General features: G+C 45.0%; 1 protein-coding gene across 2 annotated transcripts; it reads left to right on the top strand.

Moving 5' to 3' along the window:
- Positions 1–118,279: 118,279 nt before the first annotated feature.
- LOC143964447 (protocadherin gamma-C5-like) lies at positions 118,280–258,817 on the top strand. Of its 2 annotated transcripts, none has more exons than XM_077474171.1 (4): positions 118,280–121,961; positions 238,846–238,904; positions 243,879–243,967; positions 248,382–258,817. In XM_077474171.1, exons 1-4 carry the CDS (start codon positions 119,517–119,519, stop codon positions 248,597–248,599), a joined length of 2,811 nt encoding a protein of 936 aa, XP_077330297.1. In that variant the 5' UTR covers positions 118,280–119,516; the 3' UTR covers positions 248,600–258,817. The 2 variants fall into 2 exon arrangements, with proteins under 2 accessions (XP_077330297.1, XP_077330298.1); XM_077474172.1 differs by having other exon boundaries at positions 118,282–119,711.
- Positions 258,818–288,358: the final 29,541 nt, after the last annotated feature.

Raw genomic sequence — 288,358 nt, 5'->3', positions numbered from 1 at the left:
TTCTAAAATTTGGCAACATTTTGTGACAGTTGGTGATGGCCGCACAGCTACATGTAAAATATGCAGCAGAGAAGTCAGCCGTGGGAGACTGTTGGGTCATCTCACGAACGCTGGGATGAGGCAACACATGCTTAGCCACCATAGGCCAGTGGTGCTAAGGGAAGAAATTGGTGTGGCTCCCCCATCTACCACCACTATTACCAGCAGCAGTGTCAAAGTCACAGCCACTTCTGGAGCTACAGGTCGTAAAATGCTAAACAAATCCATACAGCCCACTATAGAACATTTTGGAGGGGTACATTACCGGAGTATGTCAAAACAGCAGTCCCGTAAACTTACACGCCTCATTGGACAACTTATAGCTGTTGGGGGGGCTTCTTTCAGTTTTGTGGAAGGGGAGCCCTTCAAGCAGCTGATGCAGGCTGTGGCACCACAATACCAGGTCCCTTCACGCACCACATTCAGTAGAACTATAGTGCCCTCACTGTACCGGTCATGTGTTGGGGTTTTGAAGGATTTGCTGGGGAAGGCTGCTGGCCAATCAGTTCACTTTACAACTGATTTATGGAGTGCTATAAGTGGCCAGCATGCCTTCCTGTCCTTGACTGCCCATTGGTGGCAGCCCAATGAGTCGCAAGATATACAACCACCACCACAAACAGTTGCAAGGTCAAGAAAAACCTCAAGTGCTGTGGCTGCTGCCACAGTGCACAAGACAGGATTGCACGCCTTCCTCCTCCATGCTGAGGTGATGGATCAGCAGCACACATCACAGAATATTCTAAATGCACTTCAGAAAATGATAGGGAGGTGGCTAGGGGGACAGGCAGGCACTAATGTCAAAATGGGATTTGTTGTCAGTGATGGCGGAGCTAACATGACAAAGGCCATCCGTGATGGAAGATTTGTTGGTGTGCGCTGCTGTTCACACATGCTGCATCTAGTCGTTAGGTCTGCTCTGGATGATAACACTAACAGTGGAAGGTTAGCAGCACTTTTAGAGTCATGCCGCAAAATTGCAGGTCACTTTCACCATAGTGTGAAGGATAGCCACCTTCTCAGGCAGTAACAGAGAAAGGCAGGCCTCGTGGAGCACTGCCTCAAACAGGATGTTGGAACAAGGTGGAACTCCACCTTGCATATGCTAGAGCGTATACTTAAATAAATTTTGTGTCACATATTCCTATTACAAGGAATGTAAACATCCCATATAATAGAAAAAAAGAATGACAGGTCCTCTTTAATGTGAAATCTGGGGTCAAAAAGACCTCAGATCTCATATTTACACTAAAATGCAATAAAAAATGTATACAAAAAGAATTGTCATATCCCCCCCCCCCAAAAAAAAGCCCCTTTAAGACTGGAGGGCAGAAGTGGACCTGATCGTCTTCACTGCTACTGATAAGCGGCAGAGGCGACTGGAGCGTGGTGGGCCTCTCATGCCCCTGATAAAAGTGAACTCGCGGCAAGTCCGCCGCAGTGACCACTTTTATCTGAAAGAGGACTGCCCGCTGAAGAAGATACCAGCCATAACAATGGTGGTCCTCTTCAAACAGCCGGCGTATAACTGCGGAGTGTGGTCCTTCCTTAAGTTGTTAAGGGAACAGGTTTGTTTTTTTTAGGTTAACAAATGCTTTAAAGAAACATATGTTTGTTTTTCTTTTCATTGTATAGCAAATATTTTATTTTTGCTACTCTTTTTTAAGTTCCACCCTAGTTACTGGTGGCCGATTGTAGTGGCGGTCGGATACTAAGATCAGATGCATTTCCAAATATTGTAGTAATAGAATAAACAATTATAGGTTACAATACAAACAGTGGGGTCTATTTACTAAAGGAAAATACACTTTCCACTACAAGTGCACTGTAGATCTGAGGGGGACATGCAAGGAAAAAAAAAACAGATTGGATGATAAAATCAGCAGAGCTCCACCTCATTTCAGAGTTTCTCCTCAGATTTACAGCGACTGCACTTATGGGGAGGACATCCCCTCCGGCTGTTTGTAATAACAGACAAGCGGCTGCTTAGCCATATCGGTTGTTAAAAAACGGTACCGGGTGATGTCTGCCGCTGCAGGCATCACCCCAGTACAACACCTTGAAGCACTATATTGGTAAGTTTGTCAACAATAACGATTATTACAAAAAAGTGGCCACCAATAATTGGTCGACCCCTAGTTTGAGGTGTGTGTGTAAGAACTTAAAAATGGATGGTTGTTAAATAGCTTTTTATGTGTTTTATAATGCTTGTTTGTAAAGTGTGGATGATGATGGTTCCTCCTGTCCTGTTTCTTTATATTGGCAGCTTGCGTATTCTACTTACGTTGAGGAGTAATGTGCCGCTGCTTCCTGACAGAAGCTGACGCTGGAGGGTCCGGGATATGGCTCAGGCTTTCTGTTAAAGATAGGATAAAAGAGTTAAGGTAACCACTTCTGGACCAAGCCTATTTCTGTCAGTTATTGTTTACAATTTAAAATCATTATTTTTTGCTAGAAAATTACTAAGAACCACAAACATCATATATATATATATATATATATATATATATATATATATATATATATATATATATATATATGTATTTGCCTTTCAAAAGCAATTTTTGAGGAAAAATTTACTGAATTAAAAAAATAACTTTACAGTAAATTTATTTAGACCAATTTTTAGGGATATTGCGATAGACAATGTTACTCCAAGTAAATAGAAGTTTAAAGAGGAAGTAAACCCTGATGAGTTTACTTCCTCTTTCATTCCCTGCAAAGGCAAAGCATAATGGACTACTATGCATCGCATAGTAGTCCATTATGTGTCACTTACCTGACACAGGAGCCAGCGAAGTCGCTGCTGTCCCTTGTAGTCCGCCGCATCCATCTTCTTGGTGGGGTCTCGCAGCTCCACTGCTGTCATTCCCGGCGAAGCCGCGATGACGTCACTCCCGCGCATGCGCACGGGAGCCGACACGCGCGGCAGCTCCGTCGTTGAGAATGCCGCGCTCAGTGCGCCTGCGCGCCGCTGTCTACGGCGCATGCGCCGTAGACAGCAGTGCCTGTTTTCGGGCAAATATCTCCTAAACCATACAGGTTTAGGAGATATTTCTTGGACCTACAGGTAAGCCTTAATCTAGGCTTACCTGTAGGTCAAAGTGGTTTGTAAGGGTTTACAACCACTTTAACCACTTCAGATCCGCGCTATTGCCAAATGACGGCATTAGCGCGGACCTACATTTTCAGGACTACGTCTATTGACGTCGTCCTGGTTACGAGCGGCCTGCGCGCCCCCTGAGGGGCGCGCGCGGCGCGCTCTGTGATCGGCGAGTCCGTGAGACTCGCCTGATCACCGATCCGTGTAAGGGGTCGATCCCGACCCCTTATCACGTGATCAGCTGTCAGCCAATGACAGCTGATCATGTGATAGAACGGAGCCGGTAATCGGCTATTATTCCTCCTCGCGCTGACAGCGCGAGGAGAGAAAAAAAAAGCCGATCACCGGCGGCCGTGATCGGGACATCAGTCCCGATCACGGCCATCAATACAAGGGACCACCTGCCACCTGCCTGTGCCCACCTGCCTCCCGCAGTGCCATCCTGAAAAAAAATAAAAGAAAAAGTAAGTGCCCCCCGTCAGTGCCCCCTGTCAGTGCCCATAGTGCCCACAGTGCCACCCACAGTGCCACCCACAGTGCCACCCACAGTGCCACCCCACAGTGCCACCCACAGTGCCACCCAATCTGCCTCAAAGGTGCTGCACCCCAGTGCCGCCCATCAGTGCCCAGCAGTGCCGCCCATCAGTGCCCAGCAGTGCCGCCCATCAGTGCCCAGCAGTGCCACCTATCAGAGCCACCTATCAGTGCCACCTATCAGTGCCCATCAGTCCCATCTATCTGTGGTACCTATCAGTGCCCATCCGTGCCACCCATCCGTGCCACTTATCCGTGCCACCCATCCGTGCCATCTTATCTGTGCCCATCTTTGCCCATCAGTGCCGCCTTATCTGTGCCCATCGGTGCCGCCTTATCTGTGCCTATTAGTGCCGCCTTAACTATGCCTATCAGTGCCCACCAGTGCAGCCTATCAGTGCCCACCAATGCAGCCCATCAGTGTCCACCAATGCAGCCCATCAGTGCCCACCAATGCAGCCTATCAGTGCCGCCTAATCAGCGCACTTCAATGAAGGAGAAAAATGACCCGTTTGCAAAATTTTATAACAAACTATTAAAACATGATTTTTTTTTTTTTTTTTTTTGCATCTTTTTTTGTTTGTTTAGCAAAAAATAAAACTCCGAGCTGTAACTAAATACCACCAAAAGAAAGCTCTATTTGTGGGAAAAAAATGATAAAAATTTCATTTGGGTACAGTGTTGTATGCTCGCGCAATTGTCACTCAAAGTGCATCAGCGCTGAAAGCTGAAAATTGGTCTGGGACTGAGGGGGGTTTAAGTGCCCAGTAAGCAAGTGGTTAAAATTGCAAACACTCTTGGAATGGCAAGAAACTACAGTACTGAAGAATCACTATAGATGAGCATGGAATTTTTGTTTTACGATTACCAGTTTAGAGTTACAGAAGAGATCTTTTGCTATAATTATTTCTCTCAATGTGAGGATCGCGGCGATACCTCACAAGTGTGATTTGAACACCATTATGGGCACTTTCAAATAATTTATTTTGTTCTTATTTGTTTTGTTTTTCCAGTTTTACTTAAAAAAAAATCCCAATCCCCAAATCCCTCCTTTGCATGTACAAGTATTCAAAAAGCAAAAATCTGCATATTTGAATACTGTGGATTTTTTCATATCGGTGCCATTGGCAGCTATGTAAACGAGTACGTAACTTCTGAGTTACTACATTGGAGACTCGATTGAAGCCGATTCTGGCTTTGTTTGCGACTCTGGCATGCCGGCGGACGTGCCGGCTGATCGCTCCGGACTGGAGACCCGGGCGAAGTGGTGGAAAGCGGCAGGCGGGGGGCTTTTAGTATCCTCTCCCACTCCTTATGATGACAGCTGAGCAGCTTCGGAGCCGAATCGGTTGTTATCATAGCAAAGCCAACCACCAGATCTAAAAAGAGGTACCGGGGTGACGGCTGCATTTACTTATCACCCCGGTACAACCACTTCCTCAAAGCGCTGTACAGATACATTATTTTGCGGGAAGTGGTATGCTACAGGACTTATTTGGGCTTTATTTTCTTTTTTTTATTCCCTTGCACAGTGTGCCATTTATTGGCTGAGAACAATCAACTAATCTCTCAGCCAGAGAATGGACGGCAGAGGATTGTCACCCGGCTTCGGCAGCACAGCAGAAGCCAGATGTCATAAATCTGACTTCATAACAAAAAAGGATTTTAGCAAGTCCCAGATAAGAGAAAAAATCATTGCTAAATTGTGCTTTGACAGCCCCTCCTCTTTTATTTCTCAATCCCATTCTTACATCAGTTTCCTCAGTCCCCTGGCATATCACAATCCCCCTTCACATCACAGTTTACAGTAGTGTTCTGAACCTCCGTTCACAATGGTATCTTAATCTTCCCCGCCACTTTCATAGCACCTCCCCACAGCTTTGTCCATTGCCCTCCTTCACATCACAGCCCCCTGCAACTCTGGCTCCGTTCACATTATACAGCCCCCTGCATCTCTGGGCCCCTTCACATTACACAGCACCCTGCATCTCTGGGCCCCTTCACATTACACAGCGCCCAGCATCTCTGCCAGTTTCCCATCTTAACCTCCCAGCTCTGCCCCAGAATACAGCCTCCACAGCTCTACCCCTTGCTACCTTATTTGGTCTCACAGAGTTGGAGACACAGTGGGAGACACAGCAGCATTGAATAGTGGGTAGGAGTGAGAGGTGCTGAAGTTAACCAGCAGGTGATTGGTTGCTAGGCCTGCCTAGTAACCAATCACCTGCTGGTTAACTTGGAAAGTTATCTTCAAAAGCTCCGTTCTTGCCCAATATTCAGAGCTGCTGTGTCTCCCGCTGTGTCTCTGGCTCGGTGTGCAGAACGGCACATAAATGGCTGGACTGTGGCGGTCTGGATGGCACAATGTCTCGGTATGCATTTAGCCCACAGTCCGCCATTTAGTGATGTCTGCTTTAAATGTTAAATAGATGTTTGTTATTATGTTTATTTATTATTATGTTTGCTTTGTGTTTATGTTAGGTACTCACCACTGCCAGAATATTGAGGGCAGGAACTTGGAGCTGATCCTTCCACAGATGACGTTGCTCGATCTGCAAAACATGAATGTAAAGTAAAACGTAAGTCTTACATGCGTAGTCATAAAAAAAAAAAAATAGTGAGCTGGAAACAACATATAACTGCAATATATAATGATATATTTTATTTTACTCACCAGCTCTCTGATGCTCGGCTGGACCCTTTCTGCTGACTCCAGGGACATCCTCATCTGCAAGCAGGCCATCTCTCAGCTCTGCCTCCCACTGTCTGAAGGCCACAGCCTTTCCTCCAGTAGACTGGGCCAGAAGATGCTTCTCTATCTTTTTATTAACTGACGCCCGACAATCCTAAAACCTGCAAATGAAAAAAATAAGATATAGTATAGTTAATACACGTTACAACAATATTATTTTTATTTTACATGTTATTTTTCTGTGTCTGTGCCAAATAAATATTTGTGTTACGTTCAAATCAGTTTATTGACTATATATTGACTATATTGTGTATTTTTCACATATATGTGGTGTGTTCTAAGAGTGATATAATATTTGAATAATTACCTGTGCCTGACACCAGAGGTGGCCCTGCGAACCTTGGAGACTGCATTCACTGAGTCCCGGACTCGTTCCCAGGCTGCTCTCTTCGCCGACGTTGAGACATTTAGGCTGAAGAGTCTCAGTTTGTCTCTGTTCACTGCAGCAACCAATGCAGAATTCTCCTCTGGGGTAAATACGGGCCCCCTTGATCTTCTCTGTCTCTTGGTTCACTGGTGATGCTGCAGGCCGGCGTCAGAAATCTCTTCTGATGTAGGGGTGGACACTTGGCTCTTTTTTTGCACATGCACCCGCTCCACTCCACCTCCATGGGCATGCTCTCTTCTATGCCTTGGCTCCACTCCACGCCTCCGTTCACCTCCACTCTTCCTCTCCCCTTCACGCCTCTCCTCTCCTCCAATCCTCCTCTCCCCTCCCTGCCTCCTCTCCCCTCTACGCTTCCTTTTCTCTACTCTCCCCTCCACACCTCCTCTCCTCTTCCCTCCATGCCTCCTCTTCTCTCCTCAACCCCCCACTGATCCTCCTCTCACCTCCACTCCTCTCCCCTCCACGCCTCCGCTCCCCTCCACACCCCTCCTCCCCTACACTCCTCCTCTCCCCTCCATGCCTCTCCTCTGCTACACTCCTCCTCTCCCCTGAGTCCCCTCCACTCCTCCGCTCCCCTCCATGCCCCCCCCTCCCCTCCACTCCTCCTCTCCCCTCCATGCCTCTCCTCCACTACACTCCTCCTCTCCCCTGAGTCCCCTCCTCCACTCCCCTCCACGCCCCCCCTCCCCTACACTCCTCCTCTCCCCTCCATGCCTCTCCTCCACTACACTCCTCCTCTCCCCTGAGTCCCCTCCTCCACTCCTCCGCTCCCCTCCACTCTCACTCACACCAACAACTCTCATACCAACACCAACATTCTCACTCACAAGTCTCACACATCCATTCTCACTACCAAACATTCTAATTTCACCAAAAGCACCAAACCACACAAAAACAAACACAAATCTAACAAGAAAACTCTCTGCTCTGCTCTCTGCTCTGCTCTCTGCTCCTCCCTCACCACACCACTATACAACCTCTCAAAATGGCATACAGGGGCGGAGACTATAGCCACACGTCAAAAACGAAAGTAAAAAAATCGAGATTTCGAATAGTTACGAATAACCGCAATGTATTAGAAAAGTATGAATCCATTCGAAGCACACAGCACCGCAGCGCCACTGTCAGATGTGTAAATTTACGAATCAACGTCAACGAACAGAAAAGGTTACGAATGTACGAATCCATTCAAAGCACGTTAGACAGCGACATTGTGTGAGAGACACGTAAAATTACAAATCAACAAACAAAAAAAAAATGTAAGGAATTTACGAATCCATTCGAAGCACGTTAGGCAGCGCCATTGTAAGGGAGAATACGTAAAATTACAAATCAACAAACAAAAAAAAAGTGATGCATTTACGAATCCATTCGAAGCACGTTAGGCAGCGCCATTGAAATAATTTCGAATGCGGTTGAAATCATTTCGAATGCGGTTGAAATCATTTCGAATCATGTTGAAATTATTTCGAATCCGGTAGAAATATTTTCGAATTTGGTTGAAATATTTTCGAATGTGGCCGATTTTTCGAATTCGGTAGAAAACTAAACGAAATCCGAAAACGAATTTAAGGAAGTTAACGAATATAACTAAACGAAATTAATGAATTAACGAAGGGAGGGGGAGGGGAAGGGGAAGCGAGGGGGAGGGGAAGGGGGGAAGGCAGTGAGACAGGAAAAGGAGGAAGAATAGAGTGAGGAATTGTGGCACATAGACAAGGGAAGTGAATATGAAGTGAATGAAGTGGGGATCTGTGAAAAAAGACATAGTATATACCATATGTCAAAATACAAAAAACAGAGGGTCCCTGGAAGAGGAGTCTCACTGGGGAGAGTGATACCAGTGTGTAATGACTATATGAACCACTATGGGATGAGGGTAGAGAGTGATAGCGCAAAAAGGCACAGCACTCCCACCCAAGTATCCTAAGAAAAGAAATACAATACCCAAATTGAGTAAATTGGCCCATAGCCATTACCCAGAGCAAGTAAATTAGCCCATAGTCATTGCCCATAAACAGGGAAGGCTACACAGTGGCTGCAGTAGATGTAGAATGTAAGTCTCAAAAGATAAATAACTTACTGTAGGCTTATTAGGAGATGGGGTTACCCGGGCCCAGAGTCCAGCTGATGGACAGGCAGGCAATAGCCTGCTATTTGTAGTCCCCAACCTTGTGACATTTCGCAAGCGCTGGCCAGGATGTCTACAAATGGGAAGGACAGCAGTCCCGAGGATTTATTAATTAACTAATTTTATACTTGTTAGTCATCTAAATGCTAGTTTTCTCTAATAACATCCATTATGTTTAATCTTTTAGAGGTTAGTTTATGTATGACCTCATATATGTAAGCGGCCACTTGGCTTTTGTATTTTATACTTCATTTTTAATAAATAGAATTACGCTACAGGTTTTCACTCTTTTTCTTATATATCCCATGTCTAATTCCCGTGGAGGATGAGTTCCATACATCTCCATTATATGTAGCAGGCATTATCCTGCCAAAGCTCCATTTGACTGACTTTTTATTTAAAGTAGTCTAATATTTCTGGTAAGCAGAATATTTACCTATACCTATATACAGGGGTCAAGTCCTGGGGAAAAAAGTGTGGGAACTCCCACCCAAGATCCACTCCCCCCACCAAAAAATAAATTAAAAAATGATACGCTCATATGCACGAACGCTTTAAAAGTGGTATTTTTCATCCAATTTTTGTATTGTGTGTATGAAGCTTAACTGTTAGTACATAAAAAAAAAACAATCCTCAATAAACATAAATACGGTAATTCTCTGAATAATCAGCATTCATTCAATTGTGCTGCAATGTAAATGTGAACATCATGTTCTGATCTTTATTGGGGAATGTTATTTTGTATATAGAGTGTTTATGTGGTGAGTTTACACTTTTCATTGAACAGAGTTTGGATAACACAGGGTTAAACGGAAAGGTCATAATTTAACTGCACATTATCTGGACAGAATGCTTGGGGAGATAGTGATGTGTTCCTGCTTAGGAGATGTATGTTAGTTTGGGGGGCTGCAAACTCTGCAGGGCTCTAACACACACTCGCTGCTATTCCAACCCTTCACATATTTCCACATAAACTTCCCTCCTGGCATTAAACTTTGCCAGCTATTGTGCTCAGCTTACCACCCCAAACTGATGTTCCTCCCTCAGCTCACCTCTCTCCCTGCATGTCCTGTGAGCAGAATAGCTGTGCTCCTCCTCAGGGTTCTCTCATCATATGGCACTGAAGATAGAGGAGGGGGGGATTCAGCGGGACACACAGAGCAAGTATTCAGGAGACTGGGGGGGGGGGGAGGATGAGGAGACAGATAATCGGGAGGGGCCGGCGAGGAGGAGCACATCACGAGAGGTCTGACTAAATACAATCTCTTAGCAGCAGGAACCTGATCTACCCGTCAGCTAGCTGTGATTGACAGGTAGATCGAAGCGGAAGCTGTCAGGGGGCCCCCTACTGGCAATGCCTAAATGGTCAGGTGTGCGGCACTTACTATTGCGAGCTGTGTCGGCAGCTGCTGGTGTAGCACCTACCACACAGCTCATATACTTCAAAGTCTTGCAGGACACCGCTGCTGAGTTCCTGTTGTGGAAAAGGTACAGGAACTCCGTTCCCATGCGTTCCCGCAGGACTTGAGCCCTGGTTATTTACGAAAGGCAAATACACTTTGCACTGCAAGTGCACTTGAAATTGCACTTGGAAGTGCAGTCGCTCTGAATCTAAGGGGTACATTTGAGATGAGTGGAAGCTCTGCTGATTTTATCATCCAATCATGTGCAAGATAAAATGCTGTTTCTGGCAAGACCTTCCTGACATGTGCACTGTCATGATCGCCTCTGGAAAGCTGTATACTAATGATCAGATTATTGGACGATCACTCTGAAAGCAGTAATTTTCATCCAATTTTCTCATTGGGTGTACAAGCCTTAACTGTGCAACCTACCCCTGTACCCTTTCTCCTCTTGAATCAAGAAAAAAAATTATGTAGCACCCTTGTCCTAAACAGGGCTGCTATTAAATTTAGTGGTCCCAGGTAGTAACCAGCCTGGCTAATTTGTAGTCTTGATCAAAGCTCGGATTTAACTGTGATTTCTCTCTTTTGACAATAGGACCTTTGGCTTTAGTATGATAGATTACAGTGAATTCAGGTTATGCGTGAATATGCTTTTCTCAGCCAATCAGCAGGAGTTTCTTTGGCCGCTGAGGCTGCTGGGATAGACTATTTATTCGGAGAGAGTTAGGTGATCAGGGTTCTTTCCACTTCGGCCCAGGTGGGTGTGTGTGGAGCAGCAGCCAAGGTATAGGCCTGAAGCCTGAGGCCTAATCACGTGTAGAGGGGCTCGGCCTTTGGAGAGCCTGATCACTGCCGGGAGGCAAGGGAGAAGAAGTTGCCAGAGGGTCAAGCACTCTTGTAGCCGGAGGCAGGTGCAAAGGGATGAAGTTACGAAGGTGTATGTGAAGAGACTTTTCATCAGCCAGGGACTGTGAAGTAGCTGTGAGTAAAGCTTGAAAGAGTACAGCAGGTAGCTGTAATTAACACTTGAAGAGAAGTACAGCGGGTAGCTGTGAGCTAAGCTTGAGGATCTACAGTGGGATACTGTGAGTAATTTATTGCTGTAGGAGACAGCAGTTGCTACGAAATACAGATTGCTGCATTTAGCTTGAAGGCCCTTTTTCTATATTGCTGTCTGCCTAGGTCTATTTGTGTCCAATGAGTCTGCCAAGTTGCTATTGCATTTGCCTAAGGGTGTACTGTGCCCTATCCAGGCTGGCCCAAGACTAGACATGTGCGATTAGTTTCGTACGAATCTCAAATTCGTACGAATTTCCCTAAATTCGTACATTCGGGAGGATCCGAAATACGAATTGCCATGCGTCTGAATTTTGTACGAAATACAAACTTTTGTTTACAAATCCCCAGGAGGAAGTCAGCACAGCACAGCACAGGGATGGTGGGAGCCCCTCATCTAACGAAAATTCGTATTTCGGATAGGAAATTCTTCAACGGAATTTCGTATTTCGGATGAAAACCAAACTTCCATCAGCATCGACTGTCATATTGAGGTATATTTTTGCCTTTAAATTCATCGTAAAGAACGTTCGTACAAGTTAATGAACCTAACGACAATTCGTATTTCGTACGAATTGAAATTGAATTTCGGACACGAAATGCAAAGTACGAATTAATTTTAATACGAACCGTAACGGAACAGAACGAAATGAATTTATTGACGGCGCCCATGTCTACCCAAGACATTGTGCTGCCTGGGTCCAATAATGAAATGCTGCCCCCACCAAAAAAAAAAAAAAACATGCCCACCCACAACTAAAATGTAATTTGCCAGGAAGTCAGATTTACAGGAAACAGTATTTTGTCTATATTCAAAATTATATGACATACCATTATGTTCAATTCCAAGGGCTAGGGTAGTATACAGACCGGTAAGGGTAGTAAAGGGACCGGCTAGGGTGGTACATGGGCTAGGGTAGTACATGGACGGGCTAGGGTAGTACATGGATGGGTTAGGGTAGTGCATGGGTGGGCTAGGGTAGTACATGGTCAGACTAGGGTAGTATATGACAGTGGCAGTGCTAGTGGGGGTATGGGATCAGTGGCAGTGCTGGTGGGGGGATGGAATCAGTGGCAGTGCTGAGTGGGATAGGATCAGTGGCAGTGGTAGGGAGGGATGGGGTTCAGTGACAGTGGTAGGGAGGGATGAGGGATCAGTGGCAGGGAGGGATGGGGATCAGCAGCAGTGGGAGGGATGGGGTTCAGTGACAGTGCTGGGGAGGGATGGGGATCAGTGACAGTGGTAGGGAGGGATGGGGGATCAGTGGCAGGGAGGGATGGGGATCAGCAGCAGTGGGAGCGATGGGGTTCAGTGGCAGTGCTGGGGAGGGATGGAGATCAGTGGAAGTGGTAGGGATGGGTATCAGTGGCAGTGGTAGGGAGGGATTGGGATCAGTGTCAGTGCTAGGGAGGCATGAGGATCAGTTGTAGTGCTATATCCAGGCTAGCCCAAGACATTGTGCTGCCTGGGTCCAATAATGAAATGCTGCCCCCAACCAAAAAAAAAATAATAAAACATGCCCACCCACAACTAAAATGTAATTTATCAGGAAACAGCATTTTGTCTATATGCAAAATTATATGACATACCATTATGTTCAGTTCCAAGGGCTAGGGTAGTATAGGGACCGGTAAGGGTAGTACAGGGACCAGCTAGGGTAGTACATGGGCTAGGTTAGAACAGGGACCAGCTAAGGTAGTACATGGACAGGCTAGGGTAGTACATGGGTGGGCTCAGGGCCGTTTTCAAGGCAGGGAAACGGAGCAGCTGCCCTGGGCCCTGTCATTGTTGTGGGGCCCAAAGCAGCTGCCTCATACTTGCCAACTATCCTGGTTTAAATTCTCTCGTACCTTGAGATGTTGGTCCTGTGCTGTGTCCCAATATCTGAGTGTGAAGTGCTGCTACTAATGCTCTGCCCTATTGTTGTGTACAGATGACTCACCTGCAGACTCTGTGTTTACATGTAAATTACCGGCAATCATATGTACATAGCGGCGGCATTCATATGTAAATAGTGGCGGCCGGCGGACTTGATATGTATATCATGCCCCTGAGGTCATATCCTCATATCCACATATCTCTAGCAACCAATCAACAAGCAGAATTCATGTGCTGTAACGGCTAGTAACTAATCAGTGAGACGTAATGTGTGCTGTAACTAGTGATGGACGAACTTCCGACGGGACGTTTCGCGAACGCGAAACGGGACCGCGGCCGATAGTTCGCGTACCGTAACATTCGCGGCAGGCCCCATTGACTTCAATGGGAGGCGAACTTTACAAACCTACAGGTCAAATTTGCAGCCACAAAATAATTACTAGCTGTGCACACATAGTCCCACCACATGGCCAATGACATAACACATGTATGAGGTGAATCTGGGATCGACAACTACAAGCATTCTTTTTTTATATGTGAAATTGTGACAATTCATGACTGTGGAGCGCATGAAGGCAATGGAGGAAAGGGAAGGTCAGGGTAGGAAAAGAAGAGGGTGCAGGAGATGATCAATCGCACCGTGATAGAGAGCACTGACATCAGCAGCGTGACATACAGCAATGACACCTGCACCGTGATAGAGTGATCTGACACCAGCACCGTGATAGAGAGCACTGACATCAGCAGCGTGACATACAGCAATGACACCTGCACCGTGATAGAGTGATCTGACACCAGCACCATGATAGAGAGCACTGACATCAGCAGCGTGACATACAGCAATGACACCTGCACCATGATAGAGTGATCTGACACCAGCACCGTGATAGAGAGCACTGACATCAGCAGCGTGACATACAGCAATGACACCTGCACCGTGATAGAGTGATCTGACACCAGCACCGTGATAGAGAGCACTGACATCAGCAGCATGACATAAAGCACTGACACCAGCACCGTGATACAGAGCACTGCCACCAGCACTGTGATATACAGCACTGACACCTGCACCATAAGCAGCCCCAGGAGGAAGTCAGCATAGCACAGGGATGGTGGGAGCCCCTCATAATGAGAATAGCACAGGGATGGTGGGAGCCCCTCATAATATGCACAGCAGAGGTACAGCCCCAGGAGTAAGTCAGCATAGCACAGGGATGGTGGAAGCCCCTCATAATAAGCAGCCCAAGGAGGAAGTCAGCACAGCACAGGGATGGTGGGAGCCCCTCATAATGAGCATAGCACAGGGATGGTGGGAGCCCCTCATAATGAGCATAGCACAGGGATGGTGGGAGCCCCTCATAATAAGCAGCCCCAGGAGGAAGTCAAGTATGTGCAAGTATTTAATACGTGTATTACACAACTATATACTGCACACCAAATAGTACACCTATACCAGTCCTTAAGGACCTTTGTGGAACTAGTAGGTTGTGATTAGCAGACTGAACCTCACTCAACCCTATATACTGTAGTATACTATACCTTACCAGTCCTTATAAGGACCTTTGTGGAACTAGTAGGTTGTGATTAGCAGACTGTACCTCAGTCCCTATACTCATAAAGGACTGCTGCAGAATAGGGCAGCAGTCAGCAGTAGTGCACCTCAACCCTATATATTGTGGACCTATACCAGTCCTTAAGGATTAGCAGACTGTACCTCACTCAACCCTTTATACTGTAGTACACTATACCTTACCAGTCCTTAGAAGGACCTTTGTGCAACTAGTAGGTTGTGATTAGCAGACTGTACCTCACTCAACCCTATGTACTGTAGTACACTATACCTTACCAGTCCTTAGAAGGACCTTTGTGGAACTAGTAGGTTGTGATTATCAGACTGTACCTCTGTCCCTATACTGATAAAGGACTGCTGCAGAATAGGGCAGCAGTCAGCAGTAGTGCACCTCAACCCTATATATTGTGGACCTATACCAGTCCTTAAGGATTAGCAGACTATACCTCACTCAACCCTATATACTGTAGTACACTATACCTTACCAGTCCTTAGAAGGACCTTTGTGCAACTAGTAGGTTGTGATTAGCAGACTGTACCTCACTCAACCCTATATACTGTAGTACACTATACCTTACCAGTCCTTATAAGGACCTTTGTGGAACTAGTAGGTTGTGATTAGCAGACTGTACCTCTGTCCCTATACTGATAAAGGACTGCTGCAGAATAGGGCAGCAGTCAGCAGTAGTGCACCTCAACCCTATATATTGTGGGCCTATACCAGTCCTTAAGGATTAGCAGACTGTACCTCACTCAACCCTATATACTGTAGTACACTATACCTTACCAGTCTTTATAAGGACCTTTGTGGAACTAGTAGGTTGTGATTAGCAGACTGTACCTCAGTCCCTATACTGATAAAGGACTGCTGCAGAATAGGGCAGCAGTTCAGCAGTAGTGCACCTCAACCCTATATATTGTGGACCTATACCAGTCCTTAAGGACCTTTGTGGAACTAGTAGGTTGTGATTAGCAGACTGTACCTCACTCAACCCTATATACTGTAGTACACTATACCTTACCAGTCCTTATAAGGACCTTTGTGGAACTAGTAGGTTGTGATTAGCAGACTGTACCTCAGTCTCTATACTCATAAAGGACTGCTGCAGAATAGGGCAGCAGTCAGCAGTAGTGCACCTCAACCCTATATATTGTGGACCTATACCAGTCCTTAAGGATTAGCAGACTGTACCTCACTCAACCCTTTATACTGTAGTACACTATACCTTACCAGTCCTTAGAAGGACCTTTGTGCAACTAGTAGGTTGTGATTAGCAGACTGTACCTCACTCAACCCTATGTACTGTAGTACACTATACCTTACCAGTCCTTAGAAGGACCTTTGTAGAACTAGTAGGTTGTGATTAGCAGACTGTACCTCTGTCCCTATACTGATAAAGGACTGCTGCAGAATAGGGCAGCAGTCAGCAGTAGTGCACCTCAACCCTATATATTGTGGACCTATACCAGTCCTTAAGGATTAGCAGACTGTACCTCACTCAACCCTATATACTGTAGTACACTATACCTTACCAGTCCTTAGAAGGACCTTTGTGCAACTAGTAGGTTGTGATTAGCAGACTGTACCTCACTCAACCCTATATACTGTAGTACACTATACCTTACCAGTCCTTAGAAGGACTAGTAGGTTGTGATTAGCAGACTGTACATCAGTCCCTATACTCATAAAGGACGACTGCAGCAGAAGGGCAGCAGTAAAGTATAATATTCTTTCTATATTTGGAAGAAAGAATATTATACGTGTACAACCCTATTGCCATACCAGTCCTGAAAGGGACCTTTGTGGACCTAATAGTAACAGCTACTGATTAAACTGACTGTCCCTCACTGCCACACACAGCTTCCTGTCTGTCCCTATTTAAACTGACAAAACACAGGCTGCTGCAACAATAACTTGAATAGCACTCAAAACTATATCCTGTACTACTACACCATACCAGTTCTGAAAAGGACTTTTGTGGACCTAATAGTAACAGCTAATGATTAAACTGACTGTCCCTCTCTGCAACACACAGCGTCCTATCTGTCCCTCTCTCAGCACTGACAAAAGACAACCTGCTGCAACAATGACTTGAATAGCAGTGCCTCAAACCTATATCCTGAACTACACCTATACCATACCAGTCCTTAAAAGAACTTTTGTGGACCTTATAGCTAGCGATTTGGGCCACTGCAGTCTCTCCCTGCTCCACACAGCAACCTCTCCCTATAGTGACAGTAGAAAGAATGTAAAATGGCCGCCGGATCGGGTCTATTTATAAGTTAGGGGGAATGTCCAAGTGTCCATGTGCTGTAATGTCTCAATTGGCTGTCCTGTACCACATGATGGATGTGTCATCATAGGTCAAAGTTCTTTTACACAGTAAACACGTAAGTCCGCCGGGCGAACAGCGGCAATAGTTCGCCGATCGGGCGGACCGCGAACAGCCGAAATTCCCCGCAACCGACCGCCGGGCGAACCGTTCGGCCATCCCTAGCTGTAACCTCTAGCAACCAGTCAGTGAGCGGTAATGATACACTGTAACCTAAGCAAACAATTGCAATAGCTGCCTGATTTGATTCATAAAACAGATTTTGAGTCTAGCTGCTATTTATTCTATGTCTCAGAGCAGGTGGAGAGCAAAACTGCATGGGGGGGCCCCCAAGAAAAATTTTGCCCAGGGTCCAATCAGTATTAAAGATGGCCCTGGGTGGGCTAGGATAGTAAAGGGGCGGGCTAGGGTAGTACATGGTAAGACTAGGGTAGTATATGACAGTGGTATCAGTAGCAGTGCTGGTGGGGGTATGGCATCATTGGCAGTGCTGGTGGGGGGATGGGATCAGTGGCAGTGCTGAGTGGGATGGGATCAGTGGCAGGGAGGGATGGGGATCAGTGACAGTGGTAGGGAGGAATTGAGGATCGGTGGCAGGGAGGGATGGCGATCAGTGGTAGGGAGGGATGGGGATCAGCAGCAGTGGTATGGAGGCATGGGGATCAGCAGCAGTGGTAGGGAGGCATGGTGATCAGTGGCAGTGCTGGGGAGGGATGGGGATCAATGGCAGTGGTAGGGAAGGATGGGGATCAGTGGCAGTGGTAGGGAGGGGTTGGGATCAGTGGCAGTGCTAGAGAGAGTTGGGGATCAGTGGCAGTGCTGGGAGAGTTGAGGATCAGTCGCAGTGTTGGGGAGAGTTGGGGATCACTGGCAGTGCTGGGGAGAGTTGGGGATCACTGGCAGTGCTGGGGAGAGTTGGGGATCACTGGCAGTGCTAGGGAGAGATGGGGAGCAGTGTTAGTGCTAGGGAGGGATTTGGCTCAGTGGCAGTGCTGGGAAGGGGTGGGAATCAGTGGTAGTGCTGGTAAGGGATGGGAATCAGTGGTAGTGCTGGGAAGGGATGTGGATCAGTGGTAGTGGTGGGGAGGGATGGGGATCAGTGGCAGTGCTGGGGAGGGATGGGGACCAGTGGCAGTGCTGAGGAGGGATGGGGATCAGTGGCAGTGCTGGGAAAGGATAGGGATGAGTGGTGGGGGGATGGGGATCAGTGGCAGTGCTGGGAAGAGATGGGGATCAGTGGCAGTACGGGTGAGGGATGGGGATCAGTGGTAGTGCTGGGAAGGGATGGGAATCAGTGGTAGTGCCGGGAAGGGATGGGGATCAGTGGCAGAGCTGGGGAGGGATGGTGACCAGTGGCAGTGCTGGGGAGGGATGGGGATCAGTGGCAGTGCTGGGAAAGGATAGGGATCAGTGGTGGGGATGGGGATCAGTGGCAGTGCTGGGAAGAGATGAGGATCAGTGGCAGTGCTGGTGAGGGATAGGGATCACCGGTAGTGCTGGGAAGGGATGGGGATCAGTAGCAGTGCTGGGTATGGATGGAGATCAGTGGTAGTGCAGGGGAGGGATGGGGATCAGTGCCATTGGTAGGGAGGGATGGGGATCAGTGGCAGTGGTAGGGAGGAATGGGGATCAGTCGCAGTGCTGGGGAGGGATGGGGATCAGTGGCAGTGCTAGGGAGGCACGAGGATCAGTTGTAGTGGTAGGGAGCATGGGGATCAGTGGTAGGGAGTGATGGGGATCAGTGGTAGGGAGGCATGGGGATCAGTGGCAGTGGTAGGAAGGGATGTAGATCAGCGGCAGTGCTAGGGAGGGATGGGGATCAATGGCAGTGCTAGGGATGGATGGGGATAAGTGGCAGTGCGGGGAAGGGATGGGGATCAGTCGCAGTGGTAGGGAGGGATGTGGATCAGTGGCATAGCTGGGAAGGGATAGGTATCAGTGCCAGTGGTAGGGAGGGATGGGGATCAAGGGCAGTGCTGGGGAGGGATGGGGATCAGAGGTAGGGAGAGATGGGGATCAGTGGCAGTGGTAGGGAGGGATGGGGATCAGTGAAAGTGGTAGGGAGGGATGGGGAATCAGTGGCAGGGAGGGATGGGGATCAGTGACAGTGGTAGGGAAGGATGGGGATTAGTAGCAGTGCTGGGAAGGGGTGGGGGATCAGCGGCAGTGGTAAGGAGGGATGGGGATCAGTGGCAATGCTACGGAGGGATGGGGATCAGTGGCGGTGCTAGGAAGGGATGGGGATCAGTGGCAGTGCTGGGAAGAGATGGGGATCAGTGGCAGTGCTTGGAAGGGATGGGGATCAGTAGTAGGGCTGGGGGGGTCAGTGGCAATGGAGGGGGAGGTCAGTGGCAGTGCTGAGAGGATAAGATCACAGGCAGTTGTACTCGCATTTCTGGTTCTGTGGCAGCAGTGACTCCTATGCCGAGATTTGGAGATGGGGGCCTCCTCCAGCTCCTCCCACTTTGGACCTCACAAGTCAGCTGACTTCTAGTCTCCGCCCCGGCCATTCTGTGAGTTGAATGGGCGTCTGTGAAGAGGCTGAGTGGATGGCTACGGGCTCCAGGGACACCTCAGCTCCTTTGTGTGACATGTCCCACATGCAGCCCCGCTCACTGCTGGGATGCACCATGTGCCCACCTTACCGGGGGAGACGCGGAGCTTCTCGCATCCGGATGTCCCCTTTCCTTCTCAGGCTGCCCCTAACCTGTACAGGTGGCCAATGAGGAGGGGGCATCTACAACGCCCCTGACTAGGGATGAGCCGAACACCCGCCTGTTCAGTTCACATCCAGAACATGCGAACAGGCAAAAGATTTGTTCGAACACGCTAATACTGTTAAAACCTATGTGACATGAACATGAATAACCAAAAGTGCTCATTTTAAAGGCTTATATGCATGGTATTGTCATAAAAAGTGTTTGGGGACCTGGGTCCTGCCCCAGGGGACATGTATCAATGCAAAAAAAAGTTTTAAATAGGCCATTTTTTTCGGGAGCAGTAATTTTAATAATGCTTAAAGTGAAACAATAAAAGGGTAATATTCCTTTAAATTTCATACCTGGGGGTTGTCTATAGTATGCCTGTAAAGGGGCTCATGTTTCCCATGTTTAAAACAGTCTGACAGCAAAATTACATTTCTAAAAAAAAGTAATTTAAAACTACTCGCGGCTATAATGAATGAACCCTGAACCAAAATGTTTTAAAAAATGTGTGGGGATCCCCCTAAATTCCATACCAGACCCTTCAGGTCTAGTATGGATATTAAGGGGAACCCCACGCCAGAATTTGAAATAAAAATGGCGTGGGAGTCCCCCTGAAAATCCATACCAAACCCTTCAGGTCTGGTATGGATTTTAAGGGGAACCGCACGCCAAATTAAAAAAAAAAGGCTTGGGGTCCCCCCAAAAATCCATACCAGACCCTTATCCGAGCATGCAACCTGGCAGGCCGCAGGAAAAGAGGGGGGGCAAGAGAGCACCCCCCCTCCTGAACCATACCAGGCCACATGCCCTCAACATTGTGAGGCTGCCTTGGCGTAGCGCCCCTCCCCCAAAGCACCTTGTCCCCATGTTGATGGGGAGAAGGGCCTCATCCCCACAACCCTTGCCTGGTGGTTGTGGGGGTCTGCGGGTTTCTTATATAACGGGGGGCGGGCCACCCGTTGACCCCGCCCCCTCTGACGCACAGGGGACTTACCTATGGCTTTCCCTGTGATGTAAATGAGGTGATCCCTCCCCTTCTGACATCATGGGGAAAGGCCCCCTCTTTTCCTGCGGCCTGCTAGGTTGCATGCTCGGATAAGGGTCTGGTATGGATTTTTGGGGGGAACCCCACACCATTTTTTTTTTTGGCACGGGTTCCCCTTAATATCCAAAACAGACCTGAAGGGCCTGGTATGGGTTTTAGGGGGATCCCCACACATTCTTTTTTTAAATTTTGGTTGGGGGTTCCCCTGTGAGGAAATTTCATGCTGTTTTTATCAATGAACTTTTATGTATATTGTCGGACCGACAATTCATTATAGCCGCGGGTAGTTTTAAATTACTTTTTTCCTTTAGAAATATCATTCTGCTGTCAGACTGTTCTAAACACGGGAAACATGAGCCCCTTTACAGGCATACTGTAGACACCCTCCAGGTATGAAATTTAAAGGAATATTACACTTTTATTGTTTCACTTTAAGCATTATTAAAATCACTGCTCCCGGAAAAACTGCCACCTGGGGCAGGATCCAGGTCCCCAAACACTTTTATGACAATACCATGCATATAAGCATTTAAAATTAGCACTTTTGATTTCTCCCACAGACTTTTAAAGGGTGTTCCACGGCTTTCGAATTTGCCACAAACACCCAAAATTGTTCGCTGTTTGGCGAACAGCCAATGTTCGAGTCAAACTCATGTTCGACTCGAACATAAAGCCCATCCTTACCCCTGACTGATGTGTGCTGGTAGCGGCGCCCCTGCACACAAGATCTCGTAAAAAAAAGGTGGCTCTTATTTGCTGCCCCTCTTAAAGTGCCACCGTTGGACCCACCAGGACCCATGTTAGGGCCGGCCCTGGCCCTATCCCTCTCTCCACTGTTCCTGTTAAGAAAAATAAAACTCTCTTTGTAAGTTTTTAAAAGTGACTGGTGCCCATCTTTCCACCTTGCACTACACCCACCATGCCTAGTAACCTGCACCCTAAGGAGGGTCACCACTAGGCCTCTGCAGGTCGGGGAGAGCGCTACATAGAAAAATGTGGTATGATCAGACACTGTAAATATAAGGGTCAGTGTGTTTTAAAGTGGACGTAAAGTCCACTTTTTAACTTGTTCCATACAGGTAGGCCCATGATAATTTTTACTTGTAGGTACAGTGAATATCTCCTAAACTTGCACGGTTTAGGAGATACTCACACTGCATACAGCCGATGATGTCAACGGCACATGTGCTCTGAAGGGACGGCATACACGTGCCCACTCCTTAACAACCTGTACACATTCCCTAAATACTGCATGCCTCGATCATTACTTAACCACCTCAATACTGGGCACTTTTACCCCCTTCCTGCACAGGCCATTTTTCAGTTTTCAGCACTGTCACACTTTGAATGACCATTGCGCGGTCATTCAACACTGTACCCAAATAAAAATGTTATCATTTGGGCATGCGGGAGTGGCCGATCGGGTGGGCCATTATATATTTTTTACAATTTTGGGCAAATTTTCCTTTAGTAATAAAAAAGAAGGAATCATTTACCACCAAATGAAGTCCCAGTTTGTCCTGAAAAACAAACAAGTATAGTTCACTTGTATGCACTAAGTAGTTACAAAGATTTGTGTAGTTTTAATTCATAAATTCTTGGAGACACAGACAAACAACTAGATTTTCAAAAGAAAGCAAGCAATGGTAGTCTACATAGTTGTCTTATGTTGCAATATGATGCAATTTTGAAATCCTTTAGGCTGGGCTCACATTGGTACAACAGAAGCTCTGACATTGGGAGCACAAGTCGCATGACGTGTAAAAATGAATAGTTGCCTATGAGAGCCGTCCTAACTGGTGCAACACAAGTCAGTCCGACTTTGAAAAAAGATCATGCGCTACTTTAGTCTGACTTTGATCCTACTTCAGCCCATTGAATCTCACTGAAGTCGGATCAAAGTTGGATCATCAGTGAAAAAGAAGTTATTCCTGCGCCACGTCAAGGAAATAGAGGGAGATAAGGTACTGCTGCACACACTGGAAGGGAAATATCTGAACCCCGGGAAATAGTGGATAAGAAAGGTAGTGGTGCGCTGTACGTAGGGAAAGTATATCTATTGGTAAAAGCAATATATAAAATCCACAATAAGGGGATATGCAGCAAACAATACAGGTATACTAAAAGGGTATGCCTATGTGGCTAATTTAAACAACAACACTAATTTCTAATAATAATCTTCAACATAAATACATAAAATAGTGAAAATTCATATAAAATCCAAAGTGCAGCGTGTTGCGATCGTGAAATCGCATAAAGTGCAGGTGTTCCACTGTGCCACTGTGGCTGATTAAACAATAATACTCGTTGCTATTAGGCCGCGTACACACGCGCGGACTGTTCGCCCAACTTTGTCCGTCCAACAGTTTCGGCAAACAGTCCGCTCAAACTTAGCATGGACGGACATGGCCACACACGACGGACGAACAGTTTGCTGAAACCGTGCGCGATGACGTGAACGGCACGTACGACGGGACGAAAAATACGACGTCCTATACACTGCATTATAGCTTTCGGCGTGAAAATCCTTTCTGAGCATGCGCGCAACTTTGTTTGACGAACAAGCCTACACACGAGCGGACTGTTCGCTGAAACAAGGTTTCAGCGGACAGTTTTACGGAATTTCCGAAAAACCTTGTCCGTCCAACTGTCCGCTGAAACTGTCCGCTGAAAGCCCACACACGAGCGGACTGTCCGCCCAAACACTGTTCAGCGGACAAAGTTGGACGAACAGTCCGCCCGTGTGTACGCGGCCTTAGTATAAAATCTACAACATAAAAACGTAAAATAATGAAAAAAAAAAGAGAAAAAACACAGTATAACATTCAAAGTGCAGTGTGTTGCGATTCTAAAAATCGCGTAAAGTGCAGGTGTTCTGCTGTGGTGCGCATAGGCAAACCTTCAAACATAGACAGTAATTAGGTGACAAAAATATAAGTGTATCAGACAACAGTCCGTTTCAGGTGCAAAGTGCTGCGATTATTCTCAAAATCGCATAGGGTGTGACTCCTTCAACAAGATATACAATGTGGAGCTGTTGCAATGGGAAGGGCAGTGGTGCTGGTGGAAGGGGATATAACCTTGGTGGTCCCGTATATACCAGTAATGGATGTCCCCTTACCTTACCGCTGTAAGGTAACAGCGTATATATAGAGAGCTTTGGGATCCTTTAGCGGAATTTTCCCTTTAGTGTGGGGTACCCAGGTCCTGACCAATGTTATGGTTCCTTTAAGGGGGTTTCCTCTGTGGTATTGCAGTCAGGGTTCCTCAGTGGTGTGGCATATGCATGGGTTTAAGCAGAGATGGAAGAAGAATACTCCATAGTGTAAAGTGCTTCAACAGGTTTATTTTTATTTAAAAGGTTTAAAAAATACTCACAAACAATAGGATATTTTCACACAAGGATATTTACACACCCTGCATTAAACAATACATTTAATCATATATCATTCAAAACAAATCTGAATTAATTTGTGTCCTTTATATCTGCTTTGGGTTCATCTTTAACCACTTGAGGACCGCCGTATTGCCAATGTACGTCAGCACAATGGCACAGGCAGGCACAATCACGTACATCTACGTGATTGCCTTCCAGCGGGTGGGGGGTCCGATCGGACCCCCTCCCGCTGGTTACAGCGGTCCGATTCGGTCCAGGAGCGCTCCGTGATGAGGGGATGGCCGTTGGTTTTCGGCCACCCCCTCTGGATCGCTCCTGGCCAATGAGAAGCTTCCTCCCCTGTGTATTGTTTACACAGGAAGGAGGAAGTGATGTCATTCTCCTCGGGGCGGTCTTTTTGACCGGACTACGAGGAGAAGACAGAAAGTAAGTGTGCACCAACACTACACTGACATGTAGGTACACACAGGCACACAAACCCCCCCCCGATCCCCCCCCCGATCGCCCCCCGATCCCCCCCGCCCCCCCTCCCCCCCCCCAGTCACAGTGTCACTGATTGCATTGATCATTTCTTTACTGATCAATGCATTCAGTGTCAGTTGTGACAGTAAAAACTGTCAGGGCAGTTAGTGTTAGGTCCAGGGTAGCCCCCTATCACCCCCCAATAAAGATTTAACCCCCTGATTGCCCCTAGAGTTAACCCTTTCACCCCCTTTTGCCAGTGTCACTAAGCGATCATTTTTCTGATCGCTGCATGTGTCGCTAGGTAGCTAGTTATTTTTTTAGGTTCACCGCCAGGTTTTTATATCGCTAGGTACCCCGATATACTACCCAATAATGTTTTTAACCCCCTGATTGCCGCTAGTTAACCCTTTCACCCCCTTTTGCCAGTGTCACTAAGCGATCGTTTTTCTGATCGCTGCATTAGTGTCGCTACAGTCGCTAGGTAGCTAGTTATTTTTTTAGGTTCACCGCCAGGTTTTTATAGCGCTAGGTACCCCGATATACTACCCAATAATGGTTTTAACCCCCTGATTTCTGCTAGTTAACCCTTTCACCCCCTTTTGCCAGTGTCACTAAGCGATAATTTTTCTGAACGCTGCATCAGTGTCGCTAGTGTCGCTAGGTAGCTAGTTATTTTTTTAGGTTCACCGCCAGGTTTTTATAGCGCTAGGTACCCCGATATACTACCCAATAATGGTTTTAACCCCCTGATTGCTGCTAGTTAACCCTTTCACCCCCTTTCACCAGCGATCACAGTATAAGTGTCACTGGTGACGCTGGTTAGCCAGTTAGTTATTTAGGTTCCCCGTCAGGTTTTTATATAGCGCCAGGGACCCCCATATACTACCTAATAAAAATTTGAACCCCCTGATTGCTCCTAGTTAACCCTTTCACCACTGATCACCGTATAAGTGTTACGGGTGACTCTGGTTAGTTTGTTTTTTATAGCATCAGGGCACCCACCATTTATTACCCAATAAAGGTTTAACCCCCTGATCACCCGGCGGGTGATATCAATTAGGTTTTAGGGTCAGGGTCTGCGTCGCCCCAGGCAGCGCTAGGTTAGTGCCAGTACCGCTAACACCCACACACAAAGCATACACCTCCCGTAGTGGTATAGAATCTGAACAGATCAATATCTGATCTGATCAGATCTATACTAGCGTCCCCAGCAGTTTAGGGTTCCAAAAAAAAGCATTGTTAGCGGGATCAGCCCAAATACCTGCTGGCACCTGCGTTTTGCCCCTCTGCCCAGCCCACCCAAGTGCAGTATCGATCGATCACTGTCACTTACAAAACACTAAACACATAACTGCAGCGATCGCAGAGTCAGGCCTGATCCCTGCCATCGCTAACAGGTTTTTTGGTAGCATTTTATATTCAAATCCGGAAGGCAGTGCTTGGTTTTCGGGGTCCCGTACGTGGCTAGGCTCCCAAAAAGTCCCCCACATGTGGTATCCCCGTACTCGGGAGAAGCAGCAGAATTTATTTTGGGGTGTAATTTGACTTCTGCCCATAGCATGTGTGAGCAATATATCATTTAGTGACAACTTTGTGCAAAAAAAAAAAAAGTTTGTAATATTCCCGCAACTTTTGGCAAAATATAAAATATTCCATGGACTCAACATGCCTCTCAGTAAATAGCTTGGGGTGTCTACTTTCCAAAATGGGGGTCATTTGGGGGGGTTTTGTGCTATTTTGGCATTTTATGGACTTCGAAACTGTGATAGGTATTGAGGAGTTAAATCAAAAATTTGCACCCTTAGAAATCCTGAAGGTGGTGATTGGTTTTCGGGGGGTGCCGTGCGCGACTAGACTCCCAAAAAGTCCCACACATGTGGTATCCCCGTACTCAGGAGAAGCAGCAGAATGTATTTTGGGGTGTCATTTCACATATGCCCATAGCATGTGTGAGCAATATATCATTTAGTGACAACTTGGTGCAAAAAAAAAAAAAGTTTGTAATATTCCCGCAACTTGTGGCAAAATATAAAATATTCCATGGACTCAACATGCCTCTCAGTAAATAGCTTGGGGTGTCTACTTTCCAAAATGGGGTCATTTTGGGGGGTTTTGTGCTATTTTGGCATTTTATGGCCTTCGAAACTGTGATAGGTAGTGAGGAGTTAAATCAAAAATTTGCACCCTTAGAAATCCTGAAGGTGGTGATTGGTTTTCGGGGTGCCGTGCGCGACTAGACTCCCAAAAAGTCCCACACATGTGGTATCCCCATACTCGGGAGAAGTAGCGGAATATATTTTGGGGTGCAATTCCACATATAACCATGGCATGTGTGAGCAATATATCATTTAGTGACAACTTTTTGTAAAAAAAAAAATTTTTTATTTTTTTTTTGTCATTATTCAATCCCTTAGGACAAAAAAAATAAATATTCAATGGGCTCAACATACCCATCAGCAATTTCCTTGGGGTGTCTACTTTCCAAAATGGGGTCATTTGGGGGGGATTTGTACTGCCCTGCCATTTTAGCACCTCAAGAAATGAGATCGGCAGTCATAAATTAAAAGCTGTGTAAATTCCAGAAAATGTACTCTAGTTTGTAGACGCTATAACTTTTGCGCAAACCAAAAAATATACGCTTATTGACATTTTTTTTACTAAAGACATGTGGCTGAATAAATTTTGCCCTCAATGTATGACTAAAATTTAGTTTATTCGATTTTTCTTATAACAAAAAGAAGAAAATATCTTTTTTTTTCAAAATTTTCGCTCTTTTTCCATTTATATCGCAAAAAAAAAAAATCGCAGAGGCAATCAAATACCATCAAAAGAAAGCTCTATTTGTGGGAAGAAAAGGACGCAAATTTCGTTTGGGTGCAATATTGCATGACCGCGCAATTACCAGTTAAAGCAGCGCAGTGCGAAATTGCAAAAAGACCTCTGGTCCTTAAGGTATTTATTGGTCCGGAGCTGAAGTGGTTAAGAAACAATTATTGTTTCTTAAAGATGAACAAGGATTGTTCATCTGAAACAAGGATTTTGAGAAATGGCGTATCAATAAAAAGCAAATATTGAACAATTAGGTCCGCTTTGAAGTATAAATTCACTTTTAATGGTGGTACACTAATGCCACGTAAAAACAACCAAACTTTTCGACGGACAATCCGACGGACTTTGCAGCTGAGGTCCGCCGGACTTTCAAAAGAACGGACTTGCCACACACGATCACTCCAAAGTCCAACGGATTCGAACGTGATGACGTAGAATAAGGAAGTTCATAGCCAGTAGCCAATAGCTGCTCTAGCGTCGGTTATATTCTGTCGGACTAGCACACAGACGACCAGATTTCTTGACCGGACTTGAGTCCGTTGGAAAGATTTGAAGCAAGTTTTATTTCTAGATCCGCCAGATTTTTGGGAAGAAAAAGTCCGCTGGAGCCCGCACACGATCGAATTGTCAGACGGATTCTAGTCAGCCGGACCAAGTCTGTCAAAGTTCGGTCGTGTGTTCGCGGCATAAGGCTCATTCACACCAGATGCATTGATCTGTATTGATCAATGAAAGATCAACCCAAGGACACATAGAAAATGTTTCTTCTATGTGAATGTGCACACCATACATGTCTGGCATTGAATTGCATTAAAACGCAGCACGTGTGTATTCCTTTTATATTCACAGACTGACAGCTCCTCTCATTGGGTTGTTACACCACCTTTAGGAGAAGACTAGGCATGTTATGTTATGAAAAACACAGAACATTTAGTTCCGCCCAAGGGGCCATCCCTTGGGTAACAACCCCTCAGCCTGCTTCCTGCAGCCTCAGTTTTATTTTGCCTTGTGAAGGAGAAGGACCTAGGAACCCTGTGGGCTCATCGTTTTTTTTCTGCAGAAGCTTTGTTTTTTGCAAAAGATTATAGATCCTGTGATCTGCTATCAACAGTCTCCCCAGCCTGGCCAGCGAGCGTGTGCAGACCAGAGCTATGCGCTGGGTTGTCCACGATGTACCTCAGCTCCAGAGGTGGTCGGTGAGTTTTAATGCTCCGGGGCACACATATGACCGGGCTACTGATGTCTGCATCACAGTGTGCCGTGGCTAGCAGCCACCCCATACTGATCGGAGAGTGGGTCTGTGATGGAATGTCTCCCAGCTCTGCAGGACTGGTAAGTACAGCTCTCCCTGCCTCTGTGGGGCTGAGCAGTTGGGCATTCCCTGGGAGGTCGATTCAGGGGTCCCTCACCTCCCTCTCTTCTCTCCCTGTCCCTATCTTCCCTCCCCCCTGTGCGGGATGCTACATGTGGCTGCTGAGCGGTGTGTGTGTCAAGTGCAGGGGCTCTCCTGGGGGCTCTCACCTGGGGGGGCTGCGCTGGCTGACTGTGCCCTGGTTGTTTGCACAGGGGTTCACGCCATAAGGTGAAAGTGATTAGTTAGACTGGAGGTGGAGGGATTGTCACGCTACTGTGGAAAAAAATTACTTACGTCAGTGCTACAGTTTGAATTTAAAACGTATTTGTGTGAACTGTGAAGTTAAGTCATGGATTGTGGAAACTAACTAGTGTCGGGTGATTGTATATAGTGTATACCACATTTACCACTGACTAATGCAGAGTTGCAATGCAAGGAGATCAGCTAAAAGTAGTTGGATATGTATGTGCGTTATAATTAATCTAAATTAATAGATTAAAAAAAATCGATTAATCAAACACGAAAATTTTAATCAGTAACAGCCCTACTTTATACATTAAATCTGCCCGGAGTGCACCAATAAATTTTATATTTAGGATAGAGTGGAGAGGGGTGAGAACACCTGTCAGGTATTTATTACTGTCTGTGCCCCTGTTAGGCCCTATTTACTGTGCGTTCTGGAAATTAACGCAGAAGTGTTTTTTTGTCATTTTTTGCGCATCTTGCTGGGCAGGGGCGTACCTAGAGCATTTGGCACCCGGGGCGGATCCTATATCTGGCACCCCCCCCCCCCACACCATAAAATGTAAAAACACCCACTGTGTCCCCTGCATACCTCTGCATCCTTCAATATCTTTTTGTCACTACTGTGTACCCCCCCTCTCCACAACTGCACCTCTGGACCCCTTTAAATTACACAGCACCCTGCACCTCTGGACCCCTTTACATTACACAGGACCTTGCACCTAAGGACCTCTTTACATTACACAGCAGCCTGCACCTCTGGACCCCTTTACATTACACAGCACCCTGCACCTCTGGACCCCTTTACATTACACAGCTCTTGTACCTCTGGACCCCTTTACATAACATAGCACCCTGAACCTCCTGACCCCTTTACATTACACAGTGCCCTGCACCTCTGGACCCCTTTACATTACACAGGACCTTGCGCCTAAGGACCTCTTTACATTACACAGCACCCTGCACCTCTGGACCCCTTTACATTACACAGGACCTTGCACCAAAGGACCTCTTTACATTACACAGCAGCCTGCACATCTGGACCCCTTTACATTACACAGCAGCCTGCACCTCTGGACCCCCCTACAGTGCAGGACCCCCCCCTACAGTGCAGGACCCCTTCTACAGTGCAGGACCCCCCTACAGTGCAGGACCCCTTCTACAGTGCAGGACCCCCTACAGTGCAGACCCCCCCTACAGTGCAGGACCCCCTACAGTGCAGACCCCCCCTACAGTGCAGACCCCCTACAGTGCAGACCCCCCTACAGTGCAGGACCCACCACAGTAAAGAAGGTTTTCACTGCACCTACAGGTAAGCCTTATTATAGGTACAAGTTAAAAAGTGGACTTTCCTTCCTCTTTAAAGCTTGCCTAGGAAGACCCACTCCTCCAGATTGCCATCCGTGTATCAAGGCATTTTTGCATAACTCGTTTCAAGAGCCAACACACTGCTTGCATCAGGGCTGAGGGCTGTTAGGATGAGTACTGAGGGAGGGTGCTGTGATGCTTTCAGGAAGCTATGTACAGCTCCCTGCCAGCACCTCGCATCAACCTGTGGGGCGGCACAGTGGCACAGTGGCACAGTGGTGTAGTGGTTAGCACTCTTACCTAGCAGTAAGAAGGGTCACTGGTTCAAATCCCAACCACAACACTACCTGCCTGGAGTTTGCATGTTCTCCCTGTGCCTGCAGGGGTTTCCTCCGGATACTCCGGTTTCTTCCCACAAACCAAAGACATGCAGGTAGGTTAATTGGCTTCTGTCCAAAATTGGCCCTAGTATATGAATGGGGACCTTGGATTGTGGGCTCCTTGAGGGTAGGGACCAATGTGAGTGTGTAATGTACAGGGATGGGAACAATTGTAGACACTCAGGTTGAACTGGATGGACTGGTGTCTTTATTCAACCTTACTAACTATGAAACTATGAAACCATGATCTGCCTGCATTGCATAAAGAAGCACAGAAACACAAAAATGTAATATAATGACATCTAAAATAAGGAATGTAATGTCATTTCATTAGCATCTCCTAATGATGGTCAAGTGTTATGACACAATTTATAAGTATATCTGTGTGGTTATATCTGGGCTATGGGAGGCGGATTTTAGGTGCTATTTAGAGGTTATTTATATCGCTAAAATGCCTGAAAACCACCTCAGCGTTAAAGGAGTCTTAATGTGCAACTAAACTCTCTCAATCACGTGAACTATTTTAAATGTTTATGCTGCTAGCAAGAGTAAATCTGGCCTAGGCTAAAATTATGTCATACTTCCCAGGAGTCTTCATGGGTATTTTCTTCTTTCATTTTCTTCCTGGAGGAGGGAATGAGAGGCTTTCTCAGCTAAGCACACACTCGTGCCTGCATGCCTGAACTAAGAGCAGATGGATTCCAGGAAGTAAATGCTACATGAATCATTTGCCCTTACTCAAGATGGTCATTGCTAAAAATGCTCAGGATGTTTTTCAAAGTGATTTCTCAACAAAATAAAGCATGGAGACATATATGGATGAGTGAGTTTACTTTGAATATTAAAAGAGAAGTATGGAATTTTTTTTTATCCCATGTTCATACTTATCTAGATGGATGCAGCATGGAACCGAATAAACCCAGGCTGGACTTGTCCTTTAAACGCTTCCGGACTGCCCTATACCAGCTTTATCGCTACAGAGTGGCAGCTGTGTGCCACATCATGTATAAATACAACAGCTCACTTCATTATACACAGCAGAAGCCAATTGACGGGTGCAAGGTACTAGATGTCCTCCAGCCGATCCTCGGGCAGAGAGACCGAACATGTAAACTACGTAAACAAGGCAGACTGCCGTTCTGACAGGGGGAAGGGATGGTGTTTGTGTCCCTGCTACATTCCATCTCTTCCCTTAGTAAAAGCACCTCACACAGTTCATATAAACACTGGTGAGGCACACAGTTAACTCTTTGATCCTCCCGATGTTAACCCCTTCCCAGCCAGTGTCATTAGTACAGTGATGGTGCATATTTTTAGCACTGATCACAGTATTAGTGTCACTGGTCCCAAAAAGTGTCAGTGTCAGAATGTCCGGCGCAACATCACAGTCCACTATGCATCACTGATCACCATCATTACTAGTAAAATATAAATAAAAATGTCCTATTAAAATATAAAATATCAAAATACGTAGCAGAATACATATTGGCCTACATTTATGAAGAAATACATTTTTTCAGTTTTTTTATTGGATATGTTTTATAGCAGAAAGTAAAAAATATTGGGTTTTTTTTCTTATTTTTTTTAATTGTCAATATTTTTTTGTTTATAGTACAAAAAATGTAAAATGCAGAGGTGATCAGGACAAAAATAAAGCTCTATTTGTGGGAAAAAAGGACATTCATTTTATTTGGGTACAATGTTGCATTGACAGCGCAATTAACAGTTATAGATTATACAGGTAGGTACAGTATATATGCGTAAGCTCAATATACACAGTATACAGGTAGGTATATATGAGTAGGCTCTAATTATACACATTATACAGGTAGGTATACAGGAGTAGGTTTTATTTATACAGTATATAGGAAGGTAGACATGTGGGCGCTCTATACACATAGTATACAGGTATGTATGTTTTAGGGAGCTCTATACACACATAGGGTTATGTAGTACACACAGGGATGAAGTGTATAAACTGTTGCTCTGGTTACCAGTAGGGATGAGCCGAACACCCCCCGGTTCGGTTCGCACCAGAACTTTCGAACGGACCCCAAATTCGTACGAACTTTAGAACCCCATTGAAGTCTATGGGACTCGAACGTTCGAAATTAAAAGTGCTAATTTTAATGGCTAATATGCAAGATACTGTCCTAAAAAGGGTTTGGGGACCTGGCTCCTGCCCCAGGGGACATGGGTCAATGCCTAAAATGTTTTTTAAAATGGCCATTTTGGCTTGAGCACTGATTTTAATGACGATTAAAGTGAAAAAAAAGTGAAATATTCCTTTAAATATGGTGCCTGGGGGGTGTCTGTAGTATGCCTGTGAAGTGCCACGTGTTTCCCGTGTTTAGAACAGTCCCTGCACAAAATGACATTAAACGGAAATAACATCATTGAAAACTGCTTGCGGTTTTTATGTTATATCTGGTTCCTGCAACATGGTTGAAAATCATTGAGAAAAATGGCATGGGTAGCCCTCCCTGCCCATTACTAGCCCCTTTGGGTCTTGTACGCATATTAAGGGGAACCCCGTACCCATATTAAAAAAAGGAAATGCGTGTGGCCCCCAGGCCCTATATACTCAGAACAGCAGTATACAGGCGGTGCAAACAAGACAGGGACTGTGTAGGTTTGTTGTGTTAAGTTGAATCTGTTTGTAATTTTCAACTGGCACATTTTTAAAGTGTAGCTCCAGTCAAAAAAACAATTTTTAAGCTTTTTGGAAAACATAGGGAAGGGTTATCACCCCTGTATAATTTGTATAATTTGTTTTGTCGTCCATCTTTTTTCATCTCACTTGCTGTTGTCTCCTTCCGTTTGCAAGTAGGAGATGTTTGTAAGTTGGATGTTTGAAAGTAGGGGCCTGCCCTATATGCTCTGCAGAAATGGCGGAACAAGGTGTTGGTTTTGCCACAACATTGTAAGCCCTCAAAGTGACTCTTGGTGGGCGCTGGAGCGCCCTGCTGTGAACGATTATATCAAGAATTGTAATTACATGCCATTGTTGAACAGTGGTAGAAAAATTTACCTTTGGTGGTTGTGGTGCTGGTCCTCACAGTTACTCTGGGTGGGCACAGGAACGGGCCCTCCTGTGAAATATTATATCAAGAATTGTAATTACATGTCCCTGTTAAACAGGGGCAGAAAAATTGGGTCTTAGGCACTGGTGCTGGTGCCACGACACTGCAACCTCTCCCATATACTCTAGTTTTATTTCAGGAATTAGCCCTGCTGCAAAGCATTGCATCAAAAATTGTAATTAAACGCACCTGTTAAACAGGGGCAGAAAAATTGGGCTTTAGGCACTGGTGCTGGTGCCACCACACTGCAACCTCTCCCATATACTCTAGTTTTATTGCAGGAATTAGCCCTGCTGCAAAGCATTGCATCAAAAATTGTAATTAAACGCCCCTGTTAAACAGGGGCAGAAAAATTGGGCCTTAGGCACTGGTGCTGGTGCCACGACACTCAAACCTCTCCCATATTTTATTGCAGGAATTAGCCCTGCTGCAAAGCATTGCATCAAAAATTGTACTTAAACTCCCCTGTTAAACAGGGGCAGAAAAATTGGGCTAATGGCATCACCCAGAACCAGAAATGTTCTTCCAACATATCAGCGGAGGAGGAAGAGGATAGACAATCAACATAACAGGACAGTCACTCAGCATCAGCATAGGCAGTCTTGAAGGGATGTGATATTTCAAAAAAAATTATTCGGTTACATCAGCTTCAGGTGCTTGGTAGCTGTGGGTGATCCAAGACTGATTCATCTTGGTGAAGGTCAGTCGATCAACTGATTCGGTGGACAGGCGCACCCTGTGATCGGTAACAAAGCCACCAGCAGCACTGAAGGTGCGTTCCGAAAGAACGCTGGATGCAGGACAGGCCAGTAGCTCAATTGCATACTGTGCAAGCTCTGGCCAGTGATCCATCCTCAAGACCCAGTAAGCCAGAGGATTTTCGGTGGGAAAGGTGTCCAAGTCTGACCTTGCCCCTAGGTATTCTTGCACCGTGTAAATCAGACGCTGGCGATGGTTGCTGGAACCGATCATACCTTGGGGCTGCGGACTAAAAAATTGTCTGAAAGCATCAGTCAGACGGCCACCTTCTCCACCGCTCCTTCTGACCGAAGCCTCAGCAACACATTGTCCAGGACCAGGAGTTTGTAACCTCCCAGTCTCTGGGAACGCGTTGCACAGACCTTTCTGCAAGGCCTCCCGGAGATGTCTCATCCTCTGCTCCCTCTGCGATGGCAAGATAAGGTCGGCAACCTTACCCTTGTACCGTGGATCAAGGAGATTGGCCAGTCAGTAATGGTCCCACTAAGCCCTGCAGATGGCTCTATTAGAGAACAGCAATAAAGGGTAGATACAGGTGTATATTGTGCTGGACGCACAAAAAAAACACTAACTCCTGCAGATGCCTTTATTATAGAACACCAGAGATAAAGGGGTATATACAGATGTATACTGTGCTGTGCTGGAGGCACACACAACTTCCAATAACTCCTGCAGATGGCAAGTGGGCTCAAATAGAGAAGAGCTATGTAGGTGGATATAGCGGTGTGTACTGGGTACAGAGCACGCAGACAGCATGCACAAGCTCCTAACACTACTGACTGCAAGCTCTATTATAAAAGATAGATCACTAGCTATATAGGTGAGGTGAATATAGCGGTGTATACTGCAGTCAGGGCAAGCAGACAACAACCACTACAGAAGAGCAAGATCGAAAATCGGCCGATAACGGTGTGTACTGTGTTGAAGGTACACACACAGAACACCCACTAACTGCTTCAGACGCCAACACACTACACAAGGCCACCGCTGGCGGCCTTATATAGTGTGGGGCCTGTACTACACAGCCTGAGCTATGATTGGCCACAGGCATCCTGCCTGTGGCCAATCATGGCTCTCCTCGCTGCTGGCGCTGTGATTGGCCTAGCATGCGGGGTCACAGTGCATGCTTGGCCAATCATGAGCCAGCAATGCACTGCGATGACGCAGTGCATTGTGGGCCGTGAGCGCCACACGAATTTGGCGCGAACGGCCCATAACATTCGGAATTCGCCGAACGGGCGAACAGCCGATGTTCGAGTCGAACGTATGTTCGACTCGAAGACGAAGCTCATCCCTAGTTACCAGTGACACTCAGCCCTCTCTCAGACATACAATATGAAAGCCAAGCCTGCCTGCAGACAGAAGTGACCTGTTCCATACACAGTACTACACACACAGAACACAGATATATGTACTGACTGGATCAACATTCAACCCGACTCCATTCATAACACACTTCCTGGTCCCCCTAAAGCCCTCAGGACCCCACAAAGAATCCCCAGTCTGTCCATCTCACTGCCTGATACCAGAGCAACTGTCACGGTTCCTTTATATTATCAATCACGGTGTTTATGAAATACCATATTAAAGCTATATTTGTTTAATAACAATGGAATAAGCTCAATTTCATTTGGGGACTGTGTTGTATGAGCCAGTATATTTCAGGCAAAGGATCGGGCAGCTAGTGTGAGAAGCCCAGTCCTGTGATTGGTTGGCAGTTGATCTCTGCACAGGTGCAGATGTTTGAGGCTCCTCTAGGGGTCTTGACAAGTAGACAGAAAAGAGGATTTCGACTGAGACATATCCCTAAAGCCAGACTCCAGTGATTACCGACATTTCTCTTATTACTATAGTGTATTATTATTACTATTATACATATATATATGTATGTTTGTATAAAATAAATAATACTAATTAAAAAAATGTGAATGCATATGTAAAGGGTGATCATACCACACATGTGAGGTATTGTCGCAAACATCAGTGTGAGAGCAATAATTTTAGCTCCAGACCTCCTGTGTAACTCTAAACTGGTAACCTGTAAATGTGTTAAAAACGCTGCCTATGGAGAATTTTAAGCACCATAGTTTGCTACCATTCCACGTGCAGATACAATTTTAAAGTGTAACATATTAGGTATCTATTTACTCTGCGTTCACAGGATACAAACAAATTGGAGTAAAAATTGTGTTTTTTATAAAAATGTCTTTTTTATTTCCCCCCTAAAAAATGCATTTAAAAAAATGCTGCACAAATACAGTGTGATATAAAAAAATTACAACAACCATCATTTTATTCTATAGGGTCTCTGCTAAACAATATATATATATATATATATATATATATATATATATATATATATATATATATATATATATATATTGTTTGGGGGTTCTATGTAATTTTCTAGGACAAAAAAGTAGATTTGTATACGTAGGAGCGAAGTGTCAGAATTAGCCCAGATATGAAGTGGTTAAGGAATTATTATTTTTTTCTACTTTTTTGGACCAGTTTTCCTTTTGATAATAATAAAAATCAGGAGATATCCTTTAACATTTCCCACCTAATGAAAGCTGTCCTGAAAAAAAAAAACAAGGTACAGTATAATCCACCTGGATGTGATGATATGTACAGTAATACCAACACATGTCAAAATTGCAAAATTAGGATTGGGCCCTGCCTCTGGTCATAAGCCCTGGTTCACATTGCTGCAATTTGGCATGTGATTTGACATGTCAAATCGCATGCAAAATCGGTAGCTATTGCCAGCAATGGCACCGTCTGAATCAATGTGACAGTTTCTGTACTACTTTGGTGGACATCGGGGTGCGATTTCAATAGACATCTGTGCAGTAACCCACACAGATATCTCTGAAATCACCCCGATGCCGTGACTGACATGCGGTAAAAATAAATCGATTTCATTTCTGCTGTCAGTGTGAACCTAGGCTAAAGGGGAGAAGAATTCCTTTTCTACCCTTGTTAAATAATTTAATTTTGCTACCAGTTTAAAATTGTTTATTTACAGTTTATATGTTAACCAATTGCCATTCCGCATACGTATATATACTGTACATTCTGAATGGCAAGCGGTTATACACCTATTCACTTTTATTTATTTTTAAAATATGAAAAAAATTTAAATCACCCCATCCCCTGTTCACACAGCCAAATGCGCATGTAGGATCTTGCACACATATGTAAACAGTGATTGCATCACTCAATGAGGTACCTCTGTGAACATCAGAGTGAGAACTTGCCTTCTCCCCTGGATCCAGCGATGTCCCCCCGCTGTACGAGTGGCTCGTACTTTCCCCCGGATCTATCACGGAGCCGATCTCCGTTCCCTGCAAGCATTGCGACGCACGGGGACGGAGATCGGCGCCAAATTCAAAAAGTAAAACACACAGTATACGTACAGTATAATGTAATCTTACAGATTACGATGCTGTATGTAATTATTTTACATCCCCTTTGTCCCTAGTGTTCTGCCCAGTGCCCTGCATGCAGTTTTATATTATAAAAACTGTTCTTTATGCCTGAAACTGGAGATTGTCCATAGCAACCAAAACTGTCACTTTACATCAAAAATGATTTTAGACCAGCTAGAAAACAGCGATAATAAATTAGAATAACTCGCAGAATTGAGGGATAGCGATTTGTGGGGAGATCCGTCATCAAATATTGAAAAGTAATGACAGTGACAATTCTGCAACTGAGCAAATTTCAGTGTTTTTGATTTGATGACATTATTGAATAATTTTTATTATTGTTATATTATTATTTGGTATAATTATTTATAGTTATTTATTACATTATAATTTATGATTTCATTTTTCAAACTTTATCATACCCGGGATGTCTGCTAGACTCTGGTTTGAACAGATTTAAGAGAGTTATTCCTAAGAATTGCAGGACTGCAATATAAAATTTTCATGCAAAATAATTGTACCGCTTTTAGCACCTAAAATCCGAAATAATCGTACCGCCAGGGAGGTTAAATGTCAGAGCTCACCTTTTACTATAAATGTATAACCTGTAAAGGCTTTTAAATCATTGCCTATGGACAATTTTAGGTAGCATACTTTGTCGCTATTTCACAAGCATTCACAATTTTACATTTTTAATTGTTTAGCATATATTCACCTGAGGCATCATTATCTTTTATATTTTAGAAAAAATAAATTGTGTATTATACTGTGTTTGTGTGCAGTAAAAAGCAGACCTCTATCTAATCAGCTGTCTTGTAGGGCAGAGGAGTACCATAAAGAGTACCTGGCTGTCACTGCCCACAGCTATCACAGGGTGTCTTGTCCACCCTTGTAATGGCAATAAGGTCGAATGAAAAAAATACATTAAAAAAAAGTGTAAAAAAAAAATGTAAAAAAAAAAATAATAATAATTGCATCACACATATGAGATATTGCTGTGAACCTCATAGTGAGAGCAATAATTCTAGAGCTGGCCATACACCTATAGATTATCTGCAGATTTTATATGGTTAGATGGAAAGAGTGCAACAGATTTCTCCATGTTCACTAAACTGTGTGGATGGAGGAATCTCCCACTTTTTCCATCTAACCATAGAAAATCTGCAGACAATCTATAGGTTTATGGCCAGTTTAACTCTAAACAGATAACCTATAAAGGCTTTTGAGTATGGCCCATGGACAATTTCAGGTACCTTAGTTTGTTGCCTTTTCACAGGAGTATGCAATTTTAAATCTTGACGTTTGGTAATTACCTGACACAACATCATCTTCTATATTTTACCAGCAATATTGGGTATTATTTTGTGCACTAAAATTCATTTAAGTGTATTTTTCATGAAAATGTGTAGTATGATGTATTATAGATGTCTCTGTTCTGTGTGAATAGAAGATTAGGAAGGTTTAATTTAAATTCAACTAGTCATCATTGGACTTATGCATGAATCTGATCATTAACAACTTACCGGCTGCCGCACGACGATGTACGTCCCTTTTTTGAAGCGGGATATCTCAGTAACGGCAGCAGCTGCTGGTACAACCGAGGTATCCATCTCTTCAGGCGGCAGCTCGGTAAACAATAATGGTGGTCTCTGCGGCGGATTCGCTGCAAGATCACCGTTATCGGCGGCAGGAGAGGTGCCACCACCCACCCGCTGCTCTCCCGCGCCCTCCGCCACTTAGTGGTGCCGACGGCAGTGGCGGAGGCGATCGGGTCCTATCACTTCCTTGGTATGGAGGCGAATGAGGCTAAGATGGCCCCCACCTGTCTCCATACCATAGCAGGGCTGAAGCGATGTCAAAACATCACTTCTGCCCATACATCTTAAAGGCACATTTTTTCAATGTCATATTTTCAAACGACATTTTTTTTTTTATTGCATTTAAGTCCAAATATGAGATCTGAGGTTCATTAGACCGAGAGCAATAATTCTATCCCTAGAACTCCTCTGTAACTCAAAACATGCAACCTGTAGAATTTTTTTAAATGTCGCCTATGGGGCTTTTTAAGGGTAAAAGTTTGACGCCATTCCACAAGCGGGCGCAATTTTGAAGCATGACATGTTGGGTATCAATTTACTCGGCATAACATTATCATTCACAATATACCATGTGCCCTGATGTGCCATAATGTGCCCTTAAGTGCCATCATTTCCCATGCCCTGATGTGCCATGTGGCCTGATGTGCCCCATGCCCCGATGTGCCCCGTGCCCTTATGTGCTATGTGCCCTGATGTGCTATGTGCCCCATAATATGCCCTGATGTGCTATGTGCCCCATAATGTGCCATAATGTTCCCTGATGTGCCCCATGCCCTGATGTGCCCTGATGTGCCATGTGGCCTGATGTGCCCCGCACCCTTATGTGCTATGTGCCCTGATGTGCTATGTGCCCCATAATGTGCCCTGATGTGCCATAATGTGCCAACGTTTCCCCCATACCCTGATGTGCCAGATTTTCCATCAACTTTGTCCGACCGTGTGTATGCAACACCAGTTTCGGACAAAATCCGTCAGAAAAAATCAGATGGATTTTGTGGTCAGAATGTCCGACTATGTGTACGGGGGCTTGCTGGTTTTAAGGAGAACTTCTCTAGGTTGAGGATCCAACCGAGACTTTCCAGGTAACTGGTTGTAATGCGCACGCTTTGTTTTAAGCGAGTCACTGACTGGTCTACTAACAATAGATCGTCTAGGTACGCCAACACTGTTAATCCCTGTGCCCTCAACCTGGCTAGAGGTGGGGCCAGTATTTTTGTGAATACCCCTGGTGCTGTTGCTAGCCTGAAAGGTAAGGCCGCAAACTGAAAGGGCTGTTGTTCCACTTCGAATCGCAGAAACCTTTGGTGAGTGGAAAATATAGGGACATGTACATATGCGTCCCTGATGTCGATGGACGCCAGAAGTTTTTTCCGCCTTGTAGGATGGAGACCACTGACCTGATCGACTCCATTCGAAATTAGCAAATTTTTAGGAACCAATTTAGATTTTTTAGATCCAGAATGGGCCTGACATCTCCATTCGGTTTTGGTACCGTAAACAGATTTGAATAGAAACCTAAACCTTGTTCTTCTGTGGGGATCTGTATGATTACCCCTTGAGCCAATAATTGGTCTAATGGTTGAAACAGGGATTGTCTTTTCCCTGGATCCTTGGAAATGTTTGATCTCAGAACGTGAGATGGTGGAAACTCCCAAAACTCTAGTTTGTATCCTAGAGTCACTGTGGAAAGCCCATCTGTCCTGAGTTTCCCTCTGCCAGACTTCTGCGAAATGCAGAAGTGTTCCCCCCACCAAGACTTCATGAAGAGGTCTTAGTATTCTTCTTTGTAGTCTTGTGGCTCCAGGTCTTCCTTTGAGCCTGGCCCTGAGGCTGCGATTTTCCTCTGGAATCTGACAGTGGAAGCCGTCCCCACTGCCTAGAAGCGGATGCACTTGGCGCAGCAGAGAAAGTCTGTTTAAATGAAGGATGTTTATACTTTCTTTTGACTGGCAAAAGAGTACTTTTTCCACTGGAAATTGTCTGGATGTCTTTATCCGAATCATCGCCAAATAGTCGCTCCCCGTGAAATGGGAAACTAGACAGTAGGTTTTTGCGGGGTGCTTTGGCAAACCAACCCTTTAGCCAAAGGGTCCTACACATGTGTACTAGCACAAGTGCAAATCTTTTATAGCATCTATGGCAAAACATAATACTTTTGGTAAATCGGCCAACTCACTGGCCTGTTGTGCAGGGAGCTCGTTAAGGGCCTCTGTGAACTGGTCTTTTAACTAGATGCTGACCGCCGGCCGTCAAATGATCGCCAGGCGGCGCACCTATTGTGGCGGGAGGGCGTCATATGACGTCCTCCCGTTTAAACAGGGAATGCGCGCGATCGTGCACGCGCATCCCTGTTCCTTCGGTGGCGGCGTGTCACGGAGACACCGCTCGCCACCGAGGGGGGTGAACAGCCATTGCGCATGGCTGTTTACCACGTGATCGGCCGTGATTGAAGTCACGGCCGATAGCAGATGATCACACCCCCGGGAACACTGCTCATCACCGACGCTGGTAAACAGCCATTGGCTGGCTGTTTACCCACGTGATCGGCTGTGATCCTTTCACAGCCGATCACTAAATGTAAACAAACTGCGGTAACGAGATGTTATCGGGTTCTCCTCCTCACACACCGATCGTGTGTGAGGAGGAGATTGCGGTAACATCTCGTTACCGCTTACAGTGTACACCAACACACACTGATTGACCCCCCCCCCAATAAAGAGGACCTGTCACCACCCATCATAGTACCGTCACTCAAAGTCCATCAGAGTAACCAAGTACCGGTCACAGTCCAATCAGAGTACCCGAGTACCTGTCACAGTCCAATCAGAGTACCCGAGTACCTGTCACAGTCCACCAGAGTACCCGAGTACCTGTCACAGTCCATCAGAGTACCCGAGTACCTGTCACAGTCCATCCAAGTACCCGTCACAGCCCATCAAAGTACCCGAGTACCTGTCACAGCCCATCAGAGTACCCGAGTACCTGTCACAGTCCATCTGAGTACCCGTCACAGTCCATCTGAGTACCTGAGTACCTGTCACAGCCCATCAGAGTACCTGAGTACCTGTCACCAGGCCATCCGAGTACCCGAGTACCTGTCACAGTCCATATGAGAAACTGAGTACCTATCACCGCTCTTCAGAGTACCCAAATACCAGGCCATCAGAGAACCTGTCACCAGGCCATCAGAGTACTCAAGTACCTGTCACCAGGCCATCAGAGTACCCGAGTACCTGTCCCCAGGCCATCAGAGTACCCGAGTACCTGTCAGCAGGCCATCAGAGTACATGAGTACCTGTCACCTGGCCATCAGAGTACCTGAGTACCTGTCACCAGGCCATCAGAGTACCCGAATACCTGTCACCAGCCCATCAGAGTACCAGAGTACCTATCTTCAAAAGTGTGATAGGTAGGAATGAAATGAGATGAGTCATTTATGCTCCTAGAATGCCTGAAGGTACTACTTCAATGTTCGGCCTTTGTATGTGGCCAGGCTGTGTGAAAGTCCTACACATGTAGTATCGCCATACTCGGGAGGAGTAGCAGAATGTGTTTTGGGGTGTAATTTTTGCTATATACATGCTATGTGTTAGAAATATCTTATAAATTGACAACTTTGTGTAAAACAAAATGAGTTTTCATTTTTTTTCCACATTTTCCAAAAATTTATGGAAATAAATTAACCGTTCAAAAGACTCATTGTACCTCACAGATTATACGTTGGGGTGTTAGCTTTCCAAAATGGGGTCATTTTATGGGCAATTCCATTGTCCTGGTACTCCAGGACAATGGAAATGTCAAAAGTGTAATAGGTGGCTGTGAAATTAGATGTGTAATTTTTGCTCGTAGAATGTCTGAAAGTGCCACTTCAATATTGGTGCTCTGTATGTGGCCATGCTGTGTAAAAGTCTCACACATGTGGTATCGCCGTACTTGGGAAGAGTAGCAGAATGTATTTTGGGGTGTAGTTTGTTGTATGCATATGCTGTGTGTGAGAAATAACCTGATAATATGACAATTTTGTAAAAAATAAATAAATAAATAAAAATCTTCATTCTGCAAAGAATTGTGGGAAAAAATTACAGCTTAAAAAAAAACTCACCATGCTACTTAAATACCTTGGAATGTCTACTTTCTAAAAAGGGGTCATTTGGGGGGTATTTGTACTTTCCTGATTTGTTAGTGTCTCAAGAAATTAGATACACCTGATATACTGGGCCTGATCAGATGTGATCAATTTTCAGTGATTGGCACCATAGTTTGTAGACTCTATAACTTTCACAAAGACCAAATAATATACACTAATGTGGGTTATTTTTACCAAAGATATGTAGCAGTATACATTTTGGCCAAAATGTATGAAGAAAAATGACTAATTAGCAAAATTTTATGACAGAAACAAAGAAAAAGGCATTTTTTTCACAAAATGTACGTGTTTTTTTATTTATAGCACAAAATATAAAAAAAAAAACACTAGTGATTAAATACCACTAAAAGAAAGCTCTATTTGTGTGGAAAAAAGGACGCAAGTTTCATATGGGTACAGTGTTGCATGACTGAGTAATTGTCATTCAAACTGTGAGAGCGCTGAAAGCTGAAAATTGGTCTGGTCAGGAAGGGGGTGTAAGTGCACTGTATTGAGGTGGTTAAACACTGACAGATGCCTACAGCTTCAATTGCAGGCTGAGCAGTAAGGATGAGCCGAACACCCCCCGGTTCGGTTCGCACCAGAACCTGCGAACAGACCTAAACTTTGTGTGAACTTTAGAACCCTATTAAAGTATAAGGGACTCGAACGTTCAAAATCTAAAGTGCTAATTTTAAAGGCTAATATGCAAGTTACTGTCCTAAAAAGTGTTTGGGGACCTGGGTCCTGCCCCAGGGGACATGTATCAATGCAAAAAAAAGTTTTGAAAACGGACGTTTTTTCGGGAGCAGTGATTTTAATAATGATTAAAGTGAAACAATAAAAGTGTAATATTCCTTTAAATTTCGTACCTGGGGGGTGTCTATAGTATGCCTGTGAAGGGGCGCATGTTTTCCGTGCTTAGAACTGTCCCTGCACAGTGCCATTTCTGCAGAAAAAAAATTTTTTTTAAATCACTGGGGGCTATAATGAATTGTTGGCTCCCGTAATACAGAGAACAGTCATTGAAAGTCATTGATAAAAAAAAAAAAGTGTGGGGTTCCCCCAAATTCAATTACCAGACCCTTCAGGTCTGGTATGGATATTAAGGGGAATCTCGCATCAAATAAAAAAAAAATTGACATGGGGTTCCCCTAAATATCCATACCAGACCCTTTATGTCTGGTATGGATATTAAGGGGAACCCAGCGTCAAATTTTTAAAAAAATTGACGTGGGGGTCCCCCTAACAATCCATACCAGGCCCTTTATCCGAGCACATAACCTGGCAGGCCGCAGGAAAAGAGGGGGGGATGAGAGAGCCCCCCCCGAACCGTACCAGGCCACATGCCCTCAACATTAGTAGGATGCTTTTGGGGTCTGTGACCCCTCAAAGCACCATGTCCCCATGTTGATGGGGAAAAGGGCCTGATTCCCACAACCCTGGCCGGTGGTTGTGGGGGTCTGCGGGCAGGGGGCTTATCAGAATCTGGAAGCCCCCTTTAACAAGGGGACCCCCAGATCCCGGCCCCCCATTTGAAATGGTAAGGGGGTACAAAAGTACCCCTACCATTTTACAAAGAAAGTATAAAAATAGTTAAATAAGACAAACACACTTTTGAAAAATTCCTTTATTAAAAATAAAAAAAATAAAGAAAAGATTCCAGCGGTGGTAATCCACTGTTGCTATCCAGCGACGGATGATCATCTCTCCAGCGATGGCTGATCTGATCCAGCACAGCGAATCCATCCATCTTCTGTCTCCACAGAGGAGACACTGCAGGGATCCTGGCAGCCTGACCTTTGTTATATGCGGAGGGCGGGGCCACCCGTCACCTGACCCCGCCCCCCTCTGACGCTATTGAGGAAAGCCGAGCTTCCCCAATGACATGTGGGTGACCCCGCCCCCCTCTGATGTAACGCAGGTTTCAGTGAACAGGCGAACAGGCAATGTTTGAGTCGAACATGAGTTCAACTCAAACTCGAAGCTCATCCCTACTGAGCAGCAGTACCTGCTAAAGGAAAATAGGATTTTTAAAACAGCTTACCTGTAAAATCCTTTTCTTTGATGTACACCAGGGGACACAGAGCCATAGTAATAACTATGTGGGTTATATCGGGGTATCAGGTGCTGGACACTGACACGCCCCTTAAGGTGTGAACATCCCCCATATAACCCCTCCCATCACTGGGAGTCCTCAGTTTTGTAGCCAAGCAATCAAAGTGTATAAGAAGAAGAAGGGAGGGACCTCTGTGTCCCCTGATGTACATCAAAGAAAAGGATTTTACAAGCTGTTTTAAAAATCCTATTTTCTTTTCTTACATCAGGGGACATAGAGCCATAGTAATAACTATGTGAGATGTCCCATAGCAATGGCAACTGAAGGGGGGGAGACAGAATCAAGGAAACAGGAGGCCAGAGGACTCATACTGCAGCCTGCAGTGTATGCTGTACCCAAAGGCAACATCCTGATGACCTTTAATATCAATTTGATCAAATCGGATAAAAGTCTGCACCGAAGACCAAGTTCTGGTCTTACAGATCTGAGCCATAGAGGCCTGATGATGCACCACCCAAGAGGCACTAATCGTCCTGGATGAGTGTGCTCTTAATATGAGAAGGAAGAATTTTCTTCTTTAAGCTGAAGCTTGATCAATCACTTGACAAACCTATTTGGAAAATAGTGGATCTTGACGCTGCCTGTCCATATCTTGGACCCTCTGGCAGTACAAACAAAACCCTTTCATGACGAAGCCTATTTTTGACATCTGGTGTTTATAAGTTAAAATACATATTTTTTGCTAGAAAATTACTTGGAACCCCCAAACATTATATATCTTTTTTTAACAGAGACTCATAACTGCATAATGTGAAAGATAATGTTACGCCGAGTAAATAGATACCAAACATGTCACGCTTTATAATTGCACGCACCCGTGGAAAGAAGACAAACTACGGTACCTAAAAATCTCAATAGGTGATGCTTTAAAAAAAAATTCTGGTTACAAGGTTAGAGTTACAGAGGAGGTCTAGTGCAAGAATTATAGCTCTCGCTCTGACAATCGCGGCGATACCTCACATGTGTGATTTGAACACCGTTTACATGTGCAGGGGCACGACTTCCGTATGCGTTTTCATTGCTGCTCGCGGCGACACTTTAATTTTTTTTTTCTTATTTATTTTAAAATTAATAAATTGTTTTAAAAAAAAAAATGTGATCATATTTATTGCTGTCACAAGGAATGTAAACATCTATTGTGATAGTAATTGGTGGTGACCCCGATCCCTCCTTTACACTTCAAAGTATTCAGATCGCCATTTTGGAGCATTCTGAATACTGTTTTTTTTTTAAATCTGGCGCCATTGGCAGCCGAGTAAACGGGAAGTGACGTCATGATGTCGCTTCCGTGTTTACGATTAGAAGGCTGGAATGAAGCTGCTTACGGCTTCATGCCAGTCTGTCCCTAGCCACCAAAAGTGGCGGTTTGTTCAATCGGGGCTCACGATTAAACTGGAGGGACGGGAGCGGGATGTCCCTTCCTGCTCCTCCGGCATAACAGCCGAATGGCTTTTAGCCGCATCGGTTGTTATGGCTGGAAAGCCGATCACTGGCTCTGTAAAACAGTACTGAAAATCTACCAACAAGAAAACCCCTCAAAATGGCAGGACTTTTTAAGCATAAACTGTGAGACTTGCAACACACGTTTAAAAAAGTTATACAATCATTTTATTATACCAAAAATCAACAAAAAAAGAAAAAATGCACGAAAAAATACAGAAATATAAAATGTTCCAACATCAAATGGAATAAATTCTTTCAATGTACAAATATGCTCCAATTACAACAGCATCATCTATACATATTCAATTATGCTAGTATTCTGCACATGATATATCCTACACGTTACGGAGATTCTCTCCTTCTTCAGGGATCCATAATTTTTTGCAGCTCTTATTCAGAGATTTGATACACAACATATATAGATTCAATGTGGTTCTATACCTCCAGGTACCTCTAGATATATCTACTGGGAGGGCTCCACGATAAGGCCCAACACGGGGGCAAAAAATGACAAGTGAGTGAAAGCCAAGCACAGTGCACGTAGGAGGGCTCTTCTCTGCCTGATTCCATCCACTCCTTTCAGCAGTGTGCCTGAATGGCAAGATTTTGGAGGGACACATAGAGGGGCGTCTCCAGAGGTGGTGCTTCCAACTTGTGGTGGGCTCACATACTGCATTACTCCTTCTGCTTTTGATACAGAATGGACAGGCTTCCAAATACAAGACTCTAATGTCCATGCGATCCTGGTTCTTATCTTTGTGGGGGACCCCGGGACCACGCACGTTTCTCACAGTTCCACACAGCGTTCGATGCGACTTTGAGAAGAGGGGTGTTTATTGTCCTTCTTTTTGCCCCCGTGTTGGGCCTTATCGTGGAGCCCTCCCAGTAGATATATCTAGAGGTACCTGGAGGTGTAGAACCACATTGAATCTATATATGTTATGTTTCAAATCTCTGAATAAGAGCTGCAAAAAATGATGGATCCCTGAAGAAGGAGAGAATCTCCGTAACGCGTAGGATCTATCATGTGCAGAATACTAGCATAATTGAATATGTATAGATGATGCTGTTGTAATTGGGGCATATTTGTACATTGAAAGAATTTATTCCATTTGATGTTGGAACATTTTATATTTCTGTATTTTTTCGTGCATTTTTTCTTTTTTTGTTGATTTTTGGTATAATAAAATGATTGTATAACTTTTTTAAACGTGTGTTGCAAGTCTCACAGTTTATGCCTAAAAAGTCCTGCCATTTTGAGGGGTTTTCTTGTTGGTAGATTTTCTATAACATTGGGACGTTGGCTATATCAAATTAAAATACCTATAGTACCTCCAAAACTTTTTGATTTGTTGAAAAACAGTACTGGGATGATGCCTGCAACGGCAGCCATCATCCCAGTATAACCCCCAGAAGCTGAGTACGCACATCTGCGTACGCTCGGCGGGAAGGGGTTAAATAGATTCTGATCACTCTTACTACATCAAGAGGATGGAAGTGCTTTCTCTTCCCCAGATTAAGGCTTTTGGGGGAGAAAGAAGGAAGAATAATATCTTGGTTTAAATGAAAACCTGTTACCACTTTTGGTAAGAATTCAGGATGAGGACATCAAACCACCTCATCCTTATGCATGATGAAATATGGCTCTTACAAGACAGAGCCGTTAGTTCCGATAATCTTCTAGCAGAAGAAATGGCAAGCAAAATAGATTATCTTTCTTGTCAAAGAACCAAGAGAATTTCTCGTAAGGTTTAAACAGCTGATTCAGCAAACCTGAAAAGACCAATTTTAAATCCTAAGGATTTAAAGGTGCCTTGATAGGGGGATAAACCGTGTTACCCCCTGAATAAGCTACGCACCAAGAGTGGGAAGCAAGAGGCCATAGAAAAAGACATCGACACGGCCTGGATCTGGCTCTTGATAAAAGTCAAGGCCAGCTTCATTTCAGATTCCATATGCAGGAATCCTGCCTATTGACATACTTCCTGGGGTGCCAACCCCTGGATCCATACCAAGAAACCTATGCCTTCCAGATTCTATAGTAAGTGATTCTGGAAGCCGGCTTCCTGGCATTAGTCAAAGTAGACAATACTGAAGGAGATCACCCACGATCTTTTATAGAGTGGGATTCAACAGTCAAACTTGTTAAACTCCTTGTCTGTAAAGTAGGAAGAAATACCGGACCTTGTGCAAGAAGTTCTGGCTATAATGGCAGAGTCAAAAGGTCTTCTACTGCCCTCTTTATGATCTCAATAAATTAAGATCTTCTGGGACCCGGCTGGGGCCACCAGAATCACCTCCTTCTGTTCCTGCTTAATCCTACGGAGAAGGCGCGGAAGTAGCAGAGCTGGAGGAAATGCATAGATCAGTGATAAGGAGTACCCCCTCTAACATATTGCTAGGAAGATGTGAGGGTGAAGAGATCATTCACCTCTTTTTTGGGCTGCACAACTTCTCGTGCCTCCCCTGGTGATCGATGTAAGCGACTGCCGTGGCTCTGACAGACTGAATCCTGTTAGGACTGTCCCATAATCTGACTGCCAAGATTCTATGGCCACATGTACTGCCTGAAACTTCCAACAAAGTTGATAGGCAAGGTCCTCTAACCTGGACCATTTCCCCTGGACAGAATCTTCTTCCAAGGTTGCTCCCCAGCCTAGAAGGCTGGCATCTGTTGTTAACACCTTGCAGGATAAAGATTTTCCCTTCTGCTGGATAACAACCACCAATTTAGGCTCTGACCTATGTTGGGAGCCAAGCGTATTGGAAACAAACAAGGCCTGAATCCTCTTTATTCCAGATTGACAGGATGGTGTCTTGAAGCAGTCTTTGAATAATACTGCGCGTAAAGGACGGCCCTGAAGGAGGCCTCCATTTCCCCTAAAAATCTCCTGTAGCCGAATTAAAGAATTTTCCTTTATCTTGATAATATGAATTAGTCCTACAATGGAAATGATTCATGTCTGGGGTAAGAATACCTTCTTCTGTATGGTATCTATAACCAGCCCAGAAGTAACTTCCTTGATGGTTTTAAGGAGAATCTTCCTAGGTGGAGAATCCAACCTAGAGATTTCAGATATCTACAGCTGAGATCAGACTCTGTTTTTAGACCTGATATTGAATGATCTATTTAACGTAGATCCTTTTAATAGGCTAGGACCGTTATGCCTTGAGCCCTTAACTACTGACTCGTAGTGTTGTGGCTAAGCCGAATGGCAGTGCCACGATTGAAAAAAATAATAATTTTATATTTCAACCCACAGAAATTTCTGGTAAGAGGGAAACTTTGGCACATGGAGACATGCAACTCCCCTCCTTGCAGGATGGACACAGCCGATCGAATTATGAAAGGATCGGATGTTCAAGTGCCGATTCAGATCTCTGAGATCTAGAATGGGTCTTACCTCTCTGTTTTGCTTTGAGACCTTAAAAGGTTTGCGCCAAAAAAAACCCTGTTCCATTAAGGGAATCTCTGATATCACCGACTGGGATAACAGCTGAAGCATTCTTTGAGGAGACGGACACTCTTGCATAAAGACTGCCTCATCAGCAAAACCAAGGACCCCACAGGCAGCACCCAAACAGGACCCGAACCCCGGACCCTCAGCGACTGGGCCCTCCGGGCTCTTCAAACTCTAGATGTAACCTAGAGAAGAAACTCTGAGAAATCTTTCTGCTCTTAACATTGTTCCTGCCAGACTTTGAGAATCGCAGGACCTTTCCCCTCACCCGAATGAGTGGGGGTGCTCCTTCATGAGAAGGCCTTAGCATTCTGCTTCATGGGCTTTCTGCCCCCAAGATCCTGGTGCTGCCCCTGGGAACTAAGGCATAGGAGAAGCTGCACAATTAAAGGAGAACTGTCTGAACCTCCTTTTACTGGTAAAGAGCTTTACCCCTTTTTGATGTACTTACCTAATATAAATAGTCGTACCCCAGAAAGGGACACAGACTGGGCAAGGGTTTTCACCTGGTGCTTCGGCTGATTAATATTTCAGTCACGGACCTCTAAAAAAATGCACTAGTCCAAGTATAAGCCATACGGCTTAAACAATCAAGTCCTTCAAAGCATCTGTGAGACACAGTGCATCAAATACACCAACCCCTTGCTGGGCCTGCTGATGAGACAGAACTTTCAGGTATCTAACACCTGTTCCTTAACCCCTTGGAATCCATATTCCAATGCATTTGCGTGACTCAAAAATGTGCTCCACCAAAATAGTGGGGCAGACGTTAAAGGGTTAATGGACTAAGCTACTCCAATTGCAGCCAGAACTTGCAAAAGACTCCGTGTCTTTAAAAGGAAAATCCAACCTTAACTTGCTGGATCCTTTAACATCAGTGCATTATCCACTGGACATGTGAGACTCTGCTCACTGAGGTGATTGCAGCATTAATAGCTGGAACCCCCCATTTCTTTCATAGAAATGTTCTTATTCAGAATACATAGCTATACAGGAAAAACATCCCCAGGTGGGGGAGGTTCAAATGAACCCTATTAGATGTAGATACCTCAAGAGCCTGTGCTGCAGGCAACAAAAGGGTTAAGTAAGGGAGTGGACAAACAACTGACCTGTGCGGCTACTCCCTCCCTGTTAGGATCCTCTGAAGAGGAAAAATAAGTATCTTCCAATATTTGGGAAGATCTACCTGATCCCCAGTCTCCTGCACCTCAACAAATGGCCCAGAGGACTAGATGGGAATCTGCTATGTTTAGTCCTACTATGGAGAGACATCATAGCAATAATCTTTTAAATAGCAGAAGAAAAAACGTGTTTGTATGAAATACACAGGGACAGAAGTGTTCTACCCTAGACAGCTCATCTGACTGGCCGTATTTTTCTTTTTACCTCTCAGGGGAGGAAGACATTCTTTTGGAAGGGCTTTTAGTTTGTTGTATACCATTAACCCCTTAGAACCCTAAGCCCTTGTACACGCGATCGGACATTCCGATGGAAAATGTCCAATCGGACCGCGTTGTCGGATAATCTGACCGTGTGTGGGCTTCATCTGACTTTTTCCATCGGAATGTCCGACCAACAAAGTTTGAGAGCTGGATATAAAAATTTTCCGACAACATGATCCGATTGGACTTTTTCCGATCGTTGGTAGAGAATTCTGATCGGACAAAGTGCCACGCATGCACAGATCAAATTCCTAGACCAAAGCTATTGGCTACTAGGCTGAACGTAGTCCCGTCGTAACTAAATAACGACTGGACACCAGTTTCGGACAAAATCCGTCAAACAAAATCCGACGGATTTTGTTGTCGGAATGTCCGACCATGTGTACAAGGGCTTAGAGGGGTTCCTGGTCCCTGTCACTCATAGCTTACAGTACAAAGCAGAGGCAGTACCAGCAAAAGAATGTTACACTTGCTAGGCTATAGTACAGTACAAAAGCTGCTATTAGTGCTAGCTATACAGTACAATGTTGTCAACAAAAGGGAGATGCCTGTGTCACCAAACCTGACCAGCAACCACTCTGCTCTGTCCCTCCACCGCCAGACTGCTGCTTTTCCTGTATAGCTTAAAATACTTCCTCCCTGTGTGGCTGGCGTCTGACGCTGTTTAGCCACATCCCGCACGAAAATGCGCCCCCTTCCTCTTTCAACAGGGAAGTGTGTGAGCGCCGGCATCATGGCGGGCAGGGTAAATCCTCCGCCTGACGAGCGTCCGCGACCTGCCCAAAAAATGTTTTTTTTTATTTCAAGAAAAAGAGGCAGCTGGCTGGCATTAAAAGGATCGAAAACCGCCAATCTGGGGGCCCAGGAAGTGATCAGAACCACCCTTCATACCTGAGGGCCTGAGCTGGCTTGAAGGAGAGGAGAGTGGAGCTTCTGCTGTTTCCAGCGTCAGAATGGTGAGTGCTCAATACAGCCTCCAGTGGTGACACATAGACATGACATGACAAAACAATACATGCCTCATGCGATTGGTGGATATATAGGGTTAAAGAGATGTGGAGGAAGGATGCCCCATAGTGTAGTAATTTTTAACCATAAACGTTTTATTTTAAAGTCAGATAAAATACTCACAAACAAAAAAGATATTTCAAACGCTGTATAAACGAGAACCAAGCTCGATTTACGTCACTTCCGGTAGCTCTCGTCCCGACGCGTGTTCGTCACGGTCATGTGACTTCATCAGGGGATCCCACTATGGGGCATCCTTCCTCCACATCTCTTTAACCCTATATATACATCAATCGCTGAGGCACCCCCACGCTGAATTTTGCTGAGTTACCATTTAAAGGGACCACACAGCGCAATAGTCAGGATACTAACATCAGGATCTGGGGACACCACAGCAGGACCTCAAAGGCAAAGAGCACCAGGGACCCCAAGGATACACATGTTACATGCTGTTACCTTACAGCTGTAAGGTAAGGGGACACCCATAACCTGACCACACAGGATCACAAGGGATATACCCTATTATTGTGCACATATTATTACTCTTTAAGCACTAGCACCTTATGCGATTTTTTTGATATAATCGCCACCTTTTGCACAACTGTTACGGACATTTTTATGATAATTTTATTTTTTATTTTTCTGTCGCCGTTGTATTTGCATAGTTTTAATATTGTTTTAGAGGGATTTTGCACGTATATTTTATTCCCTCAGCACTGGCACTTTATGCGATTTTTTGGATGTTATTGCCACAGTTTGCACAGTAGAACGGATATTCTATTCATTGTTTTATCTGTATTGTTTCAGTATTCTTCAGGGTGTAGATGAATTTTGCACTTATTATTTTAGCATTGATTTCTTTCTGGCACTGGCACTTCATGCGATTTTTGGCAGCTATAACAAATCGCATTGGGAATCACTGGTTTTAAATATTTTGACTGTGTTTTGTTCTGCATTTTTCACTTACATTTGAATATATCTTTGATATTATAAGGAGTGTTATAGTGCTCTTGAGGGTTCTCTACTATCTCCCCCATAAAAGCGCACACTGACCTATATACACGTTTTGTCGTATTTGACGACAAACTAGTCTCTTAATAACTTTATATTATTCAAGTGCCTATACAGCCCACCAGCCTTTAGGCTGGACCTCCTGTCATAGTACAGCGCACCACTACCTCCGTCTATTAGTTTTCTCGTCAAAGGATTACTGCCCGTGGAGCTCAGTACACACATCCTTACGCGTGCCCAACACCTTAAACACTGGTGAAAAAACTTAGGACTCCCAGTAATGGGAGGGGTTACATGGGGGAAATTCACGCCTTAAGGGGCGTGCCAATGTCCAGCACCTGATACACCGATATAACCCACATAGTTATTACTATGGCTCTGTGTCCCCTGATGTAAGAAAAGAAAAGAGGATTTTAACAGGAATTCCAACTTTTTATCTGTTGGATACTTTAGCATTTGTGCATTGTCCAATGAACTTTTATTCACACTGGAAATCGCAGCATCTACTGCTGGAATTTTCCATTTTTTGGTGAATTTTTCCTCCATAGGATAGAGAACCGAGAATCTCTTTGGAGGGAGAAAATTCTTATCCGGATGATCGCATTCGGTATAAATAAGCTTCTTTAATATTGTGTGGACTGGAAACGCATGCACTGGTTGTGAAGGTTTCAAGGAACCCAAAGAATAAACCAGACTTTCAGCTTACTCTGTTAGGGGTAGTATGAAAGTGAAGGATTTGTACCTCAGATTGTGAAGCTGAAACTTCAACTGTTGTTTCCTCCACAGAGGAGTAATCGGTTTGTTTTTCCCAATCGTTTAAGGGTAATACCTCATCCTGTCCCCACTGTTCCCCTGGGTTTGGAGTGGGAGAGAGGGATCTAGCATGTTTCTTATCCCCTTTAATGGAGGATGCAAATAAAGCCGCTAATCTTCTTTCTAAGCCCTGCACGGCAGCGGAAAATGCGTCTTCAGTCACATATACAGGGGCTGAAGTGTTAGAAGCAGTTGCACCACCAATTGCTTCCAATGACTCACCCTGGCTTGCGATGTCAGGTATCTTCGGAGAGGATGACAAAGTGGACAAAGTGGAGGCATGTTTGGAGTTCCCAGTGCCTGGGTGTGGTTTTGATGCCTTAGTAGTAAGCCTTGAAGCCATAGTGCAAAGCACAAAAGGCAAAGGTACTCTAAGAACTGTTCTATTTATTTAAACAATAGTAGGAAAAACAGTGGTAGCATAGAATGATCTAATACTAAACAATACGTTTTTCCTGTACTGAAAATGCCTGTGTAAACCCCTCACGTGCATCTGAGCTTCTGTGTCCTGTGGCAGCCTTGCTTCAGCTGCTCTGATAGACAATGTCTGTTTCCCAGAGTATCAGCTTTAAGCTTTTTCAGGTGTGAGCCTGATTGTCTTTGCGCCACACCCTTTCATATGCTTTAGCAAGATTTACCTCAGAGGGTAGGCAGGCGGCGGGGGAGGGAGGCAGGCGGCAGGGGAGGGGGGAGGAGATTTGCACAGCCGTTTTATCAGCTTTTCAGATTTATGCTTGTTTAAACACAACATGTATCCCTATCGTTCCCCATTTAGGGGGAGAGGAGACCCCCCTCCAGCTGCTGAGAAAGATGCTGTATTAGCACAGATTTAAACAGGGTATATACACTATTACTCCCTCTAGAGGAGTTTTTAACTCATTTCACAATATAATTAAAAGAAAAGTCATAGGTGGACTTTGCAGTTCCTATGCTTTCCTCTTACCTTTTCCTCGCAGGATACTGCCGTAAACAGACCGATCCAAACTTCACCCATCACGGCGGGCATCGTGGTTAAACCTTCAAAGACTGGAACCCTTTTAATAGGGGATCCACTCCTTTGGACCATGTATAGCACCCCTCAGGACATCTTTAGGTAATGTAGCAAGACCAAAAAGAGTCCTGGTTCCTAGGGTCCAGACCTCAAAGAGCAGCGTTACAGGCAAAACCTCGTTCTTCTATGTGAGGCCCAGGTACCATCTTGCAGCAGTGGCGGGATGGAGCCAGTTGTGGAGGCTTTTTAAATCCAGCATGGATCCCTCCTGGAGCTCCGCAGAGCACATCTTCACTCGTGCCAACACCTTTAGACAAAACTGAGGTACTCCTGGAAGAAGGAAGGGTTATATAGGGGAGTTAACTTCATGTACTGGGTGTGCCAGTGTCAACACCTGAAGGTAGCTATAACCCACTAAGTAAATACTTAAGGCTCTTTGTCCTATGATGTATGATAAAGAAATTGTGGGGGTTGCAATTTTTTTTTGCCACGCGGTATTTGCATGTTTTTTTCAAATGCTATTTTTTTGGGGGGAAAATCCACTTTCATGAATCTTAAAATACAAAAACACAATAGAATATCTAATTGTTTAGTAAAATACAAATGATAACGTTACGCATAGTAAATATATACCTAGCATGTCAGGCTTTAAAATTGAAGATGCTCATGGACTGTTGAGGAACAACAGTACATTAAATTATCCGTAGATGCCGCTTTAAAAGCCTTTACATGTTACAAGTTTAGAGTTACACAGGAGATTTGGTGCTAACATTATTGCTCTCCCTATTACATTTGTGACGATACCTCTCATGTGCGATGTGGTGGCAATGCCATTTACATATGTGTGTGTGACCTACGCATGCATTTGCCTTAGTGCATGAGCATGGGGGGACAGGGGCGCTTTCATTTTTTTATTTATTTATTTTAGATTTTCTTAATTTTTACACTTCTTAGTTTTATGTTCATGTTTATGGCTATCACACGGGGTGAACAATATCCCTTGTGATAGCCAGAAGAGTGACAGACCTTGTTTATGGAGAGATCTGGGGATGTTCCTATTCTCAGTTATCTATATGGTCAGCTGGCGAAACTGTTGGCTTCAGTCTTGGGCTCCCGTTTGGGACAGGAAAATCCAGGAAGACTGTGCTGGAGTAGGGGGTGTGTATGCCTCTTCCACTGCCTGTAAAAGCAATCTAGCGGCTAATTAGTTATCACTAAAGTGGTCCCTAGGATCACATTTACATTAAAGAGCATTGCTGGCTAAAAAGAATAGATACTGAGATAATTCCTGTAGCTGCAGGTATAAACATTTCAATCTGGCGATGTATGGGTACATCGCAGAGGCTGAAGTAGTTAAATTATCTCCTATTTTTAGGTTTACCTATGAGACAGCCACATGCCTCACTTAAAATCTGTTAGAAATAAGACACTTGCCCTTGTCATTTAAGATTAAAATTGTGATAGAAAGGGTTACATGACAGAAATGCTGAAACCTCTGCCATTGTTATTACAGGCATGGATTCACCCATTGCTCATCGAACACGAGCAGCTCTTCGACAGCAGCGAGAGAATGCCAGGCCCCACAGAAGTCGATCTCCAAGGGACCGCATTGTTGCTGAGGACCAGCCTGCACCAGCCAGACCACCGGCCAGGGAGTATCAGGAGGTGCCCACCTGTTCCATCTGTTTGAGTGAAATGGATGTGGGAGAGGACAAAACAACTCTAGCCTGCTCCCACCTATTTCATTCGACCTGCATCGGAACATGGAGGGTGCAAAGCAATAGATGCCCCCTTTGCAGAGCTGTAATTGTTTTTCTTCCTCCACAAGATAGAAACAGAAGAGTGCCCCGGAGGATCCAGTTCTGGGAGCTAGCCACCCTAACTCTGGAAGACTTGATCAACCTTCGGCTTGTATATGAAATTGATGAATTTGGTTTTAACCGTCTTGTCTTCTATGTGTAAAACTTTTCTGGTTTCACGTTTACAGCAGGATAGTGAAAAGCAGTGGTGTTTAACCACTTCCCGACCGCCGCACGACGATGTACGTCGACAGAATGGCATGGGCAGGCATAAGGGCGTACATGTACGTCCCTGCCTTCCCGCGGGTCGGGGGCCCTATCGGGCCCCCGCCCGGTGCCTGCGGCGGTCGGTATTCGTTCGGGAGCGATCCCGGACGAGGGGGCGGCCATTCATTCATGGCCACCCCCTCGCGATCGCTCCCGACGAATAGAAATCGTTCGTGACATCACTTCCTCTCCTGTAATGTAAACACAGGAGAGGAAGTGATGTAATCTCTCCTCCGTGTCGGTATTTTTCGTTCCGACGCCGAGGAGAGAGGATCGGTGAGTTGCACCAACACGTCACTACACAGTAGAACATGCCAGGCACACTCACACCCCCCCGATCACCCCCCCAATTACCCCTGCCCCCCAGTCACAGTGACACCAATGTCATTTTTTTTTTTTTTTTTTTTGCATTGGTGTCATTTGTGACTGTAATAACTGTTAGGGCAGTTAGGGTTAGCCCCCTTTAGTTCTAATGTACCCCCCTAACCCCCCCAATAAAGGTTTAACCCCGTGATCAACCCCCGTCGCCAGTGTCACTAAGGCTGGGTTCACATTGCAGCGGTTTATGAGAACTAATGTGATTCGCACCGCACTGCAGTGCAAATCACATCCGATCTCTGTGCGATTCGAGTTCAGCCATACAGATAGTATGGCTGAATTCGCATCGCACCCGCCGCACCCGACGTACCCGCCGCAAATTCGCACGGGACCCTTTTTTTGGCCCGCAGCAGAATCGGATCGCATGGGTGTTCACACCATGCGATCCGAGTTTGCAGATCGCACTGCGATATGCGAACTGATCTGGGGGTGTCATTAACATTTCACTGACACTCCCAGCAGTTCGCATAGGGCAGTGTGAACTGCCGCCGGGAGGCATGCGATGCGGGAACCCGCCGCGGATTCGTGGCGTTCCCGCATCGCTCCAGTGTGAACCCAGCCTAATAAGCGATCATTTTTCTAAACGCTGTATTAGTGTCACAGGTGACGCTAGTTAGGCAGGTAGGTATTTAGGTTCGCCGCAGCTTTTTATAGCGCCAGGGACCCCCATATACTACCGCATAAAGCCCCCTGATTGCCCCCTAGTTAACCCTTTCACCAGTGATCACCATATAACTGTTACAGGTGACGCTGGTTGGTTAGTTATTTTTTTATAGTTTCAGGGCACCCGCCATTTATTACCTAATAAAGGTTCAACCCCCTGATCACCCGGCGGGTGTCATTTGTGACTGTAATAACTGTTAGGGCAGTTAGGGTTAGCCCCCTTTAGTTCTAAGGTACCCCCCTAACCCTCCCAATAAAGGTTTAATCCCGTGATCACCCCCCGTCGCCAGTGTCACTAAGGCTGGGTTCACATTGCAGCGGTTTATGAGAACGGATGTGATTCGCACCGCACTGCAGTGCAAATCACATCCGATCTCTGTGCGATTCGAGTTCAGCCATACAGATAGTATGGCTGAATTCGCGTCGCACCCGCCGCACCCGCCGCAAACTCGCACGGGACCCTTTTTTTGGTCCGCAGCAGAATCGGATCGCATGGGTGTTCACACCATGCGATCCAAGTTTGCAGATCGCACTGCGATATGCGAACTGATCTGGGGGTGTCATTAACATTTCACTGACACTCCCAGCAGTTCGCATAGGGCAGTGTGAACTGCCGCCGGGAGGCATGCGATGCAGGAACCCGCCGCGGATTCGTGGCGTTCCCGCATCGCTCCAGTGTGAACCCAGCCTAATAAGCGATCGTTTTTCTGATCGCTGTATTAGTGTCACAGGTGACGCTAGTTAGGCAGGTAGGTATTTAGGTTCGCCGCAGCTTTTTATAGCGCCAGGGACCCCCATATACTACCGCATAAAGCCCCCTGATTGCCCCCTAGTTAACCCTTTCACCAGTGATCACCATATAACTGTTACAGGTGACGCTGGTTGGTTAGTTATTTTTTATAGTTTCAGGGCACCCGCCATTTATTACCTAGTCTCACTAGTGTACCCCTAAATTTAGGGGTGTCTACTTTCCAAAATGGGGTCATTTGGGGGGGGTTTGTGCCATCTTGGCATTTTATGGCCTTCAAAACTGTAACGCCCTTAGAAAGCCTGAAGGCGGTGCTTGGTTTTCGGGGCCCCGTACGCGGCTAGGCTCCCAAAAAGTCCCACATATGTGGTATCCCCGTACTCAGGAGAAGCAGCAGAATTTATTTTGGGGTGTCATTTCACATATGCCCATGGCATGCGTGAGCAATATATCATTTAGTGACAACTTTGTGAAAAAAAAAAAAAAAAAAAAGTTTGTAATTTTCCCGCAACTTGTGGCAAAATATAAAATATTCCATGGACTCAACATGCCTCTCAGCAAATAGCTTGGGGTGTCTACTTTCTAAAATGGGGTCATTTGTGGGGGTTTTGTGCCATCTTGGCATTTTATGGCCTTCAAAACTGTAATAGGTAGTGAGAAGTGAACTCAAAAATTTACGCCCTTAGAAAGCCTGAAGGCGGTGCTTGGTTTTCGGGGCCCCGTACGCGGCTAGGCTCCCAAAAAGTCCCACATATGTGGTATCCCCGTACTCAGGAGAAGCAGCAGAATTTATTTTGGGGTGTCATTTCACATATGCCTATGGCATGCGTGAGCAATATATCATTTAGTGACAACTTTGTGAAAAAAAAAAAAAAAGTTTGTAATTTTCCCGCAACTTGTGGCAAAATATAAAATATTCCATGGACTCAACATGCCTCTCAGCAAATAGCTTGGGGTGTCTACTTTCTAAAATGGGGTCATTTGTGGGGGTTTTGTGCCATCTTGGCATTTTATGGCCTTCAAAACTGTAATAGGTAGTGAGAAGTGAACTCAAAAATTTACGCCCTTAGAAAGCCTGAAGGCGGTGCTTGGTTTTCGGGGCCCCGTACGCGGCTAGGCTCCCAAAAAGTCCCACATATGTGGTATCCCCGTACTCAGGAGAAGCAGCAGAATTTATTTTGGGGTGTCATTTCACATATGCCCATGGCATGCGTGAGCAATATGTCATTTAGTGACAACTTTGTGAAAAAAAAAAAAAAAGTTTGTAATTTTCCCGCAACTTGTGGCAAAATATAAAATATTCCATGGACTCAACATGCCTCTCAGCAAATAGCTTGGGGTGTCTACTTTCTAAAATGGGGTCATTTGTGGGGGTTTTGTGCCATCTTGGCATTTTATGGCCTTCAAAACTGTAATAGGTAGTGAGAAGTGAACTCAAAAATTTACGCCCTTAGAAAGCCTGAAGGCGGTGCTTGGTTTTCGGGGCCCCGTACGCGGCTAGGCTCCCAAAAAGTCCCACATATGTGGTATCCCTGTACTCAGGAGAAGCAGCAGAATTTATTTTGGGGTGTCATTTCACATATACCCATAGCATGTGTGAGCAATATATAATTTAGTGACAACTTTGTGTAAAAAAAAAAAAAATATTTTTTTTTGTCATTATTCAATCGCTTGAGGCAAAAAAATAAAATATTCAATGGGCTCAACATGCCACTTATCAATTTCCTTAGGGGGTCTACTTTCCAAAATGGGGTCATTTGGGGGGGTTTTGTACTGCCCTGCCATTTTAGCACCTCAAGAAATGAGATAGGCAGTCGTAAACTAAAAGCTGCGTAAATTCCAGAAAACGTACCTTAGTTTGTAGATGTGACAACTTTTGCGCAAACCAATAAATACACAATTATTGACTTTTTTTTTACCAAAGACATGTGGCTGAATACATTTTGGCCTAAATGTATGACTAAAATTGAGTTTATTGGATTTTTCTAATAACAAAAAGTAGAAAATATCATTTTTTTTCAAAATTTGCGGTCTTTTTACGTTTATATCGCAAAAAATAAAAATCGCAGAGGCAATCAAATACCATCAAAAGAAATTTGTGGGAAGAAAAGGACGCAAATTTTGTTTGGGTACAACATTGCATGACCGCGCAATTACCAGTTAAAGCAGCGCATTGCCAAATTGTAAAAAGACCTCTGGTCATTGACCAGCAAAATGATCCGGTCTGAAAGTGGTTAAAAAAAAAAACACAAAAAAAAAAAAATACACAAAATGTTTTGAATGCATAAAAATGTATATTGTTGTTATATGTATAAAAAATATGGAGCCAGGCCCGGAGGGGCACTAGGCAAATGGACCCAGGCCCAGCGGGGCACTAGGGGAAAAGAGCCAGGCTCAGCAGGGCACTAGGGGGATAGAGCGAGGACCACAGAGGCACTAGGCGAATGGAGCCAGGCCTGAAGTGGCACTATGTAGATGGAGCAAGGCCCGTAGAGGCACTAGGATGATGGAGCAAGGCCTGTAGAGGCACTAGGATGATGAAGCCAGGCCCATAGAGGCACTAGGCGGATGGAGCCAGGCCCGTAGAGGCACTAGACGAATGGAGCCAGGCCCGTAGAGGCACTAGGCAGATGGAGCCAGGCCCGTAGAGGCACTAGGCGGATGGAGACAGGCCCGTAGAGGCACTAGGTGGATGGAGCCAGGCCCGTAGCGGCACTAGGTGGATGGAGCCAGGCCCACAGAGGCACTAGGCGGATGGAGCCAGGCCGATAGGAGCACTAGGCGGATGGAGACAGGCCCGTAGAGGAACTAGGCGGCTGGAGTAAGGCCTGAAGTGGCACTATGTAGATGGAGCAAGGCCCGTAGAGGCTCTAGGATGATGGAGCAAGGCCTGTAGAGGCACTAGTATGATGAAGCCAGGCCCATAGAGGCACTAGGCAGATGGAGCCAGGCCCGTAGAGGCACTAGGTGGATGGAGCCAGGCCCGTAGAGGCACTAGGCGGATGGAGCCAGGCCCGTAGCACCACTAGGCGGATGGAGCCAGGCCCGTAGAGGCACTAGGTGGATGGAGCCAGGCCGATAGGGGCACTAGGCGGATGGAGTAAGGCCCAGTGGCGCACTAGGTGGACGAAGCCAGACTTGGCTGGGCACTAGGTGAATGGAGCCAGGCTCATAGAAGCACAAGGTAGATGGACCCAGGCCCATAGAGGCACTAGGCGGATGGAGCAAGGCACGGCTGGGCACTAGGCAGATGGAGCCAGGCCCGTAGAGGCACTAGGCAGATGGAGCCAGGCCCGTAGCGGCACTAGGCGGATGGAGCCAGGCCCGTAGAGGCACTATGTGGATGGAGCCAGGCCCATAGAGGCAATAGGCGGATGGAGCCAGGCTGATAGGGGCACTAGACAGATGGAGAAAGGCCCGTAGAGGAATTAGGCAGATGGAGTAAGGCTGTCAAGAAGGTCAGCCCAGCCATCTGTCCGCTACTGAAGGTTCGGGCTGCAAAGCCCCTGTTATGAATGTCTGTCGGCGCACGCGGGTGCGCGTTAACGCAGGTGGGCGCACGCGGGTGCGCGCCAACGCAGGTGGGCTCACGCGGGTGCGCGCTAACATAGGTGGGCGCACGCGGGGGCGCAGATGTCCTGGTGGGCGCACGCGGGTGCGCAGATGTCCTGATGGGCGCACGCGGGTGCGCGTTAGTGCTATTGGGCGCACGCAGGTGCGCGCTGGTGTTGCTGGGCGCTCGCGGGTCCGCGGATCCGCGGGAGCGCGTGTGCCAAAGGGGTTACTTAAGGGGACCTGTTGCCTTGCCTCCTTGCTGTCCGGTCTACAGCGTTCCTGTCGTGACCCCTCTGCTCCTGCTTACTACTTGCTCGTTCCTGTGACCCGGCTTATCCTGACGACCCCTTGTTTGCTGCCTGCCTCCGACCCCGGCTTGTCTGACGATTCTTCTGCCTGCTGATTCGGTACCTACCTGTCTGCCTGTTCCTGACCCGGCTTGTTCACCACGTTATCCAGTCTGCTGTCCCTCTACGGTGCCAGTCTTCCGGTATCCTGCCTTACCTGCTTACGGGTCTGTCATGAGGAGCCGTACTACAGAACACCTTCCCCGCTGCTCCAGCGTGTGCGTCTTCTGCCGATCTCATCGCCTGCTGGTCGCTGTTCCTGCTGCATCTGCTCCTCTCCTGCACCCGGAGCTTTACACCTGTGTCCTGCTTGACACTTGTGCCCCTTCCGCGCTCTAGAACCTCTGTATCCTCTACCAGGAGTTTCCGAGGCTGGAGGAATACAAGTAGCCGCTCCCAGCATCCGTGGGCTCAACCACCAGGTACGTGACAGTACCGGACAGCCATGTCCGAGCCCACGTCAGGAGCCTCCCCGATGGATGAACTTTGCCGCCACCTTGCCGGTCTCACTCAGGCTGTGAAGAACCTACAAGAAGGGTACAACCGTCTGGAGGGCCAAGTTCAGGCTTTGTCGGCATCTTCACCACCTTCATCAGGTCCAGCTCCCACTCCGTCCGTGGTAATGATGCCACCCGAACCAAGGGTCCCCACGCCTGAGAGGTTCTCAGGGGATCGAAGCAAATTCAGGGCATTCCGTAATGCCTGCAGTTTATTCTTTGCCCTGCAACCCCGGACTTTCTCTCTTGAAGCCACCAAGGTGGGGTTCGTCATTTCCTTGTTACTAGGGGAACCTCAGTCTTGGGCCCACCGTCTTCTCGAGCAGAAGCATGCCTCTCTTGATAATCTGGACTCCTTCTTCCAGGCAATGTCCCAGCTTTATGAGGACCCTCAGTTGACAGCTACCGCAGAAGCGGCCTTGCACTCCTTACAGCAGGGCCGAAGACCTGTAGAGGACTATGTAACTGAGTTCAGGTGGTGGAGTGCCGACACCAACTGGAACGACGCCGCCCTGCGCTTCCAATTTCGTGCAGGTCTCTCTGAAAACTTAAAGGACGAGCTGGCCCGTGTGGGCATCCCAGAGACTTTAGAAGCTCTCATTAACCTCTCCATACAGATCGACAGGAGATTAAGAGAACGGAGATCAGAACGCTCTGCCGGTCCTTCCCGTCCTGTTTGGATGCTTCCACGAGTCCCCAGTTACCCTCAGCCAGCTTCTTCTGCTCCGGTGTCTTCTTCCTCCGATTCTTCCGAACCTATGCAACTTGGTCTCCTACGGCCCTCTCTCACGCCGGAAGAACGTCTGCGTAGGAGGACTAATAATCTATGCCTGTACTGCGGGGAACCAGGACACTATGTAAGGACCTGCCCAGCCAAACTCCGTAAGTGCCAAGCCACTACCCCTGTACCTGTATCCACCTTACCTGATTATGCTTCTCATCTGGCTGTTTCCGCTCTCTTACAGCTTCCAGGAAGGAGTATTCGGGCCACCGCAATTATTGATTCTGGAGCTTGCAGTGGCTTCATGGACTTGACCTTTGCCATCAAGAACCACGTTCCCCTGCGTCCACGGGCGAAGGGACTTTCAGTACACTTGGCCGACGGATCTGTTCTTAAGTCCGGGCCAGTTACACAGGAAACAAGACCCCTGTTGACCACCATCTTGGAGAACCATCAAGAACTTTTATGCCTGGACATTATTGATTCTCCCTTATTCCCAATCATCCTTGGCATGCCCTGGCTGAAGGCCCATAACCCTCAAGTGGACTGGTGCACCGGGAAGATTAACTTCTCCTCTCCCTATTGCAACCAGCATTGCTTGATTAAGCCTACCGATATTTCCCCTTCTTTGTTGTGCCTGGAAGCTGACAAGGAGATTCTCCAATCTGTTCATGAGGCCTACCACAAGTTTTTGGACGTTTTCAACAAGAAAGGTGCCGAAACTCTCCCGCCACATAGACCTTACGATTGTCCGATTGAGCTCCTTCCGGGGGCCGAAATCCCTTTCGGAAGGATCTTTCCTCTAACTGAGCTGGAGTTGGGCACCTTGAAGACGTATATTGACGAGAACTTGGAAAGGGGATTCATCCGACCTTCTACCTCCCCCGCGGCAGCCGGAATCTTCTTTGTAGAGAAGAAAGACCACTCTCTGCGCCCCTGTGTTGATTATCGGGAACTGAATAAAATAACTATCAAGAATCGGTACCCTCTACCTCTGGTACCTGAACTATTCCAGAGACTAGGGACGGCGGCGGTATTTACTAAGCTGGATCTCCGCGGGGCCTATAACTTGATTCGTATCCGAAGCGGCGATGAGTGGAAGACTGCCTTTCGCACCCGGTTCGGGCATTTTGAGTACCTGGTCATGCCCTTTGGACTATGCAATGCACCTGCTACATTCCAGCACTTCGTGAATGACATCTTCAGGGACTATCTTGACTTGTTTGTTATAATTTACCTTGATGACATCTTGATCTTTTCCTCTTCTCTGTCCGAGCACTGTGAGCACGTCAAGAAGGTGTTAATCAGATTACGTTGTCATGGCCTTTACGCAAAACCAGAAAAATGTGTGTTTGAACAGCAGAGTATTCAGTTTCTGGGCTTGATTATCTCTGTGGAAGGCATTCAAATGGACCCACAAAAGGTTTCCGCCATTCTGGATTGGCCTGCTCCCTCTGATAAGAAGGGCGTTCAACGTTTCGTGGGCTTCGCCAACTTTTACCGGAAATTCATCAGGGGGTTCTCTACCATCATCTCCCCCATCACGAAGCTCACGAAGCAGGGCTATCGGTTCCACTGGACATCCGAAGCCCAGGAGGCTTTTGTGGCCCTCAAGAAGCTGTTCACCTCGGCATCAATCCTGAAGCACCCTGATCCAGCTCTACCCTACATCTTAGAGGTCGACGCTTCTGAAATTGCGGTTGGGGCTGTTCTTTCACAGAGGCAAGGTTCCAAGGCCCTCCTGCATCCGGTGGCATTCTTCTCCCGCAAGCTTTCGGAAGCTGAAAGGAATTATGATGTGGGAGATCGGGAGCTGTTGGCTATCAAATCGGCACTCGAGGAATGGAGGTACCTTCTGGAAGGAGCAGCACACCCCATCCTCATTTTTACGGATCACAAGAATCTCGAGTACCTGAAGGTCGCTAAGAGGCTAAAACCACGTCAGGCCAGGTGGGCACTCTTTTTTACTCGATTTTCTTTTCATATAACCTACAGACCTGGGTCGAAAAATACCAAGCCGGATGCCCTCTCGAGGATGTTTTGCGGACCTGAAGCCTCTTCTCCCCCGGATACTATCCTATCTTCCGGGAATTTCCTTTTACTTCAGGAAGACCTGTTGGACCAGATTAAACGGGCCTCACTCCATGCCTCTCCTCCTTCTGGTGTCACTCTGCAGGCAAGAGACAATCTTTTGTGGCATCTGGACAAGATCTTTGTACCCCAGGGGGTACGGGTAGCTGTTCTCAGCGCCTGCCATGACCATAAGTTGGCCGGTCATTTCGGGGTAATCAAATCACTTGAACTCCTGCAGCGGACCTTTTGGTGGCCACAACTGGCAAAGGACTGCAAGAATTATGTGGAATCCTGCACGGTCTGCTCGAGAAACAAGGGCAGCAGATCCAAGGTCTGGGGTCTGCTGAAACCTCTGCCTGTCCCTGAAAGACCATGGAGGATGATCTCCATGGATTTTATTGTTGAACTGCCTCTTTCTGAAGACCATTCTACCATCTTCGTAGTTGTGGACAGGCTCTCAAAGATGGCGCACTTCCTTCCCATGAAAGGAACCACCTCCGCTGCTGAGACTGCTAAGATATTTGTTAGAGAAATTGTGAGGCTTCATGGGATCCCTGTGGACATTGTCTCTGATCGGGGGGTACAGTTTACTTCAAGGTTCTGGAGGGCGTTATGTGGTTCCCTGGAGATCAACCTTTCCTTTTCCTCTGCTTATCATCCGCAGACTAATGGCCAGACGGAAAGAACAAATCAAACTTTGGAACAGTACTTACGTTGCTTCTCATCTTTCTCTCAAGATGATTGGGTCTCCCTCTTACCTCTCGCTGAGTTTGCCTACAATAATTCTGTCCACTCCACCACCAAACAAACCCCTTTCTTTGCAAATTACGGATTTCACCCCCTGTTTCTAACAAATAATCTCCCGGAATGTTCGGTACCTGCCGTTCAGGAAACTTTGACCTTCTTCAGCAACAACAACAAGCTTCTTCGGGAAACAATGTCCAGAACTCAGGAATATTACAAAGGGATCTTTGATAAAAAGAGGAGAGGGGAACTTAGCCTGGAGCCTGGGGATCAAGTTTGGCTGTCAACCCTGAACCTAAAGCTGGCATGTCCCTCCAGGAAACTGGGTCCAAAGTTCATTGGTCCTTTTCCGGTTAAGAGGAAGATCAACAGCGTGGCGTACGAGTTGCAACTACCAGAGTCTTTCCGGGTCCATCCGGTTTTCCATGTGGCTCTTCTTAAACCCGCTGTCCCAGATCCCTTCGTTGGCAGAGACGTTGGTCCACCTGAACCTGTCCTGATCGACGGAGAAGTCGAATTCGAAGTAGAGTCGATTCTGCACTGCAGGAAGAGACGGGGACAGGTCCAGTACCTGGTGAAATGGAAGGGATACGGTCCTGAAGATAATTCTTGGGAGCCGGAAAGTAATATTCATGCTGAAAAGCTCATCCGGGCCTTCAAGAGAGCGCACCCAGCTAAGCTGGCCCAGTTGGGCATCCGGGGGCTGCCCCTTGGGGGGGGCAATGTCAAGAAGGTCAGCCCAGCCATCTGTCCGCTACTGAAGGTTCGGGCTGCAAAGCCCCTGTTATGAATGTCTGTCGGCGCACGCGGGTGCGCGTTAACGCAGGTGGGCGCACGCGGGTGCGCGCCAACGCAGGTGGGCGCACGCGGGTGCGCGCTAACATAGGTGGGCGCACGCGGGTGCGCAGATGTCCTGGTGGGCGCACGCGGGTGCGCAGATGTCCTGATGGGCGCACGCGGGTGCGCGTTAGTGCTATTGGGCGCACGCGAGTGCGCGCTGGTGTTGCTGGGCGCTCGCGGGTCCGCGGATCCGCGGGAGCGCGCGGGAGCGCGCGGGAGCGCGCGGGAGCGTGTGTGCACGCGGGAGCGCGCGCGGGAGCGCGCGCGGGAGCGCGCCGTGACGGCCCTTGGCGCCAAAGGGGTTACTTAAGGGGACCTGTTGCCTTGCCTCCTTGCTGTCCGGTCTACAGCGTTCCTGTCGTGACCCCTCTGCTCCTGCTTACTACTTGCTCGTTCCTGGGACCCGGCTTATCCTGACGACCCCTTGTTTGCTGCCTGCCTCCGACCCCGGCTTGTCTGACGATTCTTCTGCCTGCTGATTCGGTACCTACCTGCCTGCCTGTTCCTGACCCGGCTTGTTCACCACGTTATCCAGTCTGCTGTCCCTCTACGGTGCCAGTCTTCCGGTATCCTGCCTTACCTGCTTACGGGTCTGTCGTGAGGAGCCGTACTACAGAACACCTTCCCCGCTGCTCCAGCGTGTGCGTCTTCTGCCGATCTCATCGCCTGCTGGTCGCTGTTCCTGCTGCATCTGCTCCTCTCCTGCACCCGGAGCTTTACACCTGTGTCCTGCTTGGCACTTGTGCCCCTTCCGCGCTCTAGAACCTCTGTATCCTCTACCAGGAGTTCCTGAGCCGGAGGAATACGAGTAGCCGCTCCCAGCATCCGTGGGCTCAACCACCAGGTACGTGACAAAGGCCCAGTGGCGCACTAGGTGGACGAAGCCAGACTTGTCTGGGCACTAGGTGAATGGAGCCAGGCTCGTAGAGGCACAAGGTAGATGGACCCAGGCCTGCGGATGGAGCAAGGCACGGCTGAGCACTATGCAGATGGAGCCAGGCCCGTATAGGCACTAAGCGGATGGAGCAAGGCCTATAGAGGAACTAGGTGGATGGAGCAAGGCCCGTAGAGGCACTAGGATGATGAAGCCAGGCCCGTAGAGGCACTAGGCGGATAGAGCCAGCCCCTTAGAGGCACTAGGCTGATGGAGCCAGGCCCGTAGAGGCACTAGGTGGATGGAGCCAGGCCCGTAGTGGCACTAGGCAGATGGAGCCAGGCCCATAGAGGCACTAGGCGGTTGTAGCCAGGCCGATAGGGGCACTAGGCGGATGGAGACAGGCCCGTAGAGGATCTAGGCGGATGGAGTAAGGCCCAGTGGCGCACTAGATGGACGAAGCCAGACTTGGCTGCACACTAGGTGAATGGAGCCAGGCTCGTAGAAGCACAAGGCAAATGGACCCAGGCCCATGGAGGCACTAGGCGGATGGAGCAAGGCACGGCTGGGCACTAGGCAGATGGAGCCAGGCCCGTATAGGTACTAAGCGGATGGAGCAAGGCCTGTAGAGGAACTAGGTGGATGGAGCAAGGTCCGTAGAGGCACTAGGCAAATGGAGCCAGGACCACAGAGGCACTAGGTGAATGGACCCAGGGCTGAAGTGGCACTATGTAGATGGAGCAAGTCCCGTAGAGGCACTAGGATGATGGAGCAAGGCCTGTAGAGGCACTAGGATGATGAAGCCAGGCCCGTAGAGGCACTAGGCGCATGGAGCCAGGCCCTTAGAGGCACTAGGCGGATGGAGCCAGGCCGGTAGTGGCACTAGAAGGATGGAGCTAGGCCCGTAGAGGCAATAGGCGGATGGAGCCAGGCCGATAGGGGCACTAGGCGGATGGAGTAAGGCCCAGTGGCGCACTAGGTGGACGAAGCCAGACTTGTCTGGGCACTAGGTGAATGGAGCCAGGCTCGTAGAGGCACAAGGTAGATGGACCCAGGCCCATAGAGGCACTAGGCGGATGGAGCAAGGCATGGCTGAGCACTAGGCAGATGGAGCCAGGCCCGTATAGGCACTAAGCGGATGCAGCAAGGCCTGTAGAGGAACTAGGTGGATAAAGCAAGGCCTGTAGAGGCACTAGGATGATGAAGCCAGGCCCGTAGAGGCACTAGGCAGATGGAGCCAGGCCCGTAGAGGCACTAGGCGGATGGAGCCAGGCCCGTAGAGGCACTAGGTGGATTGAGCAAGGCCCGTAGAGGCACATAGAGCCAGGCACAGTGGGGGTGCAGAGCATGGCCTCTAGAGGAACTAGGCAGATAGAGCCAGGTCCAAAAAGGCAATAGGCTGATGGAGCCAGGCCCGTAGAGGCACTAGGTGGATGGAGCAAGGCCCGTAGAGGCACTAGGTGGATGGAACATGACCTGTAGAGGCACTAGGTGGATGTAGCCAGGCCCGTAGAGGCACAAGGTGGATGGAACCAGGCCTATAGAGGCACTAGGCACAGAGTCAGGCTCGGTGATGGCACGGAGCATGGCCTGGCGGAGCAAACTCCTGGTGGGGCACTGCCCAGTGGGACACTTGGTGGACAGAGTCAGGCCCATAGAGGCACGAGGCAGATGGACCCTGGCCCGGTGGAGCACTAGGCAGATGGAGCACTTCACAGCTGGGCATTAGGCGAATGGAGCCAGGACTGAAGTGGCACTATGTGGTTGGACCCAGGCCCGTAGAGGAAAAAGGCCAATTGAAGCCTGTAGAGGCACTAGGCGGGTGGAGCCAGGCCCGTGGAGGCATTAGGTGGATGGAGCCAGGCCTGTAGAGGTACTAGGCAGATGGAGCCATGCCTGTAGAGGCATTAGGTGGATGGAGCCAGGCCCGTAGAGGTACTAGGCAGATGGAGCCAGGACTGTAGAAACTTCGTCCTAGGGGCACTAGGACGAAGCCAGACCCAGTTGGGCAATAGGCGAATGGAGCCAGACCCATAAAGGCACGAGGAAACTGGATCCAGGCCCCTAGAGCGACAAGGCGGATGAAGTAAGGCTCAGCTGGGCACTAGGTGGATGTAACAAGACCCAGTTGGGCACTAGGCAGATGGAGCCAGGACCGTAGAAACTTCGTCCTAGGGGCACTAGGATGAAGCCAGACCCAGTTGGGCAATAGGCGAATAGAGCCAGACCCATAAAGGCACGAGGCAACTGGACCCAGGCCCCTAGAGGGACTAGGTGGATGTAACAAGACCAAGCTGGGCACTAGGCGGATGGAGCAAGGCCTGGCTAGGCACTAGACGGATGGAGCCAGGCCCATAGAGGCACTAGGCGGATGGAGCAAGGCTTGAAGTGGAACTAGGTAAATGGAGCCAGGCATGTAGAGGCACTAGGTAGAGTCAGCATGTAGAGGCACTAGGCGGATGGAAACAGGCACGGTGGGGAACTAGGTGGACAGAGCCAGGCCCATAGAGGCATGGAGCATATGGAGCCAGGCCTGTAGAGGCACTAGGTGAATGGAGCAAGGCCCAGTGGGGCACTAGGTGGATGAAGCCAGGCCCAGATGAGCACTAGGTGGATGGAGCCAGGCCTGGCTGGGCACTAGGCGAATGGAGCCAGGCCAGTAGAGGCTCAAGGCAGATGGACCCAGGCCCGTAGAGGCACTAGACAGATGGAGACAGGCCCAGTGGGACACTAGGCAGATGAAGCAAGGCACGGCTGGGCACTCGGCGGATGGAGCGTGGCCCATAGAGACACTAGGTAGATGGAGCATGGCCCATAGAAGCACTAAGCCGTAAAGCACGGCCATCAGAGGCACTAGGTGGATGGAGCCAGGCCTGTAGAGGCACTAGGCAGCTGGAGCAAGGCCCAGTGGGGCACTAGGTGGATGGAGCCAAGCCCGGCGGGGCACTAGGTGGATGAAGCCAGGCCCGGCGGGGCGCAAGGTGAATGGAGCCAAACACATAGAGGCACAAGGCAGATGGACAAAGGCCCATGGAGGCACTAGGCAAATGGAGGCAGGTCCGGCTGGGAAATAAGCGGGTGGATTCAGTTCCTTAGAGGCATTAGGGGGATGGAGCCAGCCCGAAGAGGCACTATGTGGATGGAGCCAGGCCCGTAGAGGCACTAGGCTGATGGAACCAGGCTTGTAGAGGCACTAAGCTGATGGAGCCAGGCCCGCAGAGGCACTAGGCTGATGGAGCCAGGCCAGTGGGGCACTAGGCGGATGGAGCCAGGCCCCGTGGGGCACTAGACGAATGGAGGCAGGTCAGGCTGGGCACTAGTTGGATGGAGCCAGACCCAGAGAGGCACAAGGCATATTGACCCAGGCCCATAGTGGAACTAGGCGGATGAAGACTGGCATGTAGAGGCACTAGGCGGAGCCAGGCCTGTAGAGGCACTATACAGATGATGGTAGGTCTGGCTGGGCACTAGTCAGATGGAGCCAGTCCCCTAGAGGCACTAGACCGATGGAGCATGGCCTGTAGAGGCACTAGGCGGATTGAGCGCGGCCCGGAGAGGCAATAGGCAGATGGAGCATGGCCCGTAGAGGAACTAGACGGATGGAGCGCAGCCCGTAGAGGCACCAGGCCAATGGCGCGTGGCCCATAGAGGCACTAGGCGGATGGAGTGTGGCCCGTAGAGGCGCTAGGTGGATGGAGCGCGGCCCGTAGAGGCACTAGGCGGATGGAGCGTGGCCCGTAGATGCACTAGGTGGTAAAGCGCGGCCAGTAGAGGCACTAGGAGGATGAAGCAAGGGCAGTAGAGGCACTAGGCAGATGGAGCAAGGCCCAGCTGAGCACTAGGCAAATGGAGAAGGCATGTAGAGGCACTAGGCGGATAGAGGGAGCACTGGCTGGGCACTAGGCAGATGGAGTCAGTCCCGTAGAGGCACTAAGCGGATGGAGAAAGGCCCGGTGGCAAACTAGGCAAATGGAACCAGGACCATAGAGGCACTAGGCGGATAGAACCAGGCCCATAGAGGCATTAGGCGGATGGAGCCAGGCTCGCAGAGGCATTAGGTGGATGGATCCAGGCCCGTATAGGCATTAGGCAGATGGAGCCAGGCCCGTAGTGGCATTAGGCAGATAAAGCCAGGCCCGTAGAGGCACTAGGCTGATGGAGCCAGGCCAGTGGGGCACTAGGCGGATGGAGCAAGGCCCAGTGGGGCACTAGGCGAATGGAACAAGGCCCGTAGTGGCACTAGGCAGATGGAGCCAGTCCCATAGTGGCACTAGGTGTATGGAGCCAAACCCAGAGTGGCACGAGGCATATGGAGCTCGTTGTGGCACTAGGCGGATGGAGCAAGGCCCGTAGAGGCACTAGATGAATGGAGCCAGGCCCATAGAGGCAAGAGGCATATGGACCCTTGCCCGTAGAGGCACTAGGCTGATGGAATCAGGCATGTAGAGGCACTAGTCGGATGGAGGTACCCCTAGCTGGGCACTAGGCAGATGGTGCCAGTCCCATAGGGGTACTAAGGGGATGGAGAAAGGCCCGGTGGGGAACTAGGCAGATGGAACCAGGACAGTAGAGGCACTAGGCGGATGGAGCCAGGCCCATAGAGGCATTAGGCGGATGGAGCAAGGCCCGTAGAGGCATTAGGCTGATGGAGACAGGCCCGTAGAGGAAATAGGCAGATGGAGCAAGCCCCGTAGAGGCATTAGGCGGATGGAGCCAGGCCCGTAGAGGCATTAGGCGGATGGAGCCAGGCTCGTAGAGGCATTAGGGGATGGAGCCAGCCCGAAGAGGCACTAGGCTGATGGAGCCAGGCTTGTAGGGGCACTAGGCAGATGGAGCCAGGCCCAGTGGGGCACTAGGCGAATGGAGGCAGGTCTAGCTGGGCACTAGGCAGATGGTGGCAGTCCCGTAGAGGCACAAGGCATATGGACCCAGGCCCATAGTGGAACTAGGCAGATGAAGACAGGCATGTATAGGCACTAGGCAGATGGAGCATGGACCACAGAGGCACTAGACGGATGGAGCATGGCCCGTGGAGGCACTAGGCAGATGGAGCGCAGCCCATAGAGGCAATAGGTGGATGGAGCGTGGCCCGTAGAGGCACTAGGCGGATGGAGTGTGGCCCATAGAGGCACTAGGCAAATGGAGCGTGGCCCGGAGGGGCACTAAGGTGTAGATTCCTTTAGAGTGGAGTCAATTTTAGTATAGTGAATACATTATATAGCTAAAAAAGGGCAGGGTAGAGAGGATTATATTATAGTGTATACCAGGGGTATTCAATTAAAATTCACGGAGGTCCAAGCGATAAAATGTTCTTCCAGTCGAGGTCCAAACTAATCACCTGTTTGTGCGATGACTATGATTATTCACATCACAGCCCCCTCTTTTGAATTCAAAATCTTGATATTACACCACAGTTACACAGTTTTCTCTTGACAGTGGTGTCCTCTGTGCCCATCACATCAACCCCCTAATAGTAGTGTCCCCTGTCCCCCTGCAACATAAACCCCCCAATAGTGTCTTCTGCTCCCACCTTCACATCCACCCAAAAAATGTCCTCTACTCCCATTCACATTACAGCCCCCCTAAGCTCTGTCCCCCATTGACATTGTAGGCCCCCTCAGCTCTGCCTCCATCGACACTGCAGCCCCCCCTTAGCTCTTCAGCCCTCCATTGACCTTGTAGCCCTCCTCAGCTCTGCTTCCCCCATTTACACTGCAGCCCCCTCAGCTCTGCTCTTACTCCACCCAGTCACATTGCAGCTACCCTCAGCTCTGCTCCCCTATTTCCCATTATAGGCCCCCTCAGCCCTGCTCCTCCCATTCACAGAGAAGCCCTCCTCAGCTTTGCCCCCCTCACAGCTCTGCCCCCCATTCACAATACAGATGACCCCACAGCTCTGTCCCCCATTCACAGTGCAGCCCCCCTTCAGCTCTATACCCCCATTCTCAGCGCAACCCTACTCAGCTCTATACAGCGGAAGACACAGCAGCTTTGGATGGAGGGCAGGGGCAGGCATTGACAGAGTTAACTTTTCAAGTGTCCTAGCAGGTGATTGGTTGCTAGAACTGCCCTTCATCCTAACAACCAATCACCTGCTGGGACACTTAAAATGGTAACTCCAGCAGTCCCTACCCTCCATCCAAAGCGGCTTTGTCTCCCAACCTCTGTCTAGCATTTCCCTTCAAGGCTGCCATGCCATGATGACAGCGGCGATAAACTGCTGGCTCCTAAAGGGTGGAACCACGGCAGTCCGGATGTGACAGCAACTCGGTCTGCATTCAGCCCACCATTTAGTGATGCCTGGTATATATTCTTAAAAAGAAACAACTGTATATTTGCTTACATCTATAAAAAAGAAAATGTGTGTGTGGATTAGGGCAGAGAGGAGCCAATTAGGGCAGAGAGGAGCCAATATTAATATAGTGTACATTATAAAACAAAAAAAAGAACAAAAAAAATTAATTTGCTTATATCTATTAAAATGTATATTTATTAGGATTAAGGCAGGGAGGAGGGGATTAGGGCAGGGTGGATTTGGGCTGGGTTATAAGGCAGGGTAGAGGGAATTAAGGCAGGGTGAATTTGGGCTGGGTTATTGGGCAGGGTGGTGGGGATTAAGGCAGAGTGGATTTGGGCAGGGTTATAGGGCAGGGTAGAGGGACTAAAGTCGTTGTAAAGGTTCCTTTTTTTTAAAATAACAAACATATCATACTTACCTCCACTGTGCAGTTCATTTTACAGAGTGGCCCCAATCCTCATCTTCTGGGGTCCCTCGGTGGCTGTCTCGGTTCCTCTCCGCAAACGCTAAACCACCTCTGGGAAGTGCTCTCCCAAGGGAGCTAACTTGTGGGCGCACTTCTGTGATACAGCGATAAGGCCGGCGGCTATAGCTGCCGACTGCATCACACGGTCCTGCCCCCCAGCGTGCTGCATCATTGATTTGATTGACAGCAGCAGGAGCCAATGGCTGCGCTGCTATCAATTATCCAATGAAAGAGCAAGAAGCTTGGTGGAGAAGCCAGCACGTTCACGATGTGGGACTTTCGAGGGCTCAGGTAGGTAAATGGGGGGGGGGGGCTGGGGGAGGGCGCTAATCGCCGGATGTTTTTTCACTTTAATGCATAGAATGCATTAAGGTGAAAAAAACATGTACCTTTACAATCCCTTTAAGGCAGGGTGGATTAGGGCAGGGTGGAGGGGATTAAGACAGGGTGAATTTGGGCTGGGTTATGGGGCAGGGTGGAGGGGAGTAAGGCAGGGTAGATTTGGGCTGAGTTATAGGGCAGGGGGGATTTGGGCTGGGTTATAGGGAAGGGTGGATTAGGGCAAGGCTATAGGGCAGGGGGGATTTGGGCTGGGTTATAGGGAAGGGTGGATTTGGGCTAATTCAGGGTGGATTTGGGCTAGGGCAGGGTAGATTTGGGCTAGGGTATAGGTCAGGGTGGAGCAGACTACGACAGGGTGGAGCAAACTATGGGGTTATAGGGCAGGGTGGAGTGGATTAGGGCTGGGTTATAGGGCAGGGTGGAGTAAATTATGGCAGGGTGGAGCAGATTAGTGCAGGGTGGAGCAGATTAGGGTAGAGTAATTTAGTGTAATGTTGTGTAGTGTAGATTAGTATAGTGTAGTGTAGGGCCTGGCCAGAGAGGGATTACTTTGACGCAGTTGGTCAGCTTAAATATGCATTGCAATGCATGTGAACTAAAAATCCCTATTTTTAAGTAACGTTTGCTAGAAGGGTATATAGCTGTGTGCAGAAGGTTCACATTTAGCGAGAACTTAATTTTAACTTCGTAGTAGTGTATTTTTACTGAAAATTGATAAACAGTTGTGCTAATATTGTGTGCCTTGTTGTCAGAACGCTGCTAGGATGATCCCTGGCATTATTACTTACAAATCCCTGCACATGTGTACTCCCTCTTCCTGGTCACAGTAGCTCTGAGCTCAGTGCTCCTCTGACTGAGCGCACAAACACATGCACTGGAATTATTTTAGCAATATACTAGCATTAAGGCAGGACAGGATAGGCGCCATCTCTGAGTGGTAAGTAAATGGCCTACACCAGGGGTAGGCAACCTAGGGCCCTCCAGCTGTTGCAGGACTATGAGTCCCATCATGCCCCTGGCAGTAATTGAAACTGCCAGCCTTGCAATGCCTCATGGGAAATGTAGTTCCACAATAGCTGGAAAGCTCCAGGTTACCTACCCCAACAGAAGGGGCATAATTCAGCTTTAATCACAGTACACAGTTGGCTTCATCAGATTCTGGGAAAGGTGAACTAAAGTAAGCCAGAGATTTTGCAACTTTCTTTCCTTCCACCACAGGCTGCTCGTTTTTCCCATCAACAATGTCCAAACTTTTTCTTTGGAGTAGGGAGGGATTAGGACACCTGTCAGGTTTTTATTGCTGTCTCTGTCCCTATCGGTTATTACATCATGAGGAAAAAATATGGGAGCCACCACTACACTCCTTCATGCAAAAATCATAATTTCTTTGCTAGAAAAATACTCAGAACCCCCAAACATTATATACCGGTATATTGTTTTAGCAGAGACCCTAGGGAAAAAAAATGACGGTTGTTGCAACCTACATAACTGTATGTCACACGTTATTTGCACAGCAATTTTTCAAACCAAATTTTCGGGGGAAAAAAACACTTTCAAGAAAAAAAAAACTAAAAAAATTAGATGCCCAATTTTTTTGTATAACATGAGAGATCATGTTACGCCAAGTAAATAGATACCTCATATATCACGCTTTAGAGTTAAGCCTTGTGCACACAATCGGATTTTCCGCAAAGCGTTGGACTTTTGTCCAAAGGATGTTGGCCAGGAACTTGTCTTGCATACAAACGGCACACAATTGTTTATCGGCCAACAAACATGAATGTATTGACGTACTATGCGGGTTTTCAGCCCTTTGTGCACCTTCTGCTAATATTGTGTTTGGTGAGCATCGATTCCAAGCATGCGTATTTGTACTTTAGACTTTTGTCTGACGGACTTGTGTACACACGATCGGAAAATCTGACAACAGACCGCTGTCCGCAGAAAATTTATAAGCCTGCCATCCAACATTTGTCCATGGAAAATCCGACAACAATGGTCCGATGGAGCCTACAAACGGTCAGATTTTAGGCCATCAGTCTGTCAACACAATTCTCATTAGAAAATCCGATCGTGTGCATTAGGCTTTACAGAGGAGGTCTTGTCCTAGAATTATTGCTCTCGCTCTAACATTTGCGGTGATACCTCACGTGTAGTTTGAACTTCATTTACATATGCGGATGCGACCTACGTATGTGTTTGCTTCTGCGTGCGAGCATGCGGGAATGGGGGCGCTTTTTTTATTATTTTATTTTTACACTTTCTCTTAAACAGAAATTTTTTTTTATAACTTTTATTCCTATTACAAGAGATGTAAATCTAGGAATAGTGTGTGACAAGTCTTCTTTATGGCAAGATCTCCTCCAGGCTGGAAAGCCTGATGTAAAAAGAAAATAAACAAACAATCTCAGGCTTTCCAGCTGAGTCTCTGGCATTGTTTACTTCCGCCGGCCCAGATGTGACATCATAACGTTGCACCCGGGCCCTGAGAGTCATAGAGACGGCTGAGGACCACTTGTCCCTCGGTTTTCTCTAAGGCTACCTTCTGGCACTCGTGGATTTGTTCCCTGGCTCGCCAATCGAGTGAGCTGGAAGAAGCACCGGAGGGCGGCGCTGTCTGTAAGAACGATCAACAGCCGCAATGACTGTTCTTACTGTACAGGGAATCGCCGGCTGCAAAAAATATCTGAATGCCTGTAAATGCAGGCATCATTCAGATATCCCCAATGAAAGCCCAGGACATCATACGACATAACATGGTATGGAAATGGTTAAAAAAAAGCCTACCAGAAAGCAATAGGTCGATCATGGACATAATTGCTATATGGAAAAAAAAAAAAAACTTTAAAAAGGACCCTGATATTGTTAAATTCCAAAGAAATTTGGAACACAGACGGCCACGGACATTTAAATGCAGACTTTGTTTTGAATGTCTTTTATTAAAGAGTGCACTAGGTGCATACTCCCAAATGGAAATACTTTTGTAGCTAAGAATTATGTAGATTGTACCACAATTGGAATAGTCTACCTTATGGAATGCATCTGTGGTGCCTTCTATATAGGTAAGGCAAAACGTCCATTTCAAAAAAGGTTCCATGATCATTGCTGTTATAGCTCAAATGGGGAAAATGGTGTCTCCCCTTGGTAGACATGTGGGACTTATTCACAACTTTGATGTGTCAGTTATGCAGTTTATGGCTTTTGATTGAGTTTATCAAGAGAGGAAAGAGGTGGAGACTTCAATAAATGTGTCCTGCAGCATGAAACCAAATGGATCCATAGCCTAAAAGCTACTGTACCATCGGGCCTAAATGACGATTAGTTTTAAGCCATTCCTTTAATTTTGCTTTGGCCATGCTGTTCTGTAGCATAAAATTATCACCCCAAAAATGACGTTAAATAAATATAATATTTCAGGACACCGGACGCATGGACTCCTATGGCAGGGGTGTATTTTTTTGAAGCACCTGATTAGAGCCAGAATATTCGCTATTTTCACACCATATTGCTTCCCCACCAATCTGGAGGCAGGTCAGTGAAACCTGTTTTCTGACTGGCCAAAATGGCAGGTGTCCCTATTGTATGCTCAGCGCTTTGGTGGCACAGAGCAGAGGAAGCTCCCTGGAGAGGAGACGCCGGAGAAGAGGACACCTTACCAAGGTCCTCCTGGAGGGGGGTGTCCATCTGCGGGGGAGGGACACTGGCAGCATATGATGGGTAGACTGGCATTTGATGGGCATGCTGGCAGCGTCTGATGGGCACACTGGCAGCGTCTGATGGGCAAAGTGGCAACGTGTGATGATTTTTATTCCAAAAAATTTTGCGCCCACCAAGTCCCTACACAACTTACCTGACTGCCCCCACCAAGTCCCTACACAACTTATCTCACTGCTCCAACCAAGTCCCTACACAACTTACCTGACTGCTCCCACCAAGTCCCTACACAACTTACCTGACTGCTCCCACCAAGTCCCTACACAACTTACCTGACTGCTCCCACCAAGTCCCTACACAACTTACCTGGCTGCTCCCACCAAGTCCCTACACGAGTCACCTGACTGCTCCCACCATAACCCTACATGAGTCAACTGACTGCTCCTACCTAGTCCCTACACAACTTACCTGATTGCTCCCACCAAGTCCCTACACGAGTCAAGTGACTGCTCCCACCAAGTCCCTACACAACTTACCTGACTGCTCCCACCAAGTCCCTACACAACTTACCTGACTGCTCCCACCAAGTCACTACACAAGACACCCGACTGCTCCCACCATAACCCTATACGAGTCACCTGACTGCTCCCACCAAGTCCCTACACGTGTCACCTGACTGCTCCCACCAAGTCCCTACACGAGTCACCCGAACGCTCCCACCAAGTCCCTACACGAGTCACCCGACCGCTCCCACCAAGTCCCTACACAACTTACCTGACTGCTCCCACCAAGTCCCTACACAACTTACCTGACTGCTCCCACCAAGTCCCTACACAACTTACCTGGCTGCTCCCACCAAGTCCCTACACGAGTCACCTGACTGCTCCCACCATAACCCTACATGAGTCAACTGACTGCTCCTACCTAGTCCCTACACAACTTACCTGATTGCTCCCACCAAGTCCCTACACGAGTCAAGTGACTGCTCCCACCAAGTCCCTACACAACTTACCTGACTGCTCCCACCAAGTCCCTACACAACTTACCTGACTGCTCCCACCAAGTCACTACACAAGACACCCGACTGCTCCCACCATAACCCTATACGAGTCACCTGACTGCTCCCACCAAGTCCCTACACGTGTCACCTGACTGCTCCCACCAAGTCCCTACACGAGTCACCCGACCGCTCCCACCAAGTCCCTACACGAGTCACCCGACCGCTCCCACCAAGTCCCTACACTAGTCACCGACTGCTCCCACCATGACCCTATACAATTCACCTGACTGCTCCCACCATGACACTATACGAGTCACCTGACTGCTCCCACCAAGTCCCTATACATGTCACCTGACTGCTCCCACCAAGTCCCTACACGAGACACCTGACTGCTCCCACCAAGTCCCTACACGAGTCACCCGACCGCTCCCACCAAGTCCCTACACTAGTCACCGACTGCTCCCACCATGACCCTATACGAGTCACCTGACTGTTCCCACCAAGTCCCTATACGTGTCACCTGACTGCTCCCACCAAGTCCCTACACGAGACACCCGACCGCTCCCACCAAGTCCCTACACGAGACACATGACCGCTCCCACCAAGTCCCTACACGAGTCACACGACCGCTCCCACCAAGTCCCTACCCTAGTCACTGACTGCTCCCACCATGACCCTATACGAGTCACCAGACTGCTCCCACCAAGTCCCTATACGTGTCACCTGACAGCTCCCACCAAGTCCCTATACATGTCACCTGACCACTCCCACCAAGTCCCTACACGAGTCATCTGACCGCTCCCACCAAGTCCCTACACGAGTCACCCGACCACTCCCACCAAGTCCCTACACTAGTCACTCGACAGCTCCCACCAAGTCCCTGCACTAGTCACCCGACTACTCCCACCAAATCCCTATACATGTCACCTGACTGCTCCCACCAAGTCCCTACACTAGTCGCCCGACCGCTCCCACCAAGTCCCTACACGAGTCACCTGACTGCTCCCACCAAGTCCCTACCTGAGTCACCCGACCACTCCCACCAAGTCCCTACACTAGTCACTCGACAGCTCCCACCAAGTCCCTACACGAGTCACTCGACTACTCCCACCAAATCCCTATACATGTCACCTGACTGCTCCCACCAAGTCCCTACACTAGCCGCCCGACCGCTCCCACCAAGTCCATACACGAGTCACCCGACTGCTCCCACCAAGTCCTTACACAAGTCACCTGACTGCTCCCACCAAGCCCCTACCCGTGTCACCTGACTGCTCACACAAAGTCTATATTTTCTTGTACAAACATCAAGCTAATTAAAGAAGTCCTCCTCCCCAGCCTGCACCACAATGTCTCTTCCCATTCCCACCTTTTGCCCAAATCATATCTGTCTAATCATAACCAAAACATCTCCATCCATCTTGTCACATCCCATATGCATCCATCCACATGATACAGGAGTTGGTCAGAGAGCGTGCGAACATGATACAGGAGTTGGTAAGAGAGTGTGCGAACGTGATACAGGAGTTGGTCAGAGAGCGTGCGAACATGATACAGGAGTTGGTCAGAGAGCGTGCGAACGTGATACAGGAGTTGGTCAGAGAGCATGTGAACGTGATACAGGAGTTGGTCAGAGAGCGTGCGAACGTGATACAGGAGTTGGTCAGAGAGCGTGCGAACGTGATACAGGAGTTGGTCAGAGAGCATGTGAACGTGATACAGGAGTTGGTCAGAGAGCGTGCGAACGTGATACAGGAGTTGGTCAGAGAGCGTGCGAACGTGATACAGGAGTTGGTCAGAGAGCGTGCGAACATGATACAGGAGTTGGTCAGAGAGCGTGCAAACATGATACAGCAGTTGGTCAGAGAGCATGCAAACATGATACAGCAGTTGGTCAGAGAGCATGCAAACATGATAGAGCAGTTGGTCAGAGACTGTGCAAACATGATACAGCAGTTGGTAAGAGACTGTGCAAACATGATACAGCAGTGTGTCAGAGACTGTGCAAGCATGATACAACAGTTAGTCAGAGACTGTGCGAACATGATACAGCAGTTGGTCAGAGACTGTGCGAACATGATACAGCAGTTGGTCAGAGAGCGTGCGAACATGATACAGGAGTTGGTCAGAGAGCGTGCGAACATGATACAGGAGTTGGTCAGAGGGCGTGCGAACGTGATACAGGAGTTGGTCAGAGAGCGCGCAAACATGATACAGGAGTTGGTCAGAGAGCGTGCAAACATGATACAGCAGTTAGGTCAAAGAGCGTGCAAACATGATACAGCATTTGGTCAGAGAGCGTGCAAACATGATACAGCAGTTGGTCAGAGAGCGTGCAAACATGATACAGCAGTTGGTCAGAGAGCGTGCAAACATGATACAGCAGTTGGTCAGAGAGCGTGCAAACATGATACAGCAGTTTGTCAGAGAGTGTGCAAACATGATACAGCAGTTGGTCAGAGACTGTGCAAACATAATACAGCAGTTGGTCAGAGACTGTGCAAACATGATACAGCAGTTGGTCAGAGACTGTGCAAACATGATACAGCACTTGGTCAGAGACTGTGCAAACATGATACAGCACTTGATCAGAGACTGTGCAAACATGATACAGCAGTTGGTCAGAGACTGTGCAAACATGATACATCAGTTGGTCAGAGACTGTGCAAACATGATACAGCAGTTGGTCAGAGACTGTGCAAACATAATACAGCCACTGCAAAATGTGGGCATGGCTTAAATTGTGTAGTGGTACCCCCACAGAGGCTGCTGAGTATATTGGTCAGTCTGTTACCCTGCCCAGCCAGGCACACATTTTTTCATTCCTTCGAGACAATAAAGCAGTCCTTGCATTTTGTTTTATTGAGGGAATATTAAACTTGGATAGGGATGTAGACTCATGAGATGCCCAGGCGATCAAACATTTGAACTTGGGACTCTATATACATCCTGTATTTACTTCACTCCATTTCTCCTCCTGCACATCGCTTCCTTTCTTCTGAGTATTACTCCATATCTTCTGTGTATCGCTCCATACTCCTCCTGCACATCGCTTCCTCTCTTTCATTCTCCAGACTAGCTAGCACTGTAGGCCCATCCAGGCCTAAAGCAAATGCCCTTCACAGGCCCCTTTGGTGTAGCAAAAATTAAATAGTAAGTTGTGGTAATAGCTGTCCCACATGCGGCTACTGATCCCACTTAGCCCTCCTGGCTGCAGCTGCCCGATTCCACTGCCCACAGCATCACAGTCCTTTCCCCTGATTCTGCACTCTTCTCTGACTGCACTCTCCCAGTCCTTTCAAGTATTCTTCCCCAGTCCACCCGACTGTGCGTGCCACTCACCAGCCCTCTTGGCTGCAACCGATGGTTCCTCTCCCTGGAGACTTGCCCGGCAGTACTCTCTCCTGCTGTCTTCTCTTGCCCCTTCTGTCCAGGACCTCCATGTTTTCTTGGAGAGCCCAGTCTGCACCTGAGCCAAGATCACCCCCCCCATCCCCCCTGACGGGCCAATCCCAGCCCAGATCAAACAAAAAGACCTGGATGCCAGCAAGGCCGGCTTAAAATGTACCTACAATAACAGCCCTAACTGTAGCACATACACCAGTAGAGGGTGCTACAATTTGCATAAAATATTGAGCGTTGACCTAAAGGGGTATGATTTAATAGTCTGAGATGTCTTGCATAGCGCAGAATGTGGTAATCTTAAATAGGGACTGTACAGTGTAGAGTAGACAGAGTGTGGCGTGTATGGATGTGGGTAGTATGTGCAGGAGAGGAGCGCAGAGTGTATGGTGGTGGGTAGTATGTGCAGGAGAGGAGTGCAGAGTGTATGGAGGTGGGTAGTATGTGCATGAGAGGAGTGTAGTATATGCAGGAGAGGAGTGCAGAGTGTATGGCAGTGCGGTAGTATGTGCAGGCGAGGAATTTTTTACAATTTCATTTATTTATTTATTTATTTAAAAAAAAAATTGGGACCAGTGGATGGTGTACGTAGAGCAATGGATTGTGAGATTTGTTTTTTATTATTATTTTTTACAATTTTATTTTTTAATTCTTTTTTACAATTTATTTTTGTAAAAAATTTTTCACAATGATGGGGGGTGGGGTTTTAGTTTTTAAATGTTTTTTCACCATACTTTTGGGAAGGGGGTGGGGCAGTGTTTTTTTTATTTTTTTTATTATTTTTTATTTTATTTTTATCAGCCCTGTTGGGGGGCTTTGGTGAGATGTCAGGGGTTTAACAGACTTATGACATCTCCCCCATTATAATATGAGAAATCTCATGCACAGACTTTATTTGGAAATAATTATTGTATCAATTAGAATGGAAAATAAACATTAAAGCGGAGGTCCTCCCACAACCAGAAAATTTTAAAAAGACAGCAGCTACACATACTGCAGCTTCTGGCTTTTAATAATAGGACACTTACCTGTCCTGGAGTCCAGCGATGTCGGCACCGCATCTGATGTTTCCATCAGCTGTCAGGTGCTGCAGTCACCATTGTGGGTAAGGAAACCCGGCAGTGTAGCCTAACGGCTTCACGCCAGAAACCCTACTGCTCATGCACAAGGCGAGGCGCTTCTCTCCTGACCCTGTGGCAGGGGGAGGAGGAAGCCGAGCGGTGAAGTCAACGGCTGCGGCTCCCGGAAGTGGGGACAGGTTCTCGCACCACCCTCCCCCGAAAAGTGCAAAACGTGGCACCGGGGGGGGAGGGGGGGTTTGATGGGAGAGAAATAAGCAGAAGTTCAACTGTTGGGTGGAACTCCGCTTTAACCACTTGCCGACCAGCTCACGCCAATATACGTTGGACAAGTGGCACGAGTGTGTAAAACACCGTCCCAGTATGTCCCACAGACTCAATGGCAGAACGGCAAGATGTCTACGTGAGATGTCTATGTAAACAAAGTATTTCCCTGTTCTGCCTAGCAACATGACAGGGATCCAGTGCTCCCAGGGATTGGGAGCAGTGATCTCTGTCATGTTCTAGTGAAACTATCCCTCCTACAGTTAGAACATGCTGAGGGAACACAGTTAACCCCTTGATCGCCCCCTAGTGTTAACCCATTCCATGCCAGTGACATTTACACAGTAATCAGTAAATTTTTATAGCAATGGACGCTGTATAAATGCCAATGGTCCCAAAAATGTGTCAAAAGTGTCCGCCATAATGTTGCATTCTCGATAAAAAGATCGCCGCCATTACCAATTAAAATAAAAAAAATAATAATGCCAAAACTCTAGCCCCTAATTTGTAGATGCAATCACTTTTGTGCAAACCATTCAATATACCCTTAATGTCATTTTTTTTTTTTTACAAAAAATATGTAGAATACAAATTGGTCTAAACTGTGGAAGACATTTTTTTTAATATTTTTTGGGGGATATTGATTATAGCAAAAAGTAAAAGAAAGTTACTCTTTTTTCAAAATTGTCACTCTTTTTTTGTTCATAGCACAAAAAATAAAAACTGCAGAAGTGATCAAATACCACCAAATGAAAGCTCTATTTGTGGAAAAAATAGGATTTTTTGTACTCACCGTAAAATCCTTTTCTCTGTAATTCACCGACAGACACAGCTCCTCTCATAACCATTGGGTTGTTCTGCTCTATTACTAGGAGATACTAGGCATTAGTTGTAATACTCAGAACTCTTAGTTCCGCCCAGGGGGCGGTCCCTTGGGCAACAACACTCCAGCCTGCCATGCAGCCACCAGTATGTCAACAAGCAGTATAATGTAAAGATAAAAAAGGAGGGGCGGGTGCTGTGTCGGTCGATGAATTACAGAGAAAAGGATTTTACCGTCCAACACAGCTCCTCTCATAACCATTGGGACATCCTCAAGCAGTGCCAAACGAGGGGTGGGAAAACAGCATAAAAACTTCATCCACCGTGGCAAGTGGGAACTAGTGAAACTTTACCCACAAAAAACAACAGTGCGTGGAGAAATCCACCACAAAACCAGGGTACCCTCAACAAGAGTGACTACCCACAACCATACAAAAAACTGCGGAATGTAATGCAACAGTGCATTAACTTAACGGTACTGTGTTTTTATCGAAAAACCAGGAAAAAAGGAAATATATTGCATATTCAATTGCAACTATACGGCCGCCTGCAAAACTTTGTGGCCAAAACAGGCATCAGCCGATGCATGGACGTTTACCTTGTAGAACTTGGTAAACGCATGGACAGACGACCAGGTCGCCGCCTTACACAGCTGAGCGACAAACGCTTGGTGTCAGAAGGCCCAAGACGTTCCAATTGCCCTTGTGGAGTGGGCACCTGCCCCTTCAAGGCGTAGGCTTGTACTACAATCCCTCTGATCCACCTGGAAATGGCGGCTGACGAGACCGCCATGCCTTTCTTGGGACCAGCTAGCGCAACAAACAGCAAGTCTGACTTCCGAAAGGGAGCAGTGGTAGACAAATAAATACACTTTCAGAGCCCAAACCATGTCCATAGCACGAAGGGCCACCTCCTTTGGGTGTTTCAGCCTAGGACAGAGAGATGGTAATACAATGTCCTCATTAATGTGAAAAGCCGAGGCCACCTTCGGTAGAAAAGACGGTGGCGGACGCAACACCACCTTATCCTTGTGGATAACCAGATAGGGCGACTTGCAAGACAAGGCCGCCATTTCTGAAACCCTCCTGGCCGATGTGATGGCCACTAGAAAGATCACTTTCTGGGAAAGAGTCAACAGGGGAATCCCTGATATTTTGAAAAGCGGCGGTTTTTGAAGTGCCGAGAACACCGGGTTGAAATCCCATGGGGGTAATGGTGGACGCACCGGAGGGACTACATGTCGTACCCCCTGAACAAAGGTACTCACTAATGAGTGAAATGCCAGGGGTCGCTGAAAAAAAAACAGCCAAGGCTGAAATTTGTGCCTTAATGGTGCTTAAAGCCAATTTCTGGTCTACTCCTTGCTGAAGAAACAGCAGTATCCTGGATGTAGAAAAGGAGCGCGGATGCCATCCCTTCTCCTCACACATGGAGATGTAGGCCTTCCAGGTACGATGGTATATATTCAGAGAAGAAGATTTTCGTGCTCTCAACATAGTTGGGATCACCGAGTCCGACAGACCCCGGTTCCTCAACACCTGGCTCTCAATAGCCATGCCATTAAAGCCTGTCGATTGTAAAGCAGGATGGGGAATGAAACCTTGAGACAGAAGGTCCTCTCGCAACGGCAGTTTCTAGGGAGCGTCTGCCACCAGACACACCAGGTATGCGTACCAAGGACGCTGAGGCCAATCTGGGGCAATCAGTATTACTGGGATCCCCCCGGTTTCCACTCTGCGAAGCAGGTGTGGTAAAAGTTTCAGTGGAGGAAAGGCGTATATCAGCTGGTACTGATCCCACGGAGCCACCAGCGCGTCTGACGCGTCTACCGACAGATCTCTTGTCCTGGACACGAATCTTGGCACCTTCCGATTGAGACGAGAGGCCAGAAGATCCATGTCTGGTGTGCCCCACCTCAGGCAGAGTGACCTGAATATCTCCTGATGCGACACCCATTCTCCTTGGTCCAGCATCTGGCGACTCAGATAGTCCACCTGCCAGTTCTCCACTCCCGGGATGTAAATGGCCAACAGGGCTGGTACGTGTCGCTCTGCCCATGGAAGTATGTGAGCGACCTCCCATGCAGCGGCTGAGCTTCTTGTTCCCCCTTGGTGATTGATGTATGCCACCAAAATGGCATTGTCTGACTGGATCCTGATCGGACGCCCTTGCAGTCTCATCGACCATGTGGAGAGCCACAGCCTGATTGCTCTCAATTCGAGCAGATTGATCGGCAACTTGGATTCTTCCGTAAACCAGAGGCCCTGAGCCGACTGAACCCCCAGCCAGATAGGCTGGCATCCGTTGTAATCACTGTCCATTTCAGAGGTAAAAACGATTTCCCGGACTGAATCACCGGGGACCAGATCAGTTAGGCTGCGTACACACGCGGGGACTGTTCGCCCAACTTTGTCCGTCAAACAGTTTCGGCAAACAGTCCGCTCAAAATTAGCATGGACGGACATGGCCACACACGACGGACGAACAGTTTGCTGAAACCGTGCGCGATGACGTGAACGGCACGTACGACGGGACGAAAAATACGACGTCCTATATATACACTGCATTATAACTTTCGGCGTGTAAATCCTTTCTGAGCATGCGCGGAACTTAGTTTGACGAACAAGCCTACACACGAGGGGACTGTTCGCTGAAACAAGGTTTCAGCGGACAGTTTTTCGGAATTTCCGAAAAACCTTGTTCAGCGGACTGTTCGCTGAAACTGTCCGCTGAAAGCCCACACACGAGCGGACTGTTTGCCGAAACACTGTTCAGCGGACAAAGTTGGGCGAACAGTCCCCACGTGTGTACGCGGCCTGAGTCTCTGACTGACTGGCTCACCCGGATCTGTCGATCCAGGGACAACTGAGATTTGTCCCATTTTGTCAAAATCTCCTTCTGCAGGACTCTGGTATGGAACTGGGAATAAGGTACTGCCTCAAAGGAGGATACCATGAGTCCCAGGACTCGCATGCAAAAGCGGAGCGACGACCACTTGCGGTTTATAAGCAGTTTTACCGTGGATCTGAAAGTCTGCAGCTTGTCAGAAGGGAGAAACACTCTCACTTCCATGGAGTCCAGGAGTAAGCCTAGGTACTCCAGACGCTGGGTCGGTACAATCACTGACATCTTTAGGTTCAACAGCCAACCAAATTCTTGCAGGGTCTGCATGGTGATTGCCACATCCTCCTCTAATTCTGAGGCAGAAGATGGCCTCAGGAGGAGATAGTCTAGGTATCCCACGATCGCAATCCCCTGTTGCCGCAGCAACGCCAAAACTGGAGCCAATACCTTCGTAAAGACTCGGGGGGCTGATGCCAAACCAAAAGGAAGAGCTACAAACTGGTAGTGGGCTTCACCGACTGCAAACCGCAAAATTTTTTGATGCCGAAGGCATATGGGCAGGTACGCATCCTAGATGTCCAAGGACGGCAGGGAGTCCCCTGGATGGAGTGCACCGAACTACTGAGCGAACTGATTCCATACTTAAACTCTGCACTTTTACAAAGTGATTGAGGTTTTTTAAGTCCAAGATTAGAAGTACCCCTTCCTTCTTGGGAACTACAAACAGATTTAAGTAGAATCCCTGGAAACGTTCCAATTCCGGAACCGATACAACCACCCCGCGACTCAGCAGGTTCCTTACTGCCCCCAAGAGGGCCTCCCGGCGAGCCGGGGATACGGGTATGCTGGAGGGGAAAAATCAGTTTGGCGGCCAAGAGAGAAACTATCTTGTAGCCTGAGGAAATCAGATCGCAGACCCATTGGTCGGATAACTGAGAGAACCACCGGGCTGCACACTCCCGAAGGCGACCCCCCCACCCGAGACATGGGTGGGGGCAAACCTTCATTCGGTAGCACTTTTATTCGCAGGCTTGTTAGGCTTGTGGCTCCAGGGATGTTTTTGTCCGTCTGTGGTCATCCTGTCGGGCTGGGGAAATTTTTTCGAAGCTCCGGGTGGACGAAAAAGCCGTTTGTGAGCGGAAAAGGAGGGCCCTTGCCTACAGCGTGGCTCCTTAGCCTTCCTGGCCTGTGGGAGTAGTGTACTCTTACCACCGGTGGCATTTTTAATAATGTCATCCAAAGAGGCTCCAAATAGCCAGTTGCCAAGGAAGGGAAGATCCGTCAAGGCTTTTTTGGATGCCTGCTCAGCAGACCAGCATTTTAGCCAAATCAGGCGCCTCATCACCACAGCTGACAATGAAGCCTAGATAACAGAGGGAGGGTATCCAGGGTCGCGTCACAGACGTACTTAAGGCCTTGCACTAGTTGGTCTGCTAGTTCCAGGCAGACAGGAGAAGCCTGTTGCTCTCCCAATTCACGGTGCAAAAGTTTTGCCCACTCAGTTTGTGTCTGCGACACAAGTGCGGATCCCAGTACTGGTCGCACGGCTGACCCCACAACCGTAAACAAGGCACGAGCCACCACCTCAGCCTTCCTGTCCATTGGGTCCTTGAATGCAGGAGTCACGTCTACCGGGATTGTGGTTACTTTATTTAACCTGGATACTGGGGGGTACACAACCGAAGGAGCCGACCACTTCTTGAGAAAGCTTTCCTCAAAGGGGTAACACACCGCCATGTATTTGGGGACTAAAAAGGTGCCTTGCGGGCAACCCCATTCCTTGTAAATTAACTTGTCAAAATAAGTCAGATACGCCTTAGATAAACTTGCTGGCTTGCGGCACCCATAAGGGACTGCAACATCAGCAGAAGGATCTGCTGGCTCCTGAATCTTCAGGGTATCACGCACAGCTGTGATGAGTGCTCCAACAAGTGCTTTGTCGCGCACGGACCCGGACGGGGACTCATCCTCACTGTCCGAACAATCATGGTCAGCGTCATCTGACAAGACAAAGCAGGGGTCACCAGCCCCAGCAGGACCCGAGTCGGCATCAGAGCTCTCCCCAGAGAAGGGGGGGCAGGGGCAGCTTTATTGTACATTTCTTCCCATGCACTGCCTCCATCTTGGCAACGAACGAATTGAGGACCGCCGTCAGGGTGTCCATGGGCACTGCGCAGTCTGCAGGTGACCCTGTTGCAATTGCCTGGATTTCGGGGGAAGAGACACCAGTTTCTAAAGCCATGCTGACCCTACCCAGTCTGCCACCCTAAGGAGACTTAGGACAGTGACAGTCCCACCCTCCTTACTGCCGCTGGCTGAGGGGCTCTTTCCCACCGGACTCACCACCCTGAGGAGTTCTGCGTTATCCAGCAAGCAGTGCCTGTAGTCCCTCTTAGGCTCCCAGGTGCAGAGGAAACAAAAGCTGTGTCTGTGGCATCACCTGCAAATAGCGCAAAACCCCTCTGAAGTATGCTCAGGCTTCAAAAAATTTGCCCGCACAGCGTCCAGTACAAAGACATAAAACACAGGGCAAATGGCTATGAGAGCACATGAGCACATGCTGCTGCTAGAGAACACTGAAAAAACGTGTTCAGGTTTCAAGAAAATGGCCGCCAGTGTCCTGTATAGGAGATCACTAGGAAAATGGCTGCTGAAGCCCAGGAAAAGCATGCTGCCTTTGCCCACACCTAAAATGGCTGCTGAAGCAGCTCCATGAGGTACAGGAAGAAAACGATGGCAGTGAACACAGCGCTGTACAAGACATCAGCAAAACCTCACAGACACCTTCCAGGGGCATGAAGAACGAGACCCAGGACACTGCTAGCCAGCGTAGCCCCCCCAGGTGAGAGCCCCCGCATAGACACACACACAAACCGCTCAGCAGCCACATGCAGAATCCCCCCAGAGAGGGGGGGAAGATAGGGACAGGGAGAGAAGAGAGGGAGGTGAGGGATCCCCGAATCAACCTCCCAGGGAATGCCCAGCTGCTCAACCCTGCCAAGGCCAGGAGAGCTGTACTTACCAGTCCTGAAGAGCTGGGAGACATTCCTTTACAGACCCACTCTCTGATCAGTACAGGGTGGCTGCTGGCCCAGCATACTGTTACGCAGACATCAGTAGCCCAGCCATATGAATGCCCCGGAGCATAAAAGCTCACTGACCACCTCTGGAGCTGAGGTTTCGTTGTGGCCTGCCGAGCACGTAGCTGTGGCCTGCACACGCTCAATGGCTGGACTGTGGAGACTACAAGGACAAGGGTACCAGCCTGTCACCCAGCCAGCTGTTGATAGTAGATCACAGGATCATTCATCTCGCGCAAAAAGTCACGCTTCTGCATAAGCAGCATAAGCATAAGCCTTGTACACGCGGTCGGAGATTCCGACGGAATGTGTCCGATCGGACTGTTTTGTCGGATATTCTGACTGTGTGTGGTCTACATCAGACTGTTTCCGTTGGAGTATCCGACGGACCAACTTTTCCAACTTCCCGGTAAAATTTTCCGACAAAATGCTCCGATCGGACATACTCAGATCATGTGTAGAGAATTCCAATCGGACAAAGTGCCACGCATGCTCATATCAAATTCCTACACCAAAGCTATTGGCTACTAGCGTGAACGTAGTCCCGTCGTAACGAAATAACGTAATCACGTCGGATTTTCCAACAACTTTGTCCGACCATGTGTATGCAACAGTTTCGGACAAAATCCGACGGATTTGGTTGTCAGAATCTCCGACCATGTGTACAAGGGCTAAGAAAGAACGGACCGATGGGCCTGCAGGGTTCCTAAGTCCTTCTCCTTCACTAGGCAAAATAAAACTGATGGCTGCATGGCAGGCTGGAGGGTTGTTGCCCAAGGGACGGGGGGCGGAACTAAGAGTTCTGACTGTTGTATTCCCTAGTAATAAGGCAGAACAACCCAATGGTTATGAGAGGAGCTGTGTCGGTAGGTGAATATAAGAGAAAAAAAGGACATAAAATTTGTTTGGGTACAACATTGCGCGACCACGCAATTGTCAGTTAAATCGACGCAGTGCTGTATCGCAAAAAAGGCCTTGGTCAGGAAGGGGGTAAATGCTTCCGGGGCTGAAGTGGTTAATAAAGATATGCTCATTTTTAATTGCTGAATTTTACTCATATTACAGTAATACCTCGAATTGCGAGTAACGTGGTTAATAGCGTTACGCAATACGAGCCATTATTTTATTTTTTTTCAAATCCTGTCTCGCAAAACGAGCAGGATTCAAATCTCTCCCGTGTGCAGTACCATATCTGGCGAGAGTGCCGGTGACACTCGGAGCCTCTTGGATGCACTCGGTTTCCAAGCGTCTCCAACGCCCCCCCCCCCCCCCCCACACACACACACACCTCTGGCCACATGCGGTACTGCATACCATAGATGTCAATGTGGAATGAATTATCTGAGTTTCCATTGACTTCTATGGGGAAACTCGCTTTGATATACGAGTGATTTGGATTACAGGCATTCTTCTGGAAAAAATAATGCTCGTAATCCAAGGTATCAATGTACTGGTAACTTTTTCTTTATAGATCCTTAAAGCGGAGTTCCAACAAAAAAATAAAAATAAATAAAAGTCAGCGTAACAGCTACAAAAAGTGTAGCTGCTGACTTAATAATCAGACACTCACCTGTCCCACGGTCCAGCGATACAGGTGTACGAAGCCCCGCTCCTCTCCACAGCTCCAGCATTCAAACTTTAGTCACGCTGGCTGTGGTTTCACAGCCAGGTACGCACTGCACATGCACGAGCCACGCTGCGAATAGCCGGGCAATCTTCTAGGACCTCTGACGTGTCCCAGAAGATTGCAGGGAGGGAGGGGAGAGAGCTTAACTTCCTTCCGGTGTAGGGGAGCCCTGGGAGGAAGTGGGAGCTGCCTCTCAAATGTGGCATGTCAGGGGGTCACCATCACTTAAAGCACAAGTTCCATTTTTGGGTGGAACTCCGCTTTAATATCAGTGGGCCAGACTAAATCAACAAACATAAGCTACACTATGAGCTTGATAGCGTGAGTACAGAATTTGAGGTTTCTCTCCAGGGGTTTGGACCCTTGTGTTTTCCCTACTAGGGTGGTTGAGTTTTTCCTCCTCCTTGCGTTCATGTGTTCAGGTAACTTTAGTTGACTTTTTACATAGTTTTGAACAATTAAAGTGGTTGTATAGCCTTTTTGTAACTTTTATCTACAGGTAAGCCTATAATATACCTATACGGTTTCGGAGATATTCCCCTCGCAATGAGCCACTGATTTCAGCGGCTCATGCGCACAGGGGATTCTCGGCTGAAAGTCCGGCAGACGCCAGACCCTGCTGGGAAGAAAACTCCCGCGTGCACACAGTGATGGCATCGCAGCTCCGGCCACTCACAGCGCCGGAGCCGCAATACCCAGATGACACGTCGAGGGAGCATGTTAGCTGAGATGTCGGCGCCTCGTTCTAAGGTAAATATTTCATAATGAGCTAGTATGCTGTGCATACTAGCTCATTGTGCCTTTTCCTTTACAGGTGTAAAAAAATAAAAAATAATTCAGTGGGTTTACTCCCGCTTTAATGATACAATAACAAACTTTTGATGTTGACCATGTAATAATAGATATTCATATATATTCTCTTTACACCTAGTTGATATATAAATGCTCCATCAATGAACTCTTGATGAAGTGGATATTTATCCAAGAAGCTACTTAACCACTTGCCTACTGGGCACTTAAACCCCCCCCCCCCCCCCCCCTCCTGCCCAGACCAATTTTCAGCTTTCGGTGCTCTCACATTTTGAATTACAAATTACTCAGTCATGTAATACTGTACCCAAATGAATTTTTTGTCATTTTTTTCATACAAGCAGAGCTTTTTTTTGGTGGTATTTGATCACCTCTGAGTTTTTTATTTTTTGCGCTATAAATGAAAAAAAGACAGAAAATTTTGAAAAAAAAAACATAAAACATTTTTTTTCTTAGTTTCTGTGATAAAATTTAGCAAATTATTAATTTTTCTTCATAGATTTTGGCCACAATTTATACTGCTACATATCTTTGGCAAAAAACAACGCAAATTAGTTAATAGTATTTGGTCTTTGTTAAAATTAGAGAGTCTACAAGCTGTGGTGCAAATCATAAAAATATTGATCACACCTGATGTACTGGTGGCCTATTTCATTTCTTGGGACCCGAACAAGCCAGGAAAGTACAAATACCCCTCAAATTACCCTTTTTTTGAAAGCAGACATTATTTAGTAAGATGCATGGTGAGGTTTTTGATGTTGTAATTTTTTCCCACAATTCTTTGCAAAGTGAAGAATTTTTTCCCCCCCACAAAATTGTCATTGTAATAGGTTATTTCTCTCACATGCCATGTGTATACAACAAATGATACCCCAAAATACATTTTGCTTCTCCTCCTGAGTATGGTGATACCACATGTGTGGGACTTTTTCACAGCTTAGCCACATAGAGAGGCCCAACATGCAGGGAGCACCATCAGGTGTTCTAGAAGCATAAATGACACATCTTTTAAAAAAAACAAAACATGTCATACTTACCTCCTCTGTGCAGAAGATGTGGCATCCTCCGCTTCTGGGTCCCTCAGTGGCGCTCCTTGCTCCTCCTCTTCTTGAGAACCCTGTTGTAGAGTCACTCTCCCTCGGGGCACTTGTGCGGATGCACTCCTGTTTTCTGCTGCTGCGTCCATTGACACAGAGAGGACTCGCCCGACTCCCGCATCATTGGATTTGATTGACAGCAGTGGGAGCCAATGGCTGCACTGCTATTAATTTACTCAATCAGGATCCGAGACACCGGCTGGTGTGTTCATCCCGGTCGCTGGAAAGACAGGGTTCGGGTATGTAAAAGGGGAGCTTTGAGGAGCTGCTGCATCACAGGAGTTTTTTCAGCTTAATGCATTAAGGTAAAAAACCTTGAGGGTTTACTACCTCTTAAATGCATTCTATGCATTAAGATAAAAAAAAATCTGTGTGTAGCAGCCCCCAATTACTTAACTGAGCCCCCAGTCTCTCCATCGATGTCCACGAGTGTCTAAGGCTGCGTACACACGGGCGGACTGTCCGTCCAACTAAGTCCGTCAGACAATCCGACAGACAGTCCGTCCTACTTTTGAATGAACGGACTTGACCACACACGATGAACAGACAGTCCGCTGAAAGCTTGCGCGATGACGTGTACAGCACGTACGACGGGACTAGAAATACGACATCCAATACACTGCAATGCAACCTTCGGCCGTGTAAATCCTTTCTGAGCATGCGCCATACTTAGTCCGTCCAACTTGCCTACTCACGAGCGGACTGTCCACTGAAACCAAAGTTGGACGGACAATATTACGGAAATTCCAAAAGACTTAGTCCGCCAGACGGTCCGCTGAAAAAGTCAGCTGAAGCCCACACACGAGCGGATTGTCCGCTGAAACACGTTTCAGCGGACCAAGTCCGTCAGACAGTCCGCCCGTGTGTACGCGGCCTAAGTCTTCCACTTCTACTGATTTTCTGAGACACAGCAGCTGCGCCTTTGGCTCCTGCCGCTGTCAGTAAGCCAACCAGGGGGAGAGGGGGCGGGGCCAGGTTGAGGCTTTGTGTCTAAATGGATACATGGAGCTTGGACTTGGCTCCGGTGCCCCCATAGGAAGCTGCTGGCTAAGGGGGGGGGGGGGAACTCAATAGGAGGGAGGGGCCAGGAGCAGCAAAGAGGGACCTGAGAAGCGGAGGATCCGGGCTACTCTGTGCAAAACCAACTGCACAGAGGAGGCAAGTAGAACATGTTTGTTATATTTTATTTTGTTTTTTAAAGTGAGACTTTACAATCACTTTAACCGCTTGCCGACCAGCCACTGTAATTTTACAGTGGCAGGCCGGCTCTCCTGTGCAAAGTGGTGTAGCTACATGGCACATGCTCACTCCCGCTGCGTGAGCATGCCCGTGGGTCGGGGCAGACACGATGTCCGTCTGCGACCCGCAATTGCCTATTACAGAGGCAGAACGGGGAACTGCATTTGTAAACAAGGAGATTCCCCATTCTGACAGGTGACGTGACAGGGATATACTGCTCCCAGTGATTGAGAACAGTGATCTGTCATGTCCCTGGCAGCCCATCCCTCCTATAGTTAGAAACCTAGGGAACACATTTAACCCCTTGATCGCCCCCTAGTGTTGACCCCTTCCTTGCCAGTGCCATTTACACAGTAATCAGTGGCTATTTATAGCACTAATCGCTGTATAAATGTCAATGGTCTTAAAAGTGTCCGATCTGTCCGCGGCAATGTTAAAAATCGCAGCTAGCCACCATTACTAGTAAAAAAAAATGAAAATAAATAAAATTGCCATAAATCTATCCCCTAGATTGTAGACGCTATAACTTTTGCACAAACCAATCAATATATGCCTATTGCGATTTTTTTCCCCCAAAAATACGTAGAAGAATTTAGAGCAAAAGGGAATGTAACAGCACTAAAGTAAAAAATATTAAAATGAACATGCACAGAACAGCAGCAGTATATAGTGCGACAACACCAAAATACAAAAATATAAATAAAAACAAACTGCGCTTATCCAAATATTAAACTAAAGTCCAAATTTAATTTCAAGTCCCAAGGAAGAAGACATTGTTCAAATATTTGTAGGAAAAATAATTAATGAGATCGCTAATTCCAGACACCACAGTGTGCATGCATGAACTCCAAACAGTGCCCGATCACTGTAAATTAAGTTATGCTCACCAGATAGCTAGCATTAAGGGCGGTTGGCTAAACCCAGCCTAGGGCCTTTACGCTCGCAGATGTCCACAACAGGAAACAGCATACACTAGATCCATTCGAAAACCATACATTCTTACAATTCACTCAAAAAAAAGAAAATGGCTGCCATATATAAATATTATTTTACTGCTAAAACCAGGTAAAGACCTGGTTGATCCAGGAGCATACCTCCTGATTTCACTGCTGCAGAGCGTCGTCAAGATCTTGGCAAAGGTGTTGGCGATTTGGATATATGGTGTAATAGCATCTATTGTGCATGATGACCAGTCTGGCTTCATAGCCAATAAATCCACAGCCATTAAAGTGGTTGTAAACCCTTACAACACACTTTGACCTACAGTTAAGCCTAGATTAAGGCTTACCTGTAGGTCCAAGAAATATCTCCTAAACCTATACGGTTTAGGAGATATTTGCCCGAAGACAGGCACCGCTGTCTACGGCGCATGCACCGTAGACAGCAGCGCGCAGGTGCACTGAGCTCGGCATTCTCAGCGACGGAGCTGCCGCGCGTGTCAGCTCCCGTGCGCATGCGCGGGAGTGACGTCATTGCGGCTTCGCCGAATGACAGCGGCGGAGCTGCGAGACCCCACCAAGAAGATGGATGCGCTGGACTACAGGGGACAGCAGTGACTTCGCTGGCTCCTGTGTCAGGTAAGTGACACATAATGGACTACTATGCGATGCATAGTAGTCCATTATGCTTTGCCTTTGCAGGGAATGAAAGAGGAAGTAAACTCAACAGGGTTTACTTCCTCTTTAACCTGTGATGACTGTTCTTAAACATTCAGTCCCAGGCAGATAACATGGGTAGCAGAGCATTACTATTATTAGACGCCACAAAGACATTTGATAGTATCGATTGGAACTATTTGTTGGCAGTATTGAAAAAGTTTGGATTAGGCCCTACTTGCATATCATGGGTATTCTATAGTCAACCACAGGCTGCTATCCAGGCATTTGGTACCTTGTCTCATGGCTTCACATTAAGGAGGGACACTAGGCAAGGTTGCCTGCTGCCCCCCCCCCCCCTCCTTTTTGCACTGGCAATTGAGATAAGGGCTAATCAGCACATTACAGGTTTTTGCTATGGCAATATGCAGGAAAAGGTAGTGCTATACGCTGATGATACCCTGCTTATGCTGGGAGATATTGATCTCTCCTTGCGGGAGGCCATGTTGACCATAACCAAATTCGGTGGATTTTCCGGTTTCCAAATAAATTGGTCAAAATCTGCTCTACTCCTATTGAACGGGGACGACACACAGTTTGTGATTTCCGCATGTCCTATACTAGAGGTCGACCGATATATGGGCCGATATTTGGCGTTTTTTAATTAATCAGCATCAGCAGATTGTGCTGATAAAAAGGCCGATTATAATTACAGCGCGACTTGCAAATGACTTCTGTAATAGAAGTCAATGCAAGTTGCCTGAGTCTTCAGTGAAGACTTTCCTCCTGGGCAGTCTGCCAAGAAAAGAGTAAAGAGATACAATGTTTACACTTATGAATGAACTCAACTCTGTGTGTAGAGTTCTCAGTTTAACCATTTAAAGACTAAATCTTTTCTGACACTTGTTGCTTACAAGTAAAAACCCTATATTTTCTGCTAGAAAATCACTTGGAACCCCCAAAAATTATATATATATTTTATTTAGCAGAGACCCCAGGGAATAAAATAGCGGCTGTTACAATATTTTCTGTCACACGGCATTTGCGCAGAGGTCTTTCAAATGCATTTTTTGTGGAAAAAAGACACTAATGATAAAAAAAAACTAAAACAGTAAAGTAATGCCGCGTACACACGATCAAACAATCCGGTGGAAAAGTCTGGCAAACTCAAGTCCGCCAAACAATCCCCCCGTGTGTAGCCTCCGGCATACTTTTTTGACCCGACAGTACGGCGGACTTAGAATTTCGTTTTTTCCAAAATTCTGTCCGTCGGACTCGCATTTCGGCGGACAATCCGGCCGTGTGTATGCCAGTCCGCCGTACTTTAGAAATGAGCGGACTTTTCCCGCCCGGAGAAAAGTCCGCTCATTTCGACCGGGTCTCCAGGTAGGCGGGGCCCGCGAAGGAGACGTCGCTGGCCCCACCGCCTGGTATTGACTTAAAGGGGAACCCCAACGCCGAAAAAAAATCGGTGTGGGTGTCCCCCAAAGTCCACAACAGACCCTTGTCCGAGCACGCTACCCGGCCGGCCAGGAAAGACCGGGCCACCGCCTGTAAAAGAGCTATAAGAAGGCGCGGTGGCCCGGCAGAAGAACCGAAGAGGGGGACAAGACCCCCGAAGTCGGAAGAAGAGGCCGGCGGCGAGGAAGAAAGCCGGACTCCTCCGCTAGCAAAAGAGCTACAAGAAGATAGCGGAGGAGTCCGGCGAGAAGACCCCCGAAGACGGAAGACCCCCGGAGCTGTGCAATAAATTATTTTATCTTGTGTGTTGTGTTTTTTTTTGTACTTGTATTTTACAGGTGAATGGGTAGGGGTACATTGTACCCCATACTCATTCACATAGGGTGGGGGGCCGGTATCCGGGGGCCCCCTTATTAAAGGGGGCTCCCGGATTCCGATAATCCCCTCGCCCGCAGACCCCGACAACCAACGGCCAGGGTTGTCGGGAAGAGGCCCTTGTCCTCATCAACATGGGGACAAGGTGCTTTGGGGTGGAGGGGCCGCGGGGGCCCCCCTTCCCCAAGGCACCCCCCCATGTTGAGGGCACGCGGCCTGGTACGGCTCAGGAGGGGGGGGCGCTCGCTCGCCCCCCCTTTCCTGGCCGGCCGGGTAGCATGCTCGGACAAGGGTCTGTTGTGGACTTTGGGGGACCCCCACGCCGATTTTTTTTCGGCGTTGGGGTTCCCCTTTAAGTCCATACCAGGCGGTGGGGCCAGCGACGTCTCCTTCGCGGGCCCCGCCTACCTGGAGACGCGCTCGAAATGAGCGGACTTTCCTCCACGTGTGTGGGCGAGTCCGTTCATTTCGAAAGTACGGCGGAGTTAGTACGGCGGAATTAGTACGCCGTATTAGTCCGCTGAAAAAGTGCCGTGTGTGGGCAAGTAGCCCGTTCGGAAATTTCGACGCACAGTCTGGCGGACGTCCGCCAGACTAAGTACGTCGGACAGACGGCTACGTGTGTACGCGGCTTTAGCCCATTTTTTTCGTCCAAAAGTTTTGATTACCTGTTTTTGTGTATTTAATATTTAATATATATATATATTTTTTTTTACCTAAATTATACATGCAAGTGAACTGATTGGAGGTTTGTTTTGAATTTTTTTTTAACATCCTGCCAGTGCATCGCATCAGTGTGAAAGCACTGCAGGGGAGTCGTTTTGCAGGCACTTTACAGGTGCTATTTTTAGCCCAAAAGCACCTGAAAAACACCCCAGTGTGAAAGGTGTCTGTCAGATTTTATGAGATGAAGGGGGGGGAGGAACAAAAAAATAAAAATCAGCCTAACATATAGGGCCCAAAAAAAACGATTTCTAAATATGGGCATCGGCCAGCGAAAAACCCATATCAGTCAACCTCTATCCTATACCTATTGCTACCTCCTAGGGTCTCATCCAGGCAGAGGGACGACATTCATCTAAACATCTCCCTCCTCCTCCAATGGTTTAGGGAAAAGGTAAAAACATAGAACACCCTCCACTTATCAGTGGCAGGCTGAGTAAACTTGATAAAGATGATAAACATGTCGCAACTGCTTTACTTTCTTCACAACGCCCCCATGGTTATCCCCTTAAAGATTTTCAGAATAGTAAACACCATTTTCTGCAGCCTCATTTGGAAAAATAGACCCCCTGGGATCAAACTAGAGCACATACAAAAGGCCCAAAGATGACTGTTCTGTCTCAAGGACATATAGCTAACCTTCGAAAAAGAAAAGAGTTTGGGACTTTAAATGAGGCCTCTGAAGTAGAAATCGGAGGTACCTCCATCCTGGCTTTTGCGCAGCAAAAAAAGAGAAAGGGTTTAGGACTTTGAGTGAAGCATGCAGCTGGAGAGCAAGGAGGCACTAAAGGTTATCAAAATTAATTTTATTCCATAAATACAACATAAAATACAATACATTACTGGAACAGAGATACATTGAGACCCACAAGCCATCTAAAGTTGAGTTGCATAATTTATATTATGCAATATAAATACGTAAACATAAGATACAATTGTATATGACGTCCCATACAATAGTGATAAAATAGTCACTGACTGTAAGCATAAGGTAGCAGCATTGTTGGTTCAAACAACTGGATGTATAACCATGATTTTAGCATCTATAGCTCGATGCGTTTCGTAATTAACTGTCACTCATCAGGAGCAGACGCTGTAGGGATGTCTAAAAAATTGAAAGGTGAACAGTGAGTAAACTGAACACACATAAGATGGGGAAGAGGGAATGATGGAACATTCACCCATACTTACAGGTCAACAATGAACGTGGAGACAATTGTCTCCCACGGGAGCAGAGGTGGCAAAAATAATGGAAAAGCTTACGGGGAATCCTGAAGGGTGAAGTGTGACGGGGGAGTGGACACCACCAAGATCCATGTGTGTGCATGGTTTGTGAATAAAAACATCTGTAAATGAATATAAAAATGTGTATAAATATATGAGCAGTATGTGAGATATTATTATGTTACAGGTAAAGCAATAATCCAAATCTATTGTAAGAAAGTAGGGAAGTAAACGTAAATGTGAAATAGAATGTGAAAAAAGAATAAAAAAAATAAAAAAAATAATAATAAAAAAAAATATGTAGCTAACCTTCTTGTCCCAATAACTTCAGATACCATATTTCTATGATCTCAGTTTTATTAGAACAAGCCTGGCGAAACTACAAAATAACAGAAATAGACCTCAATAAGTACAATATTACATACAATACAGCATACATTGCAGAAACAACAATATGTAATACAAGATCAGATAGTAAAAACTTACATTTTAAGTTCTCTAAGGGGTGATGGCGATGGATTAAGAAAGACATGTTTTCCTCCCTGTAATGTCTTGTAGTAAATGGTGAAAAATTGAGAAAATTCTACCCAAAAGTCCCTGCTTATTGACAACTTCCTTAACTACACATAGTAATCAAATAAAACAGAACTGAAGCAATACCAAAAGAGAACGCTAGATGGCGCCTGCACACCACTTATGATTGTCTTATGTAAATTACACACTTTATATGTAAATTTAACAACACAGGTACAAATAGTCAGTATAAACCTCTGATGGACAGAACACTTCCTGCCTGACATCAAGTGATGTCACTAACAGAGTCCTCCGTAGAAAGCAACAGAATAAGTTTGTCACTGGTAGGGTTTAGTTTTTAGTTCAGGTTTGTACTGGACTTTTGGGTTTTTGGTACCCGGACCCGAACCCGAACAATTTACTGTATGTTCGGGTTCGAGTTCGGTGTTCGGCAATGTAATGGCGCTTTTTAAAAAACTGCAGGGCAGCCAATCAACATTCGTTTAACTCGTGTGCCCTTAGAAGCCATCACAGCCATGCCTACTAATGGCATGGCTGTGATTGGCCAGTGCAGCATGTGACCCAGCCTCTATATAAGCTAGAGGCACATAGCACAGCACGTCACTCTGCTCTAGTGTAGGGACAGGTTGCTGCTGTTTTCTTGTGTGGGTGCAGTGCCAGAGAAAAGATAACTTTTATATGTCTGTTAGTTAGATTGGCATCGGTTTTTTTTTTTTGCAAGCTCAGTGCACCAGCGCTGCATATGTTACTGTGAGATACACCCTTTAGATACTGTTGGTCTATTCTGCTATTATAAAAACACCCATTTAGGGCCAAAAAAAATATTTTAGTGTTTCCTGCATATCTGTATGTGTGAGATACACACTTTAGATACTGTTCTTCTATTGTGCTATTCCAAAATATAATAATTTCGGTAAAAAAAAAAAAAATTTAATAGCATTTTCTGCATATCTGTACATGTGAGATACACCCTTTAGATACTGTTTCTCTATTCTACTATTCTAAAAACACCCAATTAGGGCCCAAAAAAAATTTAAAGTGTTTCCTGCATATCTGTACATGTGAGATACACACTTTAGATACTGTTCTTCTATTCTGCTATTCAAAAAAATAATAATAATTTAGGGCAAAAAAAAAATTGTGAATAGCATTTTCTCCATATCTGTACGTGTGAGATACACCCTTTAGATACTGTTGCTCTATTCTGCTATTCTAATAACACCTATTTAGGGCCAAAACATTTTTTTACAGTGTTTCCTGCATATCTGTACGTGTGAGATACACACTTTAGATACTGTTCTTCTATTCTGCTATTGAAAAAACACCCATTTAGGGCAAGATCCTAAATTTGAGAAATATGAGAACGTCAAAGAAGGGACGTGGCCCCAGTCGTGGCGCTGCTGGTGGAGCTCCTGTTGCAGGGAGAGGACATGGTCGATCTGTGCCAGCTACAGGCACAAGTGAAACACCTTCCTCAGATGCAAGTAGGCGACAGAGCCTGCAGCAGTATTTGGTCGGGCCTAATGCGGCTCTACAAATTTTGAGGCCAGGACAAGTACAGGCGATAGTAGATTGGGTTGCTGACAGTGCCTCCAGTTCCTTCACATTGTCTCCCGCCCAGTTTCCTGATGAAAGATTACAGTTGGCACCTGCAGCCCATGTCCATCTGTCTTTCACCTCACCCCCTTGCAAATCAGCCAAGCAGTCTTAGCCCCAAATCATGTAGCAGTCTCTTCTGACTTTTTATGACTCTGTTAGCAGGGTTTCCCAGGGCCATCCACCTAGCCCTGCCCCAGAAGTGGAAGAGATTGTGTGCACCGATGCCCAACCACTTATGTTTCAATATGAGTACATGGGAGGACCATCGCAGCACGTCTCGGATGATGACGAAACACAGGTGCCAACTGCTGCTGCTTTCGCAATTGTGCAGATCGACAAGGAGTGCAGGGGTGAAGACTGGGTGGAAGATGATGTGGAGGACGATGAAGTCCTCGAACCCACATGGAATCAATGTCATGCACAGGTGACCTGTGTAGTTTGGAGGAAGAGGCGTAGTCGCACAGAGCCACCAGCACAGCAGAAGAGGGAGTAGGGTGCAAAAGTGGAGCGTCCATCCCCTAGACAGTATGCCTGCTACTGCCCAGCGCAGCAAGGGATCCAGCACACCAAAGCTAGGTCCAAGGAGTTCCCTAGCGTGGCAGTTCTTCAGACAATATGCTGATGACAAGACACGAGTGGTTTGCATGCTGTGCAATCAGAGCCTGAAGTGAGGCATAAACATTCTCAACCTGAGCACAACCTGCATGACCAGGCATCTAAGTGCAAAGCACGAGCTGCAGTGGAGTAGACACCTCAAAAGCCAATATAGGTCTCTGGGTCCTCCTGCTTCCTTTTCTGCTGCAGTCTCGGCCTCTTCATCCACCTCTGTAGTGACAGTGGCACCTGCCAACCTGCAAACAGAGGATCTGCCAGCAACACTACCACCTGGGTCACCAACCATCTCCACAATGTCCCATGGAAGCGTTCAGCTCTCTATCTCCCAAACACATGATCCCTGGCCCTGAATGCCAGCATTTCAAAATTTCTGGCCTTTGAAATGCTGTCATTCCATCTGGTGGAGACGCAGAGTTGTAAAAGCCTGATGGCACTGGCTGCCCCACAGTACGTCGTGCCCAGCTGCCACTACTTTTCCAGGTGAACCATCCCTTCCCTGCACAACTAAGTGGGAGACAAAATGAAGTGTGCACTGCGCAACGCCATCTGTGGCAAGGTCCACCTAAGTACAGATGCGTGGACCAGTAAGCACGGTCATAGACGTTATATCTCCCTAACAGCACACTGGGTAAATGCAGTGGCGGCTGGGCGTGAAGGGAATAGCAGTTTGGCGCATGTCCTTCCACCACCGAGGATTGCAGGGCGCTTCAGTTTGCCTCCTGTTACTAACTTCTCCTACTCGGCTTCCTCATCCTCTACCGCCTCCTCATCCAGTCAGCGTAACACCTTCACCACCAACTTCAGCACAGCCAGGGATAAATGACAGCAGGCAGTTTTAAAACATTCCTGTTTGGGGGATAAACCCCACACCGCGCAGGAGTTGTGAAGGGACATGGAACAACAGACCGATGAGGGGTTGGTGGCAGTGAGCCTCAAGCCCTGCCTGGTGGTGTGCGATAATGGGCGAAATCTCGTAGCAGCTCTGGGCCTAGCCGGTTTTACGCATATCCCTTGCCTGGCGCATGTGTTGAACTTGGTGGTCCAGAGGTTACTTAAAAATTACCCCCATATGCCAGAGCTGCTGCAGAAAGTGTGGGCTGTCTGTGTGCACTTTCGGCGTTCTCACTCTGCTGCTGCTCGCCTGTCAGCTCTGTAGCGTAACTTCGGCCTTTCCGCTCACCGCCTCATATGTGACGTGCCCACAAGGTGGAACTCCACCTTGCACATGCTGGCCAGACTGTGCGAGCAGCAGCAGGCGATAGTGGAGTTTCAGACAGCGTACCATCCTTAATTTCCTCAAACGCACTCTGGTAGACGCGCTGCTGGTGGCATTCCCACCTGTCTGCAGGGGCACGGTGGAAGCACAAGGCAAAGGCAGAGGAGAAGGAAGAGGTCGCCAATGCAGCCGGGGCACCAACAGCACCTCAGAAGGCAGGGTTAGCATGGCCAAAATGTGGAAAAGCTTTGTCAGCACGCCACAAGAACCAGCACCACCAGCTGAGATGGAATGTCTTAGCAGGAGGCAGCATTTCACCAGCATGGTGGATCAGTATGTGTGGACACGCCTACATGTACTGAATAACGGGTCTGCCCCCATCAACTTCTGGGTCTTCAAATTGGGCACATGGCCCGAGCTTGCCCTTTACGCCTTGGAGGTGCTGGCTTGCCCTGCAGCCAGTGTATTATCTGCACGTGTATTTAGCACGGCAGGGGCGTTATCACAGACAAGCGCAGCCACCTGTCTAGAGCTAATGTGGACAAGCTCACGTTCATTAAAATGAACCAGACATGGATCCCACAGGACTTGTCCGTACATTGTGCAGAATAGACACGTATACCAGTGTTCTAACAAAAACTGTCCACCCATCGGATAGTGTCCGCCCCGTACGGTGCAGGCGCATTGCTGTGTACACACGTATCAGACTATCCGGCGGACTTAGTCTGGCGGACAAACCGCCGGACTGTCCGCCGGACTTTCCGAACTAGCTACCTGCCCACACACGGCACTTTTACGGCGGACTATCCGCCGTATCGCCGGACTATCCATTGTACTTTTGAAATAAACGGACTCGCCCACACACACGGAGGAAAGTCCGTTCATTTTGAGCGCAGCTCCAGGTAGTTGGCCCCGTCACCTGGTATGGACTTAAAGGGGAATCCCTACGCCGCCCCCCCCCCCCTATGTGAATGAGTATGGGGTACCCCTACCCATTCATCTGTGAAAAAAATTAAAAAAAACACAACACACAAGGATTAAAATAGTTTATTGCACAGCTCCGGTTGGTCTTCTTCCGTCTTCGGGGGTCTTCTCGCCGGACTCCTTCGCTATCTTCTGCTATCTCTTTTACTAGGAAGAGCCCGGCTTTCTTCTTCGCCGCCGCCCTCTTCTTCCGACTTTGGGGATCTTATCCCCCTCTTCAGGGGTCTTGTCCCCCTCTTAGGTTCTTTTTGCCAGGCCACCGGGCCTTCTTCTAGCTCTTTTACAAGCGGTGGCCCGGTCTTCTGTCGCCGCTGTCTTCTGGCCTTCTGTTCTTCTCTTCTCGAGCTGTTGCCTCGTCACTGTCTCTGGTCACAATGACAAGGACATGGCATGTGGCGACTTACATAGGGACATCGCCGGATGATGTCCCCGCCCATTATGATGTCACAGTCCCAGAGGATGCTATATAAGTCCCAGAGGATGCTATATAAGGATGCTATATATACAGTGGTGTGAAAAAGTGTTTGCCCCCTTCCTCATTTCCTGTTCCTTTGCATGTTTGTCACACTTAAGTGTTTCGGAACATCAAACCAATTTAAACAATAGTCAAGGACAACACAAGTAAACACAAAATGCAATTTGTAAATGAAGGTGTTTATTATTAAAGGTGAAAAAAAATCCAAACCATCATGACCCTGTGTGAAAAAGTGATTGCCCCCTAAACCTAATAACTGGTTGGGCCACCCTTAGCAGCAACAACTGCAACCAAGCGTTTGCGATAACGTGCAATGAGGCTTTTACAGCGTCCTGGAGGAATTTTGGCCCACTCATCTTTGCAGAATTGTCCTAATTCAGTTACATTAGAGGGTTTTCGAGCATGAACAGCCTTTTTAAGGTCATACCACAACATCTCAATAGGATTCAGGTCAGGACTTTGGCTAGGCCACTCCAAAGTCTTCATTTTGTTTTTCTTCAGCCATTCGGTGGTGGACTTGCTGGTGTGTTTAGGATCATTGTCCTGCTGCAGAACCCAAGTTGGTTTCAGCTTGAGTACACGAACAGATGGTCGGACATTCTCCTTCAGGATCTCTTGGTAGACAGCAGAATTCATAGTTCCTTTTATCACGGCAAGTCTTCCAGGTCCTGAAGCAGCAAAACAGCCCCAGACCATCACACTAGCACCACCATATTTTACTGTTGGTATAATGTTCTTTTTCTGAAATGCAGTGTTCCTTCTACGCCAGATATACTTGGACACACACCTTCCAAAGAGTTCCACTTTTGTCTCATCGGTCCACAGAATGTTGTCCCAAAAGTCTTGGGGATCATCAAGATGTGTTGTGGAGAAATTGAGACGAGCTTTGATGTTCTTTTTGCTCAGCAGTGGTTTTCTCCTTGGAACTCTGCCATGCAGGCCATTTTTGCCCAGTCTTTTCCTGATGGTGGAGGCATGAACGCTGACCTTAACTGAGGCAAGTGAGGCCTGCAGTTCCTTGGACGTTGTTGTGGGGTCTTTTGTGACCTCTTGGATGAGTCGTCGCTGCGCTCATGGGGTAATTTTGGGCGGCCGGCCACTCCTGGGAAGGTTCACCACTGTTCCATGTCTTCGCCATTTGTGGATAATGGCTCTCACTGTGGTTCGCTGGATTCCCAAAGCTTTGGAAATGGCTTTATAACCCTTTCCAGACTGATAGATCTCAATTACTTTCTTTCTCAATTGTTCCTGAATTTCTTTGGGTCTCGGCATGATGTGTAGCTTTTAAGGATCTTCTGGTGGACCTTACTGTGTCAAGCAGCTCCTATTTAAGTGATGCCTTGATTGTGAACAGGTGTGGCAATAATCAGGCCTGGGTGTGGCTAGAGAAATTGAACTCAGGTGTGGACAACCACAGTTATAGTATGTTTTAACAAGGGGGGCAATCACTTTTTCACACAGGGCCATGATGGTTTGGATTTTTTTTCACCTTTAATAATAAACACCTTCATTTACAAATTGCATTTTGTGTTTACTTGTGTTGTCCTTGACTATTGTTTAAATTGGTTTGATGTTCCGAAACACTTAAGTGTGACAAACATGCAAAGGAACAGGAAATGAGGAAGGGGGCAAACACTTTTTCACACCACTGTAAGTCCCAAACTATATTACCAGCGCTACCTATGTAGTCTGGGCAGTTCTCCAGCTCTACGTGACTATCTCTTCCCCCATAAATGTATAGCCTGTTGCCCTGTCACAGAACTTATACATCTTGGGTCCGTATCTGGCACACTTGCTGGGAAGATACTGCTTGATAGACAAGTGCCAAAAAAACGTAATCAGGGACTCATCAACGCAGACAACTTATCGGGACTAAACAAGGCTGCAAAACGTTGGTTGAAGTGGTTTACAAGGGGCCGAATTTTGTAGAGCCGATCAAATCCATGGTCACCCCGAGGACAACAGAATTCATTGTCACTGAAGTGCAGCATGAACTGCAAGATCTGCTCATATCTTTACCATTGGTCCAAGACTCCAAGCTGTCCATTGAGCTCAGTGTTTCTGACAAGAAGTGAGGAGAGGCACTGTGAGCTCATCCTCTCAGTCTGCTGCAAAGAGAGTGTGCCAGTTGTATTTAAAAGGAATTTAAAATGGAAACTCTGTATCTTGCTTCTGAAAGGCTGCACAGGGAGCCCCATATCTCCGGAACCGTAGCTAAAAAGAGCCCCACATTTTGACCAGTGGCGGGGAAGGACTTCAATTACATATTTGGGCTGTGTATCTGTGATCCTCGACCTTCAAAGCCAATCTTTTTTTTTTTTGTTCATGGCTCTGCCTCCCCTGACCGCACTTCCCTGGCGTGTACAGCAAACAAAAGGATTGCCATGTAGGGGTAAGAACCACAGTTCAAAACTAAAACACAGCAAAACTGTTCTAAGATTCCAGCTTAATAAATAGACCTCACTCTGTGTCTGCTCCAGTCCTGCAGATGTGCTCCCCCACAGCCTGCTTGTCTCCTTTCTCATCACCAACCCTGATTTACCCAGGGAAGACAAGTTATTCCCAAAGTGCAGAGCAAGGTGTGGCCAGTGCTTAACCCCCTTGCATTCTGCTACAGACCTCTCACTGCCACCCATTTAACTTATGAACCTCAAAATTCTATGGGGCAGATACACACCATGGACAACTGACAGGGGCTGTCTATCACAATAGCCTATGTAGTCAAGGGTCCTCGGTAGATATTAAAAAACTGAACAGCTTTGTAAAATGTTTAATCATTTTGGCTTGTTACTTGGATGCAAAAACAGGCAGTGGTGCACTGACAACTCTTGGGGCTCCCGGGCAATAAGAGATCATGAGGCACCCAGGTTTAAAGCTGGCCGCCACGCAGCTGCCATCTTTGTGATGCAACATTTTTTTTTTTTTTTACCTTAATCTTTATTAAATTTTCAGACTATACAAAACACCTTTTTCAAATAAAATTGCCAACAGTTCATTACATATTCCTTCCAACCAGGAGTCTGGGTTTTAAAGTGCCAGGAAGAAGGGGGCAATAAGTATACATCCATACAACGAGTATAATTTAATAAGAAGAACAGAAAAAAAGGAAAATGAAAACATTATCTAGACAGTACTATAACCCCCTTTACCCCTCCTTGACTCTTTTTACTCTTCCAACATTTTTCCTATTAATATACCCCCCTCCCTCCTTCCCTCCCTTTATATCTTTACAACCCCCCCTCCCCCTCTCAAGTGTATATATTTGTGCTTTTAACCTTCAATGTAACATACTTGTGTTGTAATGTGTTGTAGTAATTCTAATACCTTTATTACCCTCTACCCTACCCGCACCCAGTTCCCATCCCCCCCCCCCTTCTCTACTCCCTTTTCCTAATGTGTTTTAGACTGGGGTATGCATCTCTACTAACCAATCTCGCCAGTTTCTGTTAAACTCTTTTAGGTTATTTCGTTTTGCATATACCGCTCTCTCCTTACATAGATATTCGTTTACAGCGCTCACCCAATCCTCTATTGTAGGAGCTAGATTTGATTGCCATCTTCTAGCAATCATTCTTCTAGCTTGAAATAGGCATCTTAGAATTACGATAGTTACTCCCTTTCTCTCTGCTTTCTCGTCTCTATATCCCAGGATACACACTGTGGGGTTTGATTCTATTACCGTCCTAAAGACTCTGCTTAGTGTTTCTACCACTCCTTCCCAATATCTAAATAATTTAGGACATTTCCAGAGCATATGTATTAAATTTCCTGTCCCCCCACACCTAGGACAGCAATCGTCTGCTCTCTTACCAAATCTAAATAATCTCTGGGGGGTATAATAAGCTCTATTAATTACCATCAAGTGAGATATCTTATGGGGGGGAGAGACTGAGACTTTTGGACATGCCTCTAGGATATTTTTCCACTGCGCTCGTGTTATATTACCTATGTCTTGCTCCCATTTCCCTTTCTCAACCCTCCCTTTCTTCTCACAATTAATCTGTGCACCCAACTGGGCATAAAATTTAGATATTAATCCTTTAGTGGGTCCTACTTGTGCTACTAGATGTAACAGGGACAGTTCTTCCCATGTTGATACTACGTTTCCAAGCTGGGTCTTTAAAGCGTGCCTTACTTGTATATAAGCATAAAACGACTTTTGTGGTAACTTAAATTCTTTTTGTAATTGCTCAAAAGATTTAAAACCCCTACCTCCATATAGCTGACTCAACCTTACAATACCACATTTTTCCCATTCTACAATTTTTCCAACCCGCCATATTTCTTGTAGCTTCTTATTATTCCAAAGGGGTGTAAACTTTGTTATTTTACTGTATCCCATTTTTTTTTTAACTATATCCCATAGTTTTATCATCATTTTTACTGTGGGGCATCTATACTGGAATGAATCCGCTTCCAGGGTCTCAATCAACGTTCTATGCGGGGAGCCTATTAATACTAATATCCCGTTTGGGGTTCCACCATTCACCTCTTCTATTCCCCCTAACTGTTGTAATTGGGATGACCAAAAATAGCACTCCGGGTGGGGGACTGCGAAACCACCTTCCTCTCCCGGTAGCTGGAGCATCCGCAACCTCAATCTAGCCTGTCCTCCCTTCCATATTAATTCCCTAAACAACATCTCGATCTTATTAAACCAACATCTATTAATCCATATAGGGGAATTATGCAATATGTATAAAAGTTGGGGCATCCATATCATTTTTATCAGGTTGCATCTACCGGCCACCGAGAGAGGCATTCTCTTCCATATAGCAATTTTTTGTTTAAACTTAACCACTAATGGGACTAGATTATAATTTATATACTGGTTAGGATCCCTTGTCAGGGTTACTCCCAGATATTTCAGCTTATCTACTGTTGCCATTTGGGGGATTCCCAGGGCTGTTTGTTGACCAGTTGGGTCTAACGGAAGACATTCCGACTTTTCCCAATTAATCTCCAGTCCTGTGAAGCCTCCAAACCCTTGCACCAATCCTATTGCCTTTGGCAGTGAGTGCCTCATATCCCCCAGAAATAACAGGATATCATCTGCATAGAGAGAGATTTTTTCCTCCCCCGTTTTTCTCAAAAATCCAACTATTTCCCGGTTTGCTCTGATTGCACATGCCAAAGGCTCTATAGCCAACGCAAAGAGCAGGGGCGACAATGGGCACCCCTGCCTCGTCCCTCTCCCCAGCTCTATTTTATCAGAGAACTCGTTATTAATTTTTAATCTAGCGCTAGGTTTATCGTATAGCATCCTAATCCATCCTATAAAAAAAGGACCCAGGCCAAATTTCTCCAAGACTTTCCATATATAACCCCATTCTACACTATCGAATGCTTTCATTACGTCCAATGCCACAACTGCCCCCGGGGTATCATTATCCGTTGGGATCTGAAGATTCAAGAACGCTCTTCTAATATTTATACTAGTTGACCTATTGGCAATGAACCCTGTTTGGTCCGTATGGACTAATCTTGCTATAACTCGATTAAGCCTAATCGCTAGAACCTTGGCCAGTATCTTTGTATCAGTGCACAAGAGAGAGATTGGTCTATATGCTGCTACATCTAGTGAGTCCTTTCCTTCTTTGTACAGCAAGATTATAACTGCCTCCATCATTGATGGTGGCAGTTTACCCTCCCCATATGCTCCTCTTAACATCTCCAGAAGCTCAGGAAGCAGTATCTCGCCATAGTTTTTATAAACTTCAATCGGTAGCCCATCTGGCCCAGGCGATTTCTGATTTGGCATACTCGCAACTGCTTCCTGAAGTTCCTTCAGAGTTATAGGGGCTTCCAGTTCTTCTCTTTCTTCTTGTGTCAGACATGGTACCTCTAGGTGGCCTAAAAATGTTTCCATCTGCTCATCCATCCCCACTTTTTGTGCAGTATAAAGTTTTTTATAATATCCTCCAAATACTTGACATATATTCCCAGTTTCCGTTATAACTTCTCCCTCAGTTGTCCTAATCGCCGGGATTGAAGAGGGGCCCATGTTGTTCTTCACCAGTTGTGCTAACATTTTTCCCATACTTTCCCCTTCAGCAAAGGAGACTTGCCGATGTAACTGATGTTGTATCTCCACTTTCTTCAGGGTTATTAACCTAAATTCTTCTTGTTTGTCTAACCAGATTTTTTTCTTACCCTGGATGGGGTCACTAATAAAATCTCTTTCAGCCTCCAGCACTTCTCTACCTATTCTTACCTCCTGCTCCTTGGATTTTCTATTTATTTTTGCTATTGATTGGATCAGCAGACCCCTCAGGTAAGCTTTCAGAGTATCCCATAGGACCCCTGACCTTACTGTACCCCGATTATTTTTTAGAAATTCTTTTAGCTCCCACTGGATTCTCTCAGGGCGTTCTTCCGTCTCTTTTTTTATTAGTTCCAACCAAAGCGGGTTCAATTTCCACGCCCTCTGTACCCTTCGTTCTCTCATTTTCAATGCTACTATCACTGGAGAATGATCTGAAATCCCCCTGGGCTGGTATTCAATCTTTTCCACCATTTGTAGGGCAAGGTCATTCCCCAGTATCATATCAATCCTGGATAGTGTAGAATGCGCTACCGAGTGACAACTATACTGCCGGACTCCTGGATTCCCGGTTCTCCATAAGTCCAGCAGTCCTACCTCTTCCAGGTACTGACCCATTCTCCCCTGCCCAACCGATTCCACCAGTTTTTTTTCCGGGAATCTATCAACTTTAATATCTAAAACCGTATTGAAATCCCCTACTATTATTATAGGAACACCATCTATCCCAACTAGGAAGTCCTGTAATTTAAAAAGCACTTCCATTTTGAATGGTGGGGGAATATAAATATTTGCCAGCATGCATTCTCTATTTTCAATTAAACAGTGTAAGAAAATGTATCTACCCTTTTCATCCAGGCTAACCCGCTTACATACAAAATTCACCCCTGTTCTTACCAGGACACTCACCCCTCTACTATATGTCGAGTAAACAGAATGGTATTGAGATTGGTATTTTCTACTCTGCAACCGGTATATTGTATCTCTATTTAAATGAGTCTCCTGCAGACATAACAACCCTGCTCCATATCCCTCCAACCTTGAAAGCACCGCTTTTTGTTTCACCTGCGTCCCCAGGCCCCTCACATTCCAGGAGCCTACCTTAATTTTTCCATCCTGCATTAACACCAATAGATGAAAAAGGGAAGTGAAACAGGATGGAGAGAGGATACGATGAACAGTCTTATGAAAACACTGCTAGGATCCACTCCCACCCTTTTAATTAAATTATACCAACCTCCCCTATTATTAAACCACAGTATAACAATAAATTTCCCAAACATCATCATTATTTCATATATTATGTGTCTCTTAACGTGAATTATACTATATAATTGTTTGTTACCATTTTTCCCCGTGAAACCAACAGATTTTCCTTGTTTTTTACCACCCCATATTTTACCACCCCTAACTTTGTATCCTTTCTTTATTTGGATTATCTCCTGAACTTCTTCTAGTGCAAACATATATTTTTTTCCCACCCTCTGATGCAACATTAATTCGGCAGGCGCACACAGATGGGCAAATTCAGGAGACACAACATGAGTTTTTTTTCAAGTAAGTTTATATTGGATTGCCAAAAATAACTATTTTTGTATTGTTATTACAATGCTGATGTTATAGAATTAAATAGCATGCTGTGACCAGACATAGAACTCCTTTAAATTTTGCTGATAGTCCACACATAAGACAAGATAAGTTGATGCAAAAGATTAATACAGCTCTATAAACTGTACAAATCTTGGATTTTCATAATTTTATCATATAATCATAATTCTTCCTATGCCAAAAACAGCAAATTTCCAAAGCAATAGTCTTTACCATAGGTACCATATGGTGCAGGCAACAACAGTCATTTGTCAATGAAAACTTCTAGTTTCTACAGAGGTGTGCAGGTTCTGTTCACCTGTGACCATGTGGAAAGTTTCTCTAACTGAATGATAGCATCAAGTTATGAATTATCCTCACTCTCTGCAGAGCATGTTCTCTTTCTCTGATTTATATTCTATGTACAGGTGAGGCAGATCACCGTTTCAAACTTAGGGCTCATGCACACAGAGCTTAAAGCGGAGTTCCACTCGTTTTCCAGTTTAAACAGACACTCACCTGTTCCACGCTCCAGTGATGCGGAAGCCTTCCTCCTCTCCTCCTCCTCTCTGCAGCACTGTCATTACAACTGTGGTCACCCGGCTGTGACAGCTTGCGGCTTCACAGTCGGGCGCAGCGCATGCGCGAGTCGTGCTGCACTCTGTTAGTGGCCAGGCAATCTTCTGGGACCTGTGACGTGTCCCAGAAGATTGCATAGAGGGAGGAGGAGAGGACGAGTCACTTAGGTGGTCAGGTGGCTGAAACAGGAAGTGGGACAGGAAGTACCTGTCAAAAGTAGTTACTCCTCCCCCAAAAAAATGACATGCCAAAGTGCTTATAGTGGAAGTTCTACTTTAAATTACACCGCTTTTTTAGGCCTTTGGGTGTTTATTTTTCTGGTTTTTAATGCAGCTCTATGATAGCCTATGTGTCCATGCACACTAGGCATTTACAAATATATTAGAAGAGGAGTGTATACAAGCAGAAATAAAACACATCACCAGTGAGTTCAGGAGAGGAGCGTTTGGCCAGAAAAAAAACAGGAACACACATATACATGCATAACCGCTAGACACATTTAGGTACAAATGTGTGTTTGTATGCTAATGCTATCTAATTGCCAAAATAAATTAATATTCTGGACAATAAAATTTCATAAGCATTAGGCATTAATGTTCATAAGCGTAAATTTGCATAAACACATGTAATATGTTACATAGTTGCATAGTAGGTGAGGTTGAAAAAAGACATAAGCCCATAAAGTCCAACCTATAAACCCACGTAGCTTTAACTGCATTTTTTAAGCAGCTTTTCGCCTGCCAGGAGAAAAGGCATTCAGAGGAGCTGTGCAAGTGCAAAGTGTGCATGAGGCCTTATACAGAACAGCCTTCTCTAGCCACAGCTGCATTAACTGTGACCCACAAACCTATCCGCCTGTCAGCTTGTTGCTGGATTTCTTCATAAAAAGTGTACAAAAATAAAATAATTTGAGCAAAAAAATAAAATATTCTTAGCCAATAAATGCATCACATCAAGTACCTGTCAACAGTAGTATCTGGTTATTCTTGTGATTTATTAAAAACAGTGAAAATTAAGCAAGGGTAAAGCTGTAGAGTATAACAGCCATTCTTACGTCATTTAACCTCTATGAAAATTACACTAAGTGCCAGATTTGTTGCTGTGACAACAGCACCACTTTTGTTTCTTGTTTCTGCTTCTTTTTTTTTAATAATCCCGACCCTGTGTGTATATACATGCATTTGTCAAGATGTATTTATGGAATCATGCATCGCCCAGATCCTCCTTGTCTCATTTCTGGCACCATGAAAATAATGCTCCTTAGATATTAATTGTTAGTTCATCTAATCAAGCTTTCATTTTTATTGTATTTTTATTTTTTTTCCTATTAGCAACCATTTCAAAACAGTCGCTTAACATACTTATTATGAAGAACTAATTGAAATTCATTTTGTCTAACAGGACCATGTTAAACTGACATGTGGAGGGTATTGTGTCCAATTCCATCTTTGTTTCCTTCCCCCTCTAGCAGTGAATGGCTGGATCACTCCCCTCCTCTTCTTTTCTTGTCATTTACACTGCTAAAGAATAAGCTACTCCAGGGGCGAGAAGCACAATTTCTGTTTGAGAAGACCAGTAACGGATTCTGTCAGCTATCCACACAATCACAGGATTTTACTCCTCGACCTGCATGTGTTTGTTGCTTGCATCCTCTGGATTATTTGCGGACTATATTATAAGGATATGAACTAAAATGGCAAGTATGATTGTTTGCTTTGGTACCAAGTAAATGACTGAAGCCTAAGAATTATTCTGCAAAATTATTATTTTTGTTGCTGTTTTGTGGAAACTTTAATCACTGCAAGCAAAAAACACATCCATAAGATTGTTACTGAACCCTACATAGAAACTTTAGGTTCAACAACCATAACACATTTTTTTTAAGGAAGCATGCATTAAACAGCTGCTAATAATGCTTAAATTATTCCAAATGAACAATATACTGTGCTATTACTGTTGTAATGCGTTGTTTATGTCTTGTATATTCTTGGTGTCACACTCATGTAAGTGAATGAAGAACTGATGTTTCAGGATTTAAAATAAAATCTGTTAGGCTGACACTTGCTAATTTATTACAATGGTATATTAATTAGCTCTCTATGCGAGAACGGCAGATTGTGTTGTGGGAGTAATGTTTTCTTCTGTTTCCAAAACACATTGTAAATGATGAAAACCCACATTCCATTTCAGATTCTTGTCATTTGTCACTGTTTGGCTGAATCTGCTGTTCCTTTGTCCATAGAATATAGTTATAGACTGTTTTATTGGAGGTGCTCTATTTGATATGGATCACAGATTGGCTTAGATCAATACTAGCTGTTCAATAAACTCCTAGGAATTCAGAGAAGTGTTACATGTGTGGGCAAGTAAAGAGTTACAGAATGGAATATTCCAACATGAATGTTACATTTTGTAATTCTGTTTATTCAGCGACACATTGAGAACAGGTAGCGTTAAATTTGAATTTGCTCCTCTTAAATGTTGGTAACTTATTTTAATACAGGGAACATATTTTTCTGGCTGATGATTGGATACACTAAAACATAACGTGAGCCAATGCAGTGCTGCATACAATTCAATGGCTGCTATGTACTCGCTCCTCCTTCGTTTCCTTTCTGTTGCCAGCTAGATTTTACCGTAGTCTCTCTGCCTGATGGAGAAAGAAATGACAAAACAACGACGATTGCATCCTTCTTTTTTTCCTTAAGGATTAACCGATCGGTGATCAAGATGTGCTGAAGGGGAAAAAAGGGACATAACAGGCATTTTTTGCAATGATTCATCCAGCAGGTTACCGTGTTTTGCAAGTAGGAATACTGCATCTCTTTCCTTTGTGGCTGCTTGTAAACCTTACATATGCACAGTTCCGGTACTCTATCCCTGAGGAGCTGAACAGGGGAGAAATTGTTGGGAATATCGCTAAGGATCTTGGAACAGATGTGGCCAAACTAGTAGCTGCTAATCTCCAGGTACTTTCCGATTCTGATTCCCAATATTTCTCTGTAAATGTAAACAATGGAGCCATATTGGTGAATGACAGAATAGATAGAGAGCTGCTTTGTGGACAGAGTGTTTCATGTATATTAAATTTGAAATTTGCTATAGAGAATCCAGTAGAAGTATACAGGATTGAGGTGGAAATATTAGATATTAATGATAATTCCCCTCGATTCCAGAGTGAAGAGCTGACTTTAAAAATAAATGAGTTGGCATCCACTGGTGCTAGGTTTCTTATTCCAAATGCACAAGACCCAGATATAGGCTCTAATGCTTTGCAGGAATACCATCTCAGCCCCAGTGAAAATTTTGCTCTGATTGTGAAAAAGCGTGCTGATGGTAGTAAATTTCCAGAGTTAGTTCTAGAAAAGGCTCTAGATAGAGAACAGACAGCTGTCCACCACCTAGTACTGAAAGCAGAAGATGGTGGGGTTCCATGTAGGTCAAGCACCATGCAGATCACAATCATAGTCCTGGATGCCAATGATAATCACCCAGCATTCGATCAGCCTTCTTATAATGTCCAATTGAAAGAAAACGCCCCAAAAAACTCTTTAGTCATTAAACTTAATGCAACAGACCTAGATGAAGGGCCTAATGGAGAGATTGAGTACTTTTTTAGCAGTCACAATTCTGATGCCTTAAGCAATATTTTTCAGCTGAATTCAGAAATAGGTGAAATTCGGGTACTTGGAAATTTGGATTTTGAAGAGATTTCAGTTTATGAGATTGACATTGAAGCTAGAGATAAGGGAAGTCCTATCATGGAAGAACATTGCAGTGTAATTGTCCATATTATTGATGTAAATGATAATACTCCTGAAATGACTATAAGTGCATTTTCTAGTTCAGTGCCAGAAGACTCACCACCTGGGACAGTAGTTGCTGTTATAACTATAAAAGACAAAGATCATGGTGATAATGGAAGGGTGCAATGCCAAGTAGACAAAAACCTTCCATTCACCGTAAGGGAAGATTTTGAGCACCAGTTTTCCTTAATAACAAGTGATAATTTGGACCGTGAAAGTGTGTCTGAATACCATATAACAATAACTGCAAAAGATATGGGTAATCCCCCACTTTCCACAGTAAAAGTTATATCAGTTGTAGTTTCTGATGTGAATGACAACACTCCCCGGTTTGTTGAACCAGTTTATGAGGTCTTCGTGGAGGAGAATAATAAAGCTGGTGAGTTACTTTGTACTGTTTCAGCTACGGACCCAGATTTGGATCAAAATTCACGGCTTTCCTATTCCATCTTACAAAATCCTAAAGATGATTATGGTAGCACATCTCATATATACATCAACTCCGAAAATGGACAGGTCTACCTAAAATTTCCTCTGGATTATGAAAGGATTAACTACTTCCAATTCCAAATAGAAGTTTCTGATGCTGGCTCCCCACCTCTTAAAAATAAGACTGTTGTGCATGTTTTTGTTCTTGATCAAAATGATAATTCTCCAGTGGTTGTCTTTCCTGTAGTTGGAGCTAATTCAGTTGCCCAGTGTAAGATCCCACGTTCCACTGGACCAAATGTTATGGTAAGCAAAATATCTGCTGTAGATCATGACTCGGGTCGAAATGCTTGGCTTTCCTATAACTTACTTGAAGCAACGGATCCCACTCTCTTCAGTATTGTAATGAGAACTGGTGAAATAAAGACTAAACGCGCTATTCAAGATGTTGATCCAACTCTACATGAGCTGCTTTTGTTGGTAAAAGATTCTGGAGAACCCTGTTTATCCACTTCAGTTACAGTAATGATGACCCTAGAAGACAAAGACCTAGAGGTGTCACAGGGTGTAAAGGACCATTCTAAAAAAAGGAATATCTCTAGTCTTACTTTGTACTTGATTGTGTGTTTAATTGTCATTTCTGTCATCTCATTAATTGGTTTGGCAGCCCTTGGAATTAAAATTCACAAGTGCGAAAACAAGAATTTCCCTCTTTGTTGCCGACAAAGTCAAAAGAAAGCAGTGGTGGCAGGATCTAAGCTACATGGAACGTTTCAGCTTCACCCAAGCCTTTGTAACACTATAATAGGTGTCCGAGTGGATTGTGCTGGAAATATCCCATCTAATCGAAGGGTCAGAACATGTTTCTCCCCAGTCTCAGATATTAGTGAGTTTATGTTTATGAGGCCACCTCATGTCACAGCTAGCTCCTCTTCCCCGGGGATACTGGTTCCAGATCCTAACTTCTCCATTGCTTCCAATGAGGTGAGCTCCCAGAATTTGCCATTACTTGAAACCAAAGTCAAACAAGATGAATGTCATTAAATTTTCAATTTCATCTTTCATGGCATCTGTGAGCAGTGTGGTGAGCATATTTACAGCACATTTCTTTCATCACGGGTCATTACGCCATACTGTCCACTTTATAAAAAAAAACATTTTTACATTTACTTTCACAGGGGAGGTAAATCCTTTAGAGTAGAATAAGGTGGTCTTGACAGCAATACACTACAAAAGTATATATAAAACTAATATACTTAACTATTTACAAAAGGACAGAATAAGTAGAATATGTCCAACCTAAGTAAGCAACAAGACCTAAGAATGTCAATATTGAACTATTTCTTTCTGCAGCTAGGACGGCTCCTCATAACAAATTTGGTTAGAAGTCAAGGAAATAAAAAATTGTCTGAATTTACTCCTCAGTCTTTATCAAGTTCAGCTTGTCATGGCAAGGATGCAAGTACCACTGCTGCTGAGGTACTTATGTTCAGTTTTTTTCCTTGCTTTCCAATCAATATTGTTTGATGGAGATTGCCTTTAGGTATACTACCATAGCAGATTGTTTGAGTATTTCATAGTAGATGATATAGAAATATTATAATAAAGCTGCAGCCATCCCAATAATAATAAAGTAGTTATTGATATCAGAAAAGATATTCAACAGTTTACATATTTTTGTGGTTATACATCAGATGATATTCCAATCATGTTTAAGCCAAAATTTTTGAATAATCACTTAAGTGTAAAAGTGCCTCGATCAGTGCTGATATTACTCTAATAGGTCTAAAGATTTAAAACATACATAACATTTTTTCCTTTTACATTATATTCCTAAATTAAGTAACTGTTTGTAATCCTGCACACCATGCTCCCAGATATTTAGTACTAGGCAAGTACCATAATTAATAAACACTATAGATGCCTATGGTAGATACCCCTGCTATAGGTTTATGACTATTCAGCCCAAGGAAGTCCCCATGTGGTAAATTTCAGCTGCCCTTAGGGATATATTTATATGAGTCCAACTGCAAAAACGGATTCTTATGGACAATAATACTTGCCAAGATGTGATCTAGACCTAGCCTTTTCACATTGGAATATCTGGAATATATTACTTGAGAAATCCTTTGCTTCTAAGACGGATGAAGGTCCATCAAACATTGTCAGGTTTTTGGATCCTGACTAATCAACTGACTGATGTATCATCTTTTAATAAACTTGCCGCACTTTCATAAATTGCCTTAAAGTTGGTACTGTATTGGACAAAACAGAGACTTTTGGGGAGTACACACCAGCAAAAAAAAAAAAAAAAAAACGTCATAATTACAGTGTAATCAAGGAAACGCTCTGAAATACACTGACATAAGATTTAGTCTGCTTTTGCAGACACGTTTATATCCATTTATTTCGATGGAGACTTGTTTGTAAAGTTTTTAGTGAGTCCTGACTAACATGCAAGCATCTTTTGAAGACCATACGATGGGGTAAGAACTGTCATGACTCATGAAATTCTTATTTTGACATTTTTTGGTCATGCAAAAATACATTTCATTTCTTGCAACCATATTACATTCATAATAAAGCATTTTTCATATTTTATTTGTGTCAATGAGTGTGTGAAACATTATTTTTCTCATCTTGTTTTACGCCTTTCAAAAAAACATACTTTTATATTTCATATTGATGGTTTATACAGGTCATAGTAAATAAAAGCAGTGTACTATTTTGGTCAGGGCAGCCACTTTGTGGTCTGTTGTAAAGCAAGGTTTTGTTAAAATAATCTCATTAGAAACCAATATTTAGGTAAAGATGTTTCTAGAAGATGAAAGTTTCATGTTTCAGTGACGTGACAAGTTGCTCCCAGTAAATTGTTAAGCTACATTCTCACTGATATTTTGCTCACAAAATGGCTGCCCTACTCTATATTTATCACAAATGTGTTGTATCATTTAAGTGTGTGTTTACATTTAGCAGTTATGGGCCTTGGGAGAAATGATTGAAAAAATACTGTCTACCTAAAGACATTTTATTCATAGTAGCATAAAGAAAATGAGAAATGATTTTAAAAACTGTCAATTGCTTTACGCTACACATACACACAATATTTTAGCAATGAGTAGTTTGTGTGGTCAGAGCCTTTTCTTACAGTTAACTGAGAACTCAATTTTTTTAATAGTACTGCAACAAGTGCAGTAGCAACAAGATTCAAAATTCTGAAATGATGTTCTTCATATTAAGATAGCTGGTTGCAAGATGAAGTAAAGGTTAACCTCGCTTTTCTCCTGTGGTATTTGTAGAAAAACAAAAACATTTCCAACGTGATAAGTAGACAATGACTGGAGTGTGTAATGGGCAATGATTGTGCAAGTTGTAATGTAAGTGTCAGTTGGAGAAAGATTGCCTTTTTTTTTTTTCTTCTTATAAGACCACCATTAACCACTTGACCACCGAAAGATTTACCCCCCTTCATGACCAGGCCATTTTTTGGGATACAAAATGCTGTACCCAAATAACATTTGTCATTTTCTTCCCACAAATACAGCTTTATTTTGGTGGTATTTGATCACCACTGCGTTTTCTATTTTTTGTGCTATAAACAAAAATATACTGACCATTTTGAAAAAAAAAATGTTTACTTTCTGTCATAAAACATATCCAAAAAATAATAAAAAATCGAATTCCTTCATAAATGTAGAAAGATATGTATTTTGCTACATATTTTTGGTAAAATAAAAATCCCAATAAGCATATATTGATTGGTTTACATGAATGTTATAGCATCTACAAACTATAGTATATATACTGGAATTTTTATTTTTTAATACTAGTAATGGCAGCGATCAGCATCTTATAGCAGGACTGAGATATTGCAGCAGACAATCAGACACCAACTGACACTTTTGACACTTTGTGGGAATTTCTGCTCTGTGTGTTTTACCCATGATCGCTAGGTGCTGGTGGAGATCCAGTGCTCGGCACCCGCAGATCGGCTTCTGCTGTCTTGAATGGGCCCTCCCTGTCCACTGTAGCTGTGGGAACTGTAGAGCAATTCATCCTTAAAATTCACAGTGTAAGTACTTCTCTCAGTTGCTTTGTTCCCACTCCCAGCAGTGAGTTGGCAGCTCTTTTATGTAAATGGTCAAACTTACATTTGTAGGTTTGCCAATTTACATAAAAATTAACAGCCTATCATTTTTATCATAGGTGTAGTTTAAATGATAGAGACAGGTTAAATGTTATACACATGATATAATGTTATTCAGTGAGTAAAATAAGTATTTGATGCCCAAGCAAAACACGACTTAGTACTTGGTGGAGAAACCCTTGTTGGCAAGCACAGAGGTAAGATGTTTCACCTTGCAGGCGCTGCAGGATTTCAATCCATAGTGGCATTTTGTGTTACCAATGGTTTGTTTGGTGACTGTGGTCCCAACTGCCCCCCCCCCCGTGTAGTTTTGAGCTAATCCCCCGCTTTTCTCATGATCATCCTTTCCTTTATGAGTCGAAATATTGCATGAAGCTCCAGACCGAGGGTGGTTGATGGTTATTTTGTATTTCTTACATTTGCGAAGAATCACGCCAACAGTTGTCTCTTTCTCACCAAGCTTCTTGCCGATGGTCTTGTAGCTCATTCCAGCCTTGTGCGGGTCTACAATCTTGTTCCTGACATCCTTGGACAGCTCTTTGGTCTTGCCCATGATGGTGGGTTTGAATAGAAGAAAGGGATTCCCTGGACAGGTGACTTTTATACATATAACTAGTTGTCGTTAGGAGCATCTTCTTAAAGTGGTTCTGCACCTAAAAAAAAATATTAAAAGCCAGCAGCTACTAATATTGCAGCTGCTGACTTTTAATAAATTGACACTTACCTGTCCCAGGGTCCAGCGATGTCGGCGGCAGATGACGAGCGATCGCTTGTCTCTCTGCTGCCCTGTCGTCATCCTCTGTCAGGGAATCGGGAAGTGAAGCGTTGCGGCTTCACTGCCCGGTTCCCTACTGTGCATGCGCGAGTCGCGCTGCGCGTCTCTTCTGTTTCCCGCTGTGTCCTGGGAACTGTGTGTTTCCCAGAACACAACGGGGGGCGGGGAATCTGCGGGGGTCTGCGGCGGTCTGTCCCGGAAGTGGGTGCAGATACCTGGATTATCCAGGTAACTGCACCCCCCTCCCCCCTGAAAGGTGCAGATTGTGGCACCGGAGGGAGGGAGGGATCAGATTAGCGGAACTTCCACTTTAGGGTGGAGAACCGCTTTAAATTGACAGGACTAATCTGTGTACCACATGAGCATATACTGTAGCCAGTCTGTGGGAGCCAGAATTATTCTTGGTTGGTAGGGGCTCAAATACTTATTTTACTCATTGAACTGCAACTCAATTTATAGAATTTGTATCATGTTTGTTTTTTCTGGATTTCTGGTTGATATTCTGTCTCTATTATTTAAATTACATCTATGATGAAAATGATAGCCCCTTAATTTCTTTGTAAGAGGGCACAATTACAAAATCTGCAGGGGATCAAATAACTATTTCCTCCACTGTAACTTGGCTCATTGTAGATTTTAGGGCAAGACAGTTTCAGAGTGTGTAAAAAAAATTTGAAAAAAAAAACTGTCATTTGCAAATTGCTGCTTCTTTGGTAAATTCAAGATTCAATGAAACCTGGGTGTTTATTAGTGTAATAATACCTGAAAACCAAAAATGTATCTAGAGCTGCTCTTATACCTCTAACCTCCAAAGTATATCATTTTATACATTTTTTAAAACAATTAAGGAAAACCCTAGTTCTTGTATTGAGCTAGATGCACATCATTTAGGAGGGTGACAATCACTGCTCTGTCTGCAATGCATGGGTGGCATTGTCACTCATACCTTCGCACTCCTGCATCAGTATTACAGGCTGATGTGGCAACACACAGCCTTCCCATTATCTCTAATCCTGCCCACGAGTGCATGCTCTCTTTTTGAGTGACCAGCAGCACTGGACAACTGAACAACAAAGGAGCAGTTCTTCAAGTCTCTACACCTAGTGACAAACAAGTGCAACCATACTCCACCCCAGCCCTTGGCAGCATTGATGAAGAAATGACGATAGTGTTAACATGACCGCTAAAAGTATGAAAATTTTCTTTTTTTGTCTTTTAATTGCTAAATACTGTATATAGTTACTCAAATAGTACTATTCCATACCCTTGTATAAGACATCAAGACAAGTTATTTAAAGTTATCTATATTCTCTCTAAAGCCCCATACACACTATCAGTTTTTCTGCTCAGTTTTTCCTTCAGCTTTACCAAAACCATATAATATGAGGTCAAACCTTAGGAGTTTCAATGTGTATGCAATCAGGCAGGCTCTTGCACTACATGGTTTTGGTAAACCTGAAGGAAAAACTCAGCAGAAAAACTGATAGTGTGTATGGGGCTTTAATCCCACTAACTGTGGAAGGGAGTTCCACATCTTTACCACACTAACAGCAAAGAGCTCCTTACTCAGTTCAAGATTAATCCACTTATGGTTTCATTGTGTGGCTCCATGACTTCCTAGACAGAATAGTCTCTTCCCAATACTACAGTAATCATCAAATGATTTCCGTATTGTGATCATATCACCTCTTAAGCACTTCTACTCCAGAGAAAATAAGTTTGATTTTTAAAGTCATTCTTCATAACTGAGATCCGCCAGCCCCCCTTATTAATTATCTTCTCTGCTCTTATCTCAACTCTCCATTTCCACATCTGCAATTCTAATTTTCACATCTGCAATCAGCTCTATGTTGTTTGAAATTAACAAATCCAACAGAGCATGTTAAAGAAGTGCCGAGCCCTAGCTGAGCATGCAGATTTATCTGCCCAATCAATATTAGGATAGCTGAAGTCCCCCATAATAATACCATTGCCCTGCTTTTTCTAACTGTAAAAGGAGGTGTACCTCCTCCTCACTCTTGAGATTAGGGGATCTATAACATTCACCTACAAATAATTTACTGTTTCTTTTGGTCTTTTTTTTCTATTAAGGCATCAACCATAAAGACTCCATACCACCACAAGTCTTGTTAGTGATGTTTTTACATTCACCTTCAGATCATTCTTAAAATACAGGCATACCTCTTCTTTCTCTTCTACCTACCCTGTCCCTCCAAAACAGAGTGTGCCCTTGGATATTTACAGCCCAGTCATGTAAGCAGTCTAACCAGGTTTCCAATAGCTCCACTAAGGCCGCATACACACGGGCGGATTGTCTGCCCAACTTAGTCCGCTGAACCGTGTTTCAGCGGACAATCCGCTCGTGTGTGGGCTTCAGCGGACTTTTTCAGCGGACAGTCTGACGGACTTTGTCTTTCGGAATTTCCGTAATTTTGTCCGTCCAAACTTGGTTTTGTCCGTTCAAACTTGGTTTCAGCGGACAGTCCGCTCGTGTGTAGGCAAGTTGGACGGACTAAGTATGGCGCATGCTCAGAAAGGATTTACACGGCCGAAGGTTGCATTGCAGTGTATTGGACGTCGTTTTTCTAGTCCCGTCGTACGTGCTGTACACGTCATCGCGCAAGTTTTCAGCGGACTGTCTGTTCATCGTGTGTGGTCAAGTCCGTTCATTCAAAATTTGGATGGACTGTCTGTCGGATTGTCTGACGAACTTAGTTGGGCAGACAATCTGCCCGTGTGTACGCGGCCTTAGTCAGACTCTTTCTCAAGTAGCAGAGGTTCTAGCTCTTCCATTTTGTTAGCCAGACTTCTATAATTTGTGTACATACCTTTTCATTTTGTACTACCAACTTTAGTATTTTATCCTTTCTTGCTCTTAAATTAGTAACAATTGGCAAGCCTACCAGCATTGGATTTGGAAACTGTAGTGTCCTTGCTATCTGATTTGACCCCCCCCCCCCAGTTTTACCCACCTCCTCATTCAGTGCCCACTTTGACCCATGTTCACTGCATGGTATACCCTCTAAGGGCCAGTTCTTCCCTACTGTAGAGCTAGCAGCCACCCAAAAAGTTAGCTCAGTTTTCAATTAAACCAAACTCTCCTTTTTATACCATTTTCTCAGCCACCTGTTAGCTCTCAAAGTTCCCCATGCTTATCTGATGTAGTTCGTGGCACAAAATACCACCTTGGAAGTCCTTTTCTTTAACCCCTTGGCGCCGAAGATATACAAATATATGGCCCCACTGCACTGGGCTTTTTGTCGTGGGGCCATATATTTGCGTATCTTCCTCTGTACTGGGAGCATGCCACACGGTGCACTCCCAACACAGTGACTGGAGTATCATCAAGAGCCCCAGGCCCCGTTCTAGCGATCGGGACCTGGAACGTCTGAATCTGGGTCAACTGATTGATGTGATAGCTTCTGATTGGCTATTACAGTAATCAGTCACTGTGAAGCTCACCCCATGTTTTCTGTCTCTGTGTCTGGATGAGAAAGATACATTGTATCTTTCTCTGTCCTTGCAGAGATAAAAAAAAAGTGTGTGTAGAAAAAAAAATAATAATATAATAAAAATGTAAAAAAAAATCCTAGATCAAGGTTTAATCTAGGTCAATGCTAGGATTAATGTTTGGGTCAATGTCAGGGTCAAAGGTTAGGGTGAGTATTTTTTTGACAGGATTTTTTTGTTAATTAGTATTAGTGTCAGTGTATTTTAGGTAGGAAAAAAAAAAGCAAAATGTGCACTATTGTTTCTGGATTGTACTTCAGGTACATACACATATGTGGTATCGTTGCAATCGTCAGGAGCTAGAGAATTCATTTTGGGTTCTTCTTTGGTGGTGGGTTATGGTTGCAGCAAGAAATATAAGACAGTTAAATAAAAATAAAATTATTTTTTATTTTACTATTTTGGGCCAGTTTTTCTTTCATTATAAAAAAAATCTATTACCATTTACCACCAAATGAAAGCCCAATTTGTCTTGTAAAGAAAAAGTATAATCCACCTGGATGCACAAATTAGTTGTGATGATATGTACAGTTTTACTAACACATGTCAAAGTTGAAAAATTGGGCTTATGCCGCGTACACTGGAATGTCCAACAGAAAAGTCAGATGGAAGCTTTTCATCGTATGTTCCGATCGTGTGTATGCCTCATCTGACTTTTTTTGGGGGGAAAATTCTGACGGACCTAGAACTAGAACATGTTCTAAATATTTCCGATGGAACCAATTCCTATCGGGAAAACCGCTCGTCTGTATGCTGTTCTGACAGACCAAAAATAACGCATGCTCATAAGCAAGTACGAGACGGAGGCTATTGGCTACTGGCTATTGAACTTCCTTACCTAAATCCCTGAAATCATTTTTAAGGATGCTTCACTTTCCTCAAAATTTGTCATTGGTACCAATGTGTACTATGGCAGCTTGATCCCTTCCCAGACCCAACCAACAATCTGTCAATACAGCCCACAATGTGTCAAACCTGTGTCTCAAAAACAACATACTGTTCAGTGTTCAGTGTTTCTGACAGAGTACCCTATCTGCCATTTTAAATAGGGAGTCTCCCAATACCAGTATCTTTGTTTCCTTGCTGTACACCTGTCCCCATCCTTACTGGAGCAGTTATTCTCCTGGCAGCTAGGAGAGGTATTCTGCTCCAGCAATGCCACTCTTGAGCTGATATCCCGACATAATGCAACCATAAATATTTACTCAGCGCTGGCCTTTTTTCCTCTACCCCATCTTCTAACTGTAACTCAGCTACCCATCTCTAGTGCCTGCACCTTCATATCACCACCCTCCTCCATGCTGGCCCCAACCAGCACCTGATGGGTAAGGTTCAGACGTAAAAACATCAGACCCTAGACCAGTCTTCTCACAACACTCACGCACAGTTCTTACAGCACCCAACAGTGCCCACAGATCCCCCTATTCTTTGCAGTGTCCCTTGGCTCTCACAGTGCCCTTTAGTTTTCACAGTGCCCCTCAGTTCTCTCAGTCCCTCTTACTCCTCATAGCCCCCCTCAGATCTCACAGTGCCCCTCAGATTTCACAGAACCCCTTGGCTTTCTCATTACCCCTCAGATCCCACAATACTTCTCAGTCCTCACAGTAACGTTTAGTCCTTACAGCTCCCCTCAGATCAAACAGTTCCCTCCCAGATCTCATAATATCCCTCAGATCTCAAAGTGCCCCTTGGTTCTTACAGATGCCCCTCAGTTTTTAAAAATGCTCTTCTGTCCTCACTATAACCCTCTGATCCCCCAGTGTCCCTCAAAATCGCCCACACTGCCCACACTTAGCTTACATACAGCACACACAGCTCACATTCGCAGACAGCACACACCTACCTCACATACAGCATATACAGCTCACACTCGCAGACAGCACACACTTACCTCACATACAGCACACAAAGCTCACACTCGCAGACAGCACACACCTATCCCACATACAGCAGACACAGCTCACACTCGCAGACAACACACACCTACCTCACACACAGCATATAGTAGTCCACCACACAACTGCTATCACAATGTCTTCCGTTGATCCTGCCTTGCATCCACTGCCAAGTGTCCGTCTACGTTCACATTGGGCTGTTTTGACATGGGATTTGCCAGCAAAGGCACCGTCCGAATTCCCAAAAGTAGTTCCTGCACTACTTTTGGTAACTTCAGGGGTGATTTGAATAGACATCTGTGCATGAACCCACACAGATGTCTGTCAAATTGACGCCAAAGTCAGACTGAAATGGCAGTTTGAATTGTGCGAGTTCAGCTGAACTCACACGATTTTAAATAGCAATCTTACATCACTTCAACAATCCCACTTGTCCTATCGTAAGTTGGCTAAATTTCATAAAGTGTTAAGAAGGCAAGGGGGTGAGTGATTTAGGTGTCCTAAATTAAAATTTATGATCCATTTTAAACATGTTTGCTTTGGCCTTTTTAAATGGTGTCCTTTTAAAGAAGTGTTGTTACCATCCCCAATAAAGGCAAAGTGATGCTGTCTTTGCATTTGTCAAACGGTAAGAGGGCAGTGGCATTACTTCTTGCATTATGTGACAGAGCTGAGGGATGAAACTTGGCTGTTAGATCTCAGAACTGGTCACCCCTCAGGGGAGTAATAGAGGTAGCTGAGCTGCTGGTTATTATCACCAGATGTAATGGAGTAAGAAGTGGCAGGGGAATCGGTTGGTTTAGAATTCCCCCTGAATAGGCAACAAGACCTCTACATTTAAGCCTTTCAGGTGGGTTAAATTCATCAAGACATCAGCAGAGTCTGGCATTAGATATGAGTTGTTCTGAACAATGTTAAATGCTGCCACAAGTGTTACTGTGGCTTATGTTTTTAATTTTGAAATGATTCAGGAAGGAGACAAGCCCCTGTGGCAGACATGGCACCCGTGGCTAGTGTGTGCAGCTGGGGAAACCTAGGGCAGTACCATTTGATTATTTGACCTAAATATTTGTCTGGAGAACTGGGTAAAGATCTTCACAATTCAACTCAAGCAAAAAATAGCTATGATCTCTGTCAGAGTGCAGAAACTTTTATAGAAGAGGACCCATTGAGCCTTAAGGATTGCTCACAATTATTCCTTCCTTGGCAATTAGCAAATGCCATAGCCAACAATCCCTTACAGCTAATTACATCAGAAATTCATATACTGAACTGTTTACCTGCTAAAGGATATGCAATTATGTTCAGGCAGGCACCCAGCAAAGCCAGGCCTATTACCTTCCAGTAGATCAGTGGTTCTCAACTCCTGTCCTCAGGACCCACTAACAGGCCAAGTTTGCAAGATAACTGAAATACATTACAGGTGATATCATTTGCTGCACAGTGATTGCTGTATTCTAGTCTGCACCACCCCAAGGTAATACCTAAAATCGGGCCTGTTAGTGGGTCCTGAGTACAGGAGTTGAGAACCACTGCAGTAGAGAGTTAAAGTAGCTCAACATCCAGTCATGAATGCGGAGCTCCACCCAAAAGAGGAAACTCCACTTGTTCACACCATCTCCCACCCCTTACACTGCCACATTTGGCACTATGTGGGGGGGGGGGGGGGGGAGCAGGTATCTAGTTTTGACAGGTACCCACTGCCACTTCCAAGTAAGATTGCTGCTGTATTTTCAACCCCTCCTCCTTCCCCCCGCTGCCTTCTGGGGGACACACAGGTCCCAGGCGACAATGGAACCATTCAGAAAGCACAGCACAACTCTTGCATTGCACAGTAGGAAACCAGATGTGTAGACCAAAGGCTTCACTGCCGGTTTCCCTTTGGTTCTACACCTTATTGAAGATACGGCTCGGGGTGCCGACATTACTGGATCCCTGGACAGTTAAGTGTCTTTATATTAAAAGTCAGTAGCTACGGTATTTGTAGCTGCTGACTTTTAAATTTTTTTGCCCGAATTGGAGCTTCTCTTGAAAATCCTTGTCCAGGCACTTCTTTCATAGGGTGAAAATCCCTGTCTTACAATTACCATTGTGCAATGTTAGCCTCCCATTTGTACCTTTAGTGAAGAACATAGGCAACTGTGTTAATTCTCATTGAACATGAATATTCCACCTCTTTTTCCATAAAGAAGCCTGCGCTGAGCAGTGATGTGCGGCCAACACTAGAGTGCATGTAGTGTATGTAGACAGGAAATGGATGCAAAGGCACTCAAGTGGATCGGCAGCACTAAAGTTTAAGAAAAAGCATGGTAATTGTTTATGAAGCACAGGGGTTGATTTACCAAAATTTAAGAGTGCAAAATCTGGTGCATGGTAGCCAATCAGCTTCTAACTTCAGCTTGTTCAATTATGCTTTGACAAAAAAAAGCTGGAAGCGGATTGATTTCTATGCAGAGGTGTACCAGAGTTTGCACTCTCCAGTTTTAGTAAATCAACTCCACTGTCCTTTAGAAAACTAAATGCCATTCAATTCATGTTTGGATCTACTTTAGTTCTACTTTAGTTGAACTTCAGACAGTAATCACATAATTAAAGTGCAACTCTGGAAATACTAAATTACCTACATGGCAGTAGAGCTGCACCCTACACCCACACTGCACCCTACACCCACACACTTGTTTAGCCTAGGGGGCGCTCATTTACTTACTCAATCCTCTGCTCTCCCAGCAGACAATGCTCCTCCATGCTCTGGCAGTGCACTGTCCACTGGCACCCTCAAATCTAATACAGGACTAGGGTTCCTGCATTGATGGGTTCCTGCATTGGTGTTAGTCACATCAAGTGTATCCGACCACCACAGTGCATTAGAGAAGAGGCTATGTGGGCCAATTTAGCCATGTGGAAGAGCATGTGGAAGCAGAGAATCAAGTAAGTAAAACTGCCTTGAAATACACAAACAGTTAACCCTTGAAGTGCGAACAAAGTCCCATTGCAACAGAAAACAGACTTTTTTTTTTCAGAGTTCAGCTTTAAAATTGTCCCCCCTAAGTAAATAAAGAATATATTTTTCCAGGGGATGAGCCAACACAGAGTAATACTTATTATTATTGTAAGCAGTGGGAGACTACATCCCCCCATCTTACCAGGCTCTCCCGTCTCACCAAGAGGCCTGAGCAACCAGCTGGCCAGGGACCTGACCCATCTGGCCAGTGACCCAAACAAAAACAAAATCGGCTTTGATTGGGTCTTGAATCTAGAAATTTGGAAGTGATGTCACTTCCAGTTTACTAGACTCTAAAAGCATAACTACACTTTTGTTGAGAAAAAAAACATTGCAAAGATTATAACAACCTTTGTTGCAGATTCCTATCTTCTGTTATTATGAAGAAATCCCTGTTTGTTCCTCTGTGCCTCAGTGGGTCTAATGGGAGTGGTTTCATAATTATCTTTTAGCTGTGCAGCTGTAGAGCACTAATGAGGAAATCTACTGGGCCTGCATCCCTTTATGCCACGTACACACGATCGGAATTCACGTCGGAAAAAGCTCTGATGGTTTTCCCGTCGGAATTCCGACGGAATTCCGCTCAAACTGTCTTGCCTACACAGGGTCACACCAAATTCCAACCGCCAAGAACGCGGTGACGTACAACGCGTATGACGGGACTAGAAAAAAAGTTCAATACCTAGTAGCCAATAGCTTCCATCTCGTAGTTGAATCTAAGCATGTGTGAGTTTTTGCACGTCAGAATTGCATACACACGATCGGAATTTCCGATGGAGAGTTTTTCCATCGGGAAAATTGAGAACATGCTATCAAATTTTTGCTGGCGGGAATTCGGTCAGCTAAATTCCGAAGGAGCCTACACATGGTCGCATTTTCTGATGAAAAGCTCTCATCGGTCTTTTGCTGGCCGAAATTCTGATCGTGTGTACGTGGCATAAGATGTGTTCCTATTGGGAGTATCTCATCAAAAATGACATTTTTGTTGCAGAGATGCCTGAAATCTGACTTGTATCTTAGGCAGACTTCTGGGAAAATTAGTGAGCCAATCAGACAAGCAGGAAATTATGTTTCTGGGGAGTGGTCGGTACACATTCTATGTACAGAACAACTCCAGGTAGCCATATTGCATTGCATTTTCTGAAAATTACAGCGGCTGCAGATTGAAAAGGAAAGGTAATTTTTTAATAACATTCAATTAAAATCTGACTTGTGTCGCAATTGTATACGCTATATTATTTTTTCTTTATTTGCTACTTTTGTTCCCACGAAAGTGGAGTTACCTTTTAAAGGCACCAGATTTAAAATGTCAGGATTTAAAACAGCCAAACTTGGCCTTTTGAATGCTTTTAAGTGCAAAGGAGGGATTTGGGGTCTTATAGACTCCAGATCCCTTAAAAAAAATACCTGACACGTGACTATTACTGTCACAAGGGATGTTTACATTCCTTGTGACAGCAATTAAAGTGATCAGTTTTTTTTCCAAGGGACAGTTCAAAAATAAAAACAATAAAATAAATAAGACATTTATGTAAGTTGCCCCCGCAAATGTAAAGATTGTTTAAACCACAACATGAGGTATTTCCATGATCATTACAGCGAGAGCAATAATTCTAGCACAAGACCTCCTCTGTAACTCTAAACGGTTAACCGTTTACTCGTTAGCGTCGCCTATGGAGATTTTGAAAGTGGAGCTCCAACTATAAAATGCACTTTACATAAACCCACAGCATTCTCCTTCAACAACAACATTTGGAAACTTTTTTTTTACTCACTGTTCAGCACGGTTGCTTTGGGGTCCCTTCTATCCTGCCACTTCCTCTCCGCAGCGATTGACGTAATTTCCCTCAGTGCCTGTGCTTGCCAGTGCTTCCAGGAGATGTGTGTCATCCTTTCCCAGGTGTCAGTGGGCAGCGCTGAGGGCTAGCATTGCGTTCTTTAGAAACCAGAAATTATGCCATGAAACGCGATAATAATCCTTTCTCTGTGCCCTGTGTGCACGCGCCAGAATGGAAGGTGCATGCTGGGTATCCAGCATCACCATATCCAGGAAGAGAATGCCAGTGTGCCTCACATGCCCACACTAGAGATGGCAGCGCTCTGCAGAGCACAAATAAAAAGTAAGTACTATTAAAAAACGTGAATTAAGTAGTGATTTCAGTAATAACAGTAATAACATTAATTATTAGTGTTTAAATAGTTTAACAGAATGGAATACATAAAAAAGTAAAATCTGGGAGAAACGTCGCTTCAAGTACCATAGTTTGTCGCCATTCCATGAGTGTGTGCAATTTCAAAGCATGACATGTTAGATGATGTTACGCCGAGTAAATATATACCTATCCCATTATACAAAAAAATGGTGCTAACTTTACAATTTTATATATTTTTTTGTTTAAAACGTGTTTGAAAGGCTGCACAAATCCAGTGTAACATAAAATATTGCAATGACTGCCATTTTATTCTCTAGGGTCTCTGCAAATATATATATATATATATATATATATATATATATATATATATATATATATTGTGGGGAAATTAGCTCATGGGGATCACCTTTTCTGAATGACAGTCAGCAAATGGGCACTTTCTTAAAAAACAGATACCAGGTTTATTTGCTGCTTTCTGCTAAGTATACAAATAGTCTCCTCTCTATACAGTGCGGGGCTGGTCCCCGTCACCCACAAAACATGTGGAAAAGCAAACCTTTCAGTCCAACACCGAGAGCTCCTCTCACTCAGGTTCCTTTCTGAGTCTCAAAACCAGAGCGACCTGCTATGCTCTCTGCCTGGATATTTAACCACTTCAATACCAGGCACTTAAATACCCTCCTGCCCAAGCCAATTTTCAGCTTTCAGCGCTGTAGCAATTTGAATTAGAGCTTTATTTTGGTGGTATTTGATCCCCTCTGCAGTTCTTATTTTTTGTGCGACACACAAAAATTTTGTAAATAAGTACGTTTTCTTCTTGCATGACGGACACTGATATGGCTGCACTGACGGGCACTGATAAGGTGGCACTGATGGGCACTGATGAGGGGGCACCAATGAAGTGGTACTGATGAGGTGGCACTGACGGGCACTGATGATGGGCACTGATAGGTGGCACTGGTATGCAGCACTGATGGACACTCATAGGTGGCACTGATGGGCACTCATAGGTGGCACTGATGGGCACTCATAGGCAGCACTGATGGGTACTTATGTGTGGCACTGATAGGTGGCACAGATGGGCACTGATAGGTTGACACTGATGAGCATGGATGGGCACTGATAGCTGGCACTGCTGGACACTGATGGGTGGCACTGATGACACTGATGGGTGGCATTGCTGGGCATCACTTTTTTTATTTTGGTACATGATGGTGCCAGTCAGGGCCCATTTGTGTGCACTGACTGCCACAGATTGGGCATCATTTGCACATGTGGATGGCCATGGGGTACATGCCTGGCCATACAGATGTTGCCCACTTCCCTGATGGTCCAGGTGGCTTCCCTGGTGGTCTAGTGTGGGCATCTGAGGGGGGCTGCACTGATAAACAATCAGCACAGACCCCCCATCAGGAGAGTCTGTCAGATGCCAGTGAGGAAAAGCCGATCGCCGCCGGCTATTCCTGTTTACATCGTGATCAGCCGTGATTGGACACGGCTGATCAAGTGGTAAAGAGCCTCTGCCGGAGGCTCTTTACTGAGATCACTGTAGCGGTGTATCAGACTGACACACCGCTCCACCGATCGACGCAATGCGTGCCCCCATGGGCACATGGCAGCATGTTATCCTGAAGGGCGTCATATGACGCCCAGTCAGGATAACAGAACCACTTTGATGTAGTGTGCGGCGGATGGTCTGAGCACTGACAGGCTGACCCCCCACCCCTTCAACTTTTGCAGCAATACTGGCAGCACTCATACGTGTATTTCCCAAAGACAACCTCTGGATATGACGCTGTGCACGTGCACTCATCTTCTTCAGTCGACCAATGGCGAGGCCTGTTCTGAGTGGAACCTGTCCTGTTAAACCGATGTATGGTCTTGGCCACCATGCTGCAGCTCAGTTTCAGGGTCTTGGCAATCTTCTTATAGCCTAGGTCATCTTTATGTAGAGCAACAATTCTTTTTTCAGATCCTCAGAGAGTTCTTTGCCATGAGGTGCCATGTTCAACTTCCAGTGACCTGAATGAGAGAGTGAGAGTGATAACACCAAATTTCACACACCTGCTCACTATTCACACCTGAGACCTTGTAACACTAATGCGTTACATGACACAGGGGAGGGAAAATGACTAATTGGGCCCATTTTGGACATTTTCACTTAGGGGTGTACTCACTTTTGTTGCCAGCGGTTTAGACATTAATGACTGTTTGTTGAGTTATTTGCGGGGACAGCAAATTTACACTGTTATACAAGCTATACACTCACTACTTTACATTGTAGGAAAGTGTCATTTCTTCAGTGTTGTCACATGAAAAGATATAATAAAATATTTACATGAATGTGAGGGGTGTACTCACTTTTGTGAGATACTGTATATATATATATATATATATATATATATATATTTGGGGGTTCTTAGTAATTTTCTACCAAAAAATACTGATTTAAAGGGATTGTAAAGGTATTTTTTTTATTTTTTAAAAATAACAAACATGTTATACTTACCTCCACTGTGCAGCATGTTTTGCACAGAGTGGCCCCGAACCTGCTCTTCTGGGTCCCTCGGCTGCTGTCTCTGCTTCCTCCCGCAGGTACTTCTCACGTTCATCCGAGCTCCCTCACATGGTGAGAAGCACCTGTGAGCACGCTCCCGTGATACAGCCGGCGGCTATAGAATGCATTAAGGTGAAAAAACATTTACCTTTACAACCCGTTTAACTTGTAAGCAACAAGTGGGAAAGTTACTAGGGGACAAAGTAGGTATTTTTTTTTAGTATAAGAGACTTTTGTTCCCTCTTGTGGAAAAAAAATTTCCCCTCTTTCTAACATTTTTAACAACATGCAGGCATAGTTCAGTGTACACTCCCAGATCAGTAAGAAGCTGATAACGGAGATGGGTATAATGCACATGCACAGGAGAACATGACATCTGGGGAGAAAACAGAGCTGTCAGTGCTGGAAAAGGCAAAACCAAAGGGGTATGTCTGCTATAATGTGTAAGTATTCTATGCATACTATGCATACCACCCTAACAGTTTGGTTCCACTTTAAACTCACTAGTATATGAATTTACTATTACACACACAGATTTTACAACATTTTGTAGGGACTTAGCAAAAACTAACTTAATTCTTTGCTCACTTTCTGAATGTTGATAGGAAGGCAGGAGGTGTTTAGTTAAACGTGAAGTCAACTGTAACTGACTGTGATTTTGCTTGCATTGTTGTGGCCATAAACTTTTTAGATTACAATGAGCCATGTCCAACATTGCCAAATTTTTATTACCCCCATAGGATCCACTGGTGATGTTGGAACCTGCTATGACTCTTTAACCTGCTTAGTTCCTACCGTACACCTGTGTAACTTATACGTTAATATTCTACCGCTCTATGTTAGAACACAGAAAATAGACCCAAGCAACTTGAAAATAATAAGATGAATATAATATGGAAGGGTAAGCAAATTCTATACATAGAAAAAATAAACAGAACAACAGAATATGTTAGTTTAACTGACAGGCAGGTTAGCCTCACCTACAGCTATCAACTTATGCAGCAATGAGGTTAAGCCCCATTACACTAGTCCACACAGTATCAGTAAGATAAGCAACAACTATGAAGGCATAACTCACTGTAACTCTCAGATATAGCTACCCAAAAAGTGTCCCAGAGTACACTCTGCGCATTCAGACCTTTAATGGGAAGGCGTATGCGTTCCTAACAAAGGGTACTCCTATAGGTGACTGAAAAGTACCTGGTGCATAACTGTCAGTGTTGGTAGGCTTTCATTGTGGCCCTTCTGTCAGTGGTGCACATATTGCAGACAGTACACAAGGGATAGCAGATAGGCTGCTAAGTAAGGGGCAGGCTCAGTTGGCATTAACTGTAGGCAGCAAGGGGTTGAACTCAGTAGTTCTGCTCACCACTTCAGATATGCAATGGATCAGGTTCAGTATAGTTGGTGATCAGATGCCCCAGAAGTCTCAGTCCTTACTTGCTGTAGACACACACGGCAACATATCTCCCAGCTCTGGTCTCTGGACACAGCAACTCTTGTTGGCTCAGTATTTCAGCCCTGATGTAGACATGCACGGCCCCAGCCCAGAACTCAGGAACTGGGTCATCATACAGTCCTCCCTGCCTCTGGCTCAGCTCTCATCAGTTCTCTCACTCTCTCTTAGACCCAGACAGCACAGGTCATTTGCCTGGGAAAATGCTGTCGTTCTCCTACTCCTATTGCAGGGAATCCTGGTAATTAAATTCCACAGCTCATAGCTTCCATTGTACATTGTTCTTTTTTCTTTGTTCCTTTTTGGACTACATTTCCCACTGTTCTCGGCTTTACAGTGTCATCCTCCCTTGATTGGATGCGATCTGCTGCTGCCAGGAAAGAGGGGGAGCAGGAGTGAGGGGGGAGCAGCAGTGAGGGGGGGGATAGGGCAGGCAGAGACATAGAGCCCACAGCTGCAGCTCTCAAGTTTGCTCTGTTTACACAATGTATCAGCAGGGAAATGCAGGGAATCAAGCACACATAGAGCTGCTCTACCCCACTCTGTGGAAAGCCAGCCCAACCACAATAACCAAGGAGGATGGGGGAGGAAAGCCCAGGTGCTCCTCAGTCCATCGGCACCCAGCTACACTATAAAAGTTGGTAACATTACAGAGGAGTAATATGCTCTCCCAGTCCTGGAAGCACCAGGGATTGTCACAACAAAGGAAGAGGCAGGAATGGCGAAGGAATGCCAGAGAGGTGAGTATAATTTGGTCATAGGGGCCCTTTACAAAGACACTGTCACTTTGGCCTTAAAACAGTATTAAATCCAAAACCAAAAATATAATATACTGCAGCTTACCCTTCATTAGAGCTGGTGGATGCATTAGGCTTCTTTTTTTAGGCATTTGCCTCCACTCTGGACCAATTAGTACAGGGGGCACATTGGACAGCAGCATTGTCAGTTTGGGGGTCAGGGAGTGTTAACTGTACTAGCAGATTTAGATACACTTACACACTGAAGCCAAGCTCCAGCTAACACTTTATATGCAGTTACAGCTAACAATTTTTTCTGTTTGAAATAAAGGTTTTGCATGAATAAAATAAAAACGGATTATTGTAAGCACCCCTGCATTTGATAAATGTTTTTTTTTTCTAATCTCTGTAACTGCTAAAGAGCTTGTTCTTTCAAAATAACAGCCTTACTGCATAGATCACCAGATGAAAATTAAATAAAGAAAGCCTATAAAAGAAAAATAAAGTAACCATCACATCGGAGAATTGGTAAGCTGCATATAATAAATGCTTGCTTTTGGATTTAATACTGCTTCAATGCAAGATGATAGTGCCTCATTAATAGCATATTCACATGGGCACAGAAGCCCATAGACTACTAAAGCATGCAGGAGGACTAGGTTTATGAAGGTGGCACAGGTGCCCCCCACACCCGCAGCCAGCAGCCCATTAAAAATCAATGACAGACTGACAGATATAGCAGCTGTATGGATCTTCCCACACATCCAATGGCATTAAAGGTGGATAATACAGATATCCAGGTGCTTATGTAATTTTGGTGTAAAAATATATGTAATTATATTTTATCATATGCATTATTGCACTACAATGCAGTTTATAGATCTGTGTTTAGTTTAGCTTTAGGCCCGGTTCACACCGCTGCGGGGGGAGATCCGGATGTGATTCGCACAGCAAATCACATCCGATCTCCGTAGCGATGCGAGTTCAGCCATACAGATAGTTGTATATTTTGGGTCCGCAACAGAATCGGATCGCATGGGGGTTCACACCATGCGATCCGATTCCTGTGCGAGTCGGCAGATCGCACTGCGATATGCCGACGGATCTGGGGGTGTCATTAACATAACATTGACACTCCCAGCCGTCCGCATAGGGCAGTGTGAACTGCCGGCGGGAGGTGTGCGATGCGTTTAAACGCCGCGGATTCGCGGCGTTCCCGCATCGCTATAGTGTGAACCCGGCCTTAAGTGTAATGTATAGTCTTTTTTTCAGTTTTTGGATGCAGTAAGATAAACACCCTACCATTTTATTTTTTTTGTGTCCCACTGGGGAGGTCTTCATTTACTTCAAGTCCCAGAGGTGCGAATTATGAGGTAAAATTGCACAACCCCTTTTCTCTAGTAATGGACATAATGCAAAGAAGAGATGTCTGTAGTCCAAATCAGAAGAGTATCCTAGAATTACATTGATGCTCCTTAATAGAAAAACTAGCATTGTAACCCTAGGACAGGAAGTGTATTATTGGCAGGATCACCAGGTGAAACAAACAAAAACGAATTTAACGAATTTACCTCTAAATTTATCTGTAACACAGCCTGTCCTAGAATCCATTTTGAGATGCTGAATTTGCTGAAAAATCAAGGTGGGGCAGGTGGGGATACCAGACGGCTCTCTTTATCACAGGGCAACAGTTTTTACCAGAATCCTTGATTGGTTCCACCACTCTTCATCCAAATTGTTGGTTCAATTAGAAAGTCACATGAACCTTGTAGACCTTTGCACTCTTCCTTGGATCCCACCTGAACTCAGTAGAGGCCCCCTGCTCCCTGTTGACCTTACTTATCAGACATTCCACATGTGGGATCACACACTCCCTTCCCTAGTTTATCTAAACAACTGGGCCCTATGACCCCCTTTTTTGGTACGAGCTACTGAGTTTGGACTCTGGCATAAGCAAGACTACAGACAACTCTCCCATGTTCTTCAGTTGGACCCATCCCTGACTTACCTCTCCCGCTGTCCCCCTGCAGAACCCCACACAGTGGCTACAGAGGCAACAGGTCTTATCTTACATCCGATCTATTCCATTTGCCACCTGACATACTTTCTAATATGACTCCTTTTGAATATTTAACTCTACAGAAGGATACACCGACGCACTTCAGCTGATTGTATCCCTCCGGATTGGAAAAAAGTGTTTTACCTTGACCTATAAACTATTGCTGTCCACAAAATTATAGGGAAAAGTGTTTTATCTTGTAACGAGGTAGTACAGGTGCCCCTCAGTCTACCATTACTTTAACCACGAACGGTTCTGTTGTTCCTGGGGGAGCGTCCATAGACATCCTCCCAGAACCAAGTCCCTCGTGCACCCCCTGAGGCACATCCGGAATGTTCTGTGATCGCTGTGTCCTTTGGACACAGATGATCACAGATCATTGTAAAGGGCCAATCACAGCAACCCTTTACAACATGATCAGCTGTGTCTAATCACAGCTGATCACAGTGTAAACAGACTTGCCAGTACTTTCCTCATGCGCTGTCAAAGGGTGAGTAGAGGAGAGCCAGTAACTGTCAATCTTGACAGGGGACATGTACACAAATGATCAGGGCACTGATTATCAGTACAATGATTATCAGTGCTGCCCCATCAGTGCCAATATACTATAGAAAACAGGCTTATATATTGATACCTCATCCAGAATAGATATAAAAATAAACAAAACAGCCAGAGCTTATGGACTTTAACGGTACCAGAGAATGACTAAACCACATTAAGTTCATATAAAAGGTAATTTATTACAAAAACAATTACATATAAAAGAGAATATAGAGCTTATGCTGTTAAAAACATCATATGATTGTAGGAAAGGTTAGTATATACTGTATATACTCCACATATTGTTTCTTTGTAAAGCTGGCTAAGAGGTCGACGCGTTTCACAAACAGCTTCCTCGGGACCTCAGTTCCTTGACCACAAAGTACCTAGACCTGTCTATGAAACAAAATTCACAGTAGTTATATAATATACAATTATACCCTCACCCAAGGTGGAACAGAGGGGTCACTTACATGCATCTCGCAGAGCAGGAGTCGGCAGCACACCATGCAGCCCATCAGTGCCAATCAATGCCCACAAGTGCTGCCCATCAGTGCTGACCATTAGTGCCGCCTATTAGTGTCCATCAGTGCCACCTATCATTGCTCACCAATGCTGCCTATCAGTGCCTATTAGTGCTGCTTATCAGTGCCCATTAATGCCACCAATCAGTGCAGCCTCATCAGTGCCCATCAGTGCAGTATATGTGTGCAGCCTATCAGTGCTCATTAGTGCAGCCTCATCAGCGTACAACAGTGACAGACAAAAATTACTTATTTGCTAAATTTTTAACAGAAGCTAACATAACGTTTGTTTATTTTTTCACAATTTTCTGTCTTTTTTTGTTTGTTTACCAAAAAATAAAAAATCTAGTGGTGATTAAATACAACCCAAAAAAATCTCTGTCCCAAACAAATGATAAAAATTTCATATGAGTACAGTGTTGCATGACCGTGCAATTGCCATTCAAAGTGCGACAGCGCTGAAAGCTGAAAATGTATGTATCAGTGCATTGGCCTGGTCAGAAAGAAAAAAACGTACAAAATTTCAGTATTTAACCACTTCAGCCCCGGACGATTTTACCCCCTTCCTTACCAGAGCACTTTTTGCTATTTGGCACTGCGTCACTTTAACTGACAATTGTGCGGTCGTGCGACGTTGCACCCAAACAAAATTGACGTCATTTTTTTTACACAAATAGATCTAGCAGATCTAGATATAGCACCAATTACTGTGTAAATGTGAATGGTCCCAAAAATGTGTCAAAAGTGTCCGATATGTCCGTCACAATGTCGTAGTCACAAAAAAAAATTGCAGATCGCTGCCGTTACTAGTAAAAAAAAAAAATAGCCATAAATATATCCCCCTAAAAGTGTCCGATATGTCCGTCACAATGTCGCAGTCACAAAAAAATTGCAGATCGCTGCCGTTACTAGTAAAAAAAAGCCATAAATATATCCCCTATTTTGTAGACTCTAGTCTACAAAATAGGGGATATATTTATGGCTTTTTTTTTTTTTTACTAGTAACGGTAGCGTTCTGCGAATTTTTTGTGACTGCGACATTGTGACGGACATATCGGACATTTTTGACACATATTTCGGACCATTCACATTTACACAGTAATTGGTGCTATAAAATTGCGCTGATTACTGTGTAAATGTGACTGGCAGGGAAGGGGTTAACACCAGGGGGCGCTGCAGGGGTTAATATGTTCCCTATGGGGGTGATTCTAACTGTGGGGGGAGGGGACTCAGAAGGAGAGGAGACCGATCAGTGTTTCTCTGTACTGAGAACACACCATCGGTTTCCTCTCCACTGACAGGACGTGGATCTGTGTGTTTACATACACAGATCCACGGTCCTGCTGTGTTCCTGGGCAATCGTGGGTGCCTGGCAGACATCGCGGCCACCGGGCACATGCACTGGGCCCCCAGCGACGCCCCCTAGGCAGCCGGGAATGGGAGGACGTCATATGATGCCCACCCAGGATGGGAGATCCCATCTGCGGGCGTCATATGACTATGGGTGGTTAGGGAAGTGGTTAAGCTTCAAAGTATACAATATGCAATTAGCATTGTGATTTAAGGTAGATATTAAAAAGGTTGTAAAGCCTCAAGGTTTTCCCTTTAATGCATTCTATGCATTAAGGGGAAAAAAACCTTCTGTGCCACAGCTTCCCTCAGACCCCCCCCTTTTTTTTTTACCTGATCTGATCCAGCTATGTGCACGAACGCAGTGGCTCCAGCTGCTGTCTCTCTCCTCATTGGACACATTGATAGCAGCAGAAACCATTGGCTCTCACTGCTGTCCTTCAAATCCAGTGACACAGGAGCGGGGCCCAGTCCCGCTGTCTGTGTAAATAAATGCAGCGACCCCACACAGGCATAGCTCCCAACTGTCCCTGATTTGAATGGACTATCCCTGATTTGGAACAATGTCCCTCTGTCCCTCTTTCCTCCTCATTTGTCCCTCATTTTGGTCTGATCCATATAGTTGTATATCCACTTAAGGACCGACGCATGTAAAAATACGTCGGCAGAATGGCATGTACGGGCACAAGCACATACCCGTACGTGCTTGCCTTCCAGTGGGTGGGGGGTCCGATTGGACCCCCTCCCGCTGGCTGCAGCGGTCCGTTTCGCTTCAGGAGCGATCCCGGGTGAGGGGATGGCTGTTGGTTTCTGGCCATCCCCTCTCAATCGCTCCTGGCGAATGAGAAGCTTCCCCCGCCTGTGTAGTGTAAACACAGGCAGGGAGGAAGTGATGTCACTCTCCTCGGGGCGGTCTTTTTGACCGGACTGCGAGGAGAAGACATAGTAATTGTGCACCAACACTACACTGACATGTAGGTACACATAGGCACACTGTCACCCCCGATCGCCCCCCGCCCCCCCCCCTCCCAGTCACAGTGTCACTGATTGCAGTGATCATTTATTTACCGATCACTGCATTTAGTGTCAGTTGTGACAGTAAAAAGTGTCAGGGCAGTTAGTGTTAGGTCCAGGGTAGCCCCCTACCCCCCCCCCCCAATAAAGGTTTAACTCCCTGATTGCCCCCCTTTTGCCAGTGTCACTAAGCGATCGTTTTTCTGATCACTGCATTAGTGTCACTGGTGCCGCTAGGTAGCTAGTTATTTTTTTTAGGTTCACCGCCAGGTTTTTATAGCGTTAGGTACCCCTATATACTACCCAATAAAGGTTTTAACCCCCTGATTGCCCCTGGAGTTAACCCTTTCACCAGCGATCACCGTATAAGTGTCACTGGTGACGCTGGTTAGCCAGTTCGTTATTTAGGTTCCCCGTCAGGTTTTTATATAGCGTCCTGGACCCCCATATACTACCTAATAAAGGTTTTAACCCCCTGATTGCCCCTAGAGTTATCCCTTTCACCCCCTTTTGCCAGTGTCACTAAGCGATCGTTTTTCTGATCGCTCCATTAGTGTCACTGGTGCCGCTAGGTAGCTGGTTATTTTTTTAGGTTCACCGTCAGGTTTTTATAGCGATAGTACCCCCATTTACTACCCAATAAAGCTTTTAACCCACTGATTGCCCCTAGAGTTAACACTTTCAACCGGGATCACCGTATAAGTGTCACTGGTGACGCTGGTTAGCCAGTTAGTTATTTAGATATTTAGGTTCCCCGTCAGGTTTTTATATAGCGTCAGGGACCCCCATATACTACCTAATAAAGGTTTTAACCCCCTGATTTCCCCTAGTTAATCCTTTCACTAGTGATCACCACATAAGTGTTACGGGTGACTCTGGTTAGTTAGTTTGCTTTTTATAGCATCAGGGCACCCACCATTTATTACCCAATAAAGGTTTAACCCCCTGATCACCCGGCGGGTGATATCAATTAGGTTTTTGGGTCAGATAGGGTCTGCGTCGCCCCAGGCAGCGCTAGGTTAGTGCCAGTACCACTAACACCCACGCGCAAAGCATACACCTCCCGTAGTGGTATAGTATCTGAACAGATCAATATCTGATCTGATCAGACCTATACTAGCGTCCCCACCAGTTTAGGGTTCCAAAAAAACGCATTGTTAGCGGGATCAGCCCAGATACCTGCTAGCACCTGCGTTTTGCCCCTCCGCCCAGCCCACCCAAGTGCAGTATCGATCGATCACTGTCACTTACAAAACATTAAACACATAACTGCAGAGTCAGGCCTGATCCCTGCGATCGCTAAAAAAAAATTTTGGTAGCGTTTTATATTTAAATCCTGAAGGCGGTGCTTGGTTTTTGGGGTCCCGAACGCGGCTAGGCTCCCAAAAAGTCCCACACATGTAGTATCCCTGTACTCAGGAGAAGCAGCAGAATGTATTTTGGGGTGTAATTTCACACATGCCCATAGCATGTGTGAGAAATATATAATTTAGTGACAACTTTGTGCAAAAAAAAAAAAAGTTTGTAATATTCCCGCAACTTGTGGCAAAATATAAAATATTCCATGGACTCAACATGCCTCTCAGTAAATAGCTTGGGGTGTTTACTTTCCAAAATGGGGTCATTTGGGAAGGTTTTGTGTTATTTTGGCATTTTATGGCCTTCGAAACTGTGATAGGTAGTGAGGAGTGAAATCAAACATTTGCACCCTTAGAAATTCTGAAGGCAGTGGTTGGTTTTCGATGTGCCGTACGCGGCTAGGCTCCCAAAAAGTCCCCCACATGTGGTATCCCCGTACTCAGGAGAAGCAGCAGAATTTATTTTGGGGTGTAATTCCACTTATGTCCATAGCATGTGTGAGCAATATATGATTTAGTGACAACTTTTTGTAAACTTTTTTTTTTTTTTTGTCATTATTCAATCACTTAGGACAAAAAAAAAACTTGCCCCTCAACAATTTCCTTGGGGTGTCTACTTTCCAAAATGGGGTCATTTGGGGGGGGGGGGGGTTTGTACTGCCCTGCCATTTTAGCACCTCAAGAAATGAGATAGGCAGTCATAAATTAAAAGCAAAAAAAAAAATGTACTCTAGTTTGTAGGCGCTATAACTTTTGCGCAAACCAATAAATATACGCTTATTGACATTTCTTTTACTAAAGACATGTGGCTGAATACATTTCGGCCTAAATGTATGACTAAAATTGAGTTTATTCGATTTTTCTTATAACAAAAAGTAGAAAATATCTTTTTTTTAAAAAAAATTTCAGTCTTTTTCCTTTTATATTGTAAAAAAATAAAAATCGCAGAGGCAATCAAATACCATCTTAAGAAAGCTCTATTTGTGGGAAGAAAAGGACGCAAATTTCATTTGGGTACAAGATTGCATGACTGCGCAATTACCAGTTAAAGTAGTGCAGTGTGAAATTGTAAAAAGACCTCTGACAATTGGTCCGGGGCTTAAGTGGATATAAAATGTACTTTTTATCTTTCAAAAAGTCTTTCCCAGTGCTAAACCTTTCATCCAATTTCTAAATTTCTTCATTTGTAAGTTTTAAAAGCCGATCTAAAGGAATGGTAGTGATAAAAAAAACAAAAAAAAAACACTTCTGGATTTAATTAACTTTTTTTTGGTTAATTCCCCTTTAAGGGGGTGTGGCAGGGGTTGTGTCCTATGTCTACATACATTTGCTAGTAGGTTTCCCTCATTCCCATCTCAAAATGTTGGGAGGTATGCACAGGTGCCCCATGGAAAGCGGCTTTCCGTGGGGGGCACCCAATGAAGAGAAGGGTCCTGGAGCGCCAGTGGGGCACCCCAGAAGAAGAGGATCGGGCTGCTCTGTGCAAAACGATTGCACAGACTCTTTGCCCGGGCAGTGACTTGATCCAAGAAGACTGTAACAAGCAGGCTGGGCACAATAATGGATTAGAGTCCAGGAAAATCTACCTATACAAAAAAAGGAGCAGGAGAAAACCCTAAAATTAGACTATACCAGTTAAATTCTGAAAAAAGACTGCTTTGCTTTTGTTTGCCCCCACAGAAAGAGAGATCGCTTTTCTCTCAGAGAGAGAGAGAGAGAGAGAGAGAGAGAGAGAGAGAGAGAGATTGAGAGAGAGAGAGAGAACGTTTTTCTCCCACAGAGAAAGAGAAAACGCTTTGCGTTTGCCCCCACAGAAAGAGAGAGAGAGACTGCTTTGCCCCCCACAGAGAGAGAGATCACTTTGCCCCCACAGAGAAAGACCACTTTGCCCCCAAAGAGAAAGCGAGACCGTGTTGCATTTGCCACCACTGAGAGAGAGGAAGAGAGAAAGACCGTTTTGCCCCCATTCAGAGAGAGATTGTTTTGCCCCCACAGAGAGAGAGAGACCACTTTGCCCCCCACAAATGGAACAAGAACACTTTGCGTTCGCCCCCACAGAGTGAGAAAGAGAGACTGCTTTGCCCCCACAGAGAGAGAGACCATTTTTCCCCACAGAGAGAGAGAGACCATTTTTCCCCACAGAAAGAGAGAGACCGCTTGGCCCCCCACAGAGGGAACGAGACTGCTTTGAGTTTGCCCCCACAGAGAGAGAGGGACAGAGAGACAGAGACACTGCTTTGCCCTTACAGAGAGAGAGACTGCTTTGTGTTTGCCTCCACAGGGAGAGAAAGACTGCTTTGCTTTTGCAAGTTGGGGGCAACTATTTTTGCAACTTTTTTTCATTGTGGTTTTCTTAAATTTTTCTAGCACAATTTACATAAATGAAAGAAGCAGTTTTTATATTTAATAACATTTCTTCCAAAAGATAAAGCAAAATTGAACTTAAAATGATGTAAGCACATACCGTATTTATCGGCGTATAACACGCACTTTTTTCCCCTTAAAATCAGGGGAAAATCATGGGTGCGTGTTATACGCCGATACCCCGGCGATCTCCCGCTGATTGTGGGGAAAGGAGCGAGCGGAGCCAAGATACACAAAGCCGAAGTACACTCAGCTTTACTCGGCTCCTCTCGCAGTCCCGCTCACCTCCACCGATTGCGAGAAGAGGGGCGCCGCTGACATACAGAAAGCAGAGTGTACTTCGGCTAGACTCGGCTCCTCTCTCAGTCCCCCCCCTGACTGTGAGCAGAGCCAAGTCTAGCCAAAGTACACTCAGCTTTCTGTATGTCAGCGGCGCTTGCTCCTCTTGCAATCAGTGGAGGTGGGCTGGACTGCCAGAGGAGCCGAGTAAAGCCGAGTGTACTTCGGCTTTGTGTATCTCGGCTCCACTCGCTCCTCTCTGTTCAGTCAGCAGAGATCGGCGCCAAATTTAAATCGGGGCAACCCTGAAAAGAGACTGACAATGCTGCAAAGAGACTGGGCAAGGCTGCAAAGGCACTGGGCAATGGTGCAATGATGGACAAGGCTGCAGATGGACACTGATAAGGTTGCATTGATGGGCATTTAAATGTTAGCTTTTTTTTCCCTTAAACTTCCCTCCTAAAAGTGTTTTTCCTTAAAATTCCCTCCTAAACTTGGGGTGCGTGTTATACGCTGGTGCGTGTTATACGCCAATAAATATGGTAATTACATATGTAGTCCCACTATTTTAAGTACATATGTTATTCTGACTCGATGGTTGTGAAGCGATTTATCCCTTGTGAGACCTCTATGCCTGGCATGTATAAGATATAATCACTGAGGACAACCCTCATCAGATAGCTTGAACTCACCAAATACCGATTCAATCCACAAAGGTGCTTTTATGCTGAACATCAAGTTACAGCAGATGACAGCATACAAACAGATGAATACGTTGTGGTATTTATGCGGTCGAAAGATTATATTGTCTGTAGCTTGCAGGATACATGTACCCTGCTACATGTGGCCTGTTAGCTGCATTCATGACACAGGAAGTACAAACTCAGGAAGAAGGGTGGAGCATTACATACAAAGAAAGTGTCATAAAGTTAGGGAAAAAGAACATAAGAAAACAAGTGCATTACCACAAAAGGTCACTAGGTGGCAGTGTGTGAATTAAATATAAACATCCATAGAACATGGTTAGGGAACAATCTATATAAATTATATGCCCTGTTGGGGTGGCAGATATGTATTCATTGCTATATACAAATATACAGTATCTCACAAAAGTGAGTGCACCCCTCACATTTTTGTAAATATTTTATTATATCTTTTCATGTCACATTACTGAAGAAATTACACTTTGCTACAATGTAAAGTAGTGAGTGTACAGCTTGTATAACAGTGTAAATGTATAATAGTGTAAATTTTCTATCTCCGCAAAATAACACACAACCATTAATGTCTAAACTGCTGGCAACAAAAGTGAGTACACCCCTAACTGAAAATGTTTAAATTGGGCCCAAAGCGTCAATATTTTGTGTTGCCCCCCCCCCCGATATTTTCCAGCACTGCCTTAACCAGTTGCCGACCGCCGCACGCCGATGTACGTCGGCAGAATGGCACGGGCAGGCATAAGGACTTACATGTACGTCCCTTGCCTCCCGCGGGTCGGGGGCCCGATCGGGCCCCCGCCCGGTGCCTGCGGCGGTCGGTTTTCGTCCGGGAGCGATCCGGGACGAGGGGGCGGCCATTCATTCATGGCCACCCCCTCGCGATCGCTCCCGACGAATAGAAATCCCCCGTGACATCACTTCCTCTCCTGTAATGTAAACACAGGAGAGGAAGTGATGTATTCTCTCCTCCGTGTCGGTATTTTTCGTTCCGACACGGAGGAGAGCGGATCGGTGAGTTGCACCAACACTCTACACACACAGTAGAACATGCCAGGCACACTCACACCCCCCCTTTACCCCCCGATCACCCCCCCAATTACCCCTGCCCCCCAGTCACAGTGACACCAATGTAATTTTTTTTTTTTTTATTTTTTTTTTTGCATTGGTGTCATTTGTGACTGTAATAACTGTTAGGGCAGTTAGAGTTAGCCCCCTTTAGTTCTATTGTACCCCCCTAACCCCCCCAATAAAGGTTTAACCCCGTGATCACCCCCCGTCGCCAGTGTCACTAAGGCTGGGTTCACATTGCAGCGGTTTATGAGAACGAATGTGATTCGCACCGCACTGCAGTGCAAATCACATCCGATCTCTGTGCGATTCGAGTTCAGCCATTCGCCGCACCCGCCGCACCCGCCGCACCCGCCGCAAATTCGCACGGGACCCTTTTTTTGGCCCGCAGCAGAATCGGATCGCATGGGTGTTCACACCATGCGATCCGAGTTTGCAGATCGCACTGCGATATGCGAACTGATCTGGGGGTGTCAGTAACATTTCACTGACACTCCCAGCAGTTCGCATAGGGCAGTGTGAACTGCCGCCGGGAGGCATGCGATGCGGGAACCCGCCGCGCATTCGTGGCGTTCCCGCATCGCTCCAGTGTGAACCCAGCCTAATAAGCGATCGTTTTTCTGATCGCTGTATTAGTGTCACAGGTGACGCTAGTTAGGCAGGTAGGTATTTAGGTTCGCTGCAGCTTTTTATAGCGCCAGGGACCCCCATATACTACCGCATAAAGCCCCCTGATTGCCCCCTAGTTAACCCTTTCACCAGTGATCACCATATAACTGTTACAGGTGACGCTGGTTGGTTAGTTATTTTTTTATAGTTTCAGGGCACCCGCCATTTATTACCTAGTCTCACTAGTGTACCCCTAAATTTAGGGGTGTCTACTTTCCAAAATGGGGTCATTTGGGGGGGGTTTGTGCCATCTTGGCATTTTATGGCCTTCAAAACTGTAACGCCCTTAGAAAGCCTGAAGGCGGTGCTTGGTTTTCGGGGCCCCGTACGCGGCTAGGCTCCCAAAAAGTCCCACATATGTGGTATCCCCGTACTCAGGAGAAGCAGCAGAATTTATTTTGGGGTGTCATTTCACATATGCCCATGGCATGCGTGAGCAATATATCATTTAGTGACAACTTTGTGAAAAAAAAAAAAAAAAAAAAAAGTTTGTAATTTTCCCGCAACTTGTGGCAAAATATAAAATATTCCATGGACTCAACATGCCTCTCAGCAAATAGCTTGGGGTGTCTACTTTCTAAAATGGGGTCATTTGTGGGGGTTTTGTGCCATCTTGGCATTTTATGGCCTTCAAAACTGTAATAGGTAGTGAGAAGTGAACTCAAAAATTTACGCCCTTAGAAAGCCTGAAGGCGGTGCTTGGTTTTCGGGGCCCCGTACGCGGCTAGGCTCCCAAAAAGTCCCACATATGTGGTATCCCCGTACTCAGGAGAAGCAGCAGAATTTATTTTGGGGTGTCATTTCACATATGCCCATGGCATGCATGAGCAATATATCATTTAGTGACAACTTTGTGAAAAAAAAAAAAAAAAAAAAGTTTGTAATTTTCCCGCAACTTGTGGCAAAATATAAAATATTCCATGAACTCAACATGCCTCTCAGCAAATAGCTTGGGGTGTCTACTTTCTAAAATGGGGTCATTTGTGGGGGTTTTGTGCCATCTTGGCATTTTATGGCCTTCAAAACTGTAATAGGTAGTGAGAAGTGAACTCAAAAATTTACGCCCTTAGAAAGCCTGAAGGCGGTGCTTGGTTTTCGGGGCCCAGTACGCGGCTAGGCTCCCAAAAAGTCCCACATATGTGGTATCCCCGTACTCAGGAGAAGCAGCAGAATTTATTTTGGGGTGTCATTTCACATATGCCCATGGCATGCATGAGCAATATATCATTTAGTGACAACTTTGTGAAAAAAAAAAAAAAAAAAAAAAGTTTGTAATTTTCCCGCAACTTGTGGCAAAATATAAAATATTCCATGAACTCAACATGCCTCTCAGCAAATAGCTTGGGGTGTCTACTTTCTAAAATGGGGTCATTTGTGGGGGTTTTGTGCCATCTTGGCATTTTATGGCCTTCAAAACTGTAATAGGTAGTGAGAAGTGAACTCAAAAATTTACGCCCTTAGAAAGCCTGAAGGCGGTGCTTGGTTTTCGGGGCCCCGTACGCGGCTAGGCTCCCAAAAAGTCCCACATATGTGGTATCCCCGTACTCAGGAGAAGCAGCAGAATTTATTTTGGGGTGTCATTTCACATACGCCCATAGCATGTGTGAGCAATATATCATTTAGTGACAACTTTGTGTAAAAAAAAAAAAAAATTTTTTTTTTGTCATTATTCAATCGCTTGAGGCAAAAAAATAAAATATTCAATGGGCTCAAAATGCCTCTTATCAATTTCCTTAGGGGGTCTACTTTCCAAAATGGGGTCATTTGGGGGGGTTTTGTACTGCTCTGCCATTTTAGCACCTCAAGAAATGAGATAGGCAGTCGTAAACTAAAAGCTGCGTAAATTCCAGAAAACGTACCTTAGTTTGTAGATGTGACAACTTTTGCGCAAACCAATAAATATACAATTATTGACTTTTTTTTTACCAAAAACATGTGGCTGAATACAATATTCAGCGTCAATATTTTGTGTTGCCCCCCCCCCCGATATTTTCCAGCACTGCCTTAACCAGTTGCCGACCGCCGCACGCCGATGTACGTCGGCAGAATGGCACGGGCAGGCATAAGGACTTACATGTACGTCCCTTGCCTCCCGCGGGTCGGGGGCCCGATCGGGCCCCCGCCCGGTGCCTGCGGCGGTCGGTTTTCGTCCGGGAGCGATCCGGGACGAGGGGGCGGCCATTCATTCATGGCCACCCCCTCGCGATCGCTCCCGACGAATAGAAATCCCCCGTGACATCACTTCCTCTCCTGTAATTTTGGCCTAAATGTATGACTAAAATTGAGTTTATTGGATTTTTCTAATAACAAAAAGTAGAAAATATAATTTTTTTTCAAAATTTGCGGTCTTTTTACGTTTATATCGCAAAAAATAAAAATCGCAGAGGCAATCAAATACCATCAAAAGAAAGCTCTATTTGTGGGAAGAAAAGGACGCAAATTTTGTTTGGGTACAACATTGCATGACCGCGCAATTACCAGTTAAAGCAGCGCAGTGCCAAAGTGTAAAAAGACCTCTGGTCATTTACCAGCAAAATGGTCCGGTCTGAAAGTGGTTAAATTGGATGTAAACCCGATTCATGAAAATTTGAGCTGGGCACATATATCTGCAGTGTTTTCTTATCTTTCTTCAAAGCACTATGTCCCATAGCTGTTTCCTGCTCCATTCTTCTGTTATCAGCCTGCTAACTCCTGACAAGTTCTCCGTCACATATGATAAAAGCAGCCTGGGTTTTCTGTTGGGGAGGATGCTATAAATAGATTAACAGAATTCTGAAAGATTCAACCATCAGAATAAAGTCTCTAACTATGAGTAGAGGGGGTGTGTGACTTTCCTCCAATCAGCTGCCTTGGCTGTATGCCCAGGCTTCACTGCAGTGCTGAACAGGAAGAGAAAATCTCCTAACACAATGTGCTCTTTATAAACAGTGTATAAAGCTAAAGAGAGCAGATATACATGTAATACTTATGTAGGGAGATTTGTTAATGGCTATGTTGAGTAATTTTTAGGGGACAGCAAATTTACACAGTTATACAAGCTGTACACTCACTACTTTACATTGTAGCAAAGTGTCATTTCTTCAGTGTTGTCACATGAAAAGATATAATAAAATATTTACAAAAATGTGAGGGGTGTACTCACTTTTGTGAGATACTGTACGTAGACATATACTGTAGATACAATCAATATGATATTTTGTCCACTTTCAGTCCAAATGGTACCAAAGTGTTACTATCAGAGGCGGCTGCTCCATTAGGGGCGCAAGGGACGGCGCCTCCCTAATCAATGAGCCCGACCTCTAATCTACAATCAGGGTGCCGGACACATGGACTTCAGTGTTTTTTTTTTTTTAAACTGTGTCCCAAGCCCACCCACTTGTGTGACAATAGTTAATAATTTTTCCATGCAGCTCTTTTTTGTTCAAGTATCATCGTATTGTGCTCCTTAAAAACAACCACACCATCTTTTTCCAGAGAAGCCTATATTTCTCCTGAGGTTACCTGTGGGTTTATCTTTGTATCCTAAACAGTTCCTGTAGCTGTTGTGGTTGAAATCCTTCTTGATCCACCTGACCTCGGCTTGGTATCAAGAGATCCCCAAATTTTCCACTTCTTACCTTGTTACACAGGTCTTTTGACAGTTTTTTTTATCTCCTCATGGCTCAGTGTCTAGCCTGCTTAGTGCATTTATGTGAAAGCTAACAAACTCATTGACTATTTATACACAGACACTAATTGTGATTTAAAAAGCCACAAATGTGGGAAATTAGCTTCTAATTGCCACTTTAACCTGTGTGTACAACCTTCTGTGTCTGTACCAAGGCCCCACATTCCAGGGTATGTAAACTTTTTATCAGGTACATTTGGGTGATTTCTGTTATCATTATGATTTAAAAAGGATCCAAAAAAAACAATGTGATAATACATGGCTTCATGTGATTGCTATCCATAAGGCTACTTTCACACTGAGGCGCTTTACAGGCATTTTAGCGCTAAAACTAGCGCCTGTAAAGTGCCACTCTTGTCACTCCATTGTGAAAGACTGAGTCCTTTCACACTGGAGTGGTGCGCTCGTGGGACGTTAAAAAAAGTCCTGCAAGCAGCATCTTTGGGGTGTTTTAGGTGCATTGTATACACCACTCCTAAAGTGCTCCTGCCCATTGAAATCAATGGGCAGCGTCGCTGAAGCGCCTGCAAAGCGCTTCGACAGCGGCGCTACACGGGAGATATTAATACCTTCATCGGCCGCTAGTGGGGGTTAAAAGCACCTCGCTAGTGGCCGAAAAGCCCAGCTAAAACTACGGTAAAGCGCCAACGCCCCCACCACCTCAGTATGAAAGTGCCCTTAATAAAAGACAGTTTTTTGGCATGATCAGTCATATTTTCAATATTAATGCCAAAATTTCACAATTTCTGCCAGGGTATGCATACTTTTGAGCACAACTGTATTTACACGGCGGCACATAGTTGGGAATGAACGTCTTTTACTTGCTTGTACAGCTGCATGATTAATCGTTAAGAGTCAAGATCACAGTTTTTCCCCCTTGCGATCTTAACAATTAATTTTCCCGATTCTTTCTATACAGAGAATTCTCTGCTCAAGCCGGCAGCTGTTAAAAAAGAAAAACAGGCAGTCTTCCAAGTATCACCACATTCCTCAGCCCTGACACAACTATAAACATTGTAACGTTTTGTTCTTTAGATCAAAGGAATGACTTCTGTCTGTAAATGAGGGAAATATAACCACCTAAAGACTAAACCTTTTTCTGGCAATTTTTTGCTGGAAAGTTACTTAGGTGGCACCGATGGGCACTGGTAGGTGGCACCGATGGGCACTGTTAGGTGGTATTGATAGGCAGCACTGGTAATGACGCACTGATTAATTTATAGGCGGCACTGTGGGCACTGATAGGTGGCACTGAGGGCACTGATAGGTGACACTGTGGGCACTGATAGGTGACACTGTGGGCACTGATGGGTGGTATTGTGAGCACTGGTAGGTGGCGCTGGTGGGCACTGGTAATTACCTCCCCGATCGGGACTGATGTCCCTCTCACAGCCGCCGGTGATCGGCTTTTTTTAGCGTGAGGAGGAAAAATAGCAGATTAGTGGCTCTGTTTACATCACATGATTAACTGTCATTGGCAGCGTTTATGAGGTTTTATTAGCGTTAGCATTTATGGGCGTTTTCAATAAAAATACACAGAGGATACTCCAAAAATCCCACAGTACATTCCAAACTCCAACAAAGCATTGAAAAAATTTAATGCCTAACACTAATTAACGCGTGTTTATGAGCGCTTATAAGCGTTTATGGTCGTTTGTTGTTTTTGGCAGTGAAAAACGGGACTTTGAACGCGAATTTCTGGCGTTCAGAAAAAAGCCCATAAACTCCACTTCTCATTAAAGCCAAAAAAACTTCCATGTGTGCATGGACACATAGGCTAACATAGAGTGGAGTTTATGGGCTTTTAAAAAAAACGCCCAAACTCCAATAAACTGCAGTTTAAGAGCTCCAGGGTACATGGAGCCTTAACATTGTAACAATTTGTCAATGGAATAGACTTTGTGTGTAAGTGAAAAAAGTTTAACCACTTAAACACTAAACCTTTTTCTGACATTTGTTGGTTTCAAGTTAATAAATAAATCTTTTTTTTTTTTTTTTTGCTAGAAAATTACTTGGAACCCCACAAACATTATATATTTATATTTATTTTTAGTAGACACCCTAGAGAATAAAATGGTGGTTGTTGCAATATTTTATGTCACACTGTATTCGTGCAGCGGCTTTTCAAATGCAATTTTTTTTTAAAAATTACTTTAATGAGTTAAAAAAAAAAAAAAACGAACCAGTAAGGTTAGCCCTTTTTTTATTTTTATTTTTTTTATTTTTTTTATAATGTGAAAGATTTTACGTTGCGAGAATCATGATCTTTAAAAAGATGTAATAAAATGTTTACAAAAATGTGAGGAGTGTACTCACTTTCGTGAGATACTGTATAAAGTATGTGTCATCCCAATTTGGCTGCAAAAGTGGAAATACACTTTAAGGGGACTTGGTGAAGACAGATGGAAGCTGCTCTCATATATCTCACTAGGAAGAGATTTTCTGCTGTATTGGAATAGGAGGTAGCAAAAAAAACACTGTGTTTTGAATTGTCCATATGTTCACCTTCAAACATGACAAAACAGAATTATTCACATTTAATATAGTTGACAATAAATATTGACCTTGTGGCCAGGGCTTACTCGCCCTGCACATGGGGGTTGCTTTCACTGTGCAAGTGTTCATCAATGCCGTGTGAACGTTAAACATTATGATGGTACCCCAGCCAGGGCTGGTGCAAGGATTTTTGACACCCCAGGGGAAACCTCATTTTATCACTCCCCCTGGGCTCCACCCCTGACTCTACCCCCTTTGCCCTGCCCATGTATCCCACCTTTCTAATGAAGCGCCCATCAAATGCAGCCCACCAGTGCCATCAGTGCAGCCTACCAGTGCACATCGATGAATGTTTGCTTGCTTCCATTCATTCAAGAGTTGGGACACAGACACAGTCCTCTGCCACTGCTGCGCCTCTGACACTATATGTGAATGGAGCGGCGGCTGCCTGCTGATGCTGAGACTTAGTTGCTTGCTGCAGAGAGAAGAGAGTAGGAACACCAGTGGCCGGGCACTGCAGGCAGCAGGTGTGCGCCCTAGGCTGCTGCCTAGTTTGCCTAGTGGTAGCATCGGCCCTGACCCCAGTTTAATGATGGGCCGTACATTGTGTGCATTACTAAAACATGCAGGATTCCTCTGTTAAAAGTATTGTCCCTTGTTACTACATACCCTTTCCTATGTATGTTGCATTTGAGAGGGACACCGCTGAGTCTATGCCCTCTCCACCAGTCCAGCATACCTCTGCCACCTCACCAGGGCCAGAACAAGGGGTGGGGAGGAGGGGCGGCTGCTCTGAGCACTGTGTTATCATTTGAAGTGGGGGAGCATCACGAGGAATTGGGGAGAGAGGGGGACAGGGGGTAAGAATTGTTCCAGAAGGGGAAATTTGGGGAAGGGGAAATTTGGGGAGGTGGGCTAGGAGCAGTGATTTGGAGGGCATGGGTGAAGGGGGATTTGTGCTTGGTGGCGGGGGTTTGTGCTAGAAAAGGTAATATGATAGGAGGGGGATTTATGCTAGTAGGGATTTGTGCTTGGAGGGGAAATTTGATGGGGGGGGTTGTGCTGGGGGCATGTGTGGAGAGAGAGTATTGAGCTGGGGGGGATGGGGGGCAAAAATTTGTGCCAGGAGGGGGGATTTCAGCAGGGGGTGGATTTGTACTGTGAGGAAGATTTATGCTTAGGGGGAACATGCAGGTTAATGCTCAATTTTATTTGGGGGGGGATTTTTGCTGACACATAATCATACCTCTTGGGGGGATACACAATGGGGCATGTTCACCCTGGGCTTTACATGACCTTGTCTCCTCACTGCACCACTCTCAGTGACAGAATGGGGTTCTGCTGTGCACCTAGCGCAGACCTCATGCATGCACTGAATTAACTCTTTCCACTCTCCCATACCATGCAGCCTAGCTGTGGGTCTCCATAACATGGGTTTGGTCCTACCTTTAGGTTACGGACCATTGGGGCAGGAGCCAGATCACTGACCCCCTCGCTACAGGCGGACCTTCGCCATGCTGGGTACCACCCTTCATGACTAGCTGCAGTGTACCTTGCTCTAGTTCTTGGTTACCCATAGCAACTGCATTCTTCCTCCTTGTCTTGCCAAGTAGACCTTTTGTAGTGGTTTTGCTTTATACTCCACATGTGCTTTACTGACCCTGCTTTCCTTAGTTGTCAAGGCATCTCCGAGAGCACGCCTGCCCCGGAATCCGGCCTTCACCCTCCAAGCCCCAAAGCTCTCTGTGAAGTAGCTAGAGACAGGGGCGGACTGACCATTGGGCCACTTGGGCACTGCCCATGGGTCCCATGCCACTAGGGGGCCCCATCAGGGTTGCCAGCCTCAGTAAAACCAGGGACAGTATGTAAAAATTTTCTGTCTCTGAAATGTCCCTTACCGACATACTTTTGGTCTAAAAATCCTGAGATTATAGCTGCCACACCTATCCAGTACCTTCTCAGCCAGTAGAAACATGTCTGTGTATACTGTGTGATTGTATACTGTGTGTGTTTGTGTCTACTGTGTGGCCCCATAATCTCTGATTGCCTGGGGGCCCCATAATCTCCTATTGCCTGGGGGCCCCATGAGTTGTCAGTCCGCCCCTGGCTAATGATGACATCTTTAGGTTTGTCTCTGCCTTCTTCCCATGTAGGCAACTCTCTGCAAGCAAATCCCTCCCCATTCCCCCAGGGAAGAGGGCAGAGCCCAGAAAAGACTGGGAAACGTTAGAGATGGGTTTAACCCCTTCCCAGCCTGGGCAGCCTATCTCAATTGCTAAATAAAGCATTACCCTTGAAGGCAACCTGCCTACAACCTCTTTTTGAATATGTACATTTCCTGACTGTTATGCTGGGCTAAAAGCCTCAATACTGTAAGCCACTGACTCAGAAAATGTATTCAGATGAGGAAAGTCAGAAAAAAGTTATTTACATAGGCAGAGCTTCATCTTCTGCATCTTCCAGACAATCAGCAGGTGTCAGCGGACATCCATTGGCCAGCACCCGCTGATCAACTTCTGCTTTGATTTGTCATACCCATGCCCTACATCAGGGATAGGCAATCTCAGCCTTTCAGCTGTTTTGAAACTACAAGTCCCATGAGACATTGCAAGACCCTGACACTCACAAGCATGACTCCTAGAGGCAGAGGCATGATGGGGTTTGTGGTTTCACCACAGCTGGAGGGCCGAGTTTGTCTACCCCTGCCCTTCATGATTGTGCACAGGATGGCCACCCTGTGGCTGTAAATCTGGTATAGGGTGGTTGTTAAGTGGTTAAGGCTGGGTTCACACCGCTGCGGCTGGGAGACCCGGATGTGATTCGCACCGCACTGCAGTGCAAATCACATCCGATCTCTGTGCGATGCGAGTTCAGCCATACAGATAGTATGGCTGAATTCGCATTGCACCCGCCGCAAACTCGCACAGGACCCTTTTTTTGGTTCGCAGCAGAATCGGATCGCATGGGTGTTCACACCATGCGATCCGATTCCTGTCCGAGTTTGCAGATCGCACTGCGATATGCGGACTGATCTGGGGGTGTCATTAACATTTCACTGACACTCCCAGCAGTCCGCATAGGGCAGTGTGAGCTGCCGTTCCCGCATCGCTCCGGTGTGAACCTAGCCTTAAGTGGAACTTCACTCTCCAAATCAACATTAGCTATTGTTAATCCTCATGCTACTAGCATTAGTAAACAGGTAGAAAAGTATATTATAATTACTCATTTTAAACTTTATTTTTTTAATTTCGTCTCTTACTTTCTGGTTTCTTGCCTAGGCAAATGATATCATACATCCCAGGGGTCTTCAGGAGGGGAGAAGAGAAGAGGAGGAGGGGTTTTCTCAGCTAAGCACTCTCTCCAGCATGCATGCTTGAGCTCAGAGCAGATGGATTCCAGGAAGTAAATGCTACATGAATCAGTTAACCTTACACAAGATGGCCACAGGCAGAAATGCTAGGGGGAGTGTTTTTCAAAGTGATTTATCAACAAAATAGAGCATGGAGACATGGATAGATAGTAAAGTTTGCTTTGAATATTAAAAATGAATAAATAGTGTTTTCAGTTTGTGGCGCACAGATGCAGCGAAGATCAACTTTAAGTAAATCTGACTTTAGCACAATTGCAGGGTTTTGTTGAGTTGCATTAGCGATTGGTTTCATTCAAATTGCTCTTTAATACTAATAGAATACCAGCATTTTGGTGGATTAGACCAGAGTCTGATTATCTACTAATCTTGCACTGCTGTATGGCACACCAGAGCAGAGGTCTGTCCAAAAATGGCAGTTTCAGAATGATAGCTTAGTTTTTAATCTACAGGGTATAGTGAAACCTCTAGAGCACAGGTGTCAAACTGACGCTCTCCCGCTGTTGCCAAACTACAAGTCCCATGAAGCAATGCAAGGCTGACAGTTACAAGCATTACTCCCAAAGCATGATGGGACTTCTGCAATGTAGTTCTGCAACAGCTGGAGGGCCGCAGTTTGAGGGTTAACCAATGGAGTCCTAAATTACAATTTAGACCCATCAGAGAACTGAACAATTCAGAATTCCGCACAAATTCAATTTTTCTTGACTACGGTGACCAGATGTCCCCGGTTTCCCCGTTTCTGTCCCCGCTTTTGCTGCAGGCACTTGGGCAGGCAGCCCCCCGGTGGACAGGGGCCACGTTGGCTGTGAGAGGAGTCAAAGCTGTGGTCGTGGTAGTATTCGCAGAGCAGGAGAGGAGGAGCTGGAGCAGCTGTGTGCTACTGTAGCCGCCATTCCTCCTCCCCATTTGTCAGTTGAAGATCCGCAGTGATCCCGGGGACCCTTCTCCCAGCATCCCATCCCTCTTCTCCTACCTCTACTCCCTCCTTCAATCACTCCCACGGTAGAATAGGGGAGAGAACAGAGCACAGCGTTCCTCCCCCCTCCCTTCTGTACTGCAAGGAACTATGGGTATTGTAGTCCAGAGGGGTGGCATTGCCTGGGGCTACAGATACCCTTAGTTCCTTGCAGTACAGTAGGGAGGGGGAGGAACGCTGTGTTCTGTTCTCTCCCCTATGCTGCCAGGAGAGTGATTGGAGGAGGGAGCAGTAATGGCCACAAGCACAAGAAGCAGGTGAGTTTCTGTGTATTATAACATAATAAGTATTTTTTTCCTTCACTGATGGGCACTGATAGGCAGCACTGATGGGCACTCATACAGTGGCACTGGTGGCACTGATAGGTGGCACTGATGAGGCTGAGCTGATGGGCACTGGTGATGCTGCATTGATGGACACTGGTGAGGCTGCATTGATGGGCACTGGTGAGGCTGCATTGATGGGCACTGATCAGGTTGCATTGATGGACACTGATCAGGCTGCAGTGATGGACACTGATCAGGCTGCATTGATGGGCACTGGTGAGGTAGCATTGATTGGCACTGGTAAGGCTGCATTGATTGGCACTGGTGAGGCTGCACTGATGATGCTGCGCTGATGAGCACTGATGAGTACAATACACTCTTCAAATGTGCTTTAAAATGCATGATTTTCCCTTTTATGAACAAGAAAATAATGACGTTAGGCAAATAGACTGTGCAGTTTGCAATTACAGTTGCACTCTACAAGTGCAGTGGCTCCAGTGCTTAGTAAATGAGCTTAATTTTACAAGGGATACCCAATCGCATACAAAGAAAATAAAAAACAGCAGTTTTGCTTTCACATGATTGAATGATGGGAGTCAGCAGTCTGACCTTTATCCCATTTACTAAGCTCTGGAGCAACTGCGCTTGCAGAGTGCAAATGCACACCTCCCAACTTTTTGAGATGGGAATGAGAGTAAAAGTAAAAGTATGCAGGCATAGGACACACCCCCTGCCATGCCCCCTTAAAGGAGAATTGTACAAAAAAACAAGATTTGTTAAACCCACAAATGCTTTTTCTTACCACTAATATTGTATATTGACTTTTGGAATTTACAAATGCAGTAATTTAGAAATCAGATAAAAGGTTAGAGCTGGAAAACACTTTTTGATAGATAAAAAGTGCATTTTATATACAACTAGAAAATGCATTTCCTGCAAAAATGTGTGGGAATGCTGAATAGCGTCAAAACTGACCCATCATATTGCCCTCATCAAAACTGCCCATCATATTCCTCTATTATAAATCAGTACATGGTGTCTGTGCTCTCCCCCACCGCCCACCACTTTGGTAACCATGGAAACAAAACAGACAACAAAAGCCTGGATGCCCTAAATTGAATTGAAATGATCACTAAACTTAAAAAGCTTTTTCACAAAAAACTGTAAAAGATATCAAACTGAAAATATATAGCCAGATAGCTGAATATTTTGTGAACATTTTAAAGTTTGTTTGGCATCTGTAGGTGAAAGTATGAAGGAGCTGAAACTTTTGGTAGCGGAAGAAGATTTTAAGGATTTTAAGCATGCTCTCATTGACTTCAATGTTAAAAAAAAGTGTTAAAAAGCTTAATATTTTAAAAAGTATAAATAGTAGAAAAAAATGCAGAAGTTACGCAGAGCCAAAAATGGTACATAATAATAATAATAAGATGATTAATACATAAAAATGAATAACTAACTATATATATCAGATCAAAATAAGGCACAAATGAGGAGGAATGAGGGATAGAGGAACATTGCTCAAAATTAGGGACAGTCCCTCGAAATCAGGGGCAGTAGGGGGCTATGCAAATGCCCCTGTAATGTGCACAACATTTTGCCTTTAGCAAGTCAACCCCTTAGGGTTCTTGAAGCCGAACAAATATTGCCTGAACAAGGGCTTTCACTAGTTATTCTTTAAAGGAGATTGATAGGCACAGCATGAACTTTAATTTTATAACATCAGCATTGTAACAGCAATACCATTTTTTTTTTTTGCCAATCTAAATGTACTTGCAAAATCTGCCTGTCACTGTATATCACTTTCCACAACTTCCTGGAATCACGGTTTGCAGCTTCCCCTCTGCTCATTACTTTGGTTTACTTTAATTTTCTAAGGACTACATATCCCATGGTACCTTGCTGCCTGCATGTAGTGATTCCTGTACTGACCCCACCTCATGAAACGTCTTCTCTCAGCACCTCTGTAGTACAGAAGGCAGGCTCTGTGAAATGTGTGACACAACAGTAGCTACTCACAGGGTGTAGTTAATATGTGTCACAGAATGCAAGGAAGTAAATGTTTGAGATTTCTCAAAAGTATGGTAGTTGAGATTAAAGTGATTGTAAAGGTTGTCATTTTTTATTTATTTTTTTAAATAACAAACACATTATTCTTACCTGCTCTGTGCAATGGTTTTGCAGAGAGCAGCCCCAATCCTCTTCTTTTTGGGTTCCTCGTCAACGGTCCTGGCTCCTCCCCCCCTACCAAGTGCCCCCAAGTCTCTTGCTATGGGGTACTCGAGCAGGTTCGATCCTGGGCCGCACTCCCAAGCCACACTCCTGTGAATGAACATTGTCCCCCCACTCCTCATTGGCTGACTGGCTGTGATTGACAGCAGCAAGAGCCAATGGCTCCAGCTGCTGTGTGAGCCAATGAGGAGAGAATGAGACCGGGAAGAACCGCTACTCTCATACATGTCACTGGATCAAGATGGGCTCAGGTAAATATAAGGGGAGCTGGGGGGGAGCTGCACCCAGAAGGTTTTTTACCTTAAAGTGGTTGTAAACCCTTACAACACACTTTGACCTACAGGTAAGCCTAGATTAAGGCTTACCTGTAGGTCCAAGAAAAATCTCCTAAACCTACACGGTTTAGGAGATATTTGCCGAAAGACAGGCACCCGTGCGCATGCGCGGAAGTGACGTCATCACGGCTTCGCCGAATGACAGCGGCGGAGCAGCGAGACCCACCGAGAAGATGGATGCGCCAGTTGAAACATTGTTACAGTGTCAGCCCCAGTGCCAATTGTCAGCCCCAGTGCCAATTGTCAGCCCCAGTGCCAGTGCCATCTGTCAGCCCAGTGCCATCTGTCAGCCCAGTGCCATCTGCCAGTAGTGCCAGTGCCGCCAGTGCCACCTGCCAGTGCCACCTGCCAGCGCCAGTGCCACCTGCCAGCGCCAGTGCCATCCTTCAGCCCCAGTGCCGTCAGCCCCAGTGCCGTCAGCGCCAGTGCTGCCAGTGCCAGTGCCGCCAGTGCCAGTGCCACCTGCCAGTGCCAGTGCCACCTGCCAGCGCCAGTGCCATCCGTCAGCCCCAGTGCCGTCAGCCCCAGTGCCGCCAGTGCCACGTGCCAGTGCCACGTGCCAGTGCCACCTGCCAGTGCCAGTGCCACCTGCCAGAGTCAGTGCCACCTGCCAGCGCCAGTGCCATCCTTCAGCCCCAGTGCCGTCAGCCCCAGTGCCGTCAGTGCCAGTGCCGCCAGTGCCAGTGCCAGTGCCAGTGCCACCTGCCAGTGCCACCTGCCAGCGCCAGTGCCACCTGCCAGCGCCAGTGCCACCTGCAGCGCCATCTGCCAGCCGCAGTGCCATCTGCCAGCCCCATTTGCCAGAGCAAATAGCCAGCACCATCTGCCAGTGCCATCTGCCAGTGCCAGCCCCAGTGCCATCTGTCAGCGACATCTGCCAGCGACATCTGTCAGCGACATCTGCCAGCGACATCTGTCAGCCCCATCTGTCAGCCCCATCTGCCTCCAGTGCCATCTGCCTCCAGTGCCATTTGTCAGTGCCACGTGTCGTCAGTGCCACGTGTTGTCAGTGCCACGTGTCGTCAGTGCCACCTGCCACGTCAGTGTCACCTGTGATCAGCGTCACCTGTCAGTGTCACCTGCCACATCAGCGTCACCTGCCACATCAGCGTCACCTGTCAGTGTCATCTGCCAAATCAGCGTCACCTGTCAGTGTCATCTGCCAGATCAGCGTCACCTGTCAGTGCCATTTGTGATCAATAAAAATGTCACAAAGATTGTATTCAGCTGAGGAGGCATATGATATTCTTGCAGCAGACGAGAGCAACGGGGAGGTTTCCGCTTCGGATTCCTCCTCATATTCAGATTGTGACTCTGACGTGGACTACGAGCCTGTCCTCAGCAGCGGTACCATGACAGCCTCAGAGGAGGAAGATGATAGTCCGCCCGTCAGACGAAGGCGCACTGGTGAGGAGGCGGTACCATCCACCAGCACCGCAGAGCCATCCACCGGCAACCCAGTGCCATCCACCGGCACCACAGTACCTCGGCAAAGGCCACATACAAGTGGGGTGTCAACTCGGCCCCAAAGGGTTAGGTCCCATGCCAGCCTTCCCTATTCCCTCCAGAACCCCTTGTGGCTTCCTCCTAACTCAGGAGAAGCTAACGTTCCCCCTTTCACTGCCAACCCAGGAGTCCAGGTGGACACACACAATTTTTCCCTGATGGACTTTTTCCACCTAATTTTTACAGAGGACATGCTTGAATCCATTGTGGTCCAGTCCAACCTATATGCCCCACAATTTATTGAAAGCAACCCAACGTCCTCTTATGCCCGTCCCTACAAGTGGAGAGCCCTAACAGTGGAGGAGTTTAAAAAATTTTTGGGCCTCACATTTTGTATGGGACTAAACAATAAAAATGAAATATGTGCATATTGGTCATCCCGCCCCATCTATCACATGCCCATCTTTTCCTCAATAATGTCCCGGACCAGATATCTAATGATAATGAGATTCCTACACTTTAACGACAATACCCAGTGCCTTCCGCGGAATGACCCAAATTTTGATAAACTTTACAAAATTCGGCCGCTAATAAATTATTTTTCTCAGATTTTCCCCCAGTTGTTTACCCCAGACCAACACATATGTATGGATGAGTCCCTGATCAAATTTTCTGGCAGGCTGGGCCTAAAGCAATTTATTCCCTCCAAAAGGGCCCGCTATGGGGTGAAAATGTATAAATTGTGTGATCGAGCCACAGGGTATACATATTCCTTCATGGTATACGAAGGGAAGGACACCCAGCTACATCCCCCTAATTGCCCCGAATACATCGGATCGAGTGGGAAAGTTGTTTGGGAACTCATAAACCCACTCCTTGAGAAAGGCTACCATCTGTATGTGGACAATTTTTATACCAGTTTACCCCTGTTCCGCAACCTCCATAGAAAGCAAACTCCAGCATGTGGCACCGTAAGAACGAACCGGAAGGGCTTTCCTCAAAGCCTCGTCAACAAAAGGCTAAGAAAAGGCGAAGCGGCGAGTTTACGGAACGAGGAAATTTTGGCTGTGAAGTGGAGGGACAGAAGGGATGTCTACATGCTTTCTTCGATCCACAACAACACTTTTGTTGAGATCACCAGGAGGGATGGCCCAATACAAAAACCCACTTGTATCCATGAGTACAACATGTTCATGGGGGGTGTCAACTTGAACGACCAGATGCTCGAACCCTTTCTTGCCACGAGAAGAACATACAAGTGGTATAAAAAAATTTCAATTTATTTCTTTAATTTGGCCATATACAACACATATGTAATTTATCGTAAATCCACAGAAAGACCCATACCCTTCCTTGGCTACCAGGAGGAAATCACCACTGCCCTTATATACCCCAACGGCCCACCACAAAACATTCAATCCGATGTAATTAGCAGACTCTCTGAACGCCACTTTCCTGATAAAATCCCTCCCAGACCAACAGGCCGAAGACATCAGAAAAAATGTCGGGTGTGCAGCAAACGAGGAGTGAGAAGAGACACCACTTATCATTGTGCCCAATGCCCTTCCCAACCAGGCCTCTGCATAGGTGACTGTTTCGGCCGTTACCATACTTCAGTGAATTATTAGTGAAGTATGGTAACCATAACCCTCACTTCCTGCCATTTACCTTCAAACCCCTTATGCCTCTGCTTGCTCTGTAACTGACCCTGGCTTGTTATTCGACCACGCTTCTGCCTACTGATTCTGTTTATGCCTCTGCTTGATCTGGAACTGACCCTGGACTGTTATTCGACCACGCTTCTGCCTACTGATTCTGTACATACCTCTGCCTGATCTGGAACTGACCCTGGACTGTTTGACCATGCCTTTTGCCTGCCTCTTGGACTGATCTTGTACCCTCTGTGGACTAGTGGGATTCATAACAGGGGTCTCACATATGTGAGGGGCTCCAGAATAGTTTTTTTGGATGAAGAAGACAATTTCCTTTGTTTTCTCATTCCTAGTTTAGGGTCTGGAGACTCGGAGGCTTCAAAGAGATTTGGGTGGGAGAAGCCTCTACCCGTATCCCCATTCTGTCCTGAACAAGGCCCTACTTCTGCCTGCTGCCTGTAGGACCTATACCCTCATGCCTCTGCCTGTCGCATGAACTGACCACACCACATGGATGGACCATGTTCCTGCCTACTACCAGGACCAATATTTTGGCAATTCTGACGATCTCTGCCAGCACTGACCTTGGACTGTATATGGACAGTATGCCTGCCTGCTGCCAATATTGACTATGGACAGTATACCTGCCTGTTGCCTGGAAAATTGTGTTCACTTTTGCTGACCAAGTCCCTGCCTGCTGCCTGGACCAGTGCTATCATCCTGTGGACAACTGCGCTGCTAAAACCACAGGTAATCTTTTGTTTACTCTTTTCTCAGCAGAATGTATTTTGGGGTGTAATTCTTGGTATGCATATGCTATGTGTCCCTGGAACACCTGATGGTGTTCCTTGCATGTTGGGCCTCTGTATGTGGCCAAGCTGTGTAAAAGTCTCACATATTTGGTATTGCCATACTCAGGAGGAGTAGCAGAATGTATTTTGGGGTGTCATTTTTGCTATGTACATGCTATGTGTTGGAAATATCTTATAAATGGACAACTTTGCGTAAAAAAAAATGCGTTTTAATTTTTTTCCACATTTTCCCGAAACTTCTGGAAAAAATAAACCATTCAAAAGACTCAATATGCCTCAGATTATACATTGGGGTGTTAGCTTTCCAAAATGGGGTCACTTTGTGGGAATTTCCATTGTCCTGGTGCTCCAATGCCTTCAAAAATGTAATAGGTGGTTGAGAAATGAGATGTGTAATTTATGCCCCTAGAACGCCTAATGGTGCTATTTCAATATTGGGCCTCTGTATGTGGCCAGGCTGTGTAAAAGTCTCACACATTTGGTATCGTTATACTCAGGAGGAGTAGTAGAACGTATTTTGGGGTGTCATTTTTGCTATGTACATGCTATGCGTTGGAAATATCTTATAAATTGACAACTTTGCGTAAAAAAATGCGTTTTCATATTTTTTCCACATTTTCCCAAAACTTCTGGAAAAAAAATGAACCATTCAAACGACTCAATATGCCTCATAGATTATACGTTGGGGTGTTAGCTTTCCAAAATGGGGTCACTTTGTGGGCATTTCCATTGTCCTGGTGCTCCAGGGCCTTCAAAACTGTAATAGGTGGTTGAGAAATAAGATGTGTAATTTATGCTCCTAGAACGCCTGATGGTGCTATTTCAATATTGGGCCTCTGTATGTGGCCAGGCTGTGTAAAAGTCTCATACATTTGGTATTGTTATACTCAGGAGGAGTAGTAGAATGTATTTTGGGGTGTCATTTTTGCTATGTACATGCTATGTGTTGGAAATATCTTATAAATGGACAACTTTGCGTAAAAAAAATGCGTTTTCATTTTTTTCCACATTTTCCCAAAACTTCTAGAAAAAAAATGAACCATTCAAACGACTCAATATGCATCATAGATTATACGTTGGGGTGTTAGCTTTCCAAAATGGGGTCACTTTGTGGGCATTTCCATTGTCCTGGTGCTCCAGGGCCTTCAAAAATGTAATAGGTGGTTGAGAAATGAGATGTGTAATTTATGCCCCTAGAACGCCTAATGGTGCTATTTCAATATTGGGCCTCTGTATGTGGCCAGGCTGTGTAAAAGTCTCATACATTTGGTATTGTTATACTCAGGAGGAGTAGTAGAATGTATTTTGGGGTGTCATTTTTGCTATGTACATGCTATGTGTTGGAAATATCTTATAAATGGACAACTTTGCGTAAAAAAAATGCGTTTTCATTTTTTTCCACATTTTCCCAAAACTTCTAGAAAAAAAATGAACCATTCAAACGACTCAATATGCATCATAGATTATACGTTGGGGTGTTAGCTTTCCAAAATGGGGTCACTTTGTGGGCATTTCCATTGTCCTGGTGCTCCAGGGCCTTCAAAACTGTAATAGGTGGTTGAGAAATAAGATGTGTAATTTATGCTCCTAGAACGCCTGATGGTGCTATTTCAATATTGGGCCTCTGTATGTGGCCAGGCTGTGTAAAAGTCTCACACATTTGGTATCGTTATACTCAGGAGGAGTAGTAGAATGTATTTTGGGGTGTCATTTTTGCTATGTACATGCTATGTGTTGGAAATATCTTATAAATGGACAACTTTGCGTAAAAAAAATGCGTTTTCATTTTTTTCCCCACATTTTCCCAAAACTTCTGGGAAAAAAATGAACAATTCAAACGACTCAATATGTCTCATAGATTATACGTTGGGGTGTTAGCTTTCCAAAATGGGGTCACTTTGTGGGCATTTCCATTGTCCTGGTGCTCCAGGGCCTTCAAAACTGTAATAGGTGGTTGAGAAAAAAGATGTGTAATTTATGCTCCTAGAACGCCTGATGGTGCTATTTCAATATTGGGCCTCTGTATGTGGCCAGGCTGTGTAAAAGTCTCACACATTTGGTATCGTTATACTCAGGAGGAGTAGTAGAACGTATTTTGGGGTGTCATTTTTGTTATGTACATGCTATGTGTTGGAAATATCTTATAAATGGACAACTTTGCGTAAAAAAAATGCGTTTTCATTTTTTTTCCACATTTTCCCAAAACTTCTGGAAAAAAAATGAACCATTCAAACGACTCAATATGCCTCGTAGATTATACGTTGGGGTGTTAGCTTTCCAAAATGGGGTCACTTTGTGGGCATTTCCATTGTCCTGGTGCTCCAGGGCCTTCAAAACTGTAATAGGTGGTTGAGAAATGAAATGTGTAATTTATGCTCCTAGAACGCCTGATGGTGCTATTTCAATATTGGGCCTCTGTATGTGGCCAGGCTGTGTAAAAGTCTCACACATTTGGTATCGTAATACTCAGAAAGAGTAGCAGAACGTATTTTGGGGTGTCATTTGTGGTATACACATGCCATGTGAGAGAAATAACCTATTACATTGAAAATTTTGTGAGAAAAATAAATAAAAAAATCTTCATTTTGCAAAGAATTGTGGGAAAAAGATGACAACATCAAAAACCTCACCATGCATCTTAGTAAATACCTTGGAATTTCTACTTTCAAAAAAGGGGTCATTTGGGGGGTATTTGTACTTTCCTGACTTGTTCGGGTCGCAAGAAATGAGATAGGCCACCAGTACATCAGGTGTGATCAATTTTTTATGATTCGCACCACAGCTTGTAGACTCTCTAACTTTCACAAAGACCAAATAATATCCACTAATTTGGGTTATTTTTACCAAAGATATGTAGCAGTATAAATTGTGGCCAAAATTTATGAAAAAAAAATTATAATTTGCAAAATTTTATCACAGAAACAAAGAAATATGCGTTTTTTTTCAAAATTTTCGGTCTTTTTTCATTTATAGCGCAAAAAATAAAAACCCCAGAGGTGATCAAATACCACCAAAAGAAAGCTCTATTTGTGGGAAAAAAAGGACACAAAATTAATTTGGGTACAGTGTTGCATGACTGAGTAATTGTCATTCAAAGTGTGAGAGCACCAAAAGCTGAAAATTGGTCTGGTCAGGAAGGGTGTTTAAGTGCCCAGTAAGCAAGTAGTTAATAGGAGTAGGCTTGAAATAATTAAAATACGATGTGGAAATGCTTGTACAATTTTAAATTTTGACCATCCATACACTTTAATGAAAACTGCAGATTTAAAAGGATTGAAAATAACTTTAGTAACTACGTTACATTAGTTGTTTGGTTTACACATACATTAGCCCTAGGGTTGCCACCTTTCTGGGATTCACCCAGACAGTTGGGGCTTGGAACCATGCATCCGGGTTTCAGACTGCCTGAAACCCAGACACAGTAATCAGACTGGACTATGGCCTCCCAGCAGGTTGCTGGCTGCAGTTGTCTAAACTGTCTGTTATGTCGCATACACACGACTGAGCTTTCCGGCAGACTAGATCTGACGGAATCAGTCCGTCGGACAATCCGATCGTGTGTGGGCTAATCCGATCGTTTTTCATAAAAAAACACAGATGGACCTAGAAATAGAACATGTTTCAAATCTGTTCGACGGACTCAATTCCTATCAGGAAAACCGTTTGTCTGTATGCTGGTCCGATGGAGCCAAATACGACACAAGTGAAGCTATTGGCTACTGCCTATTGAACCTTTTTTTAGCCCCGTCTTATGTCATCACGTTCAAAATGAACAGACTTTCAAACGGACCTATTCTGCCGGAAAGTCCGGTCGTGTGTACGCGGTATTACACTTAGGGTTGCCACCTGTGCGGTTTTGACCCGGACAGTCCGTTTTTTGACACATGTGCCCGGGTTTCCGCCTGCTGGAAACCCGGGCACACATTCCACCATCCTGTGGCTGGTGGCAGCCGGATCTCTGTCCCTGGCCGTAACATCTAGATGGGCTGCGCGCATGATCCCGTGCCCGCTATCACTGTCACACAGCGGTGCGCTCTGAGCCAGCGGGTGCCCTCTGATTGGCCGAACAGGCCATGTGTGGGGCGGGCCGGGCAGCAGACATGGGGGTTTGTGAATGGCCTCGCGGAGCTGGTGCTGGTCATGTGTGGGGGATAATCGCGCCAGCTTGCTCTCGGAGTCCTGCCTCACAATGTGTGTTTCCTGAGGTCTCATCTTCTCTGTCAGCTCCTCTGTGTCACCCCCCTTCCTCTATGTCACCCCCCTCCTCTGTGTCACCCCCCTCCTCTTTCTCACCCCCTCCTCTGTGTCAGCCCCCTTTCTCTGTGTCACCCCTCCCTGCTCTGTGTCACCCCTCTGTGTGTCACCCCCCTCGTCTGTGTCAGCTCCGACTCCTCTGTGTCACCCCCTCCTCTGTCAGCTCCCCCTCCTCTGTGTCACCCCCCCTCCTCTGTGTCACCCCCCTCCTCTGTGTCAGCTCCCCCTCCTCTATGTCACCCCCTTTCTCTATGTCACCCCCTCCTCTATGTGAGCCCCCTTCCTCTATGTCACCCCCTTCCTCTGTGTCAGCTCCCCCTCCTCTGTGTCAGCCCCCTCCTCTGTGTCAGACTCCTCCTGTTTCACCCTTCCTCTGTGTCAGCTCCCCCTCCTCTGTGTCAGCCCCCCTCCTCTGTGTCAGCTCCCCCTCCTCTGTGTCCACCTCCTCTCTGTCAGCCCCCTCCTCTGTGTCACCCCCTCCTCTGTGTCACCCTTCCTCTGTGTCAGCTCCCCCTTCTCTGTGTCAGCCCCCCTCTTCTGTGTCAGCCCCCTCTTCTGTGTCAGCTCCCCCTCCTGTGTGTCAGCTCCCCCTCCTGTGTGTCAGCTCCCCCTCCTCTGTATCAGCCTCTCGCTTACCCCCTCTCTCGCACCCACCACTCTTTCTCTAATTCCCCCTCTCTCACCCCCACCCTCTCACCCCCTCTCTCTCCTGCCTCGTTCCCCCTTTCTCTCATCCCCTCACCTCCCCCCAACACTGCCTCTCTCTCACCACCCTCACAACCGCCTCTCTCTCTCACCCTCCTCACCACCGCCTCTCTCTCACCCCCCTCACCACTGCCTCTCTCTCACCTCCTCCTCTTACCTTCCCCTTTCTCACCTCCCTCCCCCCACCTCTTTCCCTCCTCAGGGGATGGGGGCCCCATGAGTATAGCTGTATGGGGTCCCAATAATTGCTAACAGCAGCTTTGTGAGTGAGTGCACCAGTTCGGATGTGTCCTGAATTCTGTGTCTCGCCAACACACTTCTCCCCAAGGCTCCCCACACAATGGAAGGAAGGAAAACAGCACTACAGTAGAGGAGCTCCACCCCCCCCCCCCCACTATGGCTCCCCCACTTCCTGGCTCAAAGCAGCTCTTGGTAAAGCAGTCCAATGAGGGTCTTTCGGGGCAGGGGACACTGATGGGTGGGTTCCCTGATCTAATCGAGAGGGGGGACCGATATAAGGGAAGGGGAGCCTGTGGGGAGTAAGGTGGACGATGTCAGTAGGGCAGTGGATGGTGTCAGTAGGGCAGTGGATGGTGTCAGTAGGGCAGTGGAAGGTGTCAGTAGAGCAGAGGATGGTGTCAGTAGGGCAGAGGACGGTGTCAGTAGAGCAGAGGACGATGTCAGTAGGGCAGTGGACGGTGTCAGTAGGGAAGAGGACCATATCAGTAGGGCAGAGGACGGTGTCAGTAGGGCAGTGGACAGTGTCAGTAGAGTAGTGGACGGTGTCAGTAGGTCAGTGGATGGTACCAGTAGTTACCATCCACACTAAGCATGACGCATTATTGCTCTCCTCCAGGTCTTTAAAATCATATAGTGTATACCACAAAAAAAATGGCCATGCACCGCTAAAGTATTCAGGTTTGACTTGAGGAAAAGGTGGCAACCTTAATTACACTCTCTTTCACACTGCCTAAAGCCAGTACTAACAATCCCCCCCAAACACACACATTATTATTATTACTCAGGATTTATATAGCGCCAACAATTTACGCAGCGCGTTACAATATAAAAGGAGACAATACAGTTACAATACAATAGAATACAAGAGGATTAAGAGGGCCCTGCTCAGAAGAGCTTACAATCATAGATGGGAAAAGAGAGAGGGCGCGATGTGCACCTCTTACTCAAGCCCCTACCCCTCTGTGTCTGCCCACACTCCATTCTCCAGCACCATGCCTCAGAAAAGGAAAGTGGGGGGCTGGAAATTTGAAGTCCAGCAGCCTCAGATACATCTGTATCAGAAGTGCTGCCAAGGGGTGAGTGAGCTCACCATCCATCCCTCTCTCTGACTGAAGTCTTCCCCCTTCTCTCTCCTGCCTCTGAGAGAATACACTAAAGTAAATCAGTGTTCTCAGAGCACCCCTTAGATCAGAGTTCCCCTTTACACCAAAGGGCACAGTGTTCCCCCTTACATCAAAGTCTTCTCCGTACATCAGCGTTATCAGCGTTCCCCCTTAATTTAGAGTTCCCAGAACATACCTTATGTTAGAGTCCCCAGAGTTTTCCCTTACATCAGAGTCTGCAGAGTCTCCCCTTACAGTGAAAGGGAACTCTGCAAGTTCAGATGTAAAAGGTGAACTCTGTGGACTCTGATGTGTAGCGGATGACATTTTGGACAAACTGTCATACGCATGTAAATTTAGTTTTTGCCTCAGAATAGTAGGTGTTCTGAGGGTTAATTGCATTGGTTGGCTTTGACATCAGTCTGGCCAGGCTGTGTTGGAAGTTCTGCCTGGTCATGTGAGCAGTGAGGTGCATATGACAGGCCAGAACCAAGTCTGGTTGGACGTTTTGAGTATCAACCTGCTCGGAACCAATCAGTGGCAGTGCCGGGCCCCGCTGGGGAGTCTGGGAAGGGGTACTTAAGATGTGTGGGTCACGTGTTTAGGAGAGAGGAGTTTGTGAGGCCTGTGTGGTCTGTTCTGGTTCCAGGACCGTGGTAGCCTCGTGAGGTGTTCCGGTCATGGGGTGTTCGACACCACACAACATGTTCCTTTTAGAGGCCCCTGATAGACCTGCCTGGGCTGGGTAGGGATCCGTCTGTCCCCGAGTCTTGGAACCCGCTGGTCTGAGGCACAGTAATTGAGGGAGGATTCAAGGTGTCCGGGTGTGCTCTCGGCTTGGAGAGGCACCACAGCTCGTGGAAGTGACCAGGAGAGGACTCTTCAGAGGAGGACCGGCAAGTGGCATCCTGGGAAGTGCCTGGTTACTGAGTTGGGAAGGACATTGATGAATTCACGTTTTTCCAGTACCATTGAGGATACAGGAAACGTTCCAGGTACTGAGGAAAAAGGTTCCTGCTCACCCTTAATTACAACTTGTACACGTTCATAGGATTGCTTCAAGTTTTGAGTCAACGTGCTGACTGCCATGATCTCTGGCTAGAGATCTGTTCAACCTTGAAGTACCCAGCTGCGAGTGGCTACTCTCCGGGTGGAATTAGAGACTTTGCTAGACCTGCAGTTCAAGGTGCCTGAGTTCTTCACCCGTGCCCTCTGTTCCCATGAGAGACTGTGTTATTGGATGTTACTACTGTAAAATAAAACCTTTTAAAAAGGACTTTATCCGTGTCAGGGTTCAAGTCATTGGGTATCAACCCTGGGAACCCCTAGACGTGGAAGAGCAGGCCAAGAGAAGGTAACTGGTAAGCCCAATAAGTCAAGGCCGCCCTGCAAGGGTTATGGCCGCTACAGATGTAAAGGGGAACTCTTGTTATTAACTTCATATGATTAGAAATGTTATTTAATAGCAAAATATCTGTACAGTTTATACTATATAAAAAAAATTGCTGTGCGTTGCTAAAGTGTTCGGGTTTGACTTGAAGAAAAGGTGGCAACCATAATTAGCCTTCAGTAATCTACTGAGAGCAATTTCTACTTAGCCTAATTCAACCATTTCTAAATAAACTATGAGGAAACAAGTAACACATCGAAATGCTTAATTCAATGTTTTTAAGACCTCTTTCATTTTCGAGGACATTTGCAGGAAGGTCTGCTATAGATTACAGAAACAAGAAACATATTCTTCAATGACATGCTTCAGTAGGCCTTTATCACCAGAAATATAAATTGATTTTCATAACAGTGGCAGACCTATATTACATGTACTGCTGAATACTTATAAAATGTGCTTCTTCATATGCTTGCCAAGAATTCAGCTTTGCGAGCAGTATACCTTGGGTAATACTAAAGCTGTTAGAAGATAATTTCAGAATGTGGGTTCAATCAATTTTTTAAACTGTTTATTGGGAATTTGCAAATAAAGATTCAGACACATAGCTTTGAGGTGAGGGTAACATTTGACTTACAGAGAAAGTAAATATAGATAGGATATATCAGGTGGGTACAATGGACTCCTTTGTGAAGGACCATGAGAAAGAAGGTAAAACCTCCTATGATTATGAATTAAGGAGCAGTAAGTCAGCACAGCATGTACATCACATGTTGAAACCTTGGTACAAATACAACTGCAAATAACTGTTGTTAACCCTATGTTCACACCTATGCTTTTTTGTGCTTTTTCTGTTTTTCAGAGACGCACCACAGGCTTACCGTAATCTGGAAGCCCCCTTTAACAAGGGGGCACCCAGATCCCACCCCCCCATGTGAATGAATATGGGGTATATAGTACCCCTACCCATGCACCAAAAAAGAGTAAAAGTGCATAAACAGTACAAGAGTTTTTGACAATTCCTCTATTAAAAAAAACAAAAAACAATGTTCTTCAATGTAGACCCATCGTCAAAATACCAATGTCACAGGGGGTAGGGCCACCAGGTGACCCCGCCCCATAGCTATTTAAGAAATTACACATGGCGGGGCAGGCAGACCGCATAAGCGATTGTGGCGAGCGGAGCTTTTCTTTTTCCATTTTTAGGGTCCAGCAGTGGTGGCAGCATCATGATTGATGATGGATCTACATCGGGGGACATTGTTTTTTTATTTTTTAATAAAGGATTTGTCAAAAACACTTGTACTGTCTTTATTCACTTATACACTTATTTGGTGAGTGCGTAGGGCAGGGGTGTCCAAACTTTTTTGAAAGAGGGCCAGATTTGATGAAGTGAACATGCCTGAGGTCCGATCATTTTGCCTGTCATTCCTTGAACCATTAAAATTCGGTCTAAGTGTGTTCGACCACTAATAAACTGCCCAACAAGAATTCTCTTGCCTTTGTGGCTGTGTGTGGTGAAGAGATGAGCTTGGGCGTTTTATTTGGCTATACCATATTTATCGGTGTATAACACGCACCTTCACTTTAATAAGAAAGTTTCAGGAAAATAAATGTTTTAAATGAACAACTGTGAAGCAAAATAAGGGTCAGTGCACATGAATGCAGCCTAATCAGTGCCCATCTGCAGTCCCACCGTTGCCATGAATTCTGCCCCACCATTGCCATGAATGTTGCCCCACCGTTGCCATGAATGCAGCCTCATCATTGCCATGAATGCAGCCTCACCGTTGCCATGAATGCAGCCCCACCGTTGCCATGAATGCAGCCCCACCGTTGCCATGAATGCAGCCCCACCGTTGCCATGAATGCAGCCCCACCGTTGCCATGAATGCAGCCCCACCGTTGCCATGAATGCAGCCCCACTGTTGCCATGAATGCAGCCCCACCGTTGCCATGAATGCAGCCCCATCGTTGCCATGAATACAGCCCCACCATTGCCATGACAGCAGACCCAGTGTTGCCATTAATTCAGCCCCACTGCTATGAATGCAGCCTTACCATTGCCAGGAATGCAGCACCCCCATTGCCAGGAATGCAGCACCTTCCATTAACATGAATGCAGACTCACCATTGCCATCAGTGCAGCCTAATCGATGACCTTCCGCAACCTTGTATGGGACAGGGAGGGGGTGGGACGAGCAGTAGCAGATTACATACAGCATGATCTGTTTTCTCTGTGGCCTCTTTAATACAAAGTCCCGACTCCTATGATGGATAGAACAGTCATCCAAAGGCAGTGCAGGAGACGGGACTTCGGGACTTCCTATTACAGGAAGAAGCTCTTGTCCCCATCAACAAAGCAAAGCCCCATAGCACCCCCCCCCCCCCATGTTGAGGGCATGTGGCCTGGTATGGTTTAGGAGGGGGCAACTGGCTCATCCTCTCCCTTTCCTGACCTACTGGTCTGCATACTCAGATGAGGATCTTGTATGGATTTTGGGGGAGACCCCACGCTATTTTTCTTAAAATTGTGCCATGGGATTTCCCTCCAAATCCATACCAGACCCAAAGGGCCTGGTATGGATTTAGGGGGGACCCCACGTTTTTTTTTTCCCCTGATTTTTTTTTTTAATTCTTCCTTTTACATAACTCATCAGTTGTTAAGGATGTGGCAGCTGGCTTCCCGGCCCACTCCTTAGTAACCAGCTATATACGCTGTTTTTAAAGTGAACAAACAAAAAACGCAAAATGCATGCAAAAACACAGGTTTAAAAACACAAAAAGTGCCTGAAAAACGCACTAGCAGCAACTGCATAGATGTGAACCTAGACTAAAGCCTTGACTTTAACAAAGAAGGAAACTACCATTAATTCAACAGTATCCATTCATGTAGATATTAAGGAAGGAGCATAAAAAACTCTGTTTGTGGTCTTTAAGATTTGAAAAGATGCTCGCTCACCAAGGTAAAGAGTGGGCGGACTTTTTCTAGGAATTCTAATGCCCCGTACACACGAGCGGACTTTTCGACATCCAAACTCCGACGGACTGAGTCCGGCGGACTATCCGCTCGTGTGTGGGCTGCAACGGACTTTAGCTTCGCAAAAGTCTGACGGACTTTAGAAATGAAGCATGCTTCAAATTTTCCCGACGGAACTCCGCCGGACCCAGGTCCGATGTAGAAGTCCGCTCGTCTGTATGCTGTTCCGACAGTCCTAAAACGACGCATGCTCTGAAGCAAGTACGAGACGGAAGTGCTCGGTCTTGTAAAACTCCAGTTCGTATTGGAAGTAGCACATTCGTCATGCTGCAAATTCTGTGCTCGTTTAAATGTATAGCGCATCTTCTTTATAATGCTAGAAGAACGAAGCCTTTTTATTTATAATGCTAGAAGAACGAAGTTGCTTTGCTGCTCATATTCACTCACAGAGTTCTCACCAAACACATTTCTGTTTTATTTCTCCTCATCTCATGAATGATCTTGTTTTTATTTTAAAGCCCCATCTCAATATTTTTTATTTTTATTTTTTTTTTAATAATTTTTTTTTACTCCATATTTTTGGTACAATTCTTTACCATGTTTTTCTTGTGATCTCCATATTTAATTATTCTGTCAATTAAAACCAAAAAAAAAAAAAAAAGTTGTTAACTTGACCGAATAATTAAATATGGAGATCACAAGAATAAAAATGTTCATGATTTCACCCAAAAATATTGATGAAAAAATTACTCCAAAAAAATAAAAAAAAACAAGAAAAAATGTTGGTGACTAATTTTTGGCCTACATATTTTTGGTACAATTCTTTACCATTTTTTTTTTATTGTGATCTCCATATTTAATTGTTCCGTCAAGTTAAAACCAAAAACTTTATTTTATTTTATTTTTTTTTCATTACCACAATAACATTTTTATTTTGTTTATAACCTCAAGGAGGTTAGTGTCCCTTGTTAATTTCACATTGTCTTTTCTAGAAAGGTATTTGACCAAAAAACACATAGGCAATTATATTTTCAAACAAAAATATCCATTTATTCTGGTTCTACAAACATAAAAATGAAGGCAACACTGGAGAAAATTGTGACATTTGTGTAGCCTTTTGGCCCCAGGGCAAACGTGAAACTATGTGGACAAGAAAATTCAAATATTACAAAATCCAATATGGTCCCAGAATCCCAGACATCAAGAGCAGCATCAGATGGTATATATGTCCCCAGGCTGTGGTTGGTCGGACCAGAGTGAAGCCAGGTCATCACCTTCTTCTCTTCGCTCCACCCTTCACTGCACCCTTCCCTGCAGACTTCCCTGTAGCCTTCCTGGGAGGCTGTGTCTCCGGTGGTGGACTCGTGGCAGGAGGAGGAGGAGGAGGAGGAACAGGAGGAACTTGCTCCACAATATTACTGTTGGCAGATAATTCTCCACTGAACCCCTTCTGTAACGCCAGGAAAATGAGCCTTTCACAGTGTAGACGTTGGCCCATCTCTAGTTGCTGGAGCCGGCTGGCGATGTAGCAGCCATAGGCCTCTTCTGCGTCAGGGGGGCTGTTTAAAACATTAGTAGCCTCTCTAATTAGTCGCAGGGATTCCTCTTGGGCCTGCGTATTTTTTTTGGCCCTTTTGGATGGAAGACGGAGGGGAGGCACTTGAGATGTTGTCATGCTTCTACTAGGCCCGGCCACCTCCTGCCTGACAGAGGGCATGGACTCCTCCTGGCTGAGAGTGGGCATAGCCTCCTCCTGCCTGCCACTTTCCCCACCTTCCTCCTGGCTGAGCTCCTCCTGTGTATAAAAAAGGGACATTGTTTTAGTTTTTTGTTCATCAATCCTAAACATTTTTCAGCTCCTGACTTCAAAATTCTGTTAATACATATAAAAGAGTATCATTATGACACCACTATTTCTTGTTTCTGCTGGTGACAAACATTTGTGGCCACTACTGTAAATTGATATGTCCAAATTTTAACTATTTTTTAACATCAATAATAGCGTACAAATTCGAATAACATCTAGTTAACATCATTAATATTCTGAATATCACTATTTTTGGTAAAAAAATACCTGGCTCCAGCTGGGTGCATCCGCTTCTTCCAGGATGGAAGGCTCATCAGCCTCTGCTGAGGTGGAGGGAATGCTGCAGGGAAGGGTGGAGGGAAGGGTGGAGGGAAGAGTAGAAAGCGACTCCCTGGGTCTACACCGGTCGTCCAGGAACCGTAGCTTTTCAAAGTACCACAGCCTGGGTACATATACATCACCTGGTGCTGCTCCTGATGTTTGGGATTGAGCGATTTTCCTCTTTTCCTTTCGGAACATATTTTGCAATATTTGAATTTTCTTATCCACAAAGTCCACGTCTGCCTCTGGGATCCAAGTCTGCACAAATGTCACAAATCTCTCCAGTGTTGCCCTCCTTACTTGTTTATTAAAATAATCCTTGTGCTTGGTATGCCACAGATTTGACATCTCTTTATACTTGTCGATAAACAGACTTAAAAATTCTGGATCCCTGAATTTTTTATTCATTTTTCTGCAAGACAATACACAAGCCAAAAAACATAATGTTAGCTCAGACTCTCCTAATCTTAGCCCAAGATAGACTCCAGGATCTGCCACTTATTTGGGGAAATGGTTTAAACTTACCTTCGTTTTTCTTGCTCCCAACTTCTGTTCCTATTTTCGCAAACGAACATACGACATGTGATTTTTGTCGTTATATACAGTGCGTACGCGTAGAACTACGCCTGCGTTGCCCGCCCCTGACGTTCTTTTAGTCAAGTTCATGTTTTCCCGCCCCTTTCTGCGCACTTAACGTACGTACGACATGTGCATTTTGGCTTAAGATCCAGTGCGTACGCGTAGAACTACGCCTGCGTTGCCCGCCCCTGACGTTCTTTTAGTCAAGTTCATGGTTTCCCGCCCTTTCTGCGCACTTAACGTACGTACGACGTGTGATTTTGTCGTAAGATCCAGTGCGTACGCGTAGAACTACGCCTGCTTTGCCCGCCCATGACGTTCTTTTACAAGAATATTTCCCGCCCCCTTTTCTCTACGGTGCGCAGTAGGAGAAACATGGCGGAAACACAACAGGTGCTTGATATGAACGACTCCAGTAGTCAGGAATCCCCGGAGCCACAAACGTCCCGATCCGGAAAGAGGAGATTTAAGGCCTCAAATATGGCATTTCAAGAGATGGTGGAGATGGTGGGAATCTTGCGAAGTAAGGATTATGATGGCAAGCATGGACCATACACCCATCCGAACTTGCGCAAGGCCAGAATCATGGCCAAAGTAGTTAAGACCCTGCATAATCGTTTTGGGGTACGACGGTCAAAAGACCAATTGAGGAAACGGTGGTCCGACCTGAAATTGAGGGAGCCGGATCAATACAGAAGGATCAAGAAAGTTCTGAAAAAAAGTAAGTACTTGTCGTGTGTTCCTATTTTATGATTATTGCATACAGATCCATATGCTTTACCTTTGTACAATGTAAAAAATTGCTGCTTTCATGTTGTATACAGTAAAAGAATCGTATCGGTTTTTTTTAAACCCTCGTAAATTGTTCGTGGCAAACCTCGTTTATGATACAGGGTTTGAACAGCATTTTTTGGGTGTGTAATTTTTAGGACACAAAAAATGATTAGGACATTGTGGTTTAGATGTGTTTCAAAATACAATGACTAGAAAAGAACATTCAGTGTAATTGAAGGAGAGGACACTTGGCAGCTGGGTAAAAACACATCTGCACTCATGAGCAAAGGTGTGGGACACCAGAGAACATTTATTAGGGTAAACCACACGCCACACGGGGTTCCCTGGTATGCTTGGGGGGGGGGGGGGTTGGGCATGTCTGAACCTTCGCACAAAAAGCAAATTATTTGCTTTTTTGTCAAAGTGAATTGATTTCTCATGTCTTCACATTTTGCATCTCTTCATAAACCGACAATTGTACAACACTTCTAATCAAGGTTTCATCTTCCTAGTTCTGGCCTTAAATATCTGTGTGCTAAAGTATACCTTTTTGTTTGTTAATTTCTCATAGGGGAGAAAAGCCTCACAAAGCAGGATCCCAGGGACCGCCACCCTTGCCAGCAGGAATGTGAGGTTAGCCCCATCCCCCCCGTGGATGTGCATGTGGAGGAAGGAGAGGTGGAAGAAGGAGAGGAGATGGGCACCCCACCAGGTGAGTGTCTGACACCACAGCTTCAGGTAATCGATGTATACCTGCATATTTCCAAACACATTTTTTTACATCTATTTTAGGTGATGTTGTGGTTGTGGAAAGCGACACATTTCCAAGCACCAGTGCCCCCCCCCGAGGATGTCGAGGAAGGAGAGGTGGAGGAAGTAGGGGAGCTGGGCACCCCACCAGGTGAGTGTCTGACACCCCAGCTTGTTGAAATCCATGTATGACTGCATAATTTTTGACCCAATTTTTCCCATCTATTGTAGGTGATGTTCTGTTTGTGGAAAGGGCCCCATTTTCCAGTGACAGCGCACAAAGGCTGATTGGCCAGATAATGGGCTGGAATGGGGAACTAGATGACATGCGAACTAGCCTGGATCTCATGAAGACTCAGATTGACAATATGCAGCTGGAAATGAAGAACATGATCGATATTTTGGGGAGAATATAATCCGTTTCTCCATAATATCGATCATGTTCTTCATTTCCCTTGTTTTAGTTCAAAGATTGTTACTTCACCAATTTTTACGATTGTGGCTGATTGTTGTTTTATACATTTTTCATATTTTTTATAGAAAAATAAAAAGCACAAAAAAAAAAAAAAAAAAAAGTTTTTAAAAAATTGAAAAAAAAGCAAACCAAAAAATGTTTGGCAAAGAAAGTTAAATAAACCCCAAAAAAAAATTTAGATCACTAAATATTCAATGGCACATGTGAATGTGGCCAAATTAAAATTTTGAATAATCAACAATGTGTGGCGTATTCTTTCAATGCTTAATACCAGTTTGGGAAAAGGGATTTTGTGTATCCAGTGACAATGGGCCTTATTGAATTTAATGAAAATACACTTGGCACTACAAGTGCACTAGGATAACATAGGAGACAGCACAAACCAAAAGCAAGCAAGAAAACACATTTCAGATTTGAGGTTATTTTATTATTTTCCTCTTTTTAAAAATTAAATATTGGGTGGCATTGCAATGGCCCCCCTACCGTTAAAATAAGTGACATATCTTTCGCGCACTTCACGTGCACTTTGGGGGGCCAAGCCAGTACGGCCAGTATCCAGGCCTGTCATGGATTCTGGACCAACTCCAGCCTCCGGCATTATTCCTGATAAGTAAGTATTGGAGTATTTGTGCAAAAAGTTGTGCAAAATGCAGCACGTAAGGATGACATAGTTCAGTTTGTATTCCGCTAGGTTTAGAGCCGTCAGAAATACACGGAACCGGCTGGCCATTATTCCAAAAGCATTTTCCACCACTCTTCTCGCTCTGGCCAGCCGGTAGTTGAAAACCCTCCTCTCCGGGGTGAGGGCTCTTTGGGGGAATGGCCGCATTATGTGGTTGTCAAGAGCAAAAGCCTCATCCGCGATGAATACGAAGGGTAGTTCCTCCACATTCTCCGAATCAGGTGGCAAGCCCAGGCCACCTGTCTGTAGACGGCGGTAGAACTCCGTCTGGGCGAAGACTCCTCCATCCGACATGCGGCCATTCTTCCCCACGTCCACATAGAGAAATTCATACTGTGCCGACACCACCGCCATTAACACAATACTGTGAAACCCCTTGTAATTAAAAAAGTATGACCCCGAATGGGGTGGTGGCACAATGTGGACGTGCTTCCCATCTATGGCACCACCGCAGTTAGGAAAGTCCCACCGGGTGGCAAAATGGGATGCCACAGTCTGCCATTCCTGTGGCGATGAAGGAAACTGGGGAGGCAAAAAGAAGAAAAAAAACAAAATAAGTACTTTTGCACATTAAACATTGTACATTACAACACAAACTTTATTTCACGCTTCTGCCTAGTCACATGACACCTATCGTCTGCTCCCTGTCATTGGGAGCAGTGATCAGGGTCATGTCACTGCTAGCCCATCCCCCAGACAGTTAAGAAAAACACTCACCCAGAACACACTTTAAACCATTCCTTGGCCCCCTTGTGCTTAATAAAACACCTTCACTGCATGTGACATTTTTACAGTAATCAAGACAATTTTTGACAGCATTGATCACTGTATTAATGACAATGGTCACAAAAATGTTTGGAAATTGGCCAATGTGTCCGCCATAATGTGGCAGTCACCAGAAAAACAAAAAACAAAAAAAAAAAAAAAAAACGGTTAGCAACGCCATTACTATTTTCAAAAATGGCAAGATTTTACAAATGCCAGCAAAATAGACCATATTTACGAAACGATTGAACTTTTAACCAAAACAATCAAGAAACGCTTAAATTGTGATTCATTTTAACACATTTTTGTTTACTAAAAGACTACGTATCAGCATCAAATGATGTCCCAAAAAATCATGGTGATATATTTTTGTGCCTATCTTTCTTTAGAGCGAAAAGAGAGAAAAAAATGCATATTTAGAAAAATGCATTTTGGGTTTGTTGGTGGTTAATCACCAAAACTAAAAAAGCAGAGGTGATCAAAGACAACCAAATACAAAATCGCTTTGTGCTAATAAAATGAAGATAATTTACTAGGAGGAGCCATGTTACAAGGACGCACAATTGTCAATTCAAACAACGCACTGCCAAATCACCCAAAAAAGTGATGAAGGTCAGGAAGGGGGGAAAATCATTCCAGGGTTGAAGTGTGTTAAAAATACAATATATAATTCAACATTAATTTAAGGACACACAGACTCGTTGGAATTATATTAAGTGTGTGTGGGGGGGGGGGGGGGGGGGGATCCAGTTAAAGGACACACAGACCATTTGGGATACTATTAAGGGGGGGGGGGGGGATTCAGTTAAGGGGACACAGACCATTTGGAATAAGCTTTAAAATGTTTGGTTTTAGGATAAAGCAATAGAATGGAGCTGACAAAAGACATTTTAAGTGACTAGACTAGGTGGATATGGGCCTACCATAGCATGTTGGTGAGGTTTAATGAAGGCAAATATGCATGAAAAACAAAAAAGGAGCATTAAAAGATTGCAGCATGCATGAGGACAAAGGGGACATTCACAGCATATTGCAATCATGGTAATTAGAGATTGAGGAAAGAAATACAAGGCATTAGCAAACATTAAAGACAATAAAATGTGATGTTAAATGCTAAATCTTACCTTAATATAGTCCTCCTGCAGGACCTGTATAATGGCAGAACAGGTCTCTGGGATAATGATCCCCAGAGCCTGGGGGGAGATGCCTGTCGAGAACTTCAAGTCCTGAAGGCTTCTCCCTGTCGCCAAGTAGCGCAACGTGGCGACGAGCCTCTGCTCCGGAGTGATGGCTTGCCGCATGCAGGTATCCTGCCTGCTGATATAAGGGGTCAGCAAAGCCAGCAGACGGTGAAAAACGGGGTCCGTCATCCGGAGATAATTCCTGAAATCATCAGGATTATTCTCCCGGATCTCACGAAGCAAAGGCATGTGCGAGAACTGGTCACGCTGGAGCAACCAATTCTTCGTCCATGAACTCCTCAACACCCCGTCCAAGGACTGTTCTTGGGTTGCAGAATGAACTACAACACCAAGCGCAAGCAAAGCACGAACTCGACGACGAGTACGTACACGCAACATGGCTTCAAAACGGTCGGATTGTCAGAGCGGACTTAACAGACGTCACTGAAGAACAGCAAGGCCTGTGAAGAGCGAGCTGAAAGTCAGCGAGCGCAGTTAGATCGCACTGCAAAATACAGACACGAACTGACTACACGCACTAAAAAACAGATACAAACCTCACAAGCACAAACTGAAAAGCAGTGAAAAACGGTCTGAAAAATACGAGTCTGAAAAACGCGAATCGTCTCTCACCAAACTTCTACTAACACGAGATAAACACGAAATTAGCAGAAGGAGCCCAAAGGGTGGCGCACTTGGTATTGAACTTCCGTTTTATAGTCTCGTCGGACCTGGTGTACGTCACAGCGGACCAGACGGGCGGACTTTAGTGGGATCGTGTGTAGGCAAGTCCGTTGCGTCGGAACTCTGTCGGAACTCCGGCGGAACTCCGGCGGAACTCCGGCGGAAACTCCTTCGGATTTAAGTCCGCTCGTGTGTACGGGGCATTAGACTCCCAGTGTTCCTTTCATTTTTTCATTGTTGTACCAAGAAGAGTATTTAAATAAGTTTAAACGTCTTTGAGTCGTGCTCGTATTAAAGTATGAATCAAGTATGAGGTCCATGTGTTGAAGACTTTTTTGTGAGAGCCTTCTGATGATTGGAGGCTTCTTTTTTAACAAAAAAAAATCAGCTTATTTATCTTTTGAAAATGGTCTAGGATTGAAGGGGACTGTGATCTGATCCAGTTTGTTCAAATGAGTTTGTTTGTAGCCAGGATGTATAGATCTTCTAATTTGGTTAAATAGGGGTTTCCTCTGCTTTTTGAGAGGGATAGCTTGCAGTAATATTAGTGTGAAGAGAGAGTATAGTCACCCCGCCATGTAGATGACAATTTGAGACCATAGTGATTGGATCTGTGGTCAACATATATAGGTATATAGGTATACAGGTATATAGTTTGTCCATTGTGACCATGCTAGGCCCCACCACTGTGTGAGTATAGAAAAAAAGCGACACTGGGGGAGTATTTACGAAAGGCACATCCAATCATGTGCAAGCTAAAATGCTGTTTTTTTATTTTGCATGTCCCCCTCGGATCTACAGCGAATCCACTTCCAAGTGCACTTGTAGTGCAAAGTGAATTTGCCTTTCGTAAATAACCCGCCAGGGTTTGTACCAATGCAGAGTGGGGGGCTTGAGGGTATTGTGTCTAACTAGAGAATATTGAGGTTTCAGTTTTCTTTGCATTATGTAATCCTGGATCAAGGTCTGAAGCTTGGAGAATTTAAAGAGCTTTGGGTGGGAAGAAGCCTTCAATCCTGTGTCCAGGTATTAAGGGAGACATGCAGGTTGTTAACACTCAATATAGGCAAGGCATGGCCAAAGCTCAGGGTTCCTGTTAGGAGACAATTGGGTGCTCCTCCCAGGAGACAGGTGCATTCCCATTAGGAGAGGTGATCTACTCAAGAAACTGTAATCCATGTTGGAGATATTACTTACCTACAGGACTAGGCGAGTTAAGACAGCTGAGTGAGTCTGGAGGACTGGGAGAGCTGAGGCGACAAGGCAAGTCCAGGGGACTGAGGGAGTCTGTGAGTCTTGGAGGAGTGAAAGAGCCTGGGATGTCTATTGAGAGGCCATTGGATGGGCCCATTCTACAGGGAGCAGTAGGTGGACATTTGCATTACAGTGGATGCAGGGAGCAGCAAATGAACCCTATTGTGCCATTGACTCACCATCTGCAACTAAAGGCCGATAGCCAGGAGAACCCTAGGAGCCAGGAGAGCTGGGTGAGAGGTCAAGTCAAAGCCAAAAGCCAAGGTTTTGGGCCTCACCAGGCTGTGTGAAGCTAACACCTCTGTGTTGGCAACCTGATGTAAGGACTTTACTTTTCCTTTTTCAATAAAGGTGGGCTGACAAGACCTTAAACAGAGTTTGTACTGATCATTACTGAAGAAATGGCTCCACTCCAAGATCCATCAAAATTCTTATTTAATAACGAACATCGCAAGTGTTGCAGACAGTTCAAATGGTAGACGCATTTCACACGCTAACAGGTGCGCTTATAAATTACAGTAATGAAGTAATGAATAAGCGCATCTGCACCTGTGATATCATTTGGCTTCCTGTCTCACCTGGAGCAGAGAGTTCTTTTGTTTGGATACACAGTTTGTACTGATGTGGACTCGCTGAAACGCATCTACCTCTGAGCTAAACAACCCCTATATCACACCATGTTACAGTACTAGGAAGAAAGCTGGGGTTGAGCGGATTGGGAGGAAGAACTTATTAAAATTTAAGTTAGAAAAGATTTTACAGGTTTTGTTCAATTAGAGGGTGTCTCTACAGCGAATATCTGATTTCCGTAGGATAGGTGGATGAAGGACTGGAAAGTGGACAGGTCCAAATAACAACGATGGTGAATCAACTGCTTTTGTGAATGCAGATTGGCCCCATTCACATGGGGAGACTATTTGTGTATCCTGTACATGGCAATGTTTTGTCGGCACAAGGACGCACAGGTTTTGCGTGCATCCCCATGCCGGCAGTCCAATAGATGTCTATTGGGACATGCGGCTGCACAGACAAAACCGCTGAGTCCCAACGTGACATCCATGCCAGTGCAGGTGCATGTTCCTGAACGCACCCAGGGTAAGTGCCCCAATAGACATCTATAGGACTGCTGTAACGGAGATGCACGCAACACCCTGCACAAGGCACGCAAATAATCACCCCGTGTGAAGGAGTGTCCATCCAATCCCTGATATAATATAGAATACAGTTTCATCAGCAATACTTGGGTAAACATTCTAATGGCAACTTGATCTGTTTGAGTTGTTAGCACAACTTGATGTATCTGTAATCATTGCAAGAATGATCAGTTTTCAAATCCTTCATTATAACTGACCAAACATCTGCAATGTATTTTTAATTTAACTTAGGCCGACCATAGCTGGTTATTTTTTTTAGATTCCGCCAATCACACAAACTAGGTAAATAAATGAATCTTAGGCCCCATACACACTATTAGATTTTCTGCAGATTTTTGTCTTCAGATTTACCAAAACCATGTAGTACAAGGGCCTGCCTGATTGCATACAAATTCAAACTCTTAAGCCTCATAGACAGACGCTTAGATTTTCAGACGATCAAACGTCCGTTTTTTTGTGGCATGCTAGTCTCATGTCAAAAGTGAAGAGGTTACTCACAATATTTGTACGATAGAATACAAAGTCATAAGTAACATAATGGGGGTTATTTACTAAAAGAAAATCCACTTTGCACTGCAAGTGCACTTGGAAGTAAAGTTGCTGTAGATCTGAGGGGGACATGCAAGGAAAATAAAAAAGAGCATTTTAGCTTGCACATGATTGGATGATAAAATCAGCAGAGCTTTCACTCATTTCAGATCTTCCTCTTAGATTTAGAGCAAGTGCACTTCCAAGTGCACTTCCAAGTGCATTTGCAGTGTGAAGTGGATTTGCCTTTCGTAAATAACCCCCAATGTGTTAAATAGTTTTATATGTGTTCTTTTGTTTCTGAGCATGCGTATTCTTGCTTTTACTTTTTTTTTTTTTGCACAATACTAATGATCCAAAAATAGGAAGACAGCTTGTTATACATATTTTTCCATACGATTTTCGTATCGTGTGTACGGGCCTTTGAGGTTTGACCTCATATTACATGGTTTTGGTAAATCTGAAGACAAAAATCTGCAGAAAATCTAATAGTGTGTATGGGGCCTTACCCTGCAGGGACATTGTATTCTGATCAATAAGGATGAGCTCAGGCGTGTTCACATGCTCCACATGCAGAGCCCACCAGGAAGACGGCACAGTGCTGCGCTAATCACAGGCAGTGAGACATTGCCCGATCTCTGCAGCCGCACATTGGCGCAGTGCCTGGCTGACTTCCTGGTGGGCACTGCACGTGGACCATGCGAACATGCCTGAGCTCATCCTTATTGAGCAGCATTTTCAGCAGATTGGCTGCAGCTGCTGAAATCATGTCCCTTCTGAACCAGCTAAAGTGCGATCAGTGTATGGCCAGCTTTATAATGCACTGGACTGAATTTAAAAAAAAAATTTTTTAAAAGCAACACTATCAAGTAAACACAAATTTCCAGAAAGATTGTAAAAGTAGTAAATGCCTATCTTTCCTGCATTGCTGAACACCACTTAGTTGAAGAGAAAAACTTCCTCTGAAGTCTGCTGAGAAACCAACACTTCCAGCAGTCAATCTCCTGGGTTCCCCGCTGTGCTCAGAGGATCCTCCCACCAATTCCCACATCACCACAGTACACAGGGATAAAATTGCACTTTCCTTTTCCATTCATATATGAAGTAAAAAAACGAATTAACTGAATGAATACAAAATTTGCCGAAAGACACATGATTTTATGCAGATCTCTAAAAATGTAATTAGTAAGTCTAAAGAGCTGCTGGTTAGACAGAGAGTTTATGAGACAAAAAACTATTACTAAGGGCAGCTAAGTGTGGAAAAATGTGTTGGAGTAATTATGGTGCAGTAGGGCTCTGGGATTGTTGATCTTCAGATTTACAGAAGTCGTATGTAAGCTGACAGATAATGGTAACAAGGTTTCTTAAGCATGGGAGAAGTTCTGCCCTTCCACTAGACCAATGTTTCTCAATTCCAGTCCTCAAGGCGCACCAAGTCATGTTTTCAGGATTTACCTTAAATGAAACAGCTATGGTAATTACTAAGGCAGTGAAACTGATCAAATCACCTGTGCAAAATAATGGAGAGCCTGAAAACATGACCTGTTGGTGTGCCTTCAGGACTGAAATTGAGAAACATTGCAGACAATGCTGAATATTGCCTGTGGTGTACTGATCTATTTTTTATTAAGCTAGCTGCATAGAGTAGTGGGCCAGACCAACACAATGTGGGTTATTTACGAAAGGCAAATCCACTTTTCACTACGGGTGCAAACTACAAGTGCAAAGTGCACTTGAAATTGCACTGAAAGTGCACTTGGAAGTAAAGTCGCTGTAGATCTGAAGGGGACATGCAAGGAAAAAAAAAAAACAGCATTTTAGCTTGCACAAGATTGGATGATAAAATGAGTTTCCCCTCATTTCTGATCTACCCCTCAGATTTACAGCGACTGAACTTCCAAGTGCACTTTCAGTGCAATTTCAAGTGCACTTTGCACTTGAAGTTTGTACTTGTAGTGCAAAGTGGATTTCCTTTTGAAAATAACCCCCATGGCTCGATTGTCGTACAACCAAGCATTGATTTTTGTCAAAAGGGCATGTGCAGGGTTTTGTCTAGCATACTAACTATCTGCAAATTGTCGTTTGACAAACACGAACGTAGTGACGTACTATGAGAGTATAAAGAGGAAGTTCATTTCTTGAGCGCCACCCTTCTGCTAATTTCATGTTAGTAGAAGTTTGGTGAACGTTGATTTGTGATTTTCAAATCATTCCTGATCTTCAAATAACAGTTTGGGAGTATGCAGTTACATTAAAAACAACACAATGGAAAATTAACAAGGGACACCAACATCGTTGTATCTTTGATCATAAAAACTACGATATAATGGTGTTGTGGTAACTTCCCCAATAAATCAAACAACCATAATATCAATATTATTTATATCACAAAACAAATACCTTTTAAAATACCTTTGGCATAACTACATCAGTATCACTAGCAAAGCAGCTTCATTATTATCCCATTAACCGCTTGCCGACTAGCCGCCGCAGTTGTACTGCGGCAACATGGCTCAGCTGCACGAATTGCCGTCATGTTACGTCGGTAACATAGACAGCCACTAGGGGGGCGCGTGCGCATGCCCCCTGCTTGCCCATGGAGCCAATGCGAGTGCCCCGCATCAGCGATCACCGCCGGGTTCTCGTGATCGCTCCGGGCACACGGAGAACCAGGATCTCTGTGTGTAAACACACAGCTTCTAGTTCTCTGAGGGGAAAACAAATTGTCTGTTCATAGAGTATGAACAGTGATCTGTCATCTCCCCTGCATAGTCCCACCCCCCCCCCTTCAGTTAGAACACAAACAAGGACACACTTAACTCCTTCACTGCCCCCTGGTGGTTAACCCCTTCACTGCCAGTTACATTTTTACAGTAATCAATGCAATTTTATAGCATTGATTGCTGTAAAAAATGCCAATGGTCCCAAAAATGTGTCAAAATTGGCCGACGTGTATAATGTCACAGTCCTGATAAAAATTGCAGATCGCCGCCATTACTAGTAAAAAAAAAAAAAGTTTAAATAAAAAGCCATAAAATTATCCCCTATTTTGTAGACACTATAACTTTTGCGTAAACCAATCAATATACACTTATTGCGATTTTTTTTTTTCTTTTTACCAAAAATATGTAGAAGTATACATATTGGCCTAAACTGAGGGGAAACATTTTTATTTATATATTTTTGGGGGATATTTATTATAGCAAACAGTGAAAAATATTGAGTTTTTTTCAAAATCGACGCTCTTTTTTTTGTTTATAGCGCAAAAAATAAAAACTGCAGAGACGATCAAATACCACCAAAAGAAAGCTCTATTTGTGGGAAAAAAAGGACGTCAATTTTGTTTGGGTGCAACGTCGCACGACCGTGCAATTGTCAGTTAAAATGATGCAGTGCTGAATTGCAAAAAGTGCTCTGGTCAGGAAGGGGGTAAAATCTTCCGGGGCTGAAGCGGTTAAAGAAGATGAGAATGTGCGCTGCATTTCGACATTTCATCAATTGCCATGCCATGGATGTTAATTCTAGATTACGAACAGTAGTTTACAAGACCAAACTCTTCCCGGTCATTCCTTGATTCCAATCATACGTGTTTGTAATTTTGACTTTTGTGTGATGGGAGATGGACAGCAGGCGAGAAGGCGGAGATTGCCACAAGCACAACAACCAAACCCCCCCCCCCCCGGCAGTTAGATGGACCCTACCTTAGGAGTCAAGGGAAGGAAGAGCTTGGCCATTGCTATTGTCACACAACTGGGTGGGCTCAGGGCGCAGGGCACTGAGCCCACCCTTTTTTGAAGCCAATTGGAGCCTCGGGTTATAATCATGTGCTTCAAAAAAGAAAAAACCCCATTGAAATCCATGCATCCGGTACCCTGCATGTAGATTAGGGGCCGGCGCATGGATTAGGGGGCGGTTCTCCTGCAGCCCTAATGGACGGGCTGCCACTGATCCTCTCCCAGAATCCTAAGTATTCACAATTTGGAGACTTAATCGTCCCCTCTAGATTTTCTCTTTGATAGTGTTTCTGTTGGGCGCTTTGCTGCCTTTCTTGACCTTGATTTTGTGTTTTAGTTCTGTTTTTTTGTGCTGAACTTTCCTGATTTTTTCCTGAATTGGAACCAGAGCTGTGCTAACCGTCTCTATTGGGAGTCGGGCACACTCTCCTCAGGTAGGGATGGGGTTGAATGTTTGAGTCGAACGTGAGTTTGACTCGAACATCAGTTGTTGGTAGAAAAAACAAACATATGGGAGACTTGCGGCAAGTACGCCCACCGCAGAGCACCCCATAATGCACTGCGGGATCGGCTGCTGATTGGCCAGAGCATGCACCTGACCTGCATGCTTTGGCCAATCGCAGTGCAATTTGCTGTGACAGCCTATCATAGCTCAGGGGCTAAGACCACGCCCCACACTATGTAAGGCTACTGGTTACACAGCAGCCGTATATATTGAATGAATAGAGATTAGGCAGATAGTTAGTGTATAGTGCAGTCAAGGTAGTATATATAATACAGTTCAGAGTATATAGTTCAGTCAGTGTAGTATATATAATACAGTTCAGAGTATACAGTGCTGTCTGTTTAGTATATATAATACAGTGGAGAGTATATAGTGTAGTCCGTGTAGTATATATAATACAGTTCAATGTATATAGTGCAGTCTGTGTAGTATATATAATACAGTTCAGAGTGTATAGTGCAGTCGGTGTAGTACATAATATACAGTTCAGAGTATATAGAGTAGTATATATAATACAGTTCAGAGTATATAGTGCAGCCCCTTTAGTATATATTATACAGTTAAGAGTATTTAGTACTGTTCGTGTAGTATATGGTTTCAGTCTGTATAGTATATATAATACAGTTCAGAGTATATAGTGCAGTCAGTGTAGTATATATAATACAGTTCAGAGTGTATAGTGAAGTCCATGTAGTATATATAAAACAGTTCAGATTATATAGTGCAGTCCGTGTAGTGTATATATAATACATTGCGGAGTATATAGTGCAGTCATTGTAGTATATATAATACTGTGGAGAATATATAGTGCAGTCAGTGTAGTATATATAATACAGTACAGGGTATATAGTGCAGAAATGTTGGTTTTAATTTCTCTGTTATGTTTAATTTCTATTGATATTCCATTTTCATTGTATATATTATGTCACAAAGCAGCAGCTGTGAACTCAGTCGGGGGTACCAGCTGACATTTTTTCATTTGACTTGCGTGGCACTGCGCTGGAGTGGTGCAGTGCTGTGCAACTCAAATTAGGAACTGTCACCCCCAACTGAGTATGCACCCGGTGCAAACTGCAACCCTCGCACCCACATTGGTACGCCTCTGTGTTTTAAAGTTTCCAATTAGGGCCAGGTCATACTAGTGATTCTAGTGCCAGTAGTAACACGCCAGCAAAAGAACTGGTAAGAGAACACTCATCTGCTCCTAAGGCTTTCCAAAATAGCTGGTGAACGAGATGTGCAGTGTGACAAGCAGCAAAAGAATGATACCGTGGAGCAGTTTTTTTTTTTTTTTTTTTCAGTAAACCCATTGTGAAAGGACCACTAATGTGTCATGGACTTAAAGAGGAACTGCATTCTGCTCACATAATTTATAATAAAAACATCTTTGCCATTTTGAAGCTTCCTTCCAATCACTTTGTATATTATTTTATATATACTGTTATTCTGTACTTGTGAAATATTTTGCATAAATCTCCCTCTACTAAGTCTGTCTGCAGCCATTTTAACTGGGCAGCTGAAGCTGCTGTCTGTTCACTTCCTGGATTTCTACAGACATATAGAGGCACAACTCTTATGACTCATCCCCTCCTCCATTTCTGGCAAACCCTCCGTGAATTTCCCAGATAACTTGAATGCCAGCCATCTTCCCCAAATCCTATTATATCTTTCCACCTGTACTTTGTCTCTGGTGCTTAGGTATTCCATCTTACAGGTATAATTCATTTTTCCAACCACTCTTTTATACTTGGTTTTCCTACATATAACCATTTTTTTGGTATTAATCCCTTTGCAACGTTTAATAGAAATGGGTTTAGCATTTTCCTATAGTGCTTTTTTGCGTTTTTTTGTACTGCGAAACAGACAGGTCCATGGATTATTTGAAATCTCCTCCCTCGTTATCTCTTCTATATATTCTTGAATTTCCTGCTAGTATTCTTTTATTTTTAGGCAATCCCACCAGATGTGTGTCATTGTGCCAATTTGTCCACATTCCCTTCAACATTGTAGGAATTTGTCTTGGTATTTATGGATTTTCTCTGGCATTAGGTACCATCTTACTAAACACTTATAGTTTGCTTCTATTGTATTTATATCTGTTGCATAATTATGCACTGCTCCTATCATTTTCTCTATTTGTGTTTCCTCCAATTTTATACCCATTTCCTGTTCCCATTTTCCTATAAAAGGTAGTGGCCCTTGTCCCTCTAGGTCTGTCAGAAATCCATATACTTGGGATATCCCATGTTTTAACAGTGTTTGTATATTGCAAAGTTTTTCTAATGGATTCAACTCCTTTCCATACCTAAGTGGTTGAGGAAGTGTACTTACAAAATGTTTTAACTGTGTTAGAAGATTTTGAGTCAATTAATATTTTAAGTGATAAAAGTTTCTGAAAAATATATGAAACACATGAATGTTATAATGTAATTAGTGTTGGTTTCTGAAGGTCACAGAACACACTGGGACAGAGCAAAGACAGAAGTGGTTTTGCTGTGTAGATAATTATATTCTGAGTTACTATGTCAGGACAATGGGTGGAGGTTTGCAACTTATCTATAGACTGAAGCCATATAAAGCATATATGCAAAAATGGGTGTTACTCTAGGATATGCTGACATAAAATTATGAAACAGTATGAGAATCTAAGAAGGTTAAATGGTAGTGGAGAAGAGAGGTAGGAAGAGAGTGAAGGAATCCTACACTTTGGAGAATGTAACATCTGATATCTCTTCCTCCCTCCAAAACCATCACCATACCATATGTTACCAGATGTTGTCATTATGTAAGTCTTGTCTTTGCTTATCTTTATGAAGAATAAAACAACTTTTCTTGAAGTATTGAAAGGATTCTAGAATTTCTCATATGAAACAAATTCCTAAAAGTAATGCCGGGTACACACGATTGGACATTCCGGCAGACTTGGTCCAGCGGACCAGAATGCATCGGACAATTCGATCGTGTGTGGGCTCCAGCGGACTTTTTTTCCCAAAAGTCCAATGGACCTAGAAATAAAACATGTTTCAAATCTATCCGACGGACTAAAAATCTGGAAAACCGGTCGTCTGTGTGCTAGTCCAACGGACCAAATACGACACAAGACCAGCTATTGGCTACTGGCTATTGAACTTCCTTGTTCAGTCCCGTTTATATCATCATGTTCAAAACGAACTGACTTTCGAACGGACTCAGTCCAGTCACGTGTGGCCAAGTGTGCACGTTCAGAAAGTCTGTGGGACCTCCGCCGAAAGTCCGTCGGGAAGACTGTAAGGTGGATAAGGTGGAGATGCGGCCTTGGATAAAGACAGACACACTTCTCCTTTACACAGCCTCTAGGAGAGTGGACACTGACATATTTACACACAACGATTTTGCTATTCATCCAGAAATGCCCCTAAGATACAAGAATAGTAGAATAATAGTATTTATACTTTTCTTCAAACTGTAAATATTCCCACTCGCTAATCTACTGCCACCCATTCATATACTTTAGTTGCTGGAGTATCCTTATTCTCCACTGTTCGGTAACATCTTTTAATTGTGCATTACCCATTCTACTACCAAAAAGTGTCTCCTTCCCTGGAATAAAAAAAATAGTACTTAATTAGTAATTAAGGGTGAATATATTTCCATTTTCCCTGGCAGTATATTAAGTCCCATATTTTGAATACATTCCTAGTCAGTTTATGTGAATCTGTGCCTAATGTTCTAAATTTCCGTGGTATCCAAATGTCATGCTTAAAGTGTCTTCCATCCTAACCCACCTCTTTTCACTGTTTACATTTGCCCGTTCCACCATGCATGCCATTATAACCACTTTATAGTATCTTTTTATATCAGGTGCTGCTAGACCTCCATATTTTTTGTTTCTACTAAGTAGTGCAAACTTTACTCTAGATTTTTTATTTTGCCATATGTATTTTAACATCATGTGTTTTTATTATTCGAAAGCCCCATACACACTATCAGATTTTCTGCTGATTTTTTCCTTCAGATTTACCAAAACCATGTAGTGCAAGGGCATGCCTGATTGCATACAAATTGAAACTCCTAAGGTTTGACCTCATATTATATGGTTTTGGTACATCCGAAGGAAAAAATCAGTAGAAAATCTGATGGGGCTTTAAAAAACTTTGTGGTATTGCTATCGGTAACATTTGGAACTTGTATAATTTTTATGCAGGTCAGTTTTATTCCTAAGTATGTTAATTCTTTTCCCTCCGCCGTAAATGGGAATTCCCTTTGTAGTGCTTGCTCTTCTTTTTTATCTACTCCTATAGTTAATATTTCTGTTTTTATTGGGTTAATCTTGAAGTTCGTAAGTTCCCCGGATTTTTTTAATTCTCTCATTATATTAGGCAGTGTCAACCTAGGTTTGGTTACATATAATAGAATTTCATCTGCATATGCCACCGCCTTATGTTCCGCTTCACCCACTCTCAGCCACCCCCCATATCGACACTATTTTGCAATGTTGCCAAAAGTGGTTCCAACGATAACACATATAGGAGTGGTGAGAGCGAGCATCCCTGTCTTCTTCCGTTAAACATTTCAAAAGGTAGTGACAAACTTCCATTCACCTTTACCATTGATGATTATACAAGTATTTGATACAGCGCATAATTTTTGATCCCATGTCCAGGTGTTGGAGGGTATCCATCATGAATCCCCAGTCTACCCTGTAAAAATGCTTTTTCTGCGTTGACAGGAGTAGTGCTGCGGACCCCCTGTTTTTCCCTTTCGGCAGCATTAACATTGTACTTATGCTATTATCTCTGCCCTCTCTTCCCGGTATGAATCCTGTTTGATCTATATTTATCAATTCTGGCATCAGATTTTTTTAATCTTGTTGCCAGAATGTTTTCATATAGCTTTGTATCTACGTTTAGCAAAGCTATTGGCCTATAATTGGAGCAGGTAGTTGTATCCTTTCCCTTATTAGGTATTATTGTAATATGGGCCAGCAGTGACTCTCTTCTTATTTATTCTCTCTTATTTCTTCATTCTCCCCTATTTTATTAATTTTAGTAATCACAGATTTTTGGTACTAGTTGTTCTTTGAATTTTTTGTAATATTTAATCGTAAATCCATATGGACCTGGACTTTTCCCTGATGATGCTTCCTTTAATGCCTTTCTAAATTCCTCCTGTGTGATTGGATCATCTATTCTAGAGCCTTCGATCTTTTCGGTAATTTGGCATCTACTAAATATTCCTGAATTTTTATTTTCTTATTTTCTTATTTTCTTTATTTTCTTATTTCATCATCCTTTTGTATCTCTTTGTTTCTGACCGCATATAAAGCACTGTAATATGTTTGAAAGGCCTTTGCAATATCTGTTATTTAATGTATCATCTCCCCCTTCTAATTTTGTATCTTTTCTATATAATTTTAAGTTTTAAAAATGTTTCTTAAAGTTTTTGCAAGATATTTCCTAGGACTATTTCCCCATTTATATCTTTCCTTTGCAACGCTGTTAAATACTTTTCTTGTTTCCTGTTCCATTAGGTCCTTTAGTTGGTCTCTTTTTATGATTAGTGCCTGTTTAATTTTTGGCCTCTAATTGCATTTTATGTCTTTGTTCTAATTCATATATTTATTTTATTATTTTTTTCATAGTGCTTGCTCTTTCCTTCTTTTTTTCCTGCCCCGATAGAGATCATCTTCCCCTTGATGTATACCTTATGACACAGGTGTCAAACACAAGGCCCACAGGTTGAATCCGGCCCTCCATGCCATTTCATGTGGCCCTTGCACCTTTCCTGCAGCTGCTGGAGAGCTCCAGCCCTCCTGTGGTCCTCCTCCAGACCCCTACTTTCTGCTTTCAAGCAATTCATCCAGCTTCTTCCCAGCAGCAGCATAAGGAAAGGGGGTGCACTGTGATGTAGGGGAGAGTGATGGACTCAACTTCTGATGGTGGGTTGGCTCTTGACATCTAATGTAAGGGGAGGCGATGCACTGGACATCTAATCTTACAGATGCAACCAGCCCTTTTGAGAGCAATCATAATGCTTATGTGGCCCACGAGGAAATTGAGTTTGACACCCCTGCCTTATGGGCTTCCCATATTGTTGCCTTTGTTAGTTCTGGCATCTCATTGAATGTAAAAAAAAAAAAAAGTTTTTTCCTACTTCTTTATCTTCTATCAGATCTTCGTTTTAAACCTCCATGTACCCTTCCTGTATTCTATCTCGTTAAACCTCAACTTCATCATTACCGGTGCATGGTCTGAAATCAATGTTATTCCAATTGAGGTTTCAACTATATATTCCAATACGCCATGCTCCTCGAGTATATAGTCCAACCTGGAGTACGTGTCTTGCACTGCCAAGTGATATGCACAAACTTTTGTGCTTGGATGCTGTATTCTCCAGACATTGACAAGCTGATAATTATGTGTTTTGTTCTTTACTAATTTTAACCACTTGACCACTGGGCACTTAAACCCCCTTAATAACCAGACAAATTTTCAGCTTTCGGTGCTCTCACATTTTGAATGACAATTACTCAGTCATGCAACATTGTACCTATATGAAATTTTTATCCTTTTTTTCACACAAATAGAGCTTTCTTTTGGTGGTATTTAATCACCGCTGGGTTTTTTATATTTTGTGCTATAAAAGAAAAAAGACCGAAAACTCTGTAAAAAAAAATATTTTTCTTTGTTTTTGTTATAAAATTTAGAAAATTTGTATTTTTTCTTCATAAATTTTGGCCAAAATTTATACTACTATGTATCTTTGATAAAAATAAGTACGAATTGGTGGATAGTATTTGGTCTTCACAAAATTGTCATATTTTCAGGTTATTTCTCACACACAGCATATGCATACCACAAATTACACACCAAAACACACTCTGCTATTACTCCCGAGTATGGTGATACCACATGTGTGAGACTTCTATACAGTGTGGCCACATACAGAGGCCCAACATGCCGGGAGCGCCATCAGGTGTTCTGGAGCACCCAGGCCAATTCTGACATTTCTCTCCTACATGTAAAAATCATCATTTATTTGCTAGAAAATTACATAGAACCCCAAAACATTATATATTTTTTTTTAGAAAAGACCCTGGAGAATACAATGTCGGTTGTTGCAACTTTATATCTCGCACGGTATTTGCGCAGCAATTTTTAGAACGCTTTTTTTGGAAAAAAAAAACTGTTTTGTGCTTAAAAAAAAAAAAAACAGTAAATGCTTTTGCATAATGTGAAAGATGAAGTTCCGCCCAGTAAATGGATACCCAACATGTCACCCTTCAAAATTGCACACACCCGTGGGATGGCGCCAAACGTCGCCACTTAAAAATCCCCATAGGCGACGCTTTAAAATTTTTTACAGGTTGCATGTTTTGAGTTACAGAGGAGGTCTAGGGCCAAAATTATTGCTCTCGCTCTAGCGATCGCAGAAATACCTCACGTGTGTGCTTTCAAAAACAGTTTTCATATGTGGGGGGGACTTAAGTATGCATTCTGCATGTGAGCATATTGTTCATTTTACTTTATTTATTCTAGTTTGACACTTTTTTCCCCAAAAATACATTTTTTGATCACTTTTATTCCTATTACAAGGAATGTAAACATCCCTTGTAATAGGAATATGGCATAACAGGTCCTCTTGACAGTGAGATATGGGGTCAATAAGACCCTACATCTCACCTCTAGGCTGGGAAGCCTGAAATAAAAAAAATGTAAAAAACGATCCTGGCTTTGATTGTAGTGCTCAGTCAGTAGAAGCACCGGATGGCAGCGGGAGGGGGGGTAAGAACTATCAAGCAGAGGAACAGCCGCTATGTTCATTTTTATGGTATTGGGAATCACCGGCTGAAAAAGCTATATCTGAATGATGCCTGTAGCTGCAGGCATCATTCAGATATCCCCCCACAAACTCAAGGATGTCATATGACGGCCAGTGGGCGAGAAGTGGTTAAAATGCTTCTTTTTTTTTTAAAACACAAAGTTGTCCATTTATACAATATTTCTAACACATAGCATGTACATACCAAAAATGACAAAATAGATTCTCCTACTCCTCCTGAGTACGGCGATACCACATGTGTGAGACTTCCATAGTCTGGCCACATACAGAGGCCAAGCATGGCCAAGCATGGCTGAGCAGGGCGGAGCATGGCCGAGCATGGCTGGGTATGGCCGAGTATGGCCGAGTATGGCCGAGCATGGCTGGGTATGGCCGAGCATGGCTGAGAATGGCCGAGCATGGCCAGGTATTGCAGGGTATCACCGAGTATGGCTGAGTATGGCCGGGTATTGCAGGGTATCATCGAGTATGGCTGAGCATGGCCAGGTATGGCTGGGTATTGCAGGGTATCGCCGAATATGGCTGAGCATGGCCAAGTATGGCTGGGTATCGCAGGGTATCGCTGGGTATCACCGAGTATGGCTGAGCATGGCCGAGTATGGCTGAGCATGGCCAAGTATGGCTGGGTGTTGCACAGTATGGCTGAGTGTTGCAGGGTATGGCTGGGTATTGCAGGGTATCACCGAGTATGGCTGGGTATTGCAGAGTATTGCTGGGTATTGCTGGGTATTGCAGAGTATTGGCAGTCTATTGCTGGGTATTGCAGAGTATTGGCGGGGTATTGCTGGGTATTGCAGAGTATTGCTGGGTATTGCAGAGTATTGGCAGGGCATTGCTGGATATTGCAGAGTACTGGCAGGGAATTGCAGGGTTAATTGTCGGTGGGCAGCGCTGTGGACACCACAGATCTAGCCCACATCTAGCCCACAGCGCTGCTGTCACCGATCTCTCCCCTCCACTGTACCGATCGGTACAGAAAGAGGAGGGAGAAACCGGCGACATAACATGATTGTTTACAAGTGATCGCTCTGTAAATGGACCCAGCGGTCACGGATGTGCTCGAGTTAAGCAACCGCCCTGTAGCCGTCATTCGGCTAGGTTGTTAAGTGGTTAATTGTTTATTTTCTCTATTCAGTGCACCCGACCTACTATCCAGTTTATGGTCCATGGAAAAGTTTGAATCCCCAGCCAGAATTAGGTAACCCTGTTTAAATTCCACTAACACATTCATGATCCCTTTTAAATATTTTTTTTGGCTCTTTATTGCGATAGTATATATTTGCAAGCGTGTACTTCACCCCCTGTAAGACGCCCTTCAAAAAAAGAAAATTACCTTCTGGATCTATCTTCCTCTCCTCCAAGATGAAAGTAACCTTTTTCCCTATCTCAATGGCTACTACTTTTGCCCTTTTACTTGCAGAATCTAGATACAACCATGTTGGAATGGCCTTTGAATATAATTTAGTATTTGTGTCTTGTGCTATATGTGTCTCTTGTAGGAATATTATTAATGGAGAGTATCTTTCCAGTTCCCTTAACGCCATATGTCTTTTTTCTGGGGAACCCCCCCCCCCCCCACCGCGCATCCCGTGGGTCCCCTCCCCAAACAGCACCCGAGAGATGGCCAGTACATGTACATCCACAAACCATATCTCTACCCCCCAATCCCCTTCCCCAAACCCTACCCCTTATTTGTTGGCATTTGGACCTCTTGGTCTTTGAGCAGATTTCTAATACTTTCTTTAAGCACTGCCTTGCCCCTCTGCTCTTTCAGGTGGAATTCTATCTAGCGCTGTAGCTCAACCTCACCTACTGTGGGAGAGGTGATTCCAGGGCCCACCGAGTGTCTGAGTCTCCATCCCAACCCTGTATGTCTTTTTCCCCTTTCTTCTGTCCTCCCTCCCCTACCTCCCCCAGCCCCCCTCCCCTCCCCTCCCCCCAGTCCAGACTTCACCATTTTAATTGAATATTAGGTTCATTTTGTTGTTGTTGCTCTATAGTTATGTTTTTCCTAGGGATCAACTGCCACTGATCTTCTTGTGTAGATCTTTCTTATCTTAAAGTTGTCTCCCTTGTACTGTCCGGTATTGTTCCAATTTTTTACTGAAATCAGTAGTTGCTTCTATGAACCTAAGTTTTGCAGTACGTCCATTTCTCCTACCAATCAAACATGCGGGGAAGCCCCAATTATATTGGATTTCTTGTTCCTGTAGTACCCTCAATAGAGGTTTTAATGTCCTACTTATTCTTAAAGTTTCTTGTGAAAGGTCCTGAAAAATTTGTATAGTCTTTTTTTCTCAAATTTAATTGGTGACTTACCTCTCATGTTTCCCCATATTCGCCATTTCCCCATTTTTTTCCTCCCAATTATCGAATCTAACTATAATATCTCTTGGACTTTCCACTGGAATTCCTTTCGGTCTTCTTATTCTATGGGCTCTTTCAATTTTTATTGGGTTTTCTTCTTCTTTACCAAGTATTGGGTTAAATATGTTCCTTATTATTTCTGTTCAATCTTCTGTCTGGGTGAATTCGGGAAGGCCTCGTACTCTTAAATTTTTCCTTCTGTCTCTGTTTGCTTGATCTTATAACCTATAAGCCTGTTCCTGTTGTTCCATTTTTAAAGATTTTAATTCTCCTTTTAGTTATTTTATTATATTTGTGTGGCACTCCATTTTTTTCCACTTCCTCTACTTGTAAGCATATGTCCCAGATCCTTGTTGGATTATTGCCATTTCTGTTTTTAGGGAATTTTCCAGGGCCACAAACATAGTTTCCATATCTATTTTTGTTGGCAGTTGGGCTATCCTCTGTTGTCCGTCTTTCCCTGCCCCAAGGTCTAGGTCAAGATCTTGTTCTATTCTGGATTCTGAAAGTGTACTTATTTCTTAAGGAATGCAATGCAAAGTGGTAGGTGGTGCCACTATGTAGGATATAGGGACCTCCTAATCTATATCGCTCTATTGTTAACATAAACGTGGAATCACCTGATCTCATTGTATATATATGTAACCTAGCACTACCTTGCTGTCAGTGTATAATTCAATATCTTTGGACTCAATGTGTGCTTCAGCTACTACAGCAGCACAGAGTTCTGATCTGGTAATAGTGTGCTCAGGAAGTGGAGCCAGTTTTGCTTTGCCCAAAATAAACCCTAAGTGATATAGTACTTTAATGTCCACAGTTTTTACTTAGGCAACTGCAGCTATTGTTTTGACAGAAGCATTACGGTATAGGCAAAGACAAATGGTTTTGGAGTATCCTAGTCAGATGTTTAAGAAATTAAATCTCTAAGTACAGCTTTACCTTGGATTGTGGCCGGGTCTTCAAAACCTTATGGATCATATGGGCTATTAATTCCACACCAGATATCTCTGAAAAGTTGAAAGGTTTTACCTATCTGTTTATGGGAGGTAATATGTCAGATTTTAAGTACCAGAGAAGACCAAGACTGTATTACACAGGTAAAGTTATCCTTAAAGTGGAAGTCCAGTCAAAAATGAAAATGTTTGACATTATTAATTTTCTCTATAGCTGATTGTTTTTCTTTGATAAGACCTTCTAAGCTAGGCAATCTGCTTCTTCCTGTTCTTCACCGACAACCTTATTTCCCTTTATCTGAATTCTGCATGCTGCCTGTCCCTTCCTGAAAACGTTGTTGTTCTCTCCTACACAGGCAGGCCTACTGTTCGTTCTAATTGTCCCTGTCTTGTCCAGCCCCACCCCCATCCCTACTATCCTTATCCATATTCCCCACATATCTTATAGAGCTGAGATGATGAGAACATATGAGACAGACACATAGGGGGGAGATTAACTAAAACTGGTCACTTAAAATCTGGTGCAGTCATGTATGGCCAATCAGCTTCTAACGTCAGCTTGTTCAATTAAGCTTTGACAATAAAAACTGGAATCTGATTCTTTTTTATTCAGAGCTTCACCAGATTTTGCACTCTCCAGTTTTAGTAAATCTCCCCCACAGTGACATATGCCCCTCAAATGAGAAATAGATTGAGTCTAATGCATTCAAATTACGCTGCCATACAGCCAGCATGTAGCATCAATTCCTTTCAAATTTAAGTTTGCCTGTGTGCCCGAAGCCAGAAGTGACGTATGGCTGGGTACCACATCCATTCCAGAAACTAGATATTCAAGGAGGAACATGCCCAGCAGCTGGGGACTAATGGCACGCCTAGCTACTGTAAATGGTGGAGGGAGTTGGGGAAGGACGATCATGTGACTGGCAATATTTAGCAACTAAATAAGGTGGGTGCGTGAAGAGCAGCTGAAGTTTGAGACCTAACCACGTGTAAAGGGGCTCTGCCGGAGGGAGCCTGGTCGATGCAGGGAGGCATGAGAGAGGAAGTTGCCAGAGGGTCAACACCTCTTGTTGCCAGTTGCAGGTTGGGAGGGATGAAGTTCTGAAGGAGTACCAGAGGGGACTCTTCATAAGCCGGGGACTATGAAGTGGCTGGGAAAGCTTCAGGAGAGAACTCATCCTAGGAAATTCAGTGAGATACTGTGAGTTAAGTTGCTGCTACAGGAGAGAACTTTTGCTATAGAAGACAGATCGCTGGGTTCAGCTTAAAGGCACTTGACTGGAGTACTGCAGACTTACCGGCTGCCGTGGCCCATACCTCAAAAACCCCCAACAACCTTAGTAATAAATTAAAACACCACAAATATCTATGGGTTTTAAATGGCCATAGCAGCCTTTTATTAAACATATTGTAAAAAACATAACCAACATTATATATATATATATTCCTGAGACTAAACTGGCTCTTGAAAGCAGGTGTTTTGAAGGGGAAGCATGGTCTACCACTTTTTGCTGTACCAGCCTGATACAGCCCCAATACCAAAATTGTCAAGATGACGTCACTGAATTATAGGAAGGTCCCATACCACAGATGAGACCCTCCCACCATACACCACCTAACCCCTTGACCATGCCCACCTTCAAAACCCTGAAACCCCTGCCACTGCTATGACAACCTCAATCCACAACCTGGTATAACACCCCCAAAGTACCAAAACGGACACACCGTGGAACCTCACATTCAAGGGAGGGAGGGAGGGAAATTCTCCTTCCCTGGCTAATTACCAACTGACCCTGTCAACCCCCCTTACAGCCTACACCCTCTTAGACTCCGCCCTGACTTGACCTACTCCCCCTACCACGCCTTCCCCTGACCCAATGCCTGTGTACCTCAATTTTTTGTCCAACCCCTTTTAACATCTGCCCAGCTACAGCCTACCCTGCCCCCCAAGTCATGAGGGTCTTCCACTATCATGCTCTGCATTACATTCCAGGCCTTCTCCTTGACTGGAGTACTGCAGACTTACCGGCTGCCGTGGCCCATACCTCAAAAACCCCCAACAACCTTAGTAATAAATTAAAACACCACAAATATCTATAGGTTTTAAATGGCCATAGCAGTCTTTTATTAAACATATTGTAAAAAACATAACCAACATTATATATATATATTCCTGAGACTAAACTGGCTCTTGAAAGCAGGTGTTTTGAAGGGGAAGCATGGTCTACCTCGAGGACACTTTTATAAAACCTTACCAGCCTGATACAGCCCCAATACCAAAATTGTCAAGATGACGTCACTGAATTATAGGAGGGTCCCATACCACAGATGAGACCCTCTTACCATACACCACCTAACCTCTTGACCATGCCCACCTTCAAAACCCTAAAACCCCTGCCACCGACGCCACAAGTGAGAAACCTCACACTTGTGCAGTCCACCACACACTCAAGGCCTGCTGGATTCCATCCTGCAGGCCCAAGCACCACATGTCTATCCCAACAGCGTTCAAATGAACCCTGTCACCCCTCAGGTAGAGCCAGTTATCCCCCTCCAATTCAGCATGACGCACAGCAAGGCCACCATTCCGTACAAAAAATCTAGCCACCTCCTTATTGAGCTTGATCCGAACCTTATTCAGCCTCTCCACCGATCTCGCAAGACGCCAGGAGGCCCTACCCACAATGTCGGACCAAACCAGAAGAGTCTGTGGAAAAAAAGAGCGTAAACTTTATGTCCCTGATCAATTCCCTAGCAGGACGGAGTCCTAGATCATTCCCCCCAGCGTGCACTACTAAAATATCAGGAGGCCGGTCCAATCTGGCATATCGGTGAACCTCTTTGAACGCCCTTGACCACACCATCCCCGGGACTCCAATCCAGCGCACTCTTGCCAACCTTCTAGGGAAGCCGAATTGGCGGCCGTCCGGGCGACCCGCAGCCCGCTTTGCACCCCAAAACACATAGGAGTGTCCGATAATCCACACCAAACACTCGCTCTCTGAAAGACAAAATGCAGTAAAAACAAACAACACTTAGACAAACACCACCAACACGTGCAAACACAAGACACTCCACAACACGACCACCGAAAACACACCCAGGTATACACGATACAGGACACATCACAGGAGATGTGGACACACATACAAACGAAAACGCCGGGATTCCCAACGACCAATCCGCTGTAAGATTTGGTCGTCTAAACCCCACCTGGCCGCCTCAGTGGCCGCCCCAATACGAAATTAATGAGAGGCATAAGCCCCAGGATCCAAACCACCCGCCCGCAGACATTTCCGAAAAACAGCCACGAATTGAAAACGGGACAACGCAGAACCGTCAGCGTGAGTCAACAACGGGCCCGGACCTGCAGTCCGCAACCCTAACCAACGTGCCACGGTCGCTACTGGGCAAGCCGGAGAGGAACCAACCCGACCGAGCACCACCGTAAGTCCCCGGCCCGCCTGATCAGTTTTAGATCTCCTTATACGCAAGTACAACCGGTCCCCTTGCAAAGTAACGTCGTCAACTCCCAAACCCCCGGCGACTTTATTGGAGGGGCTCACTAACTCCCCTATCCTCATCGCCCCAAAAAAGGCCAAGACAAAAGCCGTCTTGAACAAGACCGCTTCCAAAGGCGTCAAACAGACCCCTGGCAATTTATCCAAAAGCATTCCAAGAATGTCAAAAGACACCGGGCGTCTAGAATCGGGCAACTGCTGCCCTTTCCTATAACCCCTCAAAGCCTTGCACACCAAGAAAGATTTTGTAAGATCCCCCAACCCGGAAAGCTGGAAAAAGAACGCCAGCCCCGCCGTTTTCCTATTCAAGGACGCGATCGAAAACCCCTTCCTCAAAGTTCTTTCCGATAAAATAGAGTAACACATGCAACTTATCCTCGTCATTTAAAACCTCACCCACCAAACTCACCAGCCTTTGCCATTCATCCCAAACTCGCTCATAAGCTGCCCAAGTACTGGAACAAACTGACCTGCGAATTAAACCAGTCACGGTGGAGAAACGATCTTCCACAGGGAATTCCAAACCGCTCCGCTTCTGGCGCCAACTGACGGAATTTGTCTCACTGTTGACGAGAAAGTGCATCCGCCACAGTATTAGCCACCCCCGGTAAATGTACCGCATACACAAATAAATTCAAACTCAAACACTGTAGCACCAAATGCCACAGCAAGCACACCACAGGCGGAGATGAAGAACTCACCGAGTTGATCGCTTGCACTACTGCCAGATTAACGCGTTTGTTCCGAAAGTCCTGACCCCAAATCTCCACCGCTAAAACTATGGGGAACAGCTCCAGCAGAACCAAATTGCGAATTAAGGCCGAATCTCTCCATTCTGCCGGCCAACACCCTGCACTCCACCTCCCACCCAAATAGGCTGCATACCCGACAGACCCAGCCGCATCGGTATAAAGATCAAAACTGGACACCGCCGCATCCATCCACAAAGATCTCCCATTATAATGAGCAAGAAAAGTCTTCCAAACCCGCAGATCCTCCCGATGCGACCGAGGCAGCCTAATGTAATGATGCAGAGAAGTCACCCCAGCGGTGGCCGCTGCCAACCGCCTGCAAAAAACCCTCCCCATGGGCATAATGCGACAAGCAAAATTCAGCTTGCCCAAAAGAGATTTCAGTGCCCTCAACTGCAATTTTTTACAATCGCACGCGAGCTCCACCTCTCTGCAAAGATCCGCCAATTTACCCACGGGCAGCCTACATTCCATCTTCCGCGTATCAATCGTGATACCCAAAAATTTCAGCTCCTCTGACGGGCCCTCCATCTTCTCAGGCGCCAACGGCACCCCAAATTTTTGGAACAGATGCTGCAAAGTAGACAACAGGATCTGGCATATCCGAGTCCCTGGGGGACCCACTACCAGAAAATCGTCCAAGTAATGCACTACAGATTGTCACCCGGAGACATCACGGACAACCCACTCCAGAAAGGAGCTAAAAGTTTCAAAGAATGCACAGGAGATAGCGCAGCCCATGGGTAAACAGCGATCCACAAAATACATTCCCTCCCAAACACACCCGAGGAAACGAAAGCTCTCCGGGTGAACCGGTAGTAGGCGAAAAGCCGATTCGATGTCAGTTTTCGCCAGCAAGGCTCCTTGCCCAAAGGCCCGCACCCATTTGATGACACCATCAAACGAGGCGTAAGAAACCACACATAACTGAGGATCAATGGCATCATTGACTGAACCACCCCGTGGATGAGACAGATGGTGAATAAGACGAAATTTGTTGTGCTCTTTCTTGGGAACCACCCCAAGCGGTGACACCACCAAATTCTCCAATGGGGGGGAAGAAAAAGGCCCCGCCATCCACCCGAGGGCCACCTCCTTTTCCAATTTGTCGGAAACCACCACCGAATGGACTCTAGCCGATCTCAAATTATCGCTCTGGGAAGGCACCGTGGATAAAGTACAGGGAATCTCAAAACCTTCGGGAAAACCTTGGAAAAGAAAATGCGCCGCGGCCCTATCGGGATATCTATTGAGGAAGGGGACCATGTTTTCCACCTTCACCGGGGTTCTCCCTTTTTCCAACCTCAGGTGCCTTACCTTTTCCGTGTTGGACAAAGGGTGGGCACCGCCACATCCGGAACACTCATGCCGGAAACGACACGAAACCCGAACTTGCAAGAGCTGTCGTTGAACCGCCAGCAGTACCCCTTACGATTTGCGGCCGATTGAGCCGAGGCACTGGCACCCCCAGCCCCCCCAGGAAAGGGTTGTGGTGCCAATCTCGCCTGCGTCATCAGCTTCATCCACAACCCTATATCCTTGTGGTCCCAGCGCAGCGAAGGCCGAACCGCCTTCCGTTGCCGAAATTGTTCGTCGTAGCACAACCACGCTACGCCCCCATAAACCCGCTGAGCCTAACTAATGGAGTCCAGGTAGCAAAAAAGGGGGGAACAGCACTCCGGCGATTTTTCGATAATCACGCTATTGTAAATGGTGAAAGCCTGTAGCCAGTTGCTGAAAGTTCTGGGAATCAGGCGATACCGGCGTTTTTCTTCTTCCTTCTTTTTACTGTCGTCCGGCTTAACCTTGTCCAGATTAAATTTTTTCAGCGGCAACAACACGAAGATCTCCACTTAGTCCCCTCTCCAGATGCGTTCCTTCACCTCCGGCTTCAAGTGTGCCCCGAGGGGTCCCTCGAAGCACACATAAACCTCCCCTCTGGCAGCGTCCGCCATCCGTATCCCGTCCGCCGTCCCTTCCGTAGGCCTGAGATCCACCAGAGCCTGCGCTGCACTTGGTCCAGCTACTGCCTCCACCGTCGTCACAGTCCGACCGCTGGATCCATCCAACGAGCTTCCCGCGGCGAGCTGTCCACTGTCCCCCACCAACATCCAAGCTTCACTGGCGACACCCCTGGAGCTGGAGCGCGGCTGGACCCACCAGCCAGCAACTCCTTGCAGCCCGCCAACCAAGTGTGCAGCATGCGCTCCACCATAGGCATAGCCGCAGCCCCCCCCAGCCCTCCCCACTTACCGCATTACCAAGCACCCCTCAGCCCCCCACCTTTCCCAGCTGGGACTCTGTAGTGCAAGGAACCAACACTGGGAGGAGAGGGGCGGGCAACAGAGGAGGGGGGACAGACACTGATACAGCAGGGGGCACAGCAGTCACAGGTAAAACAGAAGCAGGAGACATAGACAACACAGGGACAGAGACAGAGACAGAACACTTACCAGGCTGCCCTGGAACAAGACTCCGTCCAGCCGCTGCTCCTGCCGCCTGACGTCCAGCTTCCCCAGCTCCTCATCCCCGGACACGCTGAGCTCCCCTTCCGATCAGTCTTCTCCTCCACTCTGCGCTATGGGCTGGAAATCGCTCGGTCCGTTTCCCCCTGCCGGGCGCATGCTGATTATGTCATCCTCTTCAGCCTCAGATGCATGGCCGCATGCTCCACTCCTCCCACGCTGTGCGCTCTGCCTCTCTCGTCCCGAGACATTCGCCGCTCTCCTCTCCTGCAATGGAGGCGGCGATCGGGACTCCTCACATCCGCCCATCTGTCTTCTGTCCCGGGGGCTCGCAGCCGCCTCAGTAGCCAGGCCAGCACCCGCCGAAGACACTCTCCCCGCCGAGCTCTGCCAACAGGAAGGGCCCCCCCGCGTAGCAGCAGCCGCTGTCCGTCTCCTGGAAGGCTCAGTGCAGGCATCAGTAGTGTTGTTGGTACACCTGCCCGGGTCCCGCCGAAAAAGAGGATTCCTCCCAGCCCCAGAGACAGTAGAGGGAGTGTGCCTCTTAGCCCTGGGTGCCGAAGGGTCAAGTTTGCCGGGGCTCCTAGTGCGGCGGCCGACCCTAGGGGTCAATTCAGGGCTCAAGCGCTCAGGAGGGTGAGACCTCCTAGCGTGCTGTGCACGTGGGGCAGGACCAGCTTGAACCTGCCCCGACCCCTGCAGTATGCCAGCGAGCTGCTGTTCAAGCCACTGGGGCCCATTCACTAATGCTGCCACCCGCAGCTGGCCTAACATGCCCTCTACATCAGCCATCCTTAAATTCCCAGCACTGACCTGTAACCGCAAATTCTCCTTCCCTGGCTAATTACCAACTGACCCTGTCAACCCCCCTTACAGCCTACACCCTCTTAGACTCTGCCCTGACTTGACCTACTCCCCCTACCACGCCTTCCCCTGACCCAATGCCTGTGTACCTCAATTTTTTGTCCTAACCCCTTTTAACATCTGCCCAGCTACAGCCTACCCTGCCCCCCCCAGTCATGAGGGCCTTCCACTATCATGTTCTGCATTACATTCCAGACCTTCTCCTTTTTCTGTATTGCTGTCTGCATTGTTCTGCATTTTTGTCTGAGGAGTCTGCTAGTCTGCTAAATTGCCATTGCATTTGCCTAAGGGTGTCCCAAGCCCTACCCCTCTCCCACATTTTCTTGTTAAGAGAAATAAACTTCTTTTTGTTCATGTTTAAAAGTGACTGGCGCCCATCTTTCCATTCTGCACCACACCCACCATGCCTAGTAACCTGCACCCAGTGAAAGAATGTCAGTCCTCCCTGTCTCTGGGAGTCACCACCAGGCCTCTGCAGGTAGGGTGCTACAAAGGTAAAGAAACATTTTATATTTCTCTGTTCGCCCCCTTCCCTGTGTAAAAAGGAAGAGAGGAGAGCAGAGATCCAGTGCTGTGCATGGCTACATCTCTTCTCCCCACTCTTCCTCTTCCCAGAGGGCGCCAAACAGCAGCAGGAGCTATTGGCTCCTGCTGCTATCAATCAGATGCAGTAAGGAGGAAGTGGGGGGGGGGCTAAGTGCCGTTGTGTGTGTCTATGGAGCTTCGTAGGAGCAAACAGCTTGCTATGGGGACACACGAAGAAGAGGCGTAGCCAAGATCGCTGGTGGGGGACCTGACATGAGTCGGATTGGGCCGCTTTGCGCAATGCCTGAGTTAGGGGCAGATGGATTCCAAGACATAAATACTACATGAATTATCTTCCTTTACTCAAGATGACCATGGCCACAAATCACATCTGAACTAAATAGTTTTTTTAAGTTTGTGGTGCTCACATGCGGTGTCGTTCTGCTTGAAAATTAACTTTTTTGTTGCTGATTTGCAAATTTTGGAGTTGTCATACCTCATCGTGATCACATAAGTCTCTCTAGATGTGTATCTAGAAAGACTTTCTGCATTTCTGTGGAGCCTACTGAGTGTCTTCTCAGCAAGTGTAATTTGTGCATTTGTATTTCTAATGATGTCTCTCGCTGTATCTGTTCAGCCTTGTATTATGCCCCCTCACCTCTAACTGTGCTTTCTTTTTCTTCATGGCTGCTCGAACTTTTGCGGTTTCAGCTTTTGCGTGGGGAATAGCAAGTGTGTTACTTGAGAATGAGGATCTAGGGGAACTGAAGGAACTTGAGACCTTGTCTTGCATGAAGATGTCCTAATCTTAGACATGTCATTTGTGGAGGCGCATGACTGTGTAGAGACTGCTGTATTGCCGTATGAGGGTGATTGCGCTGACAGGACAGCAGTCCTCTGTTTGGTGAGCATTCTATCTTCCAAATGCTTGGTAGCAGCTGTTTCACTGTCCTGTCCTCACTACACATTACCCTGTGACCTATGGGCAGCTTGACATGAATCCCTCCTATCCAATACACCAGACTGTGACAAATAATAACAAACATTATGAAAACCATGTGTTAGAAGCATGAAAATTACTACATTGACTTCCTCTTTTTAAAGGTGTAACTCCTAGATGTTCAGAAAATAGCAATCAGGCTTTGAAGGCCAATAAAGTCATTGTAGTTTCTTACTTCCTAATCTGTGGAAAACTGATACATGCTGAGTGCTGACACTTAAAGGGGAACTAAATTCAAGTTTATAAGGGCCCATTCACTGCCCATGCTAAACGCTTTGTTTTAGTATATGGGCAACTGTCAGTATTGGACGGCATTACGTTGCAGCAGGAGACGATGTGAAAGTTACACAAGAGTGTGTTTTAAGATTCCAAAAAAAATAACTACACCTCTGTTCCCCCATCTTGGCATGTAAATGTGCACGTAGGTCCCACACACATGTAAATAGTGGTTATACCACACATGGTATCTTAAGAAAGACGGACTGAGCTGTATTAAATCATAGGCAAGAAAATACTATGGCTTCGGTTTATATCTGCTGCAAGGCTCTTCAATGCCTTTATGCCTGTTTTGGGATTTGTACCAGTTTTCACTATGTGCATTCCCCTCCACAATGTTAAAATAAGAAAGCCCCACACAATGAGATAGTGTTCAAAAATGTAGTCACATTATACTGCTTATAAATCAAGATCTATATATTGTATACTGATATATGGCACATAGCTGGGTGTAATATAACAGCCCATTATCTCAACTCCTGCTGCACTGTGTACACTGAGGTATTTATACAGATGATATGACACATAGTGATGCGAATAGTAAGAATAGTAACAGCCAATTGTTGTTACAGTATATACCGTATATACTCAAGTATAAGCCGAGATTTTCAGCCTCTTTTTTGAGGCTGAAAGTGCCCCCCTCGGCTTATACTCGAGTCATCGCTGTCTGCCCGCTCGATCAGCGTGTCGAGCAGACAGACAGCGGCCATTCTAGAATTCAAAAGCCGCGCCTCCGGCTCCGCCTTCGCCTGTGATAGGCGGAACACTGAATTTCCCAGCAGCCTGTGTTCCGCCTATCACGGGCATCGTCTCATCCTCGTACTACGGACGAGGATGAGACGATGCCCGTGATAGGCGGAACACAGGCTGCTGGGAAATTGAGTGTTCCGCCTATCACGGACATCCGATAGGCGGAACAGCAGGCAGTGGGAAATTGAGTGTTCCGCCTATCACCGACGGAGGCGCGGCTTTTGAATCCTAGAATGGCCGCCGACGAAGAGCTGAAGGACGGAGGCTCGGCTCGGGACGGGACGGGCCGGGCCGGGACGGGCCGGGACGGGCCGGGCCGGGCCGGGCCGGGACGGGACGCAGGCTGGACGGGACGCAGGCTGGACGGGACGCAGGCTGGACGGGACGCAGGCTGGACGGGACGCAGGCTGGACGGACACAGGCAGGCTGGACACAGGTAGGCTGCACGGACACACACACACACACACACACACACACACACACACACACACACAGATGCATGGACACACACACACACACACACGGATGCATGGACACACACACAGGGATGGATGGACCCACAGGGATGGACGGACACACAGGGATGGACAGGCATGTCTCACCCTCGGCTTATACACGAGTCAATAATTTTTTCCAGTTTTTTGGGGGTAAATTGGGGGCCTCGGCTTATATTCGGGTCGGCCTATACTCGAGTATATACGGTATCTCATAAATACAACACTGACTAATTTTTTTGCTGAGAGATCCTATTTGTGCCATTTCCCACTAACCTCATCAACTCAGTTATCCTTCTTATACCTAAAGAGGCCCTGTGTCTAGTACAGCAGGGCAAATGGTGTATTTCTGTCATGAGCCCCTCAACTGCCCAGGCCTCTCAATACCTTATCCCCCTTCAACCTCCAACCATGTCAGTGAGGTCAATTTAAATGGAGCACTATGACTATGCAAGAGACATGGGGAAAGAAGTTACACTTTTAGGAAGCATGGTGATTTGATAAGTAACGTGGAGTAAGGTCAGTTCATGGATGCTAAGGTGGCTGCTTGGAAGTATAGCAAGGAGAAGGTGGCCCAGTAAGGAAAACTGGGTACCAAATGCTGGTAAAACAGAGAAAATCCAGAACAGACAAGTACATGGCCTGGTAGATGATAACCATGTTTGAATATAGGCTGCACACCTACACTATATTGCCAAAGGTATTGGGATACCCCTCCAAATCATTGGATGCAGGTGTTTCATTTACCTCCATGGCCACAGGTGTATAAAATCAAGCACCTAGGCATGCAGACTGCTTTTACAAACATTTGTGAAAGAATGAGTCCCTTTTAGAGCCGGTTCACACTGGGACAAGTCGCATCCCGTTCTGTACAATGGAACCGTTCTAATCGGAGCGACTCAAAAAGGTTCCTGTATGACTTTGGGGCGACTTGAGGCGACTTGCATTGACTTCTATAGAGAAGTCGTTTTGCAAGTCGCCGCTGCTGTCGTGTCCAGGTCACCTGAGGCAGTCACGCTGCAAGTCATGCTGCCTCAGTGTGAACCGGCACTCAGGAGCTCAGTGAATTCAAGCATGGCACTGTGATAGGTTGCCACCTGTGCAAAAAAGTTAATTTGTGAAATTCCCTTAATATTCCACGGTCAACTGTTAGTGGTATTACAACAAAGTAGAAGCAACTGAGAACAACAGCAACACAGCCACGAAGTTGTAGGCCATGTAAAATTATACAGCGGGGTCAGTGCATGCTGAAGCTCACAGTGCACAGAAGTAGCCAACTTTCTGCAGCGTCAATAGCTACAGACCTCCAAACTTTGTGTGGCCTCCAGATTAGCACAACAACACTACATAGAGAGCTTAATGGAATGGGTTTCCATGGCCGAGTAGCTGCATCTAAGTCTTGAATCACCAAGTGCAATGCAAAGCACGCCGCCACTGAACTCTAGAGCAGGGGAAACGTGTTCTCTGAAGTGATGAATCATGATTCAATTCTCTGTCTGGTAATCTGATGGACGTGTCTGGGTTTGGTGGTTGCAAGAAGAATGGTGCTTGCCTGACTGCATTGTGCCAAGCGTAAAGTTTGGTGGAGGGGGAATTATGGCATGGGGTTGTGTTTCAGGGGTTGGGCTTGGCTCCTTAGTTCCAGTGAAGGGAACTCTTAAGGTGTCAACATACTAAGACATTTTGGACAATTTCATGCTCCAAACTTTGAGGGAATAGTCTGGGGATGGTTCCCTCTTGTTCCAACATGCCTGCACACCAGTGCACAAATCAAGGTCCATAAAGACTTGGATGAGTGAGTTTGGGGTGGAGGAACTTGACTGGCCTGTACAGAGTCCTGACCTCAACCCGATAGAACATCTTTGCAATGAATTAGAGCGAAGACTGCGAGCCAGGCCTTCTCATCAACCTCACAAATGCACTTCTGGAAGAATGGTCAAACATTCCCATAGACAAACTCCTAAACCTTGTGGACAGCCTTCAAAGAAGAGTTGAAGCTGTTATAGCTGCAAAGGGGGGGCCAACTCAATATTGAACCCTAAGGACTAAGACCGGGATGGCATTAAAGTTCACGTGCATGTAAAGGCAGGCATCCCAATACTTTTGTCAATATAGTGCATGTGTCATGGTAACATGGGCTTTTTAACACGCGGTAAAGCATGCACCCCAGAGCAGTGTATTGTGGTGTCATTCAATTCGGATCACATGCCAACATACTAAATCAATGCATCTCCAATACACCTGTGTTGCAGATCACTGTGCAGGATATTGCACTACTGTAATTTTTGGTGTGGTGTATTGGCAAAAATTCTGCAGGGAAAATGGAAAAGGAAAATAGCGGTACTCCAAAAAACAGGCTTCTTTATTTATTCAATCCATGCAGATAAAAAAAGACAAAAAAAGCACGGCTCCAGGACAGCCAATAAACGTGTTTCACATGCCAGTGCTTATTCATTACTGACATGTGAATTGCGTTTATTTTTAACAAAAAGGTTGGTCTTTATTAGAAAGAGAACATACAATTGACAAGTATTACATATCAACGTTCCATATCACAAATACAAAACAATGTACATAAACAGAATAAGTAGCCAGAGATTCAACCATCTTACCAGCACAGGGCTCACCCACCTCAGATGGAGGACAGGAAGATAGGGGAGGGGGGGGGGGGCAGGGAGGAGAGAAAGGGTAATAAGAGGAGAGGGTGGAAGGCGGGGGAGGGAAAGAGGGGGGGAGGGGGAGGAAAGAAGGGGAAAGGTAAGAGAGGGAGAAGGGTAGCCAGTGTATCCTCCCCAGTCTCCACCCCGCGATGCCCGGGTGAACAGAGCAAAGAAGGACCTACGACCGTTAATCCATCGAGCCCACCCAAGGTTGCCACACTCGTGTAAATTTCTGGGGACAACCTCTACTGGCATAGGTTAATTTCTACATTGGCAACACCTCATCAATGGCCTTTTCCCAAGCTCTTCTTGTAGGCGGGAGAGGCGAGATCCAGTTAATAAGAATTTGTTTTTTGGCATAGAAAAGCAATAGCGAGATCAGCATTTTGGTGTGTCTGGGCCTCTGCTCGTCATCGTGGATAGCCAACAGCGCCAGCTCTGCTGTTAGTGGGACGCTCAACTGAAGACGTTCATTAATGCATTCCATAACCGCAGACCAGTACTGCGATATGCGCGGGCATGTCCAGAACATATGTAAAAACGAGCCTTCAGAGGAGCGACATCTGGGGCAATTTGGGGATCTGTTTGTGAATTGCGTTTATAGGAGATGTGTGTTTTTGTCTTTTTTTTAATCTGCATGGATTAAATAAAGAAAAAATCAGATACAAGGATTTTTTTCTACGTAGGGGAAGAGCCATTTTGGTTGTTTCTGTGTGCTATGTAACGGGGTGTGTGTCCCTTTCCTCCAATCAGAAGTCAGAGCTCTCCCCACTAGCTCTGCAGTGTGTAATTTCAGCTCTCCATACCCTTTTTTCTGAAATCTCAGACAAGCTTTGTAAATTCTGCACTCTGAACTAATGTAGAGAAGACTGCAGGTAAACAGGCACAACTTATGTTGGGGGATTTGTTTGATCTCAAGAATTACCCACTGTTTTTTCACCGGCCAGAATGTGACCCATTCAAGTAAATGGACCTGTCATCGCATTCTACACAGGTGCAGCACTGTGGTGCAGGCTTTTAGGGGATAAAACAGGGAGCGAAAAGGCAACATAATGTCTCCTTGATGCCTGTCAAAGCCCCTCTGAAAAGCAGTTTACTGTAGATTACCCTTCAGAGGGCTATTGCACGTGTAAACAAGCCTTTAGGCTGCTTTCACACCGACGTGCTTTGCAGGCGCTAAAGTGCTAAAAATAGCGCCTGCAAAGCTCCCTGAAACAGCTACTGCTGTGTCTGCAGTACTGGAGCGATGCGCTTGCAGGGCAGTCAAAAAAGTCCTGCAAGCCACATCTTTGGAGCGCTGTTGGAGTGGTGTATTTACCGCTCCTAAAGCGCCCCTTCCCATTGAAAACAATGGGGCAGAGCTGCAAACCCGCCTGCAAAGCACCGCTGCAGCAGCGCTTTACGGGCGGTTTTAACCCTTTTTCGGCCACTAGCAGGGGTTAAAACTGCCCCACTAGCGGCCGCATAGCGCCGCTAAAACAATGGTAAAGCGCAGCTAAATATAGCGCCGCTTTACCACCAGCGCATGCAACGCACCAGTGTGAAAGTAGCCTAAGTGATTTTTCTTTTTTTACTTTGCAGTATGCTTTTATGGATAGTGTTGACTTTGCAAGTGTCTTTAAAATGACTCTAATAGCAGAATTGATATCCATTTTTTTTTTTTTTTTGGCAGTGATGTTTGAGGTGTGGTAAAGTGTGACTAAATAGCAGAATGTTAGGGCAGTAAAAAGTGTCCCTCTTTTTGTTCTTAGAAAATTAGAAGACATGCTATTGTCGAAAGAAAAATTGATCTGTAGGGAAAGACATTGCCTGAACAGCAGAACATGCAGAGCCATGTAAACAAACGGGCAATAGGTTACCATGGCAACTGGAAGGGGACTGCAGACAGGAGCATTGATATTCCATTTTAAACTAGGCCATTCAGAGGCCTGAATGAAACCTACATCATATATAAAGCAAATTAACCTATTCAGTCCTGCCAAATACACTGCTAGACAAATTGAAGCATATAAATACATTCTTTAAAAATAAAGTGATGCTCATTAAGGAGCCATTGTTTCATTACAACATAGCAGCAATGTTGCGTCATGGTTTTTTTTTTTGTTTTGTTTTTTGTATCCGATTGCATTACATATAAACAATGCTATTATTTCTCTCATTATATTTTCACTCATTTTTTGGATGGGTTTCTCTTTTACTTGTAACAGAAATCTGAAAAATAAGTTAATTAACAGTATTGTGAAATGCATATGGTATTTCTTTATTTATTTGAAGTAAAGGCTGCATTTAAACATGCTTAAAATGACTGCTTCCTCCATTGTCGACTGTTCTATGATACGGGGAGCCGCAGCTTCTACATCAGGGATAGGATTGAACTAAACGATTCACACAGATCTTTTACTGGCACTGTAAAGCATTGGTAGTAGAAGGGGGCAAGCAGTGATTTTAACCATATTAATATGTGCCATTTACTTCCACTTTAAATTGGGGGGGAAAATGTCAGGCAAGTGAGGCCCCCTAAAGCAGCAAGAGCCACACAGTCCAGGCATGACAGTTAAGCTGCAGGTTAATCTCCATCTTTCCCTGCTGCTGATGATGAACAAGCCTACTGAAAGGGACAGAGAGGTTGGAGTGGCCACATTGACGGGTGCACTTGGTCCCTTAGAGCTGGGACGTGTGGTGAGGTCAGTGGCTGGTGAGGCACTGGCTAGTATCAGAGCCAGATACACACAGGTTACATACATTACGATCGTTAGAGCGAGAGTAATAATTCTAGCACTAGACCTCCTCTGTAACTGTAAACATCTAACCTGTAAAAAATGTTGAAGCGTCACCTATTGAGATTTTTACATACTGAAATTTGGCGCCATTCCGAAAGTGTGCGCAATTTTAAAGTGTGATATGTTAGCTATCTGTTTACTCAGCGTAGCATCCTCTTTCACATTAATTCAAAAAAATCAGACTAACGTTACTACGTACGTTACTATGACCCTCAATTTTTTTTTTTTTGTGAAAAAAACTGCATGTCCTTTCCTTAGAGGGAACATAATAAGAGGAAGCAGATCTCAGTAAGGCTGGGTCACCACTGGAAATGGAAGGAGAACAAACAAGCAGCTCTATATGGAGTCATTACTACATGTAGGGGCTCCCCCAGATTCCCTGGCCCTTTCCAAAGAGTGATGAACAAGTCTGAAGATGTCAGCAGAATCAGTCTGCTCATTGAGAATACCACTATGGTGATTGGTGAATGAATTTGGTGAGTAAAAGGTCTCCAGCCAGGGAGGTGGCTTTTGAAGTAAGGAAGAACTGTAGCTAGAGGTGAATGGCATACAGTAGCTGTGGGGAGATCGGACATTGTCAAATTTATATGTTTCTGTGCTATGGTCAAATTAATTACATGTTACAGAACTTCCTGCCTGATAAGCTGTTTTGAAACTCCAATGAGTCAATCTCCCAAAATGCACAACAGTCAGTTTAGACTTCATTCGAAGTACCACCAAAAGAAAGAGAGGTGCAAGCTCAGACAGTCAGTCCTCCAACCACATCTGCCTGCTCAAGTAGAGAACATTTACACAAGGGCTGTTCTCAACATTGGTTTCTATGACAAGCACCTGACTTACCTGCCCCTTCGGGAATGATAAGATTTAGGAAACCGGGGGCATTGTGGTGGAGAAAAGTCCTTAAAACAGGTACGTATAGGTCAGGCTGTCATTCGACCTCTTAGACATCAGAATAACTAGCCAGCGCATGTTACCAGCCACAAAGAGCTCTTTAATCATAGGGTCAAACAAGGATCTGGTAGGACAACTCTTGTCTCCCATAGTCCTCAATCATGAATTCATCATAGGGTGTGCACTCCATGCCGTGGCCAGTGTACCTGTTATTGATTCAAGAACAGAAGACCACATCAAAAAGAGTGGGAATATTATGGCGTCTGAAGAAAACAGAGAAAGTGTTACAATGTGGCTTGTTTTTGAGCCTCAGTGAACTTAGGTTGGAAGCAGCTAGGGCTTTCTGTTGTGCTAGAAACACATCTGGACAGAAAGAGAGACTCCAGGATATGATCCCTAAAGTAATTTCAACAAAAGTGCTGCAGGGGGTCGGAGAAAGAGTCCCAGTCTGTTTCGATAACACCACTGACACCCCAGTGCAACTATGGGGTGTGCAAAGAGTTCCCAGCATTGCATGCATTTGCAGTAAGCTAAGGCCCCTTAAGGAAGAGATCTCAGCAAATCCCTTTAGGAGATCTGGAGGATTTTAGAAAACAACATGCAGAACTAAGAACTGAGATCATCAGAGAATCTAAATGCTCATATCTCTCGCCCATAGTGGTGGTCCGGAAGTAAAATGGCTCCATTAGAATGTGTAGTGATTACCAGACACTAAATTGAAGAACCATTCTAGATTAGAACACAACTCCAAAAATGAAGGGGAAAGTGGTTCAGGGTGCTGGGTTTAGGGAGAGGATACCATCAGATCCCCATGCATCCAATAGACAGGATGAAGATCATGTTCATATGCCATTGGGTTTCCATAAATTAAATATTTAATAGAATGCCTCAAGGGCTTTCAGCAGTTGATGGAGCAAACTGTTCTGCCTTGTACACATGACCGGACTTTCCGGCAGACTAGGTCCGACGGTCTTCCCTACGGACTGTCTTCCCTACGGACTTTTGGCGGACTTCCGATGGACTTTCCGACCGAACGGACTTGGCCACACACAATCACACCAAAGTCTGACGGATTCGATCATGATGATGTACGACTAGACTAGAATAAGGAAGTTCATAGCCAGTAGCCAATAGCTGCCCTAGCGTCGGTTTTTGTCCGTCGGACTAGCATACACACCAACGGATTTCTCGGTCCGGCGGAGTTCCGGCCGAAAAATTTAAAACATGTTCTATTTCTAAAGTCCGCCGGATTTTTGGCAAGCAAAGGTCCGATGGAGCCCACACAAGATCGAATTGTCCGAAGGACTCGTTCCGTCGGACCTTTGCTGTCAAAAAGTCCAGTCGTGTGTACGCGGCATAACAGGTTTTTTTTCTAAGATTGCCCTGTATTTGGCTCGATCCATCTTCCCACCAACTCTGACCAGCTTCCTTGTCCCTGCTGAAGAAAAGTATCCCCACAACATGATGCTGCCACCACCATGATTGTGGGCTCAGGGAGATGCGCAGTCTTAGTTTTCAGCCACACATAGCATTTTGCTTTTAGGCCAAAAAGTTAAATTTTGGTCTCATCTGACCAGAGCACCTTCTTCCACATGTTTGTTGTGTCCTCCTCATGGCTTCTTACAAACTGCAAACAGAACTTCTTATGGCTTTCTTTCAACAATGGCTTTCTTCTTGCCACTCTTCCATAAAGGCCAGATTTGTGGAGTGCACGACTAATACTGGATGTGCAGTGTTAGTTTTCTGCCACATACAGCGTTTTGCTTTCAGGATCAAAAGTTCAATGTTGGTCTTATCTGTGCAGAGCACCTTCTTTCACATGTTTGCTGTGTCCCACACATGGCTTCTTGCAAACTGCAAATGTGACTTCTTGTGGCTTTCTTTCAACAATGGCTTTCTTCTTGCCACTTTCCATGAAAAACAGATTTGTGGAGTGCACAACTAAAAGTTGTCATGTGGACAGATTCTCCCACCTGATCTCTGTAGCTCCTCCAGAGTTACCATGGACCTCTTGGCTGCTTCTCTGATTAATGCTCTCCTTGCCATCCTGTCAGTTTAGGTGGACGGCCATGTCTTGGTAGGTCTGCAGTTGTGCCATACCCTTTCCATTTTCTGATGATGGATTGAACAGTGCTCCATGAGATGTTCAAAGCTTGAGATATTTTTTATAACCGAACCCTGCTTTAAACTTCTCCACAACTTTATCCCTGACCTGTCTCGTGCGTTCCTTGGCCTTCATGATGCTGTCTGTTCAATACGGTTCTCTAACAAACCACTGAGGGCTTCACAGAACAGCTGTATTTATACTGAGATTAAATTACACACAGATGGACTCTATTTATTAACTAGGTGACTTCTGAAGGCAATTGGTTGTACTAGATTTTAGTTAGGAGTATCAGAGTAAAGGGGGCTGAATGCAAATGCACGCCACACTTTTCAGATATTTATTTGGAAAAAAAGTTTGAAAATCATTTGGTAATTATGTGCCACTTCACTTCCATTTCATAATTATGTGCCACTTTGTGTTGGTCTATCACATAAAATCCCAATAAAATACATTTATGTTTTTGGTTGTAACATGACAAAATGTGAAAAATTTCAATGGGTATGGATACTTTTTCAAGGCACTGTATGTCCCAGATTCTCTTTATTTCCTGTTCTTAAGATGCATCAAGAAATAAAAGAAAATCTCCCTAAAGTGAGAGTACACTTGTCACTGGAACAAGTTTCCTCAATGGAAGCCTAACCCTCACCTCTTCCTCTCACTTTCTCACTTTCTGTCTCGATGACTATCGTCACCAGGACAAATAGATGAGCATAATGCCTCAACAGGGATGCAGGCAGCAATAAAAAAAACTTGACACGGAGCCTAACTGTTCCCTTCTCTCTCCAAAGCTGAAAATAGTTTGCCTTTAGATACACATTAATTTTAATATAATTAAATCATTTTTATATTTTCAAGGACATATAAGGGTCCTTTCACACGGGATGGATCCGTGATGATCCGCCCTGTGAACATCCTCTCGCTCTGTCGATCCCCGCTGAGCAAGAAGATGACACACTGTGCAGGGACTGACCTGTCAGAGCGCCACTCTCCCCTATGGGGGATTGGATGAGGATGGACCGCAGAGTCCGTCGTCACCCGATCCAATCCACAGACAGAGGGAAAAGTAGGTTCTTCCTCCGTCACACTTTTTCGGATCAGAGCGGGTCGGATGTCAGCAGACGTCAGAGGTCTATGGAGAATCCGTTCAGGTCCACCTACAAAACTGACAGGCGGACCTGAACAGATCGTTTGTGTGAAAGAGGCCTAAGGCTTTTATTTTGTGTATTAAAAGCTTTGCTTTTTATTAAAGGCTGACAATTGCATGGGTATGTGAAATAAAAATATATATCTGCGGCGCAGGGGCTTTTTTGTGAATGAAAACTTTAATCTGCGTGTGATCACTATGTTATACTTGACAAAGTGGTCACATGATTAGGAACCACTCTGATCATTCAGATGAGCGCTGACTCGCTGAGACCAATCTTCTGTGCAGATCTGCTTTTTGCTGCTATCAGGGCTGGGCTCAGCCCTTCCTTTTCAAAGCAACCACTCAGCTGTCGGCTAATTGCCAGCTCCTATCTCTCCACAGTGACTCACCTGTTGATGATATCCTGCTCGTCAGTCCTGCCTACTTAAGCCGTCCAGTCCAGATGTTCTCTGCCTTCGCCTTGGTTTTAGAACATATTAAGTATATGTGGATATGGATGTTATAGTGGTCGTACCATGCCAAGTGTGATATGTTTTGATACTGACAAAAATCAATAAAGAAACAGAAATAAAAAAAATAAAAAAAAAATAAGGTGAGTATTTCATGATGTGCTACTCTGCAATGGGGAACTTTTTATTTTTAACTTTTTTACTGTATCAGTTTACAACCGCTTTAAAGCATTTCTTAACTCCCAAAATTATTATAATGCAGCTTACCAACCTTTACATAAAGTGATTGAATTCGTTTTCATTTTCTAGGCTTTTTTTCTTTACTTTCACTTTGTAATTTTGTGAATAACATACTTCCTGTCCTTGGGTGGCTACCTACCCTCACTACTTGATTGTATCTAAGGCATACCTCCCAGACGGGAATGAAGGACACCTTTTAGCAAAAGTATGTAGACATAGTACACACCCCGTGCCATGCCCTCTTAAAAAAGAAATATACCAAAAAAAAAATATTAGTTACACTCACAGGTTTTTTCTTTTACCACTACTATTCATTTATACTGGCTGTTGAAATTTACAAAGGCAGCCATTTAGAAATTAGATGAAAGGTTTAGCGCAGGGAAACACTTTTCAAAAGATCAGACCAAAATGAGGGACAAATGAGGAGGAAAGAGGGACAGAGAGACTTTATTCCAAATCAGGGACAGTCCCTCGAAAATCAGGGATAGTTGGGAACTATGAAGGGGGGGGGGGGGTTGAGTACCCTAAGCCAGCGCAAATGGTGATAAGTGTAAACAAATAATATTGGTGAGAGTAGCTGATTATAAATAAAACATATGTGAGAAATAATTAATTGGTGAATTAATTTGAACCGTGCTCTCTCTTAAAGCAAAAAAACTTAAATGTACTAAAAAGTGCAAGTGCATAAAAAGTACATAACAAACAATGTCAGCAAACAATTTCATATAATCCAAAATAAGACGCCCATAAATAACAAAATCTAGTGAATGCACAAAATAAATTCAATTAATTTCTGTGCATGTGAATCTGCTTAATTCTGGTGAACAATAAGGAGTGATTGTAGGTCTTCCACCACCATCACCTGACACATATCCTACTCACCAGAACTCCATGACACCCATTACAGGTAGTCAAAAGTGCTGAAAAGATTATGCCAATAGAGGGATTCTCCCAAACTTAACACCGACCTCAAAGGAAGAAGAGAGCTCCCTTAGTGAAGTATATCACAATTTTTTTCAAAAATGGAAAAATAAAAACAAATATCCATCACATCTAAACATCCATGTGTGAAAGAACGCTGTTTGTGCTCCAGCTGTGTTACAATGGGCGGAAGCAGGGCAGGACTCAGGGTGGTGGGGGCCCCTGGGCTTGAGTCACTTTCGGGCCCTACCTTCTATACATTACCGTATTTATCGGCATATAATACGCGCCGGCGTATAACATGCACCCCAAGTTTAGGAGGGAATTTTAAGGAAAAAAACTTTTAGGAGGGAAGTTTAAGGAAAAAATTACATTTAAATGCCCATCAATGCCGCCTTATCAGTGTCCATCTGCAGCCTTGCTCATCCATCTGCAGCCTTGTCCAGTGTCATTGCAGCCTTGTCAGTGTCATTTGCAGCCTTGTCAGTGTCATTTGCAGCCTTGCCCCAGTGTCATTTGCAGCCTTGTCATGTTTCAGCCTTGTCATTGCAGTCTTGAAGTTTAAAAATGGCGCCGCCAAGATACAGAATCCTGTGTCCTCGGGTCCTCGGGTCCTCTCACAGTCCCAAGTGGAGCCTAGAGTAACCGAGTGTACTCGGCTCACAGTCATGCCCAGTCCCTGGGCGAGACTGGGCGTGACTGTGAGCCAAGTCGAGTACACTCGGCTATGTATCTCGGCGGGGCCCCTATTGGGCGGGGCCCATGGGCTTGAGCCCAGTCAAGCCCAATGGTAAGTCCGGCCCTGGGCGGAAGTGAGGTATCGCGCTCATGGCACTCTACGCGTCATCAGGGGTCATGTGATCTGATACATCCCGTCCTAATTTATACAAATCCACCATTGAAGGATATCCAATCCAAATCAATCCTTGCTTAATAATTAATCTAAACTTGAATTTTAATCCACAATGGTATAAGACAATAATGAAAAATATAAAAAACATTAAATTAATGGATTTGTTACAAAATCCTATTATTGAAATGGTTGGGTGGGGTTCCAAGACCAATTATCAGTGGCATAAATTCATTTTTTTCTAGGATAGGCGAATATTTTGACTATTTTCTGCAGCCTATTGATCAAACCTACCCTTCCTATCTGAGAGACAGTAAGCATTTAATGAATCTGTTAAAAGATGTTCCTATACTTGTCACAATTGACATTGTGTCGCTTTATACCAATCTTATACAACAGGATGTTTTATCAACAACAAAAAGAGCTTTAGACGTGAAGTCTGACCTTAAGAAAGAACAGAAGCGGTTCTTGATAGAGGCCTTAGAGCTAGCTATGTCTATCAATTACTTTTGGCATAAGGGATCATGCTTTAAACAGGTCAAAGGAGTGGCCATGGGAGCCAAATACGCTCTGAGTGCAGCAAACATACTAATGAGTCAATAGTTGGAGCAGAGCATTTTTGGTTTTCCTATACCAGAAATGTCGCTATACAAAAGATACATTGACGACATTGTTATTTAATGGGATGGTACAGTAGATGCCCTGAAAACATTCTTGATGGATATTAATAAAAACTGTTATGGATTAAAATTCCCAGGGAGTTGGGATCTGTCACAACTCAGTTTCTTTGATTTCGTTTTGGTGAAAAATAATGGGCATGTCCAAACTAAGACTCATTTTAAGGGAACAGATAAAAACAGCTACATCCCTACGGCTAACTGCCATCATCCAAGATGGTTGGGTGGGGTTCCAAAAGGCCAATTAATGAGGATCAGGCATAATTGCGATAACAAGTCTAATTATTTACATGAGTCTGAAATTGTGGTTAATAAATTCAAAGAAAGGGGGTACCGTGACCTAGATCTTAGACCCATTCAACAACGGATTATAGATATGGACAGAGGACAATTATTGTAGGACAAGCCAAAAAAGAAGCCAGAACAAGACTTTTTTGCATTTTTGACTAATTTAATTTGAGATTATAAAACTTTGGAGCAGATAGTTATAAAACATTGGCCACTACTTTTGAGGGATAAAACATTATTAAAAGTGTTACCCAATTGCCCAAGGTTCATCTATCGATGGGCTCTTAATTTAAGGAATAAATTATGCCCCAATGTGTTAGACCCCCCAAGAAAAAAGGCACCTTTTTGGATGTAACAGGGTTTTGTTACTGTAAAAAATGTAAAGCATGCAAATTGATGAGAAAGGATGCCAGAAAAGTAACACAAGTTGTATCATTTAGCACAGGAAATTAGTTCAAAATTGATAAATTTATCACACGCAAATCGACCCACGTAACCTACCTCATTATTTGCCCATGCAGGCTACAATATGTGGGACACACTAAAAGGAATCTAAGTACCCGCATTAACGAACATCTAAATAATACCAAAAATGGGTTTCCAAAACAGCCTTTTTAATCACTTTAGGAGACATCATAATAAGGATAATAAGAATCCCAGTTTAGCAAAATTTTTTGGGATTGACAAAATAGACCCAGATTGGAGAGAAGGTAATATGATCCAGAAAATATCAAACAACGGACAAATTAAATACACTCACTCGTGTGGGAATAAACGTAGATATAGACTTAAATTGTTATTTATCTATCTTGATTTGGATATCCTTCAATGGTGGATTTGTATAAATTAGGAAGGGATGCACCCGATCATATTACATAGTTACATAGTAGGTGAGGTTGAAAAAAGACACAAGTCCATTAAGTCCAACCTGTGTGTGATTATATGTCAGTATTACATTGTATATCCCTATATGTTGTGGTCGTTCAGGTGCTTATCTAATAGTTTCTTGAAACTATCAATGCCCCCCCCCCCCCGCTGAGACCACCGCCTCCTTGCTGCTCTTACAGTAAAGAACCCTCTACGTAGTTTAAGGACCACTGATGACGTCAGAGCGTGCTGATGAAATGCGTAGGGTGCCTTGAGTGTGATACGTGGTGGAAGACCTACAGTCACTCCTTATTGTTCACCAGAATTAAGAAGATTCACATGCATAGAATTAAATTTATTTTGGGCATTCGCTAGATTTTGTTATTTATGGGCATTTTATTTTGGATTATATAAAATTATTTGCTGACATTGCTTGTTATGCACTTTTTACACACTTGCACTTTATAGTACATTAAAAAATTTTTTTCATTAAGAGAGAGTTTGGTTCAAATTAATTGATCAATTAATTTTTTTTCTCACAGTTGGGAGCTATGTCTAAGTAACCACGGCTATTACCCAGGTTAGCCTCCCAACATATCTGTCTATTTTCAGCCCCAATAAATGGGGGGATTGTGAGATTAAGGCTAAGTTTGCACCTAGCGTATTGTGAATATGCATTAGTATGTGGCTTTTTGATGTGTGTTTGCACATTTATTGCAGAATTTTAATGGGCTGCCCTATGCACGATAAACGCCAAAGAAGCTGCTGTATGTTTTCAGGTGTTAAGCTTCACACATTCTTTATCTGCCTGTTTTCATGTGGAAATGCACTGCTGCATCTGCTTGCTGCACTTGAGGTACCATTAACTAAAAATGGCACTGCAAGTACAATGCACATTTTTGAGCATTCTGTGAACACATGTGCAAGCATATGCTTTTGCGTATGTACACGGAACACTCAGATGTGAATGGAGCCTAATAGTTTGTTTTTGCTTCCAGTTTATCTCACATGACATTAGAAAGACACATTTCTGGCAAAATCAACAGGTATTTTCTGTACTTGATAAAAAAATGTTCTTAAGCCTGAAAAATGAAAACTAGCTCAGCCATCACATCCAATAGGGTGGTAAGCTGCAATAAATCACTTTTTTTCTTGGGTTTAGTTATCTGTATAGTGCTGTAAAAAGCATTAACAGAGGCGAGGAAGGGATCGGAAGAGTTCTTATTTGGAAATTCAGTCCGGTATGTAATTTGAGCTTGGTTTTTAAGCTCAAGGGTTTATGGTTAGGCTAGTATTCATGTCAAAAGTAACCTAGGGCCAGAAGGCTGGCTGGAAATCCAAAATATGAAATAAACATTTGTTCTATTTTTATCTGACCACCAAAAAAAATTTCAGTTGATTGTTTAAAAAACCAGGCCTGGATTCTTGCACAAAATATAACTAGATACGAATATTTATAGTTAAAGGAGTTGTAAACGTACCTGCTCTGTGCCAATGGCTCCCGCTGCTATCAATCTTTCCAATGAGGAGAGAGACAGCGGCTGGAGCCACTGAGATTGTGCACATTGTTGGATCGGATCAGGCTCAGGTAAGAAAAGGGGTGGGGTCTGGGGGGAGCTACAGCACAGAAAGTTTTTCACCTTAATGCATAGAAAGCATTAGGGTGAAAAACCTTGAGGCTTTGCAACCACTTTAAAGTTAATCCAGGGAATATCTGATTGGCTCTTGGGGAATCAGAAAGGAATTTTGTTCCCACACTAAAGCAAATTGTATCATGCTTTATTGTTTTTTTTGCCTTCCTCTGGATCAACTGTGGCTATAGGTTCATTTACATGGAGGTTTTGGATTTGGGCGTGTTTGTTTGTTTTTTTGGATTGAACTGGGTGGACTTTTTTCAGATTAACCATGAACTATAGTCAAATCTGTTATGTACTGGTACCCTAGGGTTAGGTGTACCAATATAACCACTAATATTGTGTCATCCATCCCTACTTTGATCATTTTGACCACTTTAGTGTCTATTTCTCTTTCTTTGCCTGCTGCCACATGTAGCACCCTGATGTTTAGGCAGGGTTGCTATCAAATTTAGTTGCCAGGCAATAATTGTCTTGGCCAATTGTTAGGAGATCAATTGATTTCTCTCTAAATCTGGACTTGTTGCACCCTTTATCTTCTGTCACGAGGTGGCACTATGCTGGTGACATTAGATAAGACAAGGACTTTGCAAGCTCAGACATGAATGGATGGGGTGTCTCAGCCAATGGGCAGGATGTACTTTGGTCCCTTGGCCTGCTGGGAGAGCCTATACATTTGGGTGGAGTCATGTGATCGTGGTTCTGTGCCACCTGGACGGCTGCCTGAGTGGACGTGTGTTGTAATGCCACGGGCTGCTAGGCCCGGAAGTCACCGTCCCTGCTGGGAACTGCATTGAGAGTCCACCCGCTATCACCCGGCTTGTGAGAGAAGCTGCTCCAGAATCCAGTTACCCCTTGAGTTGGGGGTCGGGCCCACCTACTCTCCTTGATGGTGGAACCACCGGGGGAAAAGACGACAGAGTCGGGTAAGCCTGCAAAAGTTGAAGTTAGTGTCCCAGTGGGGGAGGTGATACCTGTAGCCATTAAGGGAGACAATGCGGTTGTGCCAAATAAAGCCAGATCCACGAGCAAGAATGTTCCACTGTTTCCAATTCGGATATTCCATCCAATGGGGTCTCTGAACTACTTTGGGACACTTTGTCGTGGACTGATAGCAATAAGGAGCAATTGTGCTATTTAGAGGAGGATGAAACTCCCTCTGTGTCCATAGCTAGTGTCAAAGTTGAATTGTGTGCCAGTGCAGCTCCCTTCTTATGCATTATTAAGTCCTTTGAGGAGGACTGTTGGGCAAAATGGGTTCCTAAAGTTGCATTGAACAAACCAATCCCGTTGATTAAGTCTGACTGCAAGCCAGATATTTTTTCCTTCTTTGGTTGATTTCATCATTGTTTGTTTCTGATATAATTTATTATTGATAGGCACCGTAATAATCCCTTCCTCCCAGCACCACACTTTTTCAATTTGCAAGCCAGATATTGTTGCCGGATACCCAGTTCAATGTGCACCAGATGCACAGGTCCTACGTGGGTATGGAGATCCTAAGACACTGCCCAGGTTGTCCAGGACACAGCGCATAATTATTAAGAAAGTGGCTAAGGAGTATGGATATCTGTATCCCCATATACCAGCCCCTCTAGAGGAAGAGATCCAGGACAAAGAAACACAATGGGTAGATGAAGCTGTGCAGAGTTTCCATCGGATCCCTTTGCGGGCTGGATTTCCAATAGTTGTCGCCCCAAGATAGCTGAGAGGTATACATCAGTATTGCAAACCTAGAGCTATGGTCGCAAAATTGACTCAGACAGTGTGGTTATCCGCAGGCCAAACAAGAAGGACATTCAACATTACATTACTACGGTAAATGCCAAATCACAGATACTAATGGTAATTACTATCGAATTGTGTTTTCCCTGACACCATATGGATTACAAATGTGTGCTTGTGGAGTTAAGACACATCGCTGAAAACCATTCTTCCTTGTGTACAGAAAGTGTTGTTAGTGGGGGCATTCCTGTTGGCTGTATTGCTGGGACTGAGTTGAACTGTGTGCTGCCGGCAGATACAGGGAGTGCCCACTTGAGCCATGCTGACTGGTGCTCTGGAATTGCCAGTATACCTCCCTTGAAAAGTAGCATGTTGATCTGACATTTAGTGTTTGTTTCTTAAACCAATGAGGAAATTCGTTCTCAGTCCACCAGCTGTTGTGTGGACAGACTGAGATTACCTAATTTTCACCGAGACAGGTGCTCTCACTCTCACACAGTGTTCTGACACCATTCCTCTCCAATCACCATTAATGGTACTTGTAAGCTTAGCCATACCAACCTATGAGTCTATAGAAAATGCTGCAGAGTTCTATAGAGAGCTTGTCCTAAAAGTACGTAGTCAGAATGTGTTTGGATGATTTTTTAGCTGATGAGTAGCCCAGGTTTGTTATATCCCATGTTACCAGTACAGTACAGTATAAGGCAGTAACTTAGCAAGTTATAATTGGAGTAGCGAACAATACTTTTTAATGACACCATTATGGTTACAAGTGGTTTCAAGAGTATTCAAGCAATTGCAAACCCCCTGCTAAGTAGTCAGATGTTTACATGAGATTGTAGGATCAACAAAGCAAGGTGCAGAGCAGGCACCCTGGAATTTCACATCCCAGAAGAGGATAAACTTGTAATAAATAATGGCATAGCTGAAAATGTGGTTCTATTATGTTCTGGCTGTACTAACTGATGCACTATTTAGCAATCCTGCCCTGCTGAGTTGCCTCCTACAAGTCAAGGGTTAATTTTTCTGGTCAGGTTTTCTTTGGCTTTTTGGTAGTATCTCCCTCTGCTGGGGGAAACTAGATATAAGGAGGGAGCCATCTTGAGAATGTGTGGGAAGAGAACGAGAGATTTTTTTTGTGCTCACACCCGCATCCCCCCCCCCCCCCCCGGGTGGGAACATGGTTCCAGGATATGGACTAATGGATTTGAGCTAGGATTTTAGAGATATTTTCTACAATTTAAAAGGTATAACTACCTCCATGGACAGGGGCACCAGGAGACACTAAGCTAGCACTTTGTAAGAGGAATGGAATGGACGTAAAGAGTTGACTGTAACATTCTTTATTATTTGAATAACTTCCAGTGAAGGTGACTTTGTTGTTAGCATAATTTGGCCTGGTTGGAAGTTACTTGAAGACACACACAAAGGGGTGCATGCAAGGAGTATCACACTAATGGTTCACACCAGTGGACAAGAAAGTAGTAGAAGAGAGGCAGTACCAGTGTCTGATTAAGGGTCAAGCTAACCAGAGAAGGCTATATTGCCAATGCCGGTGATTACAGCACTGGAGTCTGTGTGCATATAGCAGCCAGCCAGTTAAGGTGACTTGGCATAGGTAACAGAAGGCCCTGGTAGTGAAGGAGCTTGTGTGCTTAGGCTCCTTCCTTAGTGATCCACACCCCAGTCTTGGGTCCAGATTGCATTATGGGCCATCCTAGCCTGTGTTTCACTAAGGATAGAGTGAGGCCTCATTGGAAGTAAGCACAGGTTCTGAATGGAGTTGAGCTTCCTGTGATTAAAGTTTCATCACAAGTAGAGTCAAGAGTTAAACATATGGATCAGTGTCACTGGGATGAGGTGACAGGTAACTGGGATGGTGGAGTCTGGTACACATCACTGATAGCACTGGCACAGAAATGCTGCACAGAAGAGATAGACGTGTAAAGAAGAATATTATTCATAGTGTATAGTGTATAAAACTAAAGAATTGTACCCTGGAATCTAAAGAGTTAAACTACTGCCTGTGTGGAGAAGTGCTGCTCATCACTGAGAGCGCCACCTTAACACTATGGGGGTGATTTACTAAAGGCAAATCCACTTTGCACTGCAAGTGCACTTGTAAGTGTACTGAAAGTGAAATGCAAATGATTGGATGATAAAATCAGCAGAGCTTCCACTCATTTCAGATCTACCCCTTAGATTTAGAGAGACTACACTTTTAAGTGCACTTCCAAGTGCACTTGCAGTGCAAAGTGGATTTGCCTTTTGTGAATAACCCCCTATGCAGGGGCGTAACTACAGGGGGTGCAGCAGTTGCGACCGCAACTGGGCCCTGTGCTGCAGAGGGCCCATGCAGCCCCCTCTACATATGGCCGGCAGCAGCATAGGCAGCTAGGGGTACCAGTGCACCATGCACACGGGTGGCTGGAGGTGGAGGGTGACTAGCAGAGCTCCATGCTCGACTATCGCACTGGCTGCTCTTTAGTTGTGCATTCCCTGCATGACCTGTGTCCTCGGCCGGCTCCTCAGAGTACCCCTCTCCTGCTCCATGCATTGCCGCACTGTCTGATGTCTGTTCTCCCCAGCCAGAGTCCCGTCCCCCCGAGTCCGGCCCACATTGCACTGCATACTTCTCCCGAGTAAACAAACTTTAAGCACACAGATGCAGTGCAGCCCTATGAGAGCCAGCTCCCGGAGGACACTGCAGGCTTGTCTGCCAGGCCCCCTCCTCCCATGTCATACACAGATGATGAAAGGTCTTTCTGGAAGATATGCTGATCACCTGTCCAGCACACTGGATGGAGCCCAGGCCAACATTGATGAGTGCGTGGCCTGCAGCTTGGTCATGGTGAGTGAGAGCACCCCATCCCCCACACACCATTACATACCCCCTCCATCTCCCCCTGGGGACAGGGGCCCCTTCTCACGTGGGGACAGGGACCCCCATCTCCCCTGGGGACATGGACCCCTTCTCATCTGGGGGCAGTAACTTCATCTGCCCTGGAGAAAAGGACCTCATCTCTTCTGGGGACGGGGAACCCATCCTGCCTAGGGACAGTCCCCCAATGGGGCACCTAAAAATTAAAAAAAAAAATAATAAAAAAACTACTGATGCCAGTGGTGGAACTACAGGGCTCACAAAGGTCATACCTGTGACCACGCCCTGGAGTTCCACCGCCGGACTCGGAGGGAAGGGCCCTGGCTGGGATTCAGGGGGGCCCTTCATGGTTTCTTGCATCGGGGCCCTGAAGGTTCTAGTTACGCCACTGCGCCCTATGTCTGTGTTTCAGCATATGCCTTTGTCAACTTCTTGAGGCATGAGCAATCACTCTTCCTGCTGCCATCTGGGCACCATACACAAACACACACACTACAACTTTACAACTTTTTAAATACTTTTAAGGCACGTCAAGAAATTATGCTTCCATGACTTACTAACAGAAAGGTGTGCTCTTTTATTTTGTACTTGCAGCATGAAAATGTTGACATATTTGTGCAGCTTGTCAATTGCGTTTGGGTTGATGGTATTGTTTTTTTTTTTTTCACTTTTAGCAGGCACAAGCCAACATGGACTGGCACTTTTCACAGGCCCAAAGACCAGGAACCAGTGGGTTAGTAGACATTTTTTTAACTGTTCTGTAACTGTGTTTACATGATAATGTTATTATATGTATATGCATCTGCCTCATTTGGTCACATTCTTTAACAAAAATTTCAGACCTTATTTAAAGGAGAAGTGTGAAAATTAAAAAACAAACATACATACTCTCTCCTATGGCTGCAGCATTGCTGTGGTGCTGCAGCTGTCCCCCTGTCAGCTCTTAGCCTGAGAACTGAGCAATCACATGACCATTGAGCACTCAGTTTTCAGTCTGCTCTGAGCAGAGAGTGGTGACTGTCAGTCACCGCTCTCTTCCCTGCACCTGCAGGGAGAAGCTGGTTCAGGCTCTCAGCAGTGCACTGAGAGGCTGAGCCAGATGCCATTCAGGCATTTGGGTGGATCACAACATTATTACTGGTAGACTTTCATAACCTGGAGTGGGTCTGTGACTTTGGCCAGTTGTCAGACAAACCTGGGTCACAGGAGTGCAAAAGTAAGCTTTGGTTCTACTTCTCTTTTAAGAGAAAAATGTAGAGCTTTCGAAATCACTAAATACTAGAAACTTACACCTTTTACCTTGCAATGAGAAAGCATATAATGTTCAGTTCACTACTCACCACAATCATTTCAAGGCACTGCATCATAGGATGTTTTTTTTCCTAAGTCAAACTCACTCAACAATTCAACATGTGTTCAGTGTCCCCCGCTCTGCACATGCTCCATGCCTCTTTATTTTCGGCACTGTGCCTAAAATCAGAGCCACTAGAGGTCGATCTGCTAACAGCTTTGAGGTGTACTGTTGCTGAAGAGGAAAGAAAGCAACAGGAAAGACACAAACTGTACTGAGGGAACATAGATTAGGGAGGGAGAAAAGAAAAGCAGGTGTTAGGACAAACTCTTCTGCCAGGGAGACACAAAATAGTTAAAATTACAAGGATACGGATAAGGATCTTATCTGATATTCTCTCCTTTCTCCCTATTTGGCATCCCTGAACTTCAGCAATGTAAGTAAAAAGCAGGCACCTTTTTTTGGAACTGCACTGCAACCGCATCATATGGTAATTTTGTACCATGCAATCCGATGCGGACAAACCACGCTGTGTTTGCAATCCTTTTGAGGTGTCGTTAAGTTTGTATTGACACCCGCAGCAGACTAGGGGGAGGATAGGGAGAGGGAATAAGGGGTGGAGAGCTGATGTTTGAGGGCTCAAGTTAGGTGTTTCTATTAAAGTCTATGGGGCCAAAAATGCTTGTAATCTGACAAAAAGAAGCTCAAGTATTTTTTTTGAGTGACAGGCATTTTGCTTCAGACGACAGAATACTTATATGTGAAAAGGGGCCATTGAAATTTATAGACTTTGACTTATTGAGCATTTTAGAGTTACAAGCTTCAAGCAGAAAATCGCTTAAGTCTGAACTGGGCCTTATAGTGTGAACTGGGGCTTACATTGCTGAAGTTCAGGGATGCCAAATAGGGAGAAAGGAGAGAATATCAGATAAGATCCTTATCCGTATCCTTGTAATTTTAACTATTTTGTGTCTCCCTGGCAGAAGAGTTTGTCCTAACACCTGCTTTTCTTTTCTCCCTCCCTAATCTATGTTCCCTCAGTACAGTTTGTGTCTTTCCTGTTGCTTTCTTTCCTCTTCAGCAACAGTACACCTCAAAGCTGTTAGCAGATCGACCTCTAGTGGCTCTGATTTTAGGCACAGTGCCGAAAATAAAGAGGCATGGAGCATGTGCAGAGCGGGGGACACTGAACACATGTTGAATTGTTGAGTGAGTTTGACTTAGGAAAAAAAACATCCTATGATGCAGTGCCTTGAAATGATTGTGGTGAGTAGTGAACTGAACATTATATGCTTTCTCATTGCAAGGTAAAAGGTGTAAGTTTCATTGTCTTCAAGAGGGTTTTGGATTCACACACAAGTCTATGGAAATGCAAAACCTGCTTGAAGCAAGTCAAATATATCAAATGCAAGACAAAAGGAGATCACATTTACCTGTCAACTGATTTTGAATGACCTCGAAAGCATCTCAAACTGATGTTGTCAGAGTGATGTCATCAACAAGAGTCCAAAGCTTGTCAACACTGGCTATTATCTAACTTTGTGACTGAGCTCTGCCAACTTCCATTTCACTATTCTATCTGAGCATCCATTGTGGATATCTCACTGGGGGAGTGATATGACTGTTGTCAATTTATAATAATAAATGGTTCACTTTTTTAATTGAAAAACAGAACAGTATTAAAGTATTAATATGAGAAATATGACTGTTGTGAATGCTTACCTGCATCTCAAAATGATAATTGCCTGGGTGTTTTTGTCAACAATACTTCGGAGACAAATGTCTGAAACAAGAAGAAAACAAATTAGAGTCTAGGAAATGTCAGAAATTATTATCACTATACTTTGTCAAGGGTGGGAGATTTAAAAAAGCACTGAATCCAAAGCATCAAAATGTCATCTGAGGCAGGCCATAGACGGTGAAAAGCATTATTCCCCCCATCAGCACAGTCAGTGTTGACATGGGAATCCCTCCTGCCAAGCAATGGTATTCTCCCGGGGGGGGGAGGGGGCAGGCAGGGAGGGAGAATACAGTTATTCGGCTATGGCAGCCACTAGTGATGATAGCAGTCAGTCTGCCCATGCACAGTTCGAATCTTGGCCAGTTCCCGCTGAACCGGCCGAGATTCAAACCGCTTATGGCCAACCTAAATAACTAGCATTTTTTTATAGAGAGGTTATCAATGGAAGTCTCTACATTTTTATCATGACCAGCGTGCCCCAAAAACCTATAGGTTCTATAGACAGCTTAGAACACACTGCTTCTTCCCATTTATTTCAAGTGGTATTGACTTATGCCACGTACACACGTAGCAGACTATCCGGTGGACTTTCCGAACGAGCTACCTGCCCACACACGGTACTTTTGCGGCAGACTAATACGGCGTGCTAAGTCCGCCGTACTTTTGAAATGAAAGGACTCGCCCACACATGCGGAGGAAAGTCCGCTCATTTTGAGCACGTCTCCAGGTAGCCGGGACCAGCGAAGGAGGCATCGCTGGCCCTGTCAACTGGTATGGACTTAAAGGGGAATCCCTACGCCAAAAAATTGGCGTGGGGGTCCCCCCTAGGTCCATATCAGACCCTTATCTGAGCACGCTACCCGGCCGGTCAGGAAAAGGGGTGGGGACGAGCAAGCGCCCCCCCTCCTGAGCCGTACCAGGCCGCGTGCCCTCAACATGGGGGGCGGCCCCCCCACCCCAAAGCACCTTGTCTCCATGTTGATGAGGACAAGGGCCTCTTCCTGTCAACCCTGGCCGTTGGTTGTCGGGGTCTGCGGGTGGGGGGCTTATCGGAATCCGTGAGCCCCCTTTAATAAGGGGGCCCCCGGATCCCAGCCCCCCACCCTATGTGAATGAGTATGGGTGGTACCCCTACCCATTCACCTGTTTAAAAAAGTAAAAAAAAAAAACACAACCCACAAGGGTTAAAATAGTTTATTGCACAGCTCCGGGTGTCTTCTTCCGTCTTCGGGGGTCTTCTCGCCGGACTCCTCCGCTATCTTCTGCTATCTCTCTTTCTAGCGGCGGAGCCCAGCTTTCTTCTTCGCCACCGCCCTCTTCTTCCGACTTTGGGGGTCTTGTCCCCCTCTTCGGGGGTCTTGTCCCCCTCTTCGGTTCTTCTTGCCGGGCCACTGCGCCTTCTTCTAGCTGTTTTGCAAGCGGTGGCCCGGTCTTCTGTCGCCGCTGCCGATGTCGCCGTCTTCTGTTCTTCTCTTCTTCTCTTCTGGAGACGTTGCCTCGTCGCTGTCTCCGGTCACAATGGAAGGGACGCGGCATGCGGCGACTTATATAGGGACATCACCGGATGATGTCCCCGCCCATTATGATGTCACAGTCCCAGAGGATCATTATGAGGTCCCAGTCCTCATCAACATGGGGACAAGGTGCTTTGGGGTGGGGGGGCCGCGTGGCCCCCCCTTCCCCAAGGCACCCCCCATGTTGAGGGCACGCGGCCTGGTACAGCACAGGAGGGGGGGCACTTGCTCGTCCCCACCCCCTTTCCTGGACGGCCAGGTAGAGTGCTCGGATAAGGGTCTGATATGGACCTAGGGGGGACCCTCACGACGATTTTTCGGCATAGGGATTCCCCTTTAAGTCCATACCAGGTGACGGGGCCAGCAACGCTACTTGGAGCCGCGCTCAAAATGAGCGGACTTTTCTCCACACACACGGCCGTACTGTCTGCTGAAATGCAAGTCCGGTGGACAGATTGGAGTGCAAAACTGCTTTCTTAGCCCGCCAGACTTTTGGGTAAAAAAAGTCCGCCGGAGCCCACACACAGGCGGATTGTCCGGCGGACTTGAGTCAGCCGGACTTTTCCATCGGATTGTTTGATCGTGTGTATGAGGCATTAGAATGAATGAGACCTCATGGTGTTGCATTAGGCATTTGCTTGTCAGGGCAGGGTTGTGTATGGTATTTATGTATTACATACAATAAGTTTAACACCTGCATATGGTTTGTACCTGCTAGGGAGAAAACAATTGTTTTGTTTTCTTGAAACATATTAAGTTTTGGTCTGGGTTCTGTCACCCGGAGAAGTTGTAGAGCTTTGGGTGGGATAAAGTCTCCATTGTCCACATCTTACCTGGCAGCCAGACCTCATTATTAATCAGCTGATTGAAGCAAGATAGTCAGAAACATTGCAGACTGTTCTGAAATAGACGGAGGGTCTGAGGGGACCATAAATAGCCAAAAGGCTGAATTGTTGTGTGGTTCAGTGTAATGCAAAAAAATTCTGCATGGGAAAATCCTTGTAAATTACCTTTTGATTATGAATAAAAGTGGGCGGAAACCCCTTAAACTAATAGCTGGTGAGTGAATTAAGCCCTTGCAGCTCTACATTTGAGTTTAAACTATAATGAGGTAAATGCTGTACTTTTTTTGTTTTAACATATTTCCACTTTGATTAATAGCACTCAAAATAACGAGGAAGGTGGAGTGTGGCCAAATAATCCAGTGGAAACAGAAAGGCTTCAGGCAATGATCCTGGCATCAGCAACTGGTTAGTCTCAAAAACGATGTTGCATGTCTAACAAGTACATTTCTTTGTATTTTTATTAGACAAAGACAGGTGCAGGCAATCTAAAGGTGCCAATCCAAATGCCAATTATTGGCAAAGTAAGATGTTTTATTCCCTATTTTTTACTGCTCAACATGTCTCCAGGTTTTTACAGATTTTGCTGCAAGATCATAGACTAAGCAATCCCTACCTACTAGTTTGCTCAAAAACAGAATTTTTCATGGCAACGTCTTCAAAAACAGTCTTATTTTTGTGGCAGATTTGTCTGAGACAACTTTGATTTCATCTCCTTGTGCTCAATCAAAATCATTTTATATCTGTGATTATTTTTCATCTTTAACAAAAAAATTAAACTGAAAGTTTACTTGCTCTATCAAATTTCCATGTGTATGGATAGCTAAAAGCTATCTGAAAATAGCAGTAGAATAGAACCAGTGTGTTTATTAGTTATTGATTTGTATGATTTATACAGCAAGCTCACTATCTACTCTTTATTTCCAAACATCCCATACAGTAGAGATCGAGTGAGTAGCCAAGATTGTCAAAGCCTTTGCCACTGCTGCTTACAGTACATGATGATTTCTCAGCTCAATGGTAGCTTTTCCTCCACACCATTTCTATCACACCCCTTGACAATTTAGTCACTGCCCTCTCTCTTCAACAGTCCATGGTAATCTCTTCTGTGCCTCCATTTTTTCTCTTGCCCTTGTCCTTGAATAGCTTATAGTACATCTCATATCTCATTCCACTGTCTATGGCCATCTACTTTCAACATTACCTTACTGTCTTTGGTACTCAATCTGCTCAATCTGCTCACCCTATACCTTCTTTTTTTCTTCCCAGTTAGATACTGCTCTGACCTCTCTATCTTTCCTAATGTTCCATGGTCAGCTACTGCTTCTAACTCCCCCCATCCACCCCCTTCTTCTTTCATAATCCATGATCAATACCATTCTTCCAGTGATCTATAATCTTTGCATCCTATACTTCTCAGGATCACAGTCAATTTACACTCCCCTATCAGCAGTTCTATTATGATGTCTCACTTGACCAAATAATACATCTGTCTAAATACTGTTTAATACACTAGCAATGCATCTCGGTTTGTAATGATACACGTACACTCAGAGGCCAAAGACCATTAGGTTTGAAGCTGGCCTTGAGTACTATCAAGGGCCAGATCTTGGCCTTGTCAGTGTTTTTTCAACGGCCTCTTGCTTCCCACTCTCTGGTGCGTAGCTTTATTCAGAGGGTAACACGAATTAATCTCCCTATCAAGGCACCTCTAAATTCTTGGGATTTAAATTTGGTCTTATTGGCTTTTCAGAATCAGCCTTTTGAACCTTTAGGGGAAATTCCCTTGGTTCTTTTGACAAGAAAGTTAATCTTTTTGATTGCCATTTCTTCTGCTAGAAGAGTAACGGAACTAGCGGCTCTGTCTTGTAAAGAGCCATATTTGACCATGCATAAGGATAAGGTGGTTTTGCGTCATCATTCTGAATTCCTACCAAAAGTGGTTACAGGTTTTAATTTAAACCAGGATATTATTCTTCCTTCTTTCTTCCCAGAGCCTCAATCTAGGGAAGAGAAGGCACTACATTCTCTTGATGTAGTAAGAGTGATCAGAGTCTATTTAAAGGCAACCGCTCAGGTTCGCAAAACAGATGTTTTGTTTATTCTGCCAGAAAGTCCAAAAAGGAGACAGGCAGCATCAAAATCTACTATTTCCAAATGGATTTGTCAAGTGATTGTTCAAGCTTATGGTTTAAGAAAGGAAATTCCTCCTTTTCATGTTAAAGCATAATCAACCAGGGCGGTTAGTGCCTCTTGGGCGGTGCATCATCAGGCCTCTATGGCTCAGATCTGTAAGGCAGCAACTTGGTTTTCAGTTCATACATTTACCAGATTTTATCAAATCAAAGTTAAAGGTCATGAGGATATTGCCTTTGGGTGCAGTGTACTGCAGACTGCAGACTGTAGTCTGTAGTCCTCTAGCCTCTTTTTGCCCTACTTTTTTTGTTGTGTCTCCCTCCCTTCAGTTGCCATTGCTATGGGACATCCCACATAGTTACATAGTTACATAGTTAGTCAGGTTGAAAAAAGACACAAGTCCATCCAGTTCAACCTTAAAAACAAATAAATAAAATAAAAAATAATCGTACAATCCAATATACCCAATTTTATGCCCACAATTGATCCAGAGGAAGGCGAAATAAACCCCAGCAGAGCATGCTCCAATTTGCTACAGCAGGGGAAAAAAATTCCTTCCTGATCCCCCAAGAGGCAATCGGATTTTCCCTGGATCAACTTTACCTATGTTAGTACCCAGTTATATTATGTACATTCAGGAAAGTATCCAGGCCTTTCTTAAAGCAATCTACTGAGCTGGCCAGAACCACCTCTGGCGGGAGTCTATTCCACATTTTCACAGCTCTAACTGTGAAGAAACCTTTCCATACTTGAAGATGAAATCTCTTTTCCTCTAGATGTAAAGAGTGTCCCCGTGTCCTCTGGGTTGACCGTACAGAGAATAACTCAACACCAAGTTCACTATATGGACCCCTAATATATTTGAACATGTTGATCATATCCCCCCTTATTCACCTCTTCTCAAGAGTGAATAAGTTTAGTTCCTCTAATCTCTCCTCATAGCTGAGCTCCTCCATGCCTCTTATCAGTTTGGTTGCCCTTCTCTGCACTTTCTCCAGTTCCCCGATATCCTTTTTGAGAACTGGTGCCCAAAACTGAACTGCATATTCCAGGTGAGGTCTTACTAATGATTTGTACAGGGGCAAAATTATATCTCTCTCTCTGGAGTCCATACCTCTCTTAATACAAGAAAGTACTTTGCTCGCTTTGGAAACAGCAGCTTGGCATTGCATGTTGTTATTGAGATTATTATCTACCAAAACCCCCAGATCCTTCTCCACTATGGATTCCCCCAGTTGTACTCCCCCTAGCATGTATGATGCATGCGTATTCTTAGCCCCCAAGTGCATAACTTTACATTTATCAGCATTAAACCTCATCTGCCACATAGTCGCCCAATTAGACAGAGCATTGAGGTCGGCTTGTAAATTGGAGACATCCTGTAAGGACGTTATTCCACTGCATAACTTGGTGTCATCTGCAAAGACAGAAATGTTACTTTTGTAACTACTATGTCTCTGTGTCCCCTGATGTATGAAAAGAAAACAGGATTTTTAAAGCAGCTTACTTGTAAAATCCTTTTCTTTGATGTACATCAGGGGACACAGAGGTCCCTCCTTTCTTGGTATACACTACAAAATTGAGGTACACCCAGTAATGGAAGGGGCTATATAGGGAGTGGACTTCTGGTCTTAGGGTGTGCCAGTGTCCATCACCTATTGATGGCCTATTGGTAACCCACATCTTAACTACTATGGCTCTGTGTCCCCTGATGTACATCAAAGAAAAGGATTTTACAGGTAAGCTGTTTTAACAATCCTGTTTTTTGAACAGTTTGAACACTTTGGACAAAAGTATGTAATGTACCATAGTTTACAGTATAGTGTAGGGCACTAAACTGAAAGCACAGAGTACAGGGGTGTGTAATGCATAGAGTCCAATGGAAGAAAGTATGTAATGCAGAAGGCAGCAGTGAAGGGGTCAGGAGTGTATAACAAAGGTGTAGGGAGTACAAAAAAATCTCCCCACCACACACTCACCCCACTAAGCACACATTTAGTCTGCAAGTCAAAATTTTTCCCAAACAAAAATGTGCCCCCCGATCTCTCCTCCTAGTACAAGTCTTTGCCTCCTCCCAATCCCCCCTCCCAGCACAAATCCTTTCCCAAATCTCCTCACCCAATCTCTCCTCCCAGTTCATATCTCATCCAAATAGAAACCCTAGAAGGGGAAACAAATCAGGGTAAATAGGAATTTTTCGATACCCAGAAGTATTAAACGGTATATAACAACATGCAATATATATATATATATATATATATATATATATATATAAATACAAAGTTTTATTGAAACAGCACTAAAAATGACCCCTATGACTGAGGGGACAATATATGACATAAAACAATTGAATTCAAGGTATAAAAAGCTGAAATTGTATACACTACAAAATTGTAACTAGGACACAGATGTGATAATGATCTCAAATGCATCACAGGCATGGCCCTGATACATTTTGACTATTCAAATCGTCGGGGGGGGGGGGGGGGGGTGTCATCCGCTAACAAGCCAAAAATGTTACATTTCTTGGATGCACTACTCTTTTAATACTTTTTAAAAACATTTGAAATGTGCTGAGTAGTGTAGATCACAGTTGCCACAGGGTAGCTCAAAAATGCATGAAAATCAATTTTTTAATTAAATGTATACTTTTTATACATATCTAATTCTCCCTCTGATCTTACAGAAGCTGCTGAAAGCACCAACATTGGAGGAGGAACAGGGACTATGGGTCTTGGTGCCTGCTATGGGCCTCAATTCACTCTACAGCATGTACCTGACTATAGACAAAACATATATATTCCAGGGACTGCCACGCTTAATGCTGCTGTGAAACAAGAAACAAGAACTCCTGCCCCCTCAGGAGGGAACAAGAAAAAAACAGCCAAAAAGGAGAAAAAATAACATTTCCATAGCTGTGTGCAACTTACACCAAGCGAACGTATTACTCTAAGCACTTAATCCCAACCAAATCATATTGAATGTTACAAAGAAAGGCAAAAAAATGAAAGTGAATGTTCATGGTTTATGATGAAAAATTGGTTTTGATAGTAGAACTTTTCATGAACCATAAAGGATTTTTTCATAAGTGCTATCATAATTTATATTAGCCAGTGATTTGTTATACTGTTTTTATTTTTCCCACCTGTAACAAAATGACCTCCCCCTCAAAGAAAAAAAAAGAAAAAGAAAAAATATATAATTTTTTACAAAATTACCCAGGTCAGCCAACAAAAAAAAAACTGAAGTCGACTGACTCTAAAACCTTTGCACTGTAATTTTAAACTCTGTATTTGATTTGTAAATGTTTTAACATGTGGGATTGTTGATTACCTTAGTGTAAGGTTCTTAATAGATTGTAGCATACATAGTTTCTGAAAAATTGCTCTTTTGTGTTAGATTTTAAAGAAGCTACATACAATGATCAGTATCAAAGAGCACATTCTATTTGCCAAGTAAATTTTACCTTTGGAATTTCCCCAGCCCTTATTGTTCAGTAGTACATAACCACTTGATGTAGAAGTTTTAGATAATGTATACACTGTGGTATTATTGTACTTACATCTCAAGACAATGGCTATCACTGTTAATGCTGAGATGAAATATTAAGACGTTTTCAAAAATTGTAAGATTCTGGTAGGCTTTTGCCTGAAGCATATTTAAGAGCTGGTCACAAATTTTGATATGCTTGATCCATTAAATTTACCAGCAACTACAGTGTCCGAGGACCTACCTAAACAATCATTTCAATTTCAGTGGACAAAAACACAGATGTTTGTAAATTTTGTTGATCTGGCACATTCAATTTTGACCTGCTTTAGGGTTCTTGCACATGGTTGTGGTATACAGGCATATGCATGCATAAAATAATGAACAGATTTTTTTCTTTTATTGATCTACACACAGCACAAGTTTACATGCCTGAGTGTACATGCCCATTAAAAACAATGGACTGCATTTAGATCATTAAAAAAAAACATGAATGCCTAAAAAAATGGCTTTTGGCATCTATGTGCAAGAGCCATTTACACAGTTGTTTCATATCTATCTATAAAAGGTAATAATTTTCCACACTGTAAGAAAAACAAACGAACAGAGATGTTTCAATAGACGGCGTGGGTTAGGGAAATCGAGTGGTGTGTGCCTGTACTCCAGTTTTGTACATTTGAATGTGTAATAAATAGTACATGAATGTCAAGAAACAACTAATATGGACCTGGGGCCTTTCGGCAAGCTGCTTTTAGGATCAAACATATTACGCAAAATTTAGCTGAAGCTAGAAGTTGGACATTGAAAGAGTTACTGGCATGTAACATGATTAGTTATCAATATAAAATAAAATGTTATTATCAATATATAACGAGATATGGTGAAACTATAAGATGTGTAAGCGCTACAAAAGTTCTGTGGCTTGATAATGAAATATGTTGATTGGCATCTGTACCTAATATCAAGCCTAGTTTGTACTATAACTCACAAATTTCACATCAAAACTTACTTATAACAGGAGGGCTGCAAAATTATGAAAAAAAATAATAATTTGTTTAATCAAATGTAAAGAATGTATGTTGTGATTGTAATCATGTATAAGCGACTGTGTAGCAAAAAATATAGTACTACTTAATGTGATCTTAATTTTTATTCTGATAGTAAATAAAACACATAAAGGTAAAAACCTCACTTTAAGTGCTCCTGTTATCTGCTGAGTGGTAGCAGACATTTTGTAGGCTGTTGTAAATCAAAATTCATAAACACCTAGCTAAATGACTGATATAAGGGAGGAAGGCGAATTAGCACACTGGTCACGCTAGACTAGTGGTCATCAACCCTGTTCTCAGGGCCCACTAACAGACCAGGTTTGCAAGATAACTGAAAAACATCACAGGTAAAATAATTTGCTGCTCAGTGATTGCAGTATTCTAGTCTGAATCTCCCCAAGGTAATACATTAAACCTGGCCTGTGGCCCCTGAGGACAGGGATTATGACCACTGCACTAGACAAAAGATAAACTCACTGTGTTCAGGTGAGAAAACTATCATCTTATTCAATCTTAACGTAAACTGATATTTTAGCTTTGTGGTTAGCATGCAAAAATAAAAAATGGATGATCATTCGTCTGATAATCTCATCCTGTGTACTAGGTTTAACTCTGGCTCCTTATTTCTCAGAATTTCAGTGCAGACACATTGGTTATCAGCATGTGGTTTTCCTTCTACAACTCCATTGTAGAAGCAGTATTGGAAATTAGCACTCTAGTTTCCAGAACACTGAGTGTCTCACTGCTAGAGTCTTTCTCTTCCTATTGGATTCTACTTAAAGAAAAACAAATCCATCAGGAAGACTATGTTCCTCTTATAATGATATTAGCAGGTAGATGGACCCAGGAAAACATATATTGTATATTTTATATTGCTGGAATCAGGAAGCCTACAGTGATTCAATTAGCCATTCCACAGTTAAAATAGCAATTTTGGGTTCAACGCTTTAGTAACACAGATAGGAAATCATCAACCCAAAAAATGTATTAAATTTTTTAAATGTAGGAACATGCAACACAAAAACTTTTTAGTATAACACGTTAAAATAGAATTTGGTGATAGTTTTCCTTTAAACATTTGTAGAAAAATGTAGTGGCTGTTGGTGCCTCTTTCTACCTGCAGTGACTGGTTGAGGTTCATGGTAGTTTGACACAGGTGTATAGAAAACTGCATGCATACAAACCATTCAGTATTCACAGGTGCATTGGAATAAGGTCCATATTTGCATGTCTTAACCAAGCATGGGATCAATTTAACTTTCAGCACAAACCTACAGAAACAAGAACAGTTACTACAATAATTAGAATTAGTAATTATTGTCTATACAATCATAGCAGCTGTTCTTTACAAACATTACCGGCTGTAAATTGTTGGCAGTATAAATTATACTTTATCTTTAATAATGTATCTTCAATGGCAGTATAAAGTAATACTTCAATCATTTCCAACAGCTCTTATTGCTGGAGGGTGAATAAGTGACCTTTCCACCATGGATTTTGTAATAGAGAAGATGTGAATGAAGGCATCATGATATGGTCTATAGCAGGGGTAGGACACCTCGGCACTCCAGCTGTGGTGAAGCTACAAATCCCATCATGCCTCTGCCTGTAGGAGTCATGCCTGTCATTGTCAGGGTCTTGCAATGTCTCATGGGACTTGTAGTTTCAAAACAGCTGGAGGGCCGAAGTTGCCTACCCCTGGTCTATAGCGTAACAAGAACAGATCTCCTTGTTAACCAGTTCATGGCAGGACTAAAGATTGATGGTTGGTCAAGACTTCATCCAGCTTCGTGGTTCTACAAAGAAATCATAAAGCAGTGGTGGGTATTACTTAATATAGCCAAAGTTGGAAGTACCTTATATGGGGAAAATGTTTCATACAATGTTCATGACATGTGAGAATGTTGTTTTCAATTATTAGGAACCAGGGACATCATTGAGCAATAAGACATAATCTAATGGACATTTCAGGCTTTTAAAAATAGGTGACTGTGTCTACAGTACACTTAATTTGAATTTTTTTTTTCTGTAAGCTTTAAACAAAAACCTAGATTGTGGCACAAAAAAATAAATCACGGTGAGCACCATAAGATAATAATGTCACCCATTTGTCTTGGATTCCTTGGAGCGATCTTATAATCCTTTTCAACTCCATCACAAAGCCCAAGGTGGATTGAGAAACCACATTAATATTAGTATGAAAAACAGCTAGAATAGAGCTATGGAATTTACTGTATTAAATTGGTGATCTCTGATAACAATTTATGATCACTTTGAGCTACCAATGCAGCATTAAAGTCCCTATTGTTTTTCCTTGCATTTGGCAGAACCATGTATAAAATTCCCACTTTTAGCTGTTGCGAGTCTAGAGAGCTTTAGGATTCACTACGTTTTCAAGTAAATGTCCTGTCATGGTCATGGGTCAGGCTCAGAGACCAGTAGCTATATTGGTAGATAGGGTCTCACCAACCAGCTGGATAAATGAACAAGCAGGTCACCCTGGCTGATGCAGCAGGTTCACCCGAGGTGCAGTATCTGAGTACTAACCAGTGTTCACCAGAGCTCCTGATGGTGGAGATGGGTTTTTCTGTGAGCTAGTACAAGGTTGTGGTCCTCAGAATCACCACACCAGTAGATGAGCAAGCTGGGGTCCAGTAGCAGATATAGCAGGTAGAGATCACGCAATAGCGTTAATAAACAAGCCAAAGGTCGGTAACAAGTGGTTGCAGGGGTCAAGCAAAAGCATAGTCAAGGAAGAAGCCAAAGGTTGCTAACGAGTGGTAGCGAAGATATGGGTGGCAGTAAGAGTGAATAGAGGGAGATAGCTGTTGGAGAAAGCACAATAATCCAGCAAACTGGAAGTACAGAGACATGGCTTAAATCAGCACCTTAATGGAAGGAGCAAAGATTTCAAGGTTCATGAGAAACAAGACATAATGTAAGGTTGTCCAAGCAATCAACTTAGGTGGCTCAACAAGAAGTTTTTTGTGCCAGACACAGCAGAGGTCCTGGTTCAGTTCTAGGCCCTGACATACCCTTTCTGCCCTGACTCTCAGTCCTGGTTCTCCAAAATGTGAGAGAGGGGCACTATTCATAGGAAGGTTTTAGATTCAGAATGAATGCTACACTGATAACTAAGGCAAGTAGATAATCAGCTGAATACTTAGATCCCTAGGTACCTTTAGACACATGTGAATGCACTCTACCAAAGATTACATGTGAGTGATAAGGCCTGCCTGCGTCCAGGGAAGATCACTCACATTAGATCTCAGCATGAGAGCTTACATGTGAGTAGGAGGAATTAGCTGTGATAGCCAGAAGCCTAACATTGCCTACTTGCAGCTAATAGTGGGAAACCCCCGCTGCCATTCTCACACGTAATCACTGACAGGGTGTTTGCAGGTGTGTATGCACCCTTAGACTTTAGCAGACACTTATTTAATTGGCTTATTTTGGCAAGTTGAATACTGTTCCATAATAAGACTAGCAACTGTGCTTGTGTTGAAAATGGCCACTTGTAGCCTCAACAGAAATCTATCAGAAACAACACAGAAAAGACATCATAGCCAGTAAGATGTTTTTCATTTTTATGCCATATTTATTTATTACAGGTATTTATATAGTGCCAACACTATATGAAGTGCTTTACATAATATACATCACAGTTACACATCAGTTAAGTCAATTACAATGTAAGGTTGCCATTTTACATGCATACATACAGTAAACTAGAGACAATTTAGACAAGAGCTAGTTGATCTACCATTATATCTTTGGAGTTTGGGAGGAAACCAGAATATCCAAAGGAAACCCACACAAGCACAGGGGGAACATGCAAACAGTGTCCTGAGCAGGATTCAACCAGTGGACCCTAGGGCTGCAAGGCAGAAGTGCAAACCACTATGTTACTGTACTGCCCATATGTATATGCATTTATATCACACAATAATTTCCATAAATGTGTTACAGTAAAATCAGTCTCTGTGATGTCCCTGGTATCCAGATAATTTTTTGCATTCTGATAAATGGCTGCAATTTGGAAGAGGTTTAAAAAGCATCACAGTGCTATTCAACGCTATTCCTTTATTTAGTGAATGTTATAATCACATTCAATCACATTTTTCTAATATGCATATAATTTAATTTTAATAACAGTTCTGTATAATAAGGCTAAAGCACATATTTCGTGTGGGCAGTCCCACAACAGTTTTTTGTAAATCTCCTTCTGTGTGCAGAACAAAGGGGGCTATTTACTAAAAGAAAATCCACTTTGCACCGCAAGTGCACTTGGAAGTAAAGTCGCTGTAGATCCGAGGGGTACATGCAAGGAAAATAAAAAATAGCATTTTAGCTTGCACGTGATTGGATGATAAAATCAGCAGAGCTTCCACTCATTTCAGATCTACCCTTTAGATTTAGAGTGACTGCACTTCCAAGTGCACTTTCAGTGTAAAGTGGCTTTTCCTTTCGTAAATAACCCCCAATGAGTATACGCTCATCGTGAATACTGCTCCACTTATCACAGATACTTGATAATCTGGTGCCTATCAAGGTTCATGTTGACAAAAAAACTACATTTTCTGTTGAGTTTAGGTCTGTTCTTATCTGTTCACATATTGTTTGCATAATAATGTTTTGTAAACCTTTTTTGCTTGGCTATAATCTGTTTATTTTACAGCTATAAAATAAAAATGATCAAACTCTTAAACAATGCCAAAGTTTTCTGAAACACTATAATGTAGGAAATATTTTATTACGTTTCTTTATGAACGTTGGAAGAAAAGAAGTGTGTTGGCCATGGGAAATGAGATTTACTGAATTCTGCATTTATGTATCTGAAAAGTTTTGGCCCATGGTTAAACACTTAAAGGCCCTTCTTCTGTTGGTCAATGCTGCAACGGGGTACACACCAGGGGAATTTAAATAAAGGATCTATTATTAGATCAAACTTGGATCTTCGTCTTTACCCATTGTATAATATGAAATCTAAATGAAACAGTGAGGATTTCTAGAATCATTGAGGAGTTTTGTGACCACTGAAATATGAAATTCTTAAGTGATGACTATAAAACCTGCTATGCGCAATGGAGGGTACATTATTCCCTAGATTTTGCTAGTATCTAATCTCCAGCTGAGTACTGCAGTGGTTACATTGTTACTCAACACATACCAGAATCTATATCTATTATCATCACCAGTGCATTATATAACTGACACTAAACTAGTTTAAAGTGCCTATCTTCATTGTGCCAGCATACATAAAGGAATTCGAAAAAAGATAATGAATGCAGATAATCATTTGTGGTATTTTTAAGGCATTTTTATCTTGGAGAACTTGGTATTGTTAAAGGTATCAGTGAAGTTCACAAACAATCCTACAGCAACTACAGGTACCTATTGACATTAGCTGTCCCGTACCCACTGGGACCTGATGTGATCTACTTTGTGACTTGGGCCACTAGGGAAATGCAGTGACTGAGCGGTTTATATTTTCTTCCTTTACTCCAATGAAATGGGAAGAATCAGTTGCCACTTTTACAGAGATTTTCCATCAGTGTGTGTTAAGATTGAGTCTTGTACCTGAAAGTACTTGTTATCAGCATCTAGAAGCTAATAGATCATCACCAGCTCATCCAAACTTAAAGCGGAACTAAACCCATTGATATCTCATAATAGTTAAAAGAGAAGTATGTTTTTTTTTTTTTTCTAATCATACTTACCTCGGTAGATGGAGCATCAGACCGCTACTGCAGCTGTCCCCCGGTGTCTCTGTACTGAGATCCGAGCCACCGAACACCACCGATGGCTTGGTTCTCACTCCATCCCGAGCAAAGCGATGCTGACTGTCAATCAGCATCGTTCCTGGTCTGCTTCTCCACGCTTATTGGAGCACTGAGCTGTGGAGGGGTGGGGAGAGGCCATCTCAGCGGCTCGCTATGACAGCCATCAACCAAGACAGCTGGTGGATCCAGACTTGGGAAGTTGGGATGACGCAATGCCTCGACTCATGGCAGTGACATCAGCAGAGCATGGACTTCAGACTGCTCTCCGCTGAAAATGGGTCACAGGATTGCAAAACGAATTGCTCTCCTGTGACCCAGAGGAGAAGCCCAGGCTAAAAAGCTCAGGCTGGACTTCTCCTTTAAGCTGGCCATAGATGTTTTTTTTTTTCATCCAGCCAGTGGGCTGAAAAAAAAAAGAATAAATTCCTATATCCACACAAGCTAGGTGGAGGGAGGAATCCCACCCATGGAAAGAAACATTGTATTCTGACAGTGGGAGTCACCATTGTCAGACTACATGTACCAGCGGCTTTAGCCCCTGATCAACAAATGTTTTCCAGCTTGTTTGGTAATTGACTTCTGTAGAATTGGGACAGCCACACATGGATTGGAATTCAATTTCAATCCATCTATAGCCAGCTTATGAAGGTTAAGTTTTTTCAAGGCAAATTCAAGGCTTATTCAAGGTATGACATGGTTGCTAATTGTCACAGTTGCTTGTGCTTTTAACCGAGCTGACAAGCCATCAAACCACCAGTGTCATAACTGATCTCATGTGCAACAGCATGGTAACTGCAAATCAGACAGAGGCTAAGATGCCAGCTTTATTGCCTGTAAAGAATAGGAGGGTTTAGTTCAGCTTTAACAGGTGATCTCTGAATTCATAGAATGATAGTTCGTAGTTCTTTTGGTACTGAAAACTATTAAAAAAACACTATATGCAAAACATTACCTTCCTGACTTACACTAATTTACATTACACTAAAAATCAATTGTCCCAACCTAAAATGAAAACCCTACAAACTACTGCCACTATTCTTAAAGCAGAGTTTCACTTGGTCCTACGTTTATTAAAAGTCAGCAGCTAAAAAAGTGTAGCTGCTGACTTTTAATAAACACACACTCACCTGTCCTATGGTCCAGCGATGAGGGCCTCGCTCCTCTCCCCTGCCGCACCAGCATTACTGCTGTGGGCATCCGACTGTGACAGCTTGTGGCTTCACAGCTGGGTGCGCACTGCACATGCACGAGTTGCACTGCGCATCGTGAATGGCCATGCAATCTTCTTGGACCTGTGACGTTTCCTATAAGATTGCAGGGAAAGAGGGGCCGCCTAGGGGGAGAGGAAGAGTCACCTAAGCAGCCCGGAGCAGAAGTGGGAGCTGGGTACCTGTCAAAATCAGGTATCCGCTCCCCCCCCCAAAAAAAAATGGCATGCCAAAGGTGGCATGTTAGGTGGAAGTAGAAGTACTTAAAGCGGAAGTTCCAGTTTTGGGTGGAACTCTACTTTAACTTTAACATCAATCCTTAAAGCTGGCCATAGACGGACCGAAATTCCACTGGATCAACAGAAACCAGACAATTTTCGATGCTTTTATGGGCAGGCTGGTTGTACTGAAGCCAAATCACTGCAGTTATAGCTGCCAGCTATTTTTATTCTTATTTTATTCTGCCAATGAAGAAGGCTCCCCACACTCCCCACCAGGAGAACACAATAGTGCTGCAGGAGGGATTCCCCCATCTGACTATGTTGATAGACCATTCCAATTGTCTTTCCTTCAACCCATGGTTGAAGGTTGAAGGAAAGATTGAAAATTGCTTAATTAATGGCCTAGCCTTTAACCTAATCCTTAAAATTAATATTCAATACTAAACCTAATCCTGACTTTTAACCTTATCTTTAAATATATAACAATTAAACCCTAAAACCTGACCTATCACGTAATATGACAAACTCATTAACTCAAATTATTAACCTTAATCCACTTAGTCTTATTGAATCCCTGCCTAATACGAATTAACTCCTGGAAAGCCATACTTACTTTTATTAGGCAATGAAGCTATAGGTACTGAAAGTTACCCATCCTGCACTATGACCTCAGTGCCAAAAGTACCGGTCTACTGAAATGAGCCTATACTATTCAAAGACATACTAACTGCTTCCCTCTCCTGTAATTATCCAATATCTATGGGTACCTTATAAGTATGCATGGCTATGAGAGTGTTGGGTTACAAAAAATAAAATAAAAAAATCTTTTACTGAATGGATAGTTTTTTGATTGTTCTAATGTTTATTGGTACCTTAAGATGTTGATTTTTCAGATTGCTCTGCTCAGGACTGCAAGTATCCCAGCCTTTATTAGATTGGTATCAATGTAAGCCTAGTGCGTTTCTGTATGTTTCAATGTAAAACAAAAGTAGACAACCTTGTACTTAGTTATCCATAAGATAGTTTGAATTTACTGAAGGTAAATGAGCTTTCCATTTTTTTAAGCAATGCTTGTCTTGTGAAGCCTAGACCATCCTGTACTGGTGACGTAGTCTATTATGCTAATAACCTGTATATACCAGTAAACTGACCTTTCTTTTAAATCCTCCTGTGTGGCTTGTGATGTGATGTCCATTATACCAATGCGCCAGTATGTCCAGTGTATTGCATAGTCCATTCTACTCTTAATCATATTATATATACTCTGATCCATTTATACCATTGTTGTTGACTACATGCAAGTTTTATACTCTAAAATTTATATTGCTTTTTTTTCTCTCTGGGAAAAATAAAATGTTTTCTTCAAAAGAAATGTGTTTTATTCATTGTGTTGTTTCTTTTGTAGCAAGGTCCCTGGGCCCAAGAGGCCTAATGGTGACCCAAGGGTTAGGGAAAGCGGACATCCTTCTTTATAGAGTGGGTAACCAGGCATGGTGGGTGTAATACAAGAAGAAATGATGGGCGCCAGTCACTTTTGAATGCGAACAAAAGATTTATTGTCTAACAAAACTGTGGGAGAGGGGATTAGGGCCAGGAGACCCTTGAGTAGATGCAATGATAATTGGCAGACCCTGAGACTTCTATAGGTAGACAGCTGTACAGTGGAAGGCCTCCAACCGGATAACACTTCTGTATAGGTAGGACCTCTGTCTCCTATGGCAACTAATCTTGTAACAGTCACTAAAGGTAGTTGCACTTAATTCTTGGTAACATATAAGTAAGTCCTTTACTTATCTCACAGTATCTCACTGTAGATCTTCACTCGCTGAGCTCCCAGTCTCTCACTAGACTTCCTGTTCTTAGTCGTCACTGGATCCCCTAAGCTCTTACACAGCTATCCCACTGTATACTCCTCAAGATTCACCCCACTATCCTGCTGGATCCCTGGATTGGCACTTGCTGATGCTTTCCCACTTGATCAATGTTCTCGGTTGGTGAGAAGACTGCTCTGGTACTTGCTTCAGCTTACTCACAGTGGTCTCCGGTAGTAAGATGGATGGTCCCCCCCTCCGACTACAACTGGTTCAGTGTTGCCAACCTACCAGATTGAAATTTACTGACATGACACCCAAAATTTACTGGCACAGCCAAGTTTTTACTGGCATTTCCAAAAGTTACACAATTACAGTTTTAAGTGCAAATTTCAGCATTTGGGCTACAAATAAGTATAATATGCAGTTAGCAATGTGCTTTTCTGGCCTTGCTAAGCCCTTGTCAATCTAATGTCACCAGCCACAGTGCCACCTAGTGAGAGAAAAGAAAAGGTGCAGCAATTTTCAAATTTAGGGAGAAGTCAATTGATCTCTAACAATTAACCAGGATAATTACTCCTGGCAAACTAAATGTATTAGCAATCCTGTGTAAACACCAGGGTGAGGGGTGCTACACTTTAAAAGAAGTTATGAGTGATAGGAAAAATGGAGAAGAGAACATCACCCAAATCCACTGAAGACTGAGTATCCTAGCAATTTTAGAGTTTTGAAAGGAATGGCTAGCAGTATGACCTATTGATTACTATCACATGATTGCACAATACTTTAATAACATGCTTTGCTACAAGATGCTTCTGCATGCTAAGACCATAGTTTTATGTGTGTACTTAAGCATACACCCACATGAAATCTGTGTTTGCCTGCACAGGATGCACAGATGTTCCATGCATCAGCACGCAGGCAGTCCTATTCATGTCAATTGGGCTACAGCAGCTGCTTCCAACTTGACGTCCGTGTAGGCGTGGGTGCGAGTTTCCAAACACAGACAGTGTGAGTACGGGGATACGCACCCACACAGATGTCAAATTGGGAGCATTGTGTGTGTCTGTGCAGCCATTGGGGGTTATTTACGAAAGGCAACTCCACTTTGCACTACAAGTGCACTTGGAAGTGTAGTCACTGTAGATCTGAGGGGGACATGCAAGGAAAATAAAAAACAGCATTTTAGCTTGCACATGATTGGATGATAAAATCAGCAGAGCTTCCCCTCATTTCAGATCTTCTCCTCAGATCTACAGCGACTTGCAGTGCACTTGTAGTGCAAAGTGTATTTGTCTTTCGTAAATAACCCCCATTGTGTCCTAATAGAGATGAATGGGCCTGCCTGCATGGGAATGCGCAGAACACGTGTGCATCCTGTGCAGGCAAACACGGCCCGTGTATGCTTAAGTATGCCCCTGTGCTAGCTAGCATGTTAGCTTACTCAGTAATTTATTTTATCTGTTTATAGTTAAATTACTACTCTTAGCAAATTATTACTACCAATTTTAGCAGCATGACGGAGCAACTAAAAATGTTATGTATTTCTTTAGTGTGATGTGATGACTGCCAGCAAACTGGTAAATCCTTTACTGGGTCATGTCAGACAGGCAATTCTGCTGGTGACACATGCCAGTGATAGAACTACCAAAGTTAAGACACCATTTACCATATGGAGTGGCCTGCAAGTAAGTGATTCCATGGGTAAAGGTAAGTTGTTTATTAGCGATCCTGTTACTGGCAAGTTGTCATTATCAACAAGCATGCTTGTCTGACATGCCCAACACAGTATAAGATCTTGTTAAAATATGAGAAAACATTGATGCATTGTACTTAGCTGCAGTTGTCAGGAGTATCTAATTGCAATGTATATGTTTTTTTTAACCCAGGAATATACTTGCAAATTTAATAAAGTAAAATAAAAGACAAAGTTTTTTTTTATTTTGAATATATTAAGGGAGGGTTATAATCCCTGACAGTTTTTTTCCTATCTGTGTTACATTGGGGGATTTCCTTTCACTTCCTGTTCCTTAGCCAAAACAGGAAGTGAGAGTAAAACCTTCCACAAATCATCGAATGAACAACAAAAGGAAATGGGTTGAACTGGTGAACTAGAGGAGAGCCTGAATGGAAAACTGACATAAGCAGGTAGGCCATACTCTTTGGATTTATCTCAGGACTCCCTAGGGGGACAAGTGACAATACAGATCAACTCAAAGCAGCGATGTGGCGATTCACATCACAACCTGCTGTGCTGAAAAAAAGTACTGGATGCAGTACCCGTTATGTCATATTAGGACACAGTGGCTGTCTGTGTAACCGCATGTCCCAATAGAAATTAATGGGATGCCAGCACGGGGAACGCTTGTGCATGACTAGGGGATGTGCTCATTTGTGAGGCTCTTCTATAACCACTTATACTCTAAATTACTTATCTAACAAATGACCAGACGACACGTTATCCTCTTTGGAGTCGAATGGCCATAGCAGCCCATTTTTATTACAAACATATGAAAAATACAAAAATACTCTGAAACATAACTTAAATGCATATAAATAAATTTTCAACAAAAAACATATATAAACCAAATATATATACATCCAGCATTAACCCATTTTTGATCTAGAGGTCTTTGAAGGTAAATTAGAATTGTAACCCACCAGTTGTATCGGTAAACCATAAACAGGCCCCCCGCCGTGTAATTACGCAAGCTCAGGGACAAACCAGCAACTTCCTTCCAGATACAACCTCCTCCATTCCATTAACATTTTAAGGGAGAAAAAAGGACACCCATACCTCCATCTGTGCCCAACCCCCTTAAACCTCCATTATTTTTTCCAGCACCACCTTCAAAGACCCCATAGACCTAACGCTGCTACGACAACTAAGTTCCCCTAATCTACCCAAATTAACTAAAATGGAAGCGAACCGCCACCCCAAAAAACAGGACAAAAAACGCAACCCCGCAACCACTACACCGTGACTCACTGAAATTCACAAGTAGGGAGGGAGGGTGGGAAAAAACTCTCCTCCTGCTTCCTTCTCCTCGGCGCGAACTGACTTGCGCGCTGACTCTGCCCCCTTCTGACGTCACCCCCTCCGCTCGAGAGCCCGCCCCTTATGCTTACCCATTACCCGGCTGATCCTCACAGCCCCCACCCTCGTCATGTCGGCCCTCCCCCTATTTTAGTGTCCGGGCCGTTTCTTTCTTGTGCTGGGAGAACATGGACCTGCATAGGGCGCACAGTAAAGCGCCCCTTGTGAATGGACCCTTAAAGTGGAAGGAAAGGCTTGCTTTCAATTTACTCCATGCCATCAATTACACCAAATTATTACATTGATATGTGCAAAATATGTTTCTTTAGAGGTATTAGAGACACACTTACAGCTCTCCATTGCTCCTGCAAGCCAAAGTGAGACTAGAAGAATAAGAGGAGTGCCCATGAATGTCAATAAAGCTAAGAAGGATTGCTGGTTGTCTAGATTAGACTAATGTTTCTAATCGTCCAATTAGCAATTACAAAAATGCATAATATAACATTTTTAGTTATTATACTGTGCATACTACTAACCAAGGGCAGATTTTCATTTTTAACTGGAATTCCACTTTAAACCTGTGAGCATATATAAAAAAAGAATCCGATCTGGATTTCCTGCTCTTGCTGAAAAGGTGTGACGATAATCTGATCCTTAATTAGACTGAAAGGCTTTGTGTTTCATAGATGTGTGAGTACAAATAGCAGTTTACATCAGTAGTAGGCCTAATGGTCTGTTGCCATGGAAACACCACTACTCATCCAATCTAGTAATCAAGTAAATTAAAGTGTACCTATCTACACATATTCTGCAAGTCAGAATACTGCCTATCACTACCCTAGTGTAGTGAATACTTCAAGGTAAGGCACAACATACTTCACTTAGGTGTACAACTTTAAGGCTAGGTTCACACTTGAGAATACAGCAGCTCAAAGAAGAAGTCCGGTGCTTCCATTCACCGTTTCAGGTCCGATTTCAGTCCGAAATTTTGGCTAAATTTGGACCTGAAACAGACCAAACGATGCACGTGGCTTTTGTGCAATTCCCAGCCGCTGCGGAAATATGTGAACCGGCTCCATAGAGAGGCGGGCACAATCTCATGTTATGCAAATTGGATGCGGGGAAACCTGTATCCAATTTGCGATAGTGTGAACCAAGCCTAAGGCCAGTGCTGTTTATTGCAGTATCTTTGTATAGATAAGTCAGCAGCTAAAATCAAGTGCTACCCTCAATCAATGAAAGAGCAAAAATCATCCCCCCCCAAAAAAAAAAGAAAGAAAACTAGTCCTAAAAGAACACAAGTGTTGCTTTTTATTTGATAAAAGTGTGAAAACAGAAACATAGATTGATTGTTCCTTCACAAAGCTACATTCTTAAACATGGAAAAACTTTCAATTGTGACATCACTTTACATATTGTCCTGTCACTCATCTGACTTTCCCATAGTCATGCAGGCTACAGTCACAGACAGAATGCCTATGGCAGGAGTGCTCAACCTTTTGAAGAGCTAGGGCCGCTTAAATGATTTGGTAACCGATTGTAGGTAGGGATGAGCTTCGTGTTCGAGTCGAACGTACGTTCGACTCGAACATTGGCTGTTCGGCCGTTCGGCGAATTCCGAACGTTTGGGCCGTTCGCGTCAAAATTCGAGTGACGCGCGCGCGGACCACAATGCACTGCGGTGGCGCAGTGCATTGCTGCCCCATGATTGGCCAAGCATGCACTGTGACCCCGCATGCTTGGCCAATCGCAGCGCCAGCAGCGAGGAGAGCCATGATTGGCCACAGGCATCCTGCCTGTGGCCAATCATAGCTCAGGCTGTGTAGTGCACGCCCCACACTATATAAGGCCGCCTTTGAGGCGGCTTCGTGTAGTGTGTTACTTAGCATCTGAAGCAGTGGGTGTTCTGTGTACCTTCAACACAGTACACACCAATCGTTTTTGGCTGATTTCCTATCTTGCTGCTGTGTAGTGGTTGTTGTCTGTGCCCTGACTGCAGTATACACCACTATATTCACCTCACCTATATAGCTAGTGATCTAGCTTTAACCACTTAACAACTGCCCATTGCCGATTAACGGCTTCAGGGCGGTTGTTTAACTCTGAGAGGCCGTTAATTAACGGCCTCCCAGAATTCTGCTCTCGCGTGCCCCGAGGTGTGCGCACTCGAGAGCATCCGTGACCGCCGGGTCGCATCACGGATCACGGTAAACGGCCGCTCATAGCGGCCGTTTACCACGTGATTGCTCCGTCAAATGACGGAGTGATCACTTGGAAACAAACCGGCATCATATTATGACGCCTGTTCCTCCCTCCCCTCTCTGTACCGATTGGTACTGCGGAGGGGAAAGAGATCGGTGTCAGCAGCGATGTGGGCTGCATCTGCAGTGCCCACATCGCTGCTCACCGAATTTAACCCCTCAATTCCCTGCCAATACTCTGCAATACCAGTGCATACTCTGCAGTACCCTGCCATTACTCTGCAGTACCCCGCCATTACTCTGCAGTGCAGTACCCTGCCATTACTCTGCAGTGCAGTACCCTGCCATTACTCTGCAGTACCCCCTATTACTCTGCAGTACCCTGCCATTACTCTGCAGTGCAGTACCCTGCCATTACTCTGCAGTACCCCCCATTACTCTGCAGTACCCTGCCATTACTCTGCAGTGCAGTACCCTGCCATTACTCTGCAGTACCCCCCATTACTCTGCAGTACCCTGCCATTACTCTGCAGTGCAGTACCCTGCCATTACTCTGCAGTACCCCCCATTACTCTGCAGTAACCCCCATTACTCTGCAGTACCCCCCAATACTCTGCAGTACCCGCCATTACTCTGCAGTACCCGCCATTACTCTGCAGTACCCCCAATACTCTGCAGTACCCTGCCATTACTTTGTAGTACCCCCCAATACTCTGCAGTACCCTGCTATTACTCTGTAGTACCCCGCCAATACCCCGCCAATACTCTGTAATACCCTGCCATAAATTGCCATACCCAGCCATACTCAGAGATACCCAGCCATACTCGGTGATACCCTGAAATACCCAGCCATAGACGCCCCCCACCCCTCACCGCCCTCCGGTGCTTCTACCAACTCGCCAGTACGATCAAAGCCAGAATCTTTTTTTTATTTTTTATTTCAGGCTTCCCAGCCTAGAGGTGAGATGTGGGGTCATATTGACCCCCCAGATTTCACTGTAAAGAGGACCTGTCACCCCATATTCCTATTACAAGGGATGTTTACATTTCTTGTAATAGGAATAAAAGTGATCAAAAATATATTTTTGGGGGAAAAAATGTCAAACTAACATAAATAAAGTAAAATGAACAATAAAAAAATAAAATAAAAATTAAAGCGCCCATGTCCCCATGTGCTCGCATGTGCCACACATGTGAGGTATCGCCGAGAATGTTAAAGCGAGAGCAATAATTCTAGTCCTAGACCTCCTCTGCAACTCAAAACATGTAACCAGTAAAAAAAAAATTAAAGCGTCGCCTATGGGGATTTTTTAAGTAGCGATGTTTGGCGCCATTCCACGGGCATGTGCAATTTTGAAGAGTGACATGTTTGATATCTATTTACTCAGCATAACTTCATCTTTCACTTTATGCAAACATTGGGCTAACAAGTGGTTAATAATAGAGCTTGCAGTCAGTAGTGTTAGGAGATAGTGCGTGCTGTCTGCGTGCTCTGTACCCAGTACATACCGCTATAATATAGGGCAGGCCCCTACTTTCAAACATCCAACTTACAAACATCTCCTACTTGCAAACGCAAGGAGACAGCAGCAAGTGAGATGAAAAAAGATCGACGACAAAACAAATTATACAGGGGTGATAACCCTTCCCTATGTTTTCCAAAAAGCTTAAAGATAGTTTTTTTGACTGGAGCTACACTTTAAAAATGTACCGGTTGAAAATGACAAACAGATTCAACTTAACACAACAAACCTACACAGTCCCTGTCTTGTTTGCACCGCCTGTATACTGCTGTTCTGAGTATATAGGGCCTGGGGGCCACACGCATTTCCTTTTTTTAATATGGGTACGGGGTTCCCCTTAATATGCATACAAGACCCAAATAGGCTGGTAATGGGCAGGGAGGGCTACCCATGCCATGTTTCTCAATGATTTTCAACCATATTGCAGGAACCAGATATAACATTAAAACCGCAAGCAGTTTTAAATGGTGTTATTTCCGTTTAATGTCATTTTGTGCAGGGACTGTTCTAAACACGGGAAACACGTGGCACTTCACAGGCATACTACAGACACCCCCCAGGCACCATATTTAAAGGAATATTTCACTTTTTTTTTTTCACTTTAATCGTCATTAAAATCAGTGCTCCCGCCAAAACGGCAGTTTTTAAAACTTTTTTTTGCAGTGACCCATGTCCCCTGAGGCAGGAGGCAGGTCCCCAAACCCTTTTTAGGACACTATCTTGCATATTAGCCGTTAAAATTAGCACTTTCCAATTCGAACGTTCGAGTCCCATAGACTTCAATGGGGTTCTAACGTTCGTACCGAACGCGGGGGTCGTTCGCAAGTTCTGGTGCGAACCGAACCGGGGGGTGTTCGGCTCATCCCTAATTGTAGGCCACAATGATATGAAATGGTTCAGAATTTAAATTTTTTTATTTTGAATAGCTTAACCACCTCAATACAGTGCACTTACAGCCCCTTCCTGACCAGACCAATTTTCAGCTTTCAGCGCTCTCACAGTTTGAATGACAATTACTCAGTCATGCAACACTGTACCCATATGAAACTTGCGTCCTTTTTTCCACACAAATAGAGCTTTCTTTTAGTGGTATTTAATCACCAGTGGGTTTTTATTTTTTGCGCTATAAATAAAAAAACTTAAATTTTGTGAAAAAATGCCTTTTCTTTGTTTCTGTCATAAAATTTTGCTAATTAGTAATTTTTCTCCATAAATTTTGGCCAAAATTTATACTACTACATATCTTTGGTAAAAATAACCCACATTAGATTATATTATTTGATCTTTGTGAAAGTTATAGAGTCTACAAACTATGGTGCCAATCACTGAAAATGTATCACATCTGATCAGGCCTTCAGTACATCAGTGTCAGGGCTGGCTTAGCCCTTCCTCCTCTGGGCTGGCCACTCAGCTGTCAGCTAATTGCCAGCTCTCTTCTATTTCCACAGTTACCAGCTGTTCCTGATGATGCTCGTCTGACCTGCCTATTTAAAGCCTTCCTGCTCACTTTTTCATTTGCCTTCACGTTGGTCACATCACAGGGAACCATCTCCTGCTGTTTGTTTCAAGACTGGCTTGCTGACATCCCACCTGGCTTCTTATCCTGCTTGCGATTGCTCCCCTTGGATCCCTGACTTCCGGCCTGGCTGATTACCCGATCTGGTTAATGAACTTTGGACTGGCTGACCACCTGATCTGGCTACAGGACTCTGGCTATGCTTGACTATGCTTTTTCCTATTTACCTTTTTATTTTTATTAATAAACAAGTGTGATTTGATTGTACTTCTGTCTCAGTCTGTTTCATGGTTTCTGACAGTACGCGAAGGCCATGAATTCAGAAGATACAGTCAATCCACTTGTTGGTAATATTTTTTCCAGATTGGATGAGCAAGATCACCGCATGGATCAGTTTTGCGTTGGCGTTACAAACGCTCCTGAATCGCACAGCTCACCTGGAATCCCCCACGGTGGCTGCTTCGGTACAACCTGAGTCACAGGCCATCTCTGTGCAGGCACCCACCTCGAGTATTACCTCTATAAGAGGTATGTCTGGTTCTGCTCCGCTTCCCCAGTGATTTGGGGGGCGATCCGGTTCAATGCAGAGGGTTTCTCAATCAGGTTGAGATATACCCCAGGCGTTTCCCACGGACAGAAGCAAAGTAGGTTTCCTTATATCTTTGCTTTCTGAGAGAGCCTTGGCCTGGGCTAACCCTCTATGGGAGACGCAAAAACCTGTTGTCTTGAGTTACCCTCAGTTTTTGGCCTCCATTAAAAGGGTTTTTGACGTTCCCGCATGCTCCGCTTCTGCTGCCAAGTGCCTCATGTCCATCAAACAGAGTACTAGAACTGTTGCCGACTACGCCATTGAATTACGTACTCTGGCAGCAGAGGTTGCTTGGAACAATGAGGCCCTCATGGCTGCTTTTTCTCATGGTCTCTCGGATTCCATCAAGGATGAGATAGCAGCCCGAGATATACCCACTGAGCTGGAGAGCTTGATCTCGTTTGCCATCCTCATTGACTCCAGACTCAGAGAAAGACTTTCTCTTAAGGAGCTGTTAGGATTTCAGATAGTGAGTCTGACTTGGTGGAAGGAGACCTCTCTTACGTCTCTGGTTCGAGTCTCTCTGGAATGGGAACAGGGAGACAGGAGCGCAGCGGGGTAGGAGGGTCCGGCCAGGTGCAGCGGCAGATGCTAGGTAGATAGAGATCTTCAGGTGCAGGAGCTCCCTGTAGCAAGAAGGCAGCTGGTGGAGAAAGACCACGGGCCGTGGAACCAGGATGGATGGATCTCTGGATGAGGAGGTAGCAGACACAGAAGAAAGCAGGAGCCAGCAGAAGAATCAGGTAACAAGCAGAGGTTCGGCAACAGGTATCAGTCCAAGAAGGGTCAAACAAGCCGGGGTCGGAGCAGGAGAGATCAGCGGAGTCAAACGGAGCCGGGTCAGGTATCAGATAGGGTTCAGGCAGAATAACAGATCACTTCAGGTACTAGCTGCAGACGAACAGCACAGAACCTCCGCAGCTGTGCCTTTAAAAAGGGCCACTGGCGCCAATCGTACTAACGCGCACACGTGCGTGCGTGTACCGCGCGCACATACGAACGGCGTGCACCCGCGCGCGTCTGAAGACGCTCGTGCCCACGACGACCCGCGTCACGAATGCGCGTGCGCGTACGGAGACCCGATCGCACAGAACGGACGGATTCCTGACATTGCCCCCCCACAAGGGGCAACCTCCGGGTGCCCCTAGCGACTCTTTTCTCCGGATGTGCAGCAAAAAAGGCCTGGATTAATCTATTAGCATGTAAATTAGCAGCAGGTTCCCATGAATTACTCTCTGGGCCATAGCCCTTCCATTTAATCAGAAACTGACCTTGTCCCCGTCGTCTTCTGAAGTCCAAGATGGCCTCCACTTCATATAACTCGCTGCCATCGATCAGCACAGGGTCAGGTGGCCTTGTTCCTCTACCAGGGAAGGGATCAGGTACAGCAGGCTTAAGCAGAGCTACATGGAAGACTGGGTGTATTCTCATGGAATCAGGTAAGGACAATTCATATGACACCTCGTTAATCCTCCTCTTAACAGGAAATGGACCCAGAAATTTGGGTGCCAACTTCCTAGAGGGGCAGGCTAATTTTAAGTTAGAAGAAAACAGCCATACCTGGTCCCCGACTTGAAGGATCAATTCTCCCCTTCTCCCTCGATCAAAGCTCCTCTTGCTGTCAGCCTGAGCCTTGGTTATGGCCTCCTGCAGGGTCCGGTTATTCCGCTGAAGAAAAGATACTGTGTCCTGTACCGCTGGAACATGGGATTCTGTAAGGATATCGGGAAGAAAAGACAGGTTAAAATCGTAATTAGCAAAGAACGGGGACTGCCCTGTGGTAGCATGGCTGGCATTGTTGTAGGCGAATTCCGCCAGAGGTAACAGGGAAACCCAATCGTCCTGAACAAAGGAAGAAAAACATCTGATGTATTGCTCGAGGGTTTGGTTGGTGCGTTCCCTTTGCCCATTGGTCTGCGGGTGGTAGGCGGAGGACAAGGCCAACTCTATTTTCAAAGCTTCACATAGGGCTCTCCAGAAACGGGAGGTGAACTGGACCCCTCTATCAGATACGATGTTGGTGGGTACCCCGTGAAGCCTGATTATCTCCTTGATGAAAATGTGGGCCGTCTCAGTCGCGGAGGGGGTTCCCTTTAAGGGTAGGAAGTGGGCCATCTTAGACAAACGGTCACAAACCACAAAGATGGCTGTACAGTTCTCAGAAGGGGGAAGTTCCACAATAAAATCCATAGTAATCATCCGCCAGGGGCGGTCGGGTGCGGGAAGTGGTTTAAGCAGCCCCCAGGCCCGGTTTCTGGGGACCTTATTCCGGCTATACACGGGGCAAGAATTCACGTATTGCTTGCAGAACTCCCTCATGCCTGGCCACCAGAAGGAGCGTTGTACAAGCTCCAAAGTCTTGCGGACACCAAAGTGCCCTGCGAGCGGATGGTCATGGAGGAGACCCAAGATCTTTATTCTGACGTCTTCAGGGACGAAGATCAGATTGTCCTTCCAAAGCAGACCCTCTCTGGATGCTAATGAAATTCCTGGGGGACAGGAGGATGTGGAGGAAGCTCTTTTTAACAGAGACACTAGGTCTGGCTGAATGAGTAGAAAGGTGTTAGCAGGGAGGATGGTATCCGGGGGCGCGGTGTCCTTGGAGCTGTCAAACATGCGGGAGAGCGCATCCGGCTTCACATTTCTTGACCCAGGGCGATAGGGTTATGTGAAAGCAGAACCGAGAGAAGAAGAGGACCCAGCGGGCCTGCCGAGGTTTTAGACGTTTAGCGGTACGGAGGTACTCGAGATTCTTGTGATCCGTGTAGATGAGTACGGGGTGTACCGCCCCCTTAAGTAAGTATCTCCACTCCTCCAAAGCAGACTTAATGGCAAGTAATTCTCGGTCCCCCACATCATAATTCCTCTCTGCCGGAGAGAGTTTTCGAGAAAAGAACCCCACGGGGTGCATCAGGTCATCTTTACCTAGACGCTGGGAAACCACCGCCCCTACTGCTATCTCAGAGGCATCTACCTCCAGAATATAGGGTCTAGACGGATCCGGGTGGCTGAGGATGGGAGCAGAGGTAAACAAGTCCTTGAGTTTCTTGAAGGCGGCCTGGGCCTCAGGACCCCAATGAAAACGCATATTTTGTTTAGTGAGCTGGGTGATGGGGGAGATAATGGCTGAGAACCCCTTAATAAATTTTCTATAAAAATTGGCGAAGCCCACAAAGCGTTGGATGCCCTTTTTGTCGGTGGGGGCTGGCCATTCGAGTACAGCAGCAACCTTTTGTGGGTCCATCCTGATGCCTGCTGGGGAGATTTCAAGGCCGAGAAATTGGATATCCTGTTGCTCAAATTTACATTTTTCGGCTTTAGCGTAAAGTCCATGTTGCCGGAGCCGAAGCAGTACTCTGCCGACGTGTCCACTGTGCTGTTCCAGGGACCTGGAGAAAATCAGGATGTCGTCAAGATATACGATAACGAAAATATCCAAAAAGTCCCAGAAAACATCGTTAATCAAGTGCTGGAAGGTGGCTGGGGCGTTGCACAACCCGAAAGGCATCACTAGGTACTCGTAGTGCCCAAAGCGAGTTCGGAACGCAGTCTTCCACTCGTCACCTGCTCGTATACGGACCAAGTTATAGGCTCCCCTCAAATCCAATTTGGTGAAGATAGTAGCCGACCTCAGTTTTTGAAAAAGTTCCGGAATCAGGGGTAGGGGATAGCGATTTTTAATCGTGATTCTGTTCAGCTCCTGATAGTCCACACAAGGTCGAAGGGTCTGGTCTTTTTTAGTAACGAAAAATATTCCAGCACCGGCAGGAGACGTGGAGTGACGGATGAACCCCTTCTTGAGGTTCTCAGAGATATAGGCCTTCAGGGCCTCTTGCTCCTTCTCGGACAAAGGGTAGACACGTCCAAACGGAATCTCTGCCCCAGGAAGGAGCTCAATGGGACAATCGTAAGGGCGATGCGGGGGAAGGGAATCAGCCCCCCGTTTACTGAAGACGTCCAGAAACTCGTGGTAAGGCTCGGGGACTGACTGACATAAGTCCAGGTCTGGGTCCAGGCAGAGAAGCGTTCTGGGCTGTACAGAAGCCCCAGGAAGACAGTGGTCCTGGCAGTAAGGGGAGAGGAACCTCACCTCCCCGGAAGACCAGTCAATGGAGGGATTATGTGCCTGCAGCCATGGTATGCCCAGGATCACAGGGAAAAGTGGTGACGAAATGACGTCAAGAGTTAATAGTTCCGTATGTTGGCAGGAGGTGGTGGTGGGTAGTGGAAGGGTCTCCTGGGTGACTCGGCCGGATTTAATTTGGGAACCATCGGCCAGGAAGATAGAGAGTCCATGAGGTTTTTTCTGGAGAGGAATGGAATGTAAGTTGGTGAAGGCAGCGTCAATGAAGCAACCGCAGGCCCCCGGAGTCAAGGATGGCGTTGACGTGGATCGTTCTTTCCTGTAGCTGAAATGAGAGCAGAAGAGCAACATGGAAAGTGTTGGAAGGCAGGGTTATGGAACTGTGAGACACAGAAGAGAGGCACTTACGTGTCTTAACAGGGCAGTTGGCCACGTAATGTCCGGAACCACCACAATATAGGCACAAGTTCATCTGTCGGCGGCGGGCTCGCTCTTCAGGAGACAGAGTAGGCCGGAGTAATCCAAGCTGCATGGGTTCCTCAGGAGCAAGAGTAACACTGGCAGGCCCCCCTTGAGGGGGAGGAGAGAAGAAAGGTGTGGAAGACGGGGTTCTGGCGGTCATCCAAGCTGGTCTTTGGGGTTGGGAGGAGCGTTCGGCCCTACGCTCGCGAAGTCTCCGATCGATCCGAATGGCCAGGGCAATTAAGTCCTCCAAGGCGTCAGGGGTACCAACACGGGCTAATTCATCCTTAAGGCCCTCAGACAGGCCCATGCGAAATTGATGTCTTAGGGCCGACTCGTTCCACTGGGTATCTGCGCTCCAGCGTCTAAAGTCCGAGACATAGTCCTCAGCCGTCCTACGGCCCTGCTGGAGCGCAGTTAAAGCGGATTCCGCAGTGGCAGCCCGCTGGGGATCATCGTAAAGTTGAGCCATCCCCTCGAAGAAAGTAGAGAGAGTCTGAGTAAGGGGATTGTCATTCTCCAGAAGGTGGTGGGCCCAGGACTAAGGTTCTCCTTGCAGAAGGGAGATAACAAACCCCACTTTAGTTGCCTCCAGGGAGAAGGTCCTGGGCTGGAGGGCAAAATATAACTGGCAGGCGTTGCGAAAGGCCCGGAATTTAGAGCGGTCCCCTGCAAACCTCTCCGGAATGGGAACCCTAGGTTCAGGTGGAAGCATCATGACGGCCGAATGGGTGGCTGGCTGAACAGGAGGAGGCTGAGGTGCGGTGACTGATGAACCGGGGGTAGAGAGATGCTGAACACGCTCCTCCAACCTGGTGTAGCCATCCTGAAGGGACTTCACGGCCTGGGTGAGAGCCGCAAGGTGCGAGCAGATCTCCTTCATGGCGGAGGCCCCTTCCGCAGACTCAGTCATGGCTGTTCGTACTGTTAGGATTTCAGATAGCGAGTCTGACTTGGTGGAAGGAGACCTCTCTTACGTCTCTGGTTCGAGTCTCTCTGGAATGGGAACAGGGAGACAGGAGCGCAGCGGGGTAGGAGGGTCCGGCCAGGTGCAGCGGCAGATGCTAGGTAGATAGAGATCTTCAGGTGCAGGAGCTCCCTGTAGCAAGAAGGCAGCTGGTGGAGAAAGACCACGGGCCGTGGAACCAGGATGGATGGATCTCTGGATGAGGAGGTAGCAGACACAGAAGCAAGCAGGAGCCAGCAGAAGAATCAGGTAACAAGCAGAGGTTCGGCAACATGTATCAGTCCAAGAAGGGTCAAACAAGCCGGGGTCAGAGCAGGAGAGATCAGCGGAGTCAAACGGAGCCGGGTCAGGTATCAGATAGGGTTCAGGCAGAATAACAGATCACTTCAGGTACTAGCTGCAGACGAACAGCACAGAACCTCCACAGCTGTGCCTTTAAAAAGGGCCACTGGCGCCAATCGTACTAACGCGCACACGTGCGTGCGTGTACCGCGCGCACATACGAACGGCGTGCACCCGCGCACATCTGAAGACGCTCGTGCCCACGACGACCAGCGGCACGAACGCGCGTGCGTGTACGGAGACCCGATCGCACAGAACGGACGGATTCCTGACAGGAGCGCTTGCGGAAGCCTCCTGTACATTTGCCTCCGAGCTTTGTAGTCCCACCCATGCCTCCCTCACCTCCCATGCCTCCTGGTACCGAGTTGGTCAGTGAAGATGAACCCATGCACCTGGGCTTCACGCGTCTCTCTGCGGATGAGAGAGCCTTTAGGAGGAGGGAGAGATTGTGCCTTTATTGTGGCCAGGCAGGTCACTTTTTGAAGTCTTGTCCTACCCGTCCAGGGAACGCCCGAACCTTGAGGTCCTGTCATGGACATATCTTAGGTGGCGTTGTTTCGTCCCCAGTTATCCAGAAGGATAAGCCCCTGGTTTTGGTCACCCTTTCTTGGGCTGAGTCGTCCATCGAGATACAGGCTCTAATCGACTCTGGGGCGGCAGGCCTGTTCATTGATGCTGCATTTGTTTCGCAGCACTCGATTCCGCTGCAGTTGCGTTTCACGCCACTTGCCATTGAGGCTCTTGATGGGAGACCTTTACAGCCTGCCCATGTGACTCATGAGACGGTTCCGTTGTCCATGGCCGTAGGGGCTCTTCACCATGAGATAATCCAATTCCAAGTTATTTCCTCACCCAGATTTCCACTGGTTATTGGTTATCCTTGGTCACAGAGGCACAACCCCTCTTTTGATTGGCTCCGTGCTGAGGTTCTCTCCTGGTCACCACAATGCAGTAAGATGTGCTTCCTGAAGGTATCCGAGGTCCTGTGCACCGCTTCACTCCCCTCCTTGCCGGAGGAGTACCGTGATTTTGGCGATGTCTTGGATAAAGGTCAAGCTGGTAGTTTGCCTCCACACCGGCCTTATGATTGCGCAATTGACCTTCAACCTGGTGCCATACCTCCTCATGGCCGGGTTTACCCTTTGTCGGTCTTGGAGGATAAGGCCATGTTGCTGACACACTTTCTCGAGGTTTTATCCGCAAGTCCTCGTCTCCTGCTGGTTTCTTCTTTGTGAAAAAGAAGAGCGGTGAACTGAGACCTTGTATAGATTATAGGGGTCTCAATCATGTCACAATTAAGAATGCCTACCCAATTCCATTGATTACGGAGTTATTTGACCACCTCAAGGGAGCAGCGGTTTTCACAAAGCTTGACCTGAGAGGGGCATACAATATCATGCGCATTAAGGAGGGCGACGAGTGGAAAACTGCATTTAATACCAGAACAGGCCATTATGAATACCTGGTAATGCCTTTTGGCCTTTGTAACGCCCCGGCAGTTTTCCAGGAATTTATTAACAATGTCCTCCGAGATTTGTTGCAATTGTGTGTGGTGGTTTATCTCGATGATATCCTCATATTTTCCAAGTCCCTGGAGAGCCACCACACAGATGTCTGTTGTGTACTTCAGAAACTAAGAGAGAACAATCTCTATTGTAAACTGGAGAAGTGCGAGTTCCATCGTGAACAGGTTACATTCCTGGGGTATGTCATTTTCACTGCTGGTTTTTCGATGGACCCAGAGAAACTGTCAGCAATCCTACAGTGGCCTCGACCCGTGGGTTTACGAAGGTCAGGAATGTGCTTTGAGGGACTTTTTGGATTCTTTGAACAGAAATGAAAGGGGCATACAACTCAACTATGAGATAAGCCAATCAAGAATCAACTTTTTGGATTTGACGATCTCCGTGGTAGAGGATCATTTTGGCACCTCAACTTTCTTTAAGGACACTGATAGGAACTCCTTTATCCCTACTGACAGTTGTCACCACACCCCTTGGCTTAGGGCAGTCCCCAAGAGTCAATATATCAGATTAAGGCGTAATTGCTCAGAAGTGAGTGAGTTTTTGACACAGGCTGAAGTCCTCACCTCGAGATTTCTCGAGAAAGGATACCAACAGGACTTTTTGGTCGAGATCCTTAACGAGGTGACCAACATTGATCGACGGGATCTGTTGGTAGAGAAAGGCCCACGTGAAAACGCCATCCAGGGAAGTGTCCCCTTTGTGACTACCTACTCACTTCAACAGATAGGTATAAAAAGGTTGATTAACAAACATTGGCATATTGTAAGCAGTGATGCCACATTGAAAAATGTGGTGTGTGAAAGACCACAAATAGTGTTTAGGGGTGCACCATCAGTACGAAATCGTTTGGCACCAAATGTTATTGATCCACCTGTGAGGAGTAGAGGTTTTTTTGACCAACTCACCGGGTTCTACAAATGTGGAAGATGTAGGGTCTGTTCTCTGAATTCCTGTTCTCGTAGATGGACCACTACATTCAATAGTACAGCCACAGGGATGGACCATAACATCAAGCCATGTATTACATGCGCCACAACTGGGGTGGTCTACATGTTGCAGTGCCCATGTGGGCTGCAATATGTGGGACAGACCAAACGTCCATTACAGGTGAGACTCAATGAACATATAACGAATATACTAACTGGTTTTCCCAACCATTCAGTGTCCAAACACTACTTGATGTTCAATAATAAGGACCCTTCTAAAACCTTATTTTTAGGAATCGACAAATACAAACCTCACTGGCGGGGAAGTTCCCTGGTAAGGGAAATTTCAAAACTCGAAATGTCCTGGATTTATCGTTTAAAAACGTATGTCCCACACGGACTTAATATCGATACTGACGTCAATGCTTTTATTGATAACTCTTAACTTTTGTTCATTATTGCATATGTTTTATTATTATGTATCTGTTCATATTGAGGTTCGGGGGACTGACTTTCCTCTAAATTTCTCATTTTACCTGTTCTGGGATGCCTGATAGGTCTACATTTTTTATATAGAATTTAAAAAAAAAAATTTTATCTTTTATTTTCATTTTTTATATTTTACTTTATTTTTTATTTTTTATATTTTATTTTTTATTTTTTATTTTTATTTTTTATTTATTTCATTTTTTACTTTACAATTTTTTTCATTTAATTTTTTTGATTATTTTTAGATTCCTCTTTTTTCATATTATTAATGGGGATCACATAAATACAATTTTTCTTTTATGGTGAAATTGCCATTTTTGTTAATTACACTATCTATCGATCATCATGTATCGATATGATATTTATATATAATTTGTGTTAGGGCAGTGATATAATAATTCTCTATGGATTAAATTCACAGATCATCACATATTGTTTTGATAGTTCACTTATGATTGAGAAAAATTTTTGTCAAAAAAAATAAATAAAATTTCTTTCTACATATGATTTTTTGTTAATTTTTTGTTTATGATATATTATCTTAATAAACATGCTGATATTAGTATTCACTCTATTATAGAAAAATTAATTTTTTATACATACACATTATTGTTCTACTAACTCACATATTATAGGTGTGCAATACTAAATATAGTAGCACAGTCATTGTATTTATTTGCCAATTGATTTGGTGCATACTATTATGCTATTTACATTGTTTATTCTTGTGTTGGTGTATGTCACTATGGGGATTATACACCGTTCGTGTTAGGATATTAGTACACCGATATACATATATCTTTTATTTTAGATTTTTGGTTAATGTCGTTCATACCTAAGATTGGATTTGACCCTCTGACCTGCTCGCATAACAAAGTGAGGTCCTATGAGCCACACTAGTCCATATGATATGCGAGTTTGTTTTTTGTTTTAGCGAGGGGCCAATCGTGTAATGTTTAGGGCTATTCGCCATCAACTAAAATGGCGGCGTCCGACCGAATCTCGCATCTCAGAACGAGGTCTGGTTTTAGTCTTGTTATAAAAGGTGGTGCGTCGCTGCGCTGCCCGTTCCCCATTGACAACGTCATTTATGACGAAACGCGTCTGGGAAGGCACGCAGTGACGCCCTCACGTTGCAGAAGGGGAGGACGGGCTCCCGAATGCCGGCCGGCTTTTTATGTTCCATTGTGCATGCTGTATTGATTCGATGCTCATGTAAGTGCGCTACTTTTTGCTCTAATAAAACTTCCAAACAGTGTTACACTATGTTGGTTTCCTCTTCTTCCCTCGAGCCACTGATAGTAATTTTTGGGATCATGGAATAAGATGTGTATATGTGAATACTGCTTTTCATTACGGTGAGCTGATCCATTAAAAGGAGGAGTATTCTGAGGAGATTGAGGATATATTTACAACACTTTAATTAAGCTTCCATCTGGTAAGCGCACTCACTATAAGATGACGGGCACTTGTGCGCATTTCGAGTGTGTGTAACCACCGTGGTGTTTTTACATAGGATCGCAACTGTGGATTATCTATGGACTCTTTCATGAACTCTTTAATTATGAATTCATATTAATTGTCATTTTTTATTTATAAATGTATAAGTTTTGAATATATCAAATATTTATAATCTTTATTTTATTTTTTTATTTTTTATTTTGGGTAGTTAACGTATAGATTATTTTCTTGTTGGCGCAGCTTTTTGTATTTCCTTATTGCTGTTAGGTGTGTGTATCTCACTTATTGCTGCTGCCTTCTTTATAGATTATTATTAATTTTTGTTTGTTTTGTTTCACTCAAGCGCAGTTTATTTTTCCTTTACGTCCTCTGCAGCGTTTCCTGGGCTTTGCCAACTACTATAGGAAGTTTATTCGTAACTTCTCGTCTCTGGTCAAGCCTCCGACTGATATGACCAGAAAGGACGGTAACCCATAGAGTTGGTCTCCGGAGTCCATTAAGGCCTTTGAGACTCTCAAGGCTGCCTTTGTTTCTGCTCCTGTGTTGGCACATCCTGATCCTACGTTGCCTTTTATCCTAGAACTTGATGCTTCTGAGACGGGAGTTGGCGCCCTTCTGTCTCAACGTCCTAACTCTGAGAGCGCTATGCATCCGTGTGGCTACTTTTCCAAGAAATTGTCACCTGCTGAGTGCAATTATGAGATTGGTGACAGAGAGCTGTTGGCGATCATTTTAGCCCTGAAAGAATGGAAACATCTCCTTGAAGGTACCACTGTGCCCGTTCTTATTCTTACTGACCATTAGAATCTTACATTCTTGTCTGAGGCTAAGCGACTCTCTCCCAGAAGGGTGCGATGGGCTCTTTTCTTGTCGAGCTTTAATTACATTGTCTCATTCTTACCCGGTACTAATAATGTAAGGGCTGATGCCTTGTCACGACAATTTTCCTCCACTTCCAAGTCAGAGTCAGTTCCAGTTCCTATGATTCCTCCTGATCGTATCTTGGCTACGGTTCGCACCAGTCTTACTTCTCCTTTGGGTGACAAAAATTCTTGTTGCTCAGGTCCATGCTCCTCCTGATAAACCTTGTGACCGCTGCTTTGTCCCAGAGAGCCTCCGTACTGCAGTGTTCCAGACTTACCATTCTCCCAAGGCAGCTGGCCATCCTGGGAAGAATCAACTAATCTGGGCCATCTCCCAACAATTCTGGTGGCCTAGTCTACGGGCTGATGTTACTGCCTTCGTAGCTGCCTGTCCCGTGTGTGCTCAGAGTAAGACTCCACGACACCTTCCAGTGGGCCTCCTACAACCCATACCCAATGGAGAGAGGCCCTGCACTCACCTGTCTATGGATTTCATTGTGGAATTGCCCAACTCCCAAGGCAACACTGTTATCCTTATGGTGGTTGACCGGTTCTCAAAGATGTGTCATTGTATTCCACTTAAGAAGTTGCCCACCTCTAAGGAACTGGCTTCAATTTTTGCTTGGGAGATCTTTCGCTTACATGGGCTACCCAAGGTGGATGTATCGGATAGAGGCAGTCAGTTTGTCTCCCGGTTCTGGCGAGCCTTTTGTGCACAGTTGGGAATCCAGCTTGTGTTCTCTTCTGCGTATCACCCGCAGTCTAATGGGGCCGCAGAACGAGCCAATCAGTCCTTGGAGCAATTCCTACATTGCTATATTTCTGACCATCATAACAACTGGTCTGACCTATTACCATGGGCAGAGTTTGCTCACAACAGTGCCTTGAATTCTGCCTCCCGATTGTCTCCATTTATGGCGAATTATGGTTTCCAACCTTCCATGTTGCCTGACTCGTTTGTTCCGCAGCGTATTCCTGCATTAGAGGAGCATCTCCGTGGTCTTCGTTCCACTTGGGTACAAGTCCAGGAGGCTTTACGTCATGCTAATGATAGGTACAGACTCCATGCTGACCGCAGTAGCTTACGCGTTGGACCTTCCTCCTAGTATGCGCATCTCTAATGTGTTTCATGTCTCCTTATTGAAACCGTTAGTCTGTAACCGATTTACCACCTTGGTGCCATGTCCTCATCCTTTTCTGGTTGAGAACCATGAGGAGTATGAGGTACAATCCATTGTTGACTCCCGTAGCTTCCGTGGGCGCATACAGTACCTGGTGCATTGGAAGGGGTACGGTCCGGAGGAACGCTCCTGGGTTTCATCCTCTGACGTACATGCCCCTATTCTCCTCCACGAGTTCCATAGATGGTTTCCCCTCAAGCCCGGTGGCCCTCCGAGGGAGAGGGGTCTTTGAGGGGGGGGGTACTGTCAGGGCTGGCTTAGCCCTTCCTCCTCTGGGCTGGCCACTCAGCTGTCAGCTAATTACCAGCTCTCTTCTCTTTCCACAGTTACCAGCTGTTCCCGATGATGCTTGTCTGACCTGCCTATTTAAAGCCTTCCTGCTCACTTTTCCATTTGCCTTCGCGTTGGTCACATCACAGGGAACCATCTCCTGCTGTTTGTTTCTCCTGCTTGCTGACATCCCACCTGGCTTCTTATCTTGCTTGCGGTTGCTCTCCTTGGATCCCTGACTTCTGGCCTGGCTGATTAACCGATCTGGTTAATGAACTTTGGACTGGCTGACTACCCGATCTGGCTACAGGACTCTGGCTATGCTTGACTATGCTTTTTCCTATTTACCTTTTTATTTTTATTAATAAACAAGTGTGATTTGATTGTACTTCTGTCTAAGTCTGTTTCATGGTTTCTGACAATCAGGTGTATCTCATTTCTTGAGACACTAACAAGTCAGGAAAGTACAAATACCCCCCAAATTACCCCTTTTTCGAAAGTAGACATTCCAAGGTATTACGTAAGTAGCATGGTGAGTTTTTTTAAGTTGTAATTTTTTCCCACAATTCTTTGCAAAATGAAGATTTTTTTTTTATTATAATTTTTTTTACAAAATTGTCATATTATCAGGTTATTTCTCACACACAGCATATGCATACAACAAATTACACCCCAAAATACATTCTGCTACTCTTCCCAAGTATGGCGATACCACATGTGTGAGACTTTTACGCAGCCTGACCACATACAGAGCACCAATATTGAAGTAGTACCTTCAGGTGTTCTACAAGCAAAAATGACACATCTCATTTCACAGCCACCTATTACATTTTTGAAGGCCCTGGAGTACCAGGGCAATGGAATTGCCCATAAAATGACCCAATTTTGGAAAGCAAACACCCCAACATATAATCTGTGAGGCATAAGGAGTCTTTTGAGCGGTTAATTTTTTTGCGGACGTTTTTGGAAAATGTTGAAAAAAATGAAAATGCATTTTTTTTTACACATAGTTGTCAATTTATAAGATATTTCTAACACATAGCATGTATATAACAAAAATTACACCCCAAAACACAATCTGATACTCCTCCCGAGTATGGCAATACCACATGTGTAGGACTTTTACACAGCCTGGTCAGATAGAGAGGCCAAACATTGAAGTAGTACCTTCAGGCGTTCTGGGAGCATAAATGACACATCTCATTCCATTCCTACCTATCACACTTTTGAAGGTCCTGGAGCACCAGGACAATGGAATTACCCACAAAATGACCCCATTTTGTAAAGCAAAAACCCCAACGTATATTTTATGAGGCATGGGCTGTAAATAGGTACTCGGGTTGCCTGGTGACAGGAACTCGGGTACTCTGATGGCCTGGTGACAGGTTCTCTGATGGCCTGGTGACTGGTATTTGGGTACTCTGAAGGGCGGTGATAGGTACTCAGGTACTCATATGGACTGTGACAGGTACTCGGGTTCTCAGATGAACTGTGACAGGTACTCAGATGAACTGTGACAGGTATTCAGGTACTCAGATGAACTGTGACAGGTACTCAGATAAACTGTGACAGGTACTCGGGTACTCAGATGGACTGGGCAGGTACTCAGGTACTCAGATGAACTAGGACAGTTATTTAGGTACTCAGATGAACTGTGACAGGTACTCAGGTGAACTGTGAAAGGTATTCAGGTACTCAGATGAACTGTGACAGGTACTCAGGTGAACTGTGACAGGTACTCGGGTACTCAGATGGACTGGGACAGGTACTCGGGTACTCAGATGTACTGGGACAGGTACTCGGGTACTCAGATGGGCTATGACAGGTACTCGGATACTCTGATGGGTTGTGACAGGTACACGGGTACTCTGATGGGCTGTGACAGGTACTTGGGTACTCTGATGGACGGTGACAGGTACACGGGTACTCTGATGGGTTGTGACAGGTACTCGGGTACTTTGATGGGCTGTGACAGGTACTCGGGTACTCTGATGTACTGTGACAGGTACTCAGATGAACTGTGACAGGTATTCAGGTACTCAGATGAACTGTGACAGGTACTCAGATAAACTGTGACAGGTACTTGGGTACTCAGATGGACTGGGCAGGTACTCAGGTACTCAGATGAACTAGGACAGTTATTTAGGTACTCAGATGAACTGTGACAGGTACTCAGGTGAACTGTGAAAGGTATTCAGGTACTCAGATGAACTGTGACAGGTACTCAGGTGAACTGTGACAGGTACTCGGGTACTCAGATGGACTGTGACAGGTACTCAGATGGACTGTGAGTGACAAGTACTATGATAGGTGGTGACAGGTCCTCTTTATTGGGGGGGGGGGGGCAATCGGTGTGATTGGTGTACATTGTAAGCGTTAACGAGATGTTACCGCAATCGCCTCCTCACACACGATCGGTGTATGAGGAGGAGAACCCGGTAACATCTCGTTACCGCGGTTTGTATACATTTAGTGATCGCTGAAACGATTACAGCCAATCATCTGGGTAAACAGCCAGCCAATGGCTGTTTACCAGCGTCGGCGACAAGCAGTGTTTCTGGGAACACGCCGCCACCGACGTGCACGGTGGGGGTGTAACCATCTATGATCGGTCGTGACTTCATCAAGGCCGATCACGTGGTAAACAGCCATACCCAATGGCTGTTCACCCCCCTCGGTGGCGAGCGGTGTCTCCGTGACACGCCGCCAACGAAGGAGCAGGTATGCGCATGGATGATCGTGCGCATTCCCTGTTTAAATGGGAGGACGTCATATGACGCCCTCCCGCCACAAGAGCTGCGCCGCCTGGCCATCATTTGACCTTTTTGGTTGAAGTTCTGCTTTAATGTACATTTGCCTCCTGCAGCCACTAAATGCTGATTGGGTCATGCATATGCTGCCTCTCCTGCCCAAGTGTAAAACAGAATGTGACAGGAAGGTCACATGGGCCCCTTGGAGGATGGGGTGGGGTCGCCATTGCTATCCCTGACGCTATACTACTGGTTGGGGGGTTTGGTAAAAACACTGTGGTCTTTTACTGCCCCCCCCCCAACCACAAAAGTAAACAAGCCCTTACTGTCCTGAGCCCTTTAAAAGGCTGCTTTCACATTGATGTGATGCGGTTTACCTGCGGGTTTTCCTGTGGGGTAGCTGTGCTTTGCCATAGACTTCTATTATATCTTGTGATCGTGTTGCATTTTCTAAAAGTGCACCAAAACTTCTGCATTCAGGAGTTTTGTTGTGCTTTCAGAAAGTGCACCAAACCCACAGGATATAATAGAAGTTTATGGCTCAGTACAGCTAACGTGCAGGAAAGCCACAGGTGCACTGCGCTGCACTCATGGATCAGCGTGAAAGCCGCTTAATAAACTCCTTTTATAGGTGTTGATATGTCCATTGCAAAAGCGCAGGGTATGTATTGTTTTAATACATTGACCTTCTTTTCCCCTTCTAGCTTCTGCTGGCATCGCACTCCTTCTCCAGGCTACTAGAAGGGTCCAAGGCAAAGTGCACTTGGTTACCCTCCACCTGGGATAGGAGCTGGCGCTACAGAAGAAGCATCAGCTTATGCGGCTTCTGCTCCCTCCGTGACTGCCTGCTTTCTCTGCTGCTGGTGCCAGCGCGATGCATTATGATGCTCTGGAATGGCAGGTCGGCAACCTCAGATCACGATCACATGGGCATGAGCTTCCCTGGTTTGAAGTCGAGGACCACATCAGAGGGCTCCGAGGTGCACATGTTGAGCACTGCTGCCCTATGGTATCTATCAATCCAAAATAGGCAGCCTCACCTGCTAAGACTTTGCCTCCACCCTTACCCACAACACCGCATTTATCTGACATAGCTCTCAATACCCTCACCTGCCAAAGCTAAGTGGTCACCCCTACCCACAAAACCACTTGCATCTGTTAAGGCCCTCAAGACCCTCGACTGGTAGGGCTCTGTGGTCAGCCTTACTCTGAATACAACTTACACATACTGCATGCCTAACTTTCAACACCATCTACATCTGGCATTCCTCTAAACACCTTCATCCACCAAATTGCGCAGAGTCTGTTCCTGCTCAGCAGGGGATCCATGCTCAAATCCTCTACTGATTCAGAGCCAAAAGGGACAAATGTCAGTTTTTTTACATCTGTGCCTGTTGAGTTTGGGCCTGAGGACACAGGCCGACTTGTGACAGCACTATGGGGGGGGGGGGGGGGGGGCTGAATGTGAAAGGACTTTGCAGTCTGTTTACATCAGGCCACCTCCAATCTGTTATGTTTAGGCCCGGAAACTGATGGACCTGGAGGTAGGTGGGTGTAAACGGACACAAGTGGCCACACTTGTAGTCCATGTTATTGTGTTAAAACTGTGTTCAATGGGTTAGCATTTTCAGGGTTAAAACAGGCAGCAAGAAGGTGACATATCCTCTCCTTATCACCTGTCAAACACACTCTTAAAAGTAATTCATGCAATGTGTCACATGCCACATACATTACATACAATAAATACGATTTGCTGCATGTGCCTCTGTTGGCCCCATATCCTTGGCGAACACAGTTTGCTATCTTTGCCCTGTGACCCGGAGGACCTTGTCTCAGCATTGCTAGCTAATACATTACACAAAGTACCTATTATATTGCTACTTGTTCTAGCAGCACCTACCTATAGATGTTCTAACCCTCTGTCAATAACTTTGATTGTGCACTCTGCAGATGCACGAGGAAGATAGAACCATGGGAAGTGTGCAGTTTCTGCTCCTCTTACATCTGCATAGTGCACAATCAAAGTTTTTCAGCCTGATGCTCATTGTGATTATCATTTTGTCCTTCCCGCGCATCAGCTTAGAGTCACCTACAACCTTGGGAAATACACTGCACCTTGTTCACATTCACAGGCCACCCTGATGATGGCCGTCACACTCAGTCATGGAGGGTCACTGACTCTCATTTCTTCCAACCTTTCAGCCAGCTAGCGCTTGCACAATGCAGACATCCCTCTTCTGGGTCTTCTCCTTCCTTGCCATGGCAAATCACTTGGGTAGGCAGCACAGCATGAACAATTATTCCTGTTTATCACCTGGAATTATAGAGTTAACCTCCCTGGCAGTATGATTATGTCAGATTTTTGAATCTTAAAGCGGTACAAAGTTTTGCATGGAAATTTGGCACTTTATATTGTAGGCCTGTAATTCTTATGAATAACACACTTAACCACTTTCAGACCAGACCATTTCGCTGGTAAATGACCAGAGGTCTTTTTACACTTTGGCACTGCGCTCCTTTAACTGGTAATTGCGCGGTCATGCAATGTTGTACCCAAACGAAATTTGCGTCCTTTTCTTCCCACAAATAGAGCTTTCTTTTAACGGTATTTGACTGACTCTGCGATTTTTATTTTTTGCGATATAAACGTAAAAAGACCGCAAATTTTGAAAAAAAATGATATTTTCTACTTTTTGTTATTAGAAAAATCCAGTAAACTCAATTTTAGTCATACATTTAGGCCAAAATGCATTCAGCCACATGTCTTTGGTAAAAAAAAAGTCAATAATTGTATATTTATTGGTTTGCGCAAAAGTTGTCACATCTACAAACTAAGGTACATTTTCTGGAATTTACGCAGCTTTTAGTTTATGACTGCCTATCTCATTTCTTGAGGTGCTAAAATGGCAGGGCAGTACAAAACCCCCCCAAATGACCCCATTTTGGAAAGTAGACACCCTAAGGAAATTGATAAGAGGCATGTTGAGCCCATTGAATATTTTATTTTTTTGCCGCAAGCGATTGAATAATGACAAAAAAAAACATTTTTTTTTTTTTTACACAAAGTTGTCACTAAATGATATATTGCTCACACATGCCATGGTTATATGTGGAATTGTACCCCAAAATACATTCTGCTGCTTCTCCTGAGTACGGGGATACCACATGTGGTCGACTTTTTGGAAGCCTAGCCGCGTACGGGGCCCCGAAAGCCAAGCACCGCCTTCAGGATTTCTAAGGGCATACATATGTCATTTTACTCCTCACTACCTATCACAGTTTTGAAGGCCATAAAATGCCAAGATGGCACAAAACCCCCACAAATGACCCCATTTTCGAAAGTAGACACCCCAAGCTATTTGCTGAGAGGCATGTTGAGTCCATGGAATATTTTATATTTTGCCACAAGTTGCGGGAAAATTACAAACTTTATAAATTTTTCACAAAGTTGTCACTAAATGATATATTGCTCACACATGCTATGGGCATATGTGAAATTACACCCCAAAATAAATTCTGCTGCTTCTCCTGAGTACGGGGATACCACATATGTGGGACTTTTTGGGAGCCTAGCCGCGTACGGGGCCCCGAAAACCAAGCACCGCCTTCAGGCTTTCTAAGGGCGTAAATTTTTAATTTCACGCCTCACTACCTATTACAGTTTTGAAGGCCATAAAATGCCAAGATGGCACAAAACCCCCCCAAATGACCCCATTTTAGAAAGTAGACACCCCAAGCTATTTGCTGAGAGGCATGTTGAGTCCATGGAATATTTTATATTTTGCCGCAAGTTGCGGGAAAATTACAAACTTTTTATTTATTTTATTTTTTTTCACAAAGTTGTCACTAAATGATATATTGCTCACGCATGCCATGGGCATATGTGAAATGACACCCCAAAATAAATTCTGCTGCTTCTCCTGAGTACGGGGATACCACATATGTGGGACTTTTTGGGAGCCTAGCTGCGTACGGGGCCCCGAAAGCCAAGAACCGCCTTCAGGCTTTCTAAGGGCGTAAATTTTTGATTTCACGCCTCACTACCTATTACAGTTTTGAAGGCCATAAAATGCCAAGATGGCACAAAACCCCCACAAATGACCCCATTTTAGAAAGTAGACACCCCAAGCTATTTGGTGAGAGGCATGTTGAGTCCATGGAATATTTTATATTTTGCCGCAACTTGCGGGAAAATTACAAACTTTTTTTTTTTTTTTTTTTTTTTCACAAAGTTGTCACTAAATGATATATTGCTCACGCATGCCATGGGCATATGTAAAATGACACCCCAAAATAAATTCTGCTGCTTCTCCTGAGTACGGGGATACCACATGTGTGGGATTTTTTGGGAGCCTAGCTGCGTACGGGGCCCCGAAAGCCAAGAACCGCCTTCAGGCTTTCTAAGGGCGTACATTTTTGATTTCACGCCTCACTACCTATCACAGTTTTGAAGGCCATAAAATGCCAAGATGGCACAAAACCCCCACAAATGACCCCATTTTAGAAAGTAGACACCCCAAGCTATTTGCTGAGAGGCATGTTGAGTCCATGGAATATTTTATATTTTGCCACAAGTTGCGGGAAAATTACAAACTTTTATTTTTTTTTATTTTTTTTTCACAAAGTTGTCACTAAATGATATATTGCTCACACATGCCAGGGGCATATGTGAAATGACACCCCAAAATAAATTCTGCTGCTTCTCCTGAGTACGGGGATACCACATGTGTGGGACTTTTTGGGAGCCTAGTCGCGTACGGGGCCCCGAAAACCAAGAACTGCCTTCAGGATTTCTAAGGGTGTAAATTTTTGATTTTACACCTCACTACCTATCACAGTTTTGAAGGCCATAAAATGCCAAAATAGCACAAAACCCCCCAAAATGACCCCATTTTGGAAAGTAGACACCCCAAGC

Source organism: Lithobates pipiens, unplaced genomic scaffold, assembly GCF_037356315.1.
Source record: "Lithobates pipiens isolate NorthernLeopardFrog02 unplaced genomic scaffold, aLitPip1_a1.2 Scaffold_8, whole genome shotgun sequence".
In the NCBI taxonomy this organism is placed as follows: domain Eukaryota; kingdom Metazoa; phylum Chordata; class Amphibia; order Anura; family Ranidae; genus Lithobates; species Lithobates pipiens.
The sequence above is the reverse complement of the archived record's forward strand: the minus strand, read 5'-3'. Positions and strand labels throughout refer to the sequence as shown.

Excerpts from the sequence above, each read along its gene's own strand:
- LOC143964447 (XM_077474171.1), top strand. The coding sequence starts at position 119,517 with ATGATTCATCCAGCAGGTTACCGTGTTTTGCAAGTAGGAATACTGCAT. Across the intron at positions 238,905-243,878 it reads CAAAGACCAGGAACCAGTGG|CACTCAAAATAACGAGGAAG; the intron begins GTTAGTAGACAT and ends TTTGATTAATAG. Across the intron at positions 243,968-248,381 it reads GATCCTGGCATCAGCAACTG|AAGCTGCTGAAAGCACCAAC; the intron begins GTTAGTCTCAAA and ends CTGATCTTACAG.